The sequence below is a fragment of the Neoarius graeffei genome, chromosome 12 (assembly GCF_027579695.1).
Source record: "Neoarius graeffei isolate fNeoGra1 chromosome 12, fNeoGra1.pri, whole genome shotgun sequence".
NCBI lineage: Eukaryota > Metazoa > Chordata > Actinopteri > Siluriformes > Ariidae > Neoarius > Neoarius graeffei.
The window spans coordinates 18,301,742-18,529,365 of record NC_083580.1 but is presented as its reverse complement, the minus strand read 5'-3'; the positions used below and the strand labels follow the sequence as shown (position 1 = coordinate 18,529,365).

The 227,624-nt window shown below is 42.1% G+C and overlaps 3 protein-coding genes across 11 annotated transcripts; all 3 read left to right on the top strand.

Annotated features, from left to right (window-relative positions):
• Positions 1–16,278: 16,278 nt before the first annotated feature.
• LOC132895243 (soluble lamin-associated protein of 75 kDa-like) lies at positions 16,279–116,973 on the top strand. Of its 4 annotated transcripts, none has more exons than XM_060935606.1 (13): positions 16,279–16,429; positions 63,159–63,295; positions 77,677–77,776; positions 82,369–82,454; positions 86,077–86,248; positions 94,094–94,273; positions 100,625–100,747; positions 105,340–105,437; positions 109,565–109,607; positions 111,471–111,588; positions 112,723–112,807; positions 113,959–114,102; positions 114,356–116,973. In XM_060935606.1, the coding sequence occupies exons 2-13, from the start codon at positions 63,161–63,163 to the stop codon at positions 115,544–115,546; spliced, it is 2,475 nt and encodes an 824-aa protein (XP_060791589.1). In that variant the 5' UTR covers positions 16,279–16,429; positions 63,159–63,160; the 3' UTR covers positions 115,547–116,973. The 4 variants fall into 4 exon arrangements, with proteins under 4 accessions (XP_060791589.1, XP_060791588.1, XP_060791590.1 ...); XM_060935605.1 differs by having other exon boundaries at positions 112,723–112,813; XM_060935607.1 differs by lacking the exon at positions 16,279–16,429 and adding an exon at positions 63,560–63,626 and having other exon boundaries at positions 63,163–63,295; positions 112,723–112,813.
• Positions 116,974–127,334: 10,361 nt separating this feature from the next.
• LOC132895242 (soluble lamin-associated protein of 75 kDa-like) lies at positions 127,335–185,291 on the top strand. 4 transcript variants are annotated; one of them, XM_060935600.1, is made up of 13 exons: positions 127,335–127,479; positions 138,434–138,486; positions 141,555–141,691; positions 149,379–149,478; positions 151,525–151,610; positions 155,523–155,694; positions 165,374–165,550; positions 169,041–169,163; positions 171,369–171,454; positions 175,975–176,017; positions 177,586–177,664; positions 179,550–179,604; positions 183,139–185,291. In XM_060935600.1, exons 3-13 carry the CDS (start codon positions 141,557–141,559, stop codon positions 183,718–183,720), a joined length of 1,638 nt encoding a protein of 545 aa, XP_060791583.1. In that variant the 5' UTR covers positions 127,335–127,479; positions 138,434–138,486; positions 141,555–141,556; the 3' UTR covers positions 183,721–185,291. The 4 variants fall into 4 exon arrangements, with proteins under 4 accessions (XP_060791583.1, XP_060791584.1, XP_060791587.1 ...); XM_060935601.1 differs by lacking the exon at positions 138,434–138,486; XM_060935604.1 differs by lacking the exons at positions 127,335–127,479; positions 138,434–138,486 and adding an exon at positions 141,004–141,068.
• A 13,225-nt stretch (positions 185,292–198,516) lies between these two features.
• Positions 198,517–204,892, top strand: LOC132895240 (uncharacterized). Of its 3 annotated transcripts, none has more exons than XM_060935598.1 (2): positions 198,517–199,591; positions 199,930–204,892. In XM_060935598.1, exon 2 carries the CDS (start codon positions 200,939–200,941, stop codon positions 202,055–202,057), a length of 1,119 nt encoding a protein of 372 aa, XP_060791581.1. In that variant the 5' UTR covers positions 198,517–199,591; positions 199,930–200,938; the 3' UTR covers positions 202,058–204,892. The 3 variants fall into 2 exon arrangements, 2 of the variants coding, with proteins under 2 accessions (XP_060791581.1, XP_060791582.1); XR_009655715.1 differs by having other exon boundaries at positions 198,517–202,289; positions 202,725–204,892.
• The last annotated feature ends 22,732 nt before the right edge of the window (positions 204,893–227,624 follow it).

Sequence of the window (227,624 nt, the reverse complement as noted above, 5' to 3'; positions counted from 1 at the left end):
AATTCAGAATCCACTACTTCCGTAGTGCTTTTAAATATAAGGCTGTAAGCTTTGTGTTAGTTGTCTCTAATATTTATGTCCCAATATCTTGACCACATTTTAGGATGAAAATAATCATTTTAGATATGTTATTTTATAGTGAAAAATTAGCTGTCTCGGAGAGGACATTTTTTTTGACACAATTGCATACTAATTTGATCAAAATAGTCTGAAAACTTACTGGCATTCAACATTAAAACTTAACTATGTTTCCAATGATATGGAACCAAATATTTGTTTGATGGTATAAAGAATGATTTAAGTGCATCCCTTTTGGAGCTACCTGTGGTCAAAAAAGCACTTTTTCTAAATGACACGAGTAATTTTGCTAAATATGACACATATTGCCATACATTCACCAAAAATAACGTTATCACCAAATTTTTTTTTGCATGGTAAATAGAGCTATCACAGGGCTACAATAAACAACCAAGTTTATTTAGTCAAGCCTTTTGATATTGAAGATGAGTGTTAAATGTGATTTTTAGCTTGCGTACCCTGATTGTAAAACAACCCTCAATATAACTACTGACTACACTGGAGTCTCTGCACAGCTCTGAGGGGCTACACTTGATCTTACTCTTCAAATCATAGACCATGTGGCAATCTGTGATTGTCTGTGATTCAGTTGAGGACCAGTCTTTAGCTTGATTAAATAAAATCATGCCGTCTGGTTATGTGATCCTTTGAGAGTCTCCCACTCAAGGCCAGTAATGCTTTTGTCACTGTGAATATACGGATATGGAGACCACTGAGGACCGTTAAGTTTCTGTCTAAAACTACTCTGTCTTTCTAATGTGTAACACGTACACTCACTAGCCACTTTATTTAAATACACCTGCTGTTTGATGCAGTTATCCATGGTAGCTGCTGGGTCTTAAAAGTCTTTAAAAAAGTCTTAAATTTAATATTCCAAAATTAAGGCCTTAAAAAGTCTTAAATTGCTTTGCCCAAGTCTTAATTTTTTAAACAAAGGTCTTAAATTTACTCATACTATTCTATGATGTGAAAATGTGGGTTTTGCGTAACATCAGTGAATTTCTTGGGGTATGTGCAAAGAAAGAAACAATATTGATACATTTTCGCACCGGCGCAATCGTCGGAGTCCATGGTGGAGAGGAGACTCTGTGAATCGCAGCATGGGGAAGTGTCGTTTTAATCAGCAGTGGTTTTCAGATGAAAGATATCAGTGATTGGGTGAGGGAGGTTCCTGGAAGTGACGTTGAAGCAAGATGCTGTGTTTGTCGAAAGACCTTCAAGTTGTCCACTATAGGTCATTTCGCTTTCGAGTCTCACATGAAGAGCTCAAAGCACATTGCATCTGCCCTCCACCGCCACCAGCCCATCACTCAGTTCTGCACGGTTCGATCTCCGAATGCACCTGGAGTTGGCACTAGCACCACTGTCGAACGTCAGCAGCATCAGCCAAGCCAGACATCATTGGCAAGGCTAGCAACAACACAAGGGCCGAGCAGTGGCATGATGGGTGTCGGTGGAACCCCGACACTTTGGGCAGAGGTGCTCTGGATTTTAAAAACAATTATGGAACACCACTCGTACAGCTCGAATGAGGGCATAAGCGAACTCTTTAAGGCTGTGTTCCCAGTCTCAGAACTCGCTACAACATTCTCCTGTGGAGAAAACAAAACGTCTTGCATAACAAAATTCGGTCTTGCTCCTTATATAACGAAGGAGTTGGTCAAAGACGTTAACGAGGCAAGTGGTGGATTTATCTCATTGTGTCTCTTATCTATCCACCTCCACATCTATGTCTTCCCTCCCTCCCTTGTTTACTAGGAGTATTTACATTTCTTTTTATTCTTCAAAATGTAAAATGGTTGAAGCAAGGTGAATGCTGGGAAAGTAAGACAAAGAGTTTGTCTGTTTATCATCTCTGGGTGCATGGTCATAATTAGTTCAGAGACAGTTCTTTAGACCTTGAGTTGGGCCCTCAGTTTGGCTTTTTGGCTGGTGAGTGCACACCATTGTACCATTGGTACGCCAATTGCATTTTTGTACACCTTTAAGAGACTTTAGGCTTACCTCTTTTCTATCGATCTATCTATCTCTATCTCTCTTCCCATCTATCCCCCTCGTCTCTTATCTATCTATGCCCCTCTGTATCTCTCTCCCTCCCTCGTTTACAAGGGTACAAAATGTAAAATGGTTGAAGCAAGTGCTGGGAAACTAAGACAAAGAGTTTGTCTGTTTAGAGTGTTGTGAATGTTTTGATATTTTATTTTTAAAAAAATACACCCACATCACTTTTTTATTTTAAGTATCATCTCTGGGTGCGAGTTTGCATGTTCTCCCCGTGTCCGTGTGGGTTTCCTCCGGGTGCTCCGGTTTCCCCCACAGTCCAAAGACATGCAGGTTAGGTTAACTGGTGACTCTAAATTGACCGTAGGTGTGAATGTGAGTGTGAATGGTTGTCTGTGTCTATGTGTCAGCCCTGTGATGACCTGGCGACTTGTCCAGGGTGTACCCCGCCTTTCGCCCGTAGTCAGCTGGGATAGGCTCCAGCTTGCCTGCGACCCTGTAGAAGGATAAAGCGGCTAGAGATAATGAGATGAGATGAGATGAGATCTCTGGGTGCATGGTCATAATTAGTTCAGAGACAGTTCTTTAGGCCTCGAGTGAGGCCCTCAGTTTGGCTTTCTGACTGGTGAGTGCACACCTTTGGCATTAATGTGTTGGTATGCCTATTGCATTTTTGTGTACCTTTAAGGCCATGACGTGGACCCTACGTTGTGCTCCTTTCTTCCAGGTTTAGACTTGTTTTTTTGTCTTGAATGTGAAGATTCGACAAGCAATGCACATAATGACTTTTAAGTATATAACTTTTATAATAAAAGTATTTTTACTTGAAACATTTGTCATTATTGGGAATTTGATCTGGTGTTCTATGACCGCATAATGGGTGCGATGTAGGTCTTAATTCTCATTTAAGTGGTCTTAAAAAGGTCTTAAATTTATGGTGGTCAAACCTGGGGAAACCCTGTTATCTAATCAGCCGATCCTTTGACAGCAGCACGATGCATAAAGTCATGCAGATACAAATCAAGCGCTTCAGTTAATGTTTACTTCAAACATCAGAACTGGGAAAAATTGTGATCTTTGTGACTTTCACTGTGGCATGGGTGTTGGTGCCAGATGGACTGGGTTGAGTATTTCAGAAACTGCTGATCTCCTGGGGTTTTCATACACAACAGTCTCTAGGGTTTACACAGAATGGTGCAAAAAACAGAAAACATTGAGTGAGCGACAGTTCTATGGGTGGAAACACCTTGTTGATAAGAGAGGTCAGAAGAAAGTGGTCAGATTTGGTTTGAGCTGCTTGGAAGGATATAGGTCTACAACCGTGGTGAGCAGAAAAGCATCTCAGCATGCAGTAGCAGAAGACCACATTGGGTTCCACTCCTGCCAGCCAAGAACAGGAATCTTAGAATCAAAAACAAGTTCCTATTAAAGTGGCCGGTGCGTGTATTTCCTAAGAATGAAGTAGGCCTTTTCTGTCTAATTTGGGAGAAATCTAGATGTCCTCTTGCTGGAATTAGATGTCAACACCCCTGAGATCCCCTGTAATTCAAACACTGATTAAAAAGAAAGTGGGTGACAGCACTAAGGTTTCTTCATAGTTACGTAATCAAAATTCTGAGACAAAAAGTAACATTTTGAACACCAACTGAATGCCAGTAGAATCTGTTAAATACTAGTTAAAGTTCTACCTAGCTGTTTCTTATTTCAGATAATACTTGTTCATGACTCAGACTAGAGCTAGACATAAGTAATTTTTTTTTTTACCAGAAAGTCAAGTTGAGTTTTGTAATTTGTCAATTTTGTCCTTACAATATAAGAACAATACAAACAACATATTCTTATGTAATCACTAAGTATAATAAAGATATATAAAGCAATGTAAAGAAAAAGTTTGTGTTTTCACACACTTTTCAAAAGCTGTTATAAAAATCATCTCTGATATGACATCCCTCTCTTTGACATTTCCATGAGGCTGAGAGAAATTAGGAGTAATTTTTACTTTCCTTAAGTATATACTTTATGTATTTATCAAGGATTTTTCAAAATTTATTTATAATTGATTATAATAAAATATTTATTCCTTACATTTTTATTGAGAACGTTCAAGCCTATATAGTACACTTTGCGGGGGGAAAAAAGTCTTTTGAACACTTTACATACACTCTTCATGTGGCAATATTGGGCTTTCAATAATGTCTTTGAAACGTTCTTTGTCTCAGGAAGAATGATTGTACAACATATGTCTTTAATAGAAAAAAAATAATTTGGTGCACAAGTTTTAATTTATTTTGGGTTTTCTGAAATCAACACAGTCCAAATTATACATGATGTTCATCCTTCGGGGTCGAAGATGACCCTGACTTCAATTTGGTGGGTGGTGGTTGTGGGTCCGGAGGTGACTGATGAAGCCAATCCAGGCTTTGAAGGTACGCCCACATGTCGGGCACCCATGAGTAGGTGCTGTAGTGGGGGTGGCGATAGTTCGAGCCTTCTGCGCAGTTCGTTTCTTCTGGGCCTTCCAAGATTAGAAGACCATGCTAAAGAGTGTAGGGGCAAGAACACAGCCCTGCTTCATGCCGTTTGTTATTGCTACCGACTCATCTCCATCATCCAGTACTTCGACCATCATGCCATTGTGGAACTGCTGCACTATTATGATAAACTTGCTGGGACAGCCAAACTTCTCCATTATCTTCCATAGGCCTTCTCTACTGACCGTATTGAAGGCCTTTGTCAGGTCAACAAAGGTCACAAATAGGTCACTGTGTTGCTCTTGGCACTTTTCCTAGAGCTGGCATGCAGCAAATATCATGTCCACTGTTCCCTGTTCAGCACAGAAGCTGCACTGGCTTTCAGGGAGGAGGCTCTGCTCAAGGTGTTGGAGAAGGCGATTGAGCATGACCTGAGCTAAGATCTTTACTGTTATGGACAGGAGGGAGATGCCACGGTGGTTATCGCATGACCAGCGGTCTCCTTTCCTCTTGTAGATGTGGACTATATTAGCATCCTTAAGCTGTTGTGGGACCTGTCCTGCATTCCACATGGACTGAAAGAGCTCAGTCAGTTTTTGCAGCATAGCTGGGCCTCCTGCTTTGTAAACTTCAGCAGGGATAGCATCTGATCCTGGCACTTTGCCACAGGAGAGCTTCTTGATGGCCTTTTTGATTTCATTTTCTGTGGGGAGGTTGTTGAGGTCCTTGTTGATTTTCCCCCTGTGGTAGGCGTGCAATGGTCCTCGTTGTTGATGTCAGCAGGATGGCTGAGGATGTGATTGAAATGTTCAGCCCACCGCTCCAAGATCTGCTTCTTCTCTGTCAGTAGCTGGGTCCCATCTGCACTGAGGAAGGGAGAAGATCCAGATGGCTAGGGGCCATAGATAGCTTTTAGGGCATCCTAGAATCACTTGCTCTCGTGGCTATCTGCATAGTCCTGGATTTTGTCTGCCTTCGTGCTGAGCCAGGCATCCTGCATCTCACTGAGCTTCTTCTGCACTTTTTGCCTTACGCTGGCAAAGGCATCTTTCTTTGCTTGTGGAGAGGGATCATTCTGGCAAGCTCTGACCAGTTTATGTTTTTCTGACAGTAAGGTTGTATCTCATTGTCTTTCTCGTCGAACCAATCTTGGTTTTTGCAGGTAGCTGGTCCGAGGTATTCAAGGGTGGAAGAGTAGACTGCATCTCTAAAAGCCGCCCACTGCTCTTTGATGTTGTCCTGATTTAAAGATATATCAGGCAACCTGCTATTCAGGTCACTGACGAATTCCTTTGTGATTTTGCTGTTCTTCAGCCTGGAGGCATTGATTTGCTTTGCAGTATTCTGGCCTTGGGGTCTTCAAGTGGGCAGAATGCAAAGTTTGCACTTGGATACAATGAGATGATCCATCCAGCAGTTGGTGCCACACATGGATCTTGCCACTCTCATGTCCTGCCTGTTCTTCTTCCCGGTGATAATATAATCAATCAGATGCCAAAGTCTGGAACGACGGTGCATCCAAGATGTCTTGTGACAGGTAGGAAGTCGAAATAGAGTGCTAGTGATAAGATCATGAGCAGTGCACATTCTGAGGAGCAGTAAGCCATTGCTGTTACACTTGCCAATGCTACGTCCTCCAATGATCCCTTCCCAGATCTGGTGATTGGACCCCAGTCTGGCATTGAAGTCTCTGAGAACGAAGAGCTTCTCTGACTGTGGGACTGCTGTAATGATAGCATCAAGTTCTTCATAGAATTTTCCTTGATATCCTCTGAGTTAGTCATTGTGGGAGCATAAACACACATCAGTGTTGCATTCTTCTTGCCTCCAAGTGGGAGCTGAAGTGTCATCAGGTGATTGTTGATTCCCTCCGTGAGTTTGGTAAGTTTCTGGGTGAGATGGGACTTTAAAGCAAATCTAACGCCTGCCTTTCGCTGTTCAGTGCTGCTACGACCACTCCAGAAGAAGGTATAACCACCACCATGTTCCGTGAGCTGGCTCTTGTCCACGATGCATGTTTTGCTGAGGGTAGCTATGTCCACACTGTAGCAAGCTAGTTCCTTGGTGACTAGCGCAGTTCTTCTCTCTGGCCTGTCTGCCCTGATGTCATCCAGTAGAGTGCACATGTTCCATGTGCCAAGGTTGAGTACCTTCACGATTTAATTAATTTTCTTATTTGTTGTATCTCGACCGCTGAGTGGGATCCCCGCCAGCCGCGGTGTGTTTGCCAGGGTGAGGTGAAGCAGGCCATGTTTGGGGCACCCTTTCTAGCCCCTTCCTCCACGGAGGTGAGCAAAGTGAATCCTAAACAGGGCTGCTCAGACACCCAGGGGGTTGCTGAACTCCACTGCTGCTTCATTCCAGCAGAGTGATCCTATGCCCTGGGTTGCTTGTGTGCAGGCTAGTGACTACAGCTTCCAGTGTTTCCGCACCTGCTGCTTCACCACTTGCCCATCGCCACAGGACTTGAATTTGAAGTCATAACTTGCATGTGACTTGGATTAGAGTGAAGGAGAGTTGTCCAGCCATAAGCCTCACTCTCTCGTCCAGACTGAACTGGGTCCAAGGGCAAGACAGAATCAAGACGATTGGAGCTAGGTTGGGTTGCAGTGGATGGCCAACAGTGTTCTACGTGTTGCACTGTGCCCTGATTGTGCTCCACAAACTCTTTGCTGGGTCTGCCTTTCTGCCCATTGAGCCACCAGGTGGTGGTCTCCTCTGTGCAGTCTGCCAAGTCCAGTCTTTGGTTGTAACCCTGACCAGGGGGAGCGAGGGGTTGCTAGTGCTTGCTCAAGGCTAGGGATGCAACGATACCACTTTATTTCAAACCGATACGATACCGATACTTGGATCTGAGTACTTGCCGATACCGAGTACTGATGCCGATACTTCTACCACAAAAAAAATGCAATTAATTGGAAGACAGGTTTTATTTTCTTCTCTGCTTGTTACAACAAATGATGATGAATTAGATAAAAAATAAAATATTAATAAAAATGACTATAAAACTAAAATTTCAAGTGAAAAATAAAAATTTTCTGTGAAATTATTGCAGAGTTTCCACATTTTAATCAAACAAAATATCAATTAACTATTTGGCACTGTCTCCACCTTTCAGATTGACAAAACATTAATGAACCTATTGCAGAGTGTCCATATTTGAATCAAACAAAATATCAAACTTCAGTCAGCATGCAATGGTGTGGTCTCTGAGGTCTCTCTAAGCTTTTTTTGGGAAAGTGAGATGCAGGTTCTCATCTCATCTCATCTCATCTCATTATCTGTAGCCGCTTTATCCTGTTCTACAGGGTCGCAGGCAAGCTGGAGCCTATCCCAGCTGACTACGGGCGAAAGGCGGGGTACACCCTGGACAAGTCGCCAGGTCATCACAGGGCTGACACATAGACACAGACAACCATTCACACTCATATTCACACCTACGGTCAATTTAGAGTCACCAGTTAACCTAACCTGCATATCTTTGGACTGTGGGGGAAACCGGAGCACCCGGAGGAAACCCACGCGGACACGGGGAGAACATGCAAACTCCGCACAGAAAGGCCCTCGCCGGCCACGGGGCTCGAACCCGGACCTTCTTGCTGTGAGGCGACAGCGCTAACCACTACACCGCCGTGCCGCCCCGAGATGCAGGTTCTTTTTGATGAAAAGAATCATCTCTGCATGATCAGCTGTGAGCCTGTTTCTGCTTTCACTCACAATGTGTGACACTGAGCTGAACAGCCTTTCACTGTCAACACTAGTGCAAGGTGCTGAAAGGTATCTGCCCGCCAGTTTAGCCAGAGTTGGGAACCGCAGTTTATTAACCATCCAGTATTGTAGTGGTTTGTCTTCTCATGAAATTGCGGCTTCTCCAAGATATGTCTCTAACTGTACACTAGAACCTACTGCAGCTCTGCCCGCTGATGCAGTTTCATCAAATATGCTGTCTAGGCTACTAGTGGGCTGGTCACTGCGTGGTTTTCTTGAAGGTGGTTCATTCAGGTCATCATCCTCCTGCTTGTCCGCTTCTCCAGGCAACCTTAGCAGCTCAAGTTTCAGCATCTCTTTGGCATTTGCAGCAGTGGTGGTGCTGGAGAAAAAAAGATTTTTATACCTAAAACAGAGAAAGAAAAAATGTAGCTGACAATAGGCATGCTTGCCATTTAACGCAGTCACACATAGTCACAGTCACACACAGTCACAGTCACACACACAGTCACACAGTTACAGTCACACACAGTTACAGTCACACAGTTACAGTCACACAGACAGTTACAGTCACAGACACACAGTCACACAGTTAGTTACACACAGTCACACAGTTACAGTCACAGTCAGTTACACACAGTCACACAGTTACAGTCACACACAGTCACAGTCACACACAGTCACAGTTACACACAGTTACAGTCACACACAGTCACAGTCACACAGTCACACACACAGTCACACAGTTACAGTCACAGTTACACACAGTCACACAGTTACAGTCACATAGTCACAGTCACACACAGTCACAGTCACACAGTTACAGTTACACACAGTCACACAGTTACAGTCACTCACAGTCACACAGTCACAGTCAGTTACACACAGTCACAGTCACACACAGTCACACAGTTACAGTCACACACAGTCACAGTCACACACAGTCACAGTTACACACAGTCACACAGTTACAGTCACACACAGTCACACAGTTACAGTCACGCACAGTCACAGTCACACAGTTACAGTCACACACAGTCACAGTCACACACACACACACACCTGGGATCAAGTAGCGTGGCGATGCTGTAGAGTGGGTTTTCCTCAAACAGAGAAAGAAAAAATGTAGCTGACAATAGGCATGCTTGCCATTTAACGCAGTCACACATAGTCACAGTCACACACACAGTCACACAGTTACAGTCACACACAGTTACAGTCACACACAGTCACACACACAGTCACACAGTTACAGTCACACACAGTTACAGTCACACACAGTCACACACAGTCAGTCACACAGTCACACACACAGTCACACAGTCACAGTTACACACAGTCACACAGTTACAGTCACACACACAGTCACACACACAGTCACACAGTTAGTTACACACAGTCACACAGTTACAGTCACACACAGTCACAGTCAGTTACACACAGTCACACAGTTACAGTTACACACAGTCACACAGTTACAGTCACTCACAGTCACACAGTCACAGTCAGTTACACACAGTCACAGTCACACACAGTCACACAGTTACAGTCACACACAGTCACAGTCACACACAGTTACAGTCACACAGTCACAGTTACACACAGTCACACACAGTCACACAGTTACAGTCACACAGTTAGTCACACACAGTTGCAGTCACACACAGTCACACAGTCACAGTCACACAGTTACAGTCACACACAGTCACAGTCACACACAGTCACACACACACACACACACACACCTGGGATCGAGTAGCGTGGCGATGCTGTAGAGTGGGTTTTCCTCCACATCAGTGAATCGCTTCCTGACAGCTGCAGCCAAGGTTCCCTTCATTGCTTTGATCCCATGGTCCTCATCAGTCTCCCTTGTTAGAAATCTGTGCAGCACAGTGACTGCTGGAATGATGTCTGCGACCATGGCATCTGAAAAGCTAACTTTTCAAGTTAAGTCCTCGAACGGACCCAGAACAGATAGCACCTTCTCCAGCAGTATCCATTGGTGAGCCGTGAGAGTATCAGGGAGTCCATATTCAGACACGAATATTCCCAGAGGCCGTTTCTGCTCAATCAATGACTGTATTATATAAAAGGTGCTATTCCAGTGGGTCTGTACATCTTGCTGGAGCCGCTTCGCAGGCTGATTGATCTCTAATTGAATGTCCTCGAGGCGGGAGTTGGCCAGAGCAGAATGTTTAAAATGCCCACCTATTTTGCGGCCGACTGCCACCGCATCAGCAACACTCCTCTGTGACAGAAGGCCCTCGTGAACCATCAGCTGGAGAGGGTGAGCAGTACAAGGTAGGCTGGGCAGCTCAGCATCACTCATGGCCTTTATCATATTTCTTGCGTTGTCTCGGAGCACTATGTGGACGGACGTCTTCGGTATGTCCCAGGTCTGGAACATGCTATCGAAAGCACCTGCGATGGTTTGGCTGGTGTGCGAGCCCCGGAACGACTTTGCATGTAGTGTGACTTGATGACGAACAAACTCATCAATCCACTGCGCCGTTAAACTGAGCAGTGACATCGGGCACACACTACTTGTCCAAATGTCCGTAGTGAAACTTAAGGCTGAAACTTCATTCACCAGGTTGCGCATGTGTTTTTTACCACGTCAAAAAGTTTTGGCACCATAACATCCGTGATGTAGGGGCGGCTGGGAATCTCATATCGCGGCTTGAGTGTGCTGAGAAGATGGCGAAATCCTACGTTTTCCACAACCAACAGTGGCTGGTCATCCAGAGCAATAAAATAAGTCAGAGCCTCTGTTATTTTAACTGCCCGTGGATTTTCTCTTGACATTTTTTCTCGCTTTTCCAAAACCTGAGTTAAAGTTGGCTTTTGTGGTTTTGCATTAGCCTTAGTAAACTCGGTGTACTCAGGGTTATGATGTGTCCTCAGATGTTTTATCAAATTGCTCGTACTGAACGACGTACTCTCCTTCCCTCCCCTGGACACCTCACCAGTACACAGTTTGCACTCTGCCTTGCTTCTGTCATCGTTGCATATTTTGAAGTGACTCCACACTGCTGACATGCTGTTTAGCCTACTGCAGCCAGTGTCACTCGCCTAACCACACTGTTCCTGATTAGCTCGACATCTCCCCTAGCCACCAATCTAAAAAAATACAACAAAATGACAAGCCACCCTCTGATTGCGGTCTTCATGCAAAGCAATTGCATGCAATAAATTGGTATCGGTTCATGGTATCGATTAACTTTAACCAGTACGAGTATATTAGAATAGTATCGGCCCGATACCAGTATCGGTATCGGTGCATCCCTACTCAAGGCATCACCTCAGGCTAGTAGAGGGAAGGAGATACCTTACTACTCCATTGCATGACAGTCAAGGACAGCACATGACCACTGCCCTAAAATTATACATACTGGAGCAAAATATACACACACCCACTTAGATAATTAATTCAGTGGTGCTGAAAATTGCAAAATGTGTTTTAAATTGCCAAGGCATCTTCAGTTCCTGATAGTGATCATGACTGACTACAGCTGGTAGCTTCTTTCTGTATTTTGTTCAACAAGTACAAGTTATTGGGAATTGCAACCACTTTGCCAGGGTCTCAAAGAAGACCTAAACTGTTACCCATGGCTGAGAGAAGTTTGGTTCAGATGGTCAAGACCCACTAAGGCACAGGCCTGCCATGAACTGGAATCTACTGGACCATGAGTGTCATTGTCTACAGTAACATGAGTTTTACATTGCCATGGACTGAGAGACGGCATGGCAGTGTAGTGGTTAGAACTGTCACCTCACAGCAAGAAGGTTCTGGGTTCGAGCCCAGTGGCTAACGGGAGCATTTCTGTGTGGAGTTTGCATGTTCTCCCTGTGTCTGTGTGGGTTTCCTCTGGGTGCTCTGGTTTCCCCCACAGTTCAAAGACATGCGGTTAGGTTAACATGGGGTGGCCTTAAGCTGAGGTGCCCTTGACCAAGGCACCTACCCCCCAACTGCTTCCTGGGTGCTTTTAGGATGGCTGCCCACTGGTCTGGGTGTGTGTGCATGTGTGTGTTCACTGCTTCAGATGGGTTAAATGCAGAGAGGAATTTCACAAGTGTACGTTTGATGAATAAAGTTCTTTTTCTTCTTAAAAATTAGGTCTGTTCCAGAAAATCAACAAATTTAATTGAACACTACTCATTCTGCCAAGAATAATGGTCAAATATTGGACCAAAATTCGACCAGAATTCTACTAGAAGCTTGCTGATGGCTCCCAAAAGCATCTGGTAAAGGTGAAACTTACGAATGGACATTTCACCAAATATTAGGTGTGCTGCACGTATATTTTCCACCCTGTATCGATAATTTTGACCCTGCATTGATTTCAGGAAACTCATCTCATCTCATTATCTCTAGCCGCTTTATCCTGTTCTACAGGGTCGCAGGCAAGCTGGAGCCTATCCCAGCTGACTACGGGCGAAAGGCGGGGTACACCCTGGACAAGTCGCCAGGTCATCACAGGGCTGACACATAGACACAGACAACCATTCACACTCACATTCACACCTACGGTCAATTTAGAGTCACCAGTTAACCTAACCTGCATGTCTTTGGACTGTGGGGGAAACCGGAGCACCCGGAGGAAACCCACGCGGACACGGGGAGAACATGCAAACTCCACACAGAAAGGCCTTCGCCGGCCACGGGGCTCGAACCCAGGACCTTCTTGCTGTGAGGCGACAGCGCTAACCACTACACCACCGTGCTGCCCCGCTTCATAAATATCTATACAAATATATAATTACAAAAATAAATATCTACTACATACCTATCCCTGTAAATATGAAGATATAAACTGTCCCCATAAATAAATATATACCATATACTAAGTTAGTTCTAATATATAATAGTATACAGGGTCATGGGCAAGCTGTGTGAATGGTTGTTTGTGTCTATGTGTCAGCTCTGTGATGACCTGGTGACTTGTCCAGGGTGTACCCCGCCTCTCACCCGTAGTCAGCTGGGATAGGCTCCAGCTTGCCTGCGACCCTGTAGAACAGGATAAGCGGCTACAGATAATGGATGGATGGATGTTTGGACCCTTTAGTTCCAGTCAAGGAAAATCTTGGGAAAATGGTGAAGCCATGGCCTAATGGTTAGAGAAGTCAAAAGGTTGCTGGTTTGATTTTCTGGACCAGCAGGAATGGCTGAAATGCCTTAAGCAAAGCACCTAACCCCCAACTGCTCTGGATAAGAGTGTCTGCTAAATGCCTGTAACGTGATCTTAATGCTACAGCAAAAGGCAGTCTAGTCAATTGTGTGTGGACTTTATGGCAAGTTTGGAAAAGGCTCACATGTGAGTGTAATGGTCAGGTGTCTACATACTTTTGGCCATATAGTGTAGCTAATTGTATGCATACACTTCTTTTGGCTGCTCCTGATTAGGGGTCACCACAGCGGATCTTGCGTCTCCATTGCTCCCTGTCTTCCACATCCTTCTCTACCACACCTGCCACTTTCATGTCCTCTCTCACCACATCCATGTATCTCCACTTTGGCCTTCCTCATTTTCATTTGCCTGTCAGTTCCATCCTCAACATTCTCCTTCCCACATGCTCTGCATCTCTTCTCAGGATGTGCCCATACCATGTCAGTCTCATCTCATTATCTCTCGCCACTTTATCCTGTCCTACAGTACAGGGTCACAGGCAAGCTGGAGCCTATCCCAGCTGACTACGGGCGAAAGGCGGGGTACACCCTGGACAAGTCGCCAGGTCATCACAGGGCTGACACAGACACAGACAACCATTCACACTCACGGTCAATTTAGAGTCACCAGTTAACCTAACCTGCATGTCTTTGGACCGTGGGGGAAACCGGAGCACCCGGAGGAAACCCACGCGGACACGGGGAGAACATGCAAACTCCGCACAGAAAGGCCCTCGCCGGCCACGGGGCTCGAACCCGGACCTTCTTGCTGTGAGGCGACAGCGCTAACCACTACACCACCTCGTCACTCCCATTGCAAGCCTTAACATCCTCAACTCTGCCACCTCCAACTTTGCCTCCTGTCTCTTCGTTAAGGGTATGATCTCCAATCCGTACATCACCACTGGTCTCACTACATCTTACCTTTCACTTTTGGGACTTTCTGAAATCCTTCTCCACCCTGCCTGCACTATCTTTCTCACCTCACTATCGCAGCCCCCATTTTCCTGCCTAGTTGACCCCAACTTTCTTTACGTCTATTCATTCATCCTGGTTCACAGTTCCACACTCATTCACACCTAGGGCGATTTAGAGTCACCAGTTAACCTTGTGTTTTACCTGATAAAGTTTGAATTAGGTGTAGCTAATATATGGCCATTAAGCAGAGCATTTTTTAAGGATTTTCCACTAGGAGACCAACTGGTCTGGGCAATACAATCACAGGCCCCAGAGTCCATGCGGCTGCACCGCTGCGGCATATTCTGTGATGCAAAATGGTTCACCAATCACCATACAGACAAACACACTACAGTGACTACACAGCTATCAAGAGCAATTACCAAGCACAAATGTTATGTCAAAGACACTCAAAGTTACACAGTAATGACATTGGATTCTGACATCAGCCATCTCAGTAACCAAATTTTAGTTTTGTTTTTCTTAACCAACATGAGCTTGTGTGTACATCTTATAACATGGATCTTCGTTTCCCTTGTTAAATGTATACTTACATGGTACTTGGTTAATTAATTGCAACTGATTGAACCAAATGATAAGACATAACTTGGTTTAAAATTTGGTCTCCCAGTGAAGCTGATTTGGCATTGACTAGGAGACCAAATCTGGCCACTGGGAGACCATTTGGTCTCAAATGGTCTTCTCAGGATGTGCCCATACCATCTCAGGCCAAGTTTACGTTAGACCGTATCTGTCTCATTTTCTTTGCGGATGCACTGTCCGTTTACATTAAAACGCCTGGAAACGCCAGGAAACGGGAATCCGCCAGGGTCCATGTATTCAATCTAGATCGTGTCTGGTCCGGTGCTGTGTAAACATTGAGAATACGCGGATACGCTGTGCTGAGCTCTAGCTGGCGTCGTCATTGGACAACGTCACTGTGACATCCACCTTCCTGATTCGCTGGCGTTGGTCATGTGACGCGACTGCTGAAAAACGGCGCGGACTTCCGCCTTGTATCACCTTTCATTAAAGACTATAAAAGTATGAAAATACTGCAAATACTGATGCAAATACTGCCCATTGTGTAGTTATGATTGTCTTTAGGCTTGCCATCCTTCCACTTGCAAGTGGTAAGTGATATGCGCTGGGATCACACACACAGCGGCTCAGTCCCGAATCACTGCTCGTGCGCTATACTCGCGCGCTCTGTGAGCTGCGCAGGGCCGGAGTGCGCACCCTCCAGAGAGCACTCGCTGTTCAGGGCGGAGTGATTTGGAGCGCAGGATCCCTGCGGAGCCGAGCGTATCCGTGTATTGGTGTTGCTGTGTGCACGCGAATCGTGTATTGGTGTTGCTGTGTGCACGCTAATCGTTTTAAAAACGTTAACCTGATGATCCGCTGATACGGTCTAATGTAAACCCCACCTCAGTCTCATCTCATCTCATTATCTCTCGCCACAATATCCCAGTAGGTGTGAGTGTGAAAGGTCCACTGGGAGACCATTTGGTCTCCCAGTGGACCTTTCACACTCACACCTACTGGGATAGGCTCCAGCTTGCCTGCGACCCTGTAGGACAGGATAAAGTGGCGAGATGAGATGAGATGAGATGAGGAGCATGTTGGAAGGAGAATGTTGAGGATGGAGCTGCCAGGCAAACGAAAATGAGGGAGGCCAAAGAGGAGATACATGGATGTGGTGAGAGAGGACATGAAAGTGGTAGAGAAGGATGGGAGACCATTTGGTCTCCCAGCAACTATGTTAAAAAATGCTCTGCCAGTAAGTGTCTTGATAGAGACACACAGAGCTTGATTAGTGTTATTTCGCGCAGGCGCACGCTGCTTATTGAGAGCTGACCCGCGCGAGCGCGCTGGATTGAGCGCGTGCGTGTCTCTGTGGCGTAGCGCGGCGCTCGTGCTGTTTCTCCGAGTCACAACGAGCTGACGTCTTCCGGGCCGGAACAGCTATATTACAGAAAAAAACCAAACAAAACGTCCAAGGTTTATTCAAAAACATTACGACAAGGGCTTCGCTGCTGAGACGAAGGTGAGTAAGCGAATTTCTGACGAGAAAAACCCCTGGTTATTTAAAAACCACTTTGAGAAACGGATGAAATTGTTTGAAGCGAGACGCTGAGAGGATGAAGCCGCCCGGCACGGCCCACTCAGGGCTCACATACGGTACACCGACGCTGCTTTGTTCGGGTTCATATTTCTTCGATATAATATGTCTTTTTAAGAGAATGCAGCGGATGGCGCAGGAAGATGACGCACACTATTGCACTGCTTATAGTTTCAGGTGAGGCGCGTGGATGTATAGGGAGCCTAAAGGGATGCGCGTGCACGCACTTCCAAAGTGAGTGAGCCTTGCCTTTCCTGCAGCAGTTAATAACTTAGTGAGCCAGGCGTTTTGCTCCAACTTTCTGTACAGACAAATAACGAATATTTTATATACTGGAATAAAACTTGCATGCTTGAGTCACTTTAATGCTGCAACTTCACTTGCGTTCATTCAACTTGTCCTATGCGTGCACACTCGGGTGACCAGATTTCCCGAGTCTGAAACCGGGGCACTTTTGCGCGCGACCATGCTCGTGCACGCACACCTTTTTTTTTTTTTTTTTTACGTAAACGTGACACTCAGAAGAGAGGTGCTCTTATCATTTTGTTGAAGCTTTTTTTTTTTTTTTTTATTTCGAACATGTATAAAAATGTATGTAACTATTTGTACATACAAAAGAAAGAAAACGAGAAATTGACAAAAAAATAAATAAAATAACATAAAGAGCTAAAACATTACAAAACGCCGCACATTGTTCGAAAAAGGAGTGGGAAGAAGTACAATATATATATTTTTTTAAATTTCCAACCCCTTTTTAACTACCCCGAAATCCAAACTACATTAATACGCCTATAAAAATATATACCATGTATACACTTCATGAATATCTATATAAATATATAATTACAAAAATAAATATATACTACATACCATATATACACTTCATAAATCTCATTTCATCTCATTATCTCTAGCGGCTTTATCCTGTCCTACAGGGTCGCAGGCAAGCTGGAGCCTATCCCAGCTGACTACGGGCGAAAGGCGGGGTACACCCTGGACAAGTCGCCAGGTCATCACAGGGCTGACACATAGGCCAAGTTTACATTAGACCGTATCTGTCTCGTTTTCTTCGCGGATGCACTGTCCGTTTACATTAAACCGCCTGGAAACGCCGGGAAACGGGAATCCGCCAGCGTCCACGTATTCAATCCAGATCGTGTCTGGTCCGGTGCTGTGTAAACATTGAGGATACGCGGATACGCTGTGCTGAGCTCTAGCTGGCGTCGTCATTGGGCCGGAGTGCACACCCTCCAGAGGGCACTCGCTGTTCAGGGCGGAGTGATTTGGAGTGCAGGATGCCTGCGGAGCCGAGCGTATCCGTGTATTGGCGTTGCTGTGTGCACCCGAATCGTGTATTGGTGTTGCTGTGTGCACACTAATCGTTTTAAAAACGTTAATCTGATGATCCGCTGATACGGTCTAATGTAAACCCCACCTTAGAGTCACCAGTTAACCTAACCTGCATGTCTTTGGACTGTGGGGGAAACCGGAGCACCCGGAGGAAACCCACGCGGACACGGGGAGAACATGCAAACTCCACACAGAAAGGCCCTCGCCGGCCACGGGGCTCGAACCCGGACCTTCTTGCTGTGAGGCGACAGCGCTAACCACTACACCATCGTGCCGCCCCACTTTATAAAGATCTATATAAATATCTCATCTCATTATCTCTAGCCGCTTTATCCTTCTACAGGGTCGCAGGCAAGCTGGAGCCTATCCCAGCTGACTACGGGCGAAAGGCGGGGTACACCCTGGACAAGTTGCCAGGTCATCACAGGGCTGACACATAGACACAGACAACCATTCACACTCACATTCACACCTACGGTCAATTTAGAGTCACCAGTTAACCTAATCTGCATGTCTTTGGACTGTGGGGGAAACCGGAGCACCCGGAGGAAACCCACGCGGACACGGGGAGAACATGCAAACTCCACACAGAAAGGCCCTCGCCGGCCCCGGGGCTCGAACCCGGACCTTCTTGCTGTGAGGCGACAGCGCTAACCACTACACCACCGTGCCGCCCCCTATATAAATATATAATTACAAAAATAAATATCTACTACATACCTATCCCTGTAAATATGAAGATATAAACTGTCCCCATAAATAAATATATACCATATACTAAGTTAGTTCTAATATAACAATCAACATCTCACATGAAAAAGCTCACATTTATCAACAAGCTCACATTTATCAACATCTCACATGAAATAAAACAAACAGGCATTTTGTTATCTAGTAGCATAGTGGTATACAGATCAGTTAAATTATGGTCAGACAGCAGATTTTGTAATGGCTGAGAATAGGCCAGGCTATGTCCATAGGCCAAATTTAAACTGATTTATTTCACCTGTTTGTGAGAACACCAAGAAGAATGCATATGTAGGCTATATCTCTAAAATTGTATGCACTATAGCATGAACTTAAAAAGTAGATGTGTGACCTCAACATAGCCTAGGTCAGAATCAACCTTACTAACCATTCCCCACAACTGAATGAATAAAGCAAGATGTGTACAAAAGTGAACACTTTAATGGAAGGTGCAACAAGCTGTTCAACACAGCAATATGGGCAAACTGTCAGAATGGTATGTTAAACAGAAACAAGTGATTTGAGAATATACATTCAAACAAAACAGCAGTAAAGGAGGAGAGGGGCGACAGCCCGAGGAAAGCCCCCACAGGAGCGCACATCATTTGCAACATAGGCTGCCCAACTCAGTACAAGAACAAAACACTTAGTGTGTGCAGTAGGCTTCGTGCGCATTGTTCTGCACCTCTCGGAGGAAGGGGTAGGTGCCTTGTAAATCTTTGGAAAAGGTACGTTTTCTTTTCGGCATAATTGCTGCGGCATTACTGCTGCTAGACAAAGAACATTCGCGCCAGTTAATGTTTATTTTATTGTTGCATGGCAACACGTTCTGTTCTCTGGAATAATGTGGCTAAATAAACACCCATGCCACAGGGCCAGGGGGCAGTAACCAGGAAAGTTTGCGATTCCTGTCAATTCATCAAAATAGTAAATGCAGACATTTTTCCGCTAATGATTCCCACGCTGCTCAGTCGCAAACGTCGCGAGTGGCGAAAACCGGGACATATCCGTGTCCCGACAGACTTTTGTTGGGACTCGGGGGACACAACCCCAAATCGAGACTGTCCCGGTAAAACCGGGACGTCTGGTCACCCTAATGCACACACAACATAAGTTTTGTTGTTTTCCTTTTTTCATCCAGGAAACTCAAAATAACTCAAGCGCATTCATTTCATTTCTTCAGTTTACAGCATATTTGAGCAATAAATATAATGCACTTCTTATAAGGGTTGTTTTACAATCAGGGTACAAAGTTTGTGTCACAGGGGTCCATAATTCAAATTGATTCAAACTGGTTCTTGTACCAGTTTTTAAGTGAAGGACAAGTTAAAGAACAGATTTCAGGTAATTTTTTTGATATGTGTATGGTAGTTTTGTGTAATCTGCTATAAGATGGGAGAAACAAATGAAGTGATTCTCGGAGAGGACTTTTTTTGACAATTCAGAATCCACTACTTCCATAGTGCTTTTAAATACAAGGCTGTCAGCTTTGTGTTAGTTGTCTCTAATTTGTGTCCCAATATCTTGACCACATTTTAGGATGAAAATAATCATTTTAGATATGTTATTTTATATTGAAAAATTAGCTGTCTCGGAGAGGACATTTTTTTTGACACAATTACATACTAATTTGATCAAAATAGTCTGAAAACTTACTGGCATTCAACATTAAAACTTAACTATGTTTCCAATGATATGGAACCAAATATTTGTTTGATGGTATAAAGAATGATTTAGGCTACGTTTACATTACGTCGAATCAGCGGATCATCAGATTAACGTTCTTAAAACGATTCGCGTTTACACTAAAACCGTTAGCCGTGCACACAGCAACACCAATACACGGATGCGCTCGGCTCCGCAGGCATCCTGCGCTCCAAATCACTCTGCCCTGAACAGCGAGTGCCCTCTGGAGGGTGCGCACTCCGGCCCTGCGCAGCTCACACAGCGCGCGAGTGAAGTGCACAAGCCACGATTCGGGACTGAGCCGCTGTGTGTGTGATCCCAGCGCATATCACTTACCACTTGCAAGTGGAAGGATGGCAAGCCTAAAGACAATCATAACTACACAATGGGCAGTATTTGCATCAGTATTTGCAGTATTTTCATACTTTTATACTCTGTAATGAAAGGTGATACAAGGTGGAAGTCCGCGCCGTTTTTCAGCAGTCGCGTCACATGACCAACGCCAGCGAATCAGGAAAGTGGATGTCACAGTGACGTTGTCCAATGACGACGCCAGCTAGAGCTCAGCACAGCGTATCCGCGTATCTCAATGTTTACACAGCACCGGACCAGACACGATCTAGATTGAATACGTGGACGCTGGCGGATTCCCGTTTCCCGGCGTTTCCAGGTGGTTTAATGTAAACGGACAGTGCATCCGCGAAGAAAACGAGACAGATACGGTCTAATGTAAACGTAGCCTTAAGTGCATCCCTTTTGGAGCTACCTGTGGTCAAAAAAGCACTTTTTCTAAATGACACGAGTAATTTTGCTAAATATGACATGTATTGCCATACATTCACCAAAAATAACGTTATCACCAAATTTTTTTTGCATGGTAAATAGAGCTATCACAGGGCTACAATAAACAACCAAGTTTATTTAGTCAAGCCTTTTGATATTGAAGATAATAAGTGTTAAATGTGATTTTTAGCTTGCGTACCCTGATTGTAAAACAACCCATAATAAGTATGCATATGAGGCAGAGAGTCAGCTTTTTTTTTTTCTTCCTTCCTTCCTTCCTTCCTTCCTCCTTTTTAAATCAAAACCTCTCATCTCATTATCTCTAGCCGCTTTATCCTGTTCTACAGGGTCGCAGGCAAGCTGGAGCCTATCCCAGCTGACTACGGGCGAAAGGCGGGGTACACCCTGGACAAGTCGCCAGGTCATCACAGGGCTGACACATAGACACAGACAACCATTCACACTCACATTCACACCTACGGTCAATTTAGAGTCACCAGTTAACCTAACCTGCATGTCTTTGGAGTGTGGGGGAAACCGGAGCACCCGGAGGAAACCCACGAGGAGAACATGCAAACTCTGCACAGAAACGAACCCGGACCTTCTTGCTGTGAGGCGACAGCGCTAACCACTACACCATCGTGCCGCCCCGGGGCTTATTTGGGTGAACAAAAGTGTTCATGTGTGTGTGGTGTTTTTTGTTTTTGTTCCCCCCCCCCCCCCCCAAAAAAAAAAGTGGCCCTGGTCTTGCTGCTGATTTTCCTCTGGACATGGTTATGGTCCGGGGCTTATTTCTCATCTCCTCTCATTGTCTCTAGCCGCTTTATCCTGTTCTACAGGGTCACAGGCAAGCTGGAGCCTATCCCAGCTGACTACGGGCGAAAGGCGGGGTACACCCTGGACAAGTCGCCAGGTCATCACAGGGCTGACACATAGACACAAACAACCAATCACACTCACACCTACGGTCAATTTAGGTGGTGTTTACATTAGACCGTATCCGTCTCGTTTTCGTCGCGGATGCACTGTCTGTTCACATTAAAACGCCGGGAAACGACTCCACAGGCGGAACAACTTGAATCCGCCAGGGCCCACGTATTCAATCCATTACGTATCTGATCCGGTGCTGTGTAAACATTGAGATACGAGGAAACGCTGTGCTGAGCTCTAGCTGACGTTGTCATTGGACAACGTCATTGTGACCTCCACCTTCCTGATTCGCTTGCGTTGGTCATGCCACGTTGGTCATGTGACGCGACTGCTGAAAAACGGCGCGGACTTTCACTTCCTGCTATTTGTCCCGAATCACTGCTCATGCGCTTCACTCGCGCGCTCTGTGAGCTGCGCAGGGCCGGAGTGCGCACCCTCCAGAGGGCACTCGCTGTTCAGGGCGGAGTGATTTGGAGCGCAGGATGCCTGCGGAGCTGAGCGTATCCGTGTATTGGCGTTGCTGTGTGCACGCGAATCGTTTTAAAAACGTTAATCTGATGATCCGCTGATACGGTCTAATGTAAACACCACCTTAGAGTCACCAGTTAACCTAACCTGCATGTCTTTGGACTGTGGGGGGAACCGGAGGACACGGGGAGAACATGCAAACTCCGCACAGAAAGGCCCTCGCCGGCCACGGGGCTCGAACCCGGACCTTCTTGCTGTGAGGCGACAGCGCTAACCACTACACCACCGTGCCGCCCTAGGGCTTATTTGGGTGAACAAAAGTGTTCGTGTGTGGTTTTTTTTTTTTTTTTTTTACCCCAAAAGTGGCCCTGGTCTTGCTGCTGATTTTCCTCTGAAGCCTGCACTTTTGTGCGACTTGGACATGCAGGAAATCTTATTTGCCAGCACAATGTCAAATTTATAACTTGAAGCTCGGCAAAGTCACCGTTATGTTGCATCAGAAAAGGTCATGGCTGTGTCCAGCTCATCCTTCATTACACACAGGTTCTGTCTAACATTTTTTTTTTTAAATTTATATATCTATATTAAAAAAAGGGAATTAAATAATACAAAAATTTATAGAACTACTAGTCAATTAACTTTTTAAAATCTTGACTGTGAATCATGATTCATTTATATATCAAGCTTCAAGATTCTTTTTTTTCTATTTATTAATTTTTTTAAATAAGCACAAGTCTTAAATGGTTATGTATCTGAGATGCTTGATCTTCATGATCAGTATACAGCATGTATATGCATGTTTTGTTTTTATGACCGGTTAGGAGATCTATTTGTGACACTCCCACGTTTGTGCTTTGCTTGACTCACCAGGTCAGGTTGGCCTCAAGGGTTACTTTTACGCAGTTGTTCACTTCAAGAATGCTGACGTCTGAGGTTAATCAGAAATGATACAAATGAATGATCACTTGTCCACGTTTTGTTAGTAATGTTTCCGCTTAGGATTTTTGAGATATGTTTAGGTTAGGAATTGATGGATTTATTCAAGACCACCAGTTATTAAATTCCATTATTTATATTTGTCATAAGGTTGGGCAGAATCTTCTGGAAAAGGTTTAATGGCTGCTGACTGAATAGACCTTCACGCAGTAATATATTTTAGCTGTGTTCACATGTATACCGGTACGATAGTGGTATAACTGTATCGATACAAAGTATATCGGTACAGTTTAGTGCATCTGTCCACACTAGCGAGAAATGTTTGCGGTTTTCTTTCACGGTACTTGAAATGCGCGTGCGCGAAATGTTTCTGTGGTTACCGAGTAACTTCCTTCCGAGAATATGGCGGATGAAACAACGCGTGTGTGCTTTTTGTCAATGTACAGTCTGTATTTCTGGTGGTCATTTATTCAGTCGAATCGTATAAAACGCGCGAGGCAGTTGAGAAAGAAACAAAGAAAACGAATCTCCGTTCTTCACTATTTTATTCAGCGAAGACATCGATTGAGGTGTGTGACTTTGTGCATGCGCATTATATTTGTATCGATACAGAACCGCTTCATCTGTCCACACTACAGCGAAGCGCTACAGTACCGATACTGTACCGGTACGAAACCCATACATTTGTGGGTTTCGTACCGATACAGTTATACCGCTACAGTACCGGTATAGTTGCTAGTGTGGACAGGTGTTGCGGTACGAAAGTAGTATCGTATCGGTACAAAATCCCTAGTGTGGACAGGGTATTAGTTACAGGACATGAAAAAAACATTCACCATACTGTTGGAAAGCTTACTGAAAAGACACACCTGTGTCGCTTCATCATCCTGCAGTTTTCTTTGCTTCGCTTCTCAATATGGTCATTTACTCTTTACATAAGAATAGTCATTGATCAATGTGAATGGACTGGAAGTGTAAAAAAATGTATATACTATAATAAGCTGTTTGGATGAGTGTTCTTTATTTCACTGTGCTGTTAGTTCCTCAGGCTGAGCTAGCCCAGTTCAAATCGGATAACAGGATTACATTTGTTTCAAAAGTATTTTAAAAAAAAAGTCCGAATGCTTTGACACCGTATCGGCTTGTATTGCAATCCGTACAGATTTGAATGAAGGGAAATACTTCGCAATCATATGTTAGATTACATTAGAGGTATTTAGCAGACGCTCATATCATTATCCAGAGCGACATACAGCATACCCAGAGCAGTTAAGGGGTAGGTGCTTTGCTGAAGGGCACTTCAGCCATTCCTGCTGGTCCAGGGAATCAAACCAACAACCTTGTAGTCCCAAAGCTGCTTCTCTAACCGTTAGGCCATGTTGATCCAAAGGACCAAAATTTGCCATGTTCTCAAGTTGGGAGGGATGGCATACTCTTTCTCCACTGTCAATCACAGTGACGCTAGCCAATCATGAGTGTCTGTGAACTCATGTATGCAGAAGAGGGTAGATGGTGCTTTTGTATCAGGAGTGTTCCCTGTGATACAGCATGAGCAGCGATTTGAAAAGTTGCAGTTGGTTTCATGTGTCTTGGAGGAAGTAAGTGTTCATCTTTACCCTCTGATTCAGAGCTTTTGTATGGAACTACTGTCCAAGACCTGCTGTAAGGGTGTTTTTTTTTTTTTTTTTAATTAAAAAGAGAGAATTCAACAACTCTCTGGCAGGGTTCCTGCTTGTGCTCCTCATTGACGAGCATAGCATGCTCTTGCGACAAGGCTTTCGCAGATAGCTTTTCGCAGACAGTTGTAATTTATCGTTGAGCGGGGAGTAATAGGCGTGCGCGATGTTATTCACCGCCACAACGCAAGGGGGCGCGAAGTTGCGAAATCGCTAGGAGTAGTTGGTGGGTGTGGTTAGTGGAGTGTTTGTCCTCCGGTTACTTATAATGACTAGAACTGGAGTCATATAGATGTACGTACTTCCTCGATCAACCGCTCTTCGTGCTGCTCCATCTTCGCTCGTGTTTTTAAAAATGGCGGTCGTGAAAACAAACCAAACCAGGAAAGTAGGGAAGCGGAAGTGTGTGTACAGCGGATGTAGAGTGGACCAATCAGAGCCCTCTTGTCTGCGACGCTGTCTGCGAGGCTGTCTGCGGTGGTCACAATTTTTGGGAGGTGTGCGCAGAGCGTCTGCGAAGGGGGGGGGCTCCGCAGACATCATCTGCGAGGACTGGGTTGTCAGAATAAATTGACCCTTACCCATCAGGGACGAAGAGAAAATTACTAGCAGTCTTCACAGTGACGAATATATTTGTCATCTTTATCATTATTATAAGTCATCTTTTATAGAAATCTCTCCGTTTAGCGAAATCCAACTGCAATGAAAAGACAGCGGGAAGCCAGAGTGTAAACAATGAGCACGTGCTTGTAACCAATAAAAATAGACTACACATGAGCGCCAAGTTTTTGACCAATCGTAAGGAGTCTTGATTGGCCTGGTGTGGTGGTGTAATTATCTCTGCGTGAACCAAACAACGGCGTAGTCTAAGCTGGTGAAGGGTTTTTTGTTTGTTTGTTTGTTTTTTGGGCGGGCTTCTTCAATGTAAGGGCCAAAACAGCCACGGGGGAGGCACACTCGGAGCCTCAACCATCCGTGAACACATTGGGCAGTGTCAGAAATACAGGGGTCCCAAATAGTTTCCCAAAAGCATCGCAGCACAAAGATTATCGTTAAATGGTAGAGCAAGCAGCACAATGAGTGTGCTCTCTCTCTCTCTCTCTCAAGATGCTCTTAGCGTTAAAGTGCATATCACGGGTAAGTTCAGGAGCAAGATCAGTGTAATTAAACATTGGTCAAATATCTGTCACATTTTGTGCATTTTTTTTTTTTTTTTTTTTTTTTTTACCTTGCGCAATACCAGAAAAATTCAGTTGAAATCAAGTCATTTGAGGCGAATTGGTCCGCCTCTGAAAAAACTTGCCATTGATTTTCATGACGTTGCGTGCGGGACGCCTCCTTCTGAATCCTACGTCAGCGCTGGTTTGTTTATGAGAAAACGACCTGGTGGTTTTCTGCGAATTTCTTCAACGTTATCACGTAATTATTAAAATGGTTAACGGATGTATGGTAGGAGGGTGTAGCAACACCAATCTTGATGGGACTAGTACTCATCGTTTTCCAAAAGACCGGACAATGAGAGAAACGGGAGCGCTTCGTACAAGGCACCCGGAAAAATTGGCTACATGCTACAGACTACAGCATTATTTGTGGTGCTCACTTCACAAGGCCTGACGACTTTGAGAGCTGTTTGCAGTGAGAAATGGGCTTCGCGAGGCAACTTGATCTGAAAAAAAGACGCAGTTCCATCTGTGTCAGCATCACCAAAGGAGCCAGCCGTGTTCGTCTCCCCTGACAGAAGGCAAAGTGCCGCATCCACTGAGGCCCTCGAAGCTGAGGACCAAGCAGAGCCGAGAAAAAGACCAAGAAAATTGGCAATTCACAAGTTGACTGTTGCTAGGGTAAGAAATAATTCTGACATCTCATTATACTTTTCATCCTAAGGTGAAGTAACATTGCGCTCAGGTGACAATTCCATATTTCAATGCAAAATCGCTAGCTGCTAAACTTGGTCTACACAGGCTGTGCACTGAAACCATGCAAGCTCTCGCAGCCTGCTGGCGCTTCCGCAGGTGACGTCACAATTCTGGCTCCAGACTCCCTTGGGATTTTTCCAGACGTGTTTTGTTTTTATTTTTTTCTGCTGTAGACAGATGGCCTTGTGCAAAATTACCCTTCTGGATGAGTGTGTAAAGGGACATACTTTACATATAAAAAAAAAAAACGAAATTGGTCCAGAATAGGACTGTGCTGATAGACGATGCCATCGTCCATCGACGATGGTGGTCATCCATCACGATGGAGAGCCACCATCGTGATACCACGCCCCCTCCTGTCATAATCATGCATATATGGTATCATCTGGGCCTATTTAACCTAAAAAGTTAGTTTTTTGTTAGTTTAGTTAGTTTTGTTTAATATATAAATATAACATATAATTATAAATACATAATTATATAAATCATTATAAAGTAATATCCTATTACCGCTTGTTCACGTAGGCTATGGTGCAGGGACGTGCTAGTGAACATAACATGTGGTTACACAAATACAGTATGCTACTAATAATAAATTTTGACTTCATTTTTTAGCCTACACTATACTTTTTAATGTAAAATTTGTCATGTTGTTCAAACAAATAGCCACTATTAACGACTTCAGTCGGGAAATATTGCACCCCAAACGGCAGTGAAGCGCAGACTTCGGCAGAAGTCAAATAACTTTAATCTGGTAAATAGGCCTACTTTCAGACACAAAATGGTCCACTCTAAGCCATAATGTCAAACCAAATGGAAGAATGAAGGTGATTCTGACAAATGTAAAGACAGTAAAAAAAAAAAACAATATTAAATCATGATTTTAAAAGCTGGTGCAATAATTCAAACACTAATAAATTGGAAAAATTAGCGCGTTCAAGTGCGCACTAAAGGCCGAAACGCATCTTCGATTGATATGGTGTAAATAAACAATGAGTAATAGCTTAAGTGTAGTTTCTTCTCATAGTTTGAATACTAGTCTTTCATTGTTAGAGCAGATTAATATCTTGCCGTGATCAGTGAGTGCTCGGGGAGGTTCATTTCCACCTGCGCTTTGCGCAGCTCATTTCTCCGAAGCCAGCTGTGCGCAAACGCAGTGTTGACTGCTCGGCAAACTCCAAACGCTCGGTCTGTACTGGCCCTCTGTTGCGCAAGCGAGTTGGTTATGGCCAGGTTCAAATTGTGCCCAAAACAACTTAACCACGGCATTTCAATTGCCTGATGGCTGTGACAGTATTCGCCCCGTTGTTATACAGGCGATCTTTTTCTCCTCTATTTTCCATTCGGCAAGTGTCTCGTGCAATGCGTCTTCTAAATTGTCCGCTGAATGTGTCTCTGGCATGAAACTCGTCTGCAGGCATTTGGACTGCGTTGCCCACTCTCGGTCCACATAATGTACGGTAGCTGACATATAGGGCATCATGTTGCAGCTGGACCACATATCCGTTATCAAGACCAAATATTCCACATCACCTAGCGCTTTTTTTTCCTTTACGTGCCAAAGCCTCGGATGAGTATCTAATACTTTTAATAATAATAATAATATATTTAATAATGTGGTATTAACCCCCCCCCCCCCCGCCCACGATATGATCGTCCATCACGATGTTTGCACTGTAAACATCGTCGATGCCAATTAAGGGGACATCGCACAGCCCTAGTCCAGAATATGCACTTTAAGAGGCTTTTGAGAAACCCACCACTGATCTATTAGAAAGCTAGAAGTGAAGCACTTTGAAGTGGTCTCTAGAACAAATGGATTGTTTTTTTTTCCCCATGTAGAGTGCTGTAAAATTCCATCAACCCCTGGTGATAATTGGCCTTCTTGAAATAATGGCTGCATACGAAGAGAGAATAAAGATCTGACTGACCTCCTTAACCCTGTCCAAACTGAAGTCTTCCTATGGAAGAGACTTCCACTGATGACTTTGTGCATCCAAAACAGTAGCAGAGTCGATGATCTTCCCAAAAGAAAAACACCAATTCTGAACATTTTTTTTTTTTAATGCTGTATTGTTTTTGAGCTAAAATGATTTTTTTCCCCATTACACCATGTACTGAAAGTCTAATTGAAAATTTTCTTGACGTTCCTCAAACATACCGTGTATGAGAGTATATTCTTTCAGGCTTTAAAATTGTGACTTGTGTATTTATTGAAGGGGTGTGTGGACGCACGCACACATGGGTGTGTCACTCGTCGAGACAGAGGGCCCCCTCTATAGATCAGCCGTGCTGTTAGGCCGAGCGAGTGTATATGTGCTCCTATAGGCAGCTGCTATGTAACATTTGGCCATTTGGTTCTGTTTTTAGAGTCAAAGGTTGACCTACGTGCTATACCAAGAGTTCTTTACTGGACTGCTGACTCTTGTGTTATATTTTTAGAGATGCACTGATTCAGTATAGGAAATTCATGGAAAATATCAGCCAGACCACAGGGCAGGCAACTCTGAAAAGTTGCCTGCCCTGCTCAAAAGTTGCCCGCCCCAATTTCAACTATAATCCGCCGTAATATCGCATAATTTTCGAAAAATTGTAAAAGAGGCAATGCATGTAATGTTGTATCATGCATGTAATTTCATATATGGGTCAGTCCATGAAATGATGTTACTTTTCATTGGTCCGGGTTTACATAATCATTTCATCTTTAATTTCCATGATTTTAAAGAAATATTTAGCAGATTATCCATAAATATTGTTTGAAGAAATAAAATAAATAAAAAAATGAGGTTTTCTTTTGAAATAAAGAAATGTGAAACATTTTCTTCCCCTGTGACTGGACACGGATGACACGTTTTTTGTGACATGGAATATTTGCTGACTTTGAGCTTAAATAAACCTTCATTACTTTCTGAGAATTTCAATAAAATTAGTTTCATGGCACTTGCAATTTAGTTTTACACTCACATAATAAAGTTAAGAAGGTTCTATAAACTATTTAGCTTCGAATTCATCCACTAAAAATAGGTTGTGAACGTAACATTGTGATGTCCTACCGTGTTACGTTAGAAACCAGGCTTATAAAAAATGATAAAACGAGTTGAAATCATGATTGATGTTTTTAATATAAAGAAGAATATACTATAAAACGATGTAGGTAGAAAGAAATTTAAACAAACGGCAATAAAAGAAATTATCGATGTTTTTTCTCACATCCTAACTTGGCGTCCACTCACTTCCTGGTTCGTTCGCAACCTGCGAGACCTATTTACTCAATCTAGGTCAGCTGAACTGACGCGAGATAACTTCTCGCGGGATCTCACACACCACAACACGTGCTCTCGTCGCTATCAATGGCATCAAAATGGCGGCCAGCAAGAGCAGGCAGGTGATGATATCAGCGTGTCCAGCAAAGTTACGCTTAAAACCATGTTGCGTTCGACCGACAGTTGGTGATATTATGTGATAAGGAAGTCTACTATGTTATTGTGACTTGTATAACACGACAATATCATCTTACAGCTAAACATTTGTCACAACGCCGACAATCTGATCGCCTGTTTTGACGGGAAGATTTTGACTTATGTTTTCAGACACTATTCGCTGTCGTGTCTTTGTTACGTTTACCAGCCGTTTTGGTGCATGATCGGCTCATTTAATTTAATTATCAGTGATAAACTACCGATAGTTTTAAAATCATTAAAAATTGAAAATGCATCATAAATTTTACTTCCTACCACCCTTGTAGACTCCTCGCCGACCAGCGGTTGTGAACGTAACAGGTTTCGACTAGACTCTTTTTGAACATGGTGTCTATAGTTACAATCGAAACCCTAGTTGATGAATTAAAAAGAAAATGAAGGCTTATGAAGTAGGGTTGGGCGGTATCCAAATTTTGATACCTTTAAACTGTCTGTGTTTTCCCGGGGTATACGGTATTACCGAGAAAAAAATATTTTGTTTCGGCCTACTGTGTAACGTGCGCCTATACCGGCAGACCTTGTCCAGACCTGCGCCTATGCCTCAAATGTACTATTTAAAAGCAGCATAGCGAATTGTGTGCATTGTGGTATGGATTAAGCAGCAAAGCGAATTTTGTGCATTGATGAATGGATTAAGAGATATTTCAAAGCATCACGCAACTCTTCCTTCATCTTGAAAATAGCATTCAACTGTCGTTTACACATGTCTGCGTTGAAACGCCATTTGCAGCACTATTTCACCTACTCCATCAAAAAAAAGTACACGATGAGCAGGATCATACCCTTTCAAGCATGGGAAATAAAAAAGAAAAGAAAAAGAATTAACCAACACCCCGTTTAGACTGCGCGATAAACCATATTCTTCAGCGCAAATGAGGCGAACCTAATTCAAATGCGTGATAGCTGCACAAGGCAAAATCATATGGGCCCACGTCATGCCATGGCGGGGAAATTAATAATCAAATGGCCTTACCTTGCTTAAAACGTTGTCTTGATCACAACTCCTTACAATTATTCCACTTAAATCCATACGGTTTAACACACCCAACAAAGATAGCAAGCGCATTGCTAATTCCCACCAGAAACCTAACAGTTTACGCTACGATGTTTTCTTCCGTTTCTTCAGTAGATGACATTTCAAACGTTTATTACCCACATCCCAAATGTCATACGTTATATTATTTTACCTTGTTGTTACTCATGTAACCTACTCAAAACACTCAGATTGGAGGTGTTCCCCTCTCGCGCCGTGACCGTCTTCTTACAGACTTTACACACAGCTTCATCTGTGTTTGCTGGCTCTCCCTTTTTGTTTGGTTTGAAACCAAAATACTGCCACACTGCCAATGTTGTTGTTTTTTTTTTTGCCACTAACTCGTTATCTTGACTTGCCATCTTTCAACCGCGGTCTCAGTCTCTTGCGAAGCTTTCTGTCAGACTCCAAATGTCACACAGGGTTGCCATGGTAACGACATAAACAACCCTGCACGCGATGAGAACTTCTTTAGGAAATTGATAGAATTAGTGAAAATACGATCACACAGTTATTCGGGATGATCTTCAATTTATTATTTTATATTATAACCTCGTACTCCATATTTATTTAGATATTATATATTTTTTTAAAATGACGGTAATGAGACCGATACCGTTGGTACTTTTGGATACCTCGGGATACCTTCTTACCGTAATACCGCCCAACCCTATTATGAAGATATTTCAAACAAAATAATTTTTTTTTACAGGTTTTAATGAATTTGAGAAAAACTGGCTGTAAATAACGGTATCTTTTAAGCAACACCCCTTTCAAGCTGAATGGTTTTGAATGTAACTCAGACTCGGTGTCCATGTTACACTTGTATCCAAATATTTATGGATTTTATCATACATTGTAGAGCAGGAGTTATCTTAACAACTATGTTATATTTTCTTATGTGGTCAATGCTTCATGGAAATAAGTTGTTTTCAGTTGTAAATTGTTTTAAGTGATTCCCTCTATGTCACATTTTGGTAACCCCATTTCATGGACTGACCCATGTTCAATTTAGTTTTATGATTTATTACTGGTGTTTTATGTATATAAATGTATATGTGACCTATGTTTGATTGAGTTCCTATCTAACAAAAAATAATGTGGTGTTAGCGCTGCTGTCTTTGTACCCTGTCCTGCACACTATGTACCCTTCAACCCCTAACCCACTCTCTGTAGTATGCTAGCTGGCTTGTAATGCAACTGCATGTGGGGCAGCTTCTGTGCATTGCTGCATGGGTTGCTAACCAGATTGATAGAACCAGTGACAAAAGCTCCATTGGCATATTTCCTAAGTCTATCTGGGGTTTTTCGTTTAGACAAGCGCCCATATGCAGCTCTTACACACCTTACAGTAGATAGTTTTGTTTGTTGTCATCGGATACCAGCCAGTCAAACTCTTGCTTCCAACTGTCCACAACGGTTCTCCTTCTCTTATCTTTATTTTTGTTGTGCTTTCTTTCTCTCTTCAGTTTGTTTTCGTTTCTGAGGGGTCTTTGGTTCAGGTGGTTTTTATCCCAAGATAATCATACAACATTTTCAGATATTTGGAACAATTAACAAATCAATTTTATGTGATATTTTGACAACTCATGTGGTAGGACGCTGGTTTTCAAAGTCACAGACATGGATGTGACTTGGGGAGACTTGGGGTGGATTTCACTGAGCTGTGTGTATCAAGCTCTCTGATCGGCTGAACCTTCGAAGCAACAGCCAATCAGAGCGCTCGTTTCATTTCTAAGCGAAAACAATATGGCCGCGCCTGCGTCGGTAAACAAACCAACAGAATCTAGTGAAAAAGTCTTGAAAAGTCCTTCAATATGATGAAATGTCGAGAGAACGATGAACCCCCTCAAAGAGGGACCGCCCGTGGGGCTGGCAACTTATAAACTCATTCCGCCCTTGCTGCAAACTGACCGCGACGGGCGGTGGGGCGGGCACCCATTTCCTACACTGCACTGATTGGATAAGTAAGAGTCAGTGTTCGGGCTGATACGAGTATCAGTTTGGATTTTATATTTTTCCAGTCTGTTCTACTGATTTATGCGTTGTATTGTTGACGGACACAATACAAAATGTACACTGCACACACCTCGCCTAGTCTGGTTAACGCCAGGTCATATCACAAGTGAAATATGGTCTGGAATCCGCCTATTGAATTTCTCGTAGGGGAGGTGTGGTTTACGATGGTCAACGGCCGTTTATTGGACGTTGCGAATGTCTATCATTTGGCGTATACGTAGCCCATGGCCAATCATGGCAGTTGTACCCGGTGACGTGGTTAGAGCGACGAAGAAGCGAAGGAAATTGAAAGAGAAGGCAAAACAAAAATAGGAAAATAATGGCACCGAACGATTACTGCTTAGCCACAAAGGGGGCTAGTTGGTAAATGAGACTTTTACCAAACCCTGTCGGGAGCAAGGCAAAGGCATCTGTCTTCGTGTCAATGAAAGACTGTAACGCCAAACTCTGTTCTTTTTTTAAAACAAACTTTCGCTCTAAACTATTCAGAACAGTGTCTAAAGCTTGATCGAAAGTTTGGTTCGTATCGCTCGCCGCCATGTTAAATGTGATCCGTAAACAGTCCCAAATAAACTACAAGCTTCCGTTTGTCGAGTAGTACGCGTCACCGTCTTTCCACCCCTCCCCACTCTCTGATTGGCTCCCTAACTCAGGCGAGCCTTTAGACCATAGTTTCCATGCTGTCTTTTCAGATCGGAACGATTGTGCAAAGCAGCATGGGATTTCCCAGGCTACACCTCACCCATCCAGCCAGTCCCAGCTGACACGGACCGAGAGGTGGGGTACACCCTGGGCAGGTCGCCAATCTATCACAGACACACCGAGACGAGCGGCCATTCACACCCTCATTCACACCTAGGGGCAATTTAGAGTAACTAGTTGACTTAATCTGCATGTCTTTGGACTGTCGGAGGAAACCAGAGCAAACAAAGGAAACCCATGCAGGACATCGCCCTTATGTAAAACACGCAAGCTTTAGCAAAATCCCTGTGTAACGGACAAGTATGATCGCAGGAGTACAGTCCAAACCAGCAAATCAGATTTTAATACCCAGTGTTGTTTGCAGTTTACTAGTGATCAATTGTGATTTAAGAAATACATTTTAAAACTTCTGTGAATCACCTCAGAGGGCGCACACAGGAATTCAGCTGGAATGTATGTATGTGTGTGTGTGTGTGTGTGTGTGAGAAGGGGGTTGGGTGGTACATGAGGTGGGGCTCCATTTGTCTTTCTGACTGTTTGCAGACGTTTGAAGCTGGAGACCTGAAGTGATGGTGGTGTTGGTATGTTTATTGCATCAGGGTTTAGTTTTTTTGTATGTGTGATGTTGACCAGTAGAAAACAGAAAAAGTATTAGCTTGAAAGAAAGAAGAGGTTTGTTTTGTTTTGGATGTGTGGGGTGTGTTAGTATGCCTGTTTTGAAGTGCATATTCTGGACCAATTTTTTTTTTTTTATATGAAAGGATGTCCCTTTACACACTCATCCAGAAGCGTAATTTTGCGCAAGACCATCTGTCTACAGCAGAAAAAAATAAAATAAAATAAAACGCGTCTGGAAAAATCCCAAGGGAGTCTGGAGCCAGATTCGTGACGTTATCTGCGGAAGCGCCAGCAGACTGCGAGAGCTTTGCACGGTTTCAGTGCACAGCCTGTGTAGACCAAGCGCTCCCATTTCTCTCTCATTGTCCGGTCTTTTGGAAAACTATCACTACGTTTACATGCACATCCAAATCGAGCTACTGTCAGTAATCGAGCAAAGGGTCCCAGCAGGGGTGCCAGAGAAATCCAATCCTACATGCACAGTGTTTAAATCGAGCTATCGTTATGAGGTGCATTGTGCACCCAAGCCACAGGTGGCGCTACACGCCCCATCGTGTTGGTACACTTCCGGTTGTCGTCATGAAGAAGAGCTATTCAAGCGTATAAACAAAGTGACTACAGGCGGAAATTAGCATGCACTGCTATAACCTGGTACAGACATCTGTCCTTACCACAAGGATAATGTTTAATTTGTACACTGTCCCTTTTAAAAATAAAATAAACTCTAAGAAGAGTGCTTGTAGTTTGTATGTACAAACAAGTGTTCCTAATAAAGTGGGCGGCTAGGGTGAAGTGTCATGCCGACCGAGGCTGTTGTGTTTCCCGCTTGTGGTCTCGTCACTTCCGGAAGGGACAGTGCTGAAATAAGTAGCTGGACTGCGTGGCTCGATAGGGTTTACATGCACCAAGTAGCTCGGCAAAAATCGCATAATCTAGGTCGTGTAGCTCGATTGCGAGAAATCAAGTTCGATTCAATTTCAGCCTAGCTAAGGTGTTTACATGCCATTTAGAGCTTCGATTTCAGACGACCTACGGCAGAAATTCGATTTTCTCTATGTGCATGTAAACGCACTAACTGAGTACTAATCCCATCAAGATTGGTGTTGCTACACCCTGCTACCATACATCTGTTAACCATTTTAATAATTACGCGATAACGTTGAAGAAATTTGCAGAAAACCACCAGGTCGTTTTCTCATAAACAAACCAGCGCTGATGTAGGATTCAGAGGGAGGCGTCCCGCACGTGACGTCACGAAAATCAATGTTTGCCGGGAAATCCAAATGCCAAGTTTTTTCAGAGGCGGACCAATTCGCCTCAAATGGCTTGATTTCAACTGAATTTTTCTGGTATTGCGCAAGGTAAAAAAAAAATTGCACAAAATGCAAAATGTGACAGATATTTGACCAAAGTTTCATATAAAATAGGAGAATTACATTGATCTTGCTCCTGAATTTACCTGTGATATGCACTTTAATATTTTGGTTCCTCGATTTCCAAGCAAGGTAGGTTTTTTTTTTTTAAATAAATCATCCTCTGGAGTGCAGTGTTCCTCCAGGACCTTGGTGTAACACACAATACAATGAAAAGATACAAAAGACTACAGACTGCGCAAAGGACGCAACCATGCTTCAAAATGTTACAAGACAAATAAAACCGAGGAAAGTAGATACACAGGACGGCGCATTATGCAGTACGGAGGACAACAGGATATACCGAGGGCAACAGGAATTTTTCAAATTTCCGTGGAACTCATCTGGTGCACAGAATTATTGCCTTTTCAAAGGCGGATATGTGCGGAGTAGAATTCAAAATGAGGAGCATCTGTCCTAATGTTACCTTCAGAATCGCACAGTCTGCATACAGTGACTTGCAAAAGTATTCATACCCCTTGAACTTTTTCACATTTTTCCACCTTACAACCATGAACTTAAAAGTTTTTTATTGAGATTTTATGTGATAGACCAACACAGAGTAGCACATAATTGTGAAGTGAAATGAAAATGATAAATGGTCTTCAAAATTTTAAACAAATAAAAATCTGAAAAATGTGGTGTGCATTAGTATTCAGCCCCCTGTACTCTGATACCTCTAAATACAATCCAGTGCAATCAATTGCCTTCAGAAGTCATCTAATTAGTTAATAGAGTCCTACTGTGTGTAATTTACTCTCAGCATAAGTACACTTGTTCTGTGAAGGCCTCAGTGGTTTGTTAGAGAACACTGAAGAACAAACAGCATCATGAAGACCAAAGGACTCACCAGACAGGTCAGGGATAAAGTTCTGGAGAAGTTTAAAGCAGGGTTAGGTTATATAAAAAAAATATCCCAAGCTCTGAACATCTCAAGAAGCACTGTTCAATCCATCATTCAAAAATGGAAAAAGTGTGGCACAACTGCAAACCTACCAAGGCATGGCCGTCCACCTAAACTGACAGAGCGAGCAAGGAGAGCACTGGTCAGAGAAGCAGCCAAGAGGCGCATGATCACTCTGGAGGAGCTGCAGAAATCCACAGCTCAGGTGGGAGAATCTGTGCACAGGACAACTATAAGTCGTACACTCCACAAATCTGGCCTTTTTGGAAGAGTGGCAAGAAGAAAGCCATTGTTGAAAGACAGGCATAAGAAGCCATGTAGGGGACACAGCAAACATGTGGAAGAAGGTGCTTTGGTCAGATGAGACCAAAGTTGAACTTTTTGGCCTAAATGCAAAGCGCTGTGTGTGGCGGAAAACTAACACTGCTCATCACCCTGCGCACACCATCCCCACTGTGAAACATGGTGGTGGCAGCATCATGTTATGGGGATGCTTTTCTTCAGCAGGGACAGGGAAGCTGGTCAGAGTTGATGGGAAGATGGATGGAGCTAAATACAGGGCAATCCTGGACGAAAACCTGTTGGAGGCTGCAAAAGACTTGAGACTGGGAAGGAGATTCACCTTCCAACAAGACAATGACCCTAAGGCTATGTTTACATTACATCGAATCAGCGGATCATCAGATTAACGTTCTTAAAACGATTCGCGTTTACACTAAAACCGTTAGCCGTGCACACAGCAACACCAATACACGGATACACTCGGCTCCGCAGGCATCCTGCGCTCCAGATCACTCCGCCCTGAACAGCGAGTGCCCTCTGGAGGGTGCGCACTCCGGCCCTGCGCAGCTCACAGAGCGCGCGAGTGAAGTGCACAAGCCACGATTTGGGACTGAGCCGCTGTGTGTGTGATCCCAGCGCATATCACTTACTACTTGCAAGTGGAAGGATGGCAAGCCTAAAGACAATCATAACTACACAATGGGCAGTACTTGCATCAGTATTTGCAGTATTTTCATACTTTTTAATGAAAGGTGATACAAGGCGGAAGTCCGCGCCGTTTTTCAGCAGTCGCGTCACATGACCAACGCCAGCGAATCAGGAAGGTGGATGTCACAGTGACGTTGTCCAACGAGGACGCCAGCTAGAGCTCAGCACAGCGTATCCGCGTATCTCAATGTTTACACAGCACCGGACCAGATACGATCTAGATTGAATACGTGGACGCTGGCGGATTCCCGTTTCCCGGCTTTTCCAGGTGGTTTAATGTAAACGGACAGTGCATCCGCGAAGAAAACGAGACAGATACGGTCTAATGTAAACTTAGCCTAAACATGCAGCCAGAGCTACAATGGAATGGTTTAGCTCAAAGAATATTCATGTGTTAGAATGGCCCAGTCAAAGTCCAGACCTAAATCCCATTGAGCATCTGTGGCAAGACTTGAAAATTGCTGTTCACAGATGCTCTCCATCCAATCTGGCTGAGCTTGAGCTATTTTGCAAAGAAGAACGGGCAAAAATTTCAGTGTCTAGATGTGCAAAGCTGGTAGAGACATACCACAAAAGACTTGCAGCTGTAATTGCAGCAAAAGGTGGCTCTACAAAGTATTGACGCAGGGGGGCTGAATACTAATGCACATCACATTTTTCAGATTTTTATTTGTTTAAAATTTTGAAGACCATTTATCATTTTCGTTTCACTTCACAATTATGTGCTACTCTGTGTTGGTCTATCACATAAAATCTCAATAAAAAACTTTTAAGTTCATGGTTGTAGGGTGGAAAAATGTGAACAAGTTCAAGGGGTATGAATACTTTTGCAAGGCACTGTATAAACACAGGAGGAATAATTTATAAAGTATCTAGAAAGCAAGTCGTGTAAAATAGTGCCAGACTTGGACATCATTACAGCAGCATTAATAGAGCAGATAAAACATGGTAGACTGTATGAATGTTTGTAATGCTCTGCTGAACTTTTTTTTTTTTTCCCCTCCCTCTCTCTTATTGGACATGCCAAAGTATTAAGTGATTTAGAAAGGATTTTAAAATCCCATCAGATTTTAAATTATTTGGGCCCCTGGAGTCTTGCTTTTAAGTCTCTAAAGTTGTTGTATATGGACATTCCAAGCTCATCCTGAGATCCTCTGTCTTTGAATTCGTTTCCTGTTGGGTCTATGCTGACTTTTTGGAAAGAAGTTATGTAAAGCGTAGCCTCAATAAAGCTCTGTTTAAGAGCGTTGCTTGTTCCCTTGTATTTAAATCGCCGTATGCAGAATCCTGACCTCAGACCTGCGCTGGCGTCCTATATTTTAGAGATGTGGCATACTGAATGGGATAAATGTCCTGAAAACAAATTGCCCAAAATTAACCCTGTTATTTAAAAAGACACCTTTAACCCCATTACAATATAGACATAAGCATAGGTATATGCCAGGTATATGGCGTATATAGGCATGGGTATATGGCATATATACACTACCGTTCAAAAGTTTGGGGTCACTTTGAAATTTCCTTATAGCCCGGTCACACCACCCGAACTTTGCTGGAGCGTTCCTTGAACGGTAGGGAGGGGGGGCCGAATTTCGACAACGCTCGTCGCGGTGCACCGCTGAAGCCAGCGTTGGTTTAGCGGTGACGCGAGCGTTGGTATAGCGGCGTTCTGCGCATGCGGGCTTTGGCTCGGCGGGGGTATAAAGTTGGTTTAGCGGCATACCGCTTGTGACTACGGAGCTGAACGGATCGTTTTGATACAAGTTCTGATAGATTTTTGATAGAAGCTCCACCATCAGCTTGTCATACAGTCCATGTTCAGGCCTTCTCAGTATCCACTGTCTGACCCACACAACTCTGTCTCTCCTTCTTCTCTCTCTCCTCCTTCTGTCAACAGCTTGTTGCAATCTGAGGAGGTTCTGATTCTGCTGCTGGACTAGTGCACCAATCATAGCAAGTCTCTCAGCATCCATGGTGATACAGTTTTACTGTAACTTTGAGCAAATTCGATATAGATGAGGTCTGAACTCAACGGCAGCTCGATTCCAAATGAGCTCCTGGTCCATTTCTCCCCGTATTTATAGCCAAATTCTGGTCCCGCTCCGACACCTCTATACCAACGCCAAACCAAAGTTCATCGCCGCCATGGATAGCTGCTTCAACGCCTGACACCGTTCCAGCAACCCCGTGTCCGCTCGTAAAACGCTTACAACCGCTCCACCGAAGTTTGTGCAACGTTTAATCGCCGCCCAGGCAACGCTGGCGAAGCAGTGGTGGTCCAGCGTTCAAGATTTCTGCGTTGGCCTAGCGGACCCAAGCGTCCACGAACTTGCATCTAGCGGTGCCAAACTTTGACTGGGCGTTGGTGGAGCGGGGGGTGAACTTTGCTGGGGTGGAAAATTGCCCCCTCCTCACCGCTCGCAATATTTTGTGCAGCTCAAAACTTTTGGAGCGGTAGGAGGGCCCCTCGAGAAACATCAGCGGTGGCCGAGCGTATACGGCATTGCTTTAACGAGGGCCAACTTTTGTTAAACGGTGGTGAACAGTTACGAGCGGTGATGAATTTTTTTTCACCGCTCCAGGAACGCTCCAGCAAAGTTCGGGCGGTGTGACCGGGCTATTATTTTTGAAAGAAAAGCACTGTTCTTTTCAATGAAGATCACTTTAAACTAATCAGAAATCCACTCTATACATTGCTAATGTGCTAAATGACTATTCTAGCTGCAAATGTCTGGTTTTTGGTGCAATATCTCCATAGGTGTATAGAGGCCCATTTCCAGCAACTATCACTCCAGTGTTCTAATGGTACAATGTGTTTGCTCATTGCCTCAGAAGGCTAATGGATAATTAGAAAACCCTTGTGCAATCATGTTAGCACAGCTGAAAACAGTTTAGCTCTTTAGAGAAGCTATAAAACTGACCTTCCTTTGAGCAGATTGAGGCCAAGTTTACATTAGACCGTATCTGTCTCGTTTTCTTCGCGGATGCACTGTCCGTTTACATTAAAACGCCGGGAAATGGGAATCCGCCAGCGTCCACGTATTCAATCCAGATCGTGTCTGGTCCGGTGCTGTGTAAACATTGAGATACGCGGATACGCTGTGCTGAGCTCTAGCTGGCTTCATCATTGGACAACGTCACTGTGACATCCACCTTCCTGATTCGCTGGCGTTGGTCATGTGACGCGACTGCTGAAAAACGGCGCGGACTTCCGCCTTGTATCACCTTTCATTAAAGAGTATAAAAGTATGAAAATACTGCAAATACTGATGCAAATACTGCCCATTGTGTAGTTATGATTGTCTTTAGGCTTGCCATCCTTCCACTTGCAAGTGGTAAGTGACGCGCATACCCGATATGCACTGAGATCACACACAGAGCAGCTCAGTCCCGAATCACTGCTCGTGCACTTCACTCGCGCGCTGTGTGAGCTGCGCAGAGCCGGAGTGCGCACCCTCCAGAGGGCACTCGCTGTTCAGGGCGGAGTGATTTGGAGCGCAGGATGCCTGCGGAGCCGAGCGTATCCGTGTATTGGCGTTGCTGTGTGCACGCTAATCGTTTTAAAAACGTTAATCTGATGATCTGCTGATACGGTCTAATGTAAACCCCACCTGAGTTTCTGGAGCATCACATTTGTGGGGTCGATTAAATGCTCAAAATGGCCAGAAAAATGTCTTGACTATATTTTCTATTCATTTTACAACTTATGGTGGTGAATAAAAGTGTGACTTTTCATGGAAAACACAAAATTGTCTGGGTGACCCCAAACTTTTGAACGGTAGTGTAGGCATGGGTATATACCAGGTATATGGCATATATAGGTATATACCAGGCGTCGGATTGAACAGACGAGGCCCGCCAAGGTTTTTTTTTTTTAAGTTATTAAACGGTGAAGAACCACCAACATGCCATTTTTGCAAGACGTTGACAATCAAGCGTCTTTTACTCTGCTGCCCTGGGCTAAATGCCACAAGTGAACTTTTTACTCGCAAAATACCTTGGATGATGTTTTTAAAGCATTTATAATACATAGGGCCAAATTACTCAATTCTGATTGGTCAATCAAAGAGCGCTTTTTTCCTGAGCATGGGGCCGTATTTCTGAAATGCTATTGGCTAGTTCGTTGCTTGGTTACGGTTACAAAAATTAGTACATTTTTCAACAAAATGGCTGACTCGGCAGTGCCACGTTTCGCTATATTTGATGAAGAAATGATAAACCAATTGAAAGCTGCAAGCGAAAATGAAAATACCAAAAAAAAGTGCAAATTTTTGGCTTTCCGTGTTTAAGAAATGGGCCGCAGAAAGACAAATAAACGACTCTCTCGTGGCGTATGAATGCTGTGAGTTAGACAAGGTGCTATTGCAGTTTTATGCAGAAGTGAGGAAAGAAAATGGGGAAAACTATGAACCAGACTCTCTTAAAGTAATGCTGGCTTTTGTAAAGAAGTTCCAATAAAATTTTGTAAGCCACTTTCAAAATCCTCGTGTCGTGTCACGATGAAAGACGCTTTAGAAACTGATTCAAACGTGCAAGATAGTCTTGCGCCCTGATTGGTTCAGAAAACGTGAATGACAAATGTTGTGAACTTGAATGGCTTCCGAAGTATGAATTTGGGCCTATATATTATAAACAAGTAATCGTATGGTTCCTCGTAAAATTAAGGATCACTTTCACTCGTGATTTCAAAGTTTTGAAATTGCCCTCATCGCAAAACTTGGAAATCACTCGTGAAATTAATCCTTAATTTTATTCGGCCCCATACGATTACCTATACGTACGCAGAGCCATGGCCTCGCTTTCGTTTATAAACGCCTTGAGACCTCAAGAATGGCACAGGAATCGTTTTAGTTAACAACAAATCTAATATAGTAATTTTTACGATTAAAGTGATATATAGGTAGCGGTCTGAGTGAATGACCTTGACGTCCGTAACGTCACAGCAGGAAGTCTTTCGGTCTCATCGCCATTTCCGCTATACTAAAACACAGAGCTGACTGCAACTCCGATCCTCCATTTTGAGCTAATTTATTGCCATGCCACGTAGATGTGTTGCTGCACCTGCCAACGACATGACAGAAGGTGGATTTATATTGCATTCGTGGCCCAAGAATGTTCAAACTGCAAAGATTTGGACGTGTTTTGTGAGAAGTTCACGGGCACATTGGGCGGCGATGAAGTGGTCTCTCCTCTGCTCTGCACATTTTACTGAGGACTCGTACAAAACCTCTGATCTGTTGAGGAGCGTCTGCTATAAGCCCGTATTGAAAGAGGGGGCAGTATCAACAGTTAAAGAAAAAGAAAACTAAAATAAAAGTGTGTGTATATATATATATATATATATGTATATATATATATATATATATATATATATGTATATATATATATATATATATATATATATATATATATATATATATATATATATATATGTGTATATATATATATATATATATATATATATATATATATATATATATATATATATGTATATATATATATATATATATATATATATATATATATGTGTATATATATATATATATATATATATATATATATATATATATATATTTTTTTTAAAAAGCAAAGTTCAGTTGCACCAGTCCTCCTGGAGTGAGCCGAGGGTTGTTGCTAAAACCCGGGAAGGGACGGGACCTCGCTCGGGCAGTGACCTCCCCGCGGTCGATGCTAAAACCGGTGACGTCCCGGGTTTTAGTAATTGGCTGAGCCAGGCAGTAATTTGTCCGCATTCCGTATGGACAAAATAGAGATTGAGTGGAGCAGCCGTCTTATTTCTAAACTGGATATTGCTGCCATTTCGCCCTTACGTGGAAGAAGCGAATGAACGGAGAACTGAACGAACAACTGAAAGTCAGATTTTGAAACAATCGGCCTTCAAGAAGCGAGAACACAGACGGGTAAGCTCCGACTCTCATTTGGATACAAAAACAACACGTTGTTTACCTGCATCTAGATTAATACATGTAACTTGTATTGTGTGTTTAAGTTACCGGTATAAGATGATTTCATTTGCTTCAGAATGTGATTGTCTCAGTTCATCTGATTATTTACAGTGGGGCAAAAAAGTATTTAGTCGGCCACCAATTGTGCAAGTTCTCCCACTTAAAAAGATGAGAGAGGCCTGTAATTTTCATCATAGGTACACTTCAACTATGAGAGACAGAATGGGGGGAAAGAATCCAGGAAATCACATTGTAGGATTTTTAATGAATTAATTGGTAAATTCCTCGGTAAAATAAGTATTTGGTCACCTACAAACAAGCAAGATTTCTAGCTCTCACAGACCTGTAACAACTTCTTTAAGAGGCTCCTCTGCCCTCCACTCGTTACTTGTATTAATGGCACCTGTTTGAACTCGTTATCAGTATAAAAGACACCTGTCCACAACCTCAAACAGTCACACTCCAAACTCCACTATGGCCAAGACCAAAGAGCTGTCAAAGGACACCAGAAACAAAATTGTAGACCTGCACCAGGCTGGGAAGACTGAATCTGCAATAGGTAAGCAGCTTGGTGTGAAGAAATCAACTGTGGGAGCAATTATTAGAAAATGGAAGACATACAAGACCACTGATAATCTCCCTCGATCTGGGGCTCCACGCAAGATCTCACCCCGTGGGGTCAAAATGATCACAAGAACAGTGAGCGAAAATCCCAGAACCACACAGGGGTACCTAGTGAATGACCTGCAGAGAGCTGGGACCAAAGTAACAAAAGCTACCATCAGTAACACACTACTCCGCCAGGGACTCAAATCCTGCAGTGCCAGACGTGTCCCCCTGCTTAAGCCAGTACATGTCCAGGCCCGTCTGAAGTTTGCTAGAGAGCATTTGGATGATCCAGAAGAGGATTGGGAGAATGTCATATGGTCAGATGAAACCAAAATAGAACTTTTTGGTAAAAACTCAACTTGTCGTGTTTGGAGGAGAAAGAATGCTGAGTTGCATCCAAAAAAACATATCTACTGTGAAGCATGGGGGTGGAAACATCATGCCTTGGGGCTGTTTTTCTGCAAAGGGACCAGGACGACTGATCCGTGTAAAGGAAAGAATGAATGGGGCCATGTATCGTGAGATTTTGAGTGAAAACCTCCTTCCATCAGCAAGGGCGTTGAAGATGAAACGTGGCTGGGTCTTTCAGCATGACAATGATCCCAAACACACCGCCCGGGCAACGAAGGAGTGGCTTCGTAAGAAGCATTTCAAGGTCCTGGAGTGGCCTAGCCAGTCTCCAGATCTCAACCCCATAGAAAATCTTTGGAGGGAGTTGAAAGTCCGTGTTGCCCAGCGACAGCCCCAAAACATCACTGCTCTAGAGGAGATCTGCATGGAGGAATGGGCCAAAATACCAGCAACAGTGTGTGAAAACCTTGTGAAGACTTACAGAAAACGTTTGACCTCGGTCATTGCCAACAAAGGGTATATAACAAAGTATTGAGATGAACTTTTGTTATTGACCAAATACTTATTTTCCACCATAATTTGCAAATAAATTATTTAAAAATCAGACAAATGTGATTTTCTGGATTTTTTTTTTCTCATTCTGTCTCTCATAGTTGAAGTGTACCTATGATGACAATTACAGGCCTCTCTCATCTTTTTAAGTGGGAGAACTTGCACAATTGGTGACTGACTAAATACTTTTTTTGCCCCACTGTAATTAGCCTTTTACGTTTTATCAGTGAAAATGCATACATGTACATGTATGCTGCGTAAGTTATAACACCCATCCTGTTTTAATGAGAGTCAACCCACAATCAGTGAAGTCAAATCAGTCTTAGTTGAGCAAGTGGGTAACGGTATTTCTTACTTTCACCATAAATTTTTATTATGACTTTGGTCTATAGCTGTAAAAGGCCTCGGCCTTAAAACCGGTTCCCACTGTGACGTCACGCGCTCGGCTAGCTGGCTCAGCGGGGCAGCTCGAATGCCAACTTTGCAGTCGATTTTTAACTCTCAGAAAAAAAAAATTATTCCCATTTATGCAACATACAAGAGTCAAGGATGGAGAGACTCTCCACTCAGAAATGTATTTAAAAATAAAGGCTCTGCGTATCTGCTTTAAGAAGGTGCCACCACCAAGTGTTAGTTTCTGTCATGTGTTTTTAAAGGAGCTCATTGTTATTTATTCGTTTTTTTTAAAATGTAATTTTATTTTTAATTATTAATTTATAGAGTAATTGTAATCTGCTAAACACATATTTTTGCCATGATCTAGCCTCAGGTGCTAACATTTGGCAGAGCAAAAGAATCACTCGCTCACCCGTGTTGTATTTGCAGATTGCACAATGAAATGAAGTAGTGAGTCCTCAATGTTGCATCACACACACTAAAGAAGACCCTTCACATGGCGTTATACATAATTTCTGGGATGGTGTGATGCTGTTTGATCCAGTACTGGTTATTTTCCAGTACTGGCATGTCTCGAAGTGTTTTGTACCAAAAAACAATTTGCCATTATAATGATGAAGAAAAATGTAAAGAATTACATTTTGCTTTTCTTCCATTCCTAGTTACGTTTGCTGATGTGGAATGAGCACAAGACATCTTGGTCCATGTTATCACTTTATACAGTAATACAACCTAGCTATTTAAGTTATTCCACAAAATCGAGTCGTACATGAGCTGATAGTCGATGAGACGCGTAGCGCGGAGTCGGCTTTAAGCCATGTACAACAAGATGGAGTGGAGTGATTGTTTTATTGTATCCGCATTTACTGGCTTTTGAGAAACGGCGCGTTTTTTTTATTTTTATTTTTTGCAAATTGAATAAATAAAAACTTTATAGAAAATGCCCGACAATCATTTCCGCTTAGGCGGTCTTCTCAAAAACCTATCGATGGCTGCACGAGTTGACTTTAGTCAAAAGGTCAGGATGTCATTCCAGTGGTGTAGCAGCCACAGTCCCACCAAAAGGCGCACGAAAATAAGTTTCATACCGCCTGTGCAGCCACCGCGACGTCACCAGGGAACATTGCTCGGAACACTGTGCCATGGATCCACAAAGCGAACTCGGAAGCACTGCCACACAGAGCGCTGGTATGTCCCAAACCACCCGCACAGCCGCCACGATGCCACTGAGCAACATCGCTTGGAACATCACGCCAAGCATAAAAGCACTGTCGCACAGAGCGCTGGACAGCCCCGATGTTAAAAGAGCAACAAGCTCACTGCAGTCCATAGAGATCTTGCATGTGACGTCACAGCCGATCCAGATTGTGACAGACGCCATCTTGTCGATCAAACGCCATATTTCCGCCGCCGCCTTCTACTTCTGCTTCTACTTCTACCTTTTCTTCTGGAAAACCCTACTATATACAATTCTACTACAACGGCTGCGGCTACAAGCTCTCCCTACCTGTGCACGTTTTTTGTGTATTTTTGCGTGTTGTTCGTCTGTACCGGACTTCAATATCCACTACAACCGTATGGACTTTCTGGACATTGGTTTCCAGCAGAAAATGACGGTTTGTAGCGATTTCCATCGCATGCACAACATTCCGGACGAGATAGCGAGACCAGCGGGGTCTCCGTGGATTGTTATCGGGTCTGGCAGGCGAAGGAGGCGGCGTTGGGAGAGGAAGCAAAACTGAGGCTGCAGAGCCGGCCTGTTGACTAAGCTCAGAAAACAGCCACTCAAATCTCCACTGCCAAGCCTCTATCTCTCCAACGCCAGATCCATGGTAAACAAGACGGATGATTTGGAATTACAGCTGAAATTACCTTATTCTGTTCTATAATCGGCTGGTCAGTGCTATACTAGGTACTACTGAGATATCTAGTATCAGTACTAGTAATACTTAAGTGACTTACCCGTCCAATGAGGATTGTTATTTTCTTGTTTACAAGATGCCACATCTGAGGGCAGCTGACAAATCCTGAATTTCTGTAAAGATAACTGTCCAGAGATTTATAAGCACACAGTGCTTCACCACTGAACAGCGAGGGAAAGTTTATGAGGTAATTATACACATCTGGGTATTCCACCTCTGGCAGTTCCATATCCACTGACACGGTCATGAAAACTACGTCCGGTAATCGATAAGGGTCACTAATCTGTAGGTCGTTTATTTTAGACACACATCTAGTTATCTGTTCATTAGAAAAATGAGCCGTGTAATCCATCGGTTGAAATTTATCCATTTTGTACACGAGCGCAGCAGCATTCAGCGGTGTTTTTTACCGACAAGATGGCGGCTGTGTACTTTCCGGTCACGTGACTGCAAGATCTCTATAGCGAAGAGCACAAGCATCACCCACGGCGCACCAAGGCCTGGAGGGAACCGATGCCCAAAACTGGGTCCGGAGCTACACCACAACCGGCGGACAAAAACACTCAAAACAAACATCAGACTACACAAACACAAAAGGGAAAATGAAATGAGACGCGGCAGCCAGAATATGCACAGCGTACTCTCAACCGGAAACAGAAATTACCTAAAATTCAACAAATTTTCCATCAGTCTATTATCTGTAGCTGCTTATCCTGTACAGGGTCGCAGGCAAGCTGGAGCCTATCCCAGCTGACTACGGGCGAAAGGCGGGGTACACCCTGGACAAGTCGCCAGGTCATCACAGGGCTGACACATAGACACAGACAACCATTCACATTCACACCTACGGTCAATTTAGAGTCACCAGTTAACCTAACCTGCATGTCTTTGGACTGTGGGGGAAACCGGAGCACCCGGAGGAAACCCACGCGAACATGGGGAGAACATGCAAACTCCACACAGAAAGAACCTCGCCGGCCACGGGGCTCAAACCCAGGACCTTCTTGCTGTGAGGCAACAGTGCTAACCACCGTGACGCCCCTCAACAAATTTTAATGCTTAAAATGAAGAATGTAAACAAACCGGCAAGCTGACGAGCAATTTGTGAAAAATGCTATAATAATTCTTGAAAATTAAAAAAAGATCCATTCTTGGCACCAATTTTAACCCCCCCCCCCCCCCCCCCCCCCCCCCCCCCTGATTCAGAGACTCAGATTGTTGGCGCGCCCGCGTCTAAGACGCACTATTTCGAATAATGAACACGTTGTCGAGAGGGGCAGGGGCCAATATGGACCAGTGTAGGAAATGGGTGCCCGCCCCACCGGAATGAATTTATAAGTTGCCAGCCCCACGGGCGGTCCCTCTTTGAGGGGGTTCATCGTTCTCTCAATATTTCATCATATTGAAGGACTTTTCAAGACATTTTCACTAGATTCTGTTGGTTTGCTTACCGACGCGGGCACGGCCATATTGTTTTCGCTTAGAAATGAAACGAGCGCTCTGATTGGCTGTTGCTTCGAAGGTTCAGCCAATCAGAGAGCTCGATACACACAGCTCAGTGAAATCCACCCCAAGTCTCCCCAAGTCACATCTATGTCTGTGACTTTGAAAACCAGCGTCCTACCACATGAGTTGTCAAAATATCACATAAAATTGATTGTTAATTGTTCCAAATATCTGAAAATGTTGTATGATTATCTTGGGATAAAAACCACCTGAACCAAAGACCCCTCAGAAACGAAAACAAACTGAAGAAGAGAGAAAGAAAGCACAACAAAAATATGATAAAGACAAGAGAAGGAGAACTGTTGTGGACAGTTGGAAGCAAGAGTTTGACTGGCTGGTATCCGATGACAACAAACAAACTATCTACTGTAAGGTGTGTAAGAGCTGCATATGGGCCCTTGTCTAAACGAAAAACCCCAGATAGACTTAGGAAATATGCCAATGGAGCTTTTGTCACTGGTTCTATCAATCTGAAGCATGATGGTTTGGCTGATCTCAAGCAACATAGGTCACATATACATTTATATACATGAACACCAGTAATAAATCATAAAACTAAACTGAATATATGAAATTACATGCATGATACAACATTACATGCATTGCCTCTTTTACAATTTTTTGAAAATTATGCGATATTCCGGCGGATTATAGTTGAAATTGGGGCGGGCAACTTTTGAGCAGGGCAGGCAACTTTTCAGAGTTGCCTGCCTTGTGGTCTGGCTGATATTTTCCATGAATTTCCTACACTGGTATTACTTGACTTCATGGTCTCAATATCGAAAATCTTGCACAAATATGCAACTTCCAACATAATTATCTGCATATTCAACAGATTTCAGCATCGGATGAATTTGTTTTGACCGCCGCCATATTGAATATATGTCGGACCCGTTCGTGTATTTACGCCGCCCCGTTTGTAGCATTCCAAGCGAGTAAAACCTGATCCAAGTCTTTTGCTAGGTGGCATCTTACGGTCTATGTAGGAATATTCGAAAGAGACTAGAAAACATGGATAAGAAAAAAAAAATATATATATATCTATTTTGCCATTCTTCGGCAGAAAGAGAGTACATTCACCTGAAAAAACTGATACCCCTGATACCCAAGGTAATTAGTCATACTAGATTTACAACTGTTGTATCATTAGTATCAGACATTATTAATTTTCAAACTTCATAGCCTGAATTTGAACCCAAGATTGAAGATTCAGCATCCCATCTGATTCTCTGAAATTAGAAGTAGAGATGATTAGAGACGAGCAGAATTAGACCGTCACAGCATGCAAAAAACAAACCCATTCTTCTGCTATAATTTACAAGGAGGAGATAATATAGATGTGATATATAGTGGCCTGTGGTTGAATTCCAAAATATTGCCACTGATTAAACAATATCTCAATATATTTGGTTGAAGCATTGATTTTTGTCATCTACATTGCTTCATATGGCTTCTAATACCAAAAAAAAAAACCCAGAGTTGAGAAGAAAAAAACAGCCCCTGGGCTGCCCCAGCTGTTCATTGGGCTCGCTTCGCTCACTAGGTTCGCTTCAACTGAAGGATAATCACTGGGCCCCCCATTGTAGAAATGGGCCCCTGTTTTTTCCCAGGAGGGGCCATGTGGGCCCCTTGATCTGCAAAACAATCTGAGTCTCTGTTGATTCAGCAACATGTTCCGCCATTTTGTTTTTCTCTGCTCACGGTATATGAGCTGATAGCCTAGTAGTAAATTAGCCAATCAGAGCATGCGATTGCTTATATCCAGTGAATGTGGATAAAATAAAAAGCTTTGTCCCAGATCATTCCCCCCGTCTTTTTTTTTTTTTGGGGGGGGAGGATCTGTCTGTCCTGAAGCCTATCCTGTGACCGAGAACTTCCTGACTAGAGCCACTTGGAGACTCCTTCCATAAATGTTAACCATCGCCTAACGGAAAGCTTCACCATATCGCCATTATCTGTCTCTTTGGCCCACTTTACACGGGGACGGTCTGAAACAAAAACGCAAAAGTCCGTTTTCGTTCTCACTTTTTTCCGCGTCTACACGACCGTTTTCAAGGAGGAAATCTGCGTCTATACGGTGACGCATAAATGTGTGGAATTCAATTGGATGTGCATGCCAGGCGGCTAGGTGGTGCTGTGAAAGACCTCCGCTATGTCTGCACGCATGCGCAACGTCTTCCGTCTTGTCTGATCTGCACATCTGTGCCGCGAAAACTTTGACTACTCTGGCTATGGTAAGTAAGAAAGTAAGTAAAAAAAGTAAGAGCATACTATACCTGCCTCTGTTCATTAACGGTATATGTGCAGATTCAGTATAGATGTTCAAAGGACTCCTGGACGTTTATTAAAGCTGCCAGAGCAGCTTGAAGGTCCGTTGGATCGATGTAATCAGACATGCTCTTACTTTTTTTACTTACTTTCTTACTTCCCGGGCTGGCATGTACAGTATATGACATATGTATGACGTAAACGCGTACCCGACGTGAGCAGATCCGAGCAGAGTTTGGCGTATTGGGTAGTTTAGGCGGATATGCAACGGGGGCTGTTTTTAACTTATCCACTCTGGAAGGCGTTTTCAATTTTTTCCGTTTTTCAGCCTCGGAAACGCCGTCCCCGTGTAGACGAAAGGCACTTCCGATAAAATACTTAGTCGTTTTTACCCGACAGCGTCCTCGTGTAAACGGGCCCTTTGTTAAACTGCGACGTATTTTTAAAAATCTGTTCGTGGAGCAACCATCATTCAAGTCCTTGTGAATGAGCTGTTACTCTGGAAACGATGATAACGCGTTCAAAAAGTGTATAACTTTTACTGACCGCTGGCATTGTTGTCAGAGCTGTTCTGTTACAGACAATTAATTAACTCCGACTGACCAGTCGTCAGATTTGAGGATTAAACAGTGCTGTGGTAGAAAACAAGAGTAAACAAGCCTCAACCTACAGTAACAAAGTAGAATGAACACAACTGCGGTCTGCACTTTGTATGGCTTGTTGCTCTGGAGGTCTGTGAAAATATTTGTGTGCCTACATGAGAGCACGGACTGCTTTAACGTTGCTCACTCGCTCTGATTAGCATTGTGACACAGATGGTGCGCGACAGTTTGTGATTAACTCGGGACGGAGCAGCTGGGAGACGTGCCAGTGGGCCACAGTGGTTGTGTGTGTGTGTGTCTGCCTGTGTCAGCCTGGTATGAAAAATGGGTGTGTGTTGTTTTCTTTTTCCTCTGAATGCTCTTTTATCATTCAGAAATTTTGATAGATCCAGTTGGTACATGCTGGAGTGTAGAGAGAGAGAATATTAACAACGCAGCTCATTCTAATGAGAGAAGTTGTTTTAGGAATTTTGAGGTGACCCTCCTTCAAGCATAACTCCCCCAGCAAGCACTCGGAAGCTTACACGTGCTTTTGTAACTTTTTCATCCAAGTGTAACGTTTGCAATTGTGTGCCTTGCAGAAGTACTTGCCCCTTTTAATTGTCCCACGTTTTGTACTATTACAACCTGGAATTGTAGGTTTTTTTTTTTTTTAAATTTTATTTTAATCCTCCATCATCGGGAATCCCTCAAGACGAGTAAGATTGCCCACTATAGGTTAATCCTTGTGCACCCTAAGTTGACTGACTAGTCTAATGCGGGATGCACAGACTACGGGCCTCTGCATGCTCTTGCGACAAGGCTTTCGCAGATAGCTTTTCGCAGACAGTTGTAATTTATCGTTGAGCGGGGAGTAATAGGCGTGCGCGATGTTATTCACCGCCACAACGCAAGGGGGTGCGAAGTTGCGAAATCGCTAGGAGTAGTTGGTGGGTGTGGTTAGTGGAGTGTTTATCCTCCGGTTACTTACAATGACTAGAACTGGAGTCGTATAGATGTATGTACTTCCTCGCTTCCGCTCTTCGTGCTGCTCCATCTTCGCTCGTGTTTTTAAAAATGGCGGTCGTGAAAACAAACCAAACCGGGAAAGTAGGGAAGCGGAAGTGCGTGTACAGCGGATGTAGAGTGGACCAATCAGAGCCCTCTTGTCTGCGACGCTGTCTGCGAGGCTTCTGCGGTGGTCACAATTTTTGGGAGGTGCGCGCAGAGCGTCTGCGAAGGTGGGGGGGCTACGCAGACGCTGTCTGCGACGCCATCTGTGAGGACTGCGTTGTCAGCATAAATTGGCCTTACTCCCACACGCGGCACTGATGAAATTCGTGGGTTTCACGTGACATCACATCCACTAGGGCTGCACAATTAATCAAATTTAATCGAAAATCGCGATTTTGGCTGCCACGATTAAATTAAATGAAAATCGCGATTTATTTCCCTTTAAAATCCGAGCTCTGCTGCATATGATTAAGCACTTTTTGACCAGTACTCCGCCAAACCATTAGGGGGCGAACCGACACATGTAAGGTTTCATTACTCCGCCTAAATAAGCAAGCAAGCCTTAGGCGGAGTAATGAAACCTTACATGCGTCGGTTCGCCCGCTAATGGCGTGAGAGTAGGTAACAGATTGAGGTGAGAGAGAAAAGCTAACTATGTCAGAACAACAGACTATTTAGCACTGGAGGCAATGCTGTGACCTGCCGTCGCTCATGTTTAAAGCCAGAGCATGTTGATAGGCTGCTCTTTCTAGCTAAAAACTTGTAGGCCTCAGTATAATGCTATGTAATTGTTGCAACTGAGTTTTCAGTTCCTTCATCCTTTGGTAATTTCTTGGATAAATTTCATTTATTTGTCATTTGGAAATCAGAATTTCTCTTTTAAATTTCATTCTGTACTGAAAGCTGTTCATATCGTTTGTTTGAATTAGGGGTGGGCGATATGGCAAAAATGTCACATCACGATTTTTTAACATAAAATCTCGATTTCGATTTTTTAATCACGATCTTCCATCAGAAAAAAAACAAACAAACAAAAAAAAAACCAGGCATTTTGGGGCTACAAACCTTTCTGAACAGATTTTAATTAATAGTAGCAATTTTGCATGTGCAAACATTGTAAACACACTGATAACACTGATAAAGTGCACTATTGGTTGTGAAGACAACAACACTAAGGTGGGGTTTACATTAGACCGTATCAGCGGATCATCAGATTAACGTTTTTAAAACGATAAGTGTGCACACAGCAACACCAATACACGATTCGCGTGCACACAGCAACACCAATAGACGGATACGCTCGGCTCCGCAGGCATCCTGCGCTCCAAATCACTCCGCCCTGAACAGCGAGTGCCCTCTGGAGGGTGCGCACTCCGGCCCTGCGCAGCTCACAGAGCGCGCGAGTATAGCGCACGAGCAGTGATTCGGGACTGAGCCGCTGTGTGTGTGATCCCAGTGCATATCACTTACCACTTGCAAATGGAAGGATGGCAAGCCTAAAGACAATCATAACTACAGAGTAGCTCTGTGAGCTACTGATGCAGTATTTGCATCAGTATTTGCAGTATTTTCATACTTTTATACTCTTTAATGAAAGGTGATACAAGGCGGAAGTCTGCGCCGTTTTTCAGCAGTCGCGTCACATGACCAACGCCAGCGAATCAGGAAGGTGGATGTCACAGTGACGTTGTCCAATGACGACGCCAGCTAGAGCTCAGCACAGCGTATCCGCGTATTCTCAATGTTTACACAGCACCGGACCAGACACGATCTGGATTGAATACGTGGACGCTGGCGGATTCCCGTTTCCCGGCTTTTCCAGGCGGTTTCATGTAAATGGACAGTGCATCCGCGAAGAAAACGAGACCGATACGGTCTAATGTAAACTTGGCCTAAGTAAACATCACTCTGATAAAGTGCATTCTTAGAATATAAAAAAGAAAGTAAAATATGAAATGTTGAATAACACACAGTCTTCGGTTATTTTGAAATGATTTAAGTATCAAAACACCAAATAGCTTTTTGAAAATGGTCCAGACTGGTGGCGGGGAGGCTTCTGCATAGCTTTATTGTGGCTGTTTGAATGTTGCTAGCACCAGCCTCTTGTGCTCGAAATGTAGTTTATATTTAAAGAAGCTTCCCCAAACTTGACAGCCAGAGACCTCTGCACTCTGCCCAAAGAACCAGCGCGGGCACGGCGCGCCACCTCGGGATAGAAACGAAACCTAAGCGGAGCCCCGCGGCGCGGAGGCGTGCCGCGGGGCTCCGCTTAGGTTTCGTTTCTATCCCGGGCTCCAGCCCGACAAAGAGCCACGGTGCTCGGCTTTAGTTTCGTTTTCCCATCGGCGGCTCCAGCCTCCCCAAGCTTAGAATGTGTAGATTCCATTTCTGACAATAAGTTCTGTTTCAGATGCATAATTCTGCAATTTCCGCCCGTTTTCCGCGATCGCGGATTTTCAGTCCCTCTACAGGTTAAGGACGTCTTACATCTGCCGCGTCGGCGGGAACCAGCATAGAACGTCAAGTTATTGTACCCAAAGGGAAAAAAAAAAGTTATTGCGCTCATTGGCCAAGGCGATCTATACGATTTCTCCACTTTGGCAGATCGTCTGCAATCTTCTACTTGTTCTTATTCTTAACGATTTTATATCGTCAGATCGCACACCCCTAGTTTGAATATAGTGAAATAAAATTTAAGTGATTTCCCTAACATCAGGAATAATCGTGATTAATAATCGCGATTACAATTTTGATCAAGATAATCGTGATTATCATTTTTTCCATAATCGTGCAGCCCTAACATCCACCTCATTAGTTATTCAGAACTTTAGCTGGTGGTCTACCAAAGCTCGGTTGACAAAGCATTTGTACAAAGAAGGTGCATTGCTCGCATGAAAAATGCCTTACGCTTGCATTGTTTTAGGTTGTTTGAATCAATCAAACCATGAAACTGAAAAGTTTCTTCAGGGTTCCCCGCGAACTAATAAAAAAAAAAAAGGGTGAATGAACACAGGATTTCACAAAAAGACGTTGAGAAAGGTGGCTTTTGAACCTCTCGCGGAAATCGAAGGGAGCCGAGTCGAAGCATGCTCGAGTTTGCAGTGATCACTTGGTGAAAGGTTTGTATCTCCCTCTCAGCTACGTCCTTAGTGTTTTCCAAGTAGGTTTCTTGCTGTCTCGTTATTTTATGGTACTTTTTTTTTTTTTTTTAAGTCATGAAGCACTAAAGTCGCCAGCTGTTTCTTCGTTTACTCCTCGCTCGATGGCCGCCATACTGAAAACAATGCGTGTCTCGCTTTCTTTAACAGGGTGTCCTAGCAGTCTTTTCAACAAGTCTTTCAGCAAGTGCACGTGATCAAAACAGTCACGAAAAATAGTCTATATGCATGAAGGTCGCGACAAAATTCTTACCCAGCCATACAGTTACAATGCGCAGTGATCACTTCTCCGTCTTGTTTAACTAAGATCCAGGTCTTTTAAAGGGGTTTCTGATGATCTTTGTGAATGATTTACCTGAGAGGTAAGAGCCGACACAAGTGAGAATCAAGCGAATTGTTTGTTTACACTTCAACTTGCAGCGCTTCGTTGTAAAGATGTAAACGAAAACAATACGGGATTCATTCGGCAGCGACTTGATAGCGAGGTCCTTTACCCAGCCACATACAAAAAAGTTGTAAGCCTCCATACTCTTCCACACTTTCATCTGTTTTGTGGTGTAGAAGGATGTCTGCAACACCAGATAGTTCGAGATGTCGGGGAACTCGACTGAAGTGTAGTTTTCAAGATCGTATGACAAATCCTTCTTTCCCACATTGTAGGGGTCGATTCCATTGCACACAGCAATCTTCTGAATATACAACCCCGATTCCAAAAAAGTTGGGACAAAGTACAAATTGTAAATAAAAACGGAATGCAATAATTTACAAATCTCAAAAACTGATATTGTATTCACAATAGAACATAGACAACATATCAAATGTCGAAAGTGAGACATTTTGAAATTTCATGCCAAATATTGGCTCATTTGAAATTTCATGACAGCAACACATCTCAAAAAAGTTGGGACAGGGGCAATAAGAGGCTGGAAAAGTTAAAGGTACAAAAAAGGAACAGCTGGAGGACCAAATTGCAACTCATTAGGTCAATTGGCAATAGGTCATTAACATGACTGGGTATAAAAAGAGCATCTTGGAGTGGCAGCGGCTCTCAGAAGTAAAGATGGGAAGAGGATCACCAATCCCCCTAATTCTGCGCTGACAAATAGTGGAGCAATATCAGAAAGGAGTTCGACAGTGTAAAATTGCAAAGAGTTTGAACATATCATCTACAGTGCATAATATCATCAAAAGATTCAGAGAATCTGGAAGAATCTCTGTGCGTAATGGCCCTTTTCCACTACCCTTTTTCAGCTCGCTTCAGCCCGACACGGCTTGTGTTTCGACTACCAAAAACCAGCACGACTCAGCTCGCTTCAGCCCTGCTTAGCCCCTAAAACTCGCACCGTTTTGGAGTGGGGCTGAAGTGAGCCAAAGCGAGCCGAGTGAGGCTGGGGGCGTGAGCAGACACTCCCCTGTGCACTGATTGGTGAGGAGGAGTGTCCTCACATGCCCACACACACCCCGCGAGCGCGCTGGGATCTGTAAACACCGCAAACCCGGAAGGAGAAGAATTACGAATTGCGAGAATTTCTGAAGCCTTATGCGCCTCGCCTCATCTATATGCTCTTGCCAGTATCTGTTGGCGTTGTCGGTGACAACAAGCCACAGCACCAAGACCAGCAACACTAACGACTCCATGTCCTCCATGTTTATTGTTTACTATTCGGGTCGTGAGACTACCGCTTAAAAGCTCACTGATGTCACTGTTTGCGCTGCTTAACGACATCACCTGACGTCCACCCACTTTCGCTAACTCCACCCAATTTGTCCACCCACTTCCAGCCAGCACAGTTCAGCGCGGTTGTAGTCGAAATGCAACTCCAACAGCCCCGCTCAGCCCGAATCAGCACGGCACGGCTCAGCCCGACTCAGCCACGTTTGTAGTGGAAAAGCGGCATAAGGGTCAAGGCCGGAAAACCATACTGGGTGCCCATGATCTTCGGGCCCTTAAGGCCTCTGCATGCTCTTGCGACAAGGCTTTCGCAGATAGCTTTTCGCAGACAGTTGTAATTTATTGTTGAGCGGGGAGTTATAGGCGTGCGCGATGTTATTCACCGGCACAACGCAAGGGGGCGCGAAGTCGCTAGGAGTAGTTGGTGGGTGTGGTTAGTGGAGTGTTTATCCTCCGGTTACTTATAATGACTAGAACTTTTTTTTTTATAATGACTAGAACTGGAGTCGTATAGATGTACGTACTTCCTCACTTCCTCAATCAACCGCTCTTCATGCTGCTCCATCTTCGCTCGTGTTTTTAAAAATGCCGGTCATGAAAACAAAACAAACCGGGAAAGTAGGGAAGCGGAAGTGCGTGTACAGCGGATGTAGAGTGGACCAATCAGAGCCCTCTTGTCTGCGACGCTGTCTGCGAGGCTTCTGCGGTGGTCACAATTTTTGGGAGGTGCGCGCAGAGCGTCTGCGAAGGTGGGGGGGCTACGCAGACACTATCTGTGACACCGTCTGCGAGGACTGGGTTGTCAGCATAAATTGGCCTTTAGACGGCACTGCGTCACATACAGGCATGCTTCTGTATTGGAAATCATAAAATGGGCTCAGGAATATTTCCAGAGAATATTATCTGTGAACACAATTCACCGTGCCATCTGCCATTGCCAGCTAAAACTCTATAGTTCAAAGAAGAAGCCGTATCTAAACATGATCCAGAAGCGCAGACATCATCTCTGGGCCAAGGCTCATTTAAAATGGACTGTGGCAAAGTGGAAAACTGCTCTGTGGTCAGACGAATCAAAATTTGAAGTTCTTTATGGAAATCAGGGATGCCGTGTCATTCGGACTAAAGAGGAGAAGGACGACCCAAGTTGTTATCAGCGCTCAGTTCAGAAGCCTGCATCTCTGATGGTATGGGGTTGCATTAGTGCGTGCGGCATGGGCAGCTTACACATCTGGAAAGACACCATCAATGCTGAAAGGTATATCCAGGTTCTAGAGCAACATATGCTCCCATCCAGACGATGTCCCTTTCAGGGAAGACCTTGCATTTTCCAACATGACAATGCCAAACCACATACTGCATCAATTACAGCATCATGGCTGCGTAGAAGAAGGGTCCAGGTACTGAACTGGCCAGCCTGCAGTCCAGATCTTTCACCCATAGAAAACATTTGGCGCATCATAAAACGGAAGATACGACAAAAAAGACCTAAGACAGTTGAGCAACTAGAATCCTACATTAGACAAGAATGGGTTAACATTCCTGTCCTTAAACTTGAGCAACTTGTCTCCTCAGTCCCCAGACGTTTACAGACTGTTGTAAAGAGAAAAGGGGATGTCTCACAGTGGTAAACATGGCCTTGTCCCAACTTTTTTGAGATGTGGTGTCATGAAATTTAAAATCACCTAATTTTTCTCTTTAAATGATACATTTTCTCAGTTTAAACATTTGATACGTCATCTATGTTCTATTCTGAATAAAATATGGAATTTTGAAGCTTCCACATCATTGCATTCCGTTTTTATTTACAATTTGTACTTTGTCCCAACTTTTTTGGAATCGGGGTTGTATCTAAAGCAAGCAGTGGCTTCTAGATTACAAACATACTCCTGATAACTTATCACTAGTTGTTTGCATTACGGCAACCATTTTAGTTTGCTTGACCACCAGCAGTTTTACTGGAAGTGAAATCGCTAAGAAAAGTCATGTGACTGAAACCCAATAATTGGTGGCAGCAGCAGGCAAAGGAGCCCTTTCACGTTTCTTGTGCCGTGAGTGCTTTTCCTCAGCTTTTTGGGGTCTCTCAAGCTCAAAGCAAGCAACGCCTTCGCGGACAGCTCTTCGCCATCCTGCTCTGTCACGGGCAAGGTCCTCCCGGTTGTTGACACTGATGCTGCATGATTTCAGACAAGCTTTTAGATTATCCTTAAAGCGTTTTCTCTGACCCCCTCTGGACCTTGGCCCTCAGCTGAGTTGACTGTAGATGACTTGCTTCAGAAGACTGGAATCTTCCATTCTGACGACATGTCCTGACCAGCGGAGTTGACTTTTTGAATCATCATGGCCTCAATGCTAGTGCAGTTGGCCTCCTCCAGAATGCTGATGTTCATTCGTCAATCCTGCCAGCTGACGCCCAGGATACAGCGGAGACGTGGCTGATGGTACTTTTCAAGGGTCTTCAGATGACGCAGTCCAGGACTCTGAGCTAGACAAGAGAGATGGTAAAACAACTGCCTTGTACATCAGTGTCTTTAGTATCAGTTCTTATGCCTCTTTCCTCAAAGACTGTCACACAAATGACTGAAAGCATTGCTGGCTGCCTGAAGACGATGCTGGATTTCAGCATCCATGTCTGCTTTCGCTGAGAGAAAGATGCCTAGGTAGGGGAAGCTCTGAACGTTCTTCAGTACAGTCCCGTCAACCTTAAGAGAAGGACAGGCTGATCCTTGACCAGGAGCTGGTTGGTAGAGGACCTCTGTCGTCTTCCCATTGATGGAAAGGCTAAGTCTCTGGTACGCATGATCGAAGGTGTTCAGAATAGCTTGAAGATCATTCGCTGCAGTAGTATAGACACCATTATCAGCGTACTGAAGTTCAATCACAGATGTAGTGTATGTCTTGGTTTTCACCTTTAGTCTCCTCAGATTGAAAAGACCTCCATCCGTTCTGTAAACAACTTCCACACTGTCTGGGAGTCTGTCCAACAGGTGAAAGATAGTTGATGTAAATATGGAGAACAGAGTGGGAGTGATCACATAGCCTTGCTTGACCCCTATCCGCACCTCAAAAGGCTTACTGTCCCCAGTATCGCTGAGGGCCTTAGCAGTCATGCCATCATGAAGTTTAAGTATAGAGAAACTTCTCAGGACAACAGTATTTTGCTAGAATTCACCACAAAGCTTCCCGGTTGACTGAGTCAAAGGCCTTAGTCAGGTCTATAAAGGCCATGTAGAGCGGTTGGTTTTGCGCCCGACACTTCTCCTGTAGCTGGCGGACAGTAAAAATCATATCGATCATTCTTCTATTGGGTCTAAAACCACACTGGGACTCTGGGAGAAACTCTTCTGCATAAGGGTGTAGACGATTGGCTAGAGTTCTAGCGATAATCATACCAGCAATAGCAAGGAGGGAAATGCCACAGTGTGTGGTTTTTTACAAAATTTTTTTTTTTTTTTACAAATAAACAGAAAAAATTACATACGTAAGTATTCACCTCCTTTGTTGTGGAAACCCCTAAATTTCCAGTTGCCATCAGAAGTCACAGTACTTCAGTGAAGAGCAAGGAGATATCAAAAACAAACCCAGGATCAAGTTTGGCCTTAAACCAAAGGTTTTTGATTTTATAAAAATATCTCAAATTCTGACCCCCACAGAACACAATTAAATCCAATATCCTTCCTCTTCCTAGGGGTCACCATAGCGGATTTGTTCCACATATTTGCTTTGGCATAGGTTTCACACCGGATGCCCTTCCTGACGCAATCCTCCCCAATCTATCTGGGCTCGGGACTGGGCTTGGGACTGGCCCCAAGTATGCATTGTCTTGCACAAAACCAGTGGCTGGGTGTTTTACCGAATCTGCATGTCTTTGAACTGCGGGGGGGAAACTGGAGCACCTGGAAGAAACCCATGCAGACACGGGAGACCATGCAAACTCCCCCATTAAATCTACTATTAATAAATGAAAAGAATATGGCACAACCAAAACTACCTAGAGGATGCTATCCACAATGTCGTACAAGACAAGGATGGCTGTGGTCAGAGACGCGACCAAAAGGCCAAGCGTAACTCTGAAGGGGCTGGAGAGATGCATAGACTGCTGCTATGTGAGAACCAGCTTTTTCCATAGTCCAGACTCTCTACACATGTGAAATTCTGATGGAGTTTGCCAAAAGGCATTATGGAGACTCAAGCATGTAGAAAAAAGCCTCTTTGGTCTGATGCTACATTTAGCACCATAAAGCATGGTGATGGTGGTATTATCTTATCTCATTATCTGTAGCCGCTTTATCCTGTTCTACGGGGTCGCAGGCAAGCTGGAGCCTATCCCAGCTGACTACGGGCGAAAGGTGGGGTACACCCTGGACAAGTCGCCAGGTCATCACAGGGCTGACACATAGACACAGACAACCATTCACACTCACATTCACACCTACGGTCAATTTAGAGTCACCAGTTAACCTAACCTGCATGTCTTTGGACTGTGGGGGAAACCGGAGCACCCAGAGGAAACCCACACGGACACGGGGAGAACATGCAAACTCCGCACAGAAAGCCCCTCACCGGCCACGGGGCTCGAACCCGGACCTTCTTGCTGTGAGGCGACAGCGCTAACCACTACAGGTGGTATTATTATTGAGAATTATAGTGCCAGTCAGGAGTTTGGACACACCTTAGAATTCAGTGTTTGTTCTTTATTTTTATTAAGAAAGGCACTTTGCTTCTGTTTACTTAGTTGAGCAGTTCTTGACACATGGATTACTACAGTTGTCAAATAGGAGTATTTACTGTTTGATCTCAAAACGTGTTAAGAAGGCACCTTCCAAAGTGTGTCTTAACATGTTGTTAAGAGGCACTTTGGAAAAGTTGTTCCAAAGCGCTTTTTTTTTTTTTCCCCCCTCTCCTTCTGGACCATCTGGAAACTTTTGAGAACGTGCTACAATAGGAACGTCAAACAAATTCTGTGTGTGTGAAGTTAACCAATGACCGGCCTTAAACCTTTGTCCCATGCAGGGATGGATTTCCCTGTGGATGTGCTGGAAGCCACAAGTCACGGGGAGCTAGAGCACTCGGCTCATAGCTATATGAATGAGCTGCTTTACTCCGACCCGGACCACGCCCACTGCTTCACACTGCCCAGTGGGAAGAAGGTAATACTGTTATATTTATAGTACGACAAATCCTTAATGAGGTGTAATGCTATGCTGATTAGCCTAAAATATGATTTGATATCTGGAATTATTTTATCCATCATGTCCATTCTTGCCAACTTTGTGAACTCATGAACAAAATGTGAAAATTGTACATAGGATGCATTTTTGTTTAGATGTATGTATAATGATTCAAGTATTTTTGAAAATTCTAATCGTTCTGCACAAGCATGTTATAGTTACTCTCTGGCATTGCCTTTGCAGACACTCTGTGCGGATTACTACCGGTATATCCAATCCCAGTCAAAAGTTTGGACGCAGCAGCTCATTCGTAGGTTTTTCTGTATTGTGACTCTTTTCTACTGAAGACAACAAAGCTATAAAATAGGTACCCTATATGGGCACATGTGGCTACTGCTTATAAATAAAGTTTTCTCATACCATGTCCATACAGTAAATATAGCATATATACATATTATCGATTATACTCTCGTCATCTCTTGCAAGCATCACCAAGCTGTGAGCAGCATCAGGGCTTGTAGTGTTTTGGTTACCGATTTTGTTTACTGCGTTTTTTTTTTTTTTTTTTTTTTTTTGTTCAAAATGCAGTGCTGTGAACTAGATCTATTTTCAAAATGGTAAGAAAGCACTTGTTCATGAATTGTCTTGGAAGCATTATTTAGTACTAATGAGCACATTTTGTTTCACAAGTGTAGTGTAAAGACTCAAAAAATAAAATTAAAGCGAAAAGTAGAAGTTTGATATCGGCTTTTCAATATATCTGCCAAAAAGCTAAAAAAAAAAACTTACAAAACCTTTCATTTGACCTTTCAGAAGGACCAAACACAAGCTGCGATAATCAAAAGGTACATTTTCTTAAAATAAACACCACTTAGTCGATATCGAATCGGTAGCCTTGGCGAACCGCGAGGTGACTTTCGTTTATCTTTTTATCTGCCGATTATCTTCCGATATTCCGACGTTATAACGAGGTTTCTCTTATTTCGTTTCTGGTTCTGATTGGTTCCGAAGTTTATCAAGAAGTCATCGGGTAAACGAACTTGATCAGGATAAGTGCTGATTGGTTACGAAGTTTCGCTATTGTTACTCATTCTTGCAACACGATGGCCTAGCGGCTTCAACACTCGTTTTTGTGTACCTTTTGATGACGCGAGATCAGTTGTTTCGTATCGCGAGATCATGATTCGCCATTCTGGTGATTTGTAATGCTCATGCGTATGCACAGTGCGCGATTGTTACACTCATCCTTCCATTCTTGTAACACGATGACATGGTGGCTACTGCCTCGCTTTGCTTCTATGGCCCTGTCCACACGGCAACGGATTCAGGTGACTCCGATACAATTGTTTATCGTTTCGGCCTGGCGTCCACACGGCACCGGCGTTTTGGGTGCCCAAAACGCAATCTTTTTGAGAACGGGTTCCAGAGTGGAAAGATCTGGCAACATTGCTGTTGTGAAGTCGTCTGGATGAGTAGAACGGATTTGTTTACGATGACGTCACAACCACATGACTGTGAGTGCTTCACGCCAGGTAGAAGTGTAACGAACTCGATGCGAGTTGTCAACAAATCCTATAACTTGGTTCATGAAACGCGCTTACAAAATATTTTCACTGTGAATATTTATTGTGTAATGGTGCAAAGTGAGAGAGAGAGAGAGAGAGACTCTGCCCTTAGGGCAGAGTCAATCCTGCCAGCAAAAATAGGGAAAAAAAGGAGCGATCTCACCTCTTCAGATGTTGGTTTACAGTAAGTCCTACAACACATTCCTCAAAAAGGGCGTAGAAGAGCAAATTAATCCATCAACGTGTAGCATTCAATTTATTCCGGACCATTAAAGACGCCGCCTTCCGCGTAGAATCATACGTCATCCTCGCCGCCATATTGGATAGGTCAAAGCGGAGAATAAAGATTAGCTGCGTTTAACTGTACCGTCCAAACGGGATCACATGGGATTACCTTTCACAGGTGAGACTGGAAAAATACTTTTCATTGTATTTGGTCATTATAATGTAATTTTACGAACAGATTTTCCTGACTTTGTGGCTAATATGAAGTCTCGCGCATAATAGTTTATGTGCATGCGTCCTTACTTCTTCTATTGTTCTGGTGTCTCCGAAGGGACCGTCTTACAGCGCCCCTAGAGGTGTGGCATGTGTATTGTATCGTTTTCAGCAAGCGTTGCGTTGCCATATGGACCTGATATTTTACTGATCGTTGCCCATTTGGACGTGATATATTTTTAAATAACATCTCGTTGCCGTTGTCGTGTGGATGTAGCCTATGAGGCAATAGCCACAAAAACGACACATGGCACATGCATTGAATTATGTGGTAAACAAAAGAAGTGTTTTTAAAAAAAACCTCCCAATGTTTCATAATTTAGATTCTTCAAAGTAGCCGCCGTTTACCTTGACGCTTTGCATTATCTTAACCAGCTTCATGAGGTAGTCACCTGGAATGCTTTGCCTTGTCAAAAGTTAAATAGTGCAATTTCTTGCCGCCTTAATGCATTTGAGCTCAAACAGTAAATAATAAAAATAGAGTAAACGGCCCTGTTCCACAATTGCAGTAATCCATATTATGTCAAGAACCACTCCGCTAAGTCAAGAGAAACGACCTCCATCATGACTTCATATCTTATTGACTTTTAACTAATAAAAAAACCCCCCATCAAGTTAGAAGGTATGTCCAAACTTTTGACTGGTACTGGAGCTCCATGTCGGAGTAACGCTGGTATTGCAGAACAGTAGTCTTTAAAGTTGCAATAAACATCGTCAGAGCTCTTGTTAACTCCTTGCTCATGCAAGACCTGGCAATCAGCTCCTGCAAGGAGTTCATTTCTTGTTTCAATTCCATGTTCTCCATCCAGACCTGTGTCTAAGGCTACATCCACACAACAACGGCAACGAGATGTTATTTAAAAATATATCTCGTCCAAATGGGCAACGATCAGTAAAATATCAGGTCCATATGGCAATGCAACGCTTGCTGAAAACGATGCAATATACATGCCACACCTCTAGGGGTGCTGTAAGATGGTCCCTTCGGAGACACCAGAACAATAGAAGTAAGGACGCATGCGCATAAACTATTATGCGCGAGACTTCATATTAGCCACAAAGTCAGGAAAATCTGTTCGTAAAATTACATTATAATGACCAAATACAATGACAAGTATTTTTTAAGTCTCACCTGTGAAAGGTAATCCCATGTGATCTCGTTTGGACGGTAAACCTGTTGGTACAGTTAAACGCAGCACATGAATCTTTATTCTCCGCTTTGACCCATCCAATATGGCGGCGAGGATGATGCATGATTCTACGCGGAAGGCGGAGTCTTTTATGGTCCGGAATAAATTGAATGCTACACGTTGATGGATTAATTTGCTCTTCTACGCCCTTTTTGAGGAATGTGTTGTAGGAGTTAAACCAACATCTGAAGAGGTGAGATCGCTCCTTTTTTTCCCTATTTTTGCTGGCGGGATTGACTCTGCCCTAAGGGCAGAGTGTCTGTCTCTCTCTCTCTCTCTCTCTCTCTCTCTCACTCTCTCACTTTGCACCTTTACACAATAAATATTCACAGTGAAAATATTTTGTAAGCGCGTTTCATGAACCAAGTTATAGGATTTGTTGACGACTCGCATCGAGTTCGTTACACTTCTACCCGGCGTGAAGCACTCAGTCATGTGGTTGTGACGTCATCGTAAACAAATCCGTTCTACTCATCCAGACGACTTCGCAACGGCAACGTTGCCAGATCTTTCCACTCTGGAACCCGTTCTCAAAAAGATTGCGTTTTGGGCACCCAAAACGCCGGTGCCGTGTGGACGCCAGGCCTAAACGATAAGCAATTGTATCGGAGTCACCGGAATCCGTTGCCGTGTGGACAGGGCCTAAATCTCCTCCTTCTAAAGACAGTAATGTGCACGATGTTAATGGTAGAGTATTTGCATGGTTACGACTTCCTGGTGCATGTAATTTTATAGCTCATACTGAGGAGCCCAAAAATATGGCCAGGTCTCCGAGTCGGATGTTTGCATGACTGTGTGTACTGTACATGCTTATAGAGAACAAAGCAACTTTTCTTTCCACCGGTAAACATTTGCTTTGCTGTTTTTAGATATTAACTATTGTGCACTGGATTGTTAACTACTCTGCATTACCAATAGAAAATGTGTATTTCTGCAAAGCCTTGTCTTTCACGGGTGTATTTTGCCAGGATAGCTTGTGTGTGTATGCAAATGTGTGGAATTAAACTATAGAAAGTGGAAATTTTTAAAGGCGTTGCAGTTTAAGAACTGACAGGGTGATGTTAAGTTCCAAAAATGTACAGTGTCTTGTATAAGTACACAACAAATTTAAAAAAGAAAAAAATCCACTCCCCTCGGTCAATAGGTGTTAGAATTACCATCGTCTCCAGGCCATCCTTAAAAAAAAATCCGTTTCCTGTCCACCGGGTGAGCAAAAAAATTTTCAGTCGGGAGGGAGGGATTTATTATTTTTTTTTAATATATGGATGGATAAGAAATCGCAATGCTGTTTGCTTTTTCTTTCAGTACTTTTTTATTACAAAAGCGGACACATTTAATAAAATATGACAGTTTAATCAACTGAAACTTGTACAAAAACTTTAAGTTAGCATTTTAAATGCTGCCTGCAACATTTGCAAAACTTTTACAAAGGTACTTAAAATGTCCGACACACGGACTTTTTGTAGTTCTAAATCGACCGTTAGGCCTAGTTCGGATGAAATTACACTATTAAAATGATCACTGAATGATTTTCTGAATCTTTACTATTTTGTTGTTCGCTAGAATACCATTTTGCGATTTCACACTTAAGCAAATGTTTGAAAACTCCGGATCTCCTTCCTTCATGGTGGCTGCTATTTTTTTGTGCCGCACGGCGCATGCGCAGAGCTGATTCAATTCTATATTCTGCGCGGAATGCAGGGCTTTCCACAAGCGCCGGCTGCCGGCATACAGCCGGCTACTTTAATGACTATTATTTTTGTAGCCCACAGGATCTAAATATTAATTTTTAATTTTAATAAAATTAAATGTTTATCTAACGGACTGACAATAATGTCAAACTGAACCGCACTCATTTTATTTTATTTAAGTTGTGATTCGCGCTGTTTGTACCGATAATAACCACAAATTCCCCGCCGACTTCGTTGATTAAGGGAGAGTAACTCATCCGCGTCCCCGACACGTGGTGTGCGCGCGCGTGCTCGGCGGAGGCAGTAGTGTGTCGGGGCTGTCGGAGGGAACAGAAGCAGAGATAACGCTTATTTTGTCTCCGGTAAACCAGTCTTCTCTCGTTCAATTACGTGCTGGCATCAAAAGACACCGTTGGTTGTAAATGAAACCAAACTGAGTCGTTGGAGTGTATTTGCATACACAAATGGAGAAATGTTGGCTGAGTGTTTAATTGTGTAGCCACCACTGCAGACCGTTGTTGTTGTTGTTGTTGTTGTTGTTAATTCATAGCATGCTCAGTTGCGTGAATGTGTCATGCACCGAAAATAAGAGATTTACAAGCCAGGAACGCCTCATGATGCAATACGTAAGAAAAGAAAGATTTACTGCCATTTTACTTTGTATTTGAGTAAAGTGAATAAATAAATGGTCTGTGGAAAATACATTTAATCCTGGGAACTGCGTGCACAGGAGTTTATTTTGTGTTTACTCCCCCAAACCCCCCCGGCTGGCTACTTATTTGTCATGGCTGGCTAGTACGAGCCTTAGTGGAAAGCCCTGGGAATGCGTAAATGTCAAGTTCGAGTTTAGATTTATGAACCCGAAAAAAATGTCAAAAAACCGGCGTTAAAAAAAAAAAATTTTCAACCGCACAAACGGCACTCACCCGGCCGGTGGACCGGAAACAGAACGTTTTTTAATAATGGCCCCAGTTACATCTCTTCTGAGATGCGCCTCAGCTTTCACTGTGTTCTGATATTTTTGCTTGGCCTTCGACTGGGTCATTCTAACACCTTCACGTTTTGTGTAGGTTCATCACGATGTACGCTCGCCGGCCACTTTATTAGAAGCACCTATACTCCTGCTGTTGCATACAGTGATCTAATCAGCCGATCCCTTGACAGCAGCACAATGCATAAACTCCTGCAGATCCAAATCAAGAGCTTCAGTTCATGCTCACTTCAAACATCAGAATGGGGGGGAAAATTGTGATCTCTGTGGCATGGATGTTGGTGCCAGATGGACTGGTTTGAGTATTTCAGAAACTGCTGGTCTCCTGGGGTTTTCTCACGCAAAAAAGTCTTACACAGAATGGTGCGAAAAACATCAAGTGAGCGACAGTTCTGTGGGTGGAAACGCCTCGTTGATGAGGTCAGAGGAAAATGGCCAGATTGGTTCGAGCTGCCAGGAAGGATATAGCAACTCTCAGGGATGAAAGTCTTCCGGATTTACCCGGAAATTCGGATATTTGACAAAACTCTTGAAAATCTCCGGTTTTCCGAATGGAGAAATTTATTTTTCGGATTTTTCGCGTTCCTAGACGCGGCGTAATACTTCGCATCGTCCTTGCATGAGCGCGGTCCTTAAATAGCCCAAACATAGTTCATTGATTAAAGATGGGTGTTTTTTGTTAACGGCGCGCCTTCAGGTGCACGTACTAAGGCGCGCAGGACTGACACTGTTCTGCACAGGCGTAACACAATCGCACTAGAACGCATGTTCAAGCTGCCAGTGTAGCTGCGGTCTTTTTAGTTGCGAATTACAAGTATTTCCTCATGTTAATAATTCGCCATGTCAAAACAAGCAAAACTTTCCTCCTCCTTTTGACGTGAAGAGAGGTAAGCAATTTATGATTTTTTTTTTTTCCATCAAAGTTGCAAAGGTTTCGAAGCTAAGTTTTTGTGCCGTTTCTAGAACACAACATCAAGAAAACGTGGAAGAAACAGCAATAATGGAAAAACTGGTTTCTAAGCTGCCTAAAACTAGCAATGGTAATTATTTTTTGTTACATAATGTACTCAGGCTGCCAGTCAGTGTGTGACCCCGGGCCCTGATTTACATGAGACATTTGGTATTCACTGGTGTGTTTAAATTTACAGACAATACGAACTAATGTCAACAATTGGCTTCAACTCGCATAAATGTGAATTGGAAATGTTTAGTTCACTTTAGCTTCTGCAAACGCACAACTCTACTAAAAGATTGATAAACGAGGCTCAGCGTCCCCAACATTGAAACCTGAAAGCTTTAGAAACTCTAACAGACCTTTACTTTTTAACAGTACTGTTTTGGGATTTTGCTGAGTTTACCTTCAACTGTCTGGTCTTTTTTTTTTTTCCCCCAAAGTAATGAACTGTATTGCCAGGAAAATCACCGCGTTTTCTAAATGCACTCCTGAAAATTACTCATTAACTAGGGGAATTAAATTTGATATTTTTGACATGTTAATCATTTAATGTACATGAAAGAAAAAGGCTTAAAAGTTCTAACTTGAAGTACTAAAATGCACTAGAATGCAGGGTTTTGCGTGTTATGTTATTAAAATACTTTCGGAGGACATTGCCCCCCCCCCCCCCCCCCCCCCCCCCCCAATCTTATGCCATGTACACACGTAGCCGGGTATTTTTAAAACCGAACATTTTCCCCCTCTCCGTTTATAAAAATGTTTTATCCACACCACCTCGTCTTCGAAAAAAATCCCTTCCACACATAACCGAACATCTGCGTTTTCAATCACATTCATAAGCATTCCAAACCTGTAGATGGCCATTTCCCCAAATCCTCCCCCCTAATCACATCGCCTGTGCTCTTGGAGCAGTAGTTGGGCTTCTAAAATTAAACATGTAAATAGCACCTGCACAATAATTAACGCTTTCAAGGCACTACTCCGATCCATTACTCTTTAGCTAGCCGCACACTACGCCGATTTTCAGCGTACCGAGCCAACTGAAGTCGCGAGTCAGGCATAAAGACTAGTTTTCGATGGTACAGACTCATCTCACAGCCGATTCGAAAAACTAATCGGGAGCCAGACTGATCGGCGAGAGTCGCTAGCAATAGCCAATCATATCTTTCGCATATAACACGTGACATCATTAAACACAATTTCTAGCGCGAGAAATACGTGTTGGTAGCACCTAATGCAGGTATACACTGTAATTCCATAGACTGAAGCTTTATCCATAGACACAGTGGGCTGGAAAGCCACTCTGCTCAAGTTGTGTGGCTGAATTCCAAATCGCTTTAACTCCCCTATATAAGTGCACTATTTAAGGTTGGGAATAATAGCTCATGCAGCCTAGATAGTGCGCTCCATGTTGTGTCATTTGTAATTCAGCCTGTAGCATCTTCAAGTGTTGGATTTAACAGTAACTATATCCAATAGCCAATCACAAAGCTATTAAGTTGTCACGTGTCGCTTCAATCGCGACTGCACTCGTCAACAGTCGGGGGATATGTGCGTGCCCTGTCGGGAGTCGGCTCTGAAATGGGTCGGTTCGGTACCGCGTGGATCGCCGTGGTGTGCGGCTAGCTTAAGTCCATGCTTAATCTGGCTTCTGCAGTAAACAAAGGTCGCACGTTTGACGTCAGGGCAGATTTGTTGTCATTTTTTTGGCGCAGATTGTGACGTTCTAAAACGCAAACCTCCGGTTATCTCTGTCTACACGAAAAGGCATACACGGAGTTTTCAAAAATCTTCACTTTGCCCGGAGTTTTTTTAAATATTCGTTTTTGATGTGTTTTCATGTGGATGACAGGCCAAAACGTAGAAAAATATCTTCGATTTAGCAGATACCCGGCTACATGTGGACGGGGTCTTAGTTTGACTTTCAAAAGTTCAGGGTTTTTTTTTTTCTTTGCTCCACTTTCATCTCTAAACTCTTTACAACTGTGGTGAGCAGAAAAGCATCCCAACATGCAACAGCAGAAGACCAGATTGGGTTCCACTCCTGCCAATCAAGAACAAGTTCCTGCTAAAGTGGCTGGCGAGTGTATAAGTTTAGGTTGTAACATTGCAAAATGTGGAAATATTAAAGGGGTGGGTGTAAATACTTATGCAGGGCACTATACAGTAGGGTTATGACTGTGTGAAAGTGTTTTTTCAAAATTTCTACTTTCCTGATGTTGCATTTGGTGAACTTTTACTCATGTATTACTTTTTTGAAGTTATTTTTATTGGGTCATGCAAAAACCTCCCACACCCAACATCACCTCACTTTTGATAAATACATTGCCCAAGCGCGAGAATCCTGGATGGAGGGATGATTTCAAGTTCCTCTTTGAACTCTGTGAAGCATACAAGTTTTACCAAAAAGAAGTAAAATGGCCTCAGATCAAATGGTGCAAACTGCCTTCACTTCACAGTGCCAGATGGAATTCAAGAGGGATTTTTGCATTAATTGCCTTTTTCCTCCTTTCCAAGTGGAGAGAGAACTTGAAACTCATTTGCAATTTCATTGCAACCACATGGGTACAGGTCTGGTTTTCTAATCAGCACTATTCACAGAATGTTTACGATGACCTGCTCTCGGCCATCTCAGAACTTAGGTGGTGTTTACATTAGACCGTATCCGTATCGTTTTCGTTGCGGATGCACTGTCCGTGCACATTAAAACGCCGGGAAACGACTCCACAGGCGGAACAGTTTGAATCCGCCAGGGCCCACATATTCAACCCAGTACGTATCTGATCCGGTGCTGTGTAAACATTGAGGAACGAGGATACGCAGTGCTGAGCTCTAGCTGACGTTGTCATTGGACAACGTCACTGTGACATCCACCTTCCTGATTCGCTGGCGTTGGTCATGTGAATGAGCAATACAGGAAGTGTGTTGAGGAAGTCATTAAGTGAATGAGCAATACAGGAAGTGTGTTGGTTACCGTAGCACTAAATAGTCTTGTTGTAATCGCAAAAAACGGCCGTTCTGCGAGGTGAAGAGTGTACCGAACACTGTTAGATCCTTCTAGCATAAACACGAAGGCCATACACGGTGTAAAAAAGGTGTCATTGTAGTACCAGTACCGCCGATAACAGACTGGCATCCTTCATTTTTTACAACGACATCCTTCCACTTGCAAGTGGTGAGTGACTTGCGCATGCCCGATATGCACCGGGATCATGTGACGTGCTGTCTAATTAGTCATGTGATTAGCGTATCCGTGTATTGGCGTTGCTGTGTGCACGGGGAACGGTTTTGTTGCGGGCACAGAAATTTTGTGTGTACGCGAATCGTTTTAAAAACGTTAATCTGATGATCCGCTGATTCGAAATAATGTAAACAGGGCCTTAAGTGTTCCAAAGCTGTGAAATGCTTCACCACTCATTGGGTAAAGGAACCTTCAGTGCTTGATGTGCCTCGCTCCAATATAGTGGCTGAGCGAGGTGTAAAGCTGATGGAGCAGATCCACGCCACTTGCAAAACTGACAAATATCTGAACAGTAAATTTATCAACACTAATTCAGACATTTGAAACCCTTTGCTGCAGATCTTCAATAATATATTATTTCTAACTACTTCTGCCAATGCTCTGGTTCATTTTGAAAATATATTTGGTTTACAGACGATTCTATGACTCAATTTGCTGTTTTAGCAATGTGAGGCTTTTGTGAGGTTTGCGGGCGTCATTTTTCGTTGTTTAAATAGTAAATTACTTAAGGTGCGGGAGTTTTTTTCAATGTATGAACAAAAAAAGGTTATTTTTGTGAGTTTTAGGCTAAAGTTCATCATTTAAACCCACAGGCTTAAAAATCTAAAATGAGCATACCTGCCAACCTGTACGCATCTTGCGTAGCCGCTACGAATTTTTACCTCGTTGTACGACTGTACGTTTTCACATTAAAAAGTACGCATATCGTCCGAACTCGCATTTCAGTCAAGTTCTTGCTGAAGTTGATACCGCTGATCTGTGAGAAAACTCAAGGCCAGAATGGAACGCTTTGCCCAATCCCCCCGCCCCTCTTCCAGAGCGTGTGGCTCTGCCCTCTTCACCCCCTCCTCTTCCTCCTTCGCGTCTCTGACTTGAGTGCAGCGGTGCAGCCAGGTGGCTAGAGCGAGTCGGGGATTGAAACGTCGGTTAGAGACGCCGTTTTTATATTTGTAACAGAAACAGTTGAGTTTCACGTGTACTCGAGCTTCCTAGCCGTTATTTTGTGCATTTACAACACCAACAGTACAGGCTAGTTCTTCATTTAACTTGGAAGCCGTCACTCGAGGTTGCGTATTCGATGCGGTAACCAACGAAACCTGATTACAATTCCTCTCGCGCTCTCATTGAATCACTATGATAAGTACCACTTTATTAATGTGCTCAACAAAACGTAGCGTGTTGTATATCTTAAGGGCAGTCGGTAACTTCTGTCAGTGGTAGCCTAGAATGTTTGCAGATGATGTGAAGTCGAAAATTGGTCATCCCTCTTATGAAAAAACCTGTGTGGTACTGCAGTATCAAATGCTTTTTTTATACAGTATTACTGCAGTAAATGCAATATTTCGAATGCAAATGCAATAGTTTGCACACGAAAAAGGCATACTACAAAATACTGCAGTGTACTGTATAATGCAATATTTTTACTGTATAATTCAATATACTTCCAACATGTTAAAAAATGCAAAAGTCTAAACCTATTGCATGGGAAATTTGTGCATACCATGTTTTGTGTTGAAAGTGCCTTTTTTACATACTGTATTAATTTAATGTGTTATTTATTTTGAAAGAGTGGCTCTGGTTTAATTTCATTTCATTTGCACATGTATTTAAAGGAACAGTCCACCGTATTTCCATAATGAAATGTGCTCTTATCTGAATTGAGACGAGCTGCTCCGTACCTCTCCGAGCTTTGCGCGACCTCCCAGTCAGTCAGACGCAGTCCGATGCGCTGTCACTCCTGTTAGCAATGTAGCTAGGCTCAGCATGGCCAATGGTATTTTTTGGGGCTGTAGTTAGATGTGACCAAACTCTTCCGCGTTTTTCCTGTTTACATAGGTTTATATGACCAGTGATATGAAACAAGTTCAGTTACACAAATTGAAACGTAGCGATTTTCTATGCTATGGAAAGTCTGCACTATAATGACAGGCGTACTAACACCTTCTGCACGCTTCGGCAGCGCATTGATACGGAGCTCAGATATCAATGCGCTGCCGAAGCGCGCAGAAGGTGTTAGTACGCCTGTCATTATAGTGCGGACTTTCCATAGCATAGAAAATCACTATGTTTCAATTTGTGTAACTGAACTTGTTTCATATCACTGGTCATATAAACCTATGTAAGGGCAATTCCATGTAAATGTCAACCTCACCATGCAAAAATAAAGCAACATGTAATACATCAAAACCACTCCCAGAGATCTCACCTAGGCCTGTATTTTACAGATGTGAATAAGTTGAACCAATTTGTAACCAACCTAATGTCACTGTCAGTCTTTCTTTCTTATAATGTAAAACCCAAGCTAAAATCAACTTTGATCATGTACAATTCTATATTATTCCCACAAGCCACAGAAACGTATGCTAAAATCCGCAAAACAATAGCCATCCTAAATATTATTTAAGAACTTTGATAGTTTTAGCTGATATTTAGAGAGTTTTTCAAAGGGTTATGGTGGTTAAATTGCTGATTTTCTAAACAAATGCCATGTCCATTTCAGACGCGTCACATCCATAACGGAATTTCGTCGCATCCATAACGCTGACTTTTCCTTCCGAAACTCTGCATGAAATACAAAATATTTTAAACAAAGATCTTTTAATATTCACCTTGGACCCCTCTATCAAATGGATATCTCCATTTCGACATTAGGTTTACAATTTCACAGAGTTTGATAAAAATGTACAGTCACCCAAGAAAAGTGATACTTTTTCTGTCACGTCCATAACGCATCTTTTATTGGCATTTTCTGGCATGCCCTAGATGTACTATGGGAATTGTTCTTGTTCTATCACTTCTCCAGTATGGTACAGCCTTAAAATATGCAACACCTGTTTAAATACTGGGAGACAATAAAACATGCACTGGGTCATTTGTTGCCATTTTGAGTTCAAGTGTTACGTCCATAACGCTGGAATTGCTCGTAAACAGGAAAAACGCGGAAGAGTTTGGTCGCATCTAACTACAGCCCCAAAAAATACCATTGGCCATGCTGAGCCTAGCTACATTGCTAACAGGAGTGACAGCGCGTCTGACTGCGTCTGACTGACTGGGAGGTCGCGCAAAGCTCGGAGAGGTACGGAGCAGCTCGTCTCAATTCAGATAAGAGCATATTTCATTATGGAAGTACGGTGGACTGTTCCTTTAACGTTTGTTGTGCTTTTCAAAACGCAAGGAAGTTCCCAAGAGCCATCAATAACAGTTTCCCAAAGTCTATCAATAGGAATGTTTTACAAAACTGGACTATGTTCCCAAGGTCGATCAATAAAACTGGATTGAAAGTGTGTTTTTGGTCTGCTGGTTGTGGTCTGTGGGGGCACATGCACGCCGGGTTGGGGTGAGGTTGACGCGGGGGGGGGTACCGTATTTTCTGGACTATAGAGCGCACCTGTATATAAGCCGCATCCGCTCTATTTTAAAAATAAAAAATAAAAAAAAGATATACAAGCCGCACCGGGCTATAAGCCGCAGATATCTATGTTGAAAAATTAGATATTTACTGCATGTACAGAACGATTTTGTACTGTAAATGTACATGTATGTACCTGAACAGATTCTTTCCGAACAGTGCCTTTTAACACGGCAGCAACTTTGCTGATTAAAACGGAACAGAACCAAGAGAAAATAACCGGTATTTATTTACCTTCATTTCTCCTGTGTTTGAAACCACAAGTCACTTTAATCATCTTCGCTGGATTTGAAAATAATTACCAGTTAGTAATTTGTCGTGCGTGTTCTATCTGCTAAAGATCTGCTAATTCTTCTTTGCATTGATTTTTCGTCTATCTTATTTTTGATTCTACTTCCGGTTAGAGCGCCCCTAGCGGTGGAAGAAAAATCCACAGAATAGCCGCACCTTTGTATAAGCCGCATGGTTCAAAACCTAGGAAAAAAGTAGCGGCTTATAGTCCAGAAAATACGGTACTCATGAAATTGTACTCATAAAATTTTTTCAAGGTTGGCAGGTATGAATTAGTCATAACCCTACTATACAGGCTGTGCTAAAGCCTCCTGCTACCGAAACAAAATCTTGTAAGGCAGTAAGAACGGCAGACAGTTTTACCTTGGTTGGCTTGATGATGATGATTTAAAAAAAAAAAAAAAAAGGACCCTAAACTAATTGACTGCCCTTAAACCACACGTTTTTGGAATTCTGGGTTTGTAAACCGGGGGGGGGGGTTTAGTCGTCGTCAGCTGCTCACTGTCTGTCTGTACTGTAATGGTTTCAGGTTCAGATCAGCCTGTCCAGTGTGGGCTTTGTTCCTCTCTATGGAGCCAATCTCCAGCACAAAGTCCTGGCTCTGTTCACTCCGCAGGACCAGCTCACGGGTAACAACTTTGCTTTATTCACTTATCAAACTTAACTATTAAAGAAATAGTTACCATACATTTGCTAATAATAACTGAAGGGGAACTATTTGAATGCATCCAGTAAAGATATTAATATATTGATTTTTATTTTAAATACCAGAATAACTACCGAGGTGTGATTGGCTGAACTTGGAGGTCATTCTGTTCTGTTGAGTTGTGCTAAAAGACACCTTGATGATGGCAGCAGGGAGAATATACATGCGTACGCGTCACAAATGGCGTTTGAGATGGCTGAGGCCATATTGTCTTGGTCGTCCTAGACTAATCAGTAGTCCAGCTGCTGGGCCAAGCAGAATTTCTTCAGGGTATTAGTTTTAATTTGTCCCTGCCTGGGAGACAAAAGCAGCTCAACAACCAGAGAAGGAGAAAAACCCTACTTCTTACTGAGTTTTTGTTTGGTATGCAGTTTGCTTCATGTTAAAACAACGCACCGTGATGCTGTAACTATAGTGAGTTCTAGAAGACGAAGAAACCTTTATTCGTCGCATGCACACTTCAAGCACAGTAAAATTCATCCTCTGCATTTAACCCATCTGAAGCAGTGAACACACGCGCGCGTGCACACACTCAGAGCAGTGGGCAGCCACACCAGAGCGCCCGGGGTTAAGCACCTTGCTCAAGGGCACTTCAGCCCAAGGCCGCTCCACATTAAAGTGCATGTTCTGGACCTTTTTTTTTTTTTATACACCCATCCAGAAGGGTAATTTTGCACAAGGCCGTCTACAGCAGAAAAAAAAATAAAATAACAAAACGCATCTGGAAAAATCCCAAGGGAGTCTGGAGCCAGATTCGTGACGTTACCTGCAGAAGCGCCAGCAGGCTGCGAGAGCTTTGCACGGTTTCAGTGCACAGCCTGTGTAGACCAAGCGCTCCCATTTCTCTCTCATTGTCCGGTCTTTTGGGAAACGATGAGTACTAATCCCATCAAGATTGGTGTTGCTACACCCTCCTACGATACATCTGTTAACCGTTTTAATAATTACACGGTAACGTTAAAGAAATTTGTAGAAAACCACCGGGTCGTTTTCTCATAAACAAACCAGCGCTGATGTAGGATTCAAAGGGAGGCGTACCACATGTGACGTCGCGAAAATCAATGTTTGCCGGGAAATCCAAATGCCAAGTTTTTTCAGAGGTGGACCAATTCGCCTCAAATGGCTTGATTTTCAACTGAATTTTTCTGGTATTGCGCAAGGTAAAAAAAAAAATTGCAGAGAATGCAGAATGTTACAGATATTTGACCAAAGTTTAATATAAAATAGGAGAATTACATTGATCTTGCTCCTGAATTTACCCGTGATATGCACTTTAACCAAACTGCATGTCTTTGGACTGTGGAGGAAACCCACGCAGACACGGGCAGAACATGCAAACGCCACACAGAAAGGCCCTCGCCGGCCGCTGGGTTCGAACCCGGAACCTTCTTGCTGTGAGGCGACCGTGCTAACCACTACACCACAGTTCTACTCGGTCAGAACACGACAGTTCATAGGCAAAATGTTGGTCAACATCTTGGTGATAATGTTCTGCTTCAGAAGCGAATCATGATCTTGTGCTTAGTCTGTATTAATGCACTTAACTAGCTTGCCGTACTTTTTTAGCCAAGTCAGTTAAGCTTCTGTGCAGCCAGAACATGGGAATGGTCAGCACACTGGAGCCCAATATAAGATAAGCTTATGAATTTTTATTTGTCCACCTCGGTCTCACCAGCACGGGCGATTGCTCTAAGACAACGAGGGAGGCTCAGCCTCCTCTAAAAATGACGAACATCGTGTAGGATGAATTGCAGTAGGCTTATGTTATAGCCGACCTTATAACATTGCTATTTCAGATCCAGAATCATAGAAATATATGTGCTCAACCCAACTACAGTGCAAAATCATTCCGTTATAACTTTCCCCAGTTCGCCTAATGTGTGCGTGAGTTTTTCCCCCTCGTGACAGCGCGATGCAGCCCAGCCTCAGTGGACTTCAATGGCATTTGGGAGCTATGCGCTTTTCAAACTCAAAATGCAAGACGATTATTGGACAAATACTGCGAAAATGCCCGCCACACAGACTCCCAGCCTCACAGTGGGAGGGACATGGCAAAGCTTTCCGCGAGGAGACTGGTGATTGGTGAAAGCGGCTGGATATTTTCTTTGACTGACAGCTCGTTTCAAATATAGACAGGCAGCGGTGAATCTCAGTTCAGTCCCATGCGGATTCGCAAGTGCTGTGGTGTATTGTAAGAGATCAGCTTACATTTTGATTTAATTCATTACATACGGTTTCTACCAGCTTTTTTAGTTTGTATATATTTTCATTGTAAATAAAGTGTAAATATAGTGTTGTCAAGTTTGCTATCTTAGTTCCAGAAATTTCGTTTGAGTGACTGAACTTGAACTTGAGGGGGCTAGTCAGCTAGCAAGAAAGCTGCGCATGGATGCCAAGCATTGCTGATTTAATTTTGGCGAAGCCATTTGCCAGTCTTCCTTTCGAGGAAAAAATTAAAATTAAAGAGCAGGGTAGACCAACGCCTCAAATTGACTTGGTGAAAAAGGTAGGGAATAATACTCGTTCCTTTCAGCTCTCCTGGTACGAGAAAGTGAATTGGCTAACAGCAAGTGACCCACATCAACAACAGTAAATAGGCTACTTTAGTAATACGTCATGGATGGACCAAAAATATAGAATCTATTTAAAATGGTTATGCTGAGTATATTGGAATATATATTTTTCTGGATATTAATTAAACACAGCTACAATTTGGAAAACATTTTTAAACAAAAACACAGCCGAGAACATTTCACACTACAGACCTGGATTAAAAGTGAAGGGTTATCAAAATTGTCAATAAAACATTTCTCAGTCAAAATAAGTAAAATATAGGGAAAGTGTCATTGAATGAAATGTGTGGCACCCAGCTCTATGTTTGGCTCCCCAAGGTCAGTGCTTGTGCCTATTCCAGAACACTCTGCTGTTACTGCTGAGGTTCCTGACTAAGAGCTGCTTTCAATAATGATCAATTTTTAAACAACATGCCACAATTTTAAAATATAAAATGTTAAAATATACCCCTCCCCCCCCAGCACCACCATCATGTATATTGGACAGTAGGCTAATATCTGAGCTCCGTATCAAGGCACTGCCGAAGCACGCAGAAGGTGTTAGTACGCCTGTCATTATAGTGCGGACTTTCCATAGCATAGAAAATCGCTACGTTTCAATTTGTGTAACTGAACTTGTTTCATATCACTGGTCATATAAACCTATGTAAACAGGAAAAACGCGGAAGAGTTTGGTCACATCTAACTACAGCCCCAAAAAATACCATTGGCCATGCTGAGTCTAGCTACATTGCTAACAGGAGTGACAGCGCGTCTGACTGTGTCTGACTGACTGGGAGGTCGCGCAAAGCTCAGAGAGGTACGGATCAGCTCGTCTCAATTCAGATAAGAGCATATTTCATTATGGAAGTACGGTGGACTGTTCCTTTAAGTTGGTAAATAATGTTTTTTTTCTTTACCAAATTCTAACAGAAAACGAGAGCGCCCGAAAGGGAAAACCGAGCCGAGCCGCCATTTTGAATTCTCATTCACGGCTGTAATGCAAATGGCTTCCTCCTCGGTATACAAGTGCACTTCCACGGCAGGAAAAAAAACTACATTTTGCTGCCTATGTAGCCCCCTATTTATACAAATAGGAGTCATTCAGGATTCAGCCATGTTTTTTGCTCGGCGTTAGCAAGTTGCAGGTTTTTGGCTTTCTCCCGAAATGTTTTATTTTATTTCTTCTTCCTCAAGGTAGTAAAACTCGCTTTTGCTGTGAACACTGTCGTTATCACTATCCATGCTGTAAAATTAATGCTATTATGCTGAGAAATGCTGGTAAAAATGTATAAGATTTTTGATAATCTTATAAAGAAATCTTATAAAAAAGATAAATGTTGACAAAAATTGGCACTATGTTTGTTGTTGTGAACGACCGAGTCGCCAGAGGTCCATAACTGGGGTCCATACTGTAGGATATGGACCTGCTCGCCAGCCAATCAGAGCACAGGATTTGATGGAAACCACACTGCGAAAATTTTATATATATATTAATTTCATCTGTATTTGTGCATATTTTCTGAAAGTTTATGGATACAGACGTGACAGAATAGTACCACCGGGTATCGTGGGAGCAGTGTAGCCAGTAGTTCAAGCGAGACGCAACGAAGAAATGTTAAATGGCAGAATTTTTCAGGAGAGGTTCTGTGATTTTAGTACGGTAAGAACTTTTGAAATAAATATATGATGTGTGTGTTACTTTGCCTGGGCACAAGGACAAACAGTTGCTGCAGTTAAAAAAAAAAATTTTTGGTCAAAAACGTTTGACTCAGAGTTGCCCTCTAGTGGATATATTGCTTAACATCCATGCCAATGTAAAGGATGTATGGAAGTTTGTGGGTAGTGACGGTCACATTTTATTTTTGTACATAAAGGGAGCAGAAATGAGCCGTTTGTATTTCCTGTAAAAATGTATTAATCGTGTATCTTCTCTGTATTTTCTTTTCTTTTCCTGCTCTAGCTGTGGCTTTGTATTTGAACAGTCAGTGGTACTCTGTGGAAGATATCCTCAAAACAACAAACTCCAGGCGAGAAGGCCTTATCAAGGTAGTACATAGCCTGCACTTGTACAATGATTTGATTGGCTTTCTTTGGTTTCATTTCTTTCTTCCCTTGTTATTGGATTATTTTTCAGGCCTTCGAGGGGCCAACTCTACCCTTCCCAGAATCCAGTTCTTTGTTTTGAAAGCACGTGACCACTACTCTGCTAGCCTTCAGTGCAGCAAATTCACTGTTCGTGGTCCGTTTGAAATCCATCTCGCGCTTTTTTTTTTTTTTTCCATTCACGTGCCATACGTGGAAGTTTTAAATAAGTTTCTTTCCTTTGTGGCCACTTGCGAGATGGCAGAGCCCGGTTCTGGTGTGTTACAACTAGTGCTGTCAAAAATGTCGCGTTATTAACGCGTTAACTTGACTCAATTTTAACGGCAATAATTTTTTTATCGCGAGATTAACGCTCTGTGACATGATGTAGGTTTTTCATAAGCTTTTGAAACTGCCAGGAACTTGGAACAGAGACTTTGCTTAGAAAACCGATAGCAGCTAGACTGTAATGCCACGCCCCGCACAGCCAGAGTCCTCTGCCCTCCCCCCAAAGAACCAGCGCAGAGAGGGCGCGCTAGTAGAGATGGGATTTATGGCTCTTTGATGGGATCCGCATCTTTGTGATCCGTTCTTTGAAAAGAGCCGTTCAAAAGACTGGCTCATTTGGCTCTTTTTAAATATTTATTCAGTTTTAAGAAGACAGCGTCTAAAGAAGCCAGATCCCTCTGAACTGTAAACTCAGTGCTATCCCAGAAATCCTTCCTGTAATATGCAAATTTGGCCGCCTCTAATTGGACAGCGCGACGCATCAACAGGCAGAAAGTGTAAAAGTACAAAATGTGTTAAGTGAGCTGAAACAGTAAAGATCAGATTCAATGCAATATTTATCAACGAACAACTTAAAGTTAATATAATAGTGTACTTTATATTATAATCAAGCATGTCAAGCCTACCGTCACTGTATAACCTGTCTCTCTGATAGACTAACTCAAGCAGTAGATCACTTCACTTATGGTTCTCTTGCTAGCCTCGAGACGAAGAGCCCCGGTGCTCAGCTTAGGTTTCAGTTTGCAGTGGCTGTGTTAAGACGTGTTATGCTTTGCAATAAAAAAAACATTGGTACAAAACAAGCCCATTCACTTTTTTATGCTGGTAAGAGAATTACAATGGTTTTTCGTGTGACAAAAATGTGCGATTAAATTGCGATTAATCGCGAGTTAACTATGACAGTCGCGACATTAATCGCGATTAAATATTTTAATCGCTTGACAGCACTAGTTACAACGTATTAAATGTACAGAAATGGAACGGTCGAAAGGATTCAAAGACAAAATGGCTTCAATTTCATGTTACAATTTATGAGCTCTGGCTTAGGAGGACAATCCAGATTATTGCGGATTGTTTTTCAAACAGTGGAGTATCCACGGATGCGGGAAAAATGCTTGAAATTGTGTACATGTTTCAGTTTGATGATGCATATGAGAAAGTAATGCAGAGAGAGAATGTGTGGGAGTTCTCTTCAACTTAGTTTTGCATATGCAGAACTATGGATTCATTCTGTCTGAGGACTGGTCCTGAACCACAAGCTCTCTCTCGCGCTCTCTCTCTCTCTCTCTCTCTCTCTCTCTCTCTCTCTCTCTCGTTTTCTGCGGGCCTCCAAAGAGGACATAAGTGTTACTGTGCCAAAGAGCATGTTGTTCCAGACTCATTTAAATCAAATTTGCTTGCCAACGAAATCCATTATGTAATGCACGTTTATATAAACCATATCATTTTCGGTGGTCTCTACAACTTGTTTAAAAAGATGCCGTTTGCAATTGTTAAATACGCTTCTAAACCTGTAATAATCATGTCATTTCAAGTATACATGGTACAAATGTGATATTCAGTGGATTGCACTTGTATCATTTCAGGGTTGGGGGGTGGGGTATTTTTAAAACATTTTCTGGCCCTGAAATGATTTTCATACCCAGACAGAACATAGCTTTACAGCTTGACCCTTTTTGTTCAAGGCCAACTTTATAGGTGTTTTTATCTGATTGTCAATTCACCCTGCAGTCTTTAACTGTGATATCAGTTTACTTAAGCCTCGGTCACAACCGGCCGTACGTGCTCCTACGGCCGGTCTAAGTGCAAGAAACGCACGGAGGGCGCGCGTGTGATGTGCTGATTTTCGAGCCGTAGACTGGCCGCAGACCGGCCGCAGAGGTTCTTTGTCATGTCAAACAAACTCTACGAGCGCTTACGTTTTTTTCAGGTTGCAAGACAAACTTACGGCCAACATGCGTCTTTCTCCACGAACAAAAAAAAACGCAGCGATTTGAGAAACGCCAAAAAATCGTCCGGTTGTGACCTAGGCTTTACATAAACTGATCAGGGTCTCTCCTCACCTGTGTTGTGCGCTTTATTTTTTTTTAATTTTTTTAATTTTAATGCAACATGGCTAGCACGCTCAACAGTCTAAAAATGAAGTTTGGGGGGAAAAAAGTTGAAAATGGAAAGACCTTTCCATTTATGTGGACACCTGACCATCACGCCCATATGTTCCATTACAAAGTTGGTCCCCTCTTTGCTGCTTTAACAGCCTCCACTCGTTTTGGAGGCTTTCCACTAGTTCTTGGGATGTTGCTATGGGAGTTTCTGTCCTTTCAGCCACAAGAATGAGGTCAGGTACTGGAGTCAAGTGAGAAGGCGCGCTGCAATACATCCCAAAGATGTTCAGTGAGGTTGGGGTCAGGGCTGTGTGCAGGCCACTCGAGTTCTTCCACTCCAAACTTGGCGAACCATGTCTTCTTGGAGCTTGCTTTGTGCACAGGGGTATTGTCATGCTGGAACAGGTTTGCACCCCTTTATTTCAGTGAAGGGAAATTATAATGCTACGGCATTCGAAGACATTCTAGACAGTTGTGCTTCCAAATCTGTTGAGGTAAGGCCCACATGCATGGCGAGGTGTCCACATACTGTACCTTTGGCCATATAATGCATGTTTTCCTCCTCAAAATGGCAAGCTGTGTAGTCAGTGGTAGATTTAACAAACTAGTATGTGCAAGTTTATAGATATAAAGCAAATATTTTTGCATTTACAGCATTTAAAGAAAGGAAGCGTTACTTTATTTACTGCTGATGCTTTGCACAGCCATTCTGATTTGACGTCACTTGCTGAACTTGGAATTGAGGTGAGCATTGAGTTCCCAAGTCGGAATTTCAAGGGCATGTTTTTTTTTTTTTTTCTTCTTTCCCCCTCTGGATTTTTCTGAGTTAGAGGTCAGAAGTTATGATTTTATGACCCTCTTATCAAATACAGCATTATCCATCCAAGTTTTGTTGAGATCTAATGTTTTAGTCTTGATGTTTAATATTTTTACATAATTTAATATGACATCCAAGGATCTTCAGATATGTTGGGTGTGTGGTATTCAACCCAGTCTATGAAAGATTTGGGTCAATTTGATTTCATGTAATACCAGTTGGCACTAAACTTCGTTATCTGCTTTTCAGTCCGAGGTGCCTGTGTGCCAAATGATGAATAAGGAAACAGACAGTTGAATTTGTATAACAAACAACCCACCCCCCTTTTTTTTTTTGAGAAGCGTATGTTAATTCTGTTTTGTTTGTTGTCGCCTAGGTGAGGTCTGTGGGTGAGAGAATCGTCCTGTACGTGTTGAACCGCATTGTTTACCGCACTAACGAGATGGGAAGTGGAGAGATGCCATTCTTGTGCCACAGTGAAAATGACTACGCCAAAATCTTCTGGAAGGATGGCCAAGCTGTGGGCTTCTACTCGGTTAAACCGAAAGGTTTGTTTACTCTCTTAACATCTGCAGCTGATTATTTAGTGATTTACACGCCAAAGCCAATCTGCTGTATTGTGAATCCCCTCTTGTGGACGTGTACAGCATTGTATAACAAACACAGGACACATTTCTGTGGGTGGTGCAGGTGCAATAGGCTTATCAAATCAGTCTCATAAATTCATTAATCATTAATTCAAGTGTCTAATAGTTTATAGCTAAGCTATTAAAATCACTGGAATAACTTGATGTTGCTATAGTTTGAGTATTGTAGCTCTAATGTAATATGTTTACTCTAGATCTATAGCATTTCATAGAACAACCAAATGAGTGAAGGCAATTAGAATACTTGGTTGGCAGAGGTTGGCATTCAGTGGATGTTGTAGCAATAAACAGGACACAGTTTATTCCAAAGATACCATTTATTGAAATAGCGGACATGAATTAGCAAACTAATACTGATCAGATATAGCAACAATCGCAGCCAAGGAATAATTCAATAAAAATGGTGATATAATGTATACAAATAAGAATCAGTAGTGTATATGATAATTAAGGCACGAATGGTGATCAGAAGTAATGAGCTATATGCCAGTGTTGGTGTAGGGGCGAGTGGATGTTAAAATGTGATGGGGAAATCGCGTGTTTGTGTGCATGGAATGCGAATGTAATGCGCAAACCCTGTGCCAGGCCGCACCCAGAAGGGGGAGGGTCAACCCAGGAAGAGCGTGCAAAAAGAAGAAACAAAGGAATCTCTAGTTTAAACTAGGTCTCGGCTAGGCCTTAAACCCAAACTTCTACTTAACCCTTAGCTACTCCTGAAATCCCAATGTTGAGGAGTGGAGTACGACGGAGGGAGTTAATAAGAGAGTGAGAGAGAGAGAGAGAGAACGCATGCACGATCTAACTAAATAAAGATAGTAAACAAAGTAAATCAAACAACAAGCGGTCTAAGACCGACTTTCATGTGAATCAAAATGCGTACATTTAAACCATAAATGAATTCAAATAAACAACACTCTTCACATTAACCAGTCACAACTAAGACTAACAATTGCCCAGATGCCAGCCTTACTTGAGCTCGCTCTTGTTAGCGATTGAACGTGCGCAGTCTGTTATCCGAAGACAGTGGAGGGAGAAAACAGTTCTGTTCCTTTTACTTTCACAGCTCGTCAGCTGAAGATCTTTGGTGTTCCGTTGGTTGTCCGATGATCTGGAAGGAATCTTGTTTATAGTTCGTCGACGTTGAGAAAGAGAAAAGGGATCCGGTTGCCTTTTCTCTTTTGAAATACTGCGTGGGCTGCAGTAACTAACCGGTTCAGTTATTATTACAACTCTGCGAAGGTCAAATACATTGAACTTTGGCTAAAGGTCCGGTATCAATAGCTCGTTCTAAGAAAAGAAAAATAACTGCCGCTTTTTCCCCGGCATTTTGGGCGACTTGTGTAATTCGTGCAGATCCGAAGAGTTTTTTTTTTTTGGGGGGGGGGGTTGCTCTCCGGTAATCCACTCTGGTAGTAATGATAGACCCGAGTACTGTGCAGACCATACAATGTTTGGTTCCCCCTGGTGGATATATGGAACCATTGACAGCAGAGATAGTAAGATTGACAGTGTAGCTGCTGGCTGCTATTATAATATTCAACAGCGTTCCGTTACAAACTGCTAGCTGCTACACTGTCAGTGGATGGAACCGATGGCTGGGCAATCTGGTTGCTAAGGAATGTGACTCCCGGGCTTTTCCTCAAATAGGTGTGTTCATTTATCAACTTGCTGAATTTCATCTACTAGTGTGTATTTCTTTGGAGCCTCGGTGACTGGGAGTAAACGATCAGCGTTGAAGTGGAAATCATTTACTCGTCTACAATCAAAGCGTAAGTGTTAAAATAATTGTGTGTGTGTATGTATGTATGTGTGTATATATATATATATATATATACCGTATTTTCCGGACTATACGTCGCTCCGGAGTTTAAGTCGCATCAGCCAAAAAAATGCATTATTAAGACAAAAAAAAACATGTATACGTCGCACTGGACTATAATGGCCCTTTTCCACTACCCTTTTTCAGCTCACTTCAGCCCAACACGGCTCGCGTTTCGACTACCAAAAACCAGCACGACTCAGCTCGTTTCAGCCCTGCTTAGCCCCTAAAACTCGCACCGTTTTGGAGTGGGGCTGAAGCGAGCCAAGCCGTGCCGAGTGAGGTTGGGGGCGTGAGCAGACACTCCCCTGTGCACTGATTGGTGAGGAGGAGTGTCCTCACATGCCCACACGCCCCGCGAGCGCGCTGGGATCTGTAAACACCGCAAACCCAGAAGGAGAATAATTACGAATTAGGAGAATTTCTGAAGCCTTATGCGCCTCGCCTCATCTATGCGCTCTTGCCAGTATCTGTCCGCGTTGTCGGTGACAACAAGCCACAGCACCAAGACCAGCAACACTAACGACTCCATGTTTATTGTTTACTATTCGGGTTGTGAGACTACCGCTTAAAAGCTCACTGATGTCACTGTTTGCGCCGCCTAACGACATCACGTGACGTCCACCCACTTTCGCTAACTCCACCCAATGTGTCCACCCACTTCCAGCCAGCACGGTTCAGCGCGGTTGTAGTCGAAATGCAACTCCAACAGCCCCACTCAGCCCGACTCAGCACGGCACGGCTCAGCCCGACTCAGCCGCGTTTGTAGTGGAAAAGCGGCATAAGTCGCACTTTTTTGAAGGGTTATTCTATCCATAGAATCTGTGATTCTATCTGATAAGCAGCGCGTGGTTACTGCGCGACTGCATTGTTTATTTAATAAACGAACAGCTGAGCAGTGATGACGCGCCCTTTGCCCTGTAAGTAGCCTAGTCTGATTATTTTAAATATCTACTACTATCTTTAATACTATCACTATCGTTATTACTAATAGCCTATATTATTATTATAACTAATATTAGTAGCCTATTACTGATGCATTAATCAGTTTGCTTTTAGAATATTTTTACCGGTAGGGCTTATTATCGCCCCATGGCTCTTTCATCTTTGTTATTAAAGTTGTAGTCATCATCGAGGAGTGTCATTCTTCATTTTTGTCGAATTTTATTTCATCAAATCAGAGGTCAAGTAGGCTATAGGTATATCACCTCCAAAGACAGGTACGGTAGTAAAAACAACCGTCTAGTGAAAAGAAAAAAAAAAAAACAACCGCTCAGAGAAAAAAACAGGCAGAAAGTGCGCCTGCCAGTTAACGTCATATCAGATAAAAACATTAAACGTTATTCAGACCATTAACACCATAACATCAGAGACGAAGAATAAAGTTCATCTTGGAAGAAGAGTTATTTTTATAAATGCAAAACAAAATCATTTATAATAGCCCAGAGAAAAACTGGCTGAATATGTACCGTAACATCAAGTTATTCAATAGCCTATAGGCCTAAAATCAGGGCTTAATTTGAGCCGGAACATGACGGAACAAGATCCGTAACCTCCGTTGTCGGATCCGGCAGCTATTTTCATTTCATTCGGTGTTCCGGCAGCTATTTAAATGGATCAGATCACCTCCGTGACCATCACAAAGGGAAAAAAATCAAACAATAAATTAAATAAGTAAATAAAAATTTGTTTAGTGTTCGGTTTTGATTTTGATATCTGTTGTTGATTTCTCTCCTTCGACATCCACAAAATCTATGCGAAGGGGGGGGGGGACATGGGGTGTATACTTCTGCTCAGGCACGTGCGCACACAGGGCTTTAGGGGTGCTTGAGCCCCTGCCCTTTTTGCCTTGAATTAAATGTTGCCCTTTTAAAATAATAATAATAATAATAATACAGTCCTGTTAGAAGTTTAAAACAACAGCGGTACAAAAACTCCACGGCAATCTACCAATTTTCTTGTAATCCGGGGTGGTTGTGTGTGCTGAGCCGCTGCTTCTCTGTCCATTGCTGCTCCGCTCGAGCGTGGCCAGAGAGAGGGAGTGCGCGGACTGAGAGAGGGGGCGCGCGGACGGGAGTGAGCGGGAAGAAGCCGCTGCGCGCACTGCCACAGTGATAACAGAGGAGACGCGACAGTGCGGCAGCTTGAACATGTGAGTTATGGTCTAACAGTTCGCCCTTTCAAACTGGATGCACATCACATTTGGGCGTTTGTAGGGCTACTGACATTTGGGCGAGTAATTTAAGTCTCTGTAGTTTAATAATCTGCTTGTTCACTGACGTGACCTGACCTGTTACTGTTCACAATCGATTGCCTCGGCCGTGCTTCGGTCTACATGCAAGTATCATATATCGTCGGGAAGCTTACATTCTCCTCTTGTGTGTATATATAACTAGTCGTCGACCTCTTCCACAACGTGCTCAAATCAAATGTGGGTTATGTTTCAGAAAAAAAACAATGTTACGTTTCAGAAAAAAAACAATGTTATGTGTCAGTTTCTATTTTTGCTGGATGTTCCAAGCCTATGATAATGTGAGTGACAATTTTGCTGACACAAAAGAAATGGCAATTGCATATCACTTTCACCAACACAGGACACATAGCTAAGTACTTACTTTCCTATTAGTACATTAATTTTAATTCTACATTTCCATATTTTGGAAAGGACCGGGAAAAAAAAAATCATGCACTTGCTGCCCTTTTTCTGACTTTGAGCCCCTGCCCCTCTATAATCCTGTGCACGTCCCTGCTTCCGCTCAATAGAACACCGGGTTTTTTGTAGCCGTTAGCTTGCGCTGTGGAAAAAATGGCAAAAAAACAAGAAAGCTTACTAAAATTTTTTAAATGAATTCTCCAACTTGTTTTGTAAACCCTTTATTTCTTAACTATTGCTTGAATTGATTGCACTTATGTTTGCTGGCACTGCTTTTAATGAGCAGGAGAAAAACAGGGAGGGCTCGGAACATGACCGGGTCCCCAGATTTATGGCATGGCGCCTTATCCACCTGAGCCACAAAGTCCCACTGGCATTGCTTTTAAATACCCTACTTAAATCCTTAAAATGAGTCATTTAACTCGTGTCTTGTGTGATCTGATCTCCAATGGTGAAATAAACCGGTTGTGATATGAGTACAGTCTGTTATTGTTTTTGTTCCTAGATAATATTTAAGTGCTGTAATACCGTTCTATACGTGCAAGAATTGGTCTTATTAAAGCTTGTGGCTGTCTGGCTTAGTTAAACTGTTAACCGTTAGCACCCGACTAGCTGCTATTTTAGAACATCGAGTTATCAAATGGTAATGTGTAACCCATGTGTGTGTTATGAGTTCGTGGTGCATACATCCAAGGCACTACACAAACTTCAGGAAGTGGCAAAGAAAAGGAAGAAAAAGGAGTAAAGATGGACTGACTTTGGGGTGGGGAACTGAAGATGGATTGGGAACTGAATTAATAAATAATAGTAATTAATAAATGTTCTGTTTTGTTGAAACTGTTGTCTGACTGATATTTTGTGTGTGTGTGTGTGGTGGTGGGGGTCCGCGTCGCCACGCTACCTCACTCTTTTTTGACCATGGTTGTGTTTGCATCCCTGGTTCTTTGTCCTTCTGTAGCACCGATGCATGGCTTCTCTTTCACGCGTGGAATCCACCACCAGAGAGAAAGAATTTCGATTCCGCCGCAGGTTTAAAGCACAGTTGTGACGTTGCTGTATTTGGTATCTGGTATCCTCTCTGTATCCAGTACCATTACAGGGAGTCAGGAGAATGGGCAGAGGTGGAACATGGCGTCGAGTACAGGGATTGGTGTGTTCAATGCTGTACAGTGAAAGGGGGAAGATTACTATGGCTATAGCATGGCAGTCCATCCCTACAGTGGAAATGCCTTGTTGTTGAGAGAGGTGAGAGGAGAATGTTCAGGCTATTTAAAGCTGATGGGAAGTACATGGCAACTCAAATAACCAGTCTTTACAACAGTGGTAAGCAGAAAAGCATCTCGGAAAGCACAACCATGAGGTGGGTATGCTACAACAGCAGAGGACTACATCAGATTCCATATAGGAACCTGAAGCTGCACTGTGCACAGGATCGTCAACACTGTACGGCTGAAGATTGGAAAAACGTCGCCTAATCTACAGAATCACGATTTCTGCTGCAAATATACTCATGGTATGGTCAGAAATTGACATCAACAGCATGAATCCATGGACCCAACCTGCCTTTGTAAACAGTTCAGACTGGTGGTGGATATTCTTGCTGACCATGTACATCCCTTTATGCAGCGCTCGAAACTAACGGTGTCCCGACGTCCCGGGGACCATAAAAAATGTCATCGGGACACAAAATTATTATATCTGGGACAATCCCGGGACAATGGGAAAAAAATAGATCTAGAAAAAAAGTTCTGCATTTTAATTTTAAAACGTTAACAGCGAAAAATACATAGTAGCTACACTTTCGATGCACCTGCATCCGTAGGCTACAGAGCAGCGCATTCTGTTCTAGAATCTTCGGCCGGAGTCCGCATTATATGGACTTGGAATGGAATTGCTACCGCACACGCTGCGCCGACTCTTGCCAGAACAAAAATGCTTAAGTGGTTGAAGCGGACCGACCGCGGGGAAGAAACTGAAAGCCCAGACATAACGTCTCCGGGACCTTCAGGATCCAAAGTGTCATCGCCTGGTCTGCAGGCAACGCGAGCAACTGAAAGAACACTGTTAGACACGTTATAAAATACAACAGGAATGATGTGGCTGGATTACGGAAAAAATGGATAAAATGAATAACGGAAAAAATGGATAACGGAAAGTTCATAAAATGGATAACGGAAAGTTCATAAAATGGATAACGGTAATGGTGAAATTGATAAGTTGGCCTTATAAATGCCAACAGATATTCAAGGTGTAAGTAGATGAAATGAACATAAAAGGGATCTTATTTTCAACTAAAGTGTACTGCAGATGTAGTGAGTTGAAACATTTTCTGAATGAGCTAGTTGGCCCCTTTAAATAAACGGGGATCTATTCATACAGTGAGATCGCCAAAGTTTAATAAACTGAAAATGCAATAACTGTAATTTTGAAGTAAATGATGTATAGGACATGTGTCGCTTGTGTCTTGTGACTTATTGTAAAAATGATATAAAGGGTTCAAAATCGCATAGTTACAAATATAATAGTAACTTCATATGATAATATTAACCACTGGTTATTTCAGAGAGGAAAAAAATGGGGACACTATTGCTTCCATTCGGGACAATACAACACAGAATTTTGGACCACTGGGGGACACAAAGAAAAAAAGTTAATTTCGAGCCCTGCCTTTATGGCTATAATGTACTCGTCTCATAACGGCTACTTCCTGCATGATACTGAGCCTCGGGTCATCTCCAGCTAGTTCCATCTCATTTAGTCTGGAATTTGCTGTCGGAGTCAGAGGGCGGAAGAGGAAAACTGCTGTGTGAAGGTTGTTAGAAGTGGCAGAAAGACCCTCCTGTTGGTTCTGGCAGAAGAGGAAAGATACTAGCCGGACACATGGAGAAGGGCAGTGGCCTGGCCACCACTGCTGACCCACCACCTGGAGTGTTGTCGTTAAGAGTTGAAGCACTCAATGAAGGTCGGGCACCACCTAACGATCTCTCGTCCAGGTCAAGGCTACATCCATTGGAAATGGATGTAATAAGGCATCTTTGATGTAATATACAACATGAATATGACCGTGAGTTCAGTGTACATCAGTGGCTTTCCCAGTCACCAGATCTGAATCTGGGAGAACAGGAGATTCAAATGATTCTTGAGAAGAGAAATATCACAAAAAAAATCTGTTTCAATGGTGGGGGGGAGGAATCTTGTATTTAGTGACTGAAATAATTTATCGGTATGTTGCAATTCATTCATTCATTCGGTTTCTTTATTGTGCCTCCTGCAGGTAGTGTTTGTAATAACTATTTGAGGCAGGGATACTGCCTTCCTGTCATGGACTCCATATTTGTAAGGAAAGCTCACCGGGGAAAAGGCTATGGGCTGCAGATACTGGAGGATTTTGTGGATTCTTTTAACGATGACGATCTTGGCCTGAAGTACCCTTTGTCTCCAGCTATGACAAATGGTAAGAATTTAAATTTTATTTAAATTTTTTTTTAATGGTTAGGTTTTTGGAATTACATTCATACTTGGCTGTTACAGATTTTCAATTTCACTACCAAGCAGACCATGTGGGAAAGTTGTGGCCCATGCTAAAATATTTTATCACCAATGGGTTTCTACAGATGATGGATTTGTAATATTAAACGAAGTGATGGACCTTCTAATTGTCTGTAGACCTGGACACCTTGATTCTTTCTTCCAGGATCTCTCTGGAAACCTGGCAACAACTTAAAAAATAAATAAATCAGCAAATAGTCCAAGTTAAAACACCCGTTTATCATCTTTGTCCGAGCTCTTGTAACTAACTGTCTGGTACATCTCGCTAAATTGGAAGCTTTGTGAAATGTGTGCGAGACAGGTGACCAGGTTGCCTTTTGGCCCTTTTCCACTACCCTTTTTCAGCTCGCTTCAGCCCGACACGGCTCGCGTTTCGACTACCAAAAACCAGCACGACTCAGCTCGTTTCAGCCCTGCTTAGCCCCTAAAACTCGCACCGTTTTGGAGTGGGGCTGAAGCGAGCCAAGCCGTGCCGAGTGAGGTTGGGGGCGTGAGCAGACACTCCCCTGTGCACTGATTGGTGAGGAGGAGTGTCCTCACATGCCCACACACGCCCCGCGAGCGCGCTGGGATCTGTAAACACCGCAAACCCGGAAGGAGAATAATTACGAATTACGAGAATTTCTGAAGCCTTATGCGCCTCGCCTCATCTATACGCTCTTGCCAGTATCTGTCCGCGTTGTCGGTGACAACAAGCCACAGCACCAAGACCAGCCACACTAACGACTCCATGTCCTCCATGTTTATTGTTTACTATTCGGGTCGTGAGACTACCGCTTAAAAGCTCACTGAATCAGTGACATACAGAGCATCGTGGACGAGTTCGCGGAGCGCAAGGCTCGTCGTATGCCCTTCAAATAATGCGCGCAGTAGGCTATTGATGTTTTATTAGAGCCATGTACAGTATGTCACCTAATGTTTTTTTGTTTCTGAGTTACATGTTCGTTTGAAGGACTTAATGTACAAAATAACATAGTTGCACCCCGTAGTGTTGAAATTGGTAAACACAGTGCATTCAGTGAGGTTTGCACCGCCCTCCTTTTATTTCTGACTCTTCCTGTCACCGTTGCAACCTCTGAGCGCTCATTCGTATGCCCTTCAAATAATGTGCGCAGTATAGGCTATTGATGTTTTATTATGAGCCATGTACAGTATCCTAATGTTTTTTGTTTCTGAGTTACATGTTCGTTTGAAGGACTTGATGTACTAAATAACATAGTTGCACCCAGTAGTGTTGAAATTGGTAAACACCGCAGTTGCGGACATTTTGTAGCCTAAAATGATGTTATGATAAGCTTTAATAAAGGGCCCGGTCATTTGCCCCGCCCCCGGCCCGGCTCTGACTTGTTCCGCCACTGTCATTGATGTCACTGTTTGCGCTGCTTAACGACATCACGTGACGTCCACCCGCTTTCGCTAACTCCACCCAATGTGTCCACCCACTTCCAGCCAGCACGGTTCAGCGCGGTTGTAGTCGAAATGCAACTCCAACAGCCCCGCTCAGCTCGACTCAGCTCGACACGGCACGGCTCAGCCGCGTTTGTAGTGGAAAAGCGGCATTATTTGCTGGTTTTCATGCCAGTTAGCCCACACAGTGCTGGAGGAAATTATTGAAATATTTGAATTTATTTCAAAATGGTGAGTTTATGATGGTATATTAATCTTGATTGTGAATATCTGCAGCCTAATGACAGTGCACATGCAGTTTCCAAGTGGTTGCATACAGTTATATTACTATGTTTTATAAATAAAAAGAATATTCACACAGATTTCGGTTTCAAGTGAAAACCTTTTCAACTGGTTAAGACACTAGTCAAAGGGTATTTACAACCAACAGAGATCACTAATAATCTTTGCTAATTGATCGCTGATGTATTTACTGCTATTTTTTGGTTTGGAGCTTAAGTTTGAGGCTTTGTCTAATTAAATATTAACCATTTGCATACCAAAAAAACTAGTTTGATTTGTTTTTAGAATTAAAATATTTAGTTCGCCATGGACAGACTCTCGAGAAAGATATTTACAGAGCATTTTTCTCTTAAAATTTCTTCCATTTCATCAATACACTATTATAATAAAAAAAAGTGCCTTTTTTTCAGTATAAATGCAAATTCAACAATAATAAACATTTAGGGGACATAAATATCCTTCTAATTTTTGGTTCTGAATATAAAAAAACATTTTGAGAAAAATGGTTTCAAAAATAGTATGGTTTAACGTGCCTGTGTCCGAAATCACTCACTATATAGTGGACTATATAGTGAGGTCGCCCTTTTGTAGTGCTGTCCAAATGTATAGTGAGCATTATTACACCCTATATAGCGCACTCTGTGTCCCACAATGCATCACAAAAAGTAGTATACAACCAATGGTCACGAACCAAGCAATATATCCCCATCATGCATTGCAGTCGAGTTGAAAGAAATCAGATCAAAAGCCTCAAATTTGTTTTAATAAAAGGCAGCGGCAAAAAAGAAGGTATTCAGCCTTGATTTAAAAGAACTGAAAAAAATGATTTTGATTAATGTGGGAAATGCGCTCAGTATAATATGTATTTATCACAAAAATAATGCATGTATTTATTATTTTGAAAATCCACCAGCTGACGGATCCAGCACGTTTTAAGTGTGCAACAGTAATAACGTAAATAACAGCGCGACGGATGAGTGTCCGAAAGCGGGGTGTTTTATTTTATTTACAACCCTGATTCCAAAAAAGTTGGGACAAAGTACAAATTGTAAATAAAAACGGAATGCAATGATGTGGAAGTTTCAAAATTCCGTATTTTATTCAGAATAGAACATAGATGACATATCAAATGTTTAAACTTAGAAAATGTATCATTTAAAGAGAAAAATTAGGTGATTTTAAATTTCATGACAACAACACATCTCAAAAAAGTTGGGACAAGGCCATGTTTACCACTGTGAGACATCCCCTTTTCTCTTTACAACAGTCTGTAAACGTCTGGGGACTGAGGAGACAAGTTGCTCAAGTTTAGGGACAGGAATGTTAACCCATTCTTGTCTAATGTAGGATTCTAGTTGCTCAACTGTCTTAGGTCTTTTTTGTCGTATCTTCCGTTTTATGATGCGCCAAATGTTTTCTATGGGTGAAAGATCTGGACTGCAGGCTGGCCAGTTCAGTACCCGGACCCTTCTTCTACGCAGCCATGATGCTGTAATTGATGCAGTATGTGGTTTGGCATTGTCATGTTGGAAAATGCAAGGTCTTCCCTGAAAGAGATGTCGTCTGGATGGGAGCATATGTTGCTCTAGAACCTGGATATAGACCCTTTTCAGTCACGTGACCTTCGTAAACGCGACCACCATTTTGGACATGTAGCGGACTTCGGCTTGAATTGGTTTGAATGCGAGGAAGGCGACAAACGGAGAACATACAAGAAAAAGGAGCGAGATGCAGAAAATACCTTCGCTATCCAGCGACGTAGGGCATTTACAGGGCGAGCAGAGGGAGAAATAACAGTAACGACACATTAGCAACGCCGTACAGAAATAACGGTTTATGGCACAGACCCTTTCGGTTCTCGCTCATCTAGCTGCTACAATGACTGCTTAGACTGCAACAATAATACCTAACACACATTTAAGTATCCGTCGTAAAGACGTGAAACTCATCGAGTGACGAGTGTGTTCATTGATAAGCTAACACAATCTAAAAGTAGACATACCATCACACTGCCCTGGCGCTGTGTACAGTTTACCTTCTATGGCTTGTGCACTCGCTATTTGCCATTACTTTCTCCAACCCAGTGTTACAGATTACAGGGAACGGCCTGGATTTAAGAGACAAATACATGCTCCTATTGTTTTGAACACTTATTTGTAGGCAGTGCTTTAATTTGTAAAGTGGGAGGTCCCGGAGCGCAGAGGATGAGCGGCTCCGGTGCGGAAAAAAAGGGGGCGGGGCGCTGCGCTTCTGGGCATGTTTTGTAATAACACTGCAAATTAAGTTCATCTGCAGATATTTTGTGGATGTCGTTTCATGAGAGAAATCACCAAGACAGATATCAAAATCAGACATTAACACTAAATAAACTTGCATTTTTTTTATTTAATTATTTGGGTTTTTTTTTTTTTTGTTACATAGTCAAAAGAGGTGTCGGATCACCGAATCCAGTGTAAATAGCTGCCGGAGCCAACGCCCGAGGTTCCGGAGCGCGCTCCGGCTTGCTCCCCCTCAAATTAAGCGCTGTTTGTAGGACACTGCCTCTGATCTGTCCTACAGTCTACCAACAGCAAAGGAACACAACACTAACTAATGTCGTTAGCTAATAGCTACTACAGAAGAACAAAGAGGTTACAATGGGTTATTTTAGCCTATTTGGTTACACACTCGCCGCCACAGAATGTTAACAGCAATGTAATGCCTTTTCTGGCTAATTTTATTCGTCTTACCTCCAACAAAGTGGTCACTACACAAGCGCTGGTATGCCGAGGGCTGCCAATCTGTTAATTTTTTTTAATGGCCGCTATCCATCTTCTCCTTCGGGATCCGATAAAATGATAACCCTTGCCTTGTTTGTTGATGGTTACTACAGCCAGGTGCACAACAATATAGTGGCATGATGGAAGTCTTGCTGAAAATAAACACTTTTTTTGCTGCCGTTCCTCAATGCTGGCTGTGGTAAACTACTGGTAGTACATGTCCAAAATGGTGGCTGCGTTTGTCGTGACGTCACGTGAAAAGGGTCCATACCTTTCAGCATTGATGGTGTCTTTCCAGATGTGTAAGCTGCCCATGCCACACGCACTAATGCAACCCCATACCATCAGAGATGCAGGCTTCTGAACTGAGCGCTGATAACAACTTGGGTCGTCCTTCTCCTCTTTAGTCCGAATGACACGGCGTCCCTGATTTCCATAAAGAACTTCAAATTTTGATTCGTCTGACCACAGAACAGTTTTCCACTTTGCCACAGTCCATTTTAAATGAGCCTTGGCCCAGAGAAGACGTCTGCGCTTCTGGATTGTGTTTAGATTCGGCTTCTTCTTTGAACTACAGAGTTTTAGCTGGCAACGGTGGATGGCATGGTGAATTGTGTTCACAGATAATGTTCTCTGGAAATATTCCTGAGCCCATTTTGTGATTTCCAGTACAGAAGCATGCCTGTATGTGATTCAGTGCCGTCTAAGGGCCCGAAGATCACGGGCACCCAGTATGGTTTTCCGGCCTTGACCCTTACGCACAGAGATTCTTCCAGATTCTCCGAATCTTTTGATATTATGCACTGTAGATGATATGTTCAAACTCTTTGCAATTTTACACTGTCGAACTCCTTTCTGATATTGCTCCACTATTTGTCGGCGCAGAATTTGGGGGATTGGTGATCCTCTTCCCATCTTTACTTCTGAGAGCCGCTGCCACTCCAAGATGCTCTTTTTATACCCAGTCATGTTAATGACCTATTGCCAATTGACCTAATGAGTTGCAATTTGGTCCTCCAGCTGTTCCTTTTTTGTATCTTTAACTTTTCCAGCCTCTTATTGCCCCGTCCCAACTTTTTTGAGATGTGTTGCTGTCATGAAATTTCAAATGAGCCAATATTTGGCATGAAATTTCAAAATGTCTCACTTTCGACATTTGATATGTTGTCTATGTTCTATTGTGAATACAATATCAGTTTTTGAGATTTGTACATTATTGCATTCCGTTTTTATTTACAATTTGTACTTTGTCCCAACTTTTTTGGAATCGGGGTTGTTATTTATTTATTTATTTATTTTTTAATCAATAAGCTCACTATATAGTCCTCTATATAGTAATTCCCTATGTAGGGAGTAGTGAATGAGTGAGTGATTTCGGACACAGGGCATGTTTCCACTCTAGTTGGTGCGATGGAATTAAGATGTGGCATACGACAATGACACGTTAATTGACATATCAGTAAATGAGGCTTTCAGGAATGCACAGTATGTCAAGATATGATTGTGCCAGTTGGGCAGAGCGTAAAGTCGTCTTTAATTATGCTAATTTTCAGATATTGCACTGTGACAACACATTTTTCAGTTGAGATTTGATGTGTTTATTTCTACAGTATAAAAGAAAACACGTTGGATGCAGTTTATATAAAAACTTTGAAATATGATTTACCCAAAATTTCATGTCTACTTGGCGTCTTACCTTAAAAGATGACTCTTTTTATATCGGAATAGAGTAAATATCCAGGAGAAGAAAAACCAGCCCTTTTTACTTTAGAATCTGTAGACCATTGAATTTGTCTTCCTCTCTGCAGTGTGTAGGCGTTATCTGGACCGTTACCCCGCTGATGTAGACCTGTTCTGGGAGGTGGAGGGCACTGGTGGCCCCTACCAGAGGACCAGAGTGGCTCATAAACTCAACTCTAGACCCCTGACCGGTAAATACTTTGATCAAATCCATATGTTCAGCGCCTTAGTTTCAGCCAGATTAATTATTTGCTACTACTAGAGCCACGACATGGCAAATTTGTGGGGAAACTGCAACTGGCCTAAACATTTTCCTATACAAAAGTTACCAAATAGAAACCAATAATTTTGGGGGAAATCTGACCAATTACCTACATTACTGGACTGAAGAAACAACCTTGTCGCCCCTTTGGTAAATCAGTGTTTAAATCAAAGTAGTAATCAATATGTGGAGAGAAACATAAAGGTAAAACTCTGTGTGTAGGGTTTAAAAAAAAAAAAAAAAGTATATTTTATGGACGTGGACTTAATTTAGCCATCGATGTCCAAGATGCTAAGTTAGATGATTACTACAGTAAATAGTCTTGATGTTGCAAGTTAGCTAAGTTAGCTAGTCTTTGGTGAGGCATTCATTAAAGTATTTGACCTAATAACCTTAGCAGTCCTGTCTCTCCTTAATCCTCCAACCTTGGCTCCACTGAAACTTATGATTATTCATAGCTTTTACCAATAACTTTATTGGTAAAAGCTGTAAATGTAACAGAGGCTGTTTTTGTTCCTGGCACTGGATACTTGTGTTTCCTGTCTGTCTGTTTTTTTTTTTTTTTGTAATTTTCTCTTTATTTAGCCATCAGGTCACATACATTCTCATTCTCGTCTCATTATCTCTAGCCGCTTTATCCTTCTACAGGGTCGCAGGCAAGCTGGAGCCTATCCCAGCTGACTACGGGCGAAAGGCGGGGTACACCCTGGACAAGTCGCCAGGTCATCACAGGGCTGACACATAGACACAGACAACCATTCACACCTACGGTCAATTTAGAGTCACCAGTTAACCTAACCTGCATGTCTTTGGACTGTGGGGGAAACCAGAGCACCCGGAGGAAACCCACGCGGACACGGGGAGAACATGCAAACTCCACACAGAAAGGCCCTCACCGGCCACGGGGCTCGAACCCGGACCTTCTTGCTGTGAGGCGACAGTGCTAACCACTACACCACCGTGCCGCCCAGGTCACATACAATAGAGGATATTATCCTTCCATTTCTCATTTCTTTCTTTCTTTACACAGTAGTTTCCTTTGCAAAAACTAAAATAGGTAAACAATTCAAACCCAAATAAAACCATTTCTAGCAGAGAAAACCCAAAAATATCCATCCATAATCGTCACAACATTGTGTACCTGGGCCATTTTTTGAACATTTTTATATACAATAAAAACAATTAGAACATGGGTAAGTTTCACTGTTTTTCCTTCGAAAAGAATTAAAGAAAAAGAAAAGTGGCATGCATACATACATTACAGGAAGATACCTCAAACAAAATCTGATCTTAAACCCACTTGTTCAACATACCCAGCCCATCTAAGCCAGATTCTAGAAACGTCGTCAGTCTTTATTTTGAGGGAGTAAGTCAACTTTTCCATTGTGTGTATATCATGAATTACATCTAGCCATTCTCCTATTGTAGGAGGGTCTGACTTTAACCATCTTCTTGATATTGTTTTTTTTTAATCGCCACCAGTAGTACAAGTAACAACTTTTTATCCCAGTAGTCCCAACAATCAAGTGAAATATATTTCCTAAGTATAAAATGTCAACTCTACAAGGAATGTCTACTTCAAAAATCTTGTTCAGGTGAAAGTGGATGTCTCGCCAGTATGGTGTTATTGGGCAATCCCAGAAAACATGAAAGTGATTGGCCTCATTTGCCCCACAGGCCCTCCAGCAGGCAGTGCTAGATATTTGTGTGCGCTGCTGTAATGGTGTTATAAAATATCTCTAAGTTTTTCCAGCTATATTCACGCCATGTGTTTGGGCATGATGTTCTCCATTGTAGTTTCCACAGATTTCCCCATTCTTCTTTAGATATTGTAAGATTACCTTCCTTTTTCCCATTTATCCTTAATATATAGAGTGTTGTCTGGACTAGCTTGACGTAATGCCTGGTACAATCTAGATACAACCTTCTTGCAAGTTACTGAATTATTAGCTCCCTGGAACACTTCTAAAATACCTGTCTTTTGCCCCTCTATTGCTCTAGCTATATGTTCCTGAAAGTATCGCCTAAACTGAATGTATCTATAAAAATCTTGGGGTTGTAATCCATTCTCTTGCTGCAACAACTCAAAACTCTTCCTGTCTGTTCTTAAACATCTGATTCAGCAGCAAAAGTGTCTTGCTAATTTGCCGACAAGTTTAAGGTTGGCAAAATACTCATGGATTAAAGTTTTCCGTCGTGTGACGGATTTCCGTCAACTGAACTCTCCCAAGGCCAAATGTGAGGTCGGTGCTGATCCGAGGAGAATTAAAATGACGGGTGGTTGGGTAGAGATTGGGTTATAACACTGATGTGTTGCAACACCATCAACTATCAGCAGGGTTTATTTAACTTTTTTGTTTTTTGAGCCATGCTTTGTGTCGTTCATTTCCTATGTTTGATCATGTTTAAACGTTCGCTGTCTACGGTGCGGCATTAAAAAAACATGTGCTGTCAAAATTAGCAAAATACATTCCCGTGTGCTTGGCGTGCTTGTGTCTGACCATTTCTGTTTTGTATTAAATTAAATCTTGCCAAAATGACTTAGTTCAAACTTGGACATATAGAAATAGAGCATGTTAAAAAATAAACCCCGGAAAGCCCGCTCCTCTGCTTCAGCCAGACTTGAAGACCCGACGGTGCAGTGCTTACAGACTGTCAGAAGTAATTAGACCTAAATTTATAGCTAACAAATCAGCAGACGCCCCAACAATTATTATTTTCGTTAGGCCAGTGTGTAAGGTATGTTAGAACCGTGCCTTATAGCCTACGTTATATCACAATTTAAAGGACGTTTGAGGAGTTGGAGGCTGCGAGCGCAATGATGTTCCGACATGCGCTAAACTTTTATTCCCTGAAAATCATACACCAGCGTTCAATGCCCCAAACAGTCAAAATGTCTAGAAGACTACGGTTAAATAATAATCATAGCCTACTAAGTTAAATTACGTCGAAACATCTGTTTCTGGCCTATGAAATGATGGAGGAAAATGAGAACGAACGCAAAGTAGATAGCAGCCAACTTCACGCAATCTTTTAGGTAACTTAACACTCGTGTTGGCCACAATATTTCTCTTAATAAAATCTTGAATTGTTTTTGAAGTCGTATTCAACACAAAGTAAGGTCAAACCCCAATTTTAATTTAAGCGAAGATCCAAACTTTTTTCTATATTGACGTCGAGCATAGAGGAGCATGTCATTCTGCTTTCGGTTTCGGCAGCATGGATGCGCTTTACATGAAAGAAGGCACTGATGTGTCTGCCATCGATAAAGGGGTAAAAAACAAGTGGAGGTGGGCTTGGCCGTACGAAATAGGTGAAAACGGAAAGCCATTTAGTTAATGGTGCAAAAAACTAAAAACATTCCAGGCGCTTGCATTTGTGTGGTTTGCCACAAAGAAATAATATACGGAAGCAATGGAAAGAGAGTGCAATAAATTGAATATATTAATCCATTAACTAATTGATAATAAACTTATCAGTTCTAAGTTAACTATTCTTAGAATTTCATCGAAATCCACCCATAACAACCCCCCCGTTAGCCTGGGAAATCCCATGCTGCTTTGCACAATCGTTCCGATCTGAAAAGACAGCATGGAAACTATGGTCTAAAGGCTCGCCTGAGTTAGGGAGCCAATCAGAGAGTGGGGAGGGGTGGAAAGACAGTGACGCATACTACTCGACAAACGGAAGCTTGTAGTTTATTTGGGACTGTTTACGGATCACATTTAACATGGCGGCGAGCGATACGAACCAAACTTTCGATCAAGCTTTAGACACTGTTCTGAATAGTTTAGAGCGAAAGTTTGTTTTAAAAAAAGAACAGAGTTTGGTGTTAGTCTATTTTTGTTTTGCCTTCTCTTTCCTTCTCTTCTTCGCCTCATCTTCTTCGTCGCTCTAACTACGTCACCGGGTACAACTGCCATGATTGGCCATAGGCTACTTATACGCCAAATGATAGACATTCGCAACGTCCAATAAACGGCCGTTGACAATCGTAAACCACACCTCCCCTACGAGAAATTCAATAGGCGGATTCCAGACCATATTTCACTTGTGATATGGTCTGGTGTTAACCAGACTACCCCCCAGTAGAATTTCATTGAAATCCCCCCATAACCCCCCCCCCCCCCCCCCCCCCCCCCCGTAAATTTTCAGTCAAATCTTTTTTTTTTTTTGCTTTAATCCATGAATACTAGAGTGCAGGAAGTCTCGTACAGGGTGTGAGAATATTTGCATTGACGCTAAAGGTGTAGATTCTTGCCGATCCTCCATATAGACAGGAGTATGTAGCTTGACTAACTTTTTTTTTTTTTTTTTTTTAATTTTTTTTTTTTAATAAAGTTAATTGACTCCAGGTTCTGTCTGTGCACAAATCTAACCCTTAAATAAGATGTTAAATAAATAAACCTTAAATAACCTAGATAAAAATGACTGTGTACCACATGTATGACTGACTGACATAACTGTAATTGCTTCATGATTTGATGACATGAATTACTTGTGTCCTGTGTAATAAAATAGACACTCGTAAAGGTGGCCATGGTGAGGAGAAGGGGCAAAACGGAGATCTTGTGGAGGGCGAGGTAGAGGAATCGGAGGAGACCTGTCTCAACAATAATGTAGGTTTCTTTTTTTTTTTAAAGGTTCATTAGTCACTGATCTGAAATGACCGAATGCTGCTAATGCCCTTCTTGCATTGTCTGTCATGAGATGAAAAACTTAACTTTTCTGCATAGAACTGTGAGATTTTTGTTATTTAAAGCAGGAGTTCTCACCCCATCGTTATTAAAGTTATTATTGAGTGGATTTAATCCAAACTTGAGTAATTCAAAACAAGTAATCCTATAAATATCAGCTCGGGTCTAATGTGCTGTCTGAGAAGAAAGTTCAGCAGTGGGGGGGAGGGGAGAAGATCTTTGGCTCAAATCAATAACTAAATTATGATTGTACACCATTTTGAATAACGAGCCGAATAGCTGAATTATGTTCATAAACTGAATCTGTGTTGAGGTGGTTCATGTCATTTATATTACAATCAACTCTTTCACCACTGCGTAACTTCATATACAGACTGCTATATACACTTTGTAACTTTTTACATACAGTGGCATGCAAAAGTTTGGGCACCCTTACTGAAAATGTCTGTTACTGTGAATAGTTAAATGAGCAGAAGACGAACTGATCACCAAAAGGCGTAAAGGTAAAGACGACAGTTCAGCGTTTTCTGCAAGATTTGTGTATTTTTGTTTTGTACAATTGGAGAGTGAAAAAAGTAAAGGAAACCCATGCAAAAGTTTGGGCACCCCAATACATTTGAGTTCTCGGTAACTTTTTACCAAGGTTCCAGACCTTAATTAGCTTATTGAGCTGTGGCTTGTTCAAATTCTTCATTAGGAAAGGTCAGATGATGCAGATTTCAAAGCTGTATAAATTCTCTGTCTCCTCAAACTTGTCCCTAAAATCAACAGCCATGGGCTCCTCTAAGCAACTCCCTCGCATTCTGAATAATAAAATAATTGATGCTCACAAAGCAGGAGAAGGCTACAAGAATGTAGCAAAGTGTTTTCAGGTAGTCGTTTCCTCAGATTGTAATGTTAAGAAATGGCAGTTAACAGAAACAGTGGAGCTCAAGGTGAGGTCTGGAAGATGAAGAAAACTTTCTGAAAGAACTGCTCGTTGGATTGCTAGAAAGGCAAATAAAAACCCCTGTTTGACTGCAAAAGACCTTCAGAAAGATTTAGCAGACCCTGGAGTGGTGGTGCACTGTTCTACTATGCAGTGACGCCTGGACAAATATGACCTTCATCGGAGAGTCATCAGAAGAAAACCTTTCCTGCGTCCTAGCCACAAAATTCAGCGTCTGAAGTTTGCATATGAACATCTAAGTAAGCCTGATGCATTTTGGAAACAAGTCCTGTGGACTGATGAAATCAAAATAGAACTTTTTGGCCACAATGTGCAAAGGTATGTTTGGAGAAAAAAGGGTGCCAAATTCCAGGAAAAGAACACCTCTCCAACTCTGAAGCATGGGTGTGGATCGATCATGCTTTGGGGTTGTGTTGCAGCCAGTGGCACAGGGCACATTTCACTGGTCGAGGGAAGCATGGATTTGAATAAATACCAGCAAACTCTGGAAGCAAACATCACACCATCTGTAAAAAAGTTGAAGTTAAAAAGAGGATGAGTCCTACAATAAGACGATCCAAAACGCACCTCAAAGTCTACAGTGGAATACCTGAAGAGGCACAAGCTGAAGGTTTTGCCCTGGCTCTCACAGTCCCCTGACCTAAACATCATTGAAAATCTGTGGATAGATCTCAAAAGAGCAGTGCATGCAAGACAGCCCAAGAAACTTGTAGAACTGGAAGCCTTTTGCAAGGACGAATGTGTTAAAATCCCACAGGTAAGAACTGAAAGATTATTAGCTGGCTACAAAAAGCGTTTACAAGCTGTGATACTTGCCAAAGGGGGTGTTACTAGGTACTAACCATGCAGGGTGCCCAAACTTTTACTTCGGGCCCTTTTGCTTTTTTTTTGTCATTTTGAAAATGTAAAAGATGAAAATAATAAATTGTTTTTGCTTAAAATATAAAGGGAATGAGTCATCTTTAACTTTATGCCTTTTGGAGATCATTTCATCTTCGACTTGCTTAACTGTTCACAGTAGCAGCAATTTTGTCCAGGGGTGCCCAAACTTTTGCATACCACTGTAAGTAATACCGTTAACACGGAGTAACTTTCTAATGAATTCCATATAAACCATGACACCGCTTTTAAAAGAAAATGTAGTGAGCTAGTGTGTGTGTGTGAGACACATTAGGTAGTGTTGGAAACCTGAGGAATTCTGCTTCGAGAATACGTAACACTTATGACCGTAAACTGAACACGGGTAAATCTGCATTTTATCCACTAATATTTACTGAAAGAAAGATGTGTAACCCTAATTAACATAACCTTGTGCTTATCTAAATTACCTCACAGGAAATCCTGGAGAATCTGACTTCTCAACCAGTCAGTTTGTACAACACACAGGGGTTTCCCTACTACAGTGAGGCTGGAATAGCGGCCTGCCATGATAATGGTGACCAGTATAAGAGACCGGTTTTGTGGTCTGTCTTATTGAAAGATTCCATATTTTCCAGACCCATAAAGCGGTTTGCAGTGGTGAAAGGGTTAAAGGGGTCCTTAGCTGCAAAAAAAAAAGAGAACCCCTTGTTTACAGTATTAATATTAAAGTGCTGATGACACGTTTTTGACATCTTTGGCGATGTTTTATAACATAAAAAGTAATTCCCGATGATCCATATATTAATTCACGAAGGCGCCTATTTTACAAGTTATGATAAACGCGGCTATTTGGGCAAATTTGACGGGGCTGCAGCACCCAGGAGACGAAAGAGGAGGAGGAGCTATATGACGTCAGCGAAAGAACCTTCCTGCTAACTTACCAGTTTGTTGTTGATGCGACAGGTGTTCAGTTTGTCATTATTAGTATTATTATTATACATAGTTATGCCTTCACGTTGTGTTGCCGGCTTTTGCTCCAAAACCTACAAGGATGGGGTAAGTTTATTCAAGTTTCCCAGAGATCCCGAGCTGCATGCGAAGTGGGTGAAGCAAGTCAGGCACACTTGTGACAAGTGGGAGCCCTCACCAACATCCGTCCTGTGCTCTGAACACTTCGATTTGGATTGTTTTGACACCCTTCCCAGCTTAAAAGAATCTCTTGGGTGTTCAGTTCATCACAAACGTGTGCTACTACCATCAGCAGTGCCTACACAGTGTTGCCAGATTGGGAGGTTTCCCGCCCAGTTGAGCTGTTTCAAGTGCATTTTGGTGGGTTTTGAACATATTTTGGGCTGGAAAACTTCAGCAGTATCTGGCAACAGATGCTGCTGAAGTTTTCCAGCCCAAAATATGTTCAAAACCCACCAAAATGCACTTGAAACCGCCCAACTGGGCGGGAAACCTCCCAATCTGGCAACACTGCCAGTATTCCGGAGGGGGTCTACTAGTAGCTATGCCGGAATCCAAAGACAGTCCTCCTGTCAGAACATGTGTTGTGAAACGACATAAGATAAAGGTACGTAGAGCTATAGATTCTACATGATAATCATAAATGTAATCATAAAGTCGGCGTGATATCAGTCATGTATTTGCTTGTGAAAGCTTGCGGCTTTCATGTAACTGCCGCCTAGCAACGAGAGGCAAAGGGTAAAGAGGGTAGGCCATCATAGATTCTATTCGGAAGAGATCAACACAATTCTAGACTCCCAGAAGAGGAAGAGCTAGCACTAGAGAGTTCACCGGCGTTTTCATGCGCCATTTCCATTGAGTAGAACAGCCAGTGAACCGCAGCGTGTTCTTCCGCTGACGTCACAACATGGCCGCGAGCCACGGACCCAGTTTTCTTGCGCTGTGCAATTAAAAGTTGGATATTTGCGTAACAACAGCTTCTTTTCACGTAATTATAACAGAAATCTAACATGTTTGCCATGTTGTATAGTTTATTTAAGAAATTGCATAGAGTCATGTTCGTGTCATCAGCCCTTTAAGTAAAATGATGCCACATGAATACAAGGATTAATGTGAATCTAATGAAAAGCATATCAAACTGTGAATAAGTGAGGGAATATAAAGATGAATAAACTGACCCTCTGGAGATATGGGGACTTGTCTTTATGAAATGTACATTCATTTTTATTTCACATATTTCAACTGTCCTTGTTCATTGGTTTTCCCACAGGAGGAAGTTATTGTGGTCAACAAGCATCATAAAGTAACTGGAGGTCTGTAGATTTCCAAGGAGTACAGTGGCTTCCATAAGTATTTCCTCCTTGAACATTTTGTAGTGTTCCAGACTGGAACCGAAATGGAATTTATTGGACTTTGACGTCGCAAATCAACACAAAATAGTCCGTAATATTGAAGTGTGATTACACCCCTAGTGAATACTTGGGCAGAGATGCACCATGACCCGATGGATTGTGATGTGCATCATAGAAATGCGCGACTCACATCATTTATATGAGCATTCTATCAATTTTGCATGTAATGCAATTGCACTGTTTGAACACCAGCGGTTCTAATCTGCGTAACCCATAAATCGAAAATGTATAGATGGTTCTGGATCACAACAACCGATACACGTTATACGATATACAGTTATACAATCTTATCTTAAAGTGCATATCACAGGTAAATTCAGGAGCAAGATCAGTGTAATTCTCCTATTTTATATTAAACTTTGGTCAAATATCTGTAACATTCTGCATTCTCTGCAATTTTTTTTTACCTTGCGCAATACCAGAAAAATTCAGTTGAAATCAAGCCATTTGAGGCGAATTGGTCCACCTCTGAAAAAAACTGGCATTTGGATTTCACGGCAAACATTGATTTTCGTGACGTCATCTGTGGGATGCCGCCTCCTGAATCCTACATCAGCGCTGGTTTGTTTATGAGAAAACGACCCGGTGGTTTTCTGCAAGTTTCTTTAACGTTATCGCGTAATTATTAAAACGGTTAACAGATGTATCGTAGGAGGGTGTAGCAACACCAATCTTGATGGGATTAGTACTCGTCGTTTTCCAAAAGACCGGACAATGAGAGAGAAATGGGAGCGCTTGGTCTACACAGGCTGTGCACTGAAACCGTGCAAAGCTCGTGCAGCCTGCTGGCGCTTCCGCAGATAACGTCACGAATCTGGCTCCAGACTCCCTTGGGATTTTTCCAGACGCATTTTATTTTTTTCTGCTGTAGACAGATGGCCTTGTGCAAAATTACCCTTCTGGATGAGTGTGTAAAGGGACATACTTTCATATAAAACAAAAAAAAAAAACGAAATTGGTCCAGAATATGCACTTTAACCATGAAGGAGTTTCTTAGTAGCCTTCAAACAACACCATCCCTGGGCCACAGAAATCTACAGTGCTCAAGAACAAAGGCCACAGAAAGCAGACGTTTTAGCCAACTTTAGAGCTCTGTTTCTAGTTAAAACGACGTCTCGGAGCTCATTTATGTTTCATGTGATCATTGGGGAGAATTTATTTATAAACTTTTTACATTTTTAAATTTCTACATTTATCCATCCATTATCCGTAACCGCTCATCCTGTGCAGGGTCGCGGGCAAGCTGGAGCTTATCCCAGCTGACTATGGGCGAGAAGCAGGGTACGCCCCGGACAAGTCACCAATCCTTTTATACGTTTTAACATGCCAACGTTTTGTTTACAATATTACAAGCATCTGTTTATAGTAACTTTTTTTTCCGTTTATTTAGTTTTACATACAGAAATGAAAAATGGTTTTGCATTGTTTATGACTGAGAAATTAGTCTTTTCAGTCGTAATTTTCTTTCTTTCAAATTTTGTTCAAAATATTCTGAGAATTGAGGTGAATCATGAAGCCAAGATTGTGATTTATGAATTGAATCGTGACTGGAATGTATCGTTAGACCCCTAGTATTCATCTGTTGGTTGAGTCTGTGACTACCAGGTCACTGACACGTTTTTAAATGCGTTTCAGTTTCAAATTATAACACTACTGTAATGTGGAAAAGTTCAATGACCTGCGCGCTGTATACTCGTGCAATGCACTGTACATGTTGACACGACTTTTTAAATGCTCTCGTTTGCGGTTTCTTTCTCGCTGTAGAGATTGATCCGCCAATCTCCACACGCACCCGGAGCAGTGAGCACAGGTGGCGGAAGCGAGTCCGAGACGATGACGAAGAGGCGGAGGGGGTGGAGAGCCAGCCAGAGAAAATCAACAGGTCTTTAACTCTTATCTTAACAAAAAAAGACAGTAGCTCCATCCTCTCCTCTTTCTGTCTCGCTTTCAGGGTCGGGTGTTTGCTAGATTGGTATTTTCTTTCTAATACTGGCAGCTGATGTGCACACAGAGATCTGTAGAAAATGGGGTCACAAGAGTTTCCAAATCTACAATTAGACACCACCTTCTAGCCAACAAACTATTTAGAAGGCATGCCAGAAAAAAGCCTTTTATTTCATCAAACAACTATAACAAGTGCCTGTAGTGTGCAAGACACTGCTGTACTTCCACTGAAACCAGGTTTCAAACTCTGGTCAGATCAGATGAGACCAAAACTGTACATAACTCAAAGGATGGTTATGCATAAAAGAACTGCTGGGTATAGTGAAGGATCTGTAACGTTGTGGGGCTGGTTTTTTTTTTATTGTAGAATAAATCTACTTCAATTAAAGGTTGTATTTGTCTCTTGTATTATCTCATCTCATTATCTCCAGCCGCTTTATCCTGTTCTACAGGGTCGCAGGCAAGCTGGAGCCTATCCCAGCTGACTACAGGCGAGAGGCGGGGTACACCCTGGACAAGTCGCCAGGTCATCACAGGGCTGACACATAGACACAGACAACCATTCACACCTACGGTCAATTTAGAGTCACCTGTTAACCTAACCTGCATGTCTTTGGACTGTGGGGGAAACCGGAGCACCCGGAGGAAACCCACGCGGACACGGGGAGAACATGCAAACTCCGCACAGAAAGGCCCTCGCCGGCCACGGGGCTCGAACCCGGACCTTCTTGCTGTGAGGCGACAGCACTAACCACTACACCACCCTCTCTTATATTATCACGGTGACATTTAGCTAATTAACAACAGACGTTAACTCTTGCTGGTCTTTTGCAAGAGTGCCAATAATTCCGGAGCTATGTTTAAAAGCAGTGCCAATTTGTCGTCCTTTTCCAAACGTGTGTTACTAGAGAAATTCAGCTTCGACCTTGTTCAAGACAAAGGAGTAAAATGTTATCCTAGAGTCCGGGAAAGTGTGGATTAGCTTATGAGCTTGTTTTGATTGAAGGGGGGGGTCTGTTGAAGATCAGGTTTGAAATTTGTGGCTCTGAATAGTGTGAATGTGTGATCACAGGATGGAGATTGCAGAAGAGGAGAAGAAGGAATGCGTCCCTGCTGATGGTGTGGAATCGGTGCCTGAGGCTCCTGCTGAGACGCTGGTATCTGTGAGAAACGCATGCGTGCACACACGTACAGTAGGCTTTTTCCCCCCCAGTGGCCAACAGGGCAGTTGAAATCTCACTTGGTCTTTTTCTAATCTTCAACTGTTCAGTTTTGCTGAGCCTGTACCCACCGTAGCCTCATATTTTGGTTTTTGGCTGATGTGGTCGTTACTGCTATAGCCCGTCAGCCTCAATGTTTCACGTGTTGTGCATTCTGAGATGCTTTTCTGCTTACCATGGTTGTAAAGAGTGGTTATTTGAGTTACGGTAACCTTCATCTCAAACCAGTCTGGCTGTTCTCCTTTGACCTCCTTTATCAACAAGGTGTTTCCACCTACAGATCTCCTACTAACTTTTTTTTTTTTTTGGCATCATTTTGTATGAAATCTTGAGATTATTATGTCTCATCTCATTATCTCTAGCCGCTTTATCCTGTTCTACAGGGTCGCAGGCAAGCTGGAGCCTATCCCAGCTGACTACGGGCGAAAGGCGGGGTACACCCTGGACAAGTCGCCAGGTCATCACAGGGCTGACACATAGACACAGACGACCATTCACACTCACATTCACACCTACGGTCAATTTAGAGTCACCAGTTAACCTAACCTGCATGTCTTTGGACTGTGGGGGAAACCGGAGCACCCGGAGGAAACCCACGGGGAGAACATGCAAACTCGGGGCTCGAACCCGGACCTTTTCGCTGTGAGGCGACAGCGCTAACCACCGTGCTGCCTGAATCACATTTTCCCCCCATTCTGATGTTTGACCTGTATCTGCATGATTGTATGCATTGCACTGCTGACAAATGATTTAGCAAACAGGAAGTCTATGGTAACTAAAATAACCACTCTTTACAACCATGATGAGCAAAAAAGCATCTCAGAAAGCATGTGTGAGCGAGAGAGAGCAGCAGAACACCACATCAGCCTCCACTCCTATTACCCTCATTTAGCTTTACACTCTTACCTCCTTTAGGTAGAGCTTTCTCTCTACTTTTCCTCCCATCCTTTTATTTATTTAGGTCACGTTAGGCTTTTTAGATAATGATCAGATGACTTCCTTGGTTTTGGAGATCACTCAATTGTTGCAGTATAAGCAGAGACTTGTACATTAATGAGTGATACCCATGCTGTCTTTCTGTACTGAAGGCTGTGGATGCGAACAGCGAGCAGGATGACGCTAAGGAGGAAGAGGAGGATGAATCTGCCATCCAGAATGGCACTGCTGGTAAAGAAAAGGACGAGATGGAGGTTGGCGAAGAGGCCAAGGGAAACAAAGCGCCTGTACAAAAGGTTGTACAAGTCTGATCCTAGTACATAGAATTCATTGCTGTTATTTTTGACATTCTGGAGGCTACTGACTTACAGCTGATATTGAATCAGAACAGTCTTTTGTGCATCATATAAACCTTAATGGACTTTTATAAACGTGAAGAATACTGAAACCTTTTAAATATATAGTTGACAAGCTTGTTAGTTACTGCTAACTATTGGAATAAAATCTGTACTCTAATATATACCCTCTCCTTTGCCGGATGACGCTCAGACTGTGGACATTCCAGAGGAACCAGCTGCAGAGCAACCGGAAGCAGCTCCTGTAGCTGAGGATAATCAAGAAATGGAAGTAGATCCTATAGCTCATGTGCAACCAAAAGGGGAAGATGCTTCTCCAGCTGAGGAGGAAAGGGTTGCTGAAAGCGAACAGAAAGGAGGAGAGACACGAGAAGCTCCTGCAGTTGATGAGGAACGGGTAGCTCCTACAGCTCATGAGGAACAAGAAGTAGCTCTTGCAGCTGAGGAGAAACAGGACGTAAGCCTTGTTCCCAAGGAGAAACAAGAAGTAGCTCCTGTATCTGAAGAGGAACAGGGAGGAGTTCCTGCAGCTAATGAGGAACTGGAAGGCACTCTTGCAATTGAGGAGGAGGAGGAGGAGGAGGAGGAAGTAGCTCCTGAAGCGAAGGAAGAACAGGAAGGAGTTTCTGCAGCTAAGGAGAAACACGATGAAACTGCTGTAGTTGAGGAGGAACAGGAAGGTTCTCCTTCAGTTGAGGAGGAACAGGAAAGTCCTCCTTCAGTTGAGGAGGAAAAAGTTGCTCCTGAAATGGAGAAAAATGAAGTATCTTCTGCTGCTGCTGAGGAGGAACAAGAAGTAGCTCCTGATACTGAGGATAATGAAGTAGATCCTTCTGCTGAGGAAACATCTTCACTTGATGCTGAGGGAGAGCAAGGACAGGAGGAGGCTATGGATATAGTGAATGATACCGATGAAGTGACTGACACATCTGAACAGTCTTTTAAGGAAGATGAGAGGCAGCCTTCTGGAGACAAAAAGAACACACTGGTGTTGGAGGAGGAGGAAGAGGAGGCAGCTCAAAAGGATGAGTTGGATGAAGAGGGCGAGGAAAAGGATGTCGATGAAGCTTCTGATTTTTCAAGGGTTCTTTGGGGAACCAGAACCAAAGCTGTGCCTCCAACCTCCAAACGTGCATCCAAGAGACTGAGCAAGATGACACTGGGGGATGACGAGGAAGAACAGGGAGAGACGAAAGTGGTCGAAGACAAGGGAATGAGCACCGAAGAAGAAAAGGTGACAACAGAGGAAGAGGCAGAGCATAGTTCAGAGGAGGAGGAGCAAGTACAGGATCCGCCAGCGATCGACAAGAGGGTGTTGAGGGGGAAAACCAAAACGATCCAGAACACGCAGAGAACCCGATCCAAGCGACGTGGCAAGATGTGAACACACCACACACACACACACACACACACACTTGCTCACTAAATCTCTCTTAACATGCACACACCTTAATAACACACACAATAGTTATTTCAAAAGAAAGGTCCAAATCCACAAAACGGCACAGAACAGCCACTAGTGAGTGTTAAAGCTTGTGTCATGTGGGACGTGCACAATTGAGCTTAAACCTGATGTGTGGGGTTTTATAGTGCTGGATTTTTATATTGAGGTTCAGGGTTACAATGATTCACTGTCTGCTAGTTGTTACTAAACTTTTTGTTAACTCACTTTTTTTATTACCGAAACAGTAAAAAAAACCAAAAGATACTTTGTACAGAAGATTTCAGATCGTCCTGTCCTTCCTGTACAGAACAGTCAATATTATACTCAGTGTAACGATTATGACTAATTCTTTGTACGACTGATGCCCCCCTCTTACGATGCTGTTTTTAAAAACGCTCGAGTTGATGTCCCCTTCCCATTTCACCAGGGTTGAAGCTTGCACAGTCAGGATTATGTTGTAATAAATGTTATAACAATAAAAATATTCTGGCTTCTGGCAAAATATTTGATTTGCAGTTATGCTTCTGTCTGAGAAAGAGACAGCACTGTGCTTTTTTTTTTTAATTAATTTGTCACCTATCTGCATGATTGTTTCCAAACACCCCCACACATACTTTCAAAGCCAAATGATGTGCAAACTTTTAGATTTAACTGTAAATGAGAGTATGAGGGACTTACAAATATAACCGTTACTTTAGAGCCAGTCTTTTTACTTAAACATTTGTGGGCTGAAGAGAGAAGTTAATCCCCTACTGATGCCTCAAATTTGACAAATGTGTTGCAGTAATGTCATACAAACACAAGATATCTTGTATAAGGGAACTGATGTAGATCAGTTGCCTTAATGTGACAAAATGGTTCTTTTGCTGTATCATAAAACAAAGTTAACCGATAATTTTAGTAGAAACATATTTTAGCTTTTATCTCTATGAATTTTTGTTCATTTCTCTAACTTGCGTTTAACACGAGGGAGCTCTAAGCACACGCGCGCGCGCACACACCCTGATGGCATTTATCGAAGAAACTATCCTCAGGCATCCATGTGTTTTGCCTGAACCTCGTGTTGGGTTTACTGTACCTCTCACCTGTGTCAGATCTACGATGATTCCACTGGAAGTGTAGTAAAAGTACTTTTGTGTGCATCTGAAACTCAGTTCAGTTTTCTAATACTGTATACATTTCAACCCTGATTCAACCCTTACCTATTGTGGATCTGTTTTTTTTTGTGTGTGAATTTCTTCTATTTTGCGATTCCCCCCCCCCCCCCCCCCCCCCCCCCCCAAAAAAAAATATTACTGTACCACGTTACTGATTTTGTTCAAGCTGTGACTTTATTTCTGTAGCAAATAAATCGTTATCTTTATATACATCCGATTCCGACATTTATTACTTATTCTGTATTCATTTTCCTGGATACTTATTCCAATGGTTTCTCTTGGGCCCTTGAGCAAAGCCCTTAGGTGTAGGGCAGGGGTCACCAAACTATGGCCCGTGGGCCAGATCCGGCCCGCCACCCCCCTTTGACCGGCCCCCCAGCCCCTCTGCCCCCCATCACTTGAACCGGCCCTATGAGGCAATCCCCAAAAGTGGTCATGGCCTATTTTTTTAAATTGCTTTTTGGCAAATAATAACATGTCTGCATCTTGTATTTTGTTGATTTTATCAATTAAAATTGATATTTAGTTATAAAATGAACTATTCATATTTTCCGAATTTTCGTCATATGCTCGCGATCAAGCAGTGACAGGCAGCGCACGCGCAGAGAACTGTCAGTGTTCAGGACAGTAAAATGGCTAGCGGTAAGCGAAAAGCTGACAGAGAGTGCAGAGTTTTTAAACAACAGTGGACCACCGATTATTTTTTCATTCAGTGTAAGGACCGTGCAGTTTATCTTGTATGTAAAGAAAGTGTGCCGGTTTTCAAAGAATATAATCTGCGTCGTCACTACGAAACCCGCCACAAAGAGTATGCTAGTTTGCGAGGGCAAACAAGAGAAGACAGGATTTGGAGGATGAAATGCGGACTGGCTGCACAACAGAATGTATTCCTTCACCAAACCCAGATCAACCAGGCTGCTGTCTGAGCTAGCTATAAGGTAGCTCACCTACTAGCTACCCATGGAAAGCCGTTTACTGATGGGGACTTTGTTAAAGTATGCATGCTTGCTGTGGCCGAGGAGGCGTGTCCCGACAAGAAGGATGCGCTCAACGCGGCGAGTCTCTCCGCACCTACTATGACCAGGCGAACCGAAGATTTGGGGGACAACGTGTATGACCAGCTGAATGAGAAAGCGTCAGAATTCGAGTTTTTTGCTTTGGCCATGGATGAGAGCAATGACGTGCAGGACACAGCACAACTGCTGTGATCTATTGCTCATATTATTATAATTTCACTGTTTTTTAAAATGTATTTATTTTATAGGCCTATTTATTTGACCTTTATTAAGTGCTGCATACAATTATTTATATTATTAATATCAACAGGCCTACCTACAATTTATAATTTTCCACTCACCTTTGCCAGTGTCAATCACCTCAAATAGGCAGATGTTTCTTACCTTGACAGCTTTGACATTATTTTTATTAGAAAATAAATAAATGGAATATCAGTGGTATTTCAAATTAAAACAAAGCGTGAAGACTCGATTACTACTTTTGCAAACCACTAGTAAAGATAAACAAATATGTGCCAGGAATCAAGTGTTGATATAGTAGTGGGGATGGCTGTGCCAGGCTAGTAATCTCTACTACACAATGAGGCCTGCTGGTGGTCATATTTGTCTGGGTCATACAATTCTATGTGATATAGCTGACCCGACCCCGGCCCCCCATCACAGTCAGGAACGGCAATGTGGCCCCTAGAGAAAAAAGTTTGGTGACCCCTGGTGTAGGGGGTTAAAAATAGAAGTTATAACAGTATTACAACCCCATTTCTGTGTAAAATATATAACTATGTTGATTTACAAAGCATGGAAATCATATTTTATTGAAAATAATACAAAGACAACATATCATATTGAAACTGAAATTTTGTTTGAAAACCCCCCCACTTATTTTGAATTTGATTCCAGCAACAAGTTTCAAAAACATTGGGACAGAGGCATGTTTCGCATTGTATTGCATCACCTTTTAACACCTGTGCAAATGTTTGGGAACTGAAGAGACCAATTGCTGTAATTTTGAAAGTGAAATGTCCCATTCTTGCATGATGTACAATTTCAGTTGCTCAACAGTTTGAAGTTGGATTTTGATGTTTATAATGTAGCAAATGTTTTGAGTGGGAGACAGGTCTGGGCTGCAGGCAGGCCAGTTTAACACCTGGACACACTTGCTACAGAGCCAGTCAATTTTAATATGTGCAGAATGTGGTTTGGTATTGTCTTGTTGAAATAAGCACGGCCTTTTCTGAAAAGGATGTCCTCTGGATGGCAGCACGTTGCTCCAAAACCGGTTTGCATCATTCGGCTTTAATTATGGTGCCTTCCCAGATGTGTGCGCTACCCATGCCATATGAAATCATGCCCCCCATACCATCACAGATGCTGGCTTTTAAACTGTGCACTGATGACGAGCCAGATGGTCCTTCTCCTCTTTAGCCTGGAGGACATGGTGTCCATGATTTCCAAAAAGAATTTCAATTTGTCAGACCACAGGACAGTTTTCCACTTCCAGAGAAGGCAGCAGTATTTCTGGATCTTGTTTAAGTATGGTTTTAATTTGCATATATGTATGCAGTGATGAACTGTGTTCATGGGCAATGGTTTTCAGAATTGTTCCTGAGCCCATGCAATGATTTTCCACTACAGAATCGAGTCTGTTTTTAACGCAGTGTCACCTGAGGGCCTGAAGATCATGGCATCCAGTGTTGGTTTTTGGCCTTGTTCTTTGCTTACAGAGATTTCTCCAGATTCTCTGAATCTTTTAATGTGTACTGTAGATGATCCCCAAATTCTTGGCAGTTTTATGTTGAATGTTCATACATTTTTGCACTACTTATCCACACAGTCTTTCACAGAGTGATGAACCCCCTCCCCATCTTTACTTCTGAGATAAAAAAAAAAAAATCCAGTCTTTGTTGCCCTGTCCCAACTTTTTTTTCTGCAACATGTTGATAGCAGGCGGCACGTTGGTGTAGTGGTTAGCGCTGTCGCCTCACAGCAAGAAGGTCTGGGTTCGAGCCTCGTGGCCAGCGAGGGCCTTTCTGTGTGGAGTTTGCATGTTCTCCCCGTGTCTGCATGGGTTTCCTCCGGGTGCTCTGGTTTCCCTGACAGTCCAAAGACATGCAGGTTAGGTTAACTGGTGACTCTAATTTGACCGTAGGTGTGAATGTGAGTGTGGATGGTTGTCTGTCGGCCCTGTGATGACCTGGCGACTTGTCCAGGGTGTACCCCGCCTCTCGCCCGTAGTCAGCTGGGATAGGCTCCAGCTTGCCTGCGACCCTGTAGAACAGGATAAAGTGGCTACAGATAATGAGATGAGATGCTGATAGCGTTAAATTCAAAATGAGCATATATTTTAAAAAAAATTGTTTCAACATTTTGATATGTTGTCTCTGTACTATTTTCAATGAAATATAGGGTTTCCATGTTTTGCAAATCACGTTCTGTTTAATTTACATGTTACACAGCATCCCTACTGTTCTGGAAACGGGGTTGTAAATTACAGTGGTGCTTGAAAGTTTGTGAACCCTTTAGAATTTTCTATATTTATGCATAAATATGACCTAAAACATCAGATTTTCACACAAGTCCTAAAAGTAGATAAAGAGAACCCAGTTAAACAAATGAGACAAAAATATTATACTTGGTCATTTATTTATTGAGAAAAATGATCCAATATTACATATCTGTGAGTGGCAAAAGTATGTGAACCTTTGCTTTCAGTATCTGGTGTGACCCCCTTGTGCAGCAATAACTGCAACTAAACCTTTCCGGTAACTGTTGATCAGTCCTGCACACCGGCTTGGAGGAATTTTAGCCCATTCCCCCATACAGAACAGCTTCAACTCTGGGATGTTGGTGGGTTTCCTCACATGAACTGCTCACTTCAGGTCCTTCCACAACATTTCGATTGGATTAAGGTCAGGACTTTGACTTGGCCATTCCAAAACATTAACTTTATTCTTCTTTAACCATTCTTTGGTAGAACGACTTGTGTGCTTAGGGTCGTTGTCTTGCTGCATGACCCACGTTCTCTTGAGATTCAGTTCATGGACAGATGTCCTGACATTTTCCTTTAGAATTCGCTGGTATAATTCAGAATTCATTGTTTCATCAACGATGGCAAGCCGTCCTGGCCCAGATGCAGCAAAACAGGCCCAAACCATGATATTACCACCACCATGTTTCACAAATGGGATAAGGTTCTTATGCTGGAATGCAGTGTTTTCCTTTCTCCAAACATAACGCTTCTCATTTAAACCAAAAGGTTCTATTTTGGTCTCATCCGTCCACAAAACATTTTTCCAACAGCCTTTTGGCTTGTCCACATGATCTTTAGCAAACTGCAGATGAGCAGCAATGTTCTTTTTGGAGAGCAGTGGCTTTCTCCTTGCAACCCTGCCATGCACACCATTGTTGTTCAGTGTTCTCCTGATGGTGGACTCATGAACATTAATGTTAGCCAATGTGAGGGAGGCCTTCAGTTGCTTAGAAGTTACCCTGGGGTCTTTTGTGACCTCACCGACTATTACACACCTTGCTCTTGGAGTGATCTTTGTTGGTCGACCACTCCTGGGGAGGGTAACAATGGTCTTGGATTTCCTCCATTTGTACACAATCTGTCTGACTGTGGATTGGTGGAGTCCAAACTCTTTAGAGATGGTTTTGTAATCTTTTCCAGCCTGATGAGCAACAACAACGCTTTTTCTAAGCTCCTCAGAAATCTCCTTTGTTTGTGCCATGATACACTTCCACAAACATGTGTTGTGAAGATCAGACTTTGAATAGATCCCTGTTCTTTAAATAAAACAGGGTGCCCACTCACACCTGACTGTCATCCCATTGACAATTGACTCTAATTTCACCTTCAAATTAACTGCTAATCCTAGAGGTTCACATACTTTTGCCACTCATAGATATGTAATTTTGGATCGTTTTCCTCAATAAATAAATGACCAAGTAAAATATTTTTGTCTCATTTGTTTAACTGGGTTTTCTTTATCTACTTTTAGGACTTGTGTGAAAATCTGATGTTGTTTTAGGTCTCATTTATGCAGTAATATACAAAATTCTAAAGGGTTCACAAACTTTCAAGCACCACTGTATGTTCTAGAGAAGGTGTGTAACTGGGCGATATCATGTGAGCAAGAGTGCATATACTGAATACTGATCACAGCTGTGATCAATATTAAATTCAACCTGCAGCTTTGTGGCTTCGCTGAATCCCAGCCAAATAACTGTATGATTTGAGAGTGAGAGATTGCTTTTATACACAATATACCTAAACGTTCTGTGTATTTTTTGCTCCGCTAGTAGAAATGGATCCCAAAGAAGCCACGACCACTTAATAGCATGCATATCCATTTGTACATTTGTTAAAAGTGCTTCCCCTAAAACTTCTGTACTTTTCTTCCTTTTCATCTTCAACTGATGAGTTTTCTTATTTCCAAGTCAGTTATATTAATGAAAAAAAAGTATAATTTCCCATGTCTGCTGCTGTCGTCACTAACATTACTGCAGTAACAGGTTCAAACTAGTAAGTGGAATTTTGTGACGAACAGACAAGTGGAGCGATACATAGTGAAACTCCCCTGTGCAGTTACAGGAAATGGACACACTCTTGGAATGCTGCTCATCCAATCAAATTAGTCAGCTGGAACGAACTGATGTAAACAAGTAATAAAATTGAGTAACACCACCCACCCACCCAAAAAAAAAAAAGTGCTCAGTCTCAGCTTCTTTCTGTTTGCGTTACTGATAAAGTTTAGTGTTTTGTGAATGCATAAATGTTTGTGTGGTGCGATCACCAAATATGACCTCTTTCTACAAGAAAAACTTTAAGGAATAAATTACAATCAGTTATCTAAGTGAAAGTCTTCCTTCTTTATGTACCCCAGCTTCTAATTTAATATTACCAATGGTCATGATAAATACATGAATATGCAAATTAGTCCATAGTATCATCTAGTAACCTTTTTTTTTTTTGGTCTTTTTTTTTTTAATTTTGATTAATGGTTTATAACTCATGAAAATCAGAAATCCAGTACCTCAAAATATTGGAATATTTCATTTAGAGTTTGAGTAAAACAGTATAAATATGGTGTATCTCTTGGTCTAGTTAAGTACACACAACCACAATCATGGGGAAGACTGCTGACTTGACTGTTGTGCAGAAGACGATCATCGACACCCTCCACAAGGAGGGTAAGCCACAGAAGGTCATTGCTGAAAAGGCTGGCTGGAAGAGGTGCACAAGCAACAGGGATGACTGCAGCCTTGAGAGGATTGTCAAGCAAAGTCGATCCAAGAACTTGGGAAAGCTTCGTAAGGAGTAGACTGAGGCTGGTGTCAGTACATCAAGAGCTACCACGTAGAGATGTCTTCAGGAAAGGGGCTACAACTGTCGCATTCCTAATATCAAGCCACTCCTGAAATGGACAACACATCAAAAGCATCTTACCTGGGCTAAGGAGAGAGAACTAAACTTGCTCAGTAATCAAAAGTCCTCTTTTCAGATGGAAGTAAATTTTGCATTTCATTTTGAAATTGAGGTCCTATAATCTGGAGGAAGAGTGGAGAGGCACAGAATCCAAGGTATTGGAAGTCCAGTGTGAAGTTTCCGCAGTCTGGGGTGCCATGTCCTCTACTGGTGTTGGCCCACTATGTTTTGTTACGTCCAAAGTCAATGCACCTGTCTACCAGGAGATTTTAGAGCACTTCATGCTTCCATCTGCTGACAAGTTTTATGGAGATGCCGATTTCCTTTTCCAGCAGGACTTAGAACCTGCCCACAGTGCCAAAACTACTACCAAATAGTTTGCTAACCATGATATTACTGTGCTTGACTGGCCAGCTAACTCACCTGACCTAAACCCCATATAGAATCTATGGGGTATTGTCAAGAGGAAGATGAGAAACACCCAGTCCAAAAATACAGATGACCTAAAGGCTGCTATCAAAGCAACCTGGGATTCAATAACACCTCAGCAGTGCCACAGGCTGATCGCTTCCATGCCACACCGCACTAATGCAGTAATTCCCCCTTTAGTTATGCTGTCAGTTAGTTTTGCCAGAGTCCCTGCTTGTACTCAGCGCAAAATGTATACTGTTCCTACTTATTCAGGTGACATTGGGCATACCTAACAACCTGTGTCCACCACCCATTTGTCCGTCTGAGTTACATGTCAATCCTGAGATCGAGATGCTGACCTCTTCTGCTCCTCAGACCTGCCTGATCCATCCTGATGCCCTGTCTGGTGGGAGTCTCAGCACATCACTCCTGTGGAGGACGGCCCCATATGGACAGTTGAAAGTCACACTTGGAAGACGCTCTGGACACTTACAGTAATGCTCTTATGGCTGAGGACTAGAGTTGACTTGCTAACTTTAGGACTGCAGTTGTCATGAACAGTTTTGCACTCAAGTTTCCATCACTGAAGAGTTTATACTGTAACATCAACGAAACTGACTTCATGTTAAAACTGTTCACGTTATAGTCATGTTGTCTTGTCGCCCAAATGAGGGTGGGTTCCCTTTTGAGTCTGGTTTCTCTGGAGGTTTCTTCCTCATGTCGTCTGAGGGAGTTTTTCCTTGCCACTGTCGCCACAGGCTTGCTCATTGGGGATAGATTAGGGATTAAAATTAGCTTATGTTTTAAGTCATTCAAATTCTGTAAAGCTGCTTTGCAACAATGTTTATTGTTAAAAGCGCTATACAAATAAACTTGACTTGATTTAATTCGTGGTAAAGGAGCTCCAACCAAGTATTGAGTGTATAAATTAACGCGTTTCAGAAGTTGGACATTTTTGTATTGTAAAGCCTTTTTTTTTTTTCCCTGACTGATCTTAGGAAAATTCTAATATTTTGAGGTACTGGGTTTCTGATTTTCATGAGCTAGAAGCCATAATTATCAAAATTTAAAACAAAGGCATGAAATATTTCACGTTACATGTAATGAATATAGAATATATGAAAGTTTTTTTTTTTTTAATGAACTTACGAAAAAATATCTTTTCGCATGATGGTTTAACATTTTTGAGATGCCTGAGATATTGAGAGTTGCTGAAGGTTTTGCAGTCAGACTAAAGGTTCTTATGGCAACATTAAAGGGCACATCTTGGGTATATTTAGGAGCAAGATCAATGTAATTCTCTTATTTTATATTAAACTTCTGGTCAAATATCTGTCACATTTTGTGCAATTTTTTTACCTTGCGCAATACCAGAAAAATTCAGTTGAAATCAAGCCATTTGAGGTGAATTGGTCCACCTCTGAAAAAACTTGGCATTTGGATTTCCCGGCAAACATGGATTTTCGTGACGTCACATGCAGGACGCCTCCCTCTGAATCCTACATCAGCGCTGATTTGTTTATGAGAAAATGACCTGGTGGTTTTCTGCAAATTTCCTCAACGTAATTATTAAAATAGTTAACAGATGTATCGTAGGAGGGTGTAGCAACACCAATCATGATGGGATTAGTACTCATCGTTTCCCAAAAGACCGGACAATGAGAGAGAAATAGGAGCGCTTCGGGCGAGGCACCCGGAAAAACTGCCAACATACAACAGACCACAGCATCATATGCGGGGCTCGCTTCATAAAGCCCGACGACTTTGAGAGCTATTTGCAGTGGGAAATGGGCTTCAAGAAGCAACTTGATCTGGAAAAAAGACGCAGGTCCATCTGTTAGAACGCCCAAAGCAACACCGTCTCCATTTGTATCAGCGTCACCAAAGGAGCCAGCCGTGTTCGTCTCCCCTGACAGAAGGCGAAGCGCCGCGCCCACTGAGGCCCTTGAAACCGAGGACCAAACAGAGCCGAGAAAAAGACCAAGAAAATCGGCAATTCACAAGTTGACTGTTGCTAGGGTAAGAAATAAGAGAGACTATACTCTAAGTTAGGTGTTCCTGTGTTTGTCGGATCCGCACGTGAGATCACGAATCTGGATCAATCTGGCGCCAGACTCATATCGTCTCTAGCCGCTTTATCCTGTTCTACAGGGTCGCAGGCAAGCTGGAGCCTATCCCAGCTGACTACGAGCGAAAGGCAGGGTACACCCTGGACAAGTCGCCAGGTCATCACAGGGCTGACACATAGACACAGACAACCATTCACACTCACATTCACACCTACGGTCAATTTAGAGTCGCCAGTTAACCTAACCTGCATGTCTTTGGACTGTGGGGGAAACCGGAGCACCCGGAGGAAACCCACGCGGACAGGGGGAGAACATGCAAACTCCGCACGGAAAGGCCCTTGTAGGCCACGGGGCTCGAACCCGGACCTTCTTGCTGTGAGGTGACAGCGCTAACCACTACACCACTGTGCCGCCTGGCTCCAGACTCCCTTGGGATTTTTCCAGATGCATTGTGTTTTTATTTTCTCATCTCATTATCTCTAGCCACTTTATCCTGTTCTACAGGGTCGCAGGCAAGCTGGAGCCTATCCCAGCTGACTACGGGCGAAAGGCGGGGTACACCCTGGACAAGTCGCCAGGTCATCACAGGACTGACACATAGGCCAAGTTTACATTAGACCGTATCTGTCTCGTTTTCTTCGCGGATGCACTGTCCGTTTACATTAAAACGCCGGGAAACGGGAATCCGCCAGCGTCCACGTATTCAATCTACATCGTGTCTGATCCGGTGCTGTGTAAACATTAATACGCAGATACGCTGTGCTGAGCTCTAGCTGGCGTCGTCATTGGACAACGTTACTGTGACATCCACCTTCCTGATTCCCTGGCGTTGGTCATGTGACGCGACTGCTGAAAAACGGCGCGGACTTCCGCCTTGTATCACCTTTCATTAAAGAGTATAAAAATACTGCAAATACTGATGCAAATACTGCCCACTGTGTAGTTATGATGGTCTTTAGGCTTGCCATCCTTCCACTTGCAAGTGGTAAGTGACTTGCGCACAGCGGCTCAGTCCCGAATCACTGCTCGTGCACTACACTCGCGCGCTCTGTGAGCTGCGCAGGGCCGGAGTGCGCACCCTCCAGAGAGCACTCGCTGTTCAGGGCGGAGTGATTTGGAGCGCAGCCGCTGAGGAGGAAGCGATGAGCCGCACTGACATATTTCAACTTGCGTGCCGAATTAGTCATGTGATTAGTGTATCTGTGTATTGGCGTTGCTGTGTGCACGCTAATCGTTTTTAAAAATGATGATCCGCTGATACGGTCTAATGTAAACCCCACCATAGACACAGACAACCATTCACACTCACACCTACGGTCAATTTAGAGTCGCCAGTTAACCTAACCTGCATGTTTTTGGACTGTGGGGGAAACCGGAGCACCCGGAGGAAACCCACGGGGAGAACATGCAAACTCCGCGCAGAAAGGCCAGATACATCGTTTTTATTTTATTTTGCTGTAGACAGATGGCCTTGTGCAAAATTACCCTTCTGGATGAGTGTGTAAAGGGACATAGTTTCATATAAAAACCCCACTAAATTGGTCCAGGATATGCGGTTTAATAACATTGGAAGACATTTTGACGGTGCGTTGTACCTTTAAAAATATGACAAACTCCCTATTTTATTTTATATCCTTATCCTACTGAAAGTAATTCCCGTTTCCGTCACTGCCCACATCCGACATTTTTCCTGAATCGCTTTAGTTGTGTTTACATCAGACCCAGTCGGTGTTATTCAGAAACGGGTTTCTCTCAGCTCCGGGAGCTCGCGCGCGCTGCCCATCGCTACACTCTGGTGAGAAACTTCTAGAAAATCTGCAGCTGCAGCAGCAGCGCTACCCACTCTCTCAGCATGTTTACTTATTATTATTTAAAAAAATAATACACGTTCCTGCGGGACGAATGAAATCAACTTTACCACAGATTAGCTTCATCACAGCTTGTACGCATTACTGTGCAGGTCCATTTTAGAGGATGTTGTGTGCGAAGTGCAGATTTGATGCGGTTAATATGGCGTCGTGTCTTTTAATGGTGTAAAGTTCGGTTCGTATTTAAAAACACTCGGATATTTCTGTTCAGAAGGGCACACCAAACTACTGTAAACTTATATAACCTGAATACTGCATGAAAGAAAACCAACTAAACCTGTTTTAAACAAGTCGGGAGACGCCTGAAGTGGAGTTAGTAAAAAACTTTTCCTTCTCTGAGGAAAACCTGCGTCACTGAAGCTTTAGGGACCGTCGCTAATGTTCAAACAAGAAGAAAAGTGTGAAAGCCCAGTCTTTTCAGGCGAATGGGCCATTTGCAGGAATTGGTCACGTGTCAATTTTCCCCATAGCAACAAGCCCGTGGTGGGCAAGCTGACTTGACATTCCTTGACAACCATACGAGTTTGACTGGCCATGCGAAGCAATCCATCTCTATAATAGCTGTTTTTACCTTTTCTACTGTCCTTTTTTGAATTTTCGTGTCTCATCTCATTATCTCTAGCCGCTTTATCCTGTTCTACAGGGTCGCAGGCAAGCTGGAGCCTATCCCAGCTGACTACGGGCGAAAGGCGGGGTACACCCTGGACAAGTCGCCAGGTCATCACAGGGCTGACACTTATGGCCCTTTTCCACTACCCTTTTTCAGCTCACTTCAGCTCGCTTCAGCTCACTTCAGCCCGACACGGCTCGCGTTTCGACTACCAAAAACCAGCACGACTCAGCTCGCTTCAGCCCTGCTTAGCCCCTAAAACTCGCACCGTTTTGGAGTGGGGCTGAAGCGAGCCAAAGCGAGCCGAGTGAGGTTGGGGGCGTGAGCAGACACTCCCCTGTGCACTGATTGGTGAGGAGGAGTGTCCTCACATGCCCACACACGCCCCGCGAGCGCGCTGGGATCTGTAAACACCGCAAACCCGGAAGAAGAAGAATTACGAATTACGAGAATTTCTGAAGCCTTATGCGCCTCGCCTCATCTATACGCTCTTGCCAGTATCTGTCCGCGTTGTCGGTGACAACAAACCACAGCACCAAGACCAGCAACACTAACGACTCCATGTCCTCCATGTTTATTGTTTACTATCCGGGTCGTGAGACTACCGCTTAAAAGATCACTGATGTCACTGTTTGCGCTGCTTAACGACATCACCTGACGTCCACCCACTTTCGCTAACTCCACCCAATGTGTCCACCCACTTCCAGCCAGCACGGTTCAGCGCGGTTGTAGTCGAAATGCAACTCCAACAGCCCCACTCAGCTTGACTCAGCCCAACTCAGCACGGCACGGCTCAGCCCGACTCAGCCGCGTTTGTAGTGGAAAAGCGGCATTACACTACGTTCACACTGCAAGGCTTAATGCTCAATTCCGATTTTTTTGTGAGGTCGTTCACATTACCAAATATATGCGACTTGTATGTGATCCTCAGTATGAACGAAAAGCGACCTAAAAGTGTTCCGCATGCGCATTGCAGGATACGACGACATCACACGCAGTGAGCGTGGCCAGTGTTTACGGAAGTAACCTAAAGTTTCCTGTGTATGACAGTAGCCAGCATAGAGTGCCTGGCGATGATGCAGTTGTTGTTGCGATGGAGCCAGAACATGCACAATAGCCTGATGTTAAGGAGGAGGTTGAGAAGGAAGAGGGCAAGGGTTTTGTTGTTGTAACTTTTTTTGAGAGACCCGCTGCCTACTTCAGCGCAGAATAGTGACGTTTGTGGCTTGTTGATGACGTGCAAGTCGGATGAATGCGACCTGGCGGTTCAGACTGAAGTCGCATATGAAAAGATCGGATAGGAATCGGAATTAGGACCACATATCCAAACAGCCTGGGTCGGATTTGAAAAAATCGGATCTGTGTCGTTCATATTGTCAATAAAAGATCGGATACAGGTCACATATGGGCGAAAAAATCAGATTTGAGTCACTTCAGCCTGCAGTGTGAACGTAGTGTTAGACACAGACAACCATTCACGCCTACGGTCAACTTGGAGTCGCCAGTTAACCTAACTTGCATGTCTTTGGACTGTCGGGGAAACCGGAGCACCCGGAGGAAACCCACAGGGAGAACATGCAAACTCGGGGCTCGAACCCGAACCTTTTTGCTGTGAGGCGACAGCGCTAACCACTACACCGTACATCGTGCTGCCTGAATTTTTGTGTGTACTTGGAAAAAGAAGAAACCTTTAAGCACAGTGAAATTCATCCTCTGCTATCCCAGCTGACTACGGGCGAAAGGCACCCAGGACAAGTCGCCAGGCATACATGTCAACCCCTTTGGGCGTCCACCTGTAGCATCAGAGGAAGAAATCCATAAAATCAACATTATAGCCTTCGAATCGCACCAAACTTAAATAAATAAATAAATAAATATAACTTGCCTGAGAACTTCATCCAGCATGTTGAAAATCGCCTCGCCCGTGTTGATATTGCACACGGGCATGTCTATGATTCTTGACTTTGCCCCTCTGTTTATGTCGAAGATCCGCACCAAAACGGCCAGTGCTTGTCCGTCTTTTTGTCATTGGATTCGTCGATTGTCAAGGAAAATGGCGACATCCGGCAGTGCTGGATGATCGGTAGTGTAGCTTCGGGGGCCAAGCTCTTTTTGATTATTTGCGTTGTTTTGGTGCGCCTACAGCTGATAGATTTCGCAATCGTACTGTCCGTGCAAATTCGCGGCAACAGTTCTGTCAGGTGGTCCGCAACGGCTAGCGGCAAATTGTGCTGAGCAATAAAATTACAGATCGTAACTTCTGCTCTTATGACACTTGTTGGTTGATCATCGGTCTTAGGCTTTGCAAACATCGTCATTTGTAGCTGATTCTGTTTCTGGTGCAAATTTCGCTGATGTGGTTTGGACCTCATGTGTTCCCTCACGTCGTAAACTCCAGACACCGCAACTTTTATATCTCACACACAAACTGTGCAGTGCGCATACTCCTCATTTTTCGCCTGAACAATGGACACCATTAAATGTCTCCTTCCATTCAGGAAGATACCGCCCGCCGTATCTCATTTTCTTTCTCGGTGTTCCCGTTCTTTCACTCAGCAGACGCTATTCAAAATCTCTCAGGTGTAAACAATGTCGCTCTGCACAATGAGAAAATCGGTCAAAACAATGACCGTTTGGCGCGTTTAAATGCAGATCGTGCGCATGACCAGAACGAGCGAAGTCTCGCAGTCACGATACTGCACAAGGCTTGAGGAATAAACATCCGGTTTCACATAGTCTGGGTTATCTGCCCCTGCATACACGCTGTTCTTTGTCTATAAATCGAGCTTTTGTATGTTTTTGCGACGATGAGCTGACAATGTTCAAGTAAGATACACAAAATAAATTTAGGTCAGAAAATACTGAAAATCCGTAAGACTTTGTTTATACGCCCTTGAAATGAGCTAAAATCCGTATAATTTCCGGACAATCCGTATAGGTTGACATGTATGGCCAGGTCATCACAGGGCTGAGACACAGACAACCATTCACACTCACATTCACACCTACGGTCAATTTAGAGTCGCCAGTTAACCTAACCTGCATGTCTTTGGATTGTCGGGGAAACCGGAGCACCCGGAGGAAACCCACGCAGACATGGGGAGAACATGCAAACTCTACACAGGCCCTCGCCGGCCACGGGGCTCGAACCCCGACCTTTTTGCTGTGAAGCGACAGTGCTAACCACTACACCACTGTGCCGCTTTAATTTTTGTGTGTACTTGGAAAAAGAAGAAACCTTTAAGCACAGTGAAATTCATCCTCTGCATTTAACCCATCTGAAGCAGTGAACACATGCGCGCGCGCGCACACACCCAGAGCAGTGGACAGCCACACACAGCACCCAGGGAGCAGTCAGGGGTTCGGTACCTTGCTCAAGGGCACCTCAGCCCAAGGCCACCCCACGTCAACCTAACTGTTGGGGGAAACCGGAGCACCTGGAGGAAACCCACGCAGACACGGGGAGAACATGCAAACTCCACACAGAAAGGCCCTCGCCGGCCACTGGGCTCGAACCTGGAACCTTCTTGCTGTGAGGCGACAGTGCTGACTACTACCAGCACCGTGCCGTGGTTTTAACTTCTGTCATAAGTGGGGCAGCGCTGTCGCTTCACAGCAAGAAGGTTCTGGGTTCGAGGCCGGTGGGGGCCTTTCTGTGTGGAGTTTGCATGTTCTCCCCATGTCTGCCTGGGTTTCCTCCGGGTGCTCCGGTTTCCCCCACAGTCCAAAGGTTAATATGGGACAGCCTTGGGCTGAGGTGCCCTTGACCTAACTTGACCCAAGTGCTCTCTGGGCACTGTTAGCATGGCTGCCCACTGCTGTGTGTGTGTGTGTTTTTTCACGGCTTCAGATGGGTTAAACGCAGAGAGGAATTTCACAAGTGTGTGATGAATAAGGTTGTGCTTTCTTTCTTTAAAGCAAATCATTGGGGAATAAATCTGCTTCTTATTAACTAAAAACACATCTACAGATATATCTGTATTTATTTTCAAGAATCTTCACACATTAAGCGAATGATTAAAGGTAGAAAAGGAGAAATTATAAGTTATAACAGGCCTAGACATTAAGCATTTACCACTGGTGGCCCATTGGGCCAGTGGAATCAAAAAGTTACTGGCCCAAATGGAAAATGTGGTGGCCCGAATGCACGCGGTACCTGAACCACGGCTGCCGCAGGCAGCCGCTGCAAGCACCATAGGTGCTTGCACAAAGAGGGGGGTCCGGGGACCCTCCCCTGGAAAATTTTGCTTTTTCAATTCATATTCGTGCATTCTGGTGAAATTAATGAAAATAAGATTATTCATATTTTGTTAACATTATTATATCTTTGTTTGTTCACATTGATATTTTATTGTTTGCATTTCTTGTTCTATCAATTTCTTAGTTACATTTAAAAATTTCCTTTGTTCTTGTTCGTTTAACACATGCTGCTGATTACTGTTTTACATTAACAATTGTTTGTATAAGTTTTAGAATAAGCTAAGTTTTGCCTCACCATGCAACTAACTTGTTTATAGAATAAGCTTTGCCTGTAACCCACCCTGTGTGATGTAGACATATTTTACTTTTTTGTCATGGTTTCAACTTTGGCTCATATATTCTCAACATTGTAGATATTGAATTCTCACCACTGTAGATATTCTTATAGAAATAGAAGTACAATGAACTTTTTAAATACACCTTTATATAATATCCACAAGACACACACAGGCCAGTCCCAAGTCTGGATGAAAGGTGAGGGTGGCATACTAACCCTCATCATGCTGGATTTAAATGGGCATTTTTATTGCCCATGAAGAAGTTTTATTTCTTAATTAATAAAATATCATTAGAATCATTGACAAACCATACATTTCCTGAAAGGGTGGACTTTGGGGAATAATCTAGTGAGATTTTTGCAAAGCCTTACCTGCTCAGGGGTGATTTATAACCCTAATTACTTGTTAATTAGCTAATTAACAAGTATGCTCAGGTGAGCCAAAAAGGGGTGAAATGTATTTTATTAATAAGACAAGATATAAACACCAAATTTTCAGGATATGCCCTTGGGGGAACTAGTAGTAAATTTTTGCAAATTCAGCTCATTTGCATAAACTGTTGCCATGGCAACAGCAGATGCCCAAGCAACTGGGGGTATACTGGGTTTAGCATGGTCTGGTTGTACCAGAGAGGGTCAGAATAGTTATTATTTGTTGTAATGAACCAATGTAGACCTAGTTTGGCTATTCTGATAGATTTCATCATCTTTGGATATTTGAATAATATATGGGATCAGATCTAATTTACCACATTATTTCATCTGTTCTATTTCAGTCATAGCAACCAACATTTATACTTCATTCCTTAATCACTAAAAGTTGATACACACGTAGCCATATTTCTTGGCAGTGTATCCTGAAATTTTGATATTAATATACAAAGTCTGAACGATTTTACACCATCTGAAGCTAAAGCGCGTGTGTTGAAATGCTGTTTTACGATTTGGCGCCATATTTGGCGAGTTGTAAACCGAGCGTGACGCCGCGCGCTGTGATTGGCTGCCGAATTCAAAATGAAGCTGTTCGTTAACACCCGATAGTTAATTTATGCACGATCGTATTTAAACTGTTTACCTGGTCTTTGGCCAGGTTGGGGAGCGTGGAGTTTGAACATATTTCTATTTGAATTTCACCGTTCTGATGGTCTCCTTGCCGCAACCGTCTTCGTCTACAAGATGCTATTTTCCCGCCAAAATGACGCTTCCGAACAGTGCCGAAGATGCATGAAGACGACACACTCCTGCCGCGGAGCGGGGCGTGACGAAAACAAAGATAACGGAACTCGTATCGAAAAGGTGCATTTTACGAACAATTTCTTCACAATTCTGGGTAAAATATGAGTAATAAAATTTGTTAATTTGTATCGAAAACATACTGGCCCACCCGGGCCACTGTTTGGCCAAATTTAGTGTCCCGAACTGGCCCGAAAGACGTAAAAAACACCGCCGGGCCATCGGGCAAGTGCTAATGTCGAGCCCTGTATAAACCTACCTGGGTCATTCCGTGCCAACTCACCTAAATTTCAGGAACTCCCCCACATCACCGTCTCAGATTTTACTCAAAAAATTCTCTAATCAAGAATCATATGTTTGTACCACACATGCAAAATATTAGCCCCCAATTATGTTGTAGTTTTGGAACTACAGGCCTTTGAAATATTGATGTCAAAACACCACATGTCGAAATTGGCTCTTTCCCCAACTTCAGAGACCCATAACTTTTTATTGCAGCTATCTAGAAAGTTGTGTGTGCAGATTCTTACTGAATGATACCCACTCTTTTCAAATCTGTTGCCAGAAAGCCTCTGAAGGACATACTTTTTGCATAATAGGAAGCCAAAAATGGCATTTTGGCCAAAATCGCTTAAAATTCATTAAAACTCAAAGGGGCCTAGTAGAAATATGAAACTAGTTAGATTTTTTTCCTCATTACATAGTAATTGTAGGGTTGTTATCTGTTCACAGAAACATATTTTGCGATGAAAATTATATTCCTGAATTTTTAAAAATTTTTTTAACATCTTACGTCCTTTCCGAGGGGGCTAAAATAGGGCATTTTTGCCATCTTATTTGTTAATGTGGCTAGGGGTTTAGGATCTTCTAGTTTTTTGTGAAGATGCTCTCATATAAGATGTAACTACTCCCTGATTTTTTTTAACAAACGCCCCTTGCTTCATATTTTAATAATTTTTTTTGTACATGGACAGTTTCATCATTTTTCACTTTTTTCCACATTCAGAACTCTGTAACTCTACATTGGAAAATTCCTACTAGCAGCTATTTCAGATTTACATACACTGACATACAAATTTTCATATTTTAGTAGTAGTCTGCCCAAGAAATTCATATTTTTCTTTCTATTGGGACCTAAAAACAGCTATTTGGCCAAAAATGACAATGTTGACTTGATGATATTTTTCAAGTTCTGGAGGGAATGGGCTATTTTCCTCATAAATTAAAGATGTGGTGACTTTTTCTATCCTGGAACAAGATCTCATCACAGCTTCTGCCCAATTGCACCCACTCAGCTGGAGATGAGAAGGGTTTCTTCTGATGTGGTACCATCATCGGTAGTGGACATAGGACCTGAAACCACACCAGTTTTACAGTCCCAGTTACAGGCCCCAAGCCAAATGTCCCAATCTGCACCAAATATGTACCAGCCAGGCAAATATATTGCCTGTGTTTATGACAGAAAATGGTACATTGGAAATATTGTCACCAGAAATGAAGAAGAAAATGATGTGTATGTCAATTTCATGAGACAAGGACGAGGCAACACATTCTCATGGCCACCACAAAGCAGGAAAGATGAATGTTGGGTGCCTTTGCTTCATGTCCTTTGTGTGGTAGAGGCCCCAAACATAAAAAGTGGGGGACGCCATTACCAACTAACAGAGGATGACTTCAAACTTGTGAAAGACTTAAGTTTTAACTTATGTACTACTAGATGACAGTTTGAGTGTCTTAGCACATCACATGAAACTGTACTGCCTGTGAATGAATTACCCATTATCACGGATGCCCATATTTGACTTTAAATTATGTACAAATCTTGTGATGTTTTTCAACATCATGATCATGGATCATTGAATGTGTTAATATGTAAATAAAACCTCATTGCTAAATGTTTTGTGCTTACACAACCTTGAAGTATATAAAAAAATACTACTCCAGAATTTTGTTGTTATTTTTCTATATTTTCCAAGGATATTCAACAAAAATTGCAATTATACCTAAAATTTTCTAATTGCAAAAAATAATATACAATACAGAAAAAGTTGTTCAGGAAATGTGTATGCCTAGATTAGGTTCTTATAAGCCTTAATTTGTGTGCAAAACACCCCTTTATTATTCCCTTGTTTATTAAAAGCTGCCCAGCGTTTTTGTCATTTTTGGCCAAATAGCTGTTTTTAGGTCCCAATAGAAAGAAAAATATGAATTTCTTGGGCATACAACTACTAAAATATGAAAATTTGTGTGTCAGTGTATGTAAATCTGAAATAGCTGCTAGTAGGAATCTTCCAATTTAGAGTTACAGAGTTCTGAATGTGGAAAAAAGTGAAAAATGATGAAACTGTCCATGTACAAAAAAAATTATTAAAATATGAAGCAAGGGGCGTTTGTTAAAAAAAATCAGGGAGTAGTTACATCTTATATGAGAGCATCTTCACAAAAAATTTGAAGATCCTAAACCCCTAGCCACATGACCAAATAAGATGGCGAAAATGCCCTATTTTAGCCCCCTTGGAAAGGACGTAAGATGTTAAAATTTTTTTTGTAAATTCAGGAATTGAAATTTCATGGCAAAATATGTTTCTGTGAACAGATAACAACCCTACAAATACTATGTAGTGAGGAAAAAAAATCTAACTAGCTTCATATTTCTACTATGCCCCCTAGAGTTTTAATGAATTTTATGTGATTTTGGCCAAAACGTCATTTTTGGCTTCCCATTATGCAAAACGTATGTCCTTCAGAGGCTTTCTGACAACAGATTTGAAAAGAGTGGGTATCATTCAGTAAGAATCTGCAAACACAACTGTCTAGATAGCTGCAATAAAAAGTTATGGGTCTCTGAAGTTGGGGAAAGAGCCATTTCGTCATGTGGTATTTTGACATCAAAATTTCAAAGGCCAGTAGTTCCAAAACTACAATGAATTGGGAGCTAATATTTTGTATGTGTGGTACAAACATATGATTCTTGATTATAGAATTTTTGAGCAAAATCTGAGACGGTGATGTGGGGACCCTTAGGTGAGTTGGCACGGAATGACCCACCTGAGAAATCCGCCATTTCGCATGTGAATTTCTTTCAGCGGCGACCAACTTGAGTCCAAAAAACTCTTTTACGGCCAGTGATTCGCTTTAACTTACGACAGAAGTTAAAACCACAAACTTTTTTTCCGAGTACACACGAAAATTCAGATCAAAAAAGACAGTAGAAAAGGTAAAAACAGCTATTATAGAAATGGATTGCTTTGCATCGCCAGTCAAACTCTTATGGTTGTCAAGGAATGTCAAGTTAGCTTGCCCACCACCGGCTTGTTGCTATGGGGAAAATTGACACGTGACCAATTCCTGCAAATTACCTATGTTGCTAAAGTACGCTCAAAAAGCACTCCGCTCTATATAAAGTCTGGAGAGCTCATAGCCTATTCCCAGCTGTAGAGATGAGTGATGCCATCTGGCCGCCATATTACCACTCCCATCACGTGTATTTGGCTTACGTGTTATCCTGGTGTGACGCAGTTTTATAGTTATGCTAATTTAGTTAAAGCTCCTTACGTTCGGCTGTTTCCGTAGGGCCATACTGTTTACCTTAAGAGGTAGGATATTTGGTCCCAAAACGAAGAAAAGTGACCCTCAGCATGTCAAAATGATCACATCTGCGTTGTGTTTGGATGTTCAAATCCATATACAACAGGACATTCATTTCACGAATTTCCGAGAAACGACACTAATCTAAAGCGAAAGTGGGTGAGGTTTGTGCAAATGAAGTGGGCAGATTTTGTGTCACCTACGATTAATAAATCTGGTTCAGCACCAGAACGACCACATGGGAATTACTGGAGCAAAAAAGAAACCCATTTATTTAGTAAATGACATTTGATCTAACATTTGGACAGTTCGTCGATTCCCCTATTATCACCCACTTCATATTTTCTTTCAGTAATTTATACTCAATAAGTGTATGTTTTAAAGATTATATTTCTGCATTTATTGAGGTACATGTAAATATTTTCCCTAAATTTTGCAGCAGCCAGGTTAGAATACAAATCCACAAACCAGCCTGTGTTTCCAATTCTCTCTGGCTGGTGGTGCGCTATTGGCGGTGAGCGGGACTGTCGTGAACTGGCAGTTCCTCATCTTAGGGTCTCAAAAAGATAACCATTTACTCTGGAATATCCTTGATAATCATCTGCCCCTTTGTCCAACATATAAATATCCCAATCCCTATCAGAATTCTCTCCAAAACGTGATTCCATATCGAGACTGGTCTAACCACTGCTGCGCACAGGAACGAAATTGATACGAAATTGAATCGTACGTAACGTAATATTAGGGATTGTGCATTCCAAGCTGCTTAGTTTTTTTTGTTGTGAGTTTTGGCCTTTGGCTCTCTTATTACTTTGAAGATAAGTTACATAAAGCTTTGACCTCATTAAACCTTTACATTAGTGTATATTTGTTTCCTTGTTTATGTATTTGCATGTGACACAATGAAATGAAGCCGTGAGCTCCCAGTGTGACATCACATACGTTAAAGAAGGCAATTGTTTACAGGTGAGTCAAGTGCACAAAAGGAGAGGCCGAAACACTGACTGTAATCCACCGTTTATATAGCTTGAAGTAATTTCCTGTTGTACATACTTCCTTCAGTTGATGCATGCTAGTATTTAGAAAGAGAGAGGATATTAAAAATGGCATTCTTTCTAATTAGAAGGGAGATGTTAGAAATTTTGCGGTGACACCTTTCCTTATAACTTTATAATCCGGTAACGTTTCAGATGCTTAGGCACACTTTTGTGACTTTCACATCGAAGTGTACAGTGGATATAAAAAGTGTACACACCCCATTAAAATGATAGGTTTTTCTGATGTAAAAAAAAAAAATGAGACCACGATAAACAATTTCAAAACTTTTCCCACCTTTAAGGTGACCTATAACGTGTACAATTCAATTGAAAAACAAACAAATATGTTAGGGAGGAAAAACTTAAAAAAAAAAATAAAAAAAAGTACTATAAGCTGGTTGCATAAGTGTGCACACCCTTAAACTAATACTTTGTTGAAGCACCTTTTGATTTAATTACAGCATTCAGTCTTTTTGGGTTGGAGTCTATCAGCCTGCCACATCTAGACTTGGCAATATTTGCCCACTCTTCCTTGCAAAAGCGTTCCAAATCTGTCAGATGGCGAGGGCATCTCTTATGCGCAGCTCTCTTCAGGTCACCCCACAGATTTTCAATTGGATTTAGGTCTGGGCTCTGGCTGGGCCATTCCAAAACTTTAATTTTCTTCCGGTGAAGCCATTCTTTTGTTGATTTCGATGTATGCCTGAGGTCACTGTTGTGCTGAAAGATGAAATTCATCTTCAGCTTTCTAGCAGACACCTGAAGGTTTTGGGCCAAAATGGACTGGTATTTAGAACTGTTCATAATTCCTTCCACCTTGACTAAAGCCCCTGTTCCAGCTGAAAAAAAACAACCTCAAAACATGCTGCTGCCACCACCATGCTTCACCGTGGGTATGGTGTTCTTTTGGTGATGTGCAGTGTTGTTTTTGGCCAAACATACCTTTTGGAATTGTAGCCAAAAAGTTCAACCTTGGTTTCATCAGACCATAACACATTTTCCCACATGCTTTTGGAAGAGTTGATGTATTTCTTTGCAAAATTTAGACGGGCCTGGATGTTTTTCTTTGACCCAACATAGTCCAGACATATGGAGAATACGGGAGATTATCATCACATGTAGTACACAACCAGTACTTGCCAGAAATTCCTGCAGCTCCTTCAGTGTTGCTGTAGGCCTCTTGGCAGCCTCCCTGATCAGTTTTCGTCTTGTCTTTTCATCAATTTTGGAGGGACGTCCAGTTCTCGGTAATGTCACGGTTGTCCCATATTTTCTCCACTTCTTGATGACTGTCTTCACTGTGCTCTATGGTATATCTAATGCCGTGGAAATGTTTTTGTACCCTTCTCCTGACGGATCCCTTTCAACAATGAGACCCCTTTGATGCTTTGTAAGCTCTCTGTGAACCCTGGCTTTTGCTGGAGGACGTAACTGAGTAAATGTCTGAACTTTATTTGGGGTTAATCAGAGCCATTTTAATTGATAAGTGTGAACCCAAAAAGACTGAATGCTGTAATTAAATCAAAAGATGCTTCAACAAAGTATTAGTTTAAGGGTGTGCACACTTATGCAACCAGCTTATTGTACTTTTTTTTTTTTTTTTTTTAATTTTTTATGTTTCCCCCCCTAACAGATTTGTTTGTTTTCGATTGAATTATACAGATTATAGATCACATTAAAGGTGGGAAAAATTTTGAAATTATTTCTCGTGGTCTTTTTTTTTTTTTACATCAGAAAAACCTTTCATTTTAACGGGGTGTGTACACTTTTTATATATCCACTGTATTACGTTTGCCATTTATATATGGTGTAGTAGTAGTAACTGCCTTACATGTTTTCTTTGAGTTTCATTTCAGATTGTCTAGAAATGTAGCCATGTTTACACAAATTGTTCTTAACTAAATTCTTTGTATGAGACGTGGGTGGGTTGTTGATTATATAAATGTCGCATAAATGAAAATGTGAGCTTAAATGCATTTCAACTGGCGTACTATTAGTGCTAATAGTGTGTTTTCGATTCGAAAGTTAACCAGATGTAGTGTACTGCTGATGCCTGGATGTACAGGAATTGCTGAAAGATATAATGTGAAAATATCAAACACATTTACACTTGTAACAGAATTTTTCTCAATGGGTGATAAATAATTAGATTGAAGCTGATCATTATATGAGGTACCATGATGTAACTTGCCATTCCATTTAATGTAAAAGGTTGGTGGTTAATCTGAGATATTGTTACTACCCTAGAAAAACACAGGTACTACATCGACAAATGCATAGGAAGTCTAACAGATGTACATATAGTGACAGATTTGTTAGCTTATAGCTTGCTGCACAGCATAAACGAGAATAGCAGGATTCCTGACATGGATTACGTAAGCAAAGTTGTAATCTTAATTATGCATTCATAAATGTTCATGATCTTCATTTTACGTGCTGGTTAACTGAAGCTGACGTGAGGATTTCTAATCAGATTTTCGTCCCTGAGCCAGACTGATACCAACACCTGAAGTAATTGGGTAATTTATCTCTCTGTATATCAGGGTCAAGCTTTTTGCAAGTGTTAAGTGTATATCTGTTTCATTTGAAATGTCCTATTTGAATATAAGGGCTGGAATTACCGTACGAAGAGCTGGTATAGTGCGTTGGATGTAATTCTGAGAACCGGCTGAAATTTCCTTCTGAATGTCTGGATCATCCATGGAATCCAGGTTGTCCATCATATAAGGGGTCAGTTGTAGGAAGGTGCAAGTAATAATAGTTAAAATGGTGTATTTGCGTTTCTGTAAAACGATGCCATTTTTTAATGTTGATGGAAACGTTTCCTGGAAGTGACCCTGTTTGCCAGGTTTGGTTTTGACCTGTCTGATGATGAAACCCCCTCCCCCTCCCCATTTTTGCATTACTGACCATCTGGAAACTTTGAAAACCAGTTTGATTGGGGTGCCTATATGAGTGTGATTTAAGACTGACCTGTAAACCTTTGCCTGGATGCAGGGATGGCCTTCCCTGTGGATGTGCTGGAAGCCACGAGTCACGGGGACCTCCAGTGCTCAGCCGATAGCTACACGAATGATCTGCTTTACAGTAACCCTGACAATGCCCACTATTTCACCTTGCCCAACGGGGAGAAGGTAATACTGATCTTAGCCATCATTTTCAGAGGTGGAATGCTATGATGATTAGCCTACATTATGTTGTGCAACTGCCCAGAAAGTACACAAATGTGTGCAATGTGTGTCTCGGCAACTTTATTTGCTAATTGAAATGTCGTCAAGGCCTCATTTATCATTATTTTACAAAGGTTATGTACAACTATATGCTGATATTCTTTAAATATGCAGGAACTAAACAGGAACAAATACAACCCCGATTCCAAAAAAGTTGGGGACAAAGTACAAATTGTGAATAAAAACAGAATGCAATGATGTGGAAGTTTCAAAATTCCATATTTTATTCAGAATAGAACATAGATGACATATCAAATGTTTAAACTAGTGCTGTCAAAAATGTCGCGTTATTAACGCGTTAACTTGACTCAATTTTAACGGCGATAATTTTTTTATCGCGAGATTAACGCTCTGTGACATGATGTAGGTTTTTCATAAGCTTTTGAAACTGCCAGGAGCTTGGAACAGAGACTTTGCTTAGAAAAACGATAGCAGCTAGACTGTAATGCCATGCCCCGCACAGCCAGAGTCCTCTGCCCTCCCCCGAAGAGCCATGGTGCTCGGCTTAGGTTTCGTTTTCCCATCGGCGGCTCCAGCCCCACTTTGCAGTGGCTGTGACAAGATGTGTTATGCTCTGCAATTAAAAACAAAACAAAACATTGGTATAACCAGTGTTCGAACTATGCCGATATTTTCGGGGGGTCCCTTTTTTTCCCTTGGGGGGGTGCTTGCGCTTGTCTCAGAGCGCGGCTCTCCATCGCGCGCTCACTTCGGATATGCAAATGCTTCCCGTTACACACGATTGCTATGTCAATAAACATCATTTTGCCAATATTTTAGAGACCCCCCCAACATTTCCCAAATCATGTTTTCAAGGGATCTCATGTCTGTTTCAGGGGATCTCGGATCCCCAGAGTACCCCCGTAGTTCGAACGGTGAGCAAGCCCATTCACTTTTTTATGCTGATAAGAGAATTGCATGTTTTTTCATGTGACAAAAATGTGCGATTAAATTGCGATTAATCGCGAGTTAACTATGACAGTCGCGACATTAATCGCGATTAAATATTTTAATCGCTTGACAGCACTAGTTTAAACTGAGAAAATGTATCATTTAAAGAGAAAAATTAGGTGATCTTAAATTTCATGACAACACCACATCTCAAAGTTGGGACAAGGCCATGTTTACCACTGTGAGACATCCCCTTTTCTCTTTACAACAGTGAGTGCGTTTACATGCACATGGAGAAAATCGAATTTCTGCCGTTGCTCGACTGAAATCGAAGTTCTAAATGGCATGGAAACACCTTAGCTCGGCTGAAATCGAACCGAACTTGATTTCTCGTAATCGAGCTACACGACCTAGATTATGCGATTTTTGCCGAGCTACTTAGTGCATGTAAACCCTATCAAGCTACGTAGTCGAGCTACTTACTTCAGCACTGCCCCTTCCGGAAGTGATGAGTGACGAGACCACAAGCGGGAAACACAACAGCCTCGGTTGGAAAAAAAAAAACAGCCACGGTCGGCATGACACTCCACCTTAGCCGCCACTTTATTAGGAACACTTCTGTTCGTACATACAAACTACAAACACTCTTCTTGTGAACACGGAACTGATAACTTTGTTTATACTCTTGAATAGCTCTTCTTCATGACGACAACCGGAAGTGTACCAACACGATGGGGTGTGTAGCGCCACCTGTGGCTCGGGTGCACAATGTACCTCACACAATAGCTCGATTTCCTTGTGTGCATGTAGGATTGGATTTCTCTGGCACCCCTGCTGGGACCCTCAGCTCGATTACCGACAGTAGCTCGATTTGGATGTGCATGTAAACGTACTGAGTGTGTAAACGTCTGGGGACTGAGGAGACAAGTTGCTCAAGTTTAGGGATAGGAATGTTAACCCATTCTTGTCTAATGTAGGATTCTAGTTGCTCAACTGTCTTAGGTCTTTTTTGTCGTATCTTCCGTTTTATGATGTGCCAAATGTTTTCCATGGGCGAAAGATCTGGAATGCAGGCTGGCCAGTTCAGTACCCGGACCCTTCTTCTACGCAGCCATGATGCTGTAATTGATGCAGTATGTGGTTTGGCATTGTCATGTTGGAAAATGCAAGGTCTTCCCTGAAAGAGACGTCATCTGGATGGGAGCATATGTTGCTCTAGAACCTGGATATACCTTTCAGCATTGATGGTGTCTTTCCAGATGTGTAAGCTGCCCATGCCACACGCACTAATGTAACCCCATACCATCAGAGATGCAGGCTTCTGAACTGAGCGCTGATAACAACTTGGGTCGTCCTTCTCCTCTTTAGTCCGAATGACACGGCGTCCCTGATTTCCATAAAGAACTTCAAATTTTGATTCGTCTGACCACAGAACAGTTTTCCACTTTGCCACAGTCCATTTTAAATGAGCCTTGGCCCAGAGAAGACGTCTGCACTTCTGGATCATGTTTAGATACGGCTTCTTCTTTGAACTATAGAGTTTTAGCTGGCAATGGCAGATGGCACGGTGAATTGTGTTCACAGATAATGTTCTCTGGAAATATTCCTGAGCCCATTTTGTGATTTCCAATACAGAAGCATGCCTGTATGTGATGCAGTGCCGTCTAAGGGCCCGAAGATCACGGGCACCCAGTATGGTTTTCTGGCCTTGACCCTTACGCACAGAGATTCTTCCAGATTCTCTGAATCTTTTGATGATGATATGCACTGTAGATGATATGTTCAAACTCTTTGCAATTTTACACTGTCGAACTCCTTTCTGATATCGCTCCACTATTTGTCGGCGCAGAATTGGGGGGATCGGTGATCCTCTTCCCATCTTTACTTCTGAGAGCCGCTGCCACTCCAAGATGCTCTTTTTATACCCAGTCATGTTAATGACCTATTGCCAATTGACCTAATGAGTTGCAATTTGGTCCTCCAGCTGTTCCTTTTTTGTACCTTTAACTTTTCCAGCCTCTTATTGCCCCTGTCCCAACTTTTTTGAGATGTGTTGCTGTCATGAAATTTCAAATGAGCCAATATTTGGCATGAAATTTCAAAATGTCTCACTTTCAACATTTGATATGTTGTCTATGTTCTATTGTGAATACAATATCAGTTTTTGAGATTTGCATTCCGTTTTTATTTACAATTTGTACTTTGTCCCAACTTTTTTGGAATCGGGGTTGTAAGTACTTGTTCTTATCTCATGCCTATTAACTACTACGAGCTACTGGTTAATTACTCAGTAAGTATATTAATAGGACTTTGCTGTAACTAAGCCATAATGAGTCTTGCGTTTCTCCTGCAGAACTACTTCCTGATCACATCACCATTATTTCTCAATAGCTAAGCCTTACCTTCTTCTTGGAGATCTACTACCAAACAAATCTTAACCTATTCCAGTAAATTGTAAATGTCTGAGTTATTATATTCACTCCTCAGAGGAACACAGGATTGGTGTGGTGTTTTTCTTTGACCAGTCATGGTCTAACGAAAGAAATGGAGAATACGTACAAAAATACAACACTATAATATAGCAAAGAGTCATAAATATTCATGATTAACTTTACTTTGAAAAGTTTTGTAAGGTGTTTATGATGAAATACAAAAAAAAAAACCTTCACTAATGAGTAATGAATTATGTATACTATGTGCAGTAGTGTTTCACATCATTAAAGAACAACAAAAAGACTAACCCTTAAGTTATTAGGGGAAGGCATGGCGTAATGGTTAGAGAAGCAGCTTTGGGACCAAAACGTCGCCGATTCAATTGAAAACCAGCAGGAGTGGCTGAAGTGCCCATGACCAAGGCATCTAATCCACAACTGCTCCCCAGGCTATGCTGCGTATGTTGTACATCGCTCTGGATAAGAGCGTCTGCTAAATACCTGTAATGTATTTAACAAAGAGTTTGATTTTATTGTTTAAACCCTTATCTATATAGTTACAATATATCCAAAGCATTCAATCTACCTGGACATGTTACATTGGTACAAAGCAGGCTGTCAAATAAATGTAAACATTACATAGAATAATAATTAAGAAGAAGAAGAAAGCAGTAACATTGCTTGTATTGCATAAAACTTGGAAGGTGATCTTGTCAAGTAGCAAAAACGTGCAGTGCCTTGCATAAGTAGTCATGCTCATTTAAATTTTTCTACCTAAAATGCACTTTTTCCCCCCAATTATTTGATTGTTACTACTACGGTATCTGCCTAGCATTTGAATGCACATAACTTTTTTTTTTAATTGTTACAAAAAAAAAGCAATTAAACATAGAAGCAGACATTTATAGGTTCTGTAAGTATTCGCCCCATGGGTCAATACTTAATAGACTCACGTTTGGCTGCAATTACAGCTGCAAGCCTTTTGGTATATTTGTCTATCTGTTTTTTTGCACAACTATATGCTGATATTCTTGCCATTTCTTCTTGGTAAGATTGCTCAAACTGTGTCAGATGGACTGTTGTGGAATGTTAAAATACATATCATGGGTAAATTCAGGAGCAAGATCAATGTAATTCTCCTATTTTATATTAAACTTTGGTCAAATATCTGTCACATTTTGCATTTTGTGCAATTTTTTTTTTACCTTGCGGAATACCAGAAAAATTCAGTTGAAATCAAGCCATTTGAGGCGAATTGGTCCGCCTCTGAAAAAACTTGGCATTTGGATTTCCCGGGAAACGTTGATTTTCGTGACGTCACGTGCGGAACGCCTCCTTCTGAATCCTACGTCAGCGCTGGTTTGTTTATGAGAAAACGACCTGGTGGTTTTCTGCAAATTTCTTCAACGTTATTACATAATTATTAAAATGGTTAACAGATGTATGGTAGGAGGGTGTAGCAACACCAATCATGATGGGATTAGTACTCATCGTTTCCCAAAAGACCGGACAATGAGAGAGAAATGGGAGCGCTTGGTCTACACAGGCTGTGCACTGAAACCGTGTAAAGCTCTCGCAGCCTGCTGGCGCTTCCGCAGGTGACGTCACGAACCTGGCTCCAGACTCCCTTGGGATTTTTCCAGACACATTTTGTTATTTTATTTTTTTCTGCTGTAGACACAAGGCCTTGTGCAAAATTACCCTTCTGGATGAGTGTGTAAAGGGACATACTTTCATATTAAAAAAAAAAACGAAATTGGTCCAAAATATGCACTTTAAGTCTTGCCACAGATTCACATTGAGATTGAGATCTGGGCTTTGACCAGAGGTGGACGAAGTACCCAACTTCATTACCTAAGTCAAAGTACAGATCCCACTGGTCAAATGTTACTCTGATACAAATGAAAGTTGTTCAGTCAAATTTTTACTCAAATTAAAGTACTGAAGTACTTGCTTTTAAAAATACTTAAGTATTAAGAGTACCTTTTCTGTCAACGCACTGTATTATTGCCACAATGCGTACAAAACCTAATGCTTCTGAAGCAACCTACTGAACTCACTGACTAGCTTGTAGAACCTGTAGAATAAACACCTTTAAACACAGATTTCTACATTCTGTTTATTTGGCAGGATTATGCTAAAATATATTTCTGAAAGGACTTCAGATAAGTTAACATTATTCATGTTAGCATAACTCCGTTTTTACATGCTAACTAACAGTGTCCAAGTTAACTAGCTATGTGTTAACGTTAGCCGTAGACAAGGCTACGGCAGCTTGGCGGGCAAATCCATAGAAAGTCATTTGACTAACTGAGACTGCATAGCTATTTCAATGTTATCGCTAGCTCTAAAAGCACAAACAACTTCGTTGCAAGCTTTCTTTTGGAATAAAACGTTTACATACCTCAATATGCTTCCGCAGGTTGGCCGGCAAGTTTTTATAGGCCATGATGTGGTTCGTTTTAGGCAAACAAGGCAAACGACTAAAACAAAACTAATCTTTAATCTGTACAGAAAACTGAAACATGGGTTCATGGGCCATGGGTGTGTGCATTCCCCAGAAGTACCACCTCCTTCCGTTTGGCCATCAACTAATCATGTTAAATAATGCTGCTGAGAAATCACTGAACTTGATTTTATCCAGTCTATGGACGTGACGTGACCCTAGTGATTACTGATCGGCTGTCTCGGTGTCCCCTGCGAAAAAAACAATTACGTTTTAGAAAAGAAGATAAAAAACATCCACTTTCAAAGCTGCTTCATAGTAACGAGTAACGAGGACCTTGATAGAAATGCAGTGGAGTAAAAAGTACAATATTTGTCTTTCAAATGTAGTGAAGTTAAAGTCATAAGTTTCCAAAAAAAATAATACTCGAGTAAAATACAGATACTCAAAGTGTACTTAAGTACAGTACTCAAGTAAATGTACTTCGTTACTGTCCACCTCTGGCTTTGATTGGGCCATTCTGACACATTCACATCCGCACATGCAGATTTTTGCAAATTGTTGATGCATATCTCGTCTCATTATCTCTAGCCGCTTTATCCTGTTCTACAGGGTCGCAGGCAAGCTGGAGCCTATCCCAGCTGACTACGGGCGAAAGGCGGGGTACACCCTGGACAAGTCGCCAGGTCATCACAGGGTTGTTGATATATATAATACCAGTTAAGTCAAAGTTTAGTTCCAGGTTTTAACACTAAAATATCTTTGAGGTTAAATACCAATACCAATGCCAGATGCTGTGTACTGTAGGTTACATAGTTGCCTCCTGCAATCAATGGCAAAATCTTATAAGGCAGATAAAAATGATGGAAGAGCAGACAGTTTTGCATTGGATGGCTTGATTACTATCTACCAAAAAAAACCAACTTTACCTTAAAGGGGACATAGTATAAAAAAAACTCACTTTTTCGGTGCTTGTGCACATACATTTGGGCATCTGGAGTGCCGACTAACCCATAAACTCTGAAATAAGAAAACCCGGTCAGTCAGGTTCTTTTGGGCATGAGGAAAAGTGCCACCTGATTGGCTGGCAGAAGAGAAGGGCGGGATGAGCAATGACATCATTTAAAGGAACAGGCACTGAAATCGGCTGTTTTGAACAAGGCTGTTTAGACAGGGTGAGAAGTGTGCTATGGTGCTTTATCCTTGTGGTATTTTGACACAAGCATGTCACAGATATTTCATTAAGACCTCGGGGAACTGTGTCAGCATGTGGAAAATGGGTATGTCACCTTTAAACTCTTCTTCTTTTGGCTGCTCCCGATTAGGGGTCGCCACAGCGGATCTTTCGTCTCCATTGCTCCCTGTCTTCCTCATCCTTCTCTACCACACCTGCCACTTTCATGTCCTCTCTCACCACATCCATGTATCTCCTCTTTGGCCTTCCTCATTTTCGTTTGCCTGGCAGCTCCATCCTCAACATTCTCCTTCCCACATGCTCTGCATCTCTTCTCAGGATGTGCCCATACCATCTCAGTCTCATCTCTCTTAGCTTAATTCCCAAGCTCTCCACATGTGCTGTCCCTCTGATGTGCTCGTTCCTTATTCTGTCCAACCTTGTCACTCCCATTGCAAACCTTAACATCCTCAACTCCGCCACCTCCAACTTTGCCTCCTGTCTCTTCGTTAAGGGTAAACTAATTGCCCTAAAACAGTAAAGTTTGTGTCGCGGGAATTCTGGTTTGGTAAACTGCTAGCCCGCTTGATAGTTGAAAAAAGTTAATGTTGACTCAGCGACTCACTCTAAGTGTTGCATCCTTTTCAGATTCAGCTCAGCTTGTCCAATATGGGCCCTGTTCCTCTGTATGGAGTTGATTCCCAGCACAATGTCCTGGCTCTGTTTACCCCACGAGACCAATCCACAGGTCACAGCCTCTTCTTTTATCATTTATTAGTGTTAAAGTTCACATATAATTTTAGTAATTACTGAGCACATATCTGTTTTTAATTCAGCAGTATTCATAGTCAAGTCCTGTACGTACAGTATAATTGGAACAAATTGACTCTTGTAGTTGGATGAACTCCGAGGTCCTTCAGTGAAAGAAGATCTGTTGAATATTGAACGTCACAAATGACGTTTGAGCTGGCTAAGACCATATTGTGTCATGTCAGTCTACGTAGTCCGATCACACGGGTGGTGATGGGACACTGGCCCAGTTGCTAGTTGGCTCAGGTACGAGTATTAGTTTGTTTGTAATTGCCTGGTGGCTGAATGATCTGAGAAAGGAAAAGGAAAAGGACTTGAATAGCCTGCACAGAGCCCTGACCTCAACACCACTGAACACCTTTTGGGATGAATTGGAACACCAACTGCAAGCCAGGCCTCATCACTCCACATCCGTGACCTGACTTCACTTATGCTCTTGTGGCTGAATGAGTCAAGTCAAGTTTATTTCTATAGCGCTTTTAACAATCAACATTGTCGCAGAGCAGCTTTACAGAATTTGAATGATTTTAAGCATGAGCTAATTTTATCCCTAATCTATCCCCAATGAGCAAGCCTGTGGCGACGGTGGCAAGGAAAAACTCCCTCAGACGACATGAGGAAGAAACCTCGAGAGGAACCAGACTCAAAAGGGAACCTATCCTCATTTGGGCAACAACAGACAACATGACTATAACATTAACAGTTTTAACATGAAGTCAGTTTCGCTGATGTTATAAACTCTTCAGTTGATGGAAACTTGAGTGCAAAACTGTTCATGACAACTGCAGTCCTAAAGTTAGCAAGTCAACTCTAGTCCTCAGCCATAAAAGCATTACTGTAAGAGTCCAGAACATCTTCCAAGTGTGACTTTCAACTGTCCATATGGGGCCGTCCTCCACAGGAGCGATATGATGAGACCACAGCCAGACACAGGGCATCAGGATGGATCAGGCAGGTTCGAGGAGCAGAAGAGGTCAGCATCTTGATCTCAGGATTGACATGTAACTCAGAGGAACAGACGGGGGGGAACGGGACACAGGTTGTTGGGTATGCCCAATGTCACCTGAATAAGAAGAAACGGTATTCATTTTGCGCTGAGTGCAAGCAGGGACTCTGGCAAAACTAACTATGACAGCATAGCTAAAAGGGGAGAGCCAGAAGGTAACACAGGCATGAGGGAGCCCCGGGACATAAAGCAGCAGCCACTACACCATCAACAAACTCGAGTGAGCAAGCAAGTGGGGGACTGACAGCATCCATACATCCCAGTTTACCAAAACACTCCGTCTGAGGACCCTCCAGATCTACTCCTTTACCTCATAAACACTATTAACAAAAGGCTTGACTAAACAGATATGTTTCCAGCCTAGACTTAAATGCTGGGACTGTGTCTGAGTCCTGAACACTACTTGGAAGGCTGTTCCATAACTGCAGGGCTTTGTAAGAAAAGGCTCTGCCCACTGATGTAGCCTTCACTATACGAGGTACCAGCAGATAGCCTGCACCTTTTGATCTAAGTAGGTGTGGCGGGTCATAAAGGACCAGAAGTTCGCTCAGGTACTGTGGCGCGAGACCATTCAGTGCTTTAAAGGTCAATAGTAGTATTTTCTAATCAATACGAAATTTGAATGAGCACAAATCTCCAGAGTCACATTCCAAAATCTAAAGAAAAGCCTTCCCAGAAGACTGGAGGTTATTATAACAAGCAAAGGGCGACTAAATCTGGAATGGGATGTTCAGAAACTGCATGTGGGTACAATGGTCATGTGTCCACAAACATTTGACCATATAGTATATTATGAGTTGAGACTTTTATATCTGGGCTTTAAATTTTGGGGAAATAACAGAGATTTCTTATTTTTTGACCTGTACATACCGTATGTATTACAGAGGCTGTTCATGTAAATAGAGTCCTACTCAAATGAGACTCCTTGTGAAAAATGCTACTTTCTCTGTACTCACGTTCTTTTCTTTCTCACTCTAGCTGTGGCTTTTTATCTGAACAATCAGTGGTACTCTGTGGAAGATATCCTCAAAACAACAAACTCCACACGAGAAGGCCTTGTCAAGGTAGGACATTGCCTGCTCTTGTGATTCAGTCAATGATTTGATTGACTTTCTTTGTCTCCCTTCATTTAAAATTTTTTTTTTCCAAAGATGAAATTAGCATGGTCAATAGCAGTTAAATAATTCTGTCAAATAAAGGTCTGTTAATGTGACTTACTTTATGAAAGCAATGCGGAGATGCACCAATCAGCTGTCACATTATGACCACTGAGAGGTGAAGTGAATAACACTGATTATCTCATTATAGTGGCACCTGTCAAAGGGTGGGATATGTTAGGCAGCAAAAGAACAGTCGGTTCTTGAAGTTGATGTGTTGGAAGCAGGAAAAATGAGCAAGAGTAAGGATCTGAGCGACTTTGACAAGGGCCAAATTGTGATGGCGAGATGATTGGGTCTGCGCATCTCCAAAATGGCAGGTCTTGTAGGGCGTTCCTGGTATGCAGTGGTTAGTGGTCCAAGGAAGGAAACCGGTGAAGCTGTGACAGGGTCATGGGTGTCAGGTTCACTGATGCGCACGGGGCATGAAAGCTAGCACATATGATCCAGTCCTGTAGAAGAGCTGCTGTAGCACAAACTGCTGCTGAAAAAGTTCATGTTGACACCTTTGTTTTAGCCAGCATTAACTTTTTCAGCAGTTTGTGTGACAGTATACTGAGGTCAGGGGCTGTTACACATTGCCAGATGTTTGGGGTTTGTAATGTTATTCTGTCCTATATGCACACAAAGCTTTTCTCACATCATTCTGTTTTCATTCCTCTGTTTTCACTACATGGTTATATTTCTTTCTATCAGTAACTTGTGAGGCTCTGGTGGCATACCCTAGCCACGTTAACATTAGGTAAAATAGCTGGTCGTTCAACAGCCACTGACTGAGTAATGTTACTTTCATCTGTACCCGTGTTTCCATTAACCTGCTTGTCGCGCAATTTGAAAACGCAAACTGAAAAATAAGTAATGGAAACAGGTGAATTAAAAAACAAACAAACCCTGAAATATCACAAAGTTTTTATGCTCGCATGAGGTGGTTTTTCAGGCGATTTGATAAAGCAATAGTTTGCAAAATTGAAATGGAAACATGTTTTTCGCATTTAAGTCACATTAACGTGACATGAAGAGCAATTGGAACACCTGCCTTTTTCAAAAAGAGCTCTCTCTAAGAGCTATCGTGAGAAGAGAAAATCCAGCTTTAATCACATAACTTTACTTAATGGAAACAGACCAATCGCAACTTTGTTACAACCCCGATTCCAAAAAAGTTGGGACAAAGTACAAATTGTAAATAAAAATGGAATGCAATAATTTACAAATCTCAAAAACTGATATTGTATTCACAATAGAACATAGACAACATATCAAATGTTGAAAGTGAGACATTTTGAAATTTCATGCCAAATATTGGCTCATTTGAAATTTCATGACAGCAACACATCTCAAAAAAGTTGGTACAGGGGCAATAAGAGGCTGGAAAAGTTAAAGGTGCAAAAAAGGAACAGCTGGAGGACCAAATTGCAACTCATTAGGTCAACTGGCAATAGGTCATTAACATGACTTGGGTATAAAAAGAGCATCTTGGAGTGGCAGCGGCTCTCAGAAGTAAAGATGGGAAGAGGATCACCAATCCCCCTAATTCTGCGCCGACAAATAGTGGAGCAATATCAGAAAGGAGTTCGACAGTGTAAAATTGCAAAGAGTTTGAACATATCATCTACAGTGCATAATATCATCAAAAGATTCAGAGAATCTGGAAGAATCTCTGTGCGTAAGGGTCAAGGCCGGAAAACCATACTGGGTGCCTGTGATCTTCGGGCCCTTAGACGGCACTGCATCACATACAGGCATGCTTCTGTATTGGAAATTACAAAATGGGCTCAGGAATATTTCCAGAGAACATTATCTGTGAACACAATTCACCGTGCCATCCGCCGTTGCCAGCTAAAACTTTATAGTTCAAAGAAGAAGCCGTATCTAAACATGATCCAGAAGTGCAGACATCATCTCTGGGCCAAGGCTCATTTAAAATGGACTGTGGCAAAGTGGAAAACCGTTCTGTGGTCAGACGAATCAAAATTTGAAGTTCTTTATGGAAATCAGGGACGCCATGTCATTCGAACTAAAGAGGAGAAGGACGACCCAAGTTGTTATCAGCGCTCAGTTCAGAAGCCTGCATCTCTGATGGTATGGGGTTGCATTAGTGCGTGTGGCATGGGCAGCTTACACATCTGGAGAGACACCATCAATGCTGAAAGGTATATCCAGGTTCTAGAGCAACATATGCTCCCATCCAGACGACGTCTCTTTCAGGGAAGACCTTGCATTTTCCAACATGACAATGCCAAACCACATACTGCATCAATCACAGCATCATGGCTGCGTAGAAGAAGGGTCCGGGTACTGAACTGGCCAGCCTGCAGTCCAGATCTTTCACCCATAGAAAACATTTGGCGCATCATAAAACGGGAGATACGACAAAAAAGACCTAAGACAGTTGAGCAACTAGAATCCTACATTAGACAAGAATGGGTTAACATTCCCATCCCTAAACTTGAGCAACTTGTCTCCTCGGTCCCCAGACGTTTACAGACTGTTGTAAAGAGAAAAGGGGATGTCTCACAGTGGTAAACATGGCCTTGTCCCAACTTTTTTGAGATGTGTTGTTGTCATGAAATTTAAAATCACCTAATTTTTCTCTTTAAATGATACATTTTCTCAGTTTAAACATTTGATATGTCATCTATGTTCTATTCTGAATAAAATATGGAATTTTGAAACTTCCACATCATTGCAGTCCGTTTTTATTTACAATTTGTACTTTGTCCCAACTTTTTTGGAATCGGGGTTGTCTATCAAAAATGTTAAAATATCACTTATAATTTCCAGGAAACTGCAATGGAAACCCCACTTATGTTTCGTCAGTATCCCATTTTATTCGTGAAGAAAGGGCTCATTGACCAACATTTTTTGTCAGCGTTTTCATTGGCTTCTTTATAAACACAAATGACCAATATGAGAAATTGGCTGGTTTTCTCATTTCATCCTTTCAACCCTGAAACATAAAATGAGATCACTGCTCTCCCTGTAACCGACTACTAACCGATTCTGGCTGAACTGCACCCTCAGCTCCTGCTCCACCACTCCAAGGAGCAGCAAAAAACATTCTGATGTCCATCAACATTTAGCTAGTCTAAATAAGCCGGAATTGAAGTGAATACACAAAACCTCAGATGTAGTGGGAAACCTATAGTATGCTTTTTAAAATTATATAAATCATTGAATTTTATACATACCGGTAAACTAATGTTTATCTATTGACATTAGCCAGCTAACATTGTTAGCTATCTGCCTGATAGAAAATTATGATGATTTCAAACTTTAGACAGATTAATTACAATATAGTTAAATAACATGGTACTTAGGTTAACCATGGTAACTGTGTCAACAAAAGTTTTACCTCTCATGTCCTAATAAGTATTTGTAAAACCTGAGAGATCAGGGAATGTAGTTGGTGTGTGTATGTGTGTGCGCATTTGATGAGAATCAAAATGAAACAGTTGAACATATACTCATCGAAAGTATGTGATGGTAATGTTAACCTACGCCATGGTCCCACCATTCAAAAGATTATGTGACCTACATCCAGCAGGACAGATTTGGGCTTTCAGCCCAATAGCCTGGCCCTAGACACGCCCCAGTGCAACATTAAGTTTAAAGAATATACAAATTATAATAATTGGCTGTTCAAGGCCCTGCGATAACTTGGCGACTTGTCCAGGGTGTACCCCGCCTCTCGCCCATAGTCAGCTGGGATTGGCTCCAGCTTGCCTAGAACACGATAAGCGGCTACAGATAATGGATGGATGGATGTTTAAGGCCAGAGTCAGGTAGGAAATTGAGGTCTATTTTATTTATCACTCCAAGGTGAAGTCTGTGGGTGAGAGGATCATCCTGTTTGTGTTGAACTGCATTGTTTACCGCACTAAAGAGGTGGGACGTGGAGAGATGCCCTTTCTGTGCCACAGTGAAAACGACTACGCCAAAATCTTCTGGAAGGATGGCCAAGCTGTGGGCTTCTACTCAGTCAAACCAAAAGGTCTGTTTACCCTCTTAATATCTGCAGCTAATTATTCAATAGTTTATACATCATAGCCATTATAGTGTATCTTGATCGCCCTCTAGTGGAGATCTGGTGAATTTCTATGTTACAGTGGTGTTTAGTCCTATAATACAGTGTAACCTAAACAAAGGACACAAATTCAGATACATTTTTAAAACACACACGTGACAATAAATTGCCTCGTTCATTCATTTTGTTGCTCTGCTGCCCCTTCTGCAGGTATTTATTTGTATTTTCATGTAAATATCAACGTTACCATAGGAAAATAAAGTGAGCACAGAAAAAAAAATACTTCTTTACGTTTACATGTTTCTATTTCACTATATTTATCAACTCTGGTGGAATTATATATAAATTAGTAATTTTTTGCATCAAATATATAGATTGCTGGTCCAGACACATCACATTCATAACAACAGTTTTTTTCTTAATGATGTATATCCAAAACAGGAAATGTATTCAAATTAGGGTCCAACCGTTAAGGGATTTTTGACACCAATACTGATAACGTTAAAAATGAGCCGATACTTCCCCCTCAACAAAAGACAAATGTCTTCATTCAAATAGAAATATATTAAACAAGTGTTGCCAGGCAAAACAAACCTTACCCGGTAGCACTTATGATGCATATGAAGGAAGATATCGTGAAAAAACGATTTTGACCCTTTTTGATGACCTTGACCTTGATTTTGACCTTGTGTGTGAACATACTTGGCCAATAAACATAGTTCTCTGCTGCTGTCAGCCAATCAGAACACACTGTACTGCTTACTGCTGTCAGCCAATCAGAACACACTGTACTGCTGTCAGCCAATCAGAACACACCGTACTGCTGTCAGCCAATCAGAACACACCATACTGCACGATTGTTACACTCTTACATTTTTACAACAGAATGACATATGGCTACTACCTCTACAGTGGTGCTTGAAAGTTTGTGAACCCTTGAGAATTTTCTATATTTCTGCGTAAATATGACCTAAAACATCATCAGATTTTCACACAAGTCCTAAAAGTAGATAAAGAGAACCCAGTTAAACAAGTGAGACAAAAATATTATACTTGGTCCTTTATTTATTGAGGAAAATGATCCAATATTACATATCTGTGAGTGGCAAAAGTATGTGAACCTTTGCTTTCAGTATCTGGTGTGACCCCCTCGTGCAGCAATAACTGCAACTAAACGTTTCCGGTAACTGTTGATCAGTCCTGCACACCGGCTTGGAGGAATTTTAGCCCGTTCCTCCGTACAGAACAGCTTCAACTCTGGGATGTTGGTGGGTTTCCTCACATAAACTGCTCACTTCAGGTCCTTCCACAACATTTCGATTGGATTAAGGTCAGGACTTTGACTTGGCCATTCCAAAACATTAACTTTATTCTTCTTTAACCATTCTTTGGTAGAACGACTTGTGTGCTTAGGGTTGTTGTCTTGCTGCATAACCCACTTTCTCTTCAGATTCAATTCATGGACAGATGTCCTGACATTTTCCTTTAGGTATAATTCAGAATTCATTGTTCCATCAATGATGGCAAGCTGTCCTGGCCCAGATTCAACAAAACGGACCCAAACCATGATACTACCACCACCATGTTTCACAGATGGGGTAGGGTTCTTATGCTGGAATGCAGTGTTTTCCTTTCTCCAAACATTATGCTTCTCATTTAAACCAAAAAGTTCTATTTTGGTCTCATCCATCCACAAAACATTTTTCCAATAGCCTTCTGGCTTGTCCACGTGATCTTAAGCAAACTGCAGACGAACAGCAATGTCTTTCTCCTTGCAACCTTGCCATGCACACCATTGTTGTTCAGTGTTTTCCTGATTGTGGACTCATTAAAATTAGCCAATGTGAGAGAGGCCTTCAGTTGCTTAGAAGTTACCCTGGGGTCCTTTGTGACCTCGCTGACTATTACACACCTTGCTCTTGGAGTGATCTTTGTTGATCAACCACTCCTGGGGAGGGTAACAATGGTCTTGAATTTCCTCCATTTGTACACAATCTGTCTGACTGTGGATTGGTGGAGTCCAAACTCTTTAGAGATGGTTTTGTAACCTTTTCCAGTCTGATGAGCATTAACATCGCTTTTTCTGAGGTCCTCAGAAATCTCCTTTGTTCGTGCCATGAGGACACTTCCACAAACATGTGTTGTGAAGATCAGACTTTGATAGATCCCTGTTCTTTAAATAAAACAGGGTGCCCACTCACACCTGATTGTCATCCCATTGATTGATTGATTGTAAACACCTGACTCTAATTTCACCTTCAAATTAACTGCTAATCCTAGAGGTTCACATACTTTTGCCACTCACAGATATGTAACATTGGATCATTTTCCTCAATAAATAAATGACCAAGTATAATATTTTTGTCTCATTTGTTTAACCGGGTTCTCTTTATCTACTTTTAGGACTTGTGTGAAAATCTGATGATGTTTTCGGTCATATTTTTGCAGAAATGTAGAAAATTTTAAAGGGTTCACAAACTTTCAAGCACCACTGTATATGAAGCAGTAGCCACAAAAACCTTGACCGGATGACACCCCCCCCCCCCCCCCCCCCCCCCCAAAATGTTGGAGGTTCTATTTGAGACCAATGCCCAACTATCCTGGAAGTTTCATGAAGATTGGTCCAGCTGTTTTCCCATAAGATCATTTAACAAAACAAACAAAGAAACCCCACCGAAAACAATACCTCGCCCCCTGGTGGACTCTGTCCCGGGCGAGGTAAATATTGTGAATAGTCCAAAAGTAGTCAAGCAGGTCTACATGGGGGGAAAAAAGCACCCCCCCAAAAAAACAAACAAACAAACAAACAACCACCACTTTTAACTAGGTACACAACAGAATTCCTTCCTTATATACATAACTATTCATCTGGACACATGCACATTTATTACCTCTCCTGGGATGGAGTCCAACAGGAGGCGAGGTATTGTTTTCGGCGGGGTTTCTTTGTTTGTTTCTTTGTTTTTTTGTCAATGATCTTATGGGAAAACGGCTGGACCAATCTTCATGAAACTTTCAGGATAGATGGGCACTGGTCTCAAATAGAACCTCCAACATTTTGGGGGTCATCCGGTCAAGGTTTTTGTGGCTACTGCTTCATATAGAGGCGGTAGCCACTATGTCATGGTGCTGTAAGAATGTAACAATCGTGCAGTACAGTGTGTTCTGATTGGCTGAGAACAGTACGGTGTGTTCTGATTACTGCTCTCAGCCACAGTGTGTTCTGATTGGCTGAGAGCAGCAGAGAATCAGAACCATGTTTATTGGCCAAGTATGTTCTCACACAAGGTCAAGGTCACCAAAAAGGTCAAAATCTTTTTTTCGCGGTATCCTCCTTCATATTCATCCTAAGTGCTACCGGGCGAGGTTTGTTTTGCCTGGCAACACTTGTTAATTGTGTTTTATAGACTACTTAATTAGGAAAAAAGTTTAATCCATCTCCATCACTGAAATATAGCGTATATGCAATGTTAATATAACTATGAAATATTTTTATTTATAAAGGTACTGTACAAAAAATAATTTGTCAACTTAAAGATACAATTTATACATGTATGCTATTGATTTATGCGTACAACTGAAACTGACTCTCTTTTTAAAATGGCTGAAATCCTTCATCTGTTTTGACATGCCTTTGCTATTCTGATCTCTGCTTGGTTCAGCTGATTGTTGTGGAGTTGCAGTGTGTCCTCTGGTGGACAAACTACACAATGACAACACTTATAAAATCCATCGTCTGGCTCTCTTTTCCTTTTTTTAAACTGTCATTTATCAGCCACTATAAATGCCGACGTCAATTTATCGCTAGTTAGCTTATATCGACTGATGATATCGGCACTTTGGTTTATCAGTCAGGCCTTAATTCAGATCTATACTTTTAGTGTTCATTCAGGTCTCTTTCATGTTATACATATGATGCTGTTTGTGATGGTATTTAAAATTCGCAGGGTTTGTAGAACATGTGTAATCTCCAGCAAAAGTTTGCACTTTTGATGTCACATCCAAAAATTGTTAGTGTGAAGAATTTTATCTTAACACTCATTGGGCCCCTTAATATTAATCGGGTATTGTTTGAATGTCCTGAGTGTTTGTTGAGGATGTGGATTTCTTTATGGCCACGAAGTTGCCCATATGATGATGGTGAATTCCAGCATGATAACACACCACGTCATAATGCACGAGTTGTCTTAACCGGGTTACATGAACATGATACAAGTTCAGTCATGTTCAGTGGCTTCTCCAGTGGACAGATCTAAATTCAATTGAGTACTTTGTGTGTGTTAGAATGGGAGATTTACAGCATGAATGTGCAGCTGACAAACCTGCAGCGATGATATGATGCCATCATGTCACATGGAAAAGAATTTTAAAGCTAGACTGCCTTTCAGATTTTTCAAGTTTAGGTCATAAAAAGAATTTTCACTGACACTCAATTATTTTTGTTTGGTGGACCGAAAGCTACTGAATTCGAATCATAGACTTCCAATTTTATTAGTTTTTTTAAAAATAGAACAATTAATGAATTTAGGGCCACGTGGCCCTAAATTCTCCGCTATTATTTCTTGCTTCACTATGACCCGATACAAGATACTACGTCATGCATCACGTGGTGGGCTTTCCCCATTTGCACAAGGCATTGTGGGATACAAATTTGAGACAGGAGAAGAAAATGGAGGATGTGACTGAAACATCAAAGACTGACTATAGTAACGGAAAACGAGAAGACGACGTTATGTTGCGAAGGAAAGGAAACACAGGACCGAACTAATAAATATCGGCAGTCAGTGAGCACCTCTGTGTGATCAGCTGTTCGTTTAGCGACAGAACGATGCAACGGTCAAGGTAAGCCTGTAGATGGAAGTAATGCAACACTGTGGATGCCAGCTGCTGTAAAACCCAAAAGAAGAAGGAAAAGAAGAAGAAGCAAGTAAATCTGCGCACAGGGGCGGTCCTGGGGGCGGGCCGCCCGGGCAGCCGCCCGGGGCGGCATCGCGGGGGGCGGCACGAGCGCGGGCGCGAAAAAAAAAAACGGTCCCAAAAAAAAAAAGGTCCCCCCCCCAAAAAAACCCCGAAAAAAAAAAACCAAGACGGGCAGGGGGGTGAACATTTTGGATGGGGAAGCCCAATACCAAAGTTGCGCAGGTGACGTCATCAGTGTGTGTGTACCTAACTTGTAGCCCCATAATATGCACAATCCCACCAGCGGAACGTTGTACTAGTCATCAAAAAGACTTTACTACCATAGTACTACACTACTATGACATTACACAGAGTCTTAAGTAATACATTACGACTTGATCATTGCCCTTCTGGTAACAGCAAATTTATAACGGGCCGTGTCCGCGACGTACAACACACGACGATAAATGTTTAAATGACCATGTAAAGCTGTTAGTGTTGTGACATTCGCGAACGAACCGATTCTTTTGAACGGCTCCTAGGCATGAACGATGAGAACCGAGTCTCGAGCTGGGGGAGCCGTTCTTTCTGTCGTTCTTTTTTGCCCAAGGACAAGAAGTAGGCTAAACAGCATTTGCCTTTTATTTATTCAAGTTTTATCTGTTTGCCTAATAGTTCAAATTGTTTTGTATATAGTTTATAATGTTGTGTGATATTAATGATAATGTTGTGGGAAAACTACTTTGCACAGACGTTCATTTAATTTATTCTTTCGTCATTTTGTTTGTTTTGCATGGACATTCATTGAAGCCCTCATTGTTTTTTAATGGTTATTTATGAGCGTTTAGGGGTTACAATAATGTAAGTCTAGGTTGCTTTATATAAAAGGTATGTCCAGAAATATCGATGTCACTGTCTAAGCAGAGGGATCTGGCTTCTTTAGACGCTGTCTTCTTAAAACTGAATAAATATTTAAAAAGAGCCAAATGAGCCAGTCTTTTGAACGGCTCTTTTCAAAGAACGGATCACAAAGATGCGGATCCCATCAAAGAGCCATAAATCCCATCTCTAAAAGCTGTTAACATTCTGTTGGCTAATACAGAGCCCAACGCGGGGGGGGCTTTACGAGCGCGGGCGCAAAAAAAAAAAAGGTCCCCCAAAAAAAAAACCCCGAAAAAAAAAAACAAGAAGGCCGGGGGGGCGCCAGCAGGGGGTTTCGCCCGGGGAGTACCGTATTTTTCGGACTATAAGTCGCACTTTTTTTCATGATTCGGCTGGCCATGCGACTTATACTCCGGTGCGACGTATATATGTTTTTTGTTTTTTTTTTTTCACCGTGGAATAACTGGAGCTGATGCTGAGTCTGACGACAGCCACGCAGAAGAAGAGGAAACGGCGCTTCATCTGCCGCTGGAGGCAGAGTTGTTCAGAAGCGACACCGAGGATGAGGAATTCAATGGATTTGCTGATTTGGAGTGAAATCATCAGCTTGATAAACTTGATTGACCTGTGTTTTATTATTAATGATAGGCCTATAGTTATTTAAATAAGTTATGTAGTGATTTTAGGCAGTGCTTAATTTGTGAAGTGGGAGGTCCCAGAACGCAGGAGGTGGGTGGGTCCGGCGACTCAAAAAAAAAAAAAAAAAAAAGGCGGGGGATGGTTTACTATAACTTTACGCACATGCGCTTATTGTGTGTGTAAAATAATAATAATAATAATAATAATAATATCAGACATTATGATCTTAGAAAACGCTTTAGTGACAGTTACAGACAGTAATATGTCGTGATATTATATTATAAAATATTAATTTTTATTAGTCTATATATTAAATTATATATTACATTTATCTTCTAAAATAATAGACTGTACTTATCACAACCGGTTTATTTCACCATTGGAGATCAGATCACACAAGACATGAGTTAAATGACTCATTTTAAGGATTTAAGTAGGGGATTTAAAAGCGGTTGTTGTTGGGTTTTTTTTTTCACTAGACGGTTGTTTTTACTATCGTACCTGTCTTTGGAGATGATATACCTATAGCCTACTTGACCTCTGATTTGATGAAATAAAATTCGACAAAAATGAAGAATGACACTCCTCGATGATGACTGCAGCTTTAATAACCCAGATGAAAGAGCCATGGGGCGATAATAAGCCCTACCGGTAAAAATATTCTAAAAGCAAACTGATTAATGCATCAGTAATAGGCTACTAATATTAGTTATAATAATAATATAGGCTATTAGTAATAACGATAGTGATAGTATTAAAGATAGTAGTAGATATTTAAAATAATCAGACTAGGCTACTTACAGGGCAAAGGGCACGTTATCACTGCTCAGCTGTTCGTTTATTAAATAAACAATGCAGTCGTGCAGTAACCACGCGCCGCTTATCAGATAGAATCACAGATTCTATGGATAGAATAACCCTTCAAAAAAGTGCGACTTATAGTCCGGTGCGACGTATATATGTTTTTTTCGTCTTCATAATGCATTTTTTGGCTGATGCGACTTAAACTCCGGAGCGACGTATAGTCCGGAAAATACGGTAAATCACTCTAGGATCGCCACTGTCTGCGCATGCGCACACCGGACTTCCTCTGTTTGTTTGACTGCACAAGTTCATCCATGTTATTTGCTTGGGAATCCCCTCAAATAACTTCCCAGCCACAGAATAGCCTGATGTTTTTTTTAAAAGATATTGCAGAAATAAACATATATCACAATGACCAAATTTCAGAGTGAACTAAATTTCACCAATTTTATGAAATCAAAAGGCCGTCTAGCTTTAAAGCTAGATGTTCCCAACAATGGACCTTGTGGAATCCAGGCCACAAAGAACTGAGGCTGTTTTGAGAGCAGAGGGAATTCCTGCTCAGTGTTTGTATGGTGTTCATAATAAAGTGGCTGTTGAGTATGTAATGGAATGCTTTTATTGTGGTTCAAGAAAATAATCTTAATTCTTAAATACAACCCCGATTCCAAAAAAGTTGGGACAAAGAACAAATTGTAAATAAAAACGGAATGCAATGATGTGGAAGTTTCAAAATTCCATTTTTTATTCAGAATAGAACATAGATGACATATCGAATGTTTAAACTGAGAAAATGTATCATTTAAAGAGAAAAATTAGGTGATTTTAAATTTCATGACAACAACACATCTCAAAGTTGGGACAAGGCCATGTTTACCACTGTGAGACATCCCCTTTTCTCTTTACAACAGTCTGTAAACGTCTGGGGACTGAGGAGACAAGTTGCTCAAGTTTAGGGATAGGAATGTTAACCCATTCTTGTCTAATGTAGGATTCTAGTTGCTCAACTGCCTTAGGTCTTTTTTGTCGTATCTATCGTTTTATGATGCGCCAAATGTTTTCTATGGGTGAAAGATCTGGACTGCAGGCTGGCCAGTTCAGTACCCGGACCCTTCTTCTACGCAGCCATGATGCTGTAATTGATGCAGTATGTGGTTTGGCATCGTCATGTTGGAAAATGCAAGGTCTTCCCTGAAAGAGATGTCGTCTGGATGGGAGCATATGTTGCTCTAGAACCTGGATATACCTTTCAGCATTGATGGTGTCTTTCCAGATGTGTAAGCTGCCCATGCCACATGCACTAATGCAACCCCATACCATCAGAGATGCAGGCTTCTGAACTGAGCACTGATAACAACTTGGATCGTCCTTCTCCTCTTTAGTCCGAATGACACGGCGTCCCTGATTTCCATAAAGAACTTCAAATTTTGATTTGTCTGACCACAGAACAGTTTTCCACTTTGCCACAGTCCATTTTAAATGAGCCTTGGCCCAGAGAAGACGTCTGCGCTTCTGGATCATGTTTAGATACGGCTTCTTCTTTGAACTATAGAGTTTTAGCTGGCAACGGTGGATGGCACGGTGAATTGTGTTCACAGATGATGTTCTCTGGAAATATTCCTGAGCCCATTTTGTGATTTCCAATACAGAAGCATGCCTGTATGTGATGCAGTGCCGTCTAACGGCCCGAAGATCACGGGCACCCAGTATGGTTTTCCGGCCTTGAGCCTTACGCAAAGAGATTCTTCTAGATTCTCTGAATCTTTTGATGATGATATGCACTGTAGATGATATGTTCAAACTCTCTGCAATTTTACACTGTCGAACTCCTTTCTGATATTGCTCCACTATTTGTCGGCGCAGAATTAGGGGGATTGGTGATCCTCTTCCCATCTTTACTTCTGAGAGCCGCTGCCACTCCAAGATGCTCTTTTTATACCCAGTCATGTTAATGACCTATTGCCAATTGACCTAATGAGTTGCAATTTGGTCCTCCAGCTGTTCCTTTTTTGTACCTTTAACTTTTCCAGCCTCTTATTGCCTCTGTCCCAACTTTTTTGAGATGTGTTGCTGTCATGAAATTTCAAATGAGCCAATATTTGGCATGAAATTTCAAAATGTCTCACTTTCGACATTTTGATATGTTGTCTACGTTCTATTGTGAATACAATATCAGTTTTTGAGATTTGTAAATTATTGCATTCCGTTTTTATTTACAATTTGTACTTTGTCCCAACTTTTTTGGAATCAGGGTTGTACTAATTTATTAGAATTTTGTTTCCAGAACTTGAGTCTTCCGTCTCATACTCAAGTCTTATGTGACTTGAATCTGAGTCACTAATATGAATAGAAGAAATGCAACTGAAATATGACTTTTGTTAATGTTTCATTCATTTATTCTTTGTGTGTGTGCCTCTTGCAGGCGTTTGGGATGACTCTTTGAGGCAGGAATACTTCCTTCCTGTCATGGACTCCATATTTGTGAGGAAAGCTCACCGGGGAAAAGGCTATGGGCTGCAGATGCTGGAGGATTTTGTGGATTCTTTTAAAGAGGATGATCTTGGCCTCAAGTACCCTTTGTCTCCAGCTATGGCAAAGTGTTAGAGAGAATTTTTTTTTAAATTTAAATTGTTGGGTTTATATTCATGTTTGGGAGTTTCTAACATGCAGATCACATGAGAAAATGATGTGGGACAGAATATTTTGACTAACATGGTACTTCAGATGTCAGATCTATAATACAATGTTATAGTCTGAAATAATAGACCTCTTATTTATTTAAACAACCAGTGTGACATGGACTGGACCTAGATAGTCACTGCACCTTAAAGGAGATGTGCAGAACCTTTATTTTAAAATACATTTCGGAGTGGATAGTATCTCCACCCTTGACTCTTGTATGCTGCATAAATGGGAATTAAGAAAATATACTTTTGAGAGTTAAAATCGACCGCAAAGTTGGCATTCGAGCTGCCCCGCTGAGCCAGCCAGCCCTGAGCGCATGACGTCACAGCGGGAACCGGTTTTAAGACCGAGGCCTTTTACAGCTATAGACCAAAGTCATATAAATAGAAATTTATGGTGAAAGTAAGAAATACCGTTACCCACTTGCTCAACTAAGACTGATTTGACTTCAATGATTGTGGGTCGACTCTCATTAAAACAGGATAGGTGTTATAACTTATGCAGCTACATGTACATGAATGCATTTTCACTGATAAAATGTAAAAGGCTAATTACGTATATAATCAGATGAACTGAGACAATCACATTCTGAAGCAAATTAAATAATCTTATACCGGAAACTTAAACACAATACAAGTTACATGTATTAATCTAAATGCAGGTAAACAACGTGTTGTTTTTATATCTAAATGAGAGTCGGAGCTTACCCGTCTGCGTTCTCGCTTCTTGAAGGCCGATCTTGTGGCTGATTGTTTTGAAACAATCTGACTTTCAGTTGTTCGTTCAGTTCTCCGTCTATTCACTTCTTCCACGTAAGGGCGAGATGGCAGCAATATCCAGTTTAGAAATCAGATGGCTGCTCCACTCGTTCTACATTTTCTCCATATGGAATACTCCACCATTATTGCTGGGCTCAGGCAATTACTAAAACCTGGGACGGAATGGAACATCACCGGTTTTAGCAACAACCGCGGGGAGGTCACTGTCCAAGCGATATGTCCTGTCCCATCCCGGCCCGGGTTTTACCAACAACCCTCGGCTCACGCTCCAGGAGAACTGGTGCAACTGAACTTACTTTCGTTTTAAAAAATAAATACTTTCCTTTTCTTGTAGTTTTCTTTAACTGTTGGTACTGCACTCTTTCAATACGGGCTTATAGCCAATGCTCCTCAACAGATCAGAGGTTTCGTACCTTCAGTAAAATGTGCAGAGCAGAGGAGAGACCACTTTGTAGGCGCCCGATGTACCTGTGAACTTCTTGCAAAACGCATCCAAATCTTTGTAGTTTGAACATTCTCGGGCCATGAATGCAACATAAATCCACCTTCTGTCATATTGCTGGCACATCTACATGGCATGGCGATAAATTAGTTCAAAATGGAGGATCGGAGTTGCAGTCAGCTCTGTGTTTTAGTATAGCGGAAATGGCAATGAGACTGATAGACTTCCTGCTGTGACGTTACGGACGTCAAGGTCATTCACTCAGACCGCTACGTATATAAATCACTTTAATCGTAAAAATTACTATATTAGATTTATTGTTAACGCTTAAAACTATTCCTGTGCCATTCTTTGGGTCTCAAGGCGTTTATAAACGAAAGTGAGGCCATGGTGCTGCGTATATGCTTTAAGTCTCTGTCCCATGATGTCTCTAGAAATCTGGTAACAACTCTGAGACATTAGTAATCAAAGTTCTGTTTATCTCTTCAATGTTTGAATGCTTGCGTTCAGCAGTCCATGAATTAACAAGGCAGTTTCTGCAGTTTTTCAAGTCGTAGAGTTTGTGACCATAGTGTAGCTTGTGTGAATTGAAGTGTTGGCTAAAATGTGTCACTCTGTGAAATGTGTTCAAAACGGGCAACCAGGTTGACACATTTTTTTTGGTGGTGTTCATGCCAAAATTGGGCTTGTTTGGGGGGGAAAAAAGCAAAGAAAATGTAAAAGAACATTTAAATGGTAGGTTTATGATTGTATATTAATTCTGGTGTTGAATATCTGCAAGTGGTTTATTTACAACAGGGTTGTCATTATAAATCTGTCTCACTGATCAAGTGATTCATGCTTTTTTTTTTTTAAATAAATGTCCAGGCAATATTGTATCACAAAACATGAAAAATTTCCTGATGGTGTTTGAACAGAATATTCACGTAGATTTTAATTTCATGTGAAAGGTGAATATGTTCTATCTCAGTCTTCACCAGTTGATTGTTGATATTCTTATATTATTCTTAAGTACGGGGTGTTTAAAAAAATTTTTGACTATTTGAGATGTAAATATCCCAGAAACTATATAGTCTAGGCAAATGAAACTGAACAGGCTTAATTTTGAGCAATATAAGATTTATTCCTCAAAATTTGAACGAGAAATTCAAAATGTATGTGGAGTCCATGAACGATTTCACAAATTTTCAATATTCGCTAACCCGCTCGCTCGACCGTCTCTTCCGATGCTGGTGGTCGTCCAGATCCTTTTGTCCTGCAGACACAGCCTTCCTCTTTGAACTTTTTGTGCCGTGTCCAAATCTGCATTGCAGTTGGTGCATTTTTACAGAATTCTCTCATAAATGCACGCTCCACAGTCTTGTTCGACTGTGTTCGAGCGTACTCTAACACACAAAACGCCTTTTCTTTTCCAGTGAATGGCATTTCTATACCTAAAAAGATATAAACATAAACTTTTGACCCGTTTCCACACATGCTGTTAAAATTTGAGGTCAATTGAACGAGAATTGGCAAAGTTATTACATTGTGAAATGATATCAAATTTTTTGAAACACCTTGTATTACTTATTATTCTTAAGTATTTTTTGTAATGGACCACAAAGTTACATTTATTTATGCAAATAATGCTTTGTCTAATAGATATAAATTTGCATAAATGTGCTTATTACAATTATTTCATGCCATTAACATAAATCCAACAATAATCTCCATTTTGGGAAATTTCTTCTAATTAGGGATATGGATGAACAGAAACTGAGATTTTTGGTTGTGAATATAGAACACACTGCTCCCAAAAACAAGTTTTTTAGAAAAAAACCCCCAACAAATTCAAAAATGTTTAATGTGTTTCCTCTATAGTCAATAGCTTTACTTTATTTAATCATTATAAGCCCTAATAGTGAAATTTAAAAAAAATAAAAATTCTGTTTAGGTTTGAGTATTTATTTACTACTGTGTAAGAGAAGACATGTTTATAGATGTAATTTTCCAAAAATATGAAAAATAATCGACCAAAATGATCACTGCTATCTATTACATCTTGCCTTAAAAATAAACGACCGAGTAAAGTCTTTTTTTTTTTTCCTTCATAATTGAACATAGTGGATTTATATTTTGTAGAAGACAAAGATGCCTTTTATTTTCTAATCTGTAAACAATTCAAAATTTCTTCCTCTCTGCAGTGTGTAGGCATTATCTGGACCTTCACCCGGCGGATGTAGATCTATTCTGGGAGGTTGAAGGCATCGGTGGTCCCTACCAGAGAAAAAACGTGGCCTATATACTCGCCTCTAGACCACTGAATGGTAAATGATCAAATCTGTTTGGCTTCTATATGCCAGTCAGCTCAGATATTTGCACCTGTTTGGCATAACACACTGTGACACGATGTTTGAGGAGAAACTGCAAGTTTTGGCCAAAACATGTTCGTATAAAGTGCTGTGGAAAAAATGTTTGCCCGCTACTTTTGTGGATTTTTGCACCGAACGTCATCAGATCTTTAACCAAAACAAAATAATGCCTAAATGGGACCCTGAGTAAACAAAGAACGCAACAATGTGATGTACAGTATGTTTCATGTCTTTATGAAAGAAAGTTATGCAACACCTAGTGTGCACCTGTGTGAAAAAGTGAACTAATAACTGCTTATCCTCCCTTTAGCAGCAATAACCGAAACCAAATACTTCCTGTAGTTATTGATTAGTGTCTCAGAATGCTATGGTGGAATTTTGGCCCACTCCTCCTTCCAGAACTGCTTCAGCTCAGTGCCATTTGTAGGCTTTCAAGCATTAACCGTGCATTTCAGGTTCTGCCACGACAACTGGATGGGATTTAGATCTGGAGATTGACTCGGCCATTCCAAAACTGGTTTTCACCAGACATAATGGGACCTGTGTCACCAAAAAAGTTCCACTTCTGATTAATCTGTCCATCAAACATTGTTCCAGAACTCTTGAGGATCAGCTAGGTGCTTCTTGGCAAACTCGAAATGAGCATTCATGTTGTTCTCAGCGAGCAATGATTTCTGCCTTGAGACTCCCATTTTGATACTATGATATTCTGCCATGTATTCCATTTTTCCTCAGTGTCTTTCTGATAGTAGAGTCATAAATATTAACCTTGCCCCAAACAAGAGACGCCTGAAGATCTTATACTGGTTTATGTCTGTCCGTCCATATCTCCGTCCGTCCGAAACACCCTTTTTCTCAGCAGCCACAAATCATTGGTACTTGGTACCAAATTTCAGCTTGGGGTTCTGTACTGTATATACCGTTTTCAGGTCTGTCGCACATCGACTTCCTGTTTACCAACTGAATGTATTTACGAAACATCTAGCGTGGCTTTACAAAATTTTTGTAACATTTTTCTCAGCAACTACAAATCACAACTGCTTGATATTTGGTACTGAGCTTCAGCTTGGGGTTCTATACCGTGTATACCGTTTTCAGGTCTGTCGCACATCGACTTCCTGTGTACTGACAATGTATTTACAAAACATATGTTATGGAAATTTTGTGAAGCCACACTATTTTTCTCAGCAACTACAAATCACAACTGCTTGATATTTGGTACTGAGCTTCAGCTTGCGGTTCTATACCATGCATACCGTTTTCAGGTCTGTTGCGCATCGACTTCCTGTTTACCAACTGAATGTATTTATGAAACAGGTAGCGTGGCTTTACAAAATTTTCATAACGTTTTTCTCAGCAACTACAAATCACAACTGCTTGATATTTGGTACTCTGCTTCAGCTTGGGGTTCTATACCGTGTATACCGTTTTCATATAGCGTGGCTTTACAAAATTTTCGTAATGCTTGCAACTACAAACTACACTGCTCTTTACTTGTTTCAGGGCTAATTATTTGTTGAAGTCAACATTCATAACAAGTGTCCTATTCCTTCGATTGCTTGCATTCTGATACAAGCGAGAGCGGGGGGATACATAAGTGAGCAGTAGCTCACAGTTGATCTTACTGGACTGGATGTTGCTCTAGGGTTCTTTGTGACTTCCTGGATACTTTTATACCTTGCTGTATGAAAGAACTTAGCAGGTTGACCACTCTTGGGAAGATCCTCCAAACTTTCTCCATTTGGACAATATGGTCCTGATTGTAGTTTGGTAAAGCCCCAGAGCCTTAGAAATGGCTTTGCACACTTTTTTTTTTCACACTGATCGACTTCAACAGCTTTTAGCAGAGGTTTTCAGGAACTTCCTTTCTTTGTAGCATGGTGTGGCTGACTTTACAACCTATCTAAAATTATCCCTTTAATTTGGTTGCATTACCTGGCAGGGCAAGCACTTTTTCCACACATGAGATGATTGCATAATTGATACCTTGCACATTTAAAGAACTGAAAGAAGCAACAAACCTTGGCGTCAATTTTCCTGCCAGACTAACGGATTTGTGATACAACCGGAATTGTTTTATGATTTGATTACATTTGTGGGTTATTTATTAATTGCTAATAGTTACTTCTATGCTTTGTAATGAAGTGTATATTCTTAAAGGTGGCTATGATGAGGATAATAGGCAGAACGGCGGTATGGCAGAGGACAAGTTGGAGAAATCAAAGGACATCATTCTTAACATCACTGTATGTTCATTCTATTGTTTTAGATCATTGATCGCCTTGTACGATATAGATTTTTCCCTGCTCATTACTTTCCATTTTCAAGTGTCCTGATAAACAATCTTAAGGTCCGGTCCCACAATACCGATAACTATAACTACAACTACAATGATGGACTATGAATAAGTCGGTTCCCTGCAGTTTATGTGGTTGGTGCTCACACCAGACCGATAACGATACCTATAGCCCAGGCCTGGGTTTATTCGTCTCATCTCATCATCTCTAGCCACTTTATCCTGTTCTACACATTTACAGGCAAGCTGGAGCCTATCCCAGCTGACTATGGGCGAAAGGCGGGGTACACCCTGGACAAGTCGCCAGGTCATCACAGGGCTTGGGTTTATTCGTATCGGTGAAATTGCTTCTGGAGTGATTTTTCCAGGCCTGGACCTGGTCCGATAAAACATCTGACCAATCAGGTAATTATTTACATGTGACGTTGTCTGAGCACATGCTATTTTCCCTGGGCATCTTTGTACATCCTTGCTGCATCATGAGGTCACGGAATACGGATTCACGGAAAATAAAAAAGTATAATACAAAGCACGGATGTTTTATTCATAGATATGTGATTTTCCGTGAAATATCAATAGTAAATTAATAAAGCAAACATGTAAATGCAGGTAAGATATTTTAATTATGAACTTTGGCAGTCCAAACATTTAATTGTTTTTGACTTCTTAATTTTTTTTTTTTTTATCCGTGACGCATCATCTGTATGAAATCTGTAACCAATCTGTAATATACTGAAACGTCTGTGACCAATCCGTAAATTATTAGCATCCGTGATGCAGCCGTATTAAAATCCATAACCACTCCTTATTTGTATCCTTTTTATTATATTTCCGTAGTCCATGACCTATGCATATTTTGTCAACCACCAGAGTATGTACATGGGCTGTTTTGAAGTCCAAGCTGTACAGTATGACCTGGGATAATGTGCTACTACTTGGAAAAAACTTCCAGGACTATTCCCAAGTTGCATGCATTTATTTACCTGAGTGGCAGGACCAACCGATATTATAGTCGGGATTATAGTTATAGTGTGACTGCTCCAGACTGGAACTAAATTCAGGCATAGGTACAGTTGTGGTCAGAAATTTACATATACGTAGTGACATGAATGTCATCTTTGATACGAGTGTCATGGCAATATTTGGGCTTTCAGTGATTTCTCTGAACTGTTCTTTTCCTGTGGCAGAATGATTGTACAGCATACATCTTTAAAAAACCAAACAAACTAGAATTTGGTGCATAATTTTCTTTGGGTTTTCTGAAATCAACACGGGGCAAAAGTATACATCTGGGGTCAAACATTTACATACAGCACACCTAATATTTGGGTAAAATGTCTCTTCGCAAGATTCACCTTGGCCTAACATTTTTTTTGTTTACCATGAATAAGCTTCTGGCAGAATTCTGGTTGTATATTTCATGACTCTTCATGGTAGAATTGGTAGAGTTCAATTAAATGTTTGTTTGTTTTTTTCTTGGCATGGACTCGACTTATAAGCACGGTCCATATATATTCAATAGGGTTGAAGTCAGGGCTTGTTTTAAGCTTAATGTTAGCCTGCTTTATCCTCCACAACCAACTCTGATGCGGGTTTGGGCTCATTGTCCTATTGTGACTCCCAATCATGTTCAAGTTTCCAGTGGTTTGCTGAAAAATTCTGAGGTAGTCTTCCTTCATTATTCCATCCACTTTGTGCAATGAACCAGTTCCACTGGCAGCAAAACAGCCCCAGAGCATGATGATCCTACCACCACCACCAGCACCAGCTGGTACAGTGTCCCTCTGTACATGGTGGTCATTGTGGCCAAACAACTCAATCTTTGTCTCATGTGACCATACAGCTATCCTCCAGAAGGGTTTTTCTTTGTCTGTGTGGTCAGTTGCAAACTTTAGTTAAGCTTGAAGGTGTTGATTTTGGAGCAGGAGGTTATTTCTTGGATAGTAGCTGCTTAGTCCATGGTGATATAAAATTCACTGAACTGTAGACAGTGATCCATCAGCTTCCAGTTCATGGCAGGGCTGTGCCATGGTGGTTCCTGGGTTGTTCCTGTCCATCCAAACCAATTTCCTTTTCAGCTGAGGGTGACGGTTTGGGTTTTCTTGAAGCAAAGTTGTCAAGGACCAGACAGGAGAGGAGATCAAATGCATTCAAACCACAGTTTAATAATAACAGGGGAAAAGGGAGTTGGGAGAATGTGTGTGTGAGAGGTTCAGTGGCAGGAGGACTGAGAGGCAGGGATGGCTGGTGGGAGCGTGGTGGTGACATCTGAGGTCTCCCATCCAAGTACTGACCAGGCCCGACCCTGCTTAGCTTCTGAGATCAGACAGGATCAGGCGTAGTCAGAGAGGTGTGGCTGTAGGCTGACAGCACTTGGGTTTCAGGCAGTAGTCCCTCAGCAGGCTGGAGTTAGTGAGCAGGCTGGAACACAGAGTCACAGATCAGATAGCAAGATAGGGGACAGAAATGCAGGGTCAGGTTACTGGGGCTGAAGAGTAGGGCTCCAGGCAGGGCTGCTCACACCGGGCTGATGGAGAGGCAGGCGAGCAGCAGGGCTGGGCAAGCTGGAGATCAGGCGAAGGTACAGGAGAGGCAGGCAAGAGGCAGAGTCGACAGGACAGAAGGCAGATCAGGTTACCGGGGCTGGAGAGCAGACAGAGTCAGATGGAACAGAATATCGTCAGGAGTCAGAGTAGTAGGAACACAGAGCAGGTAATCACGCTGGAAGTTGCAGACGATCTGACACTGAGGCTTGGGAGAACTGCAGCTTAAATACACACAGGGGGGAAGCAGGTGATCGGCAACAGCCAATGACAGTCACTGAAAGTTAATAAGAGGAAGTGAGAGCGGGCGTGGCCGGTAATGCTGAGTGGAGATGTTACCTGAAGAGAGAAGCCCACAGGTAGGACCATGACAATAGTGGCTTGGCAAAGTGATTACACCTCACAATAACTTGCATACAATTGTTTGAACTGATCTTGGAATTTGCAGTTGTTTAGAAATTACTCCAAGAGACATTCCTGAGTTGTGTACATCTGCGATCCTCTTTCACAGATCTGCACTGAGCTCCTTGGACTTTCCCATTTTACTGTGTGTTGGTCAATCCAATGAGTGCTGTAAACAAACCCTTTTTATGAAGGCACAGAGAAGCTACCAGCTGTAGTCAATCATGATCACTAACAGGAAGTTAAGAAACCTCGGCCTTGGCAAGATAAGAGATATTTTGGAAGTTTCAGCACCTCTGAATTAATAATCTGTGTACATTTTCGACCCTGTATTGATTTCAGAAAACCCAAAATTAAAACTAATGCAACAAATTCATGTTTTTTTTTCTATTAAAGAAATATGTTGTACAATCATTTCGCCACAGACAACGAACAGTTCAGAGAAATCATTGAAAGCCCAATATTGCCATGACATTCATATCCAAGATGGCATTCATGTCACTGTATGTAAACTTCTGACCACAACTGTATAGTTATAGTTATCAGTGTTGTGGGACCAGGCCCTTAATCACCCTGCATAAAAATGACAAGGAAATGAGCATTTCCAACATCAGAAGTGCTTAAATTGTTCAAATTGTCACTTCATTATAGGCCTGTTTAATCTTCATCCTTTTTTTTTTCTTTTTTCAGCCAAAAAAAAAATTAAACAGACATTTTGAGCATTTTAGCTTAAATTTTTGATTTCCAAAACAAGATTGGGATAAGGGGCGGGGCTTGGTTTTGGTTAATATCGGAGAATTCCAATGACCTGCGCAGATCATTCAGGTTTTTTATTGTTAAAATGCTGGAAATCACAACCTATTTTTATCAGCGTTATTAACATTCTTATGCATGGAAGTCATGGCTTAATGGTTAGAGAAGCAGCTTTGGGACTAAAAGGTCACCAGTTCGATTCCCTGGACCAGCAGGAATGGCTGAAGTGCCCTTGAGCAAGGCACCTAACCCCCAACTGCTCCCCAGGCTGCTCTGGGTATGTCGTAGGTCACTCTGGATAAGAGCGTCTGCTAAATGTAATGTTTATGATTAAATATTTTGTTTTTAGCCTGATTTGACTGGTCATTTGAATGGAATGAATTTCAATGAGCCTAATGTTTAAATAGTTAAAATAAATCTGCGTTTTTTTGGGAGGGGTCCCAGTCTGCGAAATGTTTAAGAACTCCTGATTTACAGTTCTACTGAATTACACTAACATTTGCACCACAAACTAAGGATGAAGGTGAGCTTAATGAAAACATTTTCAAAATTTGTTTATAGACTAGATGTTAATAAGTACTGGAATGTAAAGGTTAATAAACTGACTTCTAGAGATGAACGGAATTGTCGTTATGAATACATGTATTTTTTTTATTTGCGTATTTCAATTCTCTGTTGATTGTGTTCGCCATTCGGGTAGATGTGAACCAGTAAGATATTAGTTATTGAAATAAACAACAGACAACTATTATTGTGATTTGTTTTCCCACAGGAGGAAATCACTTTTGTCAACAATCATCATACGGTAACTGAAGGTATGCAAAACGACTGAAATCAATGGTGTACAAGTTTGTCAATCTATACAATGCTCCTGAAATCAAAATTAGTGTTTCAGATCTTTTTTTAATTTTTATTTTTTGGTCTTTTAAAGTGCATATCATGGGTAAATTCAGGAGCAAGATCAATGTAATTCTCCTATTTTATATTAAACTTTGGTCAAAGATCTGTAACATTCTGCATTCTCTGCAATTTTTTTTACCTTGCGCAATACCAGAAAAGTTCAGTTGAAATCAAGCCATTTGAGGCGAATTGGTCCGCCTCTGAAAAAACTTGGCATTTGGATTTCCCGGCAAACATTGATTTTCGTGACGTCACGTGCAGGACGCCTCCCTCTGAATCCTACATCAGCGCTGGTTTGTTTATGAGAAAACCACCTGGTGGTTTTCTGCAAATTTCTTCAACGTTATCGCGTAATTATTAAAATGGTTAACAGATGTATGGTAGGAGGGTGTAGCAACACCAATCTTGATGGGATTAGTACTCATCGTTTTCCAAAAGACCGGACAATGAGGGAGAAATGGGAGCGCTTGGTCTACACAGGCTGTGCATTGAAACTGTGCAAAGCTCTCACAGCCTGCTGGCGCTTCCGCAGATAACGTCACGAATCTGGCTCCAGACTCCCTTGGGATTTTTTCCAGACGCGTTTTATTTTATTTTTTTCTGCTGTAGACAGATGGCCTTGTGCAAAATTACCCTTCTGGATGAGTGTGCAAAGGGACATACTTTCATATAAAAAAAACACGAAATTGGTCCAGAATATGCACTTTAATGTTATTGACGGGGCGGCACGGTGGTATAGTGGTTAGCGCTGTCGCCTCACAGCAAGAAGGTCCGGGTTCGAGCCCCGTGGCCGGCGAGGGCATTTCTGTGCGGAGTTTGCATGTTCTCCCCGTGTCCGCGTGGGTTTCCTCCGGGTGCTCCGGTTTCCCCCACAGTCCAAAGACATGCAGGTTAGGTTAACTGGTGACTCTAAATTGACCGTAGGTGTGAATGGTTGTCTGTGTCTATGTGTCAGCCCTGTGATGACCTAGCAACTTGTCCAGGGTGTACCCCGCCTTTCGTCCGTAGTCAGCTGGGATAGGCTCCAGCTTGCCTGCGACCCTGTAGAACAGGATAAAGCGGCTAGAGATAACGAAATGAGATGAGATGTTATTGACACGAATGCAATAGTATATTTAGACAAAATATGGGAAAAAAAGTTTTGGAGATATTCTCATTTGAATTAATAGTTATCAGTTTCTATTCATTCCATTTTTTGATGACTCAATCTATACAATCGTGTGTTCGTCCAAATAAATGTGCTCCAGAATGTAAATGTCTGTCTCACCCCTGTGGGTGGATATTGCTCTACAGTAACAGGTATTTAACAGCAAATGATTCATCGATGACTGACATTTTGGCACTAGTTGAGGAAATAATGCTTGGAATTGATTTGTTCTGAACAGGGTGGGACTTCCTGTTTCAAAAGAAAATACTTCAATATACAGAATGAAGCCACAGCTATTTTATGAGGATTTTAAATGCTCTCTTTCTTTTTCTGTAGTGATGGACACACACATCTCCACGTTCACTCAGAACAATGAGCAGCACAGGTGGAAGACACGAGTCAGAAAAATCAACAGGTCTTTAACACTCATTATGTCTGGTTAATTTTCAGACTGAAAATATAGTTGAAGTAAATGTAAAAAAAAAAAGTATCGTGTCACAATTATTGGCACGCCTAGAAATTCTTATGAACAAAATGTGAATTCCTTCGTATTTGAGTGTTTAGGAACTCTTATTCGGTCGTCCATGGCTTTCTGTTTCACTGGGGTATAAATATGAGGTGAGACAGAGGCCAAATTCCCTTTATTCACCAACAAGGGGAAGATTAAGGGTTACGCCAAATTAAATGAAATGCGGTACTGTGCAAAAGTCTTAGACACCCTGTATTTTTTTTCATATAAACTTTACTATAGATTTCTATTTTATGACTTCTACATTATCGAGTCAGTACAAAACAAGTGTTGCCAGGCAAAACAAACCTCGCCCGGCAGCACTTATTTCCTACCTATATGTTGATAATGGTAATATTTCTCAGTCATCAGCTGCCAGGTTATAGTCTTATGAAAATCCATGACCTTGAGTTTGACATTTCAAAGTCATTCAAGGTCAAAGGTCATGGCGGCAACTGAAAGCCTATGTGGGACTTCTTATAGCCCTTTGAAAACCCATGACCTTGAGTTTGACCTTTCAAGGTCACTCAAGGTCAAAGATCATGGTGCCATATAAAAGCCCATATGGCACTTCCTATAAGTTGATAATGGTAAATATCTGTCTACCATCAACTGTTTTCAAGTTATAGCCCTCTAAAAACCTGTGACCTTGAGTTTGACCTTTCAAGGTCAAAGATCATGGTGCCAAATGAAAGGCCATATGGGAGTTCCAAAATGCTCATAATAGTAAACATCTGTTTATCGGCAACGGTTTGAGTTATAATGGAAAATGTCGTTTTGATTGATTAACTTGACCCCCCCCCCCCCCAACTTTTAACCCCCAACCGCTATGGATACTGTCCAAGCTACCCCATCATGCAGCATATGGTTGGAAGCAGAATTGAAAGATGCACATTTTGGTTTTGGTTTGAAGTCAAAATGATGAATTTGAAGAAAGTTATCATAAATAATTAAATAAAATTAACCTTTCCGGTGACCCGATTACCCCTCAAAATTTAATCAGGTAATCTACGGACCATTGCCCACCTACCCTGAAAATCTGAAGCGAATCGGTGCAACCGTCTAGACGCTAGATTGTTAATAGACAGACAAACAAACTGCACTGATTACAATACCTTGCCCCGCTTACTCCGTAACGGGCGAGGTAATTAAGTGTTGCAGAAAAAAAAAAGTTTGTATCTGAGCAGCATATTACATAAAAGACCACTTTTCAGATTAAAAAAAAAAAAAAACATAATGAAGGCTACTGGGTTTTGGTGCAAAATTAAGAAGCGAGTGTGACAGTCAGTGTCCAGAAGAGCTGTGGCTGGTTCTGTAAGATGCTCAGTAAAACCTACAGCTCATTTCCTTATAAAACTGCACTCATTGTACCTGAGACTACTTTTTTTTTTTAAAGTAAAGGGTCGTCTCATGCCAAATATTGACTTTGTTTCATTTATTATGGCTTACTGCCATTTATAGTATTTTTTTTTTTTTTTTTAAATGTTAACATTTCATTTGATAATTTTTTTTTAAAACCAATTTTGGTCTACAGCATTTCTTTACATGCGCCTAAGACTTTTGCACAGTACTGTAAGTCTGGCTGAAAAGGCCCATTTCAACTCGGCACTAATTAAGAAGTTTATACCAACCAAAGCCCCAGTGTACCTGCCTGGAAGAGAACTGAAGTGTATTTTGACACCAAATACACAAAGAGGATGATTAGAAAGACAAAAGCTTGTGCATGTATCACAGTTAGAGATCTGGAGAAGATGGTAACAAAGATCTGAATCGCTTGAATGTGTGATCACAGGGTGGAGACAGCAGAAGAGAAAGAGTTTGTTCCTGCTAATGGCCTTGAGACACTGGTACTGGAAGAACTGGTGACACACACACACACCTCCAGCTATGACAACAAATGAAATTATATTCACATTCATATAATTATCTGGGCAGCACGATGGTGTAGTGGTTAGCGCTGTCGCCTCACAGCAAGAAGGTCCGGGTTCGAGCCCCGTGGCCAGCGAGGGCCTTTCTGTGTGGAGTTTGCATGTTCTCCCTGTGTCCGTGTTCATGGGCCATGGGTGTGTGCATTCCCCAGAAGAACCCCCTCCTTCCATTTGGCCATCAACTGATCGTGTTCAAATAATGCTGCTGAGAAATCACTGAACTTGATTTTATAGTCTATGGACGTGACGTGACCCTAATGATTACTGATCTGGTGTCTCAGCGTCACCTGCGAAAAACCCCCAATCACGTTTTAGAAAAGAATAGAACAAAACATCCACTTTCAAGGCTGTTTCATAGTAACGAGTAAAGAGGGCCTTGATAGAAATGTAGTGGAATGAAAAGTATGATCTTTGTCTTTTCAAATGTAGTGAAGTTAGTCATAAGTAAAAAAAAATTCAAAGTACAAATACTCAAAGTGTACTTAAGTACAGTACTCAAGTAAATGTACTTCGTTACTGTCCACCTCTGATGGTGGGGAAATGGAGGAGTTTTGATTTAGGTGATTCTGGGAGCGGTGCTGGTGGTTAGGGGCCCATTTATGTCAAATCTGGCTCCTTTTTATACTACTACTACTACTACTTCTTTTGGCTGCTCCTGATTAGGGGTCGCCACAGCGGATCTTTCGTCTCCATTGCTCCCTGTCTTCCTCATCCTTCTCTACCACACCTGCCACTTTCATGTCCTCTCTCACCACATCCATGTATCTCGTCTTTGGCCTTCCTCGTTTTCATGTGCCTGGCAGCTCCATCCTCAACATTCTCTTTCCCACATGCTCTGCATCTCTTCTCAGGATGGGCCCATACCATCTCAGTCTCATCTCTCTTAGCTTAATTCCCAAGCTCTCCACATGTTCTGCCCCTCTGATGTGCTCATTCCTGATCCTGTCCAACCTCCCATCGCAAACCTTAACATCCTCAACTCCGTCACCTCCAACTTTGCCTCCTGTCTCTTTGTTAAGGGTACTGTCTCCAATCCATACATCACAGCTGGTCTCACTACTGTCTTATACATCTTACCTTTCACTTTCGCTGGGACTTTCCTATCACAAATGACTCCCGAAATCCTTCTCCAACTGCTCCACCCTGCCTGCACACTCTCTTTCTCACCTCACTATCGCAGCCCTCATTTTCCTGCACAGCTGACCCCAGGTACTTGAATTCAAGTTGCCTCCTTTTTATACATAGTTCAGATATTAGCCAGCAACCAAACTTTTAGGGTTAGCAGGATTCTTCTCTCTCCTTGTTGGCTTACTTTATTATTGTTTAGCTTCCCTCTCCTCTCCCTTCTCATTCTGTCTCTGCTCTACATCAAAATATAAAAAGTATTTGAAATCGTACAACCCCGATTCCAAAAAAGTTGGGATAAAGTACAAATTGTAAATAAAAATGGAATGCAATGATATGGAAGTTTCAAAATTCCATATTTTATTCAGAATAGAACATAGATGACATATCAAATGTTTAAACTGAGAAAATGTATCATTTAAAGAGAAAAATTAGATGATTTTAAATTTCATGACAACACATCTCAAAAAAGTTGGGACAAGGCCATGTTTACCACTGTGAGACATCCCCTTTTCTCTTTACAACAGTCTGTAAACGTCTGGGGACTGAGGAGACAAGTTGCTCAAGTTTAGGGATAGGAATGTTAACCCATTCTCGTTTAATGTAGGATTCTAGTTGCTCAACTGTCTTAGGTCTTTTTTGTCATATCTTCCGTTTTATGATGCACCAAATGTTTTCTATGGGTGAAAGATCTGGACTGCAGGCTGGCCAGTTCAGTACCCGGACCCTTCTTCTACGCAGCCATGATGCTGTAATTGATGCAGTATGTGGTTTGGCATTGTCATGTTGGAAAATGCAAGGTCTTCCCTGAAAGAGCCGTCGTCTGGATGGGAGCATATGTTGCTCTAGAACCTGGATATACCTTTCAGCATTGATGGTGTCTTTCCAGATGTGTAAGCTGCCCATGCCACACGCACTAATGCAACCCCATACCATCAGAGATGCAGGCTTCTGAACTGAGCGCTGATAACAACTTGGGTCGTCCTTCTCCTCTTTAGTCCGAATGACACGGCGTCCCTGATTTCCATAAAGAACTTCAAATTTTGATTCGTCTGACCACAGAACAGTTTTCCACTTTGCTACAGTCCATTTTAAATGAGCCTTGGCCCAGAGAAGACGTCTGCGCTTCTGGATCATGTTTAGATACGGCTTCTTTGAACTATAGAGTTTTAGCTGGCAACGGCGGATGGCACGGTGAATTGTGTTCACAGATAATGTTCTCTGGAAATATTCCTGAGCCCATTTTGTGATTTCCAATACAGAAGCATGCCTGTATGTGATGCAGTGCCGTCTAAGGGCCCGAAGATCACGGGCACCCAGTATGGTTTTCCGGCCTTGACCCTTACGCACAGAGATTCTTCCAGATTCTCTGAATCTTTTGATGATATTATGCACTGTAGATGATGATATGTTCAAACTCTTTGCAATTTTACACTGTCGAACTCCTTTCTGATATTGCTCCACTATTTGTTAGCGCAGAATTAGGGGGATTGGTGGTCCTCTTCTCATCTTTACTTCTGAGAGCCGCTGCCACTCCAAGATGCTCTTTTTATACCCAGTCATGTTAATGACCTATTGCCAATTGACCTAATGAGTTGCAATTTGGTCCTCTAGCTGTTCCTTTTTTGTACCTTTAACTTTTCCAGCCTCTTATTGCCCCTGTCCCAACTTTTTTGAGATGTGTTGCTGTCATGAAATTTCAACTGAGCCAATATTTGGCATGAAATTTCAAAATGTCTCACTTTCGACATTTGATATGTTGTCTATGTTCTATTGTGAATACAATATCAGTTTTTGAGATTTGTAAATTATTGCATTCCATTTTTATTTACAATTTGAACTTTGTCCCAACTTTTTTGGAATCGGGGTTGTATGTATGAATAAGTATTTATCCCCCTCCACATTTTATAGCATTACAAATTGGAACCAAAATGGACTTAACTGGGAATTTATGCATGATTTTGCTTTATGCACTGAGAACCATATTTTGTTCTTTTGACATTTGTTGAGGACATCAGTTGTTTTGGTCATGTTGGGGTTTTTTGAGTTAATGAAGTCTTTCAACTTGGTTTTTGACATTTCCCTATTGATTTGATTTGATTTTGATTTATTTTTGTGTTACTATTGTCAATAATAGACCTACATATAGGAACCTAATACACAATATAAATTGTTGTCCCTTATACATACAGTATGAACTGAATTAGACTTGGAACAATGAAGAATAATGAAATCTTTAAGATTTATAGTTGAAAATATTTTGTTTCTTCTAACTGTTGGAATAAAATCTGTAGTTTAGACGACTCTAATACATACTGTCTCCTGCAGGATGACACTCAGACTGTGGACACTCCAGAGGAGCCAGCTGCAAAGCAACAGGAAGCAGTTCCTGTAGCTGAGAATAACCAGGAAATGGAAGTAGATTCTATAGCTCATGTGCAGCGAAAAGAGGATTCTCCAGTGGCTGAAGCAACACAAGAAGTAACTCCTCCAGCTGAGAAACAGGAAGTAACTCCTGCAGTTGAGAATGAACAAGGACAGGAGGATAAGATGGATGAAGAGGGAGATAAAAAGAACCAAAACAAGCCTGTTTTTTCAATGGTTCTTCGAAGATCCAGAAACAAGACAGCCCCCAAATACACCTCTAAGAGAATGAGAAAGAAGGCACTGGCGAAGGAAGAGAAAGGAAGAGGAAGAACAGCGGGAGGAAAAAGTGGTAGAAGACGACAACAGAAAGAGCACAAAGGGAAAAAAGGTAATAAAAGAAGAGGACGTAGAGGCAGAGAGCAGGTCAGAAGAGGAGGAGCAAAGGAGAATCCACGAGCAAGTCACAAAATGGTGTTGAGGAGCAAAACAAGACTGGTCCAGCCCACACGGAAAACTAGAGCTAAGCGACGGGGCAAGATGTGAACATGCACCACACACACACTTGTTCATTGAATCTCCCATAACATGCAGGTTTCCAAAATACATGGAACAGCCACTGTGGAGGTTTAAGCTTTTCTGCATATACCTGTGTGTGTGTGTGTGTCATGCCATGGGATTTTTGTACCAGATGCTCTGTTTACAGAATGCGTAGAAACAGCGTTGAAAAGCACGCAATATTTGGGGCCATTTTTGCTGCCTGATCCAGTAACTATCAACGAATAATCACCTCAGTAGCGCCCTTACGGGATACATTTACCACTTTTAACATCATCCATGACTGATCAAGTATAGATCGTCCTTATGTCATAAAAATCGGCGAATGACATTTTGTCGTGAAAATGCGTTGATCATGCAAGGCGCTAATAGTTTACCGCGTGTTTTTACAGTCGAGATTGTTTCCTGATGGATTCACAAGGTTCTGTAAGTTATCTGTAGTCAGTGCCTGGAAAATGGACCATTTTGGGTTGCGTGCAGGCGGCACAATGGTGTAGTGGTTAGCACTGTCTCCTCAGAGTAAGAAGGTTCTGGGTTCAAGCTCACTGGCTGACGGGGTCATTTCTGTGTGGAGTTTGCATGTTCTCCCTGTGTCTGTGTGGGTTTGCTCCGGTTTCCCCCACAGTCCAAAGACATGCAGATTAGGTTAATTGGTGGCTCTAAATTGGCTGTAGGTGTGAAATGGTTGGTTGTGTCTGTGTCAGCCCTGCGATGACCTGGTGATTTGTCCAGGGTGTACCCTGCCTCTCGCCCATAGTCAGCTGGGATAGGCTCCAGCTTGCCCATGACCCTGCACAGGATAAGTGGCTACAGATAATGGATGGATGGATGGTGTGCACATGATTTAATGTCAGATTTACAGCAACTTCCCTTGGTCCAATTTCACTTTGGTTTGTATTTCCTGCATACGGAGGCTTGGTAGTTTAATGCAGCAGGTAGAACTCAAAATCCATAATCTGAGCATCTGGTATGAAAGTCTGGTGGACTGACACGTGTGTGTGTGTGTGTGTGTATATAAAAAACAGCTTAAGTCTTACCATGCTGGATTTTTATATTGAGGTTTGGGGTTACAATGATTTATTTGTAACTATTGCTAAAGCTTTTTATGAACTTGCTTTTCATTACTTAAACAGGGAAAAAAGTTTCTATATTTTGTATAAAATATCACAGATCTTCATATCCTTTCTATCCAAAATGTTCACTATTGAACCCAATTACGAGTACTTCTTTGTACAAATGATGTTTTCATACTGTCTATATACTCCTGTCAACTTCTTGCTTTTTTTACACCAAGATTTAAGCTTGCACATTCAGGATTATGTTATAATTGATATAATAACTATAAAAATGGCTTAAGCTTCATTTTGATTCCGTTTGAGTTTGCTGTTCAAGTATTCATACTTGCTACTGATACAATATTAGTTTTGCAATGGAGGTGTTTTTTTATTTATATATATATATTGTGTGTGTGTCTTGCAAAAGTATTCATCCCCCTTGGTGTTTGTCCTGTTTTGTTGCATTACAAGCTGGAATTAAAATGGATTTTTGGAGGGTTGGCACCATTTGATTTACACAACATGCCTACAACTTTAAAGGTGCAAATTCTTGTTTCATTGTGGCACAAACAATAATTAAGATGAAAAAAACAGAAATCTGGAGTGTGTATAGGTATTCACCCCCTTTCGTATGAAACCCCTAAATAAGAGCTGGTTCAACCAATTCACTTCATAAGTCACATACTAGTTAGTTGATTAAGATCCACCTGTGTGCAATCAAAGTGTCACATGATCTGTCACATGATGTCTGTATAAATCAACCTGTTCTGGAAGGACCCTGACTCTGCTACACTACTAAGCAAGCAACATGAAAACCAAGGAGCCTCCAAGCAGGTCAGAGACAAAGTTGTGGGTTGGACAAGGAGGGCATTAATCAGAGATGCGACAAAGACACCAAAGATAGCACTGAAGGAGCTACAAAGATCCACAGCGGAGATGGGAGTATCTGTCCATAGGACCACTTTAAGCTGTACACTCCACAGAGTGGGTCTTTATGGAAGAATGGCCAGAAGAAAAGTCATTGCTTAAGAAAACACATTTGGAGTTTGCCCAACAGCATGTGGCAGACTCCCCAAACACATGGAAGATGATTCTCTGGTCAGATGAGACTAAAATTGAATTTTTGGCCATCATGGGAAATGCCATGTGTGGTGCAAACCCAACACCCTGAGAACACCATTCCTACAGTGAAGCATGGTGGTGGCAGCATCATGCTGTGGGGGATATTTTTCATCTGCAGGGACAGGAAAGATGGTTAGGACTGAAGGAAAGATGGATTGCGCTAGGCAATCCTGGAGGAAAACCTGTTTGAGTCGGCTGTAGGTTTGAGACTGGGATGAAGGTTTATGTTCCAGTGGGACAATGACCCTAAACATACTGCTAAAGCTACACTGGGGTGGTTTAAAGGGAAACATTTAAATGTCTTGGAATGGCCTAATCAAAGCACAGACCTCAATCCAATTGAGAATCTGTGGCATAACTTGAAGATTGCTGTACACCAATGCAACCCATCTAACTTGAAGGAGTTGGAGCAGTTTTGCCTTGAAGAATGGGCAAAAATCCCAGTGGCTAGATGTGCTAAGCTAATACAGACATACCCCAAGAGACTTGCAGCTCTAATTGCAGCAAAAGGTGGCTATACAAAGTATTGACTTTGGGGGTTGAATACCTATGCACACTCCAGATTTCTGTTTTTTTTTCTATCTTAATTATTGTTTGTGTCACAATAAAACAGCAATTTTCACCTTTAAAGTTGTAGGTGTGTTGTGTAAATCAAACAGTGCTTACCCTCCAAAATCCATTTTAATTCCTGCTTGTAATGCAACAAAACAGGACAAACACAGGGGGGGGGGGGGTGAATACTTTTGCAGCACACTGTACCATAAAGGCTTTATACTGAGCCTTATATAGTGCATTGTGCACATACTCTCCCCTCCTTTGAACTTTTTACAACCTGGAAATAAAATCAATTTACAGTGGTGCTTGAAAGTTTGTGAACCCTTTAGAATTTTCTATATTTCTGCATAAATATGACCTAAAACAACAACAGATTTTCACACAAGTCCTAAAAGTAGATAAAGAGAACCCAGTTAAACAAATGAGACAAACATATTATACTTGGCCATTTATTTATTGAGGAAAATGATCCAATATTACATATCTGTGAGTGGCAAAAGTATGTGAACCTCTAGGATTAGCAGTTAATTTGAAGGTGAAATTCAAGTCAGGTGTTTACAATCAATGGGATGACAATCAGGTGTGAGTGGGCACCCTGTTTTATTTCAAGAACAGGGATCTATCAAAGTCTGATCTTCACAACACATGTTTGTGGAAGTGTATCATGGCACGAACAAAGGAAATTTCTGAGGACCTCAGAAAAAGCGTTGTTGATGCTCATCAGGCTGGAAAAGATTATAAAACCATCTCTAAAGAGTTTGGACTCCACCAATCCACAGTCAGACAGATTGTGTACAAATGGAGGAAATTCAAGACCATTGTTACCCTCCCCAGAAGTGGCCCACCAACAAAGATCACTCCAAGAGCAAGGCATGTAATAGTCGGTGAGGTCACAAAGGACCCCAGGGTAACTTCTAAGCAACTGAAGGCCTCTGTCACATTGACTAATGTTAACGTTCATGAGTCCACTATCAGGAGAACACTGAACAACAATGGTGTGCAGTGCAGGGTTGCAAGGAGAAAGCCACTGCTCTCCAAAAAGAACATTGCTGCTCGTCTGCAGTTTGCTAAAGATCACGTGGACAAGCCAGAAGGCTATTGGAAAAATGTTTTGGATGAGACCAAAATAGAACTTTTTGGTTTAAATGAGGAGCGTTATTTCTGGAGAAAGGAAAACACTGTATTCCAACATAAGAACCTTATCCCATCTGTGAAACATGGTGGTGGTAGTATCATGGTTTGGGCCTGTTTTGCTGCATCTGGGCCAGGACGGCTTGCTATCATTGATGAAACAATGAATTCTGAATTATACCAGCGAATTCTAAAGGAAAATGTCAGGACATCTGTTCATGAACTGAATCTCAAGAGAAGGTGGGTCATGCAGCAAGACAACGACCCTAACCACACAAGTCGTTCTACCAAAGAATGGTTAAAGAAGAATAAAGTTAATGTTTTGGAATGGCCAAGTCAAAGTCCTGACCTTAATCTAATCAAAATGTTGTGGAAGGACCTGAAGCGAGCAGTTCATGTGAGGAAACCCACCAACATCCCAGAGTTGAAGCTGTTCTGTACGGAGGAACGGGCTAAAATTCCTCCAAGCCGGTGTGCAGGACTGATCAACAGTTACCGGAAACGTTTAGTTGCAGTTATTGCTGCACAAGGGGGTCACACCAGATACTGAAAGCAAAGGTTCACATACTTTTGCCACTCACAGATATGCAATATTGGATCATTTTCCTCAATAAATAAATGACCAAGTATAATATTTTTGTCTCATTTGTTTAACTGGGTTCTCTTGATCTACTTTTATGACTTGTGTGCAAATCTGATGATGTTTTAGGTCATATTTATGCAGAAATCTAGAAAATTCTGAAGGGTTCACAAACTTTCAAGCACCACTGTAGGTTTTTTTCAACTAGTTTTTAAATGATTTTTTATGATGAATGTTTGTTGATGTTTGATGCGTGTTGTTTCTATGTCTTGGGGGCATCTGGTAGATCATGTAAATCAAATTTCTGTTTTACGGATAATAAAGTTTTATCTTATCTTTAAATATAAAAAATTTTGCCTTATGGTTTGGATCGTTCTTATCACAGCCCCACAGACATGCATGTTATTTTTACAGTATAATTTATTGCTTGAATTTTATAAGATAGGCCTCAATGTTAACTTTTAACACCTTATGGTCTTAATTTTTTGCCCCCCTTAAATTTACTTTTGCCCTAAAGTTTTGCGGTATTTCAGCACATTTTCAAGTGCACGGTTCAAGGCAATACTGACATATATTTTCTAGGGGTATAATTGAATTATTTAGACAAAAGTACATGTTTTTTTTAAAAACATTTCTTTTTAAAAACATTTATTTCTGCAACAGTACAATACAAACCTTGAAAACATGAAACATAAATCAATATCATATATGTAAGACTTACATATGGTACTAGTACGTAATATGTCTTTTTATAGAGTTTAGGACCCAAAACACTTTGTTTTGCCTGTAACAATGACTACCAGTATTGCAAAAATGAATTATAAAACTAAAAACATTATAAAACAGGAGTCTGTACTGCAGTACTGTCTTATCATTGTTTTCCATTGCATTTAGGAGGAAATTAAACAACCTGTCCTCCTCATCGTCACATGCATGATGGGCCAATGATAAATGGGGTAAGATATATTTATCTATGGGATAATTCACTATGTTAATGATATATATTTACTGTAGAGGGTGTGGTTTACTATTTGAGACACAAAAGCATGTCTTTCCATTCACTGAATGTACTTAGGGCGGCACGGTGGTGTAGTGGTTAGCACAGTCGCCTCACAGCAAGAAGGTTCCGGGTTCGAACCCAGCGGCCAGTGAGGGCCTTTCTGTGTGGAGTTTGCATGTTCTCCCCGTGTCTGTGTGGGTTTCCTCCGGGTGCTCCGGTTTCCCCCACAATCCAAAGTCATGCAGTTAGGTTGATGTGGGGCGGCCTTGGGCTGAGGTGCCCTTGAGCAAGGTACTGAACCCCTGACTGCTCCCTGGGTGCTTTGGTGTGGCTGCCCACTGCTCTGAGTGTGTGCGTGTGTTCACTGCTTCAGATGGGTTAAATGCAGAGGATGAGTTTCACTGTGCTTGAAGTGTGCATGTGACGAATAAAGGTTTTTTAGTTTTCTTACAAGGGTGATTATAGTTACTATCTGACTATATAGCTACAACTGTAATATGCTGATTGTTAGCATTTGTAATTATTGTTCCATCCACTATTGGGTTAAAATAAAATCTTACAGCATTGTTTGAAAGTCTAGAGCAAGATATTTTGTTATTTTACAAATAACACTTCAGATATTGTTTTAACAATAATAAGCATCACTGTAAAATAATACAGTGCAGATAGCTGTGTAACTAGATGTCCTTGGGGTTGATGAGACATGGAGGGGTGAGAATACCATCCAGCCCACAGTTCAGGTCAGAGTCCTTTGAGAGTAAATGCTTTGGCTTTTGCAACATTCTGTTCCCAAAAGCTGATGTCGGGGGGAGTCTTTACACAAACATTTGTTTTTTTAACTGTTCTTCTGTGTTGGGAGTCTTCGGGGAAAAAAAAGTACATTCCACTGTGTTGCTAATGCTAGACCACAAATCTTCAGCGTCACTCCAGTCGTTCTGAGGAATTTTGTATGGATCAGAACCACTAATAAACTCTAATTTCCATGTATATCTATCCTTTGCTTCTTTCTGACTAAGATTATCCAAGTAATCTGGTAGTAGAGCTTTTTTAGCTGTAGTCTTCTTCGGACAACAGATGCCAGACATCTTTGCTTGTCTTGTTCTGTGACAAATGCGCACACGAGCCAATCTGAGTCGCTGTTACAAATCGGGAAGAAAAAAAACAAAACGGTGATTACAGGAGAGGCGAGGATGCTATTAATATGTCTTGTTTTTTGTAATGTATTCGCTCAAAAATCATTTTTGTGCTTAAAGAAGCTGACCATAAGTGTGCCTGAACAGGCGTAACTCGCTAAAATATTTCTGCCCGAACGTCTTGGTTGGGCATTCGGGTAATGCCTGGCATTGAGGCTTGTAGGATGGTGACAAATTATAGGAAAAATCAACAGTGTTGTAGTAAGATGTTGGAACACTATGAACTACCAGAACTGCTTCAGTGCACCTTGCCAAAGATTCTCCAAGTCCCTAGAATGCCATTATTCCAGACAATGTTCCTTCAGTTGGTGTTTTTTGGTAATGGTGGCGAGCTTTGCTTCACACATTGCTCCAAATTCTCCTGTCCAATGCCTGCAAAGACCATAACAGATGATTAACATCATATTGATACTCATCAAACCATTCAATTGGCCTTCATATCCTCTGGATAGGGGCGGAGTCATTCTGGAGAAGACCACTCCCATCAGGTTGATTAATGCCTCATTACAGGATGAAGGTGAACAGTCAGGAAACCTGTTTTTTTTTTTTTAGTAGTGGCACCTAACTAAATAATCGACAATAAGTGGACACCAACCATTCCAGCTGTTAGGGTTTTGCTGGGATTCAAACCTGGTTCGTTGGTGTGATAATCCAGCAAACCCCCACTAGGCCACCAGGGGGATGACTCAAATGCAGAGGCGTGAGGCGGAAGTAGAAAAAGAATCAAAAGGTTTATTTAAACTATATACACTATATACAGGGCAAAACAAAAGACAAAAAAAAAAAACAAAGAGTATAATCCAAAAGAAAAGCAAAGTGCAAAAATTCAAAAGCTAAGAAGATCAAAAAACACAGTACAAAGGAAACTGGAGATAAACATAACAGCACAAAGACTCCGTGACAAGAGGACTGAACTCAGGGGTATAAATAGACAAACTAATTAAGGACACAGGTGAAGATAATTAGGCAATTAACACAAACACAAAACACAGGAACAGTGGCGGCCTCTAGAGGCCAAAATAAACACGACATGAAAAGGAAATAACAGCGGCCTCTAGAGGCCAAAACAGTCCTAGTCCTAACAGGACCCCCCCCTCTAGGAGCGTCTCCTGACGTTCCCAGGGCGATCCGGATGGGCCGAATGGAAGTCCCGACATAGTTCTTTATCAAGAACATCCCGAGCAGGAACCCAGCAGCGCTCCTCAGGACCATAGCCCTCCCAGTCCACCAGATATTGCAACCCGCCGCGGACCCGGCGGGAGTCAAGCAGGCGATTCACAGTGAACACAGTCTGCCCCTGGAAGATGCGGGGGGGTGGGGGGTTCCTAGGGGCAGGGGCATACGTAGACGTCAGTACGGGCCGTAACAGGGAAACATGGAAAGTGGGGTTGATCCTCAGAGTCCGGGGCAACTGGAGCCGGTAGGAGACAGGGTTCACCCTGCGCACCACCTTGAAGGGGCCAATGTAGCGAGGAGCAAGCTTGCGGTTCTCCACCCGCAGTGGAAGGTCCTTAGTGGACAGCCAAACACGCTGCCCAGGGCGGAAAGCGTGTGCAGGTCTTCTATGGCGGTTGGCCTGAGTCTGGTTGGTTCTGGAGGTCTGTATGAGGATCTTCCTGACCTTGCTCCAGGTCTTGCGACACCGTCTCACATATTGGTTGACCGAGGGCACCCCCGCGTCCTCCTCCTGGTCCGGGAACAGAGGTGGCTGGAACCCGAATTGGCACTGGAATGGCGACAGCTTGGTGGCCGATGACTGCAGGGTGTTGTGGGCGTACTCCGCCCATGGCAGCCAGGTGCTCCACGATGTCGGGTTATCCATAGCCAGGCCTCGCAGGGTGGTTTCCAGGTCCTGGTTGAGCCTCTCCGTCTGACCATTGGACTGTGGGTGAAACCCAGAGGAGAGGCTGGCAGTGGCTCCGATGACCTTGCAGAACCCGTGCCACACTCGGGAGGAGAACTGGGGCCCTCGGTCTGAGACGATGTCCTGTGGAAGACCAAAGACTCGGAAGACATGATTAAACAAAAGTTTCGCAGTTTCAAGAGCAGAGGGGAGTTTGCACAGTGGTATGAAGCGGCAGGCCTTGGAGAATCTGTCAACTAAGACCAAAATGACCGTGTTACCTTGTGACTCAGGGAGACCCGTGATAAAGTCGACTGCCACGTGGGACCAGGGACGCCGGGGAATGGTCAGAGGATGCAGGAGACCCTGGGGACGCTGTCGTGGGTTCTTGGTTCTGGTGCAAACCTCACAGGACAGGACAAATGACCTTACTTCCTTCTCCATGTTAGGCCACCAGAAGCGTCTTTTCAGGAAGTCCAGGGTCCTCCGAGCTCCCGGGTGGGCGGTGAGAGGGGAAGAGTGACCCCACTGGAGAACCTTGGCCCGGGCTTGATGTGGGACGTACAAGAGGCCTGGTGGCCCCGTCCCAGGACCGGGGTCCTGGCGTTGGGCTCGTCGGACAGCCTCCTCAATACCCCAGCGGACAGGGGCCACAATCCGGGACACAGGGATAATAGGCCCGACTTCATTCTCCCTGTTAGTGGCAGAGAACAGTCTGGACAGTGCGTCAGGTTTGGTGTTCTTGGAGCCGGGGCGGTATGAGAGGGTGAAGTCAAACCGACTGAAAAACAGGGCCCACCTAGCCTGTCGAGGGTTCAGTCTCTTGGCTTGCTGGAGGTACTCCAGGTTCTTGTGGTCAGTCCAAACCAGGAATGGATGTTGTGCTCCCTCCAGCCAGTGCCTCCACTCCTCAAGGGCCAGTTTGACCGCTAGCAGTTCTCGATCCCCCACATCGTACCGGGACTCAGCAGGACTCAGGCGGTGGGAGAAGTAAGCGCAGGGGTGCAGCTTTCCTTCCGAACGTTGAGAGAGCACCGCGCCGACACCACTGTCCGAGGCGTCCACCTCCACGATGAATGGTTGGGAGGTGTCCGGGAGAACCAGAATGGGTGCCGTGCAGAAGCGGTCCTTGAGGTCTTTGAACGCCTTTTCTGCCTGAGGAGACCAGCCATAAGATCCACCTGTCCCTTTGGTGAGGTCTGACATGGGTGCTGCCACAGAACTGAAGTTCCTGATGAACTTGCGGTAGAAGTTAGCGAATCCTAAGAACCGCTGAACCTCCTTAACGGACGTGGGAGTAGGCCAGTCCCGGACGGCCAGGGTCTTGGCAGGGTCCATTTGGAGTTGGCCTGTCCGTACAATAAATCCCAGAAAGGAGACCTCGGGAACATGAAATTCGCATTTCTGGGCCTTGGCGAACAGATTGTTCTGTAGCAGCCTCTGGAGAACCTGGCGGACATGGTGGCGGTGCTCCTGCACGGTCTTGGAAAAGATAAGGATGTCATCGAGGTAGACAAAGACGTACAGGTTAATCATATCCCTTAAGACATCGTTGATTAGGGCCTGAAAAACAGCTGGTGCGTTGGTGAGTCCGAAGGGCATCACCTGGTATTCGTAGTGCCCAGACGGGGTGTTAAAGGCAGTCTTCCACTCGTCTCCCTGTCGGATACGGATGAGGTGGTATGCGTTCCGTAGGTCCAACTTGGTGAAGACGGTGGCGCCTTGGAGCAGGTCGAAAGCAGTGGACATCAGCGGAAGGGGATATCGGTTGCGCACAGTGATCTTGTTCAGGCCCCTGTAGTCAATACATGGTCGAAGCCCCCCATCCTTCTTGCCGACAAAGAAGAAGCCGGCACCAGCAGGTGAGGTGGAGGGTCGAATGAACCCAGAGACCAGGGCGTCTTTGAGGTATTCCTCCATAGCCTTGCGTTCTGGCTGAGAGAGGGAAAACAGTCTGCCACGAGGAGGGGTAGTCCCAGGGAGCAAGTCAATGGCACAGTCGTAGGCCCGGTGCGGAGGAAGAACGGCGGCCCTGCTCTTGCTGAATACCTCCTTGAGATCCCAGTACTCTGTGGGAACTTGAGATAACTCGGTGAGATCAGGGGGCTCGGCAGGAGACACAGGAGAGCTAGAGAGCAGACAAGAGGCATGGCATGCAGGGCCCCATTCCACAACCTGGCTTGTTACCCAGTCTATGCGAGGGTTGTGGCGAGTAAGCCAAGGAAGGCCTAGAATAACTGGGAACTCAGGTGAAGGAATCAGGTGCAGGGATATTTCTTCCTTGTGACCTTGAGACTGGAGGAAGACTGGAGAAGTAACTTGGGTGACTCTTCCATCACCTAACGCTTGGCCATCGAGGGCAGACACAGACAGAGGGACTTCAAGAGATGCAGTAGGTATATTGATGCTTTGGGCGAAGTGAATATCCATAAAGTTCCCAGCCGCCCCTGAGTCTATCAAAGCTTGACAAGAGTGGACAGACTCACCCCAGGAGATGGAGACCGGGATGTAGATTCCTTGGCCAGGGAGTCCGGGAGAGAGGGTAGGCCCCGTCACAACCCTCCCTCGGCTGGACGGGGCGGTCCTTTTCCCAAGAGTTCGGGACATGATGCTCGGAAGTGACCAGGCTTGCCACAGTAGATGCAGCACTTGTCCCTCCTTCTGCGCTCCCTCTCAGATGCGGAGAGGCGAGTACGACCCACTTGCATGGGTTCTGGACAGTCACTGAAGGAGGTAGACGGTCTCCAGGTAGAGGTAGGGAGGCTGGGGGGGCTCAAGGCTTGGTGGCGTTCTCTCATCCTGTTGTCCAGACGAATAGCATGTGAGATGAGGGTTTCGAGGTCACTTGGGCATCCAATAGAGGCCAGACCATCCTTGATGGGGTCAGACAGACCATGGTGGAAGGCTGACACCAGGGCAGTCTCGTTCCATCCACTTACTGCTGCGAGTGTTCGGAACGAGATGGCGTAATCTGCGACGCTTCCTCCTTGCCGGATGGACATGAGCTTTCGGGCTGCGTCGGTACCGATGTCTGCCTGATCGAAGACCCGAAGCATCTCTTCAGAAAACAGCTGGAAATCAAAGCACTCAGGTCCCTGTCTTTGCCAGATAGCAGTAGCCCAGGCTCGCGCCTTACCAGCTAATAAGGTGATCACAAAGGCAATCTTGCGGCGATCCGTAGTGTAGGTGGTAGGCTGAAGCTCAAAGGTGAGTTGACACTGGGTAAGGAACTCTCGGCACTCACTGTGCTTGCCGTCATACCTCTGTGGTGCAGGAAGGCTGGGTTCGCGAGGTGAAGAAGGCAGCATTGCAGGAGGCACTGGAGCAGGGGTGGGAGCTGGATCAGGAGCAGGAACTGGATCAGGAGCAGGAGATGCAGGCAGAGATGTCAGCTGTGCCAGGGTTTTCCCAATTTGCTGAAGCAGTTCCTCGTGGCGAGCGAGGGCCTCACGTTGGCTGGTGAGCGTACGTCCATGAGCGTCCATGGTCGCTCCGAAGCGTGTCAAAGCTGCCATAATTCCCTGAAGGTTGGCCGGGTAGACAGTTGAAGCAGCCTCTGCTGAGTCGGTCATGACGGAGTCTTTCTGTTAGGGTTTTGCTGGGATTCAAACCTGGTTCGTTGGTGTGATAATCCAGCAAACCCCCACTAGGCCACCAGGGGGATGACTCAAATGCAGAGGCGTGAGGCGGAAGTAGAAAAAGAATCAAAAGGTTTATTTAAACTATATACACTATATACAGGGCAAAACAAAAGACAAAAAAAAAAAAAAACAAAGAGTATAATCCAAAAGAAAAGCAAAGTGCAAAAATTCAAAAGCTAAGAAGATCAAAAAACACAGTACAAAGGAAACTGGAGATAAACATAACAGCACAAAGACTCCGTGACAAGAGGACTGAACTCAGGGGTATAAATAGACAAACTAATTAAGGACACAGGTGAAGATAATTAGGCAATTAACACAAACACAAAACACAGGAACAGTGGCGGCCTCTAGAGGCCAAAATAAACACGACATGAAAAGGAAATAACAGCGGCCTCTAGAGGCCAAAACAGTCCTAGTCCTAACACCAGCAGCATAATAGACAATAATTTCTTTAATTTGTCACTGATCTGCATGATTTGTATTTCCTTTCTACAACCCCGATTCCAAAAAAGTTGGGACAAAGTACAAACTGTAAATAAAAACGGAATGCAGTAATTTACAAATCTCAAAAACTGATATTGTATTCACAATAGAACATAGACAACATATCAAATGTCGAAAGTGAGACATTTTGAAATTTCATGCCAAATATTGGCTCATTTGAAATTTCATGACAGTAACACATCTCAAAAAAGTTGGGACAGGGGCAATAAGAGGCTGGAAAAGTTAAAGGTACAAAAAAGGAACAGCTGGAGGACCAAATTGCAACTCATTAGGTCAACTGGCAATAGGTCATTAACATGACTGGGTATAAAAAGAGCATCTTGGAGTGGCAGCGGCTCTCAGAAGTAAAGATGGGAAGAGGATCACCAATCCCCCTAATTCTGCGCTGACAAATAGTGGAGCAATATCAGAAAGGAGTTTGACAGTGTAAAATTGCAAAGAGTTTGAACATATCATCATCTGCAGTGCATAATATCATCAAAAGATTCAGAGAATCTGGAAGAATCTTTGTGCGTAAGGGTCAAGGCCGGAAAACCATACTGGGTGCCCGTGATCTTCGGGCCCTTAGACGGCACTGCATCACATACAGGCATGCTTCTGTATTGGAAATCACAAAATGGGCTCAGGAATATTTCCAGAGAACATTATCTGTGAACACAATTCACCGTGCCATCCGCCGTCGCCAGCTAAAACTCTATAGTTCAAAGAAGAAGCCGTATCTAAACATGATCCAGAAGTGCAGACGTCTTCTCTGGGCCAAGGCTCATTTAAAATGGACTGTGGCAAAGTGGAAAACTGTTCTGTGGTCAGATGAATCAAAATTTGAAGTTATTTATGGAAATCAGGGACGCCATGCCATTCGGACTAAAGAGGAGAAGGATGTGAGGGAATTTTAATGGATGAACATTATTATTCTCTGTGTTTCTGTATGTTGAACTAAAGTGGCTTAGTTACTGAGAAGAGATGTTTTTCCACATGCTGTAATCGCTTTTCTGTGGCCTTGGTGGTAATGAGCAGGGTGCTTGAGTTTGTCCTAACTACGCATCTTCTCATGATGTAACCACCTTTCCTGACCTCGGTGGTGATAAGCAGGGAGCTTGAGCTCTCCCTAACTCGCATCCGCCTGCACATACCAGAGCACGCCAGGTGCACGCTTTAACAAAGCTTCATAGAAAATCTTGAGCCAATCACGTGAAGACACAAGCAGTGAGCGAATGCTTTCAGAGTATAATAGATAACATTCCTAAAACACAACTCAGAGTGCGCGTACTCTCGGCATCATCAGAAGTGATGTCTTCTTCTATTCTTCTCTTTCCTTTCCTATTTTATATATCTTTATATGCTCTACTATAATAAATGACTGAAAAGACAACTGTTAAGCGTTCTGAAGTGTTTATTAGAAATTTCCATTACAATTTGGTGTCCCTGGGTGGGCCCTATGCGTCTGATCCTCGGATGACGGAACACTCCCAAGGCTACGGTGCGGAGCTGAGAACTCGGACGAGAGACCAGACCATCAGGGCTCACCGAACCAGTAAGTGATAACTTTGCATTCTTGTGTAAAGAAATTAGTGGAAACAGTATTTAAAGAATGATATAAGAGATGGACAGAGATTGTCCCAGTCAAGGAAGACTGATATAAGAGACGGACAGAAGTTTGTCCGAGCCCAGGAGGACTGCTAAGCTGTGGTACCATCAATATGTTTGCAGACAACGGATAAAACACAATTTTGAGACAATAAACCGCGAGTAGTTTATTGGGTTGTGTAAGAGAATTATCCGCCTAAGTGACGACTGGGTAATCGCTCGCCTACTTGAGGAGGGGAAGTACGGGTGCGTGTTTCGACGGATTCACGTTCAGCGATTCGTGGGAATTGAATCTTGCTCCCTTTGTTCTGTGTGAACAACTGGCCCGTCTGGGGAACGGGATAGAGAGGTTCGATCGCGAAAACGCAAAGACACACTGGTGTGCACGCAAAATATTGATGAATTAACAGAGTACTGTCCTCCTCCAAATTCTGAAACAGAGAAACAGATTTTGTACACATGCGCGAGTTGTCTTTGAGGTTGTTGTGTTAAATGATACCTGCTTTGGTTTAAGGCAAATGTCAGATAAATTGTTTACTAATAACACACCTAAAGGATTATTGTGTCGCATTTTTGGACATAGTCCAACCTGTTCTTCTTGTGATCCTAATAAAAACTCAGCCATTGTTGTCATAACCTACTGATATAACAGTGCACAATGAGGAACAGAAACAGTAAGTTAGGGAAAGAAAAGAAAAAGCAAGTAAGTGTGAAGCTACATGTGCTATAATAAGAATTGGATGTTCCTATGACAGCCCAAACATCCAGTTTATGAAAACCTCGTATGGCGAGGATTATTTGGCACAGTTTGATATATGGGTAAAGGACTTAGAATTCCCTGGAAAGGGCAGTTTTAGTCCCAGGCAGATAGGACAGTTAGAAGAAAAGTTGAAACAGAAGGAAAAAGAAGAGTCTGCAGATAATGTTAAGTTCTTAGGGGACTAGAGGGCGTTTTCTACATGGAAAAAAGAAACACTTAAGAGAGAATACAAAAGAGAGAAATGACAGGCAGGGCTCTCACCCTCTTCTCAGTGTTTGAAATTTCAGATGGACCCTGACCTGGAGTCTGCCCCACCACCCCAACACACACTGCCTCCTCAGCGAGGTGGAGCATCACTCCCACAAGCGCTTCACCCACAGAAAGGGGGAGAAGTCAAGACAAAGAAAAAAAAAACTGAGCCTCTGGAATCTCTCCCAGCCTACCAGCCGCCTCCAGCATCAGTGCCTCTCAGCGCTTCTCCATCACACACGAGATCCGGTCTTGCATACGGCGATGGACAAGACACCCTCCTGGACCTGACCACGTGCTCACCAGTGGGTCCACAAGGCCATAATCTAAAGTCTGAAGTCCTTCATCTTCCAATGATGGAAGTGGCTGGAGCTGATGGCGTGCTTTTAGTCCACAGACCCTGGATGACAGCTGATATCAAGGAAAGCATGGCTTCTCTTCCCAATGTGAGAGAGGTAGGAGGAAAGAGATTTAGTAACGAACTGTTGATATTTTGCAGAGAATTCCGACCGACCACCCATGAACTTCGCTGCCTAATCATGACCAAGATGGGTATAGATTGGAACAAAGTTTCCAAAGAGTGGCCGGAAGCTGACCAGCGAATGACTACACCAGACTGGAGCGTGGCTGGCAATGGTGAGTATAGAGATACCATCACTGCTCTCTGTGCTCGTCTGGACAGTACTTTTCCCTTGAACATAGACATTACTAAGATCAGTATGTGTAAGCAAGATGATGTGAAGTGGTGTCAGCGTTTTTCGCCTGTCTCACCGCCGTGCATGAGAGGAAAAAAAAACAACAACACAGTGGCCTGACCAGACCCGTGAACCTGGCTGCAGTGGAGGGCACTCCTGAGTCTCACCAAGATCGAGCAGTACGCTGTGCATGCAGAGAAGCTGCTGAAAGAGAAGGAGAAGACAAAGTCAACACAAAGAGACCAAGATCTACACGCCGCCACTCTCACTCTTTTCCAGACTGTTCAGCCTGGAGAAAAAGGAACAAGAGGAGGAAGAGGTTGAAGTAGGGGCCGAGACAGGACAACCTGGAGTGACTCGTCCTGGATAAAAGGTGCAACCTGCTACAACTGCAATCAAAAGGGACACATTACTCGAAATTGTCTCCGCAGTAACAGGCAGAAGCCCCGTGAGGAGTACAGCAAAGCAGACTGATGGGCGGACTCCGGGAACGGGCCCCACACAGAGAACAGGGGAGGTAACACACACACACACCTGATGATACACATACACATAGACAGGAGCATTCACATAACATTAAACACATTAGTAGCAGCACCTGCATGCAACAGCAAGACTACACAGAAACGCCCGATACACCAGTCCAGATAGATACACCTGAAGTTGCATTAAGTTTGTTAAAATACACAACTACTCCCTTTTCTAAACTCCCTTGTATGCCCCTCACTGTGTGTGGGCATGTGTTAGCCTTTTTAGTAGATTCTGGAGCAGCACACTCAGTGATACAACATGGGGTACTTCCAGTAGACCCACCGCTCAGCTCAAATTCTATTCAGACGATGGGCATCTCAGGACGACCTGTAACCAAAACTTTCTCAGTCAACCTCCCGTGTAAAAGCAAGGGAGGAATAGTTACGTCCCACTCATTCCTCATCTCACATACATGTCCAGTAAATTTGTTAGCACATGATTTAATGTGCAAATTAGAAGTAAATCTCACATCCACTCCAGATGGACTAACTATTGAAGTAAGTGAAATGTGCGGTGTGCAGTATGGGTTTGGAAGCCCCCTGTATGTGTATGTCTGGCAGCTCTGCTCAGATCAGCTCACACAAACTCCAAAACACCTTGTACAGCTCGCATACTTGAACACCTCATCAGTTGACACAGATTATATGAAAGAGGAAGATTTGCATTGTACAGCACATGTTCACCAAGGGCAAGATGTAGAGTTTGAAAATACTTGGTTTGCAGACCCCCATGCACGTGAAAGATTGACCCTCAAACTATGTATTGGTCTAAACATTATTGCGCTGTGCAGGTCCATTTTACTCATTGTCCAAACAGCTGCATCAATGCTCATTGCAGTGTTCTCAAACATGTTATACGCAGCCTCGTGTCAGAGGACTCTGAGGTCGGCTGCTGCCAACATGATTTCTTTGACATCATTAATTCTATATCCCATGTCTCATTACCAAGGCTGCGAGCCACCCATTGGAAAGACGTGGGGAAGTGGGTCAGGAAGTGTGCAGTCGATGGCAATGAATGGTCCCAAACAGAGGACCCTAGTGTGTTGTTTTGTCAAAGGCTTGGGGTCTACAAACAAAGTCATGCTATGTGTGTGTATGTTAAGCGCAGTGTAATATTAGCCACTGATGACCAGGGTCCTGGGGACCTCGGCCATACTGGCCTGTTTGTCTCTGTTTCCACAGGCATAACTCCAGCAGAGGTGCACCCCAAATTGGCGGGCGTTCCAAATTCCGTTTGGGCAAAGGGTAAACATGATGTGGGCCTAATAAAGAATGCTGAACCAGTGGTGATCACCCCCAAATCAGATTTCAGTCCTAAACAGACCCAGTACCCACTCAAACCAGAAGCAATTGCAGGTATAAAACTGGTCTTTGATTCGTTGCTGAAGGCAGATGTAATTGTCCCTTGCCAGGACTCTCCAGTGCGCACTCCTATTTTTCCAGTTAAGAAGGCAAGAAAACCGTCCCAGCCCGATGAGTGGAGGTTTGTCCAAGATCTGCAAGCAGTCAATGCTGCGGCTGTCCCGCACATGCCTGACTCCCTAAAGAGTGCTCTGCAGACCACACCCACTCTGGGACTGCCTGACCCCAATAAACCATTTGTTCAAACTGTCGATGAAAAGAAGGGTTTTATGACCTCTGTTCTTTTGCAGAAACATGGGGATAGATTGAGACCTGTAGCTTACTTCTCCAGCAGGGTGGATCCAGTGGCGGCTGGACTTCCTGTTTGCCTGCGTGCAGTTGCTGCAGCTGAAAAGGCGGTAACTGCCTCCAGAAATATTGTGGGGTATTCTAACCTCACCCTTTGGTCCCACATGCTGTCTCCCTGCTTCTGTTGGAGAAAAAGACGTCACATTTGTCAGCACAGAGATGGTTGAAGTATAACACTGTCATACTTGATATGCCTAACATCATTGTGAAACGTTCTGTTCTAAATTCTGCCTCTCTTCTCCCTACAGAGGACGATGGAGAGCCACATGACTGTGTTGCTCTCACTAATGATTTTTGTTCCCCCAGGGCAGACTTAGAGTGACCCTTTTGGAAAATCCAGACATGGTCCTCTATGTGGATGGTTCAGCCTCCAGAGACCCGGAGACGGGAAAGAACAAAGTAGGTTTTGCCGTAGTCTCAGATCACGAGGTCCTCAAGGCGTCACGTCTGCCCTCGAACCTGTCGGCGCAGGCTGCAGAGCTCTGTGCCCTCATTGAGACATGCAAATTGGCTGCAGGGTGATCTGTCAATATTTTTACGGACAGTAGGTACACGTTTGGCGTTGTGCACGATTTTGGCACTATTTGGAAACACAGAAATTTTCTCACTAGCACAGGATCTCCCATTGCACATCATAAACTGGTCTCTGAGTTGTTGGATGCTGTTCTACTCCCTAGAGCCATTGCTGTGTGTAAGTGTGCTGCCCGTACTAACAATACTGATCTTGTGTCTCAAGGGAATGCCAGGGCGGACGCGGCAGCTAAGTGTGCAGCCTCGGCTTCCAGTTCACCCTCTAACCTTGCCTTTCCTCAGGTTTCTACCCTTTGTTTACAGCTAGCGGACCTTCAGAGCACTGCCACCCAGGACGAGAGACGAGTCTGGAAACAGGCGGGCTGTATCCTTGCAAACTTGGTCTGGGTTTGTCCCTCGGGCCGTCCCGGTCTACCAAAATACATGTTCCCTTTCTATGCAAAATTGGCACATGGGCTCACCCATGTGTCAAAAGGGGGGATGGTAACAGAAGTAACAAAGAGATGGTTCACAAAGGGGTTTTCAAATTATGCTGTGAAATTTTGCAAGCAATGCTTGATATGTGCACAATATAATGCAGATCAAGGTATCAAACTAACTCAAGCAGCACACCCAATACCAGACAAACCATTTGATCACCTCCAAATGGACTTCATTGAACTGACACTTAGAGAGGGAAAATGGGTCACTTAAAAATAAACTAAGCAAAGCTTGTGCAGAAACAGGGCTAGGATGGACAAAGGTCCTCCCTGTAGTACTCACACAAATGAGGATGCAAACTAGGCCTAAACATGGGTTAAGCCCATTCGAAATTCTGTTTGGACGAGTACCCAACACGGGGATAGGGCCAGCTCAAGGAACACTGCTGGACACCACACTGTGTGATGATGCAATGTTGAATTACTGTGCAACGTTGTCCTCTGCTTTGAAATCTATCCACAAACAGGTAAAGAAGCACTTCCCAAACCCGCTGAGGGACCTCTGCACGATCTACAACCAGGGGATTGGATCGTGGTAAAGGACTTCCGACAAACCAAGTGGAACAAGCCATGGTGGAATAGCCCATTCCAGGTCCTGCTCACGACCCCAACTGCAGTGAAGGTCACAGGCAGAGTGACGTGGATCCATGCTAGCCGCTGCAGGAGGGTACCTGAACCGGCTGAGCAGGAGGAAAAGGAAGGCCTAAGTGACCTGGACGCTGACTAAAGCTCGTGAGGAAGAAAGGCATCACTGCATGGAACAATGCGAGTATCACATCAATCACGCACGCACCCTCAATAGGGAAGAGTATTTCAGTGTCTAGCCGATAGACAAGTCTTAGGGTTTCGAGTTTCCTCCAAGTCCCGGTGAGGTAGGACGAGGGCTGATAGGGCATGCCCGCCCTCTAAGCACCAATACACGTCAAGAAGGGCAAGGGTTAACTCGGTAACATTACTGAGGCACTGAACAAGATGCGCAAGGTTGCTGAACAATTATGAGCAGACGAACATGGAGGAGACAAAGACAGCTGGTGGCATTGGTTCAGTGGATGGAAGACTCTGATTCTATCCACCATACCGGTCCTGGGCTTAGTGATTGTGATGCTATGTTTGCTCCCTGTTTTCTGTCAATGTTGTATGTCTGTGTTTCAGAGGCAGCTGACAAATATTGGTTACCAGATGGTGAAAATAGACTCTGATGACTTGCCTGACTGGCCTCCAAACTCACATGAAGACTATAACCCACCATTTGATGACATCAGCACAGTTGACATGAAACTAGCCCTAACTTAAAACACTTTCATTATGATTGTTTCCTGTTCTATTATTCCTGATCTATGTATATGGCTTGCTAGCATTCATTTAAGATGTCTATGTCTTATAAAACAGCCTTAGCATTATCCCTGTACACTCAATGACGTGTTAAGTCGAATCTCTCTGAGAACTCTTATCACTGAAACTGTGTACAGTTCTTTTCTTTCCTTTTAGCAATTTATCCTATAGGATAAAAAGGGGGGAATGTGAGGGAATTTTAATGGATGAACATTATTATTCTCTGTGTTTCTGTATGTTGAACTAAAGTGGCTTAGTTACTGAGAAGAGATGTTTTTCCACATGCTGTAATCGCTTTTCTGTGGCCTTGGTGGTAATGAGCAGGGTGCTTGAGTTTGTCCTAACTACGCATCTTCTCATGATGTAACCACCTTTCCTGACCTCGGTGGTGATAAGCAGGGAGCTTGAGCTCTCCCAAACTCGCATCCGCCTGCACATACCAGAGCACGCCAGGTGCACGCTTTAACAAAGCTTCATAGAAAATCTTGAGCCAATCACGTGAAGACACAAGCAGTGAGCGAATGCTTTCAGAGTATAATAGATAACATTCCTAAAACACAACTCAGAGTGCACGTACTCTCGGCATCATCAGAAGTGATGTCTTCTTCTATTCTTCTCTTTCCTTTCCTATTTTATATATCTTTATATGATCTACTATAATAAATGACTGAAAAGACAACTGTTAAGCGTTCTGAAGTGTTTATTAGAAATTTCCATTACAAGGACGACCCAAGTTATCAGTGCTCAGTTCAGAAGCGTGCATCTCTGATGGTATGGGGTTGCATTAGTGCGTGTGGCATGGGCAGCTTACACATCTGGAAAGACACCATCAGTGCTGAAAGGTATATCCAGGTTCTAGAGCAACATATGCTCCCATCCAGACGACGTCTCTTTCAGGGAAGACCTTGCATTTTCCAACATGACAATGCCAAACCACATACTGCATCAATTACAGCATCATGGCTGCGTAGAAGAAGGGTCCGGGTACTGAACTGGCCAGCCTGCAGTCCAGATCTTTCACCCATAGAAAACATTTGGCACATCATAAAACGGAAGATACGACAAAAAAGACCTAAGACAGTTGAGCAACTAGAATCCTACATTAGACAAGAATGGGTTAACATTCCTGTCCCTAAACTTGAGCAACTTGTCTCCTCAGTCCCCAGACGTTTACAGACTGTTGTAAAGAGAAAAGCGGATGTCTCACAGTGGTAAACATGGCCTTGTCCCAACTTTTTTGAGATGTGGTGTTCTCATAAAATTTAAAATCACCTAATTTTTCTCTTTAAATGATACATTTTCTCAGTTTAAACATTTGATATGTCATCTATGTTCTATTCTGAAAAAAATATGGAATTTTGAAACTTCCACATCATTGCATTCCGTTTTTATTTACAATTTGTACTTTGTCCCAACTTTTTTGGAATCAGGGTTGTACTAATTTAAAAGTGCAGGAATATACAAACCTTTGGATTTGACTGCAAATGTGAGTATGAAGAATTATACATGTAAAGAAATGCTGTAGACCAAAAATGGCTAAAAACATAACGAAATGAAATGTTTCAACATTAAAAAAATACTATAACCAGCAGTAAGCCATAATAAATGAAACTAAGTCAATATTTGGTATGAAACGACCCTTTGCTTTAAAAAAAAAAAAAGTAGTCTCAGGTACAATAAGTGCAGTTTTATAAGGAAATGAACTGTAGGTTTTACTGAGCATCTTACAGAACCAGCCACAGCTCTTCTGGACACTTTGACGGTCACACTCGCTTCTTAATTTTGCACCAAAATCCAGTAGCCTTCATTATGTTTTCTTTTTTAATCTGAAAAGTGCTCTCTTGTGTAATATGCTGCTGAGATGCAAACTTTTTTCCTGTATCATTTAATTTTGTGCTGGAAAACAAACGTTTGGACTCTAAAATGTTTTTGTTCTGACTCAGTAATGTAGAAGCCATGAAATAGAAATCTATAACAAAGTTTGTATGGAAAAATAGGGTGCCTCAGACTTTTGCACAATACTTTGTTTTCTTGTCATGTTTTTGATATCTTTTACATAAAATAAATAGAAGTTTATCAATTACTAAAACTGGAATCACTCTTTATGGAGCTGGTACCAGATGGCATGGTGGTGTAGTGGTTAGCACGATCACCTCACAGCAAGAAGGTCCTGGGTTTGAGCCCAGTGGCTGACAAGGGCTTTTCTGTGTGGAGTTTGCATCTTCTCCCCATGTCTGCATGGGTTTCCACAGTCCAAAGACATGCATCCATTATCTGTAGCCACTTATCCTGTCCTGCAGGCAAGCTGGAGCCTATCCCAGCTGACTATGGGCGAGAGGCGGGCTACACCCTGGACAAGTCGCCAGGTCATTGCAGGGCTGACACATAGAGACAAACAACCATTCACACCTACAGTCAATTTAGAGTCACCAATTAGCCTAACCTGCATGTCTTTGGACTGTGGGGGAAACCCACACAGACATGGGGAGAACATGCAAACTCCACACAGAAAGGCCTTTGCCGGCCGCTGGACTCGAACCCAGGATCTTCTTGCTGTGAGGCAACAGTGCTAACCACTACACCACCGTGCCCCAAAGACATGCAAGTTAGGCTAATTGGTGGCTCTAAATTGACTGTAGGTGTGAATGTGACTGTGAATGGTTGTTTGTCTCTATGTGTCAGCCCTGCGATGACCTGGCGACTTGTCCAGGGTGTACCCCGCCTTTCGCCCGTAGTCAGCTGGGATAGGCTCCAACTTGCCTGCGACCCTACACGGGATAAGTGGCTACAGAGAATGGATGGATGGCGCTGGTACCCTGTGTATTGTACAGTGAAGGATTTCAAATACAGCCAGTGAGTTACTTGTGAGGGATCATGAAAAGAAGATTTAGATTTTAGATTAGATTTAGATTGAATTATTTATTTTGGTCATTTCAACTTTCAATAACATACACTGGTTACATACATATCAGCAAGAAAGACCGAAAAGGATTAGACTGAAGCAAAAGGTTATTGCGTCTACCCTTATCACATTTCATAATTTAAAGACTGTCTTTTTCTTTTTTTATGCCAAAGGAATTAAGGGAAAAACAAAATGGAAGAAAAAAAACAATAAAATAAAATTATAATAGTAACAATAGTATCTGTTACATTTTGTTCGATACAATTTTACAGCTTTCAATTTCAAATGAACGCCAAAACATACATATTAATTTTGACGTTTTCGTATTCTGTAGTGGCAGCACGGTGGTGTAGTGGTTAGCACTGTCGCCTTACAGCAAGAAAGTCCTGGGTTCGAGCCCAGTGGCCGGCGAGGGCCTTTCCGTGCAGAGTTTGCATGTTCTCCCCGTGTCCGCGTGGGTTTCCTCCGGGTGCTCCGGTTTCCCCCACAGTCCAAAGACATGCAGGTTAGGTTAACTGGTGACTCTAAATTGACCGTAGGTGTGAATGTGAGTGTGAATGGTTGTCTGTGTCTATGTGTCAGCCCTGTGATGACCTGGCGACTTGTCCAGGGTGTACCCCGCCTTTCACCCGTAGTCAGCTGGGAGAGGCTGCAGCTTACCTGCGACCCTGTAGGACAGGATAAGCAGCTACAGATGATGGATGGATGGTATTCTGTAGCATTACATATCAAGTTTAAATTAAACCATTTTTTTCCAAACATATTTCATATCTCGGTTTTGTATTTACTGATGGTCTTATGTTTGTATGCTTTTTTAAAGCCTTTAAGTGTGTTACACAGTTTAATTTCATTTTCAAGACCATTCCATAAATTAACTCCTGTTATAGATATACACCTCTGTTTCACATTTATTCTGAACTTTGTTTTAACAAACATATGCGTTCCTCTCAATTCTTAATGACTCTCTCTGATTTGAAAGAACCTCTGAATACAGTCAGGGATAGTTTTGTTTTTGATTTTAAACATAAATTGAGCAATTTTGTAATCCACAAAATCATGAAATTTAAGGGCATTCAAGTTTATAAACAGTTGATTGGTTGGTTCACTATAACATATTTTGTGTATGATCCTAATAGCTCTTTTCTGCAATATGAAGATCGGGTTTGTGGCTGTTTTACATGCATTTCCCCAGACCGCCACACAATAAGTTATGTATGGAACAAGCAGAGAATTATCAAGTACAGTAAGTGCAGTGATTTTTGGCTTAGAATGTGTTTAGTTTTATGAAGTATTGCAATAGACTTGGACATTTTTTTTGTTTGTTTTTACATGTTTAACATGTGCCTTCCAGCAGAGCTGGTGATCAATAAGTACACCTAGGAATTTATCATATACATGTTCTATTTCTATATTATCTATTAAAATATGTACTGGACAGTTAATTTTACAATTGCCAAAAATTATAAAATTTTGTTTTATTTCAATTTAGTGATAACTTATATCAAACCATCTTTTCAAAGTTAGTAATTCTTGTTGTACTGTTTTCAGCAGTTTCTCCAAGTCTTTCCCGGAACAAAAATAAGTTTGTGTCATCAGCAAACAAAACAAAATTTGAAACCCTTGATATGTTCATAATATCATTTATATATAATATAAATAACTTGGGTCCCAAGACTGAACCTTGAGGCACTCCACAAGTTATATTCATAAAGTCTGATTTCAAATTATTTAATTGTTTTCTAGATAATTATTAAGCCATTTATAGGCCATTCCTCTGATACCATGTCTTTCAAGTTTGTCCATAAGTAGTTTATGGTTAATTGTATCAAATGCTTTTTTTTTTTAAATCAACAAACACTCCAATTGTAAATTCCTTTTTGTCTATTCGATTCATAACTGCCATGGTAGTAGATCGATTTGTTCTAAAGCCATATTGATGGTCGGTCAAGAGATTTTTTTTTTTTAAACAAGGGGGTGGCATGGTGGTTAGCACGGTCGCCTCACAGCAAGAAGGTTCTGGGTTCGAGCCCAGCAGTCGGCAGGGGCCTTTCTGTGCGGAGTTTGCATGTTCTCCCCGTGTCTATGTGGGTTTCCTCCGGGTGCTCCGGTTTCCCCCACAGTTCAAAGACATGCAGTGAGGTTAACGTGGGGCGGCCTTGGGCTGAGGTGCCCTTGAGCAAGGTACCGAACCCCTGACTGCTCCCTGGGCGCTCTGGTGTGGCTGCCCACTGCTCTGGGTGTGTGTGCGTGTGTTCACTGCTTCAGATGGGTTAAATGCAGAGGATGAATTTCACTGTGCTTGAAGTGTGCATGTGACAAATAAAGGTTTCTTCTTCTTTTTCAATGAATTTATCCAGTCTGTTTACAAATAATTTTTCAAGTATTTTGGAAAACTGAGGAAAAGGAGAGATTGGTCTATAATTTGAAAATATGTGTTTGTCACCATTTTTGTATGTAGGTACAATCTTTGCTATTTTCATGTTATTGGGAAATATGCCAGTCTGAAGTGATTACAAATGTATGTTAATGGTTTTACAATATATTCAATAATATCTTTTACTAATGTCATATCAATATCAGTATAATCAGTTGATCTTTTATTTTTAAATTTACATACAACATCTAGTTCCTTCTCTTCTGTTTTCCTTATAGGGTACCTGGATTTATATCAATAATGTTTTGATCAATCCCATCCTTTTCTTTAGGGTCATCAATATCCTTGGCTAGGTTGTATCCAACATTGACAAAGTAGTGATTAAATTCATTTGCTGTCTCTTTTGTTTCACTTGAGATCGGTTGATTATTCTTAAGAAAATAATTAGGATATCCTGGTTTACCAGTAGGTAACTACATGTATTATGTAGTATATATATCAATAGTCTTTATGAGCTTAAACAGTTGATTTTTAACCCCTATATTAGTCGAAGTGCATTTATCTGTGTATCTGATCCTGTATCTCTTTTTATACTTCATCCAAAAGTGAATTTATTGCTTTATTAATTTATTTAACTTGTATTTGCCACATGAGGGAGCCATAAGGTTAAAAACAACTTACACGGCTAATGGATTTTCCTCAAAACACATCAATAGCATTTATAGTAGAAACTATTGTTAGGTGTCACACTGCACCTGCATGAACCTTGTGCTGGGTTTACTGGACTGTAAATCAGTGTCAGACCCATGATTACTTTTACTTCAATTCTGATAGAGATGAGGTATGCATGTGAAACACAATTTAGATTCCCAATATTGTACACAAATGACCATTTTATTTGTGTAGCCAACATGGACATACGTACCAGTACCAGAAGCTTGGACATGTCTACTCATCCATAGGAATTTCTGTATTTTGACTGTTTTCTACACTGTAGAACAATACTAAAGACATTAAAACTATGAAATAACTTATGGAATTATGCGGTAAACAAAAAATTGTTCAACAAAAAACAAAATGTTTCATATTTTTAGATTCTCAAAGTAACCACTGTTTACCTTGATGATGCTTTGCACACTATTGGCATTATCTTAACCAGCTTCATGAGGTAGTCACCTGGAATGCTTTTCAGTTAACAGCTATGCCTCGTCAAAAGTTAATTAGTGCAATTTCTTGCCTTCTTAATGTGTTTGAGATCAAACAATGAATAATAAAAATACAGTAAATAGCCCTATTCCACAACTGTAGTAATCCATATTGTCAAGAAGCGCTCAACTAAATAAAAATAGTGCCTTATACAATTATTGTCCCCCTTGTAAATCTCATTACTTTATTAGTCCCTTTGACAGTAAAACAGCACTGAGTCTCTCCTAGAACATTTTATAAGGTTGGAGATACAGAGCAAGGCATCTGAGACCATTCCTCTTTCCACAATCTCTCCAGATCATCCAGGATCCCAGTCTTCTCTTGTACACTCTCCTCTTCAGCTCACCCCACAGGTTTTCAATGAGAGTCAGGTCAGGGGACTGAGATGTTCAGCTTGATTCTGTGGTCAGCAAACTGTTCTTGTGTTGATTTGGACACATGCTTCAGATTATTGTCCTGCTGGAAGATCCAGTGATGACCCAGTTTGAGTTTCCTGGCAGAAGCAGCAAGATTTTGATTTAAAATGTCCTGGTATTTCATGGAGTCCATGATGCCATGTACCTTAACAAGGTTTCCAGGGCCTTTGGAGGAAAAACAGCCCCAAAACATCATAAAACTTCCACCATGTATTACAGTTGGGATCGAGTTCTTTTCATTATAGCCATCCTTCTTTTTATGCCAAACCTACCTTGAGTGTTTATTGCCAAAAAGATCAGACTAGAGAACATGGTTCCAGGCAAAGTTGTAGCGTTTCTCAAACTTCAGGTGCTTACGTTTGTGTTTAACTGACAGAAAAGGCTTTTTTTTCTGGCATACCTTCCAAATAATGTGTTGGCATGGAGGTGGTGTCTGATGGTGGTTTTGGAGACTTGGAAACTCCAAGATTTTACTTCTTCCTTATAATTCATCGACAGTGACCCTTGGGATTTTTTTTTTTTGCTTCTCTTACCCTCCTCATTGCTGTACGTGGGGGAAAAATAGACTTGGGTCCTCTTCCAGGCAAGTTTGTAACAGTAGAAATGGATATTTTCAGGTGAGTACTGATTTTTTTTAAAAAAAATAACCATTTCCTGACTTATGAAAGTTAACACATTTCTCCCTCATTTGCTTTGTGTGTTCCCTTATCTTTCTCATGTTGATGGATGACTAGGGGAATTTGGCCTCTGTATCACCTCGTATTTGTTCCCCAGTTAATCAGGAATTCATGAATTAGAGCTTGAAAGTTCCTACACACTCCAGTCAACTCACAAATGTACAATTTAAATGAGAAACTTACTTCAGTTACATTGTGTTCACTATAATTTCCAGGCGTGCTAATAAGAGTGGCACGTGTTTTTGTTGAAAACAATTATTTCTTGATGAGGGATTTGTTTTCTCTGAATAAATTTGAGTTAAAGCTTGGATTATTTATTTATTTTAAATTTATGTATGTATGTATTTATTTATTTTTTACATTTTCTCAGTCTGAGATGAAGCTACTTCACCAAAAGGTGGATTTTTTCCTAACCTTTTTTCCTAATCTTTACAAAGGGTGCCAATAATTGTGGATGGCATTGTGTGTATGTACACACACACAAAACTTGGATTTAGAGATTTATTAAGTTTATTTTCTGGTTCATGATTCATTCTGCCTTTTTCTTTCACTGACCATGCTTCTGTAAATATTGGGCTGCATATGTTCAATTATGGGGAAATCAATTGTTATTTATGATTTATATGGATGGAAAAATAAGAATCAGTCTCGTACATCTGTTCCATATCAGCACAGGTCTTTGAACTGTGTGAATGTGCACATATGGAGAGGAGGTAAAAGGAAAATATGATGCCAGTTTTTGATGAAGAAAGGTGTGTGTGTGTGTGTGTGAGTGAGGCAGTTCTTTTTGTAATTTTGAACAAAAGCCCCCCAGCTGCTCAGTCTCCACTTACTGGCCCTGGTTCTCCCAGAACCGCTTTCATCCCTTTTAAAAAAAAGTGTGTGTGTGTATGTATATATATATATATAAAATTCAATCTAATGTTTTATATTTAGCATTAATTTATATAATTTCTACTTGAATTTAAATGACTATTTTTGTGCATTTTGTCTTAAATAATTCTTGGTGTATTTTATCTTCAGCATGGATGGGTTGTTATCCTGAGATTCCTTGCAATATAATTTGTTAACAGCATCAGAAACCAAAACCTCTGGAAAGAAGGCTCTTCTTGTATATATATATGTAATAAAATACACACATTTACTATATATACAGCCATGAAAAAAAAATAAAATAAAATTGGTCTCTTAATTTGTTCCATAGCTGTATGTGTGTAAATTCTCCCCCTTATTTGAATGCAGGAGTGTATACATTTGTAGTATCAGCTTGTGTGCAGCTCATTTTGTGTGTGTGTGTTTTGCAGTCGTGGCTGATTAAGCATGGCGCAGGGTTTTTGTGTGTAATTAATGATGTGTCTCGTGCTCTCTCCCCTGGTAAAGGCTAATAGGATTTCCCTGCCCTGGGCTATGGCACTGAGAGGAGGTGCAAACGAAGGAGAGAGGTGGGGGGGGGAGAACAGGAGGAGGAGAGAGGGATGTGAGGAAAAGGGGGAATGATTTTGGTGAAGCTAGATGGCTGACTCCATTGGTGGAATGTGACAGGAGAGTCTCGCTGGCTTACTGATGAGATGAGGCACAAGGGGAAAATCTGGCAAAAATGAAAGTACCTTTATTGTCTTGAGAATTCAAAACCTTCGAAAGAGGAGTTCCTGTTTGTGTTATGTATTGTGTGGGTACGTTCTGGTGATCTTGCAGTGTATGTGCTTTCTGTAGTATATTCGACTCTTATGTCGGGGATAAAATACCAGGGTGTGATGTTGTAAGTAAATAATCAGCGATGTTATGTGATGTGGCACGTATTGACTTAACAGCAGGTGTTCTCTTCCTTACTAATTTACTTATAATTACAATATTCAATTTAGAAATGAATTATCTGTCAAATCTTTTATCCATTTATAGTTGTACTTCCAAGGCGAGTCAGTTACTGATGTCACTTACGTTGCAGCAACTATAAACAGTCACTCATTCACTAACTGATTTTCTCTCTCTTGAAGTTAATAAAATTACTGTTATAAAGCAGGTAGTATGGTGGTGTACTGGTTAGCACTGTTGCCTCACACCAAGAAGGTTCTGGGTTCGAGCCCAGTGGCCGACGGGGGCCTGGTTTCCCCCACAGTCCAAAGACATGCAGGTTAGGCTGATTTGGTAGCTCTAAATTGACCGCAAGTGTGAATGGTTGCTGGTTTCTGTGTCAGCCCTGCAATGACCTGACGACTTGTCCAGGGTGTACCCCACCTCTCGCCCATTGTCAGCTGGGATAGGCTCCAGCCCTGCACAGGATAAGCGGTTATGGATAATGGATGGATGTTATAAAGCACTGACACTGGAGATTCCTTACACATTTATTTCATAAATGTGTCCTTCCAGAAAGCTTCACAATTTGAATGATTACACATATTTTTCTTAAAGAACAACATTTTTACTCTGTTTATTACTAGCTTTTCATTATGTGGCGCATAACATATTAAGCCATAAAGTCAAAGCTTAAACTTCTCAGTTTTATATTTCGTCTTATATGAAGTGTGCTGGGCGGCACGGTGGTGTAGTGGTTAGCGCTGTCGCCTCACAGCAAGAAGGTCCGGGTTCGAGCCCCGTGGCCGGTGAGGGCCTTTCTGTGTGGAGTTTGCATGTTCTCCCTGTGTCCGCGTGGGTTTCCTCCGGGTGCGCCGGTTTCCCCCACAGTCCAAAGACATGCAGGTTAGGTTAACTGGTGACTCTAAATTGACCATAGGTGTGAATGTGAGTGTGAATGGTTGTCTGTGTCTATGTGTCAGCCCTGTGATGACCTGGCGACTTGTCCAGGGTGTACCCCGCCTTTCGCCCGTAGTCAGCTGGGATAGGCTCCAGCTTGCCTGCGACCCTGTAGAACAGGATAAAGCGGCTAGAGATGATGAGATGAGATGAAGTGTGCTCTAAACTTCTCACACATATTCAGTAGTATAGCATATAAAGCTGCTGGAAGAATCAGGATCAGTTCTAATATGTGTTTAGAATGAATGAGACTCAGAAACTCTTTGGCCTTTTGCCAGTGTGTCATTGAAAAACCTCTATGGCACCTAAACTGCTTTGAAAAATTTATAGCCGTAACCTCCTTTTATCAGGATTGACGCGGAACAACGCAAAAAATGTGACATGAAATAGAAATGAATGGAAATGTCATTTCAGAAATTCAACAATTTAAAAGGCAGATAGATTTTTTTTAAATGTAATGTTAACAAAAATGTTTTTTTCCCCCTGCAACTCCAGTGCCCTTCACAATTATTGGCACCCCTTATAAAGATTAGGAAAAAAATGCATCTGTTGGTGAAGTCGCTTCATCTCACACTGAAAAAAAGAGAAAAATCCAATTTATAATTGAAAAATGCATTCAGAGAAAAATGAATCCCTCATCAAGAAATAATTATTTTCAACAAAAACACATGTGCCACTATTATTAGCACCCCTGGAAATTATAGTGAGCATACAAAGATATAGATGAAGCTGCTTCACCAAAAGGTGGACTTTGTCTAACCCTTTTTTATCAAAAGAGAAAAAACAACAGGTCACTCTGAATGCTACGGATTTATGGATGTAAATTCTGGAACTAAAGAACACATGAAAGGAAACTGTTTCTATATGTATAAGGGCATAATTTATGACTTTCCCTTGTATTATTTTCAGGTTTAAATAATTGGTTATTTGATCACCCCCATGTATGTAAGCTAAGGCAGCTAATATGTATCTACCGTATGAGCAATGTTGCGGAAGCAAGAGTGTGGTTATACTGAATATCGGCACAGCTGTGATTCGGCAGTAGGTAATTAGCCATGACAATATTCAGTATAACTGCACCCTTGCTCATTCGATATTGCTTCTATAAACAAGAAATTAATATTAAGTGACATTTCAGATACAATATGACCAAATGTCATTTGTTTTTGCTCTGCTTGTGGAAATAAATCCCAAAGAAGCCACACTCACATTGTAGCAGGTTGGCTAACTGGCTAGCTAGGTTACATTGATTTGTACACTTCCATTAAAGGTACGTCTGTAAAATTGGCATCTCTTCTTCCTTCATCTTCATTTGATGAGCTTTCATATTTGAAGTCAAAAGTATCATTTGTCATGCCCGCTGATGATGCCGCTAGCACTACTGTAGTCCTACTGCTATGCTAAGTCTACTGTTTGGAACTAGGAAGTGGAATTTTATGTGGCAAACACAGATGAACGGCGTGATGCATACAGTGCAATTTCCTAGTTCGGTTATAGTACATACTATAGGAACACCAATTGACCAATCAAATGGGTGGATCAGAAATAGCTGTTGTATAAAATAACATATTTTTATTGACTTTTATCAACTTTAATTAAGGATTACAATTGTTCCCTTTTAGATGCGTCAATATGGAGGTAGGGTGGTACGGTGGTGTAGTGGTTAGCACTGTCGCCTCACAGCAAGAAGGTTCTGGGTTTGAGCCTAGTAGCTGATGAAGGCCTTTCTGCATGGAGTTTGTATGTTCTCCCCGTGTCTGTGTGGGTTTCCTCCGGGTGCTCCGGTTTCCCCCACAGTCCAAAGGCATGCAAGTTAAGCTAATTGGTGGCTCTAAATTGGCCGTTGGTGTGAATGTGAGTGTGAATGGTTGTTTGTCTCTATTGTCAGTCCTGCAATGATCTGGTGACTTGTCCAGGGTGTACCCCGCCTCTCACCCATAGTCAGCTGGGATAGGCTCCAGCTTGCCTGCGACCCTGCACAGGATAAGTGGTTATGGATAATGGATGGATGGACACGAATGGAAGTTTTTGAGATGCAGCAAAGCAACTTAGAGATGTGCAAGTGGAGATGCTAGAGAATGAAGATGGAGGCCTTAGGGAGCATGATGGAAATATTAGGATCCAGGACTATCAGATACTGGGGATGTGTTCTGGTATAAGGCACAGAGGGTCTGAGAAAAATGATGGAAATAATAGGTCTGAGATGGATAATAAATATTTTGCATATAGTATAGGATCTATGGCCATGGGCAAAGTGGAGTCATATTGCTTTTTGAAATCGCATAATGGTGCTGGAGATTACCATCAACTAGTATGAAGGTTGTTAGTTATTATTGTAAGCCTAATTGACTGGTCACTTGAAAGCAAAGGCATTAATTTCAAACTCAACTAAAAAAAATTATAAAAATGATATAACTTTGACTTTAACTAAATGCTGTTGATATGATACGGTGTTTCAAAATATAGGAATAAAAATCTCCAATGGCTTGAATAAACCAAAATGATATTTGCCCCACTGTTCTTAAAATGAAATCTGTGAATACTGAGCTGTGATCAAAAAAGGGTCCTTGAAAATTGTTTCATTTTGGATCTGAAAATGTCCCTGAATGCACAAAGTTTGAGAACCCCTGTTCTAGAGGACATGATGCAAGTATTAGGTTACAGGACAGAGACATGAATAAAATAAAATTGATTGACATGGTATAAGAAGGAAGGCCAAGTGAGCATGATGGAGATATTTGTGTATGGGTTGAAGGGGGCACAATAGAGATGCTGGACTTACAATATGGAGTTTGATAAAGTGGTTACTGGGTATAAGAGAGTCTTTATTAACATGGTGCACTTTTATAGCATAGAATAGAGGGTCAAGGGTTCATAATGTACAGTAGATGTTGAGGAATGGGACGAACAGTGTACTGGACATGGTGGGGTGTTTGGGTATTAGAGGAAGTGTCTGGGAGACATGAGGGAGGTGGTAGAGAACAGGATGGACATGATAATAAAAATGGTGGACATGCAATGCTATAGGACAAAGGGTCTAGGCTACACGATGGAGATATTAGGACATTAGATGAAGAGTACAGGTGAGATGCTCTAGTGTAAGATGGAAGATCTAACAGTTATGGTGTACATTTCATGATGGTGGATGAATGGCCCAAAAACATTATACAGATATTAGGAGATATGTATGCTCTTGGAGACACACCAGAGGCAAAGGATTGGGTAGTGGTATGGGATGAAGGGCTTAGGGGACATTATGGAGATTTTGAAGGGTGGAATGGACAGTCCGATAGATACAATCAACACGTCTCTATCTAGAAGAATCTAGGGGACATTAGGGTGGAGGGTTCGACAAGGCTCATGGGACAATGTGCAGATATTAGGACAAATGAAAGCCCTTGAGGACATGGTGGAGATGTAAAGTTATTGGATGAAGGAAAACAATGACAATGTTTGGATATAGAATGGGTCTAGGAGACATGATGAATATATTAGGGTTTATGATAGATGAAATAACAAAAGGAGTGCCCATGTGCTGGTATAGGATGAAGAGATATTATGGCGATATTAGATCTGAAGTCTCTTGAAAACATAGAGGAGGGGATATGGGATGAAGGGTCTAGGGGACATCATGGACAAATTGGTGTGCATAATGAAAAGTGAAAATGATGAGGAATCTAAAGGACATTAGGAAGAAATTTAACGGTTATTTCACGAAATCGAGTCGTACATGAGCTGATGGCCGACAAGGCGCGTAGCACCGAGTTGTCTATAAACCATGTACGACGAGATTGAGTGGAATAACTGTTTTATTATATCCACATTCACTGGATTTTGAGAAACAGAGCATTTTAATTTTAATTTTTTGCAAATTTGATAAATAAAAACTTTATACAAAACATCCGATAAAATAATTTCCGCTTAGAATTTAAACAAAGTGGTGAAATGACAGTAGTAATTTGTGAAAAATAGGTACCCTATGGGTACATGTGGCTACTGCTTATAAATGAAATTGTTTTCCGATACCATGTCTATACATTAAATATAGCATATATACATGTTATCAATTATACTCTCCTCATCTCTTGCAAGCATCACCAAGCTGTGAGCAGCATCAGGGCTTGTAGTGTTTTGGTTACCAATTTTGTTTACTGTGTTTTGTTCAAAATGCAGTGCTGTGAACTAGATCTATTTTCAAAATGGTAAGAAAGCACTTGTTCATAAATTGTCTTAGAAGCATTATTTAGTACTAATGAGCACATTTAGTTTCACAAGTGTAAAGACTCTAAAATAAAATGAAAAAATTAAAGCGAATAGCAGAAGCTTGATATCGGCTATTCAATATATCTGCCAAAAATCTTTAAAAAAAATTACAAAACCTTCATTTGACCTTTCAGAAGGACCAAAAAAAAAAAAAACAAAGCTGCGATAATCAAAAGGTAAATTTTCTTAAAATAAACACCACTTACTTGATATCAAATCGGTAGCCTTGGCGAACCACAAGGTAAATTTCATTTATCTTTTTATCTCCAGATTATCTTCCAATACTATGAAGTTATAACAAGGTTTCTCTTATTTCGTTTCTGGTTCTGATTGGTTCCGAAGTTTATCAAGAAGTAGAATGGGTAATCGAACTTGATCAGGATAAGTGCTGATTGGTTACGAAGTTTCGCTATTGTTACACTCATTCTTACAACATGATGACATAGTGGCTACTGCCTCGCTACTGCCTCATAGAGGCGTAGGTACCCTAGGGTTTACAGTAGCCACATGTACAAAAAGGGTACCTATTTCTTGAAAAATAAAAAAAGATACTTTCATTCCATATTTTGTTGCTTCTTTTTTGTATTTTTGGGGTTTTGTTTTCGAGTAGAGTTTTTATTTTGTCCTCAGCTGGTTCAGCAACACGCTCCGCCATTTTGTTTTTCTCTACTCATGGTATATGAGCTGATATCCTAGTAGTAGAGTAGCCAGTCAGAGCATGTGATTGCGCATATCCAGTGAATGTGAATAGAATAAAAGTATGTATAATAGGTAGGGCTAGGACATTAGCACGTTAATTTCGATTAATTAATCACACAAATATCAACGTGTTAAAAAAAATAACGCGTTTTAATCGCACACTATAACAGACACGTCCTTCTGCATTAGAGCAGTGGAGAGTGGCATTACGTCTGATGGTGTACACAGCCTTCTGGAAACTCAGAAGTCGTCGTTTGGGATTTTACCTGTGGGGGCAGCACTAATGCGTGACGGAATACAGCCGGACGGAAACAGAAAAAGAACAGGAGAAGAAGAACTCCGGTTTTCAAAGGACGCTGGTTTTTGGAAGGAGAGATGGAAGAAGTACAAGAAGCGGATGAGAACGTTTTAGTTGGCCCCATGCAGGCGATTAATTTCGATTAATTAATTTCAAAGGCTCTAATTAATTAGATTAAAATTTTTAATCGCGTCCCACCCCTAATAATAGGAAATAGTGGCAATGTTGATGTGTAGAACAGAGACGAGATATGTTGCAGTATATGATCAACAGTCCATAGGAGACCATGCCAATGGTGGAGGTTGTATAGTACAGAATGAAGCGTCAAACAGACAAGATGGAGAGGTTCAGCTATCCACTGAAGGGTCTCGGGGAAAATAAAGTCGTTAGGATTTTTAGGATGGGGGTTGGAGGCTACTATGATGCTGAGGAGCCGATAGCGTGAAGGCATAAATGGTGTGAGAGAGAGAACAAGGAGGTGATTTATAGCGGTGGACTTTCTCACTGAAGCACAACAGGGAAATCCATTCCAAAAGGGTATCAGTGATGATGGCCTTTAGGGTGTGTGTGTGTGTGTGTGTGCGCACATACACACCATGAAGACAAAACATATATTAGAGCAATAAAATGATAAACACTTTCAAAGTTGCATAGCTGCCAATAGCTCCGTGACCGGCGAATGACTTCTATGTTTCTGTGTGTGTGTGTGTGTGTGAGAACATGCATTTGGATGCTCCTCATAGCAGTATTAGTAATGCGGCCTCTCTTCTCTCTCCCTCTGCTTTCCAATAAAGTCATCTGTTTCTTCTCAGACCGAACCCCAGGGACCAAACAGAGGGAAGGAAGACGTGTAAATAAACGGAGGAAGTAATGGTGCAGTGGCACTGACGAGCACGTCCGACTCGATGTGTGTGTGTGGAGGCCCTCGGCACCCCTCTCACTTTACCCCTTATGTTAAAGGCAGTCAGGGGGAAAATTGGAGGCAGCACAGCTCTCTGTAAGCACACCTGAGACTGGGAAAGGAGGAATGGAGGGGGAGGAAAGAGGGAGAACAGATAGGAGAATAAGAGAGCAGAGGGAAGAGATAGATGGTAATGAAACAAGAGGGGTTGGTAAGATTGAGGAGAGAAGAGAGGGAGATCAGATGGAGAAGAGGAAGTAGAGATGGTGGGGGAAAAGATAATTGTGCAACAGAGAAATGCAGGGCAAGGATAAAAATGGAAGGAAGGGAAGGAGAAAGGAGTGGGAGAAAATAGCTGGAAATGGAGACAGACAAGTGCAAGAGAGGCTAAAAATTTACAAGGAGGAAGACAAAAGGGAGATAAGAAGGAGGAGAGACTGGAGGAAAGGAAAGCTACAATCTGAGATGGAGGAAAGAAAGAAGAAAGGATGGTGGGATTGCAGAAAATTAAGGACAAGATGTATAAAAGGGGATGAGGTAGGGGAGGGAGGAAAAGCAGATATAGCAGAGGAAAAAGAGATGGATCAAATTCGTAAAAGTGAGAAGAGGAGAGCTCTGCAGATTTCCAGATATCTTTTAAATGTGTAAGTTTAAGACTGATGGCCTTGAAATGGATGATGATGTAGATGATGTAGATGATATAATGTTTGCAGCATGAAGTCTTGGTAATTTTCTGAAATATCCTGCTGCTGACATTGCTTGAAAAAATAACAAAATGCTTATTACCTTTACAAAATTGTATGAGTATAGTCTAGTGGAGGTGCCATCCAGTGGTGGACTGTGGTTCAGATGCAGAATCAGCAAAATAAAGCAGCTTTTCTTTTACTTGTAAGAAAAAAAAACCCCTGTAGTGTATATGAAAACAGTCAATGTATGAAACAATCTGGCATAGATCATAGACCAATAATTTAATCACCATTCATTTATGTCGTTCATTTAACTGACTGCAACTCATCAGACAAGAGACTAGCTACATGGCAAGAGGCATTAGATCAGAAAGGGTAGAGTTTTGGGATGTTATTTGTCCTCTCTGGTGTGGAATGAAAGTCAAAATCAATATACTTTGTTATAAAAAAAGGAGAAATCAAGTGATGAGTAGCACTGTTGCCTCACAGCAAGAAGGTTCTGGGTTTGAGCCCAGTGGCCGATGGGGGCCTTTCTGTGTGGAGTCTGCATGTTCTCCCCGTGTCTGTGTGGGTTTCCTCCTGGTGCTCCGGTTTCCTCTACAATTTCAAGACATGCGGTTAGGTTAACATGGGGCAGCCTTAGGCTGAGGTGCCCTTGAGTAAGGCACATAACCCCCAACTGCTCCCTGGGTGCTGTTAGCGTGGCTGTCCACTACTCTGGGTATGTGTGTGCTCATATGTCTGTGTCTGCGTGTGTTCACTGCTTCAGATTGGTTAAATGCATAGAAGAATTTCACAAGTGTACGTGCGATGAATGAATGAATAAAGTTGTTGTTGTTGTTCTTATATTGTTTAGGTGACAACACGTGCTGTGCAAAAAGAAAAAAAAAGACTTACACATACAACAATGCTTTAATGCTTTTTAATTAAGGTTTATTTCAGTGTGTAATCAATATAGCTCAATGGATCAATGTATGTAGATCTGTTATAAGAGGAAAGAGAGCTGGGCCACATGTCATCAATAAGCAAATTCACTGAAGTAATGGTTTTCTGGACAAGGATGTCTGATCTAATAAATACATTCATCCTCGATTCCTCCCGTCCTTGTTTCCTTTTCTTGCATCCTTTCCTGGAGTTCTGTGGAGGGAGGAACCAAGAAGCGAGAAACTAGAAGGTGCAAATAAAGAAATGGAAAGCAGCCCGAAGAAGAGCAAGGTTAGAGTTTTAAAACTGTTGAATTTATGTGACTATAAATCTCAGGAGTCAACAAAGTACAGTAATATCCGTATAATCCAGTAAATTAGTTAGTAATAGCTTGCTCAAATGAAAGGAGTACCCCAATGAGCACAAGCACAAAAACTCTTAAATTATTTTGTAAACTGGTACTGTTTCAAAACTGAGGATTTAATATATGCGTTATTATTAAATATAATAAAACCTGTGTAGAATTTAAACCTTGCATGAATATTTTTTTTTGTTCACACTAACCAGAGGAAACCACACCTGGTACACATTTTACATTTTCTCAGTGTTGGTGCAAAAAGTATATTATTTAGCTAATCCAGTTTTTTTTTGATAGATGGTTTACATTAAAAAAACAAACAAAACTGAAATATGGGAACTTTTGGGACCTAATAAGGAACTGTAGTTGCTCTGGTTCTTCTTTAATAAATAAATAAATAAATAAATAAATTTTATTTTTTTTTTACACAGTGCTACCAAAATGAAGAGACCCCTTATCACATGATTATTCTTAGGAGCTCTACTCAACCTTGACTATGACTTGGTTGCCATAGCAACAGCTTAACTTGAGGTTTAATTCTTAAAATTATGTGAATGAGCTTCACTTATCTTATAGGCCTCTGAAGTTGTTCGACAGGATGGAGAGTTTCTTTCTTGGTGACATGACCAGCATTTTCTGCCTTATTCACTTGAGAGAGAGAAAGAAATGGAGGCTGGTGAGAGAACGATTGTTTATAGCTGCTCACAGACTTGCAATGACATATGTTACTGTAGATAGTTAAAAAGCATGTCATTCCTTAATAAATTAAAAATTTTAATTGTTGTAATTGGTGTGGCATAAGAGGAGTAAAACATCACACCACCCAATCGTTGATTATTTTCCTATAACTGCATACCCCGTTGTGTTGTATTCCTTACTGAAATCTATTAAGTGTTCATCTTTGTGTGTGTGTCTCTTTGTGTGTGTGTGTGTGCATGGTGTGTGTTGCTGCTCCTGACCTCCAGGAGGTGCTAATCTATGGCCAACCTGCAGCACAGATGCTGCTTGCACCCTCTCTTTGTTTCTCTTTCTTTCACCGAGGAGAGAGACCTCAGCTGTTTGAGGAGATTCCCCATTATGGCCTCAGTGTTCTTTTGTAAATCAGTTCCATTAAAAGCAAGGTAATGAAACAAAGGTTAAATGGAGTTGAACAGCACTGTGCTGTTGTAATAGCACCCGGTGACGGATGACGATGTTGGGGCTGGGCTTTCAGTCACCTAAAAATGTGTGTGTGCGTATTCTGAATAAAGGGGCCGCTATGTGGATGGGGGGGACCATTAAATTATTACAGAATGGTAGAGATAAGATGGAAGCTCAGCTAGGTTGGACTCTCCTTTAACCTGATACAATCCAATATATTGTCAGTAACCAATCAGTGATGTAACATGTCAGACATCACAGAATTAAAACTAAAGCGATAAAGTTTATTAAACTGTACATGACAGGAGCATGGTATGGTAGTAGTAAAAAACAAACAAACCCAAAACAAATACAGTTGTGGTCAGAAATTTACATACAGTGACAATGTCATCTTGGATATGAATGCCATGGCAATATTTGGGCTTTCAGTAATTTCTTTGAACTGTTCCTTTTCTGTGGCAGAATGATTGTACAGCATCCATCTTTAATTAAAAAAAAACACTAGAATTTGGTGCACAAGATTTAATTTTCTTTGGGTTTTCTGAAATCAACACAGGGTCAAAATTATACATACAGGGTCAAAAATTTACATACGCTCACTTAGATTATTAATTCAGAGGTGCTGAAACTTCCAAAATGTCTATCTTGCTAAGGCCGAGGTCTCCTAACTTCCTGTTAGTGATCATGATTGACTACGGCTGGTAGGTTCTCTGTACCTTCATAAAAAGCATTTGTTTACAGCACTCATTGTATTGTCCAACACACATTAAAATGGGAAAGTCCAAGAAGCTCAATGCAGATCTGAGAAAGAGGATCGCAGATATATACAACTCCAGAATGTCTCTTGGAGCCATTTCTAAACAACTGTACATTCCAAGATCAGTTCAAACAATTGTATCCAAGTTATTGTGAGGTGTAGTCACTTTGCCAAGCCACTTTGCTTCAAGAAAACCCAAACTGTCACCCTCAGCTGAAAGGAAATTGGTTTGGATGGTCAGGAACAACCTGGGAACCACCATGGTACAGCCCTGCCATGGACTGGAAGCTGATGGATCACTGTCTACAGTTCAGATCACCATGGACTAAGAGGCTGCTATCCAAGAAATAACCCCCTGCTCCAAAATTGACACCTTCAAGCTTAACTAAAAGTTTGAAGCTGACCACCTTCTGAAAAAGCCTTCTGGGGGATAGCTGTATGGTCAGATGAGACAAAGATTGAGTTGTTTGGCCACAATGACCACAGAGGAACACTGTACCAGCTGCTGGTGGTGGTAGGATCATCATGCTCTGGGGCTGTTTTGCTGCCAGTGGAACTGGTTCATTGCACAAAGTGGATGGAATAATGAAGAAGGAGGACTACCTCAGAATTCTTCAGCATAAACTATCAGAAACTTGAACACGACTTGGGACTTACAACAGGACAATGAACCCAAACACGCATCAGAGCTGGTTGTGGAGGATAAAGCAGGCTAACATTAAGCTTAAAACAAGTCCTGACTTCAACTCTATTGAAAATATATGGACCGTGCTTATGAGTCAAGTCCATGCCAAGAAAAAAAAATTAATTGAACTCTACCAATTCGACAATGAGGAGTCATAAAATATCCAACCAGAATTCTACCAGAAGCTTATTCATGGTAAACAAAAATGTTTGGTCAAGGTGAATCTTGTGAAGAGACATTTTACCCAAATATTAGGTGTGCTGTATGTATATTTTTGACCCTGTATGTATAACTTTGACCATGTGTTGATTTCAGAAAACCCAAGGAAAATTAATCTTGTGCACCAAATTCTAGTGTTTTTTTTTAATTAAAGATGGATGCTGTACATTCTGCCACAGAAAAAGAACAGTTCAAAGAAATTACTGAGAGCCCAAATATTGCCATGACATTCATATCCAAGATGACATTCATGTCACTGTAAGCAAACTTCTGACCACAACTGTATGTGCTCATCTCACTGAAAGGTAGAATGGTGGAAAAGGTAGTATGACATCGTATCTGTGAAACGCATATTGTTATGAATGGTAATGGTCACGCATTGAAAATAATAAAAAGCCCAATCCATGGCTCAAAAACAGAATAAAATACCTGGTCACACTCAACAAAACTAATACTATAACATGTCCGTTCTTGGGTTTGAACTCCAATATCATGTTTTTAAACTAGTTAGAACATTTGGTAATTCCGTTCCTTTCACATTTGTCTATTTATAAGTCTAAAGTAATACAGTAATGAATTTGGAAAACTATTAGACTTGGCAGATGTGTTTGTATTGACACACATACAGACAGTGAATGACATTTTACTGTTTGTTCTCCAACATATAGCTATGAAACAGCAGTTGTTTTTACGAAAATAAGTTGTAGTGTTAGAGTTAGCAAATTCCACAACTGAAAATGCTCAGACATCCTTGTTGGCCAAATGCCCATCACTAACATTGGTCAGCTAGCAAAGCTCTTTCATTTCCATGAGTGCAGCACAACTTCAAATAAGCTTAATTATGTGCCTAATGCCTATTTTAACATTGGTGAGAAGTGTGTAGTAAGCATCATTTAGCTTGTTTTGTCACCCATGAACTGTAGCCAGTGCTGCCCAGTTTGTAAAATGATACCTGAAATCATGTGACTTTGATCCAAAAACATTTAGCAGTTTGGAAGTAAAACATGCATAATAAGCTGATGGGCTACACGAAAGGAAAAATAAAAATTACTAACCCATAACAAAGATCTTAAATTTATCTTAAAGGTTTTTGTTTTAGAACCGCTAAGTATAACGATATTTTTCAAATGTCCTTAGCAAAATACCATTTGTTTCAGTTTTTGTTTGTCGAACCAGTTTAGCATCCTGGCATTGACATATCCTATTCAAAAATATTGGCATTAAATGTCATTATTTCCAGCTTATTTGTATCTACAATAGTTTTGTACCTATTACATGTGTGCTTATGATCTAATACGATATTTAGATTATGACATTTATTGATCTTCATTAGTGATTTTTTCCTGGTTGTGGTTGTGATGGATCCAGAGCCAATCCAAGGAAAACTGGGTTTGAGTTGAGACCACACCCTGGATGGGATCAGAATCAAACTAAGGACTCTGGAGCTATGAGGTAGCGCTGCTATCTGTTGCACCGCTAGGCCATGCATATGCCATTTAACTAGTCAATTATGCCACTTAAAATGAGTGGTTACCACAGGTCTTACAATATAAAACATTCTGATTGCATACTGATGGAGGTGACTGAAGCTTGTGTGCCCAAATAAGTTAGCCAAAATGGAGAGATAAAAGGAGAAATTGAATAGCACAGAATACCCTCTTTAGTAGACACTGCATGTTTAACTCTTGAAACCACAACTGGGTTGAGAGCAAACTCTGTGTTCATCAAACGGTTTATTGTTTTTCAATGAATGAAAACAGATCAGTTTTAGAACATGGAAAAAGCAGTCAAATGTAATGATCTTGGACAAAGAAATAAACCAAAACCAAACTGAGTGGACTCAGGTTTAAAGTTCATTACCCAATTCCCAATATATTCCAAATTTCTGAACAAATCCACTAACTAGCTTTTAACCATTTGCACACAGACCAACATCCTTTGCTAGTCTGTAAATAATAAGAAAAGCAAAACTGGATAAAGCTGACCAGTAAGAGCACTAATATGTATGATGTCATACCATAAAATTCAGTCCATGCAAAAACCAATGGTGATGGAAAGAATTCCAGTGTCTGCAACTGGTCTGTTGGGCTGTAGAAAGTAAATGAAGAGAGCAAAGAAAGAACACAATGTCCTTGC

Coding starts and splice junctions, on each gene's coding strand:
- LOC132895240 (XM_060935598.1), top strand. CDS start 200,939: ATGTATTGGTCTAAACATTATTGCGCTGTGCAGGTCCATTTTACTCAT.
- LOC132895243 (XM_060935605.1), top strand. CDS start 63,161: ATGGATTTCCCTGTGGATGTGCTGGAAGCCACAAGTCACGGGGAGCTA. Junction 94,274..100,624: donor GTCTCCAGCTATGACAAATG/GTAAGAATTTAA, acceptor TCCTCTCTGCAG/TGTGTAGGCGTTATCTGGAC. Junction 100,748..105,339: donor CAACTCTAGACCCCTGACCG/GTAAATACTTTG, acceptor GTAATAAAATAG/ACACTCGTAAAGGTGGCCAT.
- LOC132895242 (XM_060935601.1), top strand. CDS start 141,557: ATGGCCTTCCCTGTGGATGTGCTGGAAGCCACGAGTCACGGGGACCTC. Junction 141,692..149,378: donor CCTTGCCCAACGGGGAGAAG/GTAATACTGATC, acceptor CATCCTTTTCAG/ATTCAGCTCAGCTTGTCCAA. Junction 151,611..155,522: donor CACGAGAAGGCCTTGTCAAG/GTAGGACATTGC, acceptor TATCACTCCAAG/GTGAAGTCTGTGGGTGAGAG.